Genomic DNA, 288,358 nt, shown 5'->3' with positions numbered 1-288,358 from the left:
ACATGCTTTAGCACCATTTAGTTGAGCCTGAGATTCAGGACCCGGACCACTTCTCATGCCTTATGTTTCCTTCCTCACCAAGGTGACTGAATAATGCTCCCGAGCCGGACCAGTCTTGGAAGTGATTTTCTGAGTCTGAGAGGTCTGGAGATCATGGGTTCTGGAGCTGATTTTTGGCAGGAGAAGTTTCTGATTTAGAGAGGATAACACTAATAGGAGAGGAACTCAGTTCCTGGCCTGGCTAATTGGAAAACATGAACTTCACTTTATTTGGACCCTGCCAAGCCAATGTGGAGGCAGTGGTCCTGCCAATAACTTCATGTTTTGATCTTTAAGTTTCAACATCATCAGGTGAGAGTATGACTGGTAGTTCTTTAAGTAAGCGATTATTGTTGTTTGCCCTTTGTTCTCCATCATGATACCATGACATACAAGTGAACGGGATTTCTCGAGGGAGGGTGGTGCAAGGTCACTGGCTTCGCTCTATCTTCCAGAGCATCAGGATCCAGTGCCCAGTTATAGATTAGGATGACTGGAGGTTCATCCTGGGTTGGGTTCAAGGTGCTTTCTATATCTTCTTTTGTGCGAAGGAAAAATATAGTAAAGAATATGTGGGATGTTTTTCTCTCCTCCTTCCCTGCCCCATCCCCTCCTGGGACCCCATGATCCAAAGGGTCATGAAGAGCTGCATACAACTGGATACCAAATGCTTAATACAGTGACTGGCACAGGTAGGCACTTAAATGTTGATTGACTCAACCAATATTCAGAGGGCAGGGACTGTCTTACTTTTTGCTTATGTTTGTCATCCCTGAACTTAGCACAAGAGCTGGTTCATAGAAAGGCCTTAATAAATTATATGCTTGTTTCCTTCTCCTATAGAAACAGAAGAAGAATAAACATCTGGTCCCTTTCCTTTAGGGCCACAATGAAATGAGACTCCAAGATGTACAGGGATGGACCTAACCTCATGTAGTAACATTAGGCAGAGATCTGATCCCTCTCACATTTGCTCTGACTTCAAATCCAAAGCTTTTCACTCTGCAGCACAATTGGGATGCAAACCCCTTGATTAATAATAGCTAATCACAGCTAATGACTAACATTTATAGAACACTTTGGATTTGGTTATCTTTACTCATCACAGAGCTATTAAGAAGTAGAAGAGAAGGAGAATAAAATTAGTTTTAATGAAGCATCTCTAATAAAGGGATTAAGGGACCGGGGAAGGGTTTGGGGAGAAGGAAAACCCCAACAAAGATGCTTAAATGATCTCACAGATCATTCGGTTCAACAAAGCTTTAAACATAGGTGGAAGATACCATCTGTATTTTGGGGATTTGGGATAGAAAGGTGGGAAAAGACCAAGTTCTTGCTTCCAATTGAGTAAGTGCTACAGAGCAGAAATTGAGCATCATAAGATTTTTTGGATTATAGAAGGGCCTTTTTCTAAGTCTAAGAAACCACGTTAGGAAAATGGCTACCTATCCAGCCAAGCAGTCAGTCAAACTACACATATGTTGTAAGCTTCTTGATGCTAAGAAGCATAGATATGGAGCTGAGGGGCTCCCATTAAGTGGGAGTTTATAAACTCATGCTGTTGTTTATTATCTGGATGACTGTACTTCAATACAATTGGTTTCCTTTTACTATAGACATAACTCCAGGGCCAGCACCCTCCTAATTCAGGTTTGACACTGGGGCAAACGAAGGCAAGTCATTGGACATTTAACCAAAGAGGTTTACTTTGCTCTAATACAACAAGGAGCAGCCCTTAGCTTCCTCCCTCCTCTGTAGATGTATAAGGTTGAGAAGTCATCACAATATAACTACTCCAATGGCCTCAGCACCTTCAGATCAGAGAGGCCCCGGCTGCTTACACCTGGCACATTTTTGGCTTCTCAACAAGGAAAGCTGGGGTCACTCTTCAACCCATGTGTTCTATTTTATGCATTTAAGAATATCATTCTGAGGAGCCATAAACTGCCTCAGATTGCCCAAAGGAACTATGACCTGCAAAAAAATAAATAAGTCTAGCATTTAAAAATGAGGCAATGGGCCTAGCATGTTAAAGCAACTTGTTGGATGGAGCACAAATAGCAAGCAGCAGCAAGGGATGTGAACCTGCTCCTCACTATACATCCAGCACTCCTTCCTTAAGACTAACTAAGAGCTCATGGCTGCCTTTGTTAACTCATTGTCTTGGCCATAATAAGCGCAAATTTAGGGTTAATACATGATAGATTGAACTTCAGGGAAAGATTACAAGAATTTGGAAGAGTATAGAAGTAGGCAAGCTTGAAGGGATAACAAGATATGTGAGCAAAGAAGAGCAAAATCATCTATTTGGATTGGAGGGACAAAGAATAATAGGATCTGTGAGAGAAAATATGGAAGGAAGGAAGGGAGGGAAGGGGGAAGAAAGAGAAGGAGGAAGGGAGGGAAAGAAGAAGGGAAGGAAGAAAGAAGGAAGGAAGGGAGGGAGGGAGGGAAGAAGGAAGCGAGGGAAGAAAAGAAACTTATTGTGTTGTATCAACAGGTCCTTGAAATTTTTTTAGAAATTTTTGGTTTGTAATATTACAGGGAAAAGGCAAGAAAACAAGATGCCTTGTAGCAGTCTATGTTGAGACTCTACTAAGAATTCTCTTGGTAAATTTACTTTTTAAAAATTGTCATGAAAAGAGATTTAATTTCCATTGAAACATCTTCCAGCTGGGATAACAACTGATTTTTTAAAAAATTAAAATCAGAAATTTTTAAAAATTTCTTCTCATGAGGGTGATGTAAAAGGCAGAGATAGGTTTGTTTATGTAGTTTTGGAGGGCAGAACTAAGAAGAATGCTTGTGAATTATAAACAGACTTGTTTCTCAGGTTAAGAAGACATGCGTTAACAGGGCTCATCAACAGTGAAATGGACTGCCTTATAAAGTAATGACTTCCCCATTATTGTAAGTATACATGCAGAAACAGAATGGAGATGTTAGCAGAGATGTCATACAAGAGATTCTCTTATTGGACAAGTGAACTGAGTCAGGAGATGAGTTTTAGCACAAGCTCTGAAACTCACTCACTCACTGGGCTCCTTAAGATAAGACACAGGTTCTAGTTCTCATTTTCCTCATCTATAAAATTCAAATTAACTCAACCCAATAATCATTTATCAAGAGTATTATGTGTAAGGCACAATGGTAGGCACTGAGAATACAATGAAAAGGAGTCTCTTCTAGATGACCTTACATAATATTGAGGGAGTCATCTTTCCAACACTAAATCTTATGACTTTATGTGTAACTTATTGATTAGTTCCTAAGGTATCTCCTCTCCTATCTATCCCCTGTTCGCTAATCTCACATGAAAAGTGGCCTTTCCCACCAAGATCTACCTTTGGTTCTAAATATACCTTCGGTTCTATCTTCTCCTGTTCCAATCCAATCCCAATACAAAAGATCATTCTCTGTCTGGCTGTCTCTTTTTGTGTCTGTCTCTCATTTTGAATTTTGCCCTACCAGTTCCTTTCCTGCCAACATACTAATATTTTCCTACCTTTTTTCCCTAAGAATGTAGGAACACTTAAATCCTACCACCCCTTCAATCTAAAGTCTTCTCTCTCTTCTCCCTTTCTCAGTCCAACTCCTTGAAAAAGCTGTCTGTATTCACTGCCTCCCCTGTCTCCTCTCTCATTTATTCCTCTGCCTATTGACATCTAACTTCTGATTTCATCACTCCACTGAAATATTCTCTCCAAAGTTGCAAAAGACTACTTGCAAATTGGATGTCCCTTTTCTCAATGATTATCCCTCTTGATCTTTCAGTGGGTGCTGGATAAAATTTCCCCTCTCTCTCCTGCTGGACATCCTCTTTGATTTTTGACCACCTTTCTTTTCTTCTTTTATGCCCTCTATGATCTATGACCACCTTTCCAGTCATCTGGGTTTTAAAACTTTGGTGTCTTCTTCAGTCCTTCACTCAAAATCTCACCCATTCCACATATTCCTTTCATCACCAAATCTCATCCTTTCTACTTCTATATATGTATCCTCTTCATGCACAATATATCACCTGGACCAGGATGGTTCAGCGCTCCTCACCTGTCTATTCCAATAACTTCTGAACTGGTTGATCAATTGGTTGATTAGTCTCCTTTCTTCAAGTGTTTCCCCACTCCAATCCATCCTCTATATAATTGCCAATTTTTTTTCTTAAAATGCAAGTCTGACCATGCTACTTGCACATTTAGTAAATCCGAATGGCTCCCTGTTACCTCTAGAATCAAATAAAAATGTCCTCGTATGGCATTTGAAGATTTTCATAACTTATCTCATCCTGTTTTTCTAAGTTTATTGTGCAATATCCAACACTTAGCATAGGGTCTTATTTACAGCAAGCACTTAATCAATGCTTTTTAATGGACCAATTACTCTTCTGTATGTACTTTCTGAGACTGCCAAAACAGTCTTTTTGCTGTTTGACATCTCTATCATCTCTCATGCCTGGAATATACTTCCTCTTCATCCTGCTTCCTGAAATCCCTAATTTTCCCTCTAGACTAGAATCAAATGCCTTATTCTGCCTGGGTCTTTCCTGCTCTCCCAACTGTCAGTGCCTTCTCCCATTTCCCCCAAATCCCACACCCTCCACCAGGGTGTATTTTGGATCTATTTTGCATATACCTGTATAGGTACATGCTATTATTCACTTAAGACTCTTAGCTCTAAGGTCAATGGTGAAAAATTATCCTTGCATATGTTTTGAAAACAAAAAGCTTCGATAAAAAATAAAAAATAAAGAGTGTTAGCTCCTCCAGGGCAAGAATGAATACTTTTGTTATGTTTTTATATCCCCCAAACAGACTGCTTCCTGGCCCAAATCAGGTGCTTAATAAATGCCTATTTGTTGATTGGTTGATTAAGATCATGTGATTGTAAACCCTAACTTTTTGTTAGCAACAGATGTGGAAATCATAAACATTAAAGCAATCTAATCTGATGTTATCCTTTTAATTTACAAAGATCTGGGGAGAGCCAGAAGAGCTGGATATTAAGAGTGAAGTATTAGCCCCACTTCTCTCATTAATTAGGCCAAATCAGTATTATGGTGCTTAAAAATTTCAGGGCACTTGTATTTCCAGATTGCTTTCTCTTTCAGACTGCTTGATGGATTAAGTTGCTCTTGGAATCCCAAAATAGCAAATGGAAATATGGGATGTGCACAGACGCTGCCAGGCACATACTTCTAAAGGGGCTTGATAAGATAGGAGTTTCCTCACTTCCAAAAGCAATAATGCAACTACGCCTTGTGTTGTTAGTGACCTAGAGGTGTTTGTCAATCCGGCTTCACTCGGTCCCCTTCTTTCCCACAAAATCCCAGCCCTTCCCAAAGTAGGAGCCCAGAGTGGTCTTATAGGGAAGAAGACTAAATGGTTGCTGGGATTTCAGGGCTAATCCCAGTCTTCATTTTCTCAAGGAATACTTGAAACTCAACTAAAAACAAGGTCCTGAATAGCAAGGGAGACGCTTCAGCTCTTCATGAGTCTGCTAAGGCCAGAATTCAATGAGATCCTCACAACAATAGAGTGAGGGAGGTTCTGTTAATATCTTCACTTTATAGTGAGGAAACAGAGGCAGTTTCCAGGCTCATGGTTAGTATCTAAGGCCAGATTTGAACTGAGATTTTCCTGAGTTTAGGTGTAGTACTCCATTCACTGGACCACTTAGCTTCCTCCAGTAATAATGTTATTGACTACAAGAATATAAATCTAAAGAACTACAATTACAAAATATTTGACATTGAATGTTTTGGAATTAATAAAGACCATTGTTATGGAACTTAGAAAGACCAGAGGCAGACCCAAGGAAGAGATAGAAAAAGACACTTTCCCCTGTTCTAAAAAGTTACTAAGACTATTCTGATTCAGTAAACACTACAGAATTATTTTTAATTCATATAAATTTTAACATTATCATATTTGCAACAAATCCTTATCTAGAAAAAATGGGTACCATATTTGTTGGAATATAGTTCATAAATGAGAATTGTTTAAAAACAGAGAAAAAAATTATATATTATGTGCCTTGCCCAATCTAACTTCCATGAAAATAATTTTCTCCTGAAGGAATACTGCATCTGTATTTGTAGAAATGGATACGGGGGTGTCTGAAGTTGTAATACATTGTCTAGAACATCAGATATTGCTCATTTCAATAATTTCCATAAAAACAATTTGCTGTTGAAGGAATACTGTACCTGTATTTACAGAAATGGGGGTCCAAAGTTGTGAAACATTGTCCAGAACATCAGATGTTGCTCATTTCAATAACTGCCATAAAAACAATTTGCTGTTGAAGGAATACTGTACCTGTATTTACAGAAATTGGGGTCCAAAGTTGTGAAACATTGTTTAGAACATCAGATTTTTAAATGAGTTGCTTGGTTTTGTGAATTGGGGTTCCCCCTTTAAAAAAATTATTGTGTTATTGTTGTATTATTGTTGTTGGACTCTGGAAGGGAGAGAAAAGTAGGAATATGTGGGGAATGTGGTTGATCTAAAAAACAAAGGATATCAATAAAATCTACTTTTTCAAAATCTCTTTTTGTTGTTCTTAGTATTCAGCACAAGCCTTAACTTGTTTGAGCTTGCGTCTTGCTGATGCTTTTATCCAAAGCCCTTTCTGTATCACGCTGCCCTTCTGAATCATCCTCTCTGACCTTTCCTTGCTTCCATCTTCTGGGCACGGTTTTGAAAAATATCTAAGTTGATCAATGAATTCCTTGTGCATCCCCAAGCTGTTCAGGCAGCAGGGTGAAGAAAATGCTCTTGCCTCTGGCTAGATCTGTTCACCACAGCACGGGGAGGGTCAAACCAAATGATGAATGTACATTAAAGCTCACATTTTCATGCTCCCCCCCATTATAAGACAAAAATCTATATTTGAATGGGTTTAAACTAAAATCTAAATGTGAATGCCTCAGTCAACCGGTTTAGACATTGTGACTGACTTGTAACAGTGACATGCGGCAGTGACAATGTAGGAAGGAGAAACAGTAACAAGAAGCATATTCCTAAATGGGGCAGCCCAGTCCCTACATAAGAATGGGATCTGTGCTGAAGAAACTGAAATGAAATTATTTCTGTAGGAAGTTTCCGTGGTCTCAAAGAACTTCATCTTCCCCTTTGCCAGATGAGGATGTTGTCATCTTCTTCTTCATCCTTTGCCTTCCTAATAAAGGTAGTAACTGGATTGGTGATCCCAAAGCACCTTCTTGGTTTCCCCAGTGGTATATAGGAAGTGGTACAGTACAGCGGATAGAGAATTAGCCCTTTGGGTTCGAGCCACCCTTCTAAATAAACCAGAATATCACCTCCAGACAAATATCTAATACAATCAGTAGCATAAGAGCTGTTGAGCTGTGATGATGAGTTTCCTTATGCAAATTCTCTCAATGAAATCACAGGTTTGGTTAAATTAAAAAAAGAGCATGTTTGCTCAAGAACACGGATGACAACCGTGTGGCTTAATGAAAAGAGTGAGCAACTTGAAGTCGGAGAGACAAGGGTCAGCTTCCTTTGTGGGACATGTCTTATCTGTGTAACTCTAGACAAGTCACTTAATCTTTACGTGTCCCAAGGCTCTAGGACTTAGCTACTAAATCCCAGAATTTCTTGGAATCACAGCTCCTTCTTATATGTGTAACACGGTCAACACAAAGCTATAATAATATCTTATTTGACCTGAAAAGAGCCAGAAAAGAAATGACACAATTGAAAATTTGGTCAAGTCATCAAAGAGAGTTCTGGGCAAACAGACTGTAGACTGCAGTCATTGATTCATATTGGAGGAATAGGGGCCTTCATTGGGGTTTCAGTTTAAGCCTGGGTCTCACTGATTTGCTTTTCCAAGCTGGAGCAATCATCCGTTAAATGACCATAGTCCTATATCCAAACAAAAGCATATTTCTTACAAATTAGGAATTTCCTCACACCTGCCAGCCTGCCGCAGCAAGAGACCCCGTGTACGTAGGGAAATGTAAACTCTGGCCTCCCAGAGCCAACTTTCAGGTTAACAAGGGCGTAGTCCCCAAGGATTAACACCGTGGGTTCCAGCGATTTAACCAGCCTTCCAGTTGCATCCGAACACGCCTGGGCAGTGTTCCAGAGCTAAAAGGCATTAATTGCTTCTGTATGAGGAGCTAGAAATGTAGCCGCTCGACGTCCTTTGTTTCTGATGGTCTGCATTATAGTATCTATTACCTTGTTAATTGTTCCTGTCTGAAATATCCTCATTGGGCTCGATTCTGTTTATTGCCTGGGACAAAACCAGGTTCGCATCCACACGGAGGTAATTACTGTATTGATGTGTGTGTGTGTGTGTGTATGAATGCACGGGTGCATATTTATAAGAAATCCCCACCACTCCAGAAAGGGTTAACTTTGCAATCAGTCACTAGTATGCTTATAACCCTAAGACTAGCCTCTGGAATAGGGAGGAGGAGGAGGATCCAGAAGGTAGAGTGTGCAGGCTGGATTTTCATGTGTCTGCCTTCTCTGACACTAGTACAAATGTTTTTCAGCCTGAACTGAATAACCATTAGGAATGACTGAGAAGGCACTTACCTGGAAATTAATTCCTGTCTGCCTCTCCCGGGCAGATCTTCTTTGGGAAGGATTTTTCATCATCATAGGAATGAATAGAGAGTAATTCTGCACACATTCTTAATTCCTCTTGGAAGACAGGTAAGCTGGAGAGAGAGGAAAGAATGGATATAGTTGATAGTCTATTTTTGAATGGCAGTAATATTACTCCTCCCTGTGAACTTGGAATTGAAAACGAGACCTTTTTCTGCTTGGACCTACCTCGTCCTCCCAAAGGTAAGTATCAAAGATTTGTTTTTCAGGCATGTTCATTTGAAGCGAGAAATGATCAGCCAAGGAATCAAAGGATAATAAGGATTCTTTAAGACTAGGCTAGGTAAAGTCTTTTTTAATTGTTATTTAAAAAAAAAGTTTAGAATAGAAATAGATAATCCAAATGTCTATATTTTCTTGCTTTTCTAGATTAAAGAGTGATAGATTAATAGCCATGATTTCAGGGAGAAAATATGGGGTGAAGGGAAGGAGTGTAAAAAACTGGCAAGACTGGGGATATGGAAATGCTTAAAGTTACAGGCATAAAGAAATGATTCTGTTTCCATATTAGCAGTCTGATTTTCTTTACCTTAAGCATAATGTGAAGAAATGATTCATTGTAAATAACGTTTGGGAAACTGGAAACAAATGCCAGCACAGCTCATTCCTGAAAAGTGCTTCCCAAAAGGCTTCTTTCCCGAAAGAACCTTTGGGATCTAAGCTCATCCCTGAGATTTCTTTATTTGGTTTTCAAAAAAGTCTTAACAACTACAAGAATAAATGAATGCTTTGCTTTGGTGATTAATAAATTAATCCCCCTCATACCAAAAACCAAAACAAACCAAAAACATCAAGGAGGAAATAGAAAATCTGAGCTGACTTGGGGTGCAAAGCTTTTCATGTGCTCTTCTGGTCTCTGATGGCTCTGTTCTCTATTGTGACACAGTAGTTTGGCAGCCAGCGGTGCAGATTCTCTTATATTCCGTGATATTCCTGCTCAGTATCTTGGGGAACACCCTGGTGATCACCGTGTTGATCCGGAACAAGAGGATGAGGACGGTCACTAACATATTTTTGCTCTCCCTGGCTGTCAGCGACCTCATGCTCTGCCTCTTCTGTATGCCCTTCAATCTCATTCCCAACCTGCTCAAGGATTTTATTTTTGGGAGTGCTGTCTGCAAGACCACCTCTTATTTCATGGGTAAGTGATTCTCTGTCAGCATTTCATTAACTCACCCTAAACACTATCACGTTGCATTTAGCCAGTTTTAGAGAAAAGCTGTTTGCCCAAGGGGGAAAAAAATTCAGAAAATAAGGAAATCACTGGACATCTATTGAAAGGCTTGAATATGTGAACACAGGGAAAAGAAGGGAAGGCTTTTAAGCTCTTGCAGCATGTCCAGCCTCTTCATTGAAAATAGAAATAACCACCCAAACATAAGTGGAAAACATTCATTTTGCTCTTCTTTCCATTTTTTTCAAAAACGATAACAGCACAAAAAGACTCCTCTTGTTGCTCCATTCCTTTCAAGGAAAGTGCCTTTTTTACTGTACATCTATTTGTGACTTAAAGAACAGGTTTGTTTGGGGCACTTGGGGGGATCAATATAAAACATTTTATGTGTGTGTTTATGTATATTTACAGGTTCCTTTCTCAGAGTCCATTTTCCAGATTCTTCTGGTCCTCTGGGACCATTCCAAGAAAGAAGTGAGAAGGGAAGCTGTCCAAGCCTAGTTGGAAAGCCAAATATATACTTCTGAGTGTAGGGAGTTCACCAAGATGCCCACCAGATGGGTTATCTGAGCCTGCCCATGTCCATCAAAAAAGAGTTAACACAAGAGCCCCTGAGAGGTTCCAATAACCAGCCCTGATTTGGCCTATTGCTAGGATTATGTCAAAATGGGAATAAACACATTTAAGAGACTCTGCTCCATAATCACTTCTCAATCTGTCTCTCCCTCAAACAGCCTCTTCTATTAAAAAGGCAGGGACCGTGCTTTCAAATCTGTAGACTGCTATGATGTATCGGTCCAAAAGGATTTGGGGACACCAGCAATATTAACGGTCTTAATTCTGCCCTAATCAACAGAACTGGAGTCTGCACTTCCCAAATGATAACAAATGACTGGAAGCCAGGAAAAAACCAACTGCAATTAAATCATAGGTATTTTCAAAGTGTGGTTAAGATAAGGTCGTGTGATTGCAATAGCACTGCTTAAGTGAACCCAAGTATAGCAAACAAAAAGCAATTAAAATGAGGCACATATTTGGGGGCTGTTCCTACAGTGATGGTAGATGCCTGGAGAACAATGATGTGACTATATTGTAGGCCGGACCACATGCCCTCGATTGTCTCACCTTTCTAAAATAGGATCCTGTTGTCCCACAGTGGGTCTCATAAGGTGAGTATGAGCTCACTTCCCCCAAACAAGCATCCTAAATCAGAGTTTCTTAAACTTTTTCTACTCCTAATGCCTTTTCACCCCAGGGAGATTTTTTATATGTATATAAAAAATACATATACTTACTAAACATCTTTGTGATAAGAAATCACAATTTCACAACCCCCATGTTGTTCAGTTGCAAAACTCCATATGGGGTCACCAATCATAGTTTAAGATACTGGGTCCCTTTAGAACCCATTGCCCTAGACTAATTTTTTTAAAAAGTAGTCATTTCAAATTATTGACAGCTTTTTGGGAGAAAAAAAGTGAATTCAAGTAAAAGCTGAATCATGTAAAACCATAAACTTTGAGGTTTGCTTTTTATTATGCCCAACTACATTTTAAAAACCATATAGGATCATATTCAATACTTTGAAATAGTTCACTGGAAGACAATTTCGTACAAACCTTTAAGTAAGTAGAACTCAAACCACAGATTGAAGCCAGCATTTTAGACTTTCTACATAATTTTGCTTTAATAACCCACTATAAATTCAATAATAATACTTAAAATTAAAGGAAGAATCATTTGAAATTTGATCTACCTAAAATCTCCAGGTGAATAAGCACACAAACTCTGTCTCCTGTTACTCAAAACCCATTTTTACTTTGCAGGTTTCTATTTCGTCTCCTTCGTAGTTAACTAATGGCTATCTTCATGCTCACTGGAAGTTAGACCAAGTTAAATAAAGAATGATAAATGTTCAGGAGGCAGTTTTCCTTCTAGAAGAGATATCCCAAAGCCTCGTGGTGCAGTTCAAAGCTGCCAGAGGACCTGGATTTGAAATTTTGCCTGGTATTTACCTTGTAGGACTCTGAATATGTCATTTAATCTCTCAACTCACCAGTTTTGACAGCTATAAAATGACTTTTAAATATGATCTTATGGTATTCTATGTTGGCAGGTAAATCCCTTTCCCTTCTGGGCTGCGGCCCCTAGATTCTTTACCCAAGCACATCTGGGCTGCCGAAGTTCAAGATCAAGTTAACCTACTTCTTTGTTTCCCTCCTAGGTATCTCGGTCAGTGTATCTACTTTCAATCTGGTCGCCATCTCTCTAGAGAGGTACAGCGCAATCTGTAAGCCCCTGCAGTCAAGGGTCTGGCAGACCAAGTCCCACGCCTTGAAGGTGATCACTGCCACTTGGTGTCTCTCTTTTATGATCATGTCACCGTACCCCATTTACAGCAACTTGGTTCCCTTTACCAACTATAACAATCAGACGGCCAATATGTGTCGCTTCCTGTTGCCGAGTGATGTCATGCAACAGTCCTGGTAAGTTGTTTTATAGTTTGATATCATATCCTCTCACACTGCTGAAAACATGGACTTGGGGAATACTGGAGGGAGGGTAAAACAATCGAGTTTGGGGTGCTCACCTTTCTGAAGTGTGCTATTGCTCTTTGAGGATGGGCAGACACATTTCTTTGTGGTTCTTCTGAGGGGTGGGCAGATGAAATGAATGGCTTCTTAAGGTCCCCAAGATTTTTTAACCAAAGGGGAAAAATCAAGCAGGGACTTTTTTATATAAGGGCACTAGAGATTTGAATGTCCCTTAAAGTTCATCCTCATCCTCTTCCCTTATCCCTACTGCTCCATAACTCTGTCTTCTTAACCAAACATCCCTGAGGAACAAAGGCAGAGAGGAATTATGTTACAAACATCAGAGATGTTTCCAAGGTATGATGAGGAATCTTACTAAGATGTGATTTGTCCAATTGAAGAGAGATGGTTAAGCCACCTTGTGCTCTTGACAATTTTATGTCCTAATCTCTCACCCTTACTCATACCAGACAGCGAATGATTTAAAGACCCAACTCCAAAAGGTTTGCTGTTCTGCATGGTTTCCCATTTGTTTGGAGAATACATAGCTCTGTTCAGGCAGGATCACTTTGACAAGCACGTGTGTGGTTTGTGGCAAGATAGCTATGTCAAATCCCTCTGCGGAAATTTATAGCCGATGTCACCATCACGTGGCGACCGAGACACTCTGACTTCCCTAACGAGGCATTTGATTTCTCTGCCTTATTTGGGACAGACAAATGACCATTGCCATTGCAATTAGAGAAATTGGGGGTGTAATGTTACAGCCACAAAACTATTTCAAGCAAAGCAGAGAGTCCTCGGGGAAGGCTCTTTGAAAGACTCTATCTGGAGAAGAAACCCACTCCTGGTCTCCTGGACAAGAATTAACAAAAACATTACGAGCCAGTAATGAGATGTGTTTATTCCTTCAGGATCATTAAAGCAAGAGATGTTCCTGTTCATTTTTTCATATTACTATAATTAATACTGGCTGCTCTGAGATCTGATGTTAACTGTTGATTGAACTGTTCCATTCTCTCTTCAAGTAAACATTTGATATTTCCATAAGCATACATAAACATTTTCCATTTCTATAAACAAAGATTTCAAAGTACAGAAATGGCAAGGCTCCTTTGTTCTTACAGAATTCGAGATAACTTCCATTCCATTCAGCCCTGGTCAAACTCCTCCGTGTTTATTTCTCTCCCATTCTTAAACAGGCTCTTGGGTTCATAAAGACACAGAACACATGCCATCGGCTGCACTGCTTAAGCTATAATACTTAAATCGAGTAGAATCAAACTCAATTAGCTGCAAGGTAGCTAGGCAAAGCACTCAATTAACTAGAATAGGAGTGTTAGGAAGATGGAGGTGGAAGGGGAAGGTTGAAGTCCCTCGATTTTTAAGAGAAAGAGACACAAAAAGAAACAAGATGTGAGGATTGTTTTTAAAAGAGCGCAACAGTATCTCTTCATCCCTAATACATCCATCTTCTTTGCCAACATTTACAGTCCTGTCCATTGTTCAGAATGATAATTTTGACATCTCAAAAGGGCCTTAATTATCAAGGAGAGGCTCATTTACATCAATAAGTCTGCATTTACTGAGGCAAGAAATTGTATTCAGACATTGTAGAGACATATGCCAAAATGAAAATTCTAACCAAAAAAAGATGGAGGCAAGTTTTGCTTAAGCTTCCATTAACCTAAAAGTTCTATGAAATAAAACGCCCCATTCAGAGCCTGTTGGTCAGTCGAGACATCACTGGGCAATGGAGTACAGCAAGTAACATTAGGAAAGCCCCATTTCTAGTAGAAAAAACAAAATGTGTTTAATTTTTTAAAAAATTTAAATTAAAAATATATTTAAAAAATTTAAATTAACTTTAAAAATTAAAAAAGTAACAAACATTTATTAAGCCCTTACTATTTGCTAGGTACTAGGTCAAGTGCTTTGTAAATTTTATCTCCTTTTATCTTCACAATGACCTGGAGAGGTAGATTGTTATCGGCATCTCTATTTTACAGAAGAAGAATCTAAGTGACTTGCTTAGTGCAGTACAACTAGTAAGCATCTGAGGTCAAATCTGATCTCGACTCCAGCGTTCTCCCCCCTTCGCCACTAGCTGCCCCATTAATGTTGATCTGAGTCACTGTGGAGAAAATATAGTGATGCAGTCACCATTTGTCATGTGAATTTCTTTATGACTTCCCCAGGCACACATTCCTGTTACTCATCCTCTTTCTCATTCCTGGAATTGTGATGATGGTAGCATATGGATTAATCTCTTTGGAACTCTACCGAGGAATCAAGTTTGATGCCAGCCAGAGGAAATCTGCCAGAGGTAACGATTAATCATATGGGTACCTTGAAAAATGACAAAAACTCGGGGACTTTCCTCTGCCTTAAAGAGATACATGTACACACTAACTCCTTGATTCCTATACTTTGTATCACCTTTTCCTACCTTTAAGCCTTTCCCTGCAAATGACTACACTCTGTCTTCTCCCTCACCCCCAGCACGTCCACCTGTGGACATCATCTTCATCCTTCCAAAATTAGATCTAGTGACATTTCTTCCAGGAAATGCCCCTATAGCCTACATTTAATCAGTAGGCTGATCTCTCACTTTTTACCTCTTCTATGCACTTGCCATACTTTGATAAGCATCATGGGCATTTTTTCCTTCTAGATTATACAAACTAGGGACTGTATTTTATTTATCTTTTGAGCACTCCTGGTGTTTTGTGCGGAAAGAGGGGCTTTGTTCGTTGAATTGATTTTTAATCTACCGATTTGGTTCAATTTACTAAATATTTATTAAGAATTTGCTATGTGCAAAGCATTATGCAAAACAGAGAAACAAAATCCGACAGGAAATAGTTTTTCCCCTCAAAGAATTCATATCCTTTTGAAGGATCCTTCAATTAAAGAGGAAGTCATATGAAATAATTTCAAGAGAGAAGATATTAAGAACGAGGGATCAAGAAAAGCCCTATGTGGAAGGTAGCACCTCAAGTGTACTTCACAGAAAGCTAGAGATTCTATGTGGCAGAATAAGAAAAAGGTACGTCCTAGATGCTGTTTGTCCGGAGTCATGGAGGCAGTAGATAAAATGCCATAAGCAGGAAACACCTGGTGGATCAATTTTACCAGAACATTAAGTAATTTTATAATTTTACATAGAATATGGGGCAAAAATATTAAATAAGAATTAAATTGTGGATAGGAACTAGATTAGGAAGATCTTTAAATGTTATACTGAAGATTTTGAATTTTATAACAGAGGCAATTAAAAAAAAAACTAGTGATGATTTTTGGTACAGAGATAGCACAGTTTGATTTGTAATTCAGAAATACCAAGTGAGTAGCTGGATGGAGGAGAGATTGGAGGGGGTGCAGGGTCTCAGCCTTTCCAATAATTCAAGAAAGAAGTGATGAGATTCTGAACCAGGGAAGAGGTTCTGTGAGTTCAGAGAAAGGGACAGATGAAAGAAATGCTGTAAAGAGGAGAGAAATGAGACTTTTTGTTGATTGACATGAGTTGATACAAAGATTGAGGTGAAAAGAGAGAGTTACAATTGGCAAATCTGGGGGGCAGAAGGATGGTGATACTATCAACAGAAATAGGGGAGGGTGGAATAAACACAATATGTTTTGTATACAATATATTACAGGTTTTCAAAGTATTTATTTAGTAGGGTTTTGGACAAGACAAAACCCGTGGGATTGTGAGGATCAAATGAAAAGCATTTGAAAATACTTAGGGAAAGGCAAAGGGCTATATGAATTTTAGATATCACTACAATCCTAGCTCAAATTCAGCTTTAAAGGTGAAGGCTTCAGAGTAATGCATCTTTCTTCATATATGTACGTCCCCAAAGCTTCAGGTCCAGACTTTTGGTGTGAATTTGGCCTCCACCAAGCTTTCTCTTACATACGGCATTTTTAAACCTGAAAATCAAGTATGTTTCTTTATGTATCCAGAAAGGAAGGCCAGCACAGGGAGCAGCGGCAGATATGAAGATGGAGATGGCTGCTACCTGCAGAAGTCCAAGAGGAGAAAGAAGCTGGAGCTCCAGCGGCTGTCCAACAGCAGCAGCATCAAGGTGGACCGAGCCCGCAGCAGCAGCTCGGCCGCCAACCTGATGGCCAAGAAGCGTGTGATCCGGATGCTCATCGTTATCGTGATCTTGTTCTTCCTCTGCTGGATGCCCATCTACAGCGTCAACGCCTGGAGGGCCTACGACACCACCTCGGCCGAGCTGCTCCTCTCCGGAGCTCCCATCTCCTTCATCCTCCTGCTTTCCTACACCTCCGCTTGCGTGAACCCCATCATCTACTGCTTCATGAACAAGCGCTTCCGGCTAGGCTTCCTGTCCACCTTCACCTGTTGCCCTCACCCCAACCCTCCGGGAATGAGAGGAGAAGGAGGTGAAGAGGAAGATGGGAGAACCATGGGAGCATCTCTGACCAGGTATTCCTACAGCCACATGAGCGTCTCTGCCCCTCCCACGTGAGCTGTCCCACGTTCCCACTAAAGGAAGAGGAGGAAGAGAGAGGGTTGCGTTTACTAGGGAAACATTGGGCAGCTCATCTCATGGAGGATCCAGAGAGGGAGTACCATCTGGTTTGCTGCCTTCGTGGCTTCTGAAGACAGTTTGAAGGCAAAGATCCCTCCAACTAAAACTACCCACGAAAAAGGAAGAACATGGATGGACAAGAAATCAGACTTGAATTTGGCTGCCATGTTTGTGGCTGTCAAGTCCAAATAGAGAAAGTAAACATGGAACCTGCTTGTCCCATAGTGGACTCTCTATGTCAAAATCTCCATGTAGTGTGTCCTATCTCAGTACCTGTGCTTTATCTCTTTTTTCTGATGTAAAGTTACAGAGTCCCTGGAAATATATATTAAAGTCATTTATATGCCAGATTCCCTTGCCCCCAGCTTATTATGAACCAGTATTGATAACATTGCAAGGATTCAAAGAGGAAGTTCTTTGGGTCGTTTCCTATTCTGTGGCATCTTGAAGATCTAAGGAACATTGTCTATGAAACAATTCTATAACTTGTCAAAAATGAGAGAAGAGATGGGAGAAAAGGGGAGAAGGAGAAAGAGAGAGGGAAGGAAGGAGGGAAAAAAGCAAGGGTGGTGGGAAGCAAGGGGGGAAAGGAAGAGGGGAAAGAAAGGGGGAAAGCAAGGAAGTAAGGAGGGAAATAAGAAGGGAGGGAATGAATGAGGGAAAGGGGGAAGGAGGGAGGGAAGGAAAGAGAGAAGAGGGGAGAGAGAGAGGGAAGGAGGGGAGGGAAGGAGGGAAGGAAAGGAGGAAAGGAGGGAAGGAAGGAGGGAAGGAGGGAAGGAAAGGAGGAAAGGAGGGAAGGAAGGAAGGAAGAGTAAGAGAGAATGTGTATGTTTTAATGTATCCCCTTATCATCACAATAATGGGATTGTGGACTACCACGAGTTGCAGGACCTATATATGCTGAAATCATTAGTTTACAATACTTCTGTGTCATAGGCTACCCTGCTACTCCTTGGTCTAATCATGCCCTGTCCTTGATGGTGGGAGATGCACTTGTTCCTTTGCTTTCTTTTAGCTTCCTGCTATCAGAGTGACCTCCTATTATTTCCTGAAGAAATTCCATGACAAAAGGAGGTCCAAAATATACTGAATAGCCCAAGGTGGCTCCAAGCATATCAGAGCCCATGGTAGAAACTACTTTGTGTATCTGTGCTGTTAACGTGTATTTTGTGTACTTGTTAATTCTCTGTGTATGGATAAACAGAATTTACCAAAGTAACGCACCATGTCCTTTGTTCTTCATTGTGGTTTAAATAAAGGATCATCAATGACTATTAGAGTTTAAAAAAATGTGATTTTGTTGTAATCCTTCATAAAAATAGTTGGAGGTCTCTCTCCAGGGTATTTCTTTTCTTTGAAAAGTCAGTAGCAAAAATTGAAATTCTCTCCCTCTTCTAATTTACAAACTTTAATTAAAAAGAAGTTGCTGAATATTAGAAATCTAAGCTCTGGTGCTCCTGGAAGGATTTTTTTTTTGAGGAGTCATTTGCAAGGTGGGGCTCACTTTTGATATCCTGGGCAATGCAATCTACTTTTAAAGGTCCAAAAACAGCTAACTTCATCACGGTCATCCGCCCTTGTCTGCTGTCTTTGCTTTGGGACTTAGAGACACAAAAAAAGGCAGAGAAGCCAGGGATCCTCAAAGTTGTGGGGTCTTTCTCACTAGTTCATTTAACTCACAAAAGGGAAGGCATTAGGCTTAACAAGAAATCTTAGAGTAGGGAGCATCAATCAAGAATAAATGAAGTAAAGAATAGGAGGAGGACTGGAAGCCTGGGGGAGGAAGAATCTCTGAGAAAAAGATGATCAAATAAGGCTACAGTCTGGCTCTCAGGAGCTTTGATATAATGATCTTTGGGATATGGAGTGAGGGGTCAGCAATGGTCCTGTAAGGTCCCATAATGGTCCTCTAGGCTTGGCAATCCACATTTCAACAAGTTCTCTTCACTCCCTCTGATTCCTTGAGTGGAACACCTGGGTTTTTTAAGGGTTCATTCAGGGACCAAGGTAGCTAATAAATCAGGGAGTTGGAGGTTTTATAGGGAGGGGCAGGTTCTGCTCAGGTAAACATCACTGGAAGGGAGGTAACAAAGATTGACCAAAGAGACCCGCCTGAGTTCAACAAAGGAACAGAAATTTCTGGCATGGAAGATTTCAGGGGGAAAAAAAGATAATATTGAATGGGAAGAGAAGGGGCTAGAGTGGGGTGGGAGAGAAGGTATACCAGTCAGAAGGAGCAAAGCTAACCTATTTTATGTTCGTGAATTTTATGAATCTCAAAGTCTGATTCCCCCCCCCCAAAAAAAAAAAACAGGTTTTCTTTTAGACTTTCAGAATACTCAAATGAAAATATATCTGATTGAAAGCATTGGTAGTAACACAGGCACACACACACACACACACACACACACAACCTTGGCCACAGCAGCAAGCACATACAGACCTCTGTTCAGCTCTTAGCATTTCTTCGGGAGTTTCTGGGCAGCAAAACCATATCAGCTGTTCTTTGGCCTTTTTGAAGCAGCGCTGGTCTTTAAAGGGATGGCCATCTTCCAGGTGAAGGATCAGCCTGTGACGGAGGACTCTGACAAGAATCTTGCCAGCAGTGACTGAGAGAGAGCCCTTCTGTGGTTGTCACAGGACCATCTATTCCTTTCACCTTTTAGAGATGGACACCTCAAATTTCCGGGGCATAATTTCAGTTCACTTGTATGAGCTGTGGATCTCCCTCTTACCCACCCCTTCTAAATTTCAGCTGGAACAGAATCAGCACCAGGTGCTTTGCTCCTGTCATTCAAAACCTCTTCTTCTTCAGTCAGAAATTTACCTAGAGACGAAATAATTTCAAGCAAAAGTCAATGGTCAATGGCTTCACCACTGATTGATGATGGCTGTTGAGAATACTATGGATGTGTTCAGCCCATCTGTCCAGGATCATATCCATACATACATGTATAGAAATCCATATATGTGTATATATATATATATATATGTATAACACACACATACACACACACACACTACCCTATATGAATAACCCTTCCCTCACAAAATTAGAGAGGGACTCAATAAGGCACTTTACAGAACTATGGTAAAGGGAAGAGTTAAAAACCAAAGGGGATAGAGGCAATGATCAGTGATAAAATTGGTCATTTTAATTGCTTGAAACTGAAAAATGTTTGTACTATCACACTTAATACACCTAAGAAAGGAAGCAATAGGAGAAAAAAAAATCTTTGCATCAAATTCTCTGATAAAGGTCTGGTATTCAAGATATATAGGGAATGAATTCAATTACATAACACCAAAAAGCCATTCCTAAGTTGATCTGAGGTCAAATAAACAGTTCTAAGAAATGCAAACCTTTAACCACATAAAACATTCTTCCAAAATAAAAAGGAATGGAAATCAAAACAACTCTGAGATCTCATCTCACAATTGGAAAATTTGCAAAGATGATCAAGATAGCCATGATCTGTATAGAGGGATTGTAGAAAGAAAGGTTGTAGAGCCCTATATTGGTCCAGATATTCTGGAAGACAATTTACAACCATATTTTTAAATGACCAAAATGTAGATATCTTTTGAGCCAGAGATCCCCCTGGTAGGCTAATACCTCAAGAAGGTCAGTAACAAAATGGAAGTTACCATATAACCAGAAATATTAATAACACTTTTTTGTGGTAGCATACAATTGGGAAAAATAGATCCCATAAATTCAGAAACTGCTTAATACATTATGGAACATGAATAAGTGGAATGTTACTGTGCAGTGGATATCATGAAAATAAAGCAAAAAAACTATTACAAGTAGGAAAAAAATGATATACCAAAGGGGCAGCTAAGTGAGCACCAGCCCTAGAATCAGGAGGACCTGAATTCAAATCTGGTCTCAGACACTTAATACTTCCTAGCTGTGTGACCCTGGGCAAGTCACTTAGCCCCCAATTGCCTCAGAGGGAAAAAAAAGCTACATGATAAATAGAAAGAAGAGCATCAAACAATTGAAACTGAATCCTGTGAAATTATAATGATCAAGCTTGCCCACAAAAAAGAAATCTGAGAATGTTCCATCTTCCCTTCTTTATAGAGGTAAGGAGCTATATTTGGGAAACACTGAGTTCAGTATGAAACTTATTATATTAATTGATTTTCCTAAACTCTTCCCTCCGCCTCCTCCATTCTTTATTCTTTGTCATAAAATGGCTCTCTGAGAAGGAGAGGAGAAGTATATTGGGAAATGTCGGTGATGGAAAAGTGAAAGATATCAATAACAATTTTTTAAACAAGGAACAAGTGCTGTCCTTAGAGAATTTTGGGGAATAGCTGTCACTTTGCCCGAGACAGCAAGCCACATTTAGATGAATATTTTTCTAACAATGCTCACACTGAATTTAACAATTGGCTCTTTTCAGGCAGCAGCTCAGCACAGCTCTGGATCTCTGGGGTGGGAGAGTAGGGTAGGAAGGAGGAGTAGGGAAGATGAGAAGAAGCAGGTTACAAAATTGTGGCTACTTTGGTAGGACCCACAAAGTCAGCAAACTTTGTGATGATGTAAACGTGTGAATGAAGATTAGTTGACTATCGTGTAATTTTCAGCTCCTGGAATTATTTAAAGACATTCAACTCAGTCATTTGACAATGGAATATAAACAAGAGATCTCAGATGTAGCTCAATAAAATGTTTTGGAAGCTCTTTTCTCTAAGTTTTTAAGATGTTACTTATAGAATGGAAGGTTTAAAAAGGGGGGGGGGTGGAAAACTTCCTCAGTATATGACTGGGGTAGGCAGTTTGGATCCCTATCAATGACAATGAAAACATTTTTTTTTGCTCTCTTATTTTAAATTAGGTCTGGCAGCTAGGTGGTACGGTGGATAGACTGCTAGACCTAGAGTCAAGAAGACTCATCTTCCTGAGTTCAAGTCCAGGCTCTGTGATCCTGGACAAGTCACTTAACTCAGTTTGCCTCATTTTCCTCATTTGTAAAATGAGCTGGAGAAAAAATTGCAAACCATTCCAGAATCTTTGTCAAGAAAGCCCCAAATGGGATCACAAAAAGTCATTTATGATTGAAAATCACTCAACAACAAAAAGCATAAGGTCATTTTATATATAACCAGGTCTCATTTTATACTGAGAGAATATGGCATATCAATTTAAATTTTTGACCTGAAAAATCAGTGACCTTTCTTGGGGAAAGAAGCAGTAAGGTCTGTGATTTCTCTATGTAGACGGCTGTAAGGATTTACCAATGAAGAATCTCCCTCTCTCAATGCACATCAGTAGCTGAGAAATTAAGTCACTGATTCAGGCTTGCTCAGGAAGCACTCAAATCTTGACAGATTCTAGACATTGATTTATTTACTGTCACCAAAATACTTGTCAAGTTTCTGTCATTTTTCCAATATGACCTGCCACTATTTGATAGCACCCACGATGGAGCTTGCTTACATTGAGTTATATTAAACTCTGCTAAATTATCTTAATTTATTTATTTATTATATTTATTTTATTCAGGGGTTTTCAACATTGTTTGTATGGGACCTGGACCTTCTGGACAATCCGATAAACCCTACACAACCTTTCTCAGAATAATGATTTTAAGTGCATAAATAAAAATATGAAGAATTTACAAATAAAATCAATTTTTAGTAAATATCATCTTCCAAAAAAATTAAGTACACAGATACCAAGTCTACAGAATCCTTTTCAAAATAATGATTAAGTACATAAATTATAATATAGAATTCACAAATGAAATCAAAAATAAAGTTTTCAAAAAAAGGTTTTTTTAATTCACAGATATCAGGTTAAGAATCCCAATTGAAGTTAATCTTTTATAATCTGCTTATGTTCTTGTTACAAGTTTGGCATCCTCCTATTCTCCATCAAAATGAAAGTTCTTCAAGTTTGTGTATGATTTTTTTTTAAGTTTGTATGTTCTCATCTCCACCAGAGTTGATACTCAAGAACTGTTGACTCAGTGACAATGATGTATTTTGATGATATCATCTAGCCTCAACCTATGATCTTCTAAATGAATACTCATTTTTAAATTCTTTTTTATTTTATTTTATTTTTTAAAGTCTTTTTTGAAAAAGAAATATCAGCAAAATTAATTAATATTCAAAACCCTAAAATTCCTATCAGAACTGTTGCAGATTTCTAGGTAACTTTTTAACACCACAACTTTAGTTTGTATCTTAATAATGTTTCTCCTGAAAATAGTAACAAGGATAACATAGATGCAGACACTCAAAAACTGAGCAAATGTTTTCATCTCTTGGATTCCTGCCAGTAAAATGAAAGGGCTAAAACAGAGGAAACTGTTGGCGTGAAGTCCTTCTCCTGCTCGTACATGTTAGACAAACCTACAGTCAAGTCTCATCTCTCCACTGCCTTTAAAGCTGCCTTGAAGCTGACTGGCAATTGACATCTGTTCTAATTCAATATTGTCTTCCTGACTTTCAAACTCTTACTATTGACAGCTCCACTGAATCTGTTTAATTACAGTTTTGTGGACATCTTGACTATTTGTTTTACAGACCAGAAAGCTGTTTTTTGTTGGTTGGTTGGGTTTTTTTTTTTCCCAGAAATCCAGAGACCTTGCCACTTTCAGGAAAATCTAATGCACCAGGGCAAACTTTAGCTGAGAGAGGTCTGCATAATCCCAGCGCTGATGAACTGAGGAGGGGATAAAATCAGGACCGACCTTGTACATTCAGATTCCCAGCTTGCCCTGAAAAAGGATTTCCCAGAGTCATTTATTTGAAGTAAATTCCTTAGAACCCCAAGTACATACAACTTAAAACACATAATAGAGCTTTAAAAAAAGGATTTGGGGATTATTCACAAATTTGGAATACCCATATCTCCCCTCTCTCCTGCCCACCTGCCTGCCCCCCAGTAATGTGAATAATCAAATCCTTTTTTCTGTGATCTTTTGTTGGTCCCATTTCCTGTGCTAAATGGGGACTGTCTCCCTAAGGGTGACATTGCTTCCGGGAGTTCTACTTCTTCCCACATGTTGCTGTGCCCTCTTAGCTCTCCTGGGGTGAGGGATTTAAAAATCACTTCCTCCATTTCTGCATTTCTTCATGAATGCCTGAGGTGGTGTTATTTTTCCTCTAAAAAAATATTTTTAGAAGAAAGATAATTCTGCTTTTTTCACCTCCCAGAGAAGCAGGGGGCAAAGACAGAATGTCGATAAAAGAATCCTTCATCTCTTTGGGATAAAGGGGTTGGTTATAAGCATCTTTAAAGTAGATTATTTCTTAGATTCACCAGCAGGGAAAAATAGCCCCCTGAAAGTTAATTTATCTATTTTTCTCTTGCAATGCACATTTCCCTGATATTTTCTCAGTTCTTCCCTCTATTTAAAGTCTTTCTCCATTTGAAGAATACTGTTTAATATGCATTTTTTGTTATTGTGAAGTAGGAACATTATTTCCCCTCCTCCCATTTTTGATGCTTTCAATTTATATTTTTCCCAATCAATCTTTCTTTGAAAAATAACCATTATGTGGACACTGTAAGGATTAATTTTGCTTAGATATACGTATTTATTACAAAGTTTGTTTTTTCCCTTTCTTTCTTTCCATTAATGGGAAAAAAGGAGGATCAAGGAATAAGGGGAAGGAATAGCAAGAGTGATGTCCCCTTCAAATAATATCATAATACTTAAAAATGCACAGGAAAGAGAAGCCGAAAAGTCGTGAAAATAACCTAGAATTTATCACAACTTTGTTTTTAAAGAAAACTGTGTAAAATGACGATTCATGGTTTTCCATAGAATCTTCTTTTATGTTTTGCTATGAGGTGCAAAGGCTTTTTTTTTTTTTGATGTTTAAGTTCAGAATAAAAATAATTAAACATTTCAAGATAAATAATCATCACTGACCTTTTTCCTATTTGTCTGGATTTTCTAAGAAAGATTGTATAATAGAAAAGCAGTGCTTTTGAAGTCAGACTACGTGGTTGAAATACCAACTAATCATATTAATAATAGGAAGAAAGAGAAGCAAGGACAGGGAGAGAAAGAGAGCTGAGGCAGACAGAGAAAAGCACCAGGTTTGCAAAGCACTTCACATATATAAATTCATTTGTGTCTCAAAACAGTCCCCTGGGAGGCAAGTGCCATTGTTATCTCCATTTTACAAATAAAGAAATTGAGACTGATTTTTCCAAAATCATAAAATTAATAAACATCTGAGGCAGAATTCAAGCTCAGATATTCCCACTTCTAAGTCCAACACGCCATCCTTTGCACCATCTGACTGTTCCCAATTCTTCTACTTATTCAATGGACACTGGACCAATAAATCCACCCATCTGAAACCTTAGTTGTCTTCTGTATTCTATAAAATATATAAAATTCTATATTATATATATATATATATAAATATTCTCTAAAATCTATAAAATAAAAATGAAGAATCAAGGTCTCTTAATAAAGGATTTCTGGAGAGAATGCAGGCCCCTCCAGACACTTGATTGGGTATATTTTTATTTTTTGCTCATCTCTATCTGAAATTTAATATTTCTTTCAATAATGAACATAGGCAACAAACATTCTTCAGAGAAGGGATTTGTAAGTGTCATCAGACTGCCAAAGAGTAAAAAAACCCCTGGACCAGATAAGTTCTAAGCAGTGTGCTGGATTTTGTTCAAACTGGCTCTTGAGATCCAATTGTTAAATGTTTATTCTGAGTGTTTATACCCCAGAAATTGACAAATGCTACATAGCAGGGCTTGATTAATTGTTTTGTTGATTGTCTAGATTTAAGAAAAGGGTGGAGAATGTTGATAATCCAGTTTAAATTTTAAAAAGTGGATCCTACATATTTTTTTTTTAAATGGGGAGCCAGTTGTTAACCATTCACCACTGTCTCTAAGGTCCCTTCCATTTTTTAGATATAATTTCCGCTCATCATCCTGCCAACTCTTGCTCCTTATGGTAACCTGATGGACTCCATTGAATTTTGATTTTACTTTACTGGCTCCTCAGCTGCCTCATTAGGTCATCATCATGTCGTTTCTTCCTAGTTCATGTCTTCATTTTCTTTTCTGATATCCTGATTTTTAGACTGAAAGTGGTTTCTAGAGGGAGGATGAGAAGACAAGGGAGAACTCCAATGGCAGGTTTAAAAACTTTCACAGGCTAACTAGGATCGTTACAGGTCATCCCTTCACTCTACCCATAAAGAAATTGAGGCACTAAGAAATGACAGATTTTCCCCAAAATCAAATATAATCAAGACGTCTACTTGGGGGAAAAAAAGGTTTTACCTGAAATTCAAATTCAAATTTCATGATTATGATCTAATATTTTCTTCAATGCCATGTTGCCTCTCACAGCAGGAATCTCGCCCCCTTCTCCCCCCACCCCCACCAGACCAAAAGTTGTCCTTATTATAGTAGGGACGATCAGTACACAGGGAAACATCATGGTACGGAGTTGAAATCTCCTCTGGCCAGACCAAGAATTGTCATCATTACAGCAGGGACTATGAGTATACAGGGAAGCACCATAGTGTTATAGGGAGAATGTTCCTCTAGGAATAATCATGTGCTTTTATAAAATGCTTTAAGGTTCCTAAAGTCATTTGCATATACGATGACAATGGATCCTTCCAGCAGCCCTGCCCCGTTATTATCCCCACAGCCCAGATGAGGAAATTGCCACTGAAAGCCATAGAACAGCTACCCCAGGGAAGTCCCAGGTGGGTCTCCCAGGTCCCATTGCCTCCTAGGCCTGGGCTCAAGTCCACTAAAGCTACTCATTGTTTAACTTTAACTCTCGTGCTCTGAATTTCTTTGTTTATAAAATGATCTCCAAGCCCCTTGCAGGGCCAGAACTCTCTCTCCGAGCTCTCTTAAGGAGCCACAAGACCACAAGGCCCTTCTTTGCGGAGGGAGCTAATGGCCTGTGCTTCTCCAGGCTGAAATCTGATCTGGGGCGGGTGGCAGGCGGGCCGGGGACAGACAGCTTCCCACCATTAGGCTTTGGCCGGAGCCTCTTCATGCATCTTTCATGCTCTCCCGGCCTCTAAAAGGCCTCTCTCTGAGGTTTCTTCCCCAGAGAAGAGCTGATCCAAGGGCTTTCATGGGAAATGGTCAAGGAGCAGAGAAGGTGGGAGAAGGAAAAGCATGGGGTCCCCCCCACAGCCGCCAGGCCGGGCCCTCTCCGCTCTCCAGTGGGGCCTGACTTTGGGGCAGTCCGCCCTGAGCCGGGACCCCTCAGCCCCCACAGGGAGCCCGGTCAGGAGCCAGCCCCGCCAATGGCTCCGCTGAGCTCGGCCAGCCCTGAAGGAACTTGTATTTGCCCCGGAACAGACCAGCAGGAGATTTAATGGTTTGTGTCCAAGGCCCAGGGGGTCCTCCCCCGCCCCCCTGGTGACTCGGCTGCGGAGCCCGCCATCCTGGGAAGAAGGAGCCTGGGAGGACTTCCGCTTCCCCAGACCCAGCCACAGCTGCCCATCCCCGAGCCTTCCAAAGAAGTTAGATTTCCAGGGAGGCCCTCTCCGCCCCATCTCTTGGGTGTGAACCCCAGCCTTCTCCCCCCCCCCTCGGTCTCGCAGCAGCTGGGGAGCAGCCGGCTCTTACTGCTCTGAGTAAGCAGTGTAGGGTCAAGAGAAAGAGCCTTGAAGGCGAGTCGGAAGGGTGACAGTAGCCCAGGGGTCATGGGCAGTTCACCGGTCCCGGAGGAATGGAAGGAAACGGTCCCGGGCCAGCTCTCCACACCGGGAGTCCGGACATTCCGGCCACCTTCTCCTTCTGGGACCGTCCATCCTGAAGGCCCAGCCCTCCCTCCTGCCCTGGCGGAGGGTCACGAGTGCACAGAGCCGTCTTTGTTCTCCAAGGCTTCTAGGGGAAACCCAGACTTTTCGTTTCCACTCAAGCCCTTCCCATCCTGGCCCCAGCTGGCTCTTCGGGCGATGAAACGTTCTTCTCCACGTCCAAGTCCAGCCTGACTCTGTGGCTGTTCCCCTTTACCCCCTGGGTTCCCCTACCCCCATCCCCGCTGCTCCCCCTTCTCACTTCTGACTCCCGGAGCCCCAGATCCTCCTAAGGAAGCATTGTCCGATTGTCTCCTTTACTCTGAAATCACTTCCTGATTTCTTATTTTATATTCACCCCTTTGGGCCCTCTTCGTGCCTCAGTGGGCCTAGGGACAAGGTAAGCTCCCTGAGGGTTGCCTTCGTTTTGGCCAAGGGCAAGTAAGTAACATAATAGACTTATAGAACGTTGCCTCAGGTGCTCCTGGCCAAGTCATTGAACCTCACATTCAGTTTTCCTACCTCTAAAATAGGAGTAATGTTGTTGGGTCCAACTCTTTGTGATCCCACGTGGGATTTTCCTGGCAAAGATCCTGAAGCGGTTTACCTTTTGCTTCTCTGGCTCTCTTTATAGATGAAGAAACGATTGAGTGACCGCTGAAAAGAACATGATGCAAGATTTGAACTCAGGGCTTCATCCATTGTACCCCAGGGATATTAGTGGGGCTCAGATGAGATCATAGTTATGATCTTAGTTACTATTAATATAATCTTTGTTGTAGCATCCCCAGGGCTGATCCACAGTGAGATCCATAATGATCTGGTCCAAGCCCCTCACCTTATGGATGAGGAAATTATGGAAAGAGGATTTCTAATCCAAGGACACAGGGGGAGCAAACTTGGGAGTGTTTAATTGAACTGAAGAATAACCTTCTTCCTTCAATGGCACCTACCCAGGTGGACTCTTGAAGAACCACTCTTTCTCTCTGATTTTAGCCAGATCACTCAAGGACAGAGACAACAGCTGCAATAAGAAAACATCCAAGGGAACGTTTTCAGTCACGAGAGAAATAACACAGCTGTCCAAAGGGAAACGCAGAGCTGGCCCGTGGTGGCAGATGAGGGGGTTGAGGGACCAATGTATACACCTGATTAGTCAAGGTTGAAAAAAGTCTCCTAGGATAAAACCCAGCTGACTTCTGGGAAGGAGTCCATTCAACAAGTATTTATGGAGCATCTGGACATTGAGGAATGAAAACAATACATCTCAGGCATTTAAATACCAATCGAAAGATCCCAAAATGCCTTCCTCGAGCACACTCTAATGAGGTAATGTGACTTTTACTGTTGGCATTTTACAGATGAAAAAACTCTGCCTCAGTAAATTTCAGTGGCTTAGCAGCAAGGAGACTGGGAAATGGTGGAACCAAACTATGAGCCCAGGCCAGCGGGATTCTGGTCCATCTTCCTTCCAATGAATCAAGTTACTTCTCAAAAATGCAGAAGACTGGCATTCAAGAACTGTCCATCTCTTCCAAGAGACAAAGCACGTACTGATAGAATAAAGCAATGATAAATAACTGACAAAGCAATAATGGATTAAAATGAATACAATTAAATGCTAGATGCTAGTTAAATGTCTTAAACACATATATGTAGACATGTGCATACATACAAAACAATGTGTCCCATGGGTGTAATAGGATGAAGGTGAGATCAGTGCTGATTAGGTCTCCCCAGATCCAGTAACTGGATGGAGAAGGGATCGACTACGCTGATCTCTATGAGAGTTAAGGACGTAGATATATTTAATGCTCTTTTTACCACATACCTCTGCTCCCTCCACTCAAGGGAAGAGAAGTTGTGAGGGAGATTTTTGTTTCTCCCATGCAAATTGATCCAATCGCAGATCTTTAATTCTAGCCCAACCGATTCACTGCTCATCTGTGGCATCTGAGATTTATGTCAAGGAGAAGGGATCTCCTTCCTCATTGGAAAGGGCTTAAATGCCAGACAAAGAGCGCTGACTAAGGCCCCTCCACCTCTTTTGGGTTCCATTCCAGGGAAGTGTTGAGGATTTTCAACTGGCACATTTTGTTGCCTGAAAGTATCTATTGGCAATTTCACACTTTATATCCAGCCGGTCTCAAGCATTTCTTCCCAAAGTTTGGGTGGGGATGGATTCAAGCATTGTTCTGGATGAATGATGGAAGAAAAAGCATTTATTGAATGTTTATTATATACCAAGCGCTATACTAAGTACCGGGGATCCAAGTATAAAATTAAGACAGTCCCCGTCCCAAGGAGCTTATATTGTAATAGGAGAAAACATAAATAGGAAGTGGTGACCAAGGACTTGTGTTTTCATTTGGAAAGTGTCAGGCGACACGGTAGGAGTCCCAGAGGTATAGACCGATGCATCCTTTCCAATAGCAATATCCCTATTGATTTGATTATGGATCCAGAATGGCAGCTGTCTTGAAAATGGCAGCAATGTAAGAATAAAGCATGGCTGGAGTTGACCTAATTATTGTGCAAATTCAATTTAGGCTTGAAGTCCCCCAGTTGGAGGTCTTCTGAAGACAGGGCTCTTTCTGCTTCCCTTGCCTCCTGCTAGAATTGTGAGTCACCTTGGATGAAGTCATGGCTTTATTATATCTCTTACCCTTTATAAACCAGAACCACTGCAAGAAGGGGGAAGTTGGGATCCAGTTCTCAAACCAAAAGTGGTTTTGCAATTTAAGCAAGAGGAAATAGCATGGAAGCTAAAAAGGGAAATTTCAAGAATATATATATATATATAGTTTCAAGATTTTATATATATACACAAACAAACACACACACACACACACACACACACACACACACACACACACACACACACACTGCAGGAGGTCTGAGTCCAAACCCAAAAGGGATTGTGAAGAAATGCAGTTATTTATATAATGTATATTATATATATTTTATATATAATATACATACACACATATATATACATACACATATATATGTGCGTGTGTGTATATATATATATATATATAGGTGTTCACATATACAGAATGTATCCCCTATGTGCTACTCTTGCCTCCCTCTCCTTTTCCCTCTCCCCCCACCCACTCTTTTTCCTTCCTCTCCCCCACTCTCTCTTCCCCTCTCCCTCTCCCTGTCCTTCTCCCTCTCATATAAAGAAGATCAGCATGGTGCCCTATAAAATTACAGTTGCTTAATAAACATTTGTCGAAAGCGGGTCTCCAGGCTCTCAGGGCCAGCCCAGAAGTCTGGCGGGAGGGATCTCTGGGGACCTAAACCCAAGCCGGCTGGGCTGCTCCCAGAGCCCTCGGTGCCCTGGAAGTGACTGCTTTGGGCCAAATCCTTCCTACGGAGGCATGTTGTGATACTGCTTAGAACAAAGGGAAGGGGTGAGCCCCTCGCTTTTAGGAGAAGGGGGCTTCCTTTGCCCCTTCCTGAAAATCCTGATCTCAGCCCCAAAGTGGGGAAGGGCAAATGGACTTCAAGAGGGTGGTTTTTTAACCCACAATGCCCAAGCCTTGTTCCTGAACAGCTGAGTGAGGAGATGGGCACCCGGCATTGGATTGGGGAGGGGAAGGAGAGCCTGGGGGAGATGCTGCAGGAGGAGGGGAGGGAAAGGCTGCAAGAGCTCCGGCCCAGCCCAAAAGGGCCTGTGGAGAAATGCAGTTAATGCATTTTGTAAGAACAAACCATAAATCAATAGCTGCCCGCGAAGGCGCAGTCTGTTCCCCTTCAGAAGGGAACTTCAGCTCCAATTAAGGGAAGGAGGCTCCAAATAAGGCTCTCATAATCAAAGGGAACAGGCCATTATCGATCACCCACTGGAGCTCGGGCAAACTGGACAAGGCTGTCGTTACAATCATTTATTAGCAGGCTAGGTCCTGGGTAACTTGGAGGGGGAGGAAGAGGGACCCCCCACCTAAAGCACTGAGACTCTGGACCTCAGGGCCGTGGCCAGGAGGGCCTCCAAAGGCTGGCCCCCTTCTCTCTGACTGGGAGCTCGCATGCACAGAGCACTGGGCCCGGGAGACAGAGGGTCTCCAAGACTTTGGGATGGCCTGATCGAAGCCTAAGGATTCCCCCTCTCCCCTCACACTGGGCAGTGGTTCCGGGGAGCCCCGAGGGAGAAAAGGGGGATCCTCTAACATAGCTGAAGCTCTTCTGTCTGGAGAGCCAGTCACCCAGGCAGAGGAGGCAACTTCACTATTCCTGTCCCCCATGCCTGCTCACTCTCCCCAGCTCCCCATTCAAGGCTGCTCAGAATATTCATTTAACCTTGACTCCCTCCACCCCAGTACTCCTCCACCCCCTCCCAAGCCCAGCCCAAACCACCGTCTCCCCTTATTCTCCTCCTTGTCTCTTCTGTCTCTGTCCTCAATGACCCAACTGTGGAAGGGACCACACTCCCTGTCCCGCTATTGAAATATTTCCTTCTTTGAGGTCCAATTTAGGGGCAGCTAGATGGCACAGTGGTTAGAGTGTCAGGCCTGGAGGGAGGAGGACCCGAGTTCAAATGCAGACTCAGACACTTAACACTTCCTAGCTGCGTGACCCTGAGCAAGTCACTTAATCCCAAGTGCCTCAGGAAAAAAAAAAAAAAAGACCCAATTTAGGGGCCACTTCCTCAATGAAGCCTTCTTTGCTTCCCCCTTCAATGTCACACAGCCCCTGCCAACCTGGGCTGCAACTATAAGGAATCTCAGATAGATTTGCAAGAGGCTCCAGGATCACCCACAGGCCTTCTCAATCTGCTGTCCATGAATTTTTCTTAATATATTAAGAACTGTTTAAGTTTTCCATTGCAATTCTGTGTTTTATTTTATGGATTTTAAAACACGATTCTGAGAATGAGCCCCAGAATGTCCAAAGCACCCATCACACAAGAAAAATTGAGTTAAAAAACCTAAACTACAAAAGTTCAAACCAAAACCTGGTGGGGAATAGCAGTTTGTTCAGGGCGGCCGGAAGCCGGTGACAGAACGGGGTGTTTGGGCCCCTCTCTGCATTCTCTCATTTCTCCCCGCCCTTTGCTCGGCCTTCTCCCTTAAGCGTGTCATGCTCTAATTTATGCCGAGTTATCTGTGGGCAGGTATTGATTTAGGGTTTGTTTCTGCAGAGAGCATTAAGTCCATTTCTGCCCAGAGAGAGCGCAGAGGGAGCCGGCCCTCAGCGGGGTCCCAAGTCCAAGGGCTCTGGAGGAATAGCCCTGTCTGGAGGGTCGTAGTGAGGGAGTTCCCACCGGGCAGAAAGCATGGGGCTCCCGCAAAGAGCCCAGGGAGGCTGGAGGCGATTCGGGGGATCTCAGAGGAGGCGCCTATAGCTTTTCCAGCTGTCCCCGGCACTGAAGGTGGCTCCCTTGAGGCCTAGAAGTCCTCCCTGATTAACCGCATCCTAGCCCAGACTCTCCTCATTAGTTAGAATTCTGCGGTTCAGACCCAGAATGAAGCTCAGTGATTGTCTGGGCCAGGAACGCTTTTCCTCCCGTTGTTCAGAGCAGCGCCTGTGCGCATTAGGACAATATTAACGGTGCGCACTTACGCGGTGCTCCGGCTCTGCAAAGTGCTCCCTGCTCTGCAAAGTGCTCGCTGCCGAGAGGTCCGAGGAGACTGCTGGAAGGCTGGCCTGGAAGCCGGGCAAGCCCGCTTCCGACATATATATATAAAACCATAATTTTAATATATGTACATATACATATATACATGTAACATATACATATACATAATATATCACACATATATACACATACATATAGATACATATATTATACATGTGCATATATACATATACACATGCATATATATTATATGTACATACAACACACATATATTATACGCACATAACACATTTATATGTTATATATACATAATATATTATATGTATACATATACACGTGTGTGTGTACATGTATCTATGTGCCTGTGTGTTCTCCTGGTTTGCATTTCTGGACATTTCTGACCCACATTAATTAGCCCCTCCCTGTTAGGTCCCAATCCCTGCTCTGCAGGAGCCCCCAGCCTGGTTGGGGGGGTACAAGAGGCTGTTCTCATGTTCCTGGTACACACGTGAGGACCCTCCTTTTTAGCTTGCCTTCCAGACCCCAGAAGAGAGCCCAGCACCCACAGGAGCCTCCGTAAATGGCTATTACCTCCTAGAAGGATTTCTATCGAGGACACTGGTCAGAAAGTGTTTTCACTAAACTCTGAGTGAAAATGGACAGGTCCCGACTGTCCTGTCTGACCAGAGGAACACAAGGCTGGGTCCCTTTGTGGGTGTCTGAGGGTCTCTTGGAGGGGCGAGTCCCCTTTCTTTGGGCTCCAGTTCAGCTGATTCTGGTCTGACTCAAACAGTCAGAGTTTTGTTTACTTGCCAAATATTTACTCGGCACTCACTCTGCCCGAGGCTGCGCCAGGTGCCACGGGGTGCTGCAAAAGGGAAAAACTGATGTGCTCCCGACTTCCTGGTGCCCAGGAGGACAAGGCTGATGTCCACATGGAGAGAGCCCAAAGACAGAAAGAAAATCCCGGGAGATAGCAGATTCCTCACAGCAACATTTTTTTTTCAGGATAACTAAGAGCTGGGAAAAAGCCAGCTGCCCATTGGGGAATAACTGAATACACTGGGGTATGTGAATATATGAATATATGAATGTGAATATTCATATTTTCTGTTATTGTTCAGTCATTTATTCACCTCTGACTCTTTGTGGCCCCATTTGGGGTTTTCTTGGTGAAGATACAGAAGCAATTTGCCATTTCCTTGTCCAGTTCATTTTACAGAAGAAGAAACTGAGGCAAATGGATTTAAATGACTTGACCAGGATCATATAGATGGTAAGTATGGGCAGCTCCATTCAAAGTCAAGTCTTCGTGACTCGAGGCCCAATACTCTATCCAATATACTACCCAGCTGCCCAAATATAATGGAATATTGTCATTCTATGACATGGGAAGATTGATATGAGCCAATGCTTTTGAAATAAATAAAACCAATGGTACAATTATCCACAAATATATAATAATGTAAAGGAAAGGATCACAAAAAGAATTCTGAATGACTGAAAAAAAAAAGCAATAATGATCTTGGAGGATGCTTGAAAGCGTATCCCTTCTCTTACCTACTTGACTACTCTACACAGTCCGACTGTCTGTCTGTGGGTTTGCATTGAGCTCTGTTACAGAGAAGGTTCATTTGTGAAGGCTGGAGTGATGGTTGATATTTAGAGCTGATTATAATATAAAAATAAAAGATATTAATAAGATTTTTTAAACTAACAACTAGAAAACAATCCATAAAACATATATCTGTGTGCTGAATGGCAGTTCAGTGACAAATGGAACTAATTAGAAGTATTATAATGGTTCAGAGAGGAAATAAATAAAGGTGGCTTGAAGTCATCAAGGAAAGCCTCCTGGAAGGGGAAGGGATTTTAAATATAGCCCAGAAAGTCTATGTCCACTTTCTGTTCTAGAAAAGAGAGAAATCTGTTCCCTCTCCTTGCTTCTCTCATGTCTCATTCTCAGGTGGCCACATAGGAAGAGACGGACCTTTCTATGGGATGATGGCTTGGGCCATCTTTGTTGGTAAGTTGTTCCAGCCAAACAGAAGAGAGAGATGTGGAGACAGAGGCAGATGTGGAGAATAATGAAGAGGAAAAGCTGGGTTTTGGATACCTGCTGTACTACCTGGAGAAATTGCTTCTGTGAGAAACAAATAAGATAATCTCTAAAAAGGCACCTTGTGTAGCCATAAAAGTATATGTAAAGTTAGGATCGATAAGAAACATTTTCACATCCCAGACACCAAACATAAAGGCCTTCTGGAAGGCCCTTACTTATTGTTCTCATTAACAGTGATAAAGTTCCTTTAAATCGTGGTCTAGAACACACAGAAAAACCTTCTCAAGATCATTTCATTTCAAGAATAAGACTGACCTGACCGGGAGAGCAAGGACTATCAATATTTGGATGTAAACATGAGTAATTGTCATTATCATATATTAAGTAAATATATATTTAGCACCTATTGTGTATCGGGTACCATGTTATATAAGTCTTGGCAGAAACTCACAGATGAGAGAAAGGGATCCTGTTCTAGGATGTCACAATCTAATAGAGGAACTTGAAATAGAATAGATGGTATAATGGTATGATTTATGGGTTCCAGAGTTTCTTTTCCTCTAAAAGCATACTATTAGAGAATCATTTCTTTGAATTAATGAGATATTCTCTTCGCATGGAAATGCTACCTGGAGAAATTAATATCTATTCACCCAAATACAGTCACGCATAGCTTGGTTTGAATTCATATAACAGCTGCTTTATCTCCCCCCCCCCCCCAACAAATGACATAGAGAAAAATACAAATCTTAAACCACAGGACATTTGGCTGGTCTGAGAAGACTCTGAGAATGGTTGTCTGAAGGTGGTCACAGTGGGAAAGGGCAGGAGATTGCAGAGGGACCGAGAAGGAAAGAGAAGGGAAGGATGGAGTACTTTACCTACTTCACCTTTTCCAAGGATGACCCTTTCCAGGAGCTGCCCAAAGGATTGTCTGGGAAACGATTCACCTCTTGGGATTTTTTCAGTCCCATTTCAACAAAACTAATAGCTAGGCCATGGAAATCCTACAAGTCATGGAGATTTAATACAAAAAAAAAAGGCTGATCTGGCACCAGAATACCATTACAGATTCTAATACCTTGGGTTAAAGATCTCGATTTCGTTTAAAACGTTCATCTCCTTGGAAGGGCTCACACGTCAAGTCCGACACCTCATCGTCCGGGGATGCATTTATCAAATCAATTGCCTCATTAACAGGAACCAGTTGAAAAAAGGTCTAGCCATGATAGACTGGGGAGTCTGCAGGAAAACAGGTACAGGAGGGGGAACTAAGAACTTCCAAAGAGAAATTTAATTCAATCCCCATTTAATGCAGGATCAATCATCCTAGAGGAGGAGTTCTTAACCTTTTCTGTGGGCCTCTTCTCAGAACAGCAGTTTTTAAATGCACAAAGTAAAAGGTACAACATTACAAAAGAAACCAGTTCTATTGAGACAGTTACTAAGCTATAAGTCCAAGGTTACAGAGGTCAAGTTAAGAATCCCTGTTCTAGAAGTACCTTGGAGCCATTGAGAGAGGCGTAGGGACCCTTTGAAGCAGATTAGTGGGTGGGAGTAGAACTCAGGTGTCCTAACTCTTAGGAGATAAGGACAAATATGAGATAAATGACTTCCCACACAAAAGGAGTGATCAACAAACCTGGAAGCTTACTTCTTTGAAGAGCATAAAAAGGATTCATAATAAAGGACTCACACGTATAAAAATACGTGCTCTTTTTCTGATGGCAAAGAGTTGGACATCGAAGGGAGGCCCATCAACTGGGAAACGGCTGAACAAGTTGTAGTATATGAATGGAATGGAATACTGTTGTGCTATGAGTAATGTTGAGTAGGATGGATTCAGAAAAACCTGGAAAGAAGTGAGCAGAAAGAGAACACTGTATGCAATAACAGGATTGTGTGATGATCAACTCCGATAAACTCAGTTCTTCTCAGCAATAGAGTGATCGAAGAAAATTCCAAAACACGTGCTGGAAAATGCTGTCCACATCCAGAGAAAGAACTATAGAATCTGAATGCAATTCGAAGCATAGTATTTTTGCTTTTTTTTCCCCCTCTCTCTCTCATAGTTTTCCCCTTTTCTTCTGATTTTTCTTTCCCAACATGACTAATATGGAAATATGTTTAACATGATTGTGCATATATGTGCTATATCAGATTGGAATGCATTGAGGAAGAGGACGGGAAGGAGGGAAGGAGGAAAATTATGAAACTCAAAATCTTACAAAAATAAGTGTAGAAAACTATTTTTACATGAAATTAGAAAAATAAAATGCTAGTTAATGAGGGGGAAAATTAGTTCTTTGAATTAAAAGACATGTTTTAAGGGAAGGTGTTTTTTTTTTGGGGGGGGGTTGGCACAATGGATATAGAACACTACGCCTGGGGTCAAGAAGATGTGAATTCAAATCCAGCCTCAGACACATACTAGCAATGTGACCCTGGAAAAGTCACTTAACTCTGCCTACTCCGATTTCTTCATCTGTAAAACTGAGCATAATAGTAGCACCTATGTCTTATGGTTGCTATGAAGATCAAGTGAGATGAAAATTTAAAGTGTTTAGCTTAACATAAGACCTGCGATGTAGTAAACACTATATAAATGTTATTGCTGTCTTTCTGACTCTCAGCACATGCTATCTAATGATACACAGTAGGGAATCAATAAATATCTGTTGAATTAGCAAATGGAGCAAGTCTGGAAGAGGAATATTCTCCACTTCTGTTTCTCCTCCCTCAAAAGGACTCCCAAGAAATCCACATCCTTCAGAGGCAGCCCCTGGTATCTGAGACCTCTCTGATTGTCCAGACAAGACAGACTGCCAACAAAAGCTCTGATTTGGTTTGTGAAATAGATACATATGATTTTTGTTTTCACTCTCAGGTTTTTTTACTTTCTTTCTAGATTTTATTTTTCTTGTGCAGCAATATAACTGCATGAATATGCATACATATATTGTATTTAACATATACTTTAACATATTTAACATGTTTTGGACTCTCTGCCATCTAGGGGAGGGGGTGGGGGGAAGGAGGGGAAAGGTTGGAACAGAAAGTTTTGCAAAGATCAATGTTGAAAAATTATCCATGCATATGTTTTGTCAATAAAAAGCTATAATAATAAAAAAAACATTTCAGAGAGAAAAAAATTATTTGCTAATTCATGACAAAGTTATTGGACCAATAAATATACCAGTGTTTCATAGGAAAGAAAGAAAGAAAGAAAGAAAGAAAGAAAGAAAGAAAGAAAGAAAGAAAGAAAGAAAGAAAGAAAGAAAGAAAGAAAGAAAGAAAGAAAGAGGATGCATCTGGGCTGTGGAAAGAGTTTCTGAAAAACTCCTGTCTCTGTAAACTGGAGCCAAAGGATCTAAACTTCACCCTTAGGAACTGCCAGCGTGGGCAAGAAGGGAAAAGCTTTAGGATAACAAAAGACAAAAACTACAATTCTACCCAGAAAACTGGATAACTGAGGAAAGTCAGATAGGTTTTTTCAAATTCTAACGCAAGCACGAGACTTTGGGAGCATTATTTGACATCTCTGTTCGTCTAAACGTCTCTGTCAACTACCAGAAGAAGTACAGTCGAGCTCCCCACCTCCCTTTCCTTCCCAACAACTCCTTTAAGGAGATCTACAAGATAGAGCAGAACTAAAATCCCAATGGATCCTTGTTTTAGTCCAGATCAGGTCAGGGAGACAGATGGAAAAGTCAACAGACACAAAGGATAGGGTCTACTTGGGAATGGCCATGAAGAAACGTTCTAGGACGAGGAGAGCTTGTGGCCTTTGGCGAGAAGAGGACCCAGACATGGCCCAGACACTTGTGAGAATAGGTGCCAACTGGCAGCTCAGGCATTCACCACGCTCACAATTCACCAAGACTCATGGTCCAGGGTGTACCAAGGAAGTGAGCGATCATGGACCCCAGACTATGTTCTGAGCAAAGAGCAAGTTCAGCTGGGAAGTTTCCAAGAGTAGCAGGGTCTCCATTCCAACCTCCAGCCTAATTTAAAGCCCACATTGAAATAACCAAGGCAGAAATCCCAGACCAAAAAGGAGCCTGGTGTTCTGGCATTCTGAACCAGCAGCGATTTCCAGTTGAAAGTGGTTGAGTTCAGGAGCAGTCTACTTGAATTCCAAGTGATATAAGTCATAGGCATGTTGCTCGGTCTCAAACTGAGCTCAGGAACTTGCAGAGCTCAAATCAGGACAGAAGCGATCAGACTTTGCCTTGGATCAGACCACTTGGGGAGTATTGAAAGTGCTTACATGACCCAGCCTGAGCTGTAGAATAACATAACACTTAATACCCTAAGAAAACAATAGCAAGAACTTTTCAGAAGTTCAAAAAGCCTGGTCCAAGCACCAAGTCCAAAGTCAGGAAATTGGATAGAAGAATAAGCAAACCAAAAAAGTTCACAGAAGGTAAAAGTGACAATTTGGATGATAAGAAATTAAGGTATTTGCACAAACAAAACCAATGCAGCTAAAATTAGAAAAGAAGTATGTGATAGGTGAATGGGGGAGACTTTACAACAAGATTCTTTGATAAAGTTTAATTTCTAAGATATATTGAAAACAGATTCAAATTCATAAGAATAAGATTCATTCCTCAATTAATAAATGGTCAAATCATATGAACAAACATGTTTTTAGAGGAAGAATTCTAAGTTATCAAGTCACATTTAAAAAGTCCTAAAGGTCAAGTAGTCAGAAAAACTCGAATCAAAATAACTCTTAGGTTCTATCTCATACCCATTGGTTGGCAAAGTTGACTCCCAAAAGGAAAAGGACAAATCCTAAGGGAACTGGAGAAGAAAACAAGTTTATTAATAGCCTATTGTTGGAGCTGTGAAATTGTATGCTCATTCTACAAAGCTATTTGGATCTATTCCCCAAAAGCTATTAAACCATTCAAATAATTGATCTATACTCCTACAAGAATAAGGAAAGAGGAAAAGGAACCATGTACAAAAATATTTATAGCATCACTTTTTTGCAGTAGCAAAGAACTAGAAATTCGAGAGGATGGCTGTCTATTGGAGAATGTTTAAACAGATTACCGATTAGGGATATGATGGAATACAATTATGCTGTAAAAATGATAAAGGAGATGATTCTGAAGAAACCTGGGAACACTTATATGAATTGATGAAGACTTAGGTGAACTGAATCAGGAAAGTAATCTATACTACAATATGATAAAAGCAAGGAGCTTTGAAAAAATTAAGGGCTTTGATCAATGCAATGACCAACCATAACTCCAGAAGACTAATGATGATCTCAGACTTGTGGAGGAGAAAGAAATTTGTGACCAAAGATGAACTAGAGACCATTACTGATCACAAAATAGAAAATTTTGACTATATCAAATTAAAAAGCCTTTGTACAAACAGAACGAATGCAAACAAGATTAGTAGGGAAGCAACAAACTGGGAAAACATCTTTACAGTTAAAGGTTCTGAAAAGGCCTCATTTCCAAAATATATAGAGAACTGACTCAAATTTATAAAAAATCAAGCCATTCTCCAGTGGATAAATGGTCAAAGGATATGAACAGACAATTTTCAGAGGATGAAATTGAAACTATTACCACTCACATGAAAGAGTGTTCCAAATCACTATTGATCAGAGAAATGCAAATTCAGACAACTCTGAGATATCACTACACACCTGTCAGATTGGCTAAGATGACAGGAAAAAATAATGATGAATGTTGGAGAGGATGCCGGAAAACGGGGACACTGATTCATTGTTGGTGGAGTTGTGAACGAACCCAACCATTCTGGAGAGCAATCTGAAATTATGCCCAAAAAGTTATCAAACTGTGCATAACAGTTTGATCCAGCAGTGTTTCTATTGGGCTTATATCCCAAAGAGATACTAAAAAAGGGAAAGGGACCTGTATGTGCCAAAATGTTTGTAGCAGCCCTGTTTGTAGTGGCTAGAAACTGGAAAATGAATGGATGCCCATCAATTGGAGAATGGCTGGGTAAATTGTGGTATATGAAGGTTATGGAATATTATTGCTCAGTAAGGAATGACCAGCAGGATGAATACAGAGAGGACTGGCGAGACCTACATGGACTGATGCTAAGTGAGATGAGCAGAACCAGGAGATCATTATACACTTCGACAATGATACTGTATGAGGATGTATTCTGATGGAAGTTGATTTCTATGTCAAAGAGACCTAACTGAGTTTCAATGGATAAATGATGGACAGAAACAGCTACACCCAAAGAAGGAACACTGGGAAATGAATGTGAACTATCTGCATTTTTGATTTTCTTCCCGAGTTATTTTTACCTTCTGAATCCAATTCTCCCTGTGCAACAGGAGAACTGTTCGGTTCTGCAAATATGTATTGTATCTAGGATATATTGCAACATATTTAACATATATAGGACTACTTGCCATCTTGGGGGGGGTGGAAGGAGGGAGGGGAAAAAATTGAAACATAAGTGAGTGCAAGGGATAATGTTGTAAAAAATTACCCTGGCATGGATTCTGGCAATACAAAGTTATTATTAAAAAAAAAAAAAAAGACTAATGATAAAATATACTAAGCACTTCCTGATAGAGAGGTGATGGAGTTAGTATACATATTTTTGGTGTCTTTTACTTTTTTTTTTTTTTGGAATCATGGTTAATTCAAGAATTTATTTTGTTTGATTAACATGTTGTAACAGGGATTTTGTTTTTCTTGCTTTCTTAATAAGGGTGGAAGAGACAGGAAAGACAGATGATAGATTTTCTTTTTTTCTGAAAAAGTTAAAAAATAAATCTCATTTCTGTCACTATTTTTTCTTTTGTCTTGTGTTTCGAGGGAAAAGGTGTGTGTGTGTGTGTGTGTGTGTGTGTGTGTGTGTGTGTGTGTGTAGGACTCCTTTAGTGCTCTTTTGAATTCCATGGACCCCTTTTCAGAATGTTTTTAAATGCATAAAATAAAATACATAGGAGCACAAAAGAAACCAATTATGTTTAAATGTAATTAGCAATTTCTTAAACTTTAGAGTTCCCAGGTTAAGAATTCCTGCTTTACAATGAAGACAGAACAAACTGCACATACCCTTAATTCAGACTATTTGATCTGTATCCCAAAGAGATCATAAAAGAGGGAAAATGTTTGCAGCAGCTCCTTTATGGTGGCAAGGACTGGAAACTGAGTGGCTGCCAACAGTTGGGGAATGGCTAGACAAGTTACAGCATATGACTGGAATGGAATATTATTGTTCTGTAAGAAAGGACGAACAGGCTGATTTCAGAAAAGCTTGAAACTGATGCTAAGTGAAGCAAGCAGAACCAGGAAAGCATTGTCTACAGTAATGGCAAGGTCGTGTGATGATCAACTATGATAGTCATGGCTATTCTCAGCAAACTAGTGATCTGAGGCAATTTCAGAAAACTCTGGATGGAAAATGTCATCTGGGAGAAAGAACTAATGGAGACTGAATGCAGACGGAAACATATTATTTTCACCTTTTTTTCCTTTTTTTTCCCCTTTCTTTTTTCTTTCCCAAGATAACACATGTAGAAATATGTTAACGTTTCTATAATTTTATAGTAATTCTATAAATGTATAATCATGTATAATCTATAGCAGATTGTTTATTAGTGTGGGAAAGAGGGAGGTAAGGAAGGAAAAACAATTGAAACTCAAACTTCTATTAAAAATGAATATTGAAAACCATCTTTACATGTCATTGGAAAAATAATATGCTATTAAGACAAAATTTAATAAAGCCAGAAGCTAGCATTAGCTTGTTGAGAGCAATCTATAGGCAAATAAAACAGGTTAAATTTGTTGTCAACACCCCCAGCTTCCTTTTCTTTGTTCTAACTAATTCAGCCTTCAGACTCCAGTCACTCTAGCTCTCTTTCCCATCCCTTCTCCTCATTTCATTAACCTTAGCCTTCAAGAAAAGATCTGGTGTCAGTCATTTACACCTTAGTATGAGGTGAAGTTCCTGTTAGGGATGTTTGCATTTCAATCCTCCTCTTCCAGTTGTGTTGGTTTCCTCTCCCCTACCTTCCCCCCCCCCCCACCCCATTTCCTTTTCTCCTGGGATCACTGGAGAGAATCAAGCTGCCTCCCCTTCTCCTCTATTAAAGGTGACTTTACTGAGTGACTGTCAGGAAAGATTTCTTCAGAGGAGAGAGAGCTCATCCCCTCAGCTGGGCACTTCAGGATTCCTTTTTCCTCCCCCCTCAAAGCTTGGCCAATTCCCCAGTCTGAATGGATGTGTATGTTCAAGAAGATGATTAATGTTAGCAGCAGGCTCCAGAGAAGTCTCTTAGGCCCCTTGTGTTTATTAAATATAAAAATCTATGTTTAAATAATGTCAAAGGTACGACATAGGCCAACATGATCCAGGACAAAATGTCAGCCTTAACCTTCAATAACGAAATGTTAGGCAAGCTTTGGCTTCGGGGCTCCAAGCCCTGCAAAGGAGACTTTCTGGGGGCAGGATAAGGCTGTGTTTGCAGTGGCTCCTCAAATGAGCCTTCAGATCTCTCTGCTTCTCTAGAACACCTGTTTAGAATGAGTGTTCTTAATGGCAGGCACCCAGGTTTCCAGGTACTGGAGGGGGGGGACTTAACTAGGAATGGTTCTTCAGTCAAACCAAGTCAGGAAGCCAGACCTCTGACAAGAGTCGTTAAAAGGCACCCAAAGCACTTTGTTTAAAAATAAACTGTCCAAAGCATTTATCAATCACACTTTCTTTTACCTTCAATTATCCTTTAGCTTTCCCTTTCTCTCTCCCCTTCCCTCCTTTCTCTTTCTCTCTCCCCTTCCCTCCTTTCTCTTTCTCTCTCCCCTTCCCTCCTTTCTCTTTCTCTCTCCCCTTCCTCCTTTCTCTTTCTCTCTCCCCTTCCTCCTTTCTCTTTCTCTCTCCCCTTCCTCCTTTCTCTTTCTCTCTCCCCTTCCTCCTTTCTCTTTCTCTCTCCTCTTCCTCCTTTCTCTTTCTCTCTCCCCTTCCTCCTTTCTCTTTCTCTCTCCCCTTCCTCCTTTCTCTTTCTCTCTCCCCTTCCTCCTTTCTCTTTCTCTCTCCCCTTCCTCCTTTCTCTTTCTCTCTCCCCTTCCTCCTTTCTCTTTCTCTCTCCCCTTCCTCCTTTCTCCCCTGTTCTTTCCTTAGCTCTCCCCTTTTCTGCCTTCCTTTTTGTAGGAAACATTTCTTACCTTCCTCCTTTCTCCCCTGATCTTTCCTTAGCTCTTCCCTTTCATGCCCTCCTTTTTTTGTAGGAAACATCTCTCACCCTTCTTCCTTTGTTCCCCCTTGGCATTCCCCCTTACTGTTCCCCCCTTTCCTATTGTTATTTCTAGCTCTCCATCTCCTTTTCATTTTTTACCCCCTCCTTTCTCCTTTCCCTTTCTCCCTTCTCTCCTGTGCCTTCCCTTTCCATAATGGGTTTCCCTTGAATTAGATTTGTTCTACCTACCCCCAGCTATGGCAGGTTTGGAGTCGGGAGGATCTGAATTCAAATCTAGTCCCAGACACTTACTAGCTGTGTGACCCTGGAGAAGTAACTTACGACTGTTTCCCTCAGTTCCCTTATCTATAAGATAAACTGAAGAAGGAAATAATCCATTCAAGTATCTTTGCCAAAAACAAAAAACCAAATGGGATCATAGAAAGTAAGAATTGACTGAAACAACTCAATAACAATCACATTTGGCCCGATGTAGAAATGGGTGGAGTACGATAAAGGACAGAGAGCTATGTGGAAGTGTCCTTGGACTGACTTCAGAGGCGGTTGGTTTCCTCTTCTCTGCAGGTTTTCAAGCAGAGGTCGATGGCCCTTTGTAGTAAGAATCCATCTTAAGATGGTCCATGGGAGCCACGGATATTTCAGATTTAGAATATGCAGGAAGCACAAGGTACCTTGGGTTTGTTTCTCTCCGTGGCTTTAGCATGATATGACCACTAACGCAACTTTTTTTTTTTTTTTTGCTCATTGTTAACTATAGCCTCAAAATGTTTATAGATACATATATCCCACTATAGGATAGAGTTAAGTCTCCCCCATTTTTTATTTTAGAAATTAAAAAAAAAAAAACTCACAAAAGTAGAACATTACTTTTCTCTCTGATAGGTTTTTATTTGGTGAAATTGGCCCAGCCTTTGAGACTGTCAGGAAACTTTGGATTATTGATTCTGTCATATTCGGCATAAGCTCTACCTCTCAGTCTGGTATCATCCGCAAATTTTATAAACAGGTTTTATGTGTCTTCATTTATATCAATGAGGGAAAAGAGGGCTGAGGGTAGAGAGCCAGGCAAAGCTAGTGGGAGGGCTCGGAGATCTCTCCCCCGCCACGAGCCCAAGGATGCCATTAATCAGCCTTATTTGGCCATATTGGATCACTGACTTCCAGAGCCTTCTAATCATGCTATTATCCGGCCCACATTTCACCAACTTATCTATATAAGTATCTTGAAAGAGTATATCAGATGCTGGGCTGTAATTAAGATACATTTATGAGGTCTAGATCATTTCCTCCTTCTGCCACACTGGCAAACCTAGCCAAAGGACAAAAGGAAAAGGAGGATATGTGGGAGTCGGGGCCTTTTTCCTACCTTTTCTGGCTTATTCCATTTCAGGTCTCATCTCCAGGAGCCTCAGTTCACAGAATTCTCCTCATCTCTCCTATCTCCCTCTGGAAGACCTCCATCCCTTTCACCTACAAATGTACTCAGGTCTCACCTGCCCTTTAAATCCCAAACCAAACAGCCCTCCCATTAATCTCTCTGCACCCTGGAGGTTTTCTTCTTTTACTGCCTTCCCTCACTTCTACAATTCTGGGGAGAGTTATTTGTCCTTCCTTCTCCAAGAGGATCAGAGAGGTGTCGCCATGACATTCAAGTGAGTTGGATTTAAGGGAGGAGGGCTGTGCAAGGTCATCTGTCTCACTTTCCTCTCCAGAGCCAAAGGGTCCTGTGCCCAGACATAGATCAGGAGGATGGAGATGGTCCTGGGGGCACTGGGAGACGGGCCTTCCTAAGCTTATGTTCACTGACTGCTGTTGTCCCTTGACAGTGTGACTTTCCCCATCGCCATTTCTCTACATCATGGATAAGCATAAGAAATTAAATGGGAATTTGGGGGGAGTGTTACGGGAGCTGCAGATAATACGTGAAGCCATCGGCTGGCCCAGAAAAGGTTTAGAAACTCAGAAATGTATAATAAAATATATTATATGTGTGTGTATGTATTATATATAGACATGTATGTATGTAAAATATTGCATAATTTTCCAATTTAGGACTGTAAACATCCCATAAAAGAAAAAGAAAACAACCAGATTTCTTTTCTGTTACAAAGGGATGACCAATAAAGCGCATGCAGATTTTCCAGATCTCGGGGGGCACGTGGCACTCCTAACCCCCACAAAGGGATAACTGTACTTCCTCAACATACACTCATTCCTCAACCCTTTGCAATCTGGATTCCATCCACAGAGACAACTCCAATGAGGAAACTCTCTCCAGAGGCAGATTCCCTTTTGCTCTGAATGTTTTTATTTTCTCCAGTGGGGGTAGGACCAAGAAGGACCTAACCTCAGAATGGGCTGGGATGCAGCTCTTTATACACTAGAATGGGGAGCTACAGAATGACCAGCTGTCTGTATTCAGGTGCCATCCCTCCGTACCCCAGATGACTTTCTCCTCGGTCTGGTTTAACTCTGGTCCCTTCCTCCCACGGGATGCACCCCAGACACTCTTGGGGAGACGTCCGCCAGTGGCGGAAGGAAATAAAGTTGGAATAGACCAAGGACCAGTATTCTGGGATCTTTGTCCTTAGAACACTGCCTTTAGGGGGCTGGAGAGGCTATGTCCATTCTACCTTTCCTCCTCCTCTCCCAAGTTGAATTTCTCTTAAAATTTTGATTTGAGAACACGTCTTACACTGCTTGCCTCCAAAAGTAAAACTACCATTTGCGGCTCTGGCTGGAAGTTAGCCACTGTTTGTTTGTTGTCAGAGAAACTCTAATAAGAAGAGTTGGTCTAGAACAGTGAAATGTAGTATTAAGAAAAAATAAGCAATTTTGCTTCTTACACATCATTTCTATCTTATCTACAACTCAAGCTGTGAAAACCTTATCTCCTGGGGGATTTAAAGATTCTATTTCCCCTTTTGTCAAATAGTAGATTAAAAAAAAAAAATCAAGTCTTAGAATCACAAAGAACAGGATTCAAATTCTGAATCGGACACACACTGGCTGTTGGGCCCTGCTCATCATTCATCCTCCCAGGAAGGAAACAAACATTTGTTAAAGCCTGGCCAAGCACTTAAAAATATTAAGTTTTCCTTACCTCAACTTATTACCACAACCTATAATATTTTTTTATTTTTATTTTTGAGAAATCTGAGGCAGAGAGATGACGTGAATTGCTAGGGAATTCACCGAGTCATTAACTGTCTAATGGCACATTTGAACTCAGACCTTCCTGACTCTGGATTTGACCATCTAACCCCCCGGGACCACGTAGGGTGGCCCAGGTAACTTTTTAAGACAAGACAGTTGTGAAACAGGTCTCAATCTACATTACCAATGAATTTCCTTCTGAGAGATTTCTCCAGTCCAAGGAAACAAGTCAGGAAAAAAAATTGCCATTTCCCCCTGGATTTCTTTGGGGCCCCAAGTGTGGGGGGCAGGCAGGGAGCATTTGCCCTCTGCTGGGTGATATTACCATGAGCAGGACGGAAGATGCTTCTTGCAGAGTAACTTCAGACTTGCTTCCACCTAATGGTCAACATTGAACAGTGCAAGGATTCAGGATGGAGCTCAAATTACAGTCACACAACGAACTTAAAGCATTCAAGTCCCAGAAAATCTAAAGGGTCGTTCAAGCAGGTTTTAATAACTTCCCTTCATTGGGAAATATATGTGTATATGGAGATATAGATATATACATGGATGAATATCTATCTAGATGGACATCTATAAGGGGGAGAAAGGGAAGGATGGAGAGAGGGATGGAGGGAGGGATAGTACTATAATTATGTGACTAGCAGGTCTTCTGAAAGTCTTCACACACACACACACACACACACACACACACACACACACACACACACACACAAACACACACACAAATACACACACATTGTAGTTTGATTAAATTTTAAATTTAAATCCCTCTATGCCTACAAATTGTTCAACCAATCTTTTCTTTGATGGATACTAAAATGGCTCCTCCTCACCATACTTAAAATAAAGCAAAAGCAAATATTTAATAAGCACCTACAGAGTAACAGAAAGGACTGTGTTAGGCTAGAGAAATAGTAAGTTTGGAAAAGATACAGCCCCTGCCCTCGAGAAGCTTGCAGTCACTTGGGTAAAAAGACATGGGCGGGGGGAAGAAAGAGAGACAGACAAACAGATAGATAGAGAGACACAGGGAGAGAGAGAGAGACAGGAAAGAGACAGACAGAGACAAAGATAGTGAAAGAGACAGAAACAGAGAGACAGAGACACAAAGACAGACGCCAAGAGACAGATACAAACAGAGAAAGCAGAAGAAAGAGAAGAGAGAGGGAAAAATGGGAAGGAGAGAGAGTTTAAGACCAGTAGAAATTTAAAAACCAGTCTCCCAAACTACCCAATCAGACTTAGCTGATGAGCTGATTCATTTTGCTGGGCTGATTTTTTTCTCTGTGTTATAAGGGATGATTCTGGGGGTGGAAGAAGGAGGGATAAACTGGGAAAAGGGAACATAAAAACAAAAGGAACCAGTGAAAAATGTTGGGGTTCTCTCAGAGGTATTCAGACAGTACTTGAAGAGGCAGGAGATCCTTGGAGAGTATGTAGAAGCATGCTATGTCCGGCTGGGTTCAAATCCCAACTACCACTTACACACACACACACACACACACACACACACATATATATATATGTATATATATATATATATATATATATATATATATATAATATATATATATATATATATATATATATATATATATATATACATATATATATATGTGTGTGTGTGTGTGTGTGTGTGTATCAGGTATATATGAGTATGTGTACACACACACACACACACATATATACATATATACACACACATACCTGATATCCAATATATTCATATATATATATATACACACATATATATTTCAGATAAATATGTATATGTATATATACACAAACACACACATATATATATATTTCAAGCATATATATATGTATACAAACACACACATTATATATATGCATGTATATACATATAAATAATGGGAATATACCTCTAGCGATTGAAAAGACTTCCAAGACCATTATTTTAACCAGTTGGAAATGGAGTCCTAGGATTATTTACCAATGTGTCCAGGAGCACATGGATAATAAGTGGCAGGGCTGGGCTAGGCTCTTTGATTCCAGACTCTGTGGCCTTTCTATCATCCCTGTGCCTTCCGGGGCTGAGATTCTGTGGCTTTTCCCCTGGACGGGAAGCATAGACTCCAGACAGACGGTAGGCCCGTGCCTTTCTGCCCCCGGTCCCCATCGGTTAGCATGCTGCTCTCCAAGTAGCAGTGATGACAGGTCACCTTACAAAGTACTTTCCTAGCAAAACTCTTGGGAAGTTGATTTGTGTGTTTTATTATTCTCTTATAACAGAGAAGGAGCCGGAGACCTAGGCTAGTGAACTCCGAGGGTCACACAGTTAATGAGCATCCTATAGCTTCAAGTCCAGAGTCTTTCTCCCGCTTCTCGTGGCTCTAGCGTGGCAGCTGCCCGCTTGTCATTGAAAAGCTCTTTGGGCCACCGGCGCCGGGCTTTATCGGCTTGGGCTGTCCCACATAAACATGAAGCTGAGCTTTGCACGAGTTAAAACACTACCCCACTCTATCAAAGCCTGGCCAGGCTGCCCCAGACATCTTAACGGGGTTCTAAGCTTTCTAAGTTCTAAGCTTTAATAGCAGACTTTGGGGACATCCTGGATAGAAAACCCAGTATCTTCCAAATCTGTGCGGCCAGAGTGCTCATCAATGAGTGTGATGATTATAATAACTATCAATGTTTCCATGATTCTTTCAGGTTGAAAGACAGGTCCCTTACTGCCCGGTGATACAGGTACTAGACGAAGTCATCTAAAAGGCCATATCAGTGTTTTCCTTTTGTTTGTAGAGATAGTCACTTTGCCTCCAAATCTGGAACTGAATCAGGCTTATAACAAAAGAAACATTTTAAAATAAAAAAAAAAAGCCTTCTTTACTCAGAGTAGGGAGACATGTCAGATCTTTAAAGACCAAATGCAAAGGCATTTATTCCAATGGTATAAGAAGAAAAGTTGGTACAAACCATTCGGGTACAACCAAAAGCATACCCTCCCCCTGCAAGTCCTTGATAATCATAGTCTACATTTAATGGATGATCGTATCTATTGAATTCAGACACAAGTGTAGCATAACAAATCCTGTTCTTGAGGTTAGACACCACTTTTTAAGAAGAGCTCATATCTATATAGTGTTTCAAATTGTGTTATGGGCTAATTCGAGCCTCCCAACAACCATGTGAGATGAGTGTTATTATTATCCCCATTTTACAGATGAGAAAAGAGAGGCAGAGAGAGATTAAGGGATTTTTTCCAAGCCATATAGCTGGTTAGGATCTGCCTTCCCAACCTAGCCCAATGCTCAATCTGCTCCTCCATCCCTTTACCTCCCAAGGACAAAACACAATGTATCTCTTTAAAACTTAACTTGGCTTTGTAGTCCTGCCCAGAATTTCTTCCTAACATACTGGAAGTGATTTTCCAATGTCTCATTGTTCCGTGGAGGCGGACCTGGCTCCTCGAAGCCCTGGCAGGTCCCCCACAAGCTGGAAAGGCAAGTCTCGACTTTCAGGTTCCTCGCACCCAGAAGCCCCGCCATAGCCAGCCGATTTCTCAGTCCAACAGCTCATGAAGACTGATTTCCTAAGGCTAGAAGTAGTCAGATCTACCTTGGTGGAGCAAAAAAGTTCAAACCCCACCTTGGATATTTAACGGCTATGTAAAGTCCCATAACCTGCCTCAGTTTCCTCATCTGTAAAATGAGTCAGAGAGTGGACTCATGGGTCTCTAAGGTCCCTTCCAGTTCTAAGTCTGTGATCCCATGTCATAAAGGTTGAAGCTAGACTAAATAGCCAAAGGAAAATGTGTGTCATATAGTGAATGGCTCGCTTCTGAAGAGGCAAGAAGACCCAGACTATACACAGTGGCTGAGAGCGTTTCCCTCATTGCCGGATTCAGTGGATGAAGCAGCATGGAAAAGCCTCCAGTCCATAGCCTTTCCTTAAAAGGAGCAGCAGGCAGGTGACTCGGGGGACCTCGGATTTACTGCAAGATGCTTAGAGAGCAGAAAACTCCACCTTTGAGGAGAAAGTTGAAGGTGGATGCTCACCAATTGGGAAAGAGCTGAACAAGTCATGGTAGGTGAATGCAATTATCGTTCTTTGAGAAATGATCAGCAGGATGGTCTCCGAGAAGCCTGGAGAGACTTCCATGAGAACCAGGAAAACAGCAAGATGATGTGATGATCAGCCGTGATAGACTTAGCAATGATCCAAGACAATTCCAACAGATTTGGGATGGAAAATGTCATCCTGGTCCAGAGAGAAAATAGGGATTAAAGCTACTATTTTCAATTTTTTTTTTTTGCTGTTTACTTTTTCTTTCTCATGATTCTTCCCTTTTTTCTGATTTTTTCACAACATACATGGAATATGGAATATGGAAATGGGATTTTTCACAACAGATATGAAAATCTGTATCAATGACTGCACACGTACAACCTATGTCAGATTGCTTGCTATCTTGGAAAAGGGGGAAGAGAGGGAGGGAGAAACCATTTACTACTCAAAATCTTACAAAAATGAATGTTGAAAACTATGTTTACACAAAATTGGAAAAATTTTAAAATACTATTGACAGGATAAAGTTCAAGTTGAAAAAAAAACCCAGTGTCCATCCTGTTCCTTGGTTTTAAGATCATGGGTTTTCATATTCCTTTGATTTAAGGCAGTTTTGCTAGCTCCATTAGAGCACTGAGACGGCTCCTCGCACCAGGATCTTTGATACCTTTTGTGTTGCAGGCCCCTTTGGCAGTCTGTTAAGCCCATGGAGACCCTTCTCAGAGGAATGTTTTCAAGTTATATATATATATATATATATATGTATGTGTGTGTATACATATATGTGTATACACACACACATACATTTACATGTATATACACATGGAGAGACCACTCATACATGTGTTTACATGTATACATACACAACACACACATGTGCATTGTATAATGTATATATTGTGCATATATGTATATATGAAATAAAGGAGATTAATTATATTGAAATAAAATTAGCAAAATATACTTTTAAAAGAGTTAAAAACTATCCTCAAGTTTTCCAGATTCATTCTGGTACATACTGTACGTAGCAAAGATAATAGAGCTGCTCACATGGTGAAGATCCAACCAATACCATTGATTGATTAGCAAGAAAATCCCAATGACCTTCCATTACAAAATGGAAAAGAGTTCACCCATGGCGAGTTTTTGTGACCAGAGGACCAATTTTGGTCTTTCACTGGATGGAGTATGGAAACGGTAAGATAAAAGCACAGATAGGAAGCAGCAGCAACTCCTGAGAGCCATAGAGCTGGCTCCTTAGGGAAATCCAATGACAAGAGGAAAAAAAACCTATTTTCTGTGACTTGTCTTTGAAGGTCCCTCCCCCACTGTTCCATCAAAGGTTTCCTTGGACCAATGTGGGCCTTCTTGGTGTCCCCTGCTTGGATTCCCGATTCCTAGGTTGCAGGGGCCACACATTGATGGCAGCGAGAGACTGGATTTGTCCCAGTCAGTCTAGCTCCAGGATGAGCAGTTCCTTTGGTTTGGGCAATACTGAATGCAGCCCTTTTCTAATTGAGGAGCTAAGTCTCAGGGAGTTGTCTGATGCTCAGAGAGCCCAGGGTCATGGGCCAGTTAGGTAGCAAAACCTGCATTTGGACCCAAGTCTTCTTGCCTCAAGTCCAGCACTAACCACTGGACCTCTGCTTCTTCCTGTCTGGGATTTAGTTGTTCTCTAAATTGGCTCATAGAGGCAGAGCTAAGGGGATACTGGAGATCCTTTAACTCAGTTCTTTAATTTTACCAATGGGAAAAGTAGTGCAGACAAGTATAATGACTCCAAGGTAACAGACTCAGTAAGTCCAGGGCTGGGACTAGAACCGGGCCCCTCAAGTTCACACATGTCAGCTTCCTTTCCTCTGCTGAATGATAAGCTTTGGGGGCTGAAGTGGGGAAGGAGCATGTACAAAGAGAGGAGAAGCATTTATTAAGTGCTTACTATATACCCAGCACTGCGATAAGTGTTTTACAGATATCTTATTCAGTAATCACAACTCTGAGATTGGGAGGTATTGATATTCTCTTCATTTTAAAGTTGAGGAAACAAAATTATCTTTGTATTTTGAAAATAAAGAGCTTTATAAAAAAAGTTGGGGAAACGGAAGCACACACAGCTCCTAAGTATCTGAGGTCAGATTTGCACTCAGGTTGATTTCAGATCTCAGAACTACCTAGGGCCATCTCTCATGCTCCGTACTCTGACAACAGCCGACTGGACAGGACATAGTCAATCAACACTTCTTCAGATAGTTGTCTCTTTACCAGTCCAAGCTATTTTTTCAGAAAGCACACTTGATCAGAGACTTAGATTCGCAAGGGATCTCGGGGATCTGGTTCTCTTTGGCGGTGGGGGAACAGTCCAAGTCCCATCGCTAACTTATTTCTCTTCCCCACTGGAAAGCCAGCTCCTGTTCTTTGGTCTCAAGTAGGGAGTCTCTCTGTAGCCTCCCAGCCTTCTAAACCTGCTGTGCCCATGTTCAGTTCAATTAGCAGGATTAACAAATCTCTTTGGACAAGGAAGATTAAGATAGGAGGGGTAAAAATAGTAAACGTGACACAAACCTGAAATCTTCCCGGCTCTCGGTTTCCAGTGGACGGATGTCCTTAGGCAATAATTCTCAGAATGCTTCTCCAGGACATATCTCATTTTACCCTTTTGGATACAGCAATAGCACAGCCAAGCATGGGATCCATGTTTAGATTCAAGTTGGCCTTTGCCCCCAAACTTCTGTTGGCTGGACATCATATAATTGAAGGCATTGGGTGGTATCCCTGGCGTGGAAAAAAACCAGACCTAGATACAGCACTATGTGGATCATTTTTCTTTCTTTTCTCTGTCTCTGTCTCTCTCTCCCTCTATTTCTTGTCCTCACTGTTTCTCTATTTCTTGTCCTCACTGTTTCTCTAGTTCTTGTCCTCACTGTTTCTCTAGTTCTTGTCCTCACTGTTTCTCTAGTTCTTGTCCTCACTGTTTCTCTAGTTCTTGTCCTCACTGTTTCTCTAGTTCTTGTCCTCACTGTTTCTCTAGTTCTTGTCCTCACTGTTTCTCTAGTTCTTGTCCTCACTGTTTCTCTATTTCTTGTCCTCTCTGTTTCTCTATTTCTTGTCCTCTCTGTTTCTCTATTTCTTGTCCTCTCTGTTTCTCTATTTCTTGTCCTCTCTGTTTCTCTGTTTCTCTATTTCTTGTCCTCTCTGTTTCTCTGTTTCTCTATTTCTTGTCCTCTCTGTTTCTCTATTTCTTGTCCTCTCTGTTTCTCTATTTCTTGTCCTCTCTGTCTCTCTATTTCTTGTTCTCTCTGTCTCTCTATTTCTTGTTCTCTCTGTCTCTCTATTTCTTGTTCTCTCTGTCTCTTTCTCTCTATTTTTGTTCTCTTTTTCTGTTTCTTATTCCATCTCTGTTTCTCTATTTGTTTGTTTTCTCTGTCTCTGTTTCTCTATTTCTTGTTCTGTCTCTATTTCTTGTTCTCTGTCTCTTTCTCTATTTCTTGTTCTCTGTCTCTGTTTCTCTATTTCTTCTTCTCTCTGTCTCTCTGTTTTTCCTCTCTCTTTTATACTAACCTGGCATTTCCTGGGGAAATCATCCAAGCTGGCTGGCAGCTGTGTATTCTATAAATTTAGGATTACTAGCCATGGCTGCAGGTGTTTCTTCTCCCTTAATTAGACTGAGTCTGGGGGCTGGAAGGAAGGGAAAGCTCCAAGCAATATTACCCCTCTCCCAGAGTAGGGATGTGAGCGGGAGGAGGGAGGGGGGAAGGAAGGGGGCAGAAGGGATGAAGAGGGAATCTGAATCTAAAACTCTTAAGTCAAACCCTAGCCAGTTCAGTGACCTCTGCCTGGATGAGGGTCCCTACTTTCCTTGTCCCTCACACAGAGTCCCAAGACTTGCAAAAAATAGCTAATTGGGTTTCAGGTTACTTTGAATGCAATTAATTTTAAATGTTTATTTACAATATCCATTAACCTTTTTGTTGACTGGCTTGCTCCCTGGAACCCTACTGGTTCCCAGGGCCCATTCTGGTTTATTTATGGATTGGATGCTGCTGAAGAGACAATAGATTCTCTTGCATAGAAATTCAATTATCTCACTCATCGGTTTCCAGAACCTTGGAAATAACTATGGGATGGGGTGGAGGGGTGGGGAGATTGTCATTAAAGATTAGTGTCACCCTCTCCTCTCATACACTACTTGATTGTATTGATCCACTGAAAAGTCAGAAAATTACTACACCGTCAACTCCTGAGTTTCATTTCAGCAAGAACTCATTAAGCCACTGCTAAAATCAAAGCACTGGGGCCAGTGGGGGCACAGAGACAGAATAAAACCTTATCGTCCACCAGCAGGATCCATGTTGCTACTATTTGCATATATTGGCAATGGGGGCTATAGCAAGCCAACGCTGAGCTAAGGGAAGCTAATGAATCTGTTAATCTTTCAGATTAATTTAATCTGTTATTAATCTACCAGAATATTTTTTCCTATTGGCAAAGAGCACTAGAATTAGAGACTTTTCTGAAAATGAGAGAATAGAATCCGCAGTTGAAAGGAAGTACTTGGTGACAAATCAGACCCAGGAACTGAGTCAAACTGGTGGAGAGGGATAAAAAAGTGAATTATGTTTCCAGAGTCCTGCTGGGGTCAGGCAGGGGAGAGAGAGGGCACGACTCAGAGTCGGGAGGATCCAGCTGTGCCAGATTGGCGCTGCTCAAGACCAAGCTTGCAAGCACAAACAGTGCATGCTCAGTTGTCTTGATTAGTGGCCAGAGATATAGAGTGCCCAGGGGAGGGAGAAGAAGGTAGGAGAGTCCCAGAATGCATCGGTGCAGAGAGCAAATAGAGAATGCAATCTCTGATAGAACCCCAAGCTGTGGTCCGGCTCTTGAGGGAGCAAAGGGGGTGGGAATCCCCATCCCAGCAGAAGCAGGATACCACTGGCACCTCAGTATTAGACTCCCTAATGTGATCGGCAGGTTTCAGAATCTCCCCAGAGGCAGCAAGGTTTCTACCTGGGGTACTTACAGCCCAAAGGCAGAACTAACTCCTTGGCAGGATGGGATGGGAGGAGACTGGGTAGGAAGAAGAGAACTCTGAATTTTCTAACAGCATCCAGCCTCTGACCACCAGCAATTCCCAGAATGCTTCTTGATAATGATTTTGAAAAGATTTCTCCTTTTTTTTTTTCTGTATAGAAAAACAATAGCCCAATCCAACACGTCCCCAAACCTTGGGGAGGATGGATATTGTATCAGTGAGAGTCCTGTGGTAACCCTAGAATAGAAATAAACCAGACCCAGTGGCAGCCCAGCATCTATTCTTTTATTTTTTACAGCTGGCATTTCCTGGGGAAATCAGTCAGTTTGCTTGGCAGCTGTGTATTAGCCAAGCCTGGGAGAAACAGATGGAGCTGCCAGGGTTTCTCCCTTAATTAGGTATTGAGTTTGGGGGCTGGAACATAGTAAGGGCTTTGTAAAAATGCTTGTTGAGTGACTGATTAATTTCTTTTGTAGCTCTTAGAAATAATTTTAGAGATCCTGGCATAAGTAAGCACTATGTAAATATTAGTTCTTCTTTCTTCTTGTTCTTTTCTCCTTGTTTTTTCTTTCATTCTTCTTTTCTTTTTGTCCTCCTCCTCCTCACTCTTTCTTTTCTTCTCCTTCTTCTAAGAAAACCACCCAAATAACACTTGTGTCTGACTCCCAGTTTTATTGCTAATAAACTAAGTGACCATGGGTGATAATAAAATAATACCATTAATGTTTACATAGTGGTTTATGGTTTTGCAAAGGTTTTTTTTGTACATATTGTATCCTTTGATTTTCACAACAACACTAAGCTAGGCGCTATCGTTATTATTCCAATGTAACAGATGAAGACTGAAGCTGAAAGGTAAGTGACTTGCTCAGTGTCATTCAGATGGCAAGTATTTGAGGTAGGATATTGACTCCAGCGCTCCAGCCATTATTCCACTTAGCTGGCACCTTTCTAAGCTCAAATTTCCTCACCTACAAAATGAGATTTACCAAAAGAGACACTCAAAGGATGTGAACAGACAGTTTTCAGATGAAGAAATTAAAACCATTTCTAGTCATATGAAAAGGTGCTCTAAATCACTATTGATCAGAGCAATGCAAATTAAGACAACTCTGAGATACCACTACACACCTCTCAGATTGCGTAAGATGACCGGAAAAGATAATGACAAATATTGGAGGGGATGTGTGGGAAAACTGGAACATTGAAACATTGTTGGTGGAATTGTGAATGGATCCAGCCATTCTGGAGAGCAATTTGGAACTATGCTCAAAAAGTTATCAAACTGGGCATACCCTTTGATCCAGCAGTGTTTCTACTGGGCTTATATTCCAAAAAGATCATAAAGGAGAGAAAGGGATCCACGTGTGCAAAAATATTTGGGGCAGCTCTTTTTGTAGTGGCTAGAAACTGGAAACTGAATGGACACCCATCAGTTGGAGAATAAATTACAGCATGAATATTATGGAGTATTATTGTTCTGTAAGAAACGACCAGCAGGATGACTTCCGAGAGGGCTGGAGAGACCTACATGAACTGATGCTGAGTGAAAGGAGCAGAACCAGGAGATCATTATACATGACAACAACAAGACTATATGATGATCAATTCTGGTGGACGTGGCTCTTCTCAAAAATGAGATGATTCAGGCCAATTCCAATTGTTCCGTGATGAAGGGAGCCATCTATACCCAGAGAGAGACTGTGGGAACAGAGTGTGGATCACAACATAATGTTTTCACTCTTTCTATTATTGTGTGCTTGCATTTTGTTTTCTTTCTTGTTTTTTTTTTTCCTTTTTGATCCAATTTTTCTTGTGTAGCATGATAATTGTGGAAATTTGTATACATATGTTGTATTTAACATATACTTTAACGTATTTAACATGTATTGGACTACCTGCCATCTAGGGGAAGGAGTTGGGGGGAGGGAAGGAGGGGATAATTTGGAACAGAAGGCTTCGCAAGGATCAATGTTGAAAAATTTTCCTTACATATGTTTTGAAAATAAAAAGTTTTAATTTTTTTTTTAAAAAGAAGTATGCTGCTGTAGAAGAGATCAAACTATCATACTGTTAATTTTGGTTTGGTGGTCAATGAAGTAAGGTTAAAATTAGCAAAGAATTAGCTCTTAGGATTAATATTATCTCAAAATCAAAGAATTTCTGAGAAAGAAGAAACTACGAATTATACTCTTGCCTGTTCCCAGAAAAAAACCCTTGTCTTCAACGTGCAACACAAAAGTCATTCAGGATTTGACCAAAGAACGATTCTAACACTTTATGAAGAACCTATTTCGAGCACGCCATTCTTTTCTTCAATCTTTTTTATTTTTAATTGACAGAAAATTTTTTATTCATGTCAACAGATCTCTTTTCATCTTTCCTCTGTTTAAATACCCAGCTCCCTAGCCCGGCAGGCTTTGTCACGTTCTTTAATAAATCTTGGTAAACCGTGTCGACAAAATTCACTGGCTCTTCCAGTCTGGTAATTGCCCCCAAAGAAAATAAAGTTAACCTGACAGGAACTTAATAAAGACACATTGACCTTTTCTGAAAAAAAGAAAAAGCGACACTAAGGTCTCTTCCAGGTTCTAAATCTATGACTCTGATCAGTGTGAGGGTGTAGATGAATCTTGGCTCGTTGCTTTCCTGAAAGTTGGCGTCCTCGGCAGGGCTTTCCGCTCTGGGCCTGGGCTGTACAGACCGAGCTCTCTGCCAAGGGTTCTTCGCCTTGTAAGGGAGTGCCCCAAACAGGGCCCTGTCTGCCTCCCTCATGGGGTTAGGAGATTTCTCTTGGAGGACATCGGGATCCTAGGACAGGAGCCACTCCTAGTGATCCAGAATAGCCAGAAATGGAGTGGACAACAATAGGGTCAGAGAGCGTTACTAGGGGGTAGCTGGGGGGCTCAGTGGATAGAGCACCAGCCAGAAGTCAGGAGGATACGAGTTCAAATCTAGTTTCAGACACTGAACACTTCCTAGCTGTGTGATCCTGGGCAAGTCACTTAACTCCAATCGCCTCAGGGGAAAAAAGGGCATTGCTAGGACAGAGGCAGTGGGTATAGAGTTTGGAGGTCGGATGGGCAGAGCCACTAAGAAGGACTAAGAAGAGGATGATACAAAACAATATCAATAATAATATAAATACCTAACACTTACACAAGACTTTAGAGTTCATGATGTACTTCACAGATATTATTTCACTCGATCCTCTCCATGGAACCGTGAAAGGTGGATTTATTATCCATTGTTTTTTACAGATGAAGATACTGAGTCAGGTTAAGTGACCTGCCCAGAGTCACACAGCCCAGACGCTGAAGCAGGCTTCGCACTCAGGGCTTCCAGGCTTCCAGCTTCTAGTCCCCTCCCTGGGACAAGCACAAAAGGTCTTGTTGCTCCCCAGAAGGAGGTCGGACGGCTGGGGATTTCGCCGGGTCGGCCCCTCGCAAGGGCCTCTGGGAAGTCCTCCGAGTTTTGGTCCCCTGCCTCCGTTGGGCTTCCGTCGGCACTGCCATTGCCTCGGCCGCCTGCCTCCCTCCGCCACCTGTCTCTTGACAGCCGGCTAAATGCAGATAAATGCGCTTTTCGGGAGGAAGGAATTGGAAGAGAATCGCATTTCCCGTCCCCGCGCCGCCCCCCGCTCCCCCCCTCCCCAGGCCGGCTCCGGCCCCAGACGCGCTACTTTTTCTTTCTGTCAGAACGGCTGGAGCCCGTGGGAAGGGGGGGAAGGGGGAGCGGGAGGGAAAGGGGGGCCGCCTAGGAGACAGGGGAGGGGGGAGAAGGGGCAGCCTCAGGAGGTGGGGAGGGGTGGGGGGGGTGAGGGGGAAGGAGGGGCAGCCTCAGGAGACTGCGGGGTGGGGGGAAGGAGGGGCAGCCTCAGGAGACTAGGGGGTGGAGGGGAGCGGCGCTTAGACGTTCCCTGTCTGCTCCGGCCGGCCCGGCCCGCGACCTCCGGCTAACTGGCCCAGACAGGCCAAGCCCCGGCTGAAAAATGAGGGAAAACCAGCCTGGAGGCAATTGGATAATCAACTCGTGACTCAATTAGCTCCAAAATAATGGGCGATCGATGAAGTGAAGCTCCTCGCTTTTCTTCTCTCTCCCCCTCCTCCCCCCGGACAAGTGCCCAGGGACTCGGGCCGCGCAGTCAGCCCCGAGGAGTCTTCTGGCTTCCATCAGCGGGGGCTCAGGAAGCTCCCTGGCGTCTGGCTCCATTTCTTCGTCCCCATTTGTCCTTGCCTGACGGGGATGGGGGCGGGGCGGGCGGGGCGACTCTGCGCACCTGGGGACCCTCCCAGCCTTGAACTCCGGGAGATGAAGGCACCCGTCGTGGCTGTGAGAACCACCGGCTGTGTTCAGGGCCCCGAGCTCTCCTCAAGGCCCCCGAACTCTCCTCGGGGCCCCGGAACTCTCCTGGAGACCCCGGAACTCACTTCGTAGCCCCGGAGCTCTCCTGGGAGCCCCGGAACTCTTCTCAAGGTCCCGGCCGGGGGGAAGCCCCGCCAGAACACCTAGCGCTAGTGCATCCCCAGGGCACTGGCTCCTCCCGACTATTAAATGGCTTCCAAACTTATTAGACCCAGGGGCTGCTGCCCCGCAATGTGCCGGCCCGAAGTTGTCTGCAAAGAGAACCAAGGCCCTGTACCCCGCACTCGCTTTCCGGGGTGCGACGAGTCACTCCTTAGAGGTTGTCAGTGAATCCCTGGATCTTTATTCAGTCTGGCTTGAATTTCAGCTTTTGCTCCAGTAGCTTCATCTGAGCTGGGGTATCTTTAGAAGGAGGAAGAGGAGGAAAGGAAGGAGATTAGGAGGGAGAGGAGGAAGAGTAGAAGGGAGAGAAGGAGAAGAAAGAGGAAGAGGAGAAAAGAGGATGAGAAGAGGAGGATTGGGGGGGAGGAAGAAGGAGAAGAAGTAAGAGGGGAGAAGATAAGAAGGAAGGAGAAAGAAGAGGAAGAGAAGGGGGAAAGGAGGAGGAGGAAGAATGATGAAAGAATGGTGCCAGGTACTGCCCCAAGTTCTTTATCATATCATTTGATCCTCCAGAGAATCCTAGGAGGAAGGATTATTATCCTATTTTACAACTGAGGAAACCGAGGCAGACAGAAGTGAAGTGACTGATCAGAATGTCTGAGGTCACATTTGAACCCATCAGCTGGAGTCCAGACCCAGCGCTCTATCCACTGGGCCACCTAACTGCCTCCTTTAAGGCTTTAACTTGCAGTACAGCTGCCAGTCTACGAGGGTAGAGAGAGTTTTCCCGAAGGGAATTAATTCCTTGAACCTCTGAAATCTCCCCGTCATCCTCCGCCTCCGCCCTCGGAGAAGGCTGGCCTTTCCCACTCCGCGGGGGCTTCTGGGATGCTGATCGCAGAGTGGAGCTCTCTATCCTCATCTCCCAGGTGCCTACGAGGCCTTCAGAGATCTACCCAGTGCCGTGGGAATAATAAAGCCATGCAGGTCAGCTCGCCCGTTTGGGCGGGGCTGGGCCCCCACCAATTTGGGAGTCTGGGCAAGTCCCCGAATCAATGTGGGCCGGCTCCGGCTCGGAGGTGGCTAGGATGGCGCCCGGGGGTCTATCCCCGGGCTCTGCAGTAACTGGGCTGCCCGAGGGTCTATCCCGGGGCAAGCAGGTGGAGAGAGACTTTTTAAATTTGAAAATTGAGGGAAATAGCTTGTGGTTATTAAGAGAGACCACAAATTAACCCCAAGGTTTGGAAGTATTGAGCGATCAGCACTGCCTCGTGGGAAAGCTCCAGTGACCCCCCCCCCCCAATTGCTTAATGAGGGACAATTACTAACTGGTCCGTGGCGGAAGTCACTGTCCTAGGCACTGGGGGAGATACTAAATCCATCTTTTACAGCACTTAAAACCCGATAGGAAAACGGTGTCCCGGGACTTCTCGGATGCGGTAGTGAATGGCGTGCTGGGCTCATGGGAAGGAAGCCCTGATTTCAAATCTTGCCACCTGTTCCTTTACCTGCAAAATGGAATAATAAAAGCAGCTGCCTCCCAGAATTGGGAGGATCGGAGGAAATATGTGCATAAAGCTCTCAGTAAGCGCTTAATTAATGCATATTTCCTTCCTTGAATTCTTCCCCCCCCCCCCCAAACCGAGTACAGTAGGGAAACAACGTGGTGGAGTGGAAAGCATTAGGGACTCTGTCCATATGTAACCCAAGACTCCAGAGCTCAGTTTGGAGTTAGTGCTGACTCCACAGCAGAAGAGTCATCACCTCCACGAGGAGGATGAAAAACTTGCTGAAAAGTAGCCAGTTGGATGGCGTCCAGGGTCTCCGAGGCTGGACATTTACATAAACAAGGACATGGCGCTGCAGAAGAACATGGCAAGTGGTCCCGAAAATGGGGCGTCCAGCTCAAGAGGATTGTCTAGAATGTCAAGGACCGGCGTGTTACTTAGAAGCATATTTTCTCTCTGAAGAAAAGACTGAATTAGAGCGAGGAAGAGAAAACCCATTTCACCAGAGCAGTTTTCAGCTGTCAAATTACTCATTTTTAGTAAGTGGGACATTTCCGACTCCTGTTTCAGTTTCAGTCCAGGATGACCTTTGATGTTGTATATAAGTACCACACACACACACAGACAGACACACACAGACACACACACATTATGGGCCAGAACTCTGAACTTGAAACAAAGGATTCTTAAGTCAGTGGAATTGATAGAGGCAATAGTTATCTAATTTAGCTTGTTCGGTGTGATTGATTTAATCTTACAACAAATAATAGTTTCCTAGTGATATAATGATTGTTTTATACTCAGTGTAGAGCATATAAGTTCAGAAGGAGGGAAGGCAAAGGACTGGTGGCAGGAGCTTAAGCTCTCAGAACCAGGGGGAGAAATTCAATTCCATCTTCCATCTTCCTGGTGGCCTGGACTCCTGCACTTCCCCCACTAAGACAGAGGCCAGACTGAAAGGCTCTCCAGAAAGCTGCCCAGCCCCAGGATCTGGGCCATAAGAAAGCTAACGGGGCCCCAGGAAAGGAGACAAGACTTGGAAAGAGACAATAGAGGATTTGGACTTTAAAGCTGGCTATACTTGTGATTACTGAACTGAATCGAAGGCGGCCTCCAGAGACCCTAAGAAAACTGAACAAGAGAACATTACACATACACACACACAGAACTGAGCAAGAGAACATTATACACACATGTACACATACAAGTTTATGTTGGCCAAGGGCTTAAGCCATTAAGTACAGTAGACTCTTACAAAAACCATTTCCGCATCATGGATACAAAATTGATCTAAACCAGGTGAAATGACTTGGTCCTCTTTTTATCCGCCTCTTTGCTGGTTCATTTGGACCACCCACATCAACTCTATTTTCCATCTCCTCATTTTGGAAGTGATCAAATAAACACCATCGCTTCTGGTAAGGGTCTGTCAATTGACCCGCTGTGTTCTTCCACTTGGTACCACTGTGACTTCCCAGACCAAAACATGTGATTATCAAAGTACCTGGCACATAATCAATACCTTCTCATTCATTCATTCTTGGAAGATATGACCAACTGTTCAACTCCCTCCTTCCTTGGCAAGGAAACCTTATTTAGAATGAGTTTTGCAATATTCTCGGAATTGATGACTGGTTGTCTAGGAATTGAGGAAGACTAGGGAGGGAAGAAGCAAAAGAAAATAATGAAGCTAAAAGATAAAGAGAAATTGGAATCCGGAGGGGGAAAGAATGACTGCAAAATGCAGTCAAATCCTAAGATTTATTTCATCTGGACTCCTTCTTGATGGCAAAATGCAGACAACACAGGGAGGGGCTGGATGAAATAATGTCTTTTATGACTCAGATGGAAGGAAGATCTAAGTTTGGGAACTTGAAATGGGACATAAGCTATCCCTTAATCTCATGACTACCATGTGGGGCAACAAAACTTCTTAGATGCACTTTAGAAAGCTTCCTTCTTTGTGTGACCCTTCTTATGGAAGGATGACAGAGGGAGATTATATGGGAAACTAAGATGGGAGGCTAACAATTAAGAAAGAAACTGAGGCAGGGCCCTAACAAGAAAGAAAAGCTATATATTTTCAGAATAACAACTAGACCAGCTTCAGGTCAAATGAATCCTAACCAAAGACATCCACTAGCTTGAAATAATTTTGGGGGCTGTCATTTTTTAAATAACCAAATAAGGTAAAGAAATTGAAAAAGTTCATTTCAATCTGAGCCCAAAGGCAATCTTTAGTACCATCTCACTGGACACTTGGTCATATAGCCTTGCAGTACCCTCAATAAGTACAGATGGATCATCATCAAGATAATTGATGTTTCTGGGTCAACATCTATTGAAGATGTAAGAAAAGTACATTGATAAATACCTTGACAAAATTCTTCAGACCAAATCCAACGAATGTCTTATTAATCAAAGACTTCGGTATGAAGATTGGTGCAGAAAACAATGGTAGGAACTATATGGGAAATATGGTCTGAAATAACATAAAAGATGTAAAGGCTTTCAGCCAATGAAGTCTCATACATTTTCTTCAAAATAAAATGAAAGAAACTGACCATATCTTTAAAAAGAAATGGATTATATCCTGAAAGAAATTCATTATACCTTAAAAGACAAGAAGTGACTGGTTAGCAATAGTCATTCCAGAATCAGCTGTTTGGCGCTGTCATACATACAATTGATTAGCTAAAGCAATCAATAGGTATTCATTAAGCATTTTTCTATGTGTTAGTTTCTAGGCTAACTGCTAGTCTGTCTGTCTGTCTCTCTCTCTCTCTCTCTCTCACACACATACACACACATACAAAGTCTTTGAATTTTATTGATTGGAGATGGGAAGTGACTGCACTTCAAGAAAATCTTTTTCATTGTCCATGAGTGAAGAGGAAATTTAATTGCTTGTAAATTTATCTAGACCTAAAGTAGGGTTTGGGGTTATTTAATAATTATTATACTCCATTTTCTGTACTGTTAAGCATGATTTTATATTTTTCTAAATAATATTCATTTTCTTTAAATTTTGCAGACATACAGTTGAATATAGTAAATTTAATCATTTAAAAAATCCCTCTCCATTCATCTTTTGATTTTGTCTCAAAAAATTAAATTAGGTATTGATTTATCAATATTATCGTTCTCCCTCCCTCACTAGATCTTATCAATTTTTTTTTTATCATCAGTTCAATAAGGCTGTTTATTTGACCGTATTTTCAATTTCGGCCATCTCTTCTTTGATTTAGGATTTCTACATTTGTGCTTCATTGGGGATTATTAATTTGTTGATTTTCTAGGTTATTTTTAGCTTCCTGTTCAGTTCACTGGTTCTCTCCCTCTCTTTCCCTCTAACTTCTTGTTGCTTTTCAATAAGAGAAGCAAGGTAGCCCTGTGTAATAGAGTAAGCTAAAGCAAGAAAGTCTAGATCCAAAAACCTATAGGGGAACTTAGCTGCTTTTTTTTTTTTTTCTTTTTAATCAATGTATAAAGCGGCTTGCAAACCTGTAAATGCTGGTGGCTACATCTATTACACAATCTTCAATACACCTATCTGCCAATCAGATTATAATAACAATATTAACTTAGAATTTTATGGCTGGCAAAGCATTTTCCTTACAAACCTCTGTATTATTAGAAAGAGCCCAGAACGTCAGAGCTGGAACAGAACTCTTCACACAAGGGGAAAAAAAGAGTTTCTCCAAGGAAAGCCAGAACCAAATGTATCCAAGGCTATACCTATTCTTTACCTCTCTCAGTCAAGTGTATGACAAAATACAGGGAAATCAGATTTGAAATACTGCCTGTTACTTCCTCCCATTTCTCTCAAGGACTGAGTTCAATTCAACAAGCATATATTAGTGTGTGGTCAAATAGAGCTGGCTCTGAGTCTCATCTCTGACACCTGTTGGCTGTGTGACTCTAGACAAGTCATTTAACCTTGAAGAGCCCCAGACTACTGTCTAAAACCCCAACTTCCTATAAGAAGCTCCCATTGCAAGGAAACAAATCCCAGCTTGGTCTCTACCCCTATATATACAAAGCTGGTTTGGCACATAGATATTGCACAGGCTATTCATTTTAATATCTGCAAATGAATGACCGTTAAAAGAAAATCCCCTTGGATGGCCATTCACTTTTTATCTGAAAACCTCCAGTAGGAGGAAACTTACAGCCTTCCATAGCAGCCAGTCCACTTTTTAGGTGCCTCAAATTGCTTGGAAATTTTTCCTCACCTATAACTTAAATCTCTCTCTGCAACTGCCACCAATTGTGTCCTTCCTAGCCGAGCAGCACAAGTCAAATCCTTCCTCGTACTCCAATGATTTGATGGCAATTCACTCTACTTCCACTAAGTCCTGCTTAAACTTTCCCCATTCCTTTGACCATTCTACACACTGCAGCATCTGAAGCTCTTCATCTTGGTTGCTTTTCTCTAGATGCTCATCAAGTTATCGTCGTCCTTCCCAAAAAGCTGAATGGATGACTAAGCATGGTCTGTCCGGGGGGAGAATGTAGCAGGACCATTACCACTCTAATTCTGGCAGTATACCTCTCTCTTAATTAAGTTTACATTTTACATCAGTCAAATATGAATACACAGTTGAATACAAAATAAATTGAAAAGAAAAATGGAATAAATGGGGGCCAGGAAAGACCATAGGAATGGATATTTGAGCTAAACCTTAAAAAGAGGTAAGAATTCTAAGAAAGGAAGCAGAGTATTTATTTACAGCCTTTACAAAGGGATGGAAACAGAAGGAAAACCTCAATGTGTGGTTTCTTCATTCTTCAAGATTTTATGAAGAAAACAGGCTGGGGGCTTGTTGGTCATTCAAAAAAACACTATCCATGATCTTTTGTTTACTCATGACATTTATGTTCTTATACTAAGTCCTAGGATGGTACATACATGTCTCTTGATGATCATAGGAACAAAGATTTGAATTGGAAATCAAATCCAAAGCCCTCATTTCACAGATAAGGAAACTGAACCTGAGAGGTTAAATGATCTACCTACAGTCACAGAGCTAAGTATCTGAGGCAGGATTTAAGCTTCAGTTTTTAACTTCAAGTTGAATACTATTCACTGGAGTTCTAATGGCTAGATCATATTGCTTTCCAGGGGCAGACCCTGGAAAATCTGAGAACCCAGACGACTAATTAGCCTGGCAATCCCTATAAGCAAAACCATGTAAATGAATAAAGTCTGCTACCCAGAAGATGACATGTGGGCAGTCTACTGCCTTATTTCATCAGTACATTTTATCTTAGCCACAAGGTAAGTCTAGAAGTGATTAAAATGTTCGATTGCGTTTGAGAAACCATAAAGAACCTTCAACAAGCTCAAGCTGCCACAAGAATACATCTCCATAACACCAGCTTTTTCCGTTTCGAGCCATTTTGTTTTGAAATGTGTAACACATCATGACCTCAGAAAAATGCAGGAGATTCTGAGATAAGAAGGCATATGGCAGGTTTAAGTAGGCTGCAGTATAATAACTATCAATAACTCCCATCCAAGAGAGACCTGAAAGATATCCTCAAGGACGAAATGAGGTAGCTAACTCGTGTATTCAGAGAGACAAAATGAATGTTGCATTATTTCAAAAATGTTAAAAGAACCGGGGAAGGGGGGGTACATTAAATTTGTCCTCTGGGATTGGGGGGAGTCCTTATTGGAAGTTGATGTGCAATAATCAATTTGTGCCAGATTGTCTCTAATTATTATTGTATAATCTCCAGCTTCATCTGGACCAGATTATAAAGGAACTAATTCTAAAATCAGAACACAGCATAGAGTGCTTCATGGTGAACAAACTGCAGACTACTTGAGCTTTTTCTTATGATGTATTCCTGAAAACACCATCAAAGACTAGATTGCATCTTCCCTTATGAACAATATTACAATTAGTTATGTTATGAACCAAAGAATATCATCCATGTAGCAGATGTGTAACAAATGCTTATTGAGTTGAATTGTCATTTTGAAGAGATTAGATGTAATTAGATTGGCTGCAGAAAAGCCTCAAGACGTTTTTATCTTAGAGGTAAAATTTGGTTTCACATGAGAACTTCTCAATTCAAGGAATTCATGAGTCAGGTTGGGATCATGAACTTTCAACTCTGAGCTTTTAGGATTCTAATCTACTTAGAATTCATGCTATAATGTCCCAGATAGCAGGACATGCAAAACGTTTCATCTTCATAAAATGACTATCACGTGTGTAAGGGTTTCCAGACAACACAAGTCTACCCCTTGGTAGCTTCAATGTTTTAAAACTTGAATCGAGATTCTTTTAGTTCATACCAACTGCAATATGTAGGAGATTATTTTTATTTGTTCTGAGAAAGGAGAAAAACTGATGATCTATACCATATATAAATAAATACCAAAATAGTTGGAAATGATATTTCCTATGACTATGAATGACTCTAACATTTTTCCTGAGTTTCTACTTACTTAGAACCAAAGAATTTTAGAAATGGAAGGGGCCTTTGGAATCTCTTAGTTTGACCTTTTGTTCTTCTGCTCCAAGAGCACTGAACGATGAAGTGGACTTCCTATGGTCCCGTAAGTCATTAGTGAAAGTGCCAGGACCAGAATCCAGGTCTTCTCATTCCCAGTCCAGCCTTCTTCCAAGTGCATTCCCTGGTAGTTTATTCCCTATCTTCACAGGGATGATTATCTTCAGCTCTGTCTCTTTTCCTTCATTCACTTGGCAATACCCTTTCTCCAAGAGGAATTATTTACCCTCACCCAACATACCAACTTTCTTCTCTCAGTTATTATTAGCTTGATTTCTTCTAAGTTCATCTAAGACATCAGATTGGCAATGTGCTATCATTTGTTTTTTTGATTCTTTCTCACTAAACACCACCTGCCACTAGGAATCCAGTTTTGCCATTTAAGATTGTTATCCACCCCCAACAACAATCAATATGTTTTTCAGCAATTTTAAGTTCTTTCAAAATGTTTGAATTTTTCCCTCCTAAACTAATAAGAGGTATTCCTTCAAAAAAAAATAATATTCTAATATCTTGGTGATTTCTTTCCTATCTGTAAGTTAAATCTATTCACAGATAAATCAAGGCATTTCATCCATTTATTTTTTCTTACCTTCACTGTAATTTTGTGTCCTAAGTTGTAGCCTTTGTGTTTCTTAGATATTTTAGTGGTTAATCGCAAAGGTCAGACAGCAATTTTCCATCACCATAATGGTTTATATTCATCTAATAATCAGTATTTGTAAATTCTGAATTTCTTTGAATCTTTTCTCTTAGATCTGCTGAACTTTAAAAATAAAATAAATTGTCTTTCTATATTAATTTGAAACCCACCCAACAGGGCTATTTACTAATCTTTCCCCTGTGCAGGCGTGGAAAGCTTAACCACTACTTTAAACTTGTCAAATGAGAATATATCTATTTTGTACGTAAATAAGAAAAACACACTCAAACACCAAAAAATAAGATTTGGAAAAGAATATACTAAGAATGTCACATTAATGAAATTTTCAATCCATGCTGATCCTACTTTAAACAAACGCTGCTAATTTCATGTGCCATCCTTTCATATTAAATCAGAGAATCCCATTCTCGTCTACTCCAAAGAATAAAACAGGCCAATTAATAAATCGGAAATGATAAACCTTTACGTATCTTTCTGCCCAACATAAACTTATTTTTTGATCCATCTCAAAACAAACTACATTTCCACACTCCGCCCAGAGTTATTTTGAGTTGGGAAAAAAAGGGATTCTACATAACTCACATCTGGCTTCGTGGAATTCACTTAAATGGAATAGTCTATTTCTCTATTCTCAAGGACAAGGAAATTAGGAAGTTACTCATATTGGGACCACCGTGACATGCTTCCAACACAAAGGTACGTTTGTAAACCGACATGAGTAATAACGTGGTATTTAAATCTGACCTTTAAAAAGGATGTGAAAACAAGAATATAAACGTAGCAAGCAACATCTGACAAAAGACATTTACGTGTTTTACATTTCACTTTTATTTATTCTTTGAAACTGCCCATATTGCAGGGATTTTTTTTTTTTTGGGGGGGAGGGGAGAAAAATGGAACTGAGCAGATTCATTTTTTCTACAAAATTATGGTAAAAACTTGCTCAATTTTCTACCTTATTGCTAATAAACCTTACAGGTGCACAGTTTGTAGATTATAACCCCTTAAGGACTGAATGCATATAGCATGCTGCAAGGTACAAGAAATAAGCTAAAAATGAGCATGTAACTTACATCTGGACCACGACAGTACTAAATGCTGGCAAATGTTTATTACAACATTGAAATGAATGAAGAGAGAAATAGTTCAGTCCTGCAAGGGTTAAATATAAACCCTAATATATTACTGTTTTCTAACAAAGCTGCCACTCAATCCCACATTACAGTGCTTGAAAACAAAGTAAAGAGTCTGGTACAGAAAATTACACACATTTGTTCAGTACTCATCAGAAACAGCTGCTTTTGAAAGAAAAAGTAAATACTTCAGTTAATAATTGAATATTTTGTTTCACGAAAGACCACCTCTCCCCAGGGGGCCCCGCTCTTCCTGCCATTATTTGGTTTTAAATGGTTAGCTGGTTTCCTTCGTCAAGACTTACATGAGAAATTCTCTATGTGAGAACAGATGATACCAGGTTCATTTTTAAAAAAACAAACAAAACAACTGTCGGTTCTCAAATGATCCTGTGCAGTCAAAGTGAAATAACTAATCACTCATTTAACGAGACTTCAGATGCCAAGGATTAAGACGTTAGCAGCGGTGCGTTAACACAACATCATCCTAGTGTTCAATTCTGAGACTGTTTGGAATAATAGCTCTTTTACGAGCATCGTTCTGGTTTTCTTAGTTTATGTGCTGAGTTCGATGTTCACTACTGACCTATCAGCAACTTTTGGGGAATATGGGCTCAAATTTCTATGTCTGTTTTGGGAAACTGCACAAAAATATATAACAAGGAATAGTGCTGAAAAATACATATTTGAATATACCATTTATGTTTGTCAAAGGCATTTACCATTCTAGTGACAGAGGCTTTATCCGAAAAAGGACCAACTCTCCAGAATAACAACAGGAAGAAGCAAAAATTAACATTTAAGTTCTATTAGTAACTCAAAGTTATGTTTAAAAGGGGTACTGATATGGAATATATGTTTCATAAGAATAGAAAACCGAGGGCCACAAGTCCATGGAATAGTTTTTTGTTTTTTTAAATAAAGAAAATATTAAAGGAAAAAAGTCTTGACAAAAGAGAAGCTATGACAAACTACCATATCCTCCCTATCTTTCTTTTCCCTCATTCCCCCAGCACATAATTTAAAGGCTGAGAAAGACAAATGGGGAAAAAACACATTTTTTGTTACATGAGTCTTTTGGAATTTTTAAAAGTCCAGGAATATTGTATATAATATGCTAATGAACAAAGCTGCTGAGGGGAAAAAAGGGCATTTAAAACAAACCCCAAAAGGGTAATTAAACACAAGGCAAAAGATGAAAAGTTTTGTATTGTCTAAGGGGGAAAAAATGGATTTGGAAAAAATCCCCCAAAATTTCAAAAGTATTATTTTAAAGGAAAAAAGCTGTGGTTTCATATACTGGTAACATTTATCTGTTGTTATTGGCATCAGAGTAAATCCAATATAATTACATAATTGAATATCAAACCTATTACGTGAAGGAAACTCGTGGACAATTATAAGTAAAATAGTACTGAAAATACTTACATGCTTCAAACAAAAACACTGTGTAATGACTGTAGCCACAAGAGAAAAAAAATTAGGAGGGCAAAGACAAGTAAACAGTTTGCAAGTGAATGCCAGTAAACAGTTTAAAACAAAGAAAGATAAGGCCACGAAGAGTTCCGCCCTTGGTCACTGAAACAGAGAGCCGGTGAGTGAGGCAGTATTCGCTAGTACGAGGAGCTTGCATTTATAAGATTGTAGCAAAGAAGGATAGATGTAGTATAAAAAAAGCCTATGAATAATGAGGCAGGCCTAGAGGAGAAAAAAAAACACAGTGGTACTGAATTAACAACCAAATTAATTTTTTTCCTTTGAAAATGGAAGACAAAATCATTAACATAGATAAAAACAACATTTACAGTGGGACAGCCCAAGCAAAACGGGGAAGAAGGAAGACTGAGAAAGAGAAAATGTCCTTAAGATCTGCTTCCTCTGGTCCTTTTGGCGAATGGCCGAGGGAGCCCGTGGCCAACACTGCGGGGATTGTGAGCTTGCACTCCGAAGGGGCTGTGGTTCTTGTGTAATGGGACAGTCACAATGCAGAGGTAGTTTTTGATCTAAGAGAGAGGATGACTGCATTGCTAGACAATCTCCTGCCACCCTGCACGGGCACTTCTGGTACTCAAATACTCCGATGGTCTTGCCGGCACCTCTTAAAAAGAACACCTGGGCAGTCGGAGCGCAGGAACAGGGACAATGTGAAAATGGCAAGCTCAGAGTGCAAAGCCTACAAAACCCACTGAATGCAACCAAATTCTAACGGAAGGGAAAGGAAAGAAAAGCCTTTGGGGGATAGATGCCATCAGGAGGGAGACGACGGGTATCTCAGAGAGGAGTATAGCAGAAAGGGGTGAGAAAATGGAAGAAGGGATGGGTTACACTTGTATCTTACAACTATCCATTTCTAAGTAATGTATTCCAGCTATTTCAGTTGATCATCTAACAAAAGCATCTTATTATTTTAGGATTACACCAATGTTTAGCCTACGCTACTTTAAAAAAAAATAAAAGATGTAAAGGGAATAAAAACATGCTTTTGTAGAGATTTTTCTCATTATACAATAAGGGTCACCACCTACCAGTCCTACTGGTAGCAAATACTTTGCATGATACTTTTGTCACCAGCCAAGAAGGCAAAAACACGCTGCCAAATGAAGCCATTGGGAACATTCCACATTCAAAATAAAATGTTTAACTTACACATAATACAAGTTATGTACAAGATTAGAAGTGAATAAAAATCTGAAAAGATCCTGGAACAGATGGTTGCATTTGTGATTTGAAAGAAAAAATATAAAACCCTTCAAAAACCAACATTTTCGGTCACATGAACAGTCATTAACATGACTAGATGGTCACATAAGAAGCTCTTGTAAATGTTAGAACTTCTTGAGTTACCACTATAAATACATTTTTTAAAAAAAGGAAAACACAAAAAAACTACTGACAATGACAGGAAAACAGAGCACTAAGTTAACATACATTGCATGTATTGCAGGCAAGGCAGAGGCATTTTTTTTTTTTAAAGCTTTTGCACAGACTTCATATAATCTTAAAAAAAATATGCTGGCCTTTACAAGGTTCTACTTGCTGAAATCAAAACAATTTCAGTTCATAAAAAGTCACAAGACTTCAGTTTAAAAAAGGAAGTTCCAGCCACAGACCAAAAATATATATATTTTTTTAAACTGGAAGAGTATGGTAATTAGATTATAAAAGTACGGTCAGGTACGAAACCTGATTATACTTCAGAGCAAACGCTCAGAGAAAAAAAAATAAACTATTTGGTAACAAAAGTGTACTATATGTTGTGATACAAAAAAGGTATGGTGAAAATGTACCTTTTACTAAAGCTTATACAAGTTCCTTGGTCCATAAAAACTATGTGATGTTCATCGTTTTCTAAACTTTGTCCCAGCCACATTTCTATTTCTTGCCCTTAAAAAAAAAACCAAAACCAAAACAAAACAAAAAACCAAAAAACCCAGCTGAAAAATAGATTCCCAATAAAGTTTTCATATTTTGACTTTTTTTTTTTTATTGTGGCTTCTGCTTTTCCAAATCAGTACTTGTAGATAACAGGGCTCAAAGAGGATTGGTCAGAATGGACACTTTTCCCAGCAGCCACAGAAGCTTGTTCAGTTTTCTCTCTCTGCAGAGTCAGGTCCTAGGTCCCAGCGGTAGTTAGGATACCACCGTGGCTGCGGACGACGTGACGTTGGTTGGGTTTGTGCTGACGCTCGTGTAACCTCCCTCGCTGTTTGTGTTTGGTTCGTTAGCGGCCATCAGGCTCGAATTGGCTCGAAGGATCGCTCCGGCCGCGCTGCAGTGTGGCCGCGGCCCTGGTTCCGGCGTGTACGTAAAGGTCAGGCTGGTGGAATAGATTATCCCATCATTACGAACCAAAGTTACTGGGACCTGCACTGGCTGACGAACCCACCTCCAGCCTTCTCGGAATGCAGAAATGTCTGGGACGACACACAGCATGCTCTCTGCACATCTGCCGGAGGGAAAAACAGTAAACGTTTTTAGAAACGCCTCGAAATTAGTAAAAAGCCACCGGACACATCTGATGACAACCTCACTTTTCATGATCAAAAATGGGCCCAATGAAATAAAGGAATCAAGAGTGATAAAGGGCTATTGTACCTGTACATAGTTTCAGCTTCGACATCCCCAAACCAGACGCGCAAATTTGGAGTGAAATTCTGTCCTGTGAGTTCTAGCATTGCTACATCTCCACCACCGTTCAACTGTAACACAATCAGAAAACTATTATGAAAGGGCATTTTTGAAAGTACCAGCAGGAGTATTAGACAAAATCCTTAATATTTCAGTACTCCCACCAACACTACAACAAATAAATAACAAACGCCCAGATTGATTTAGTAAATAAAACAAGTTGTGCATGAAAGCAAAGAGCCGAAGTAATTAAATACTTGCTCACCTGAAGACTTTCTACAACAGGCACAGGTGTTACTGGAGCATGGACAGGTCCCATACCCTCATAGAATGTATACTCCGCCTTATCTGTACTAATGATTGTCCAGGAAGCTCCATCATTTATCATCTCTTTATTTGGTTCTTTGGGGCATGGAGTGGCCTGGTTAAAAAAAAAAAAAATGAATGAGCTGATTTTCTTATTGAAATATGAAAGCCACAATGATAAAATATACAGAATTCGGGGGGGGAGAGGGGGAGAAACCCAAACACAACTCTCTCTCCTCCATCCCTCCCACTCCCCAAATGTGGCTCTCTTGAGGCAGATAATGGCTGGCACCCTCGCTGCAGTGGAGCTGCCGGCCTCCCTGGTAGCTGTGATTATAAGTCTCAATTCTCATGGCTATTCAGCTGGCATATTTCAAAGAATACCAATGAATGACAGCCTATCTATTTAATGAATAAAAAGAAAATACTGTAACATGGCTAGATGAATGTTTCTTCTTCTAAGCAGCCAGATGAACGTTCATGTTTGGCTGATTTTATTTCACAACAAAGTGGAAGAGAATGAGATTATTCTGGAACATCAAGATGGGAAACTAATATCATGATAAATATTAGGGTCCTTAGGAACAACAAGCGCCCCATTCTCAGGCAGCCTGCCGCATCTCCACAACATTTAGCATGTACCTCACGTGATGCTCAGAATGAGAATGTAAGGTAGCAGTGTCGACATCATCCCCACTTTACAGATGACTTCAGGGACTTGCCCAGGCTACAATGTGGAAGAGTAGCCTCAGACCTCCTGAAACCTGGCACACTACTCTTTTCTGTACCCTCACTGTCCCTGACTAGTTGGTGTTGAAGGATGGACTAATAGGTAACAACATAGAGAGATCTCTAAGAACCTCTCAACTGGGGAACCACAAATTTCCCACATTAAAAGACTTCAATTTCCTCACGACAGCTTCGTCGTTATATTTAACTATACTAGAACTATAACATTACAATAGCTTTGGAAACAACATTTGTAAAAAAATCACCTGAATTTGACTTTATTCAAATGCACAAAGACTTAAAAAAAACATTTCTTATGGCAACAACTCTATCAGAGTTCAAAATCCCAATGATTGTCATGTTCTACATTTTCCCCATAAATAACTCACTTGAAATTGGATTATTCTCTCTTGGGAAAGGCACAAATACATTCTTTCTGTATCCTTAAGATAAAATGCACATTTATGTAGCTGGGACACTGGATCATCTGCATCTAGTAATGCGGTCTGTTTATCAACTTTTCGAATTATCTAAAATTCAACAAAAACAAAAGAGAACTCATACATACACAGAAAAATTTACATTTTTAAACTTCTATTAATTACTAGCAAAAAAATCATATACTTTACACACTGTAAGTTCAGTTTATACCCACAGCGCTGAAAATATTTTCAAATATTGGTTATTAAGGGCAGAAAAATTGAAACAATTCTTGTTCTTATAGGTATCAAGCAGTAGTATCTATTACTTCCTCCCTAGAGATCTTATATAGCAAAATTAGTCAACTATCTCTTCCTCTAGATGACCATTTGAGAATGACTCAATTGTTCTTTCTAAAACATAATTATGACAGATACAAAATCTAATAATATTAAGTGCAATAATATAAAACCTAAAGCCATGCTACTTCTAAAAAAGAAAAAAAGAAAAAACTGGTAGTGACAATTTTATCCCCCCCCCCCCCCCACACACACATAATTCATTAACTGGTAAAGAATAGTTAAGAGTTTATACTTTAGCTCATCATAAAAGCAAATTATTAGAATACCATTTCTTAGATCTGAATGCCATCTGCTTAAGAAAAGATGGACTAAAATTTGTAGTAGATACTAAAAAAAATTTAATTTGTAATTTAAAAATAAAAGAAACTTCATTCTAGGACCCTATATATACTTAAATGTTCTCTACACAGGTGGAGGAGTGTAGAGACTTGCTCTCAATTAGACTTTAATTAGTGGATATTTCCCTCGTACTATAAAATGCCTTATTTGTATTTCCAAATTCTTAATCTTGCCACTTAGAGGTAAAATACTTGCTATTATGGACAGGTATAATAAATGATACTTTAGAATATAAAGTGGTAATTGAACTTTGACCAACTATAGTTCCTAGGATGTTCTGCAAAGCTAAGTTATTTCAGACTGTTTAAGTTTAGTTTTCAAGTCTTAATGATATAGACAATGATCTAAGAGAAGGAAGTGACATCTTTGAATAACAGATGATTATAGCTGGCAGTTATTGTAAATATTTCCTTTGGCCAAATCTCCATACTGTATCATCGGTCAAATCTTAGCCATATCCTAAACTCAGTGAGACGAGGAATATTTCCTTTGGCCAAATCTCCATATTGTATCATCGGTCAAATCTGAGCCATATCCTAAACTCAGTGAGATGAGGTAAGGCAATTTCTAAATATTAGGTCAATGATAAAGACAATATATGATAGTATTTTAAAATATTGCATTTATTTTTAAGCCATTTCACATGAGTATTCTAACTTATAAAAACTTCAACTATGTGCTTGGTTAACTTGTTTCAAAAAGACATCAACATTACCTTGGAACTTTGGGAGACACAGGGATATGAGGGATTGTGAGGTCCAAAAAAATTGCTACGAAACCTTAATAAGTAGGTTTACTGGGAAACCTAGTTGCAAGAACGCTGTAAAAGCACTCCATGAAAGCAATGAATTCCAATTTGGTGCCCATATTCCAAAAATACACTAAACCTTACTGTTGGGAAATGAAGTAACTACTCATCTTTAAATCCTTCAAGACACAAAGTTCTACAAAATTAAAAAGCTATATGTCCTGATATGCCAGATGACAGAGTAAAGGATTCAGAAAATGTTTCCTGCATCTTTAATTGATTACAGCAAGGAGATTAATTCACCTTTTTGAGGTGAGGTCATCAAGGCACACACAATTACTGTATACTGACAGCCTTTATAAAGACTCAGTCCCTCTCTCCCCTCGACATTTAAATACCCTCGTCAGGAAAGATTCAGCTGTCAACAATAATAACAATAATGCACTTGAAGTGAGTCAGGAACAAATGTTTCTTTAAATACATCAGCAATTAATATTTCAAAAAACTATACCAACTAATATCCAAATTCGTATTGTTTCCTCCTCTCATTTTAGGTCCTGCAGAATCTAATGTGTAACATAACTTTTGGAAATTCCAGATCTCATATTTACCAGTTATGTCACTGCAGGCAAGTCCTGTGACTTCTCTGGACCTCAATTTCTTTATTTGTAAAATGATAAGGTTGGAGCCGATTACCTCTAAGGTCTTTTCCAATTCTATCACCTCACAATTTATGGTATCTCAGCAGCCACTTAATGCCAAAACAACGACAGAACCTGTCTAGAACAATGATTCGGATCAGGGAGAAAAAAACGGGAAACCGTCCAGGTAATTACTGTATTTGGTTTTTTGTTTGTTTTTTCATTTTACTATTAGCTCCAGTTTTGCAAAGTTTCATAAAATTATTTAAAGCTTTATCTTCAGGAGGATATCGTAATGAAATAGCAAATAAAAGCACTTTGCAAAATCATGAGACACAGTAAAAGAAACAGCCAAATAAAAAACCAAACAGAGCTTACCTGACCTTTTTCACTCTGGCTGCTTTTCCCAGCAGAATTCTGGGGCAGAGACAAACTAGCGTACTGTCTGCTGGGATGCCTGAGAGTGAGAACCAATGGGCTATTTCAGGGAACATGGAACTGTAGTTCAAAAAGAAAGCAGTTGTTTAAATGCATAAAATTTATGCCCTTTTCATTTCTTTAAACAAAAGGTCACTTTTAAATCACTTAAATAGCATCTAGAGCTGTAGAAAAAGGAAATTATATATTTATACATGTATAGATGGGCATATGCATATGTGTGTCTGTGTGTTTTTGGCCCTTGATGTGAAAATATCTGGAAAGCAATTTTTTTCTTTTGCCTAAGAAATGTAATTTCTCTAATTTAAACTTTTCCTTCCTAATGAAGCCTTTTACAATTGAAACAAATTACTACTTGTCTTTTCAACTAGAATTATAACTTATCTAGGGCTACTAATAATAATAATGCCTATTTCAATATTTGAAGGATCCCTGACTTCCTTCCTCCACAATTCCACTGCAATCACCCAGGCCTTGGAGAATAGTACCAACGAGATGGACACCGGCCCCACGGAACCACTTGGCATCCAATCTGCTGCTAGCCAGCCTTCCATGGCTGATGATCACTGGTGGACAGGCCACCCAGCCAAGCTTGTCCAGCCTAGCCTGCTAAGACTCGCCAGAACTTAGGTTCCACTTGCTGGGCTTCAAGGACTCCATACCATAATGAGGTTCTGGGAGAGCTAGGGGACAAAGAAGTAGGGGTAAAATGCTTTAATCTCAATAATCAATATATCATAAAATTTGAAAATGAAGTTAATCTCATGTTCAACATGAGTTCAACAAGCATTGATTAAATTGCACATAAGGTGGTAAGTGCTGGGCACAGACTACAATAAGGGACTAAGCCGTCCTGCCCTTGAGAGGTATCAGAGTATCAGATCTGTCATCATTTCCTCTGGAAACATTGGTATTTTTTTAAAAGCACAGGCAAATGTTTCCTGATTTGAATTGGTTGAATTGAATATTGTTAGTAGAAAAGTAAATTTTATTTTAAAACAATCTACTACCTGAGGGTGGCCTGGTAAAATATGTTTTCAGACCTAACTGAAATTTCTCTATTTTTGCATATCTGAAATACCAATCCTCAAAGAAAATATTGAGGCTCAAAATACAGGGTAGAATGAAGCATTCGCAGTTAAGCTGGGGATTTCTAAATGCAATTTATAGTGCCCTCTGCTGAACGATTTAGTCATTCACTCACAATAAAACACCAGAAAAAAAGTTATCTATGAAAAAAATACCATATGTATCCATTACAAAGTCCATAAAAATCACTTCTATGATTATTTTACAACTGTATTCTTATCAAAGCATGTAACTAATATATTCCATGTGGCAACACAATTGCAACTTGGTCATTTGTTTGCTGCAAAAATGACTTAGTTTATATATTACTAAAGTAAAAGTGGAACTCTACCAATCTTGGGAGTGCCATGCCTGTAACTGAACACACAAGTTTGACAGTCTGTCCATAATGGATATAGCCGTCTCTCACTGTGAATTCTTCTCCTTCTGATTCATCATCATCCACTGTAGAAAACAAATCAAATTCTGTCATGTTAGAATGCATCAAATGCTCATGAAGATTATACTCAGTGTTTGTTTTTAATATTTTTAAAAAGGAATTACAATGTTCAAAATGAAACATACTGAAAAGATGTTTATACTTACAGAGATGAATATAAAATGCTCCCCACTGTTGTGAGCTGGCATGGAAATTCCCTCCTTCTACATGTAAATATCTGGTGCTGACTGTCTGTGATCGAAGCCGATTAAATAATGCCACTTTTGTTCCTGAAGCTATGCATACTGTGAGAGAAAATATTTTCTATTATTATGTCTTCTTAGCATTTATAGTCTATATCTTTAGGTCTTTTTTATTTATGAGTATTTATTTTTGAGTAAATAGCTTCTGCACAAATGTTTAGAAAGTGTCATGCTTTTCTAGTTTTTATGATTCTTGAAAATAGGCATAAAGGAAATCTATCAATCCAAAATGAAAAACTCATCAGTCATTTACAGAATAAGTAAATATGATGTTGACATTAAAAAAGGAGTTAGATGTAGCTTCTAAATTTCACTTAAAAATTGAAAGCAATTCAATAATTGCTTATAATATACAAGGTATTTCTTCCTCATTTAATGGAAAATAAGTCATAAACATGAGAATAAGCTTCCTTCTTTCATCTTCAATGTGAATATTATGCCTAATTACCAGTAAAGTAAATTGTCAAACTCAATAATACTTACAGTCAGCATTTTTCAATGATTGTTTCTTTTTAGAAGGTTTGGAGATGACTTTGATCCGTTTACTGAGGAACACACCAATGTCGTCACTGTTGCCATAGAACATTTTTACAGATAACATGAAATGTTTTCGCTTGTCTGAGTCAGATATATACAGTGTTTTGGCTGTGCAATAATTCTGTGGAAAGAAATATTTAATTGCACCAAAACCATAACAATGTGCTATCAACAACTTAGAATGGCCATGGCTAGGCTGAGTAAGGTTTTAAGATTTGTGATAGTTCAATGAGTAGCTTATAAACACTAGTGTCCAAATAAAAAAAAGTGAAGTTTCAAACTGAAATTGTCTCCTAGAAAACTGGCAAACATTCTTCACTACTAAGTCTTAAGAAATATTGTATTGATTTTCCTTTTTAGCTTTAATATTCAAAAAAGTTAGCCTTGCCTTGCTGACAACAGCACTAAATCTTTTCAAATGGCTTTAAAAATGACTGTAGTAGTTCAGTCAGAAGACATATATTTAAAATTAAAAGTCCATCATGGTCTTTTTGCAAAAGAAAAAGGGGAAACTATTTTTATAATAAGATTTTAGAAGTGGTCTTTCTAAAAAGTATCATATAAAACGTTACTTTGATGTGTATTTGCTTTATTTTTCCTTATAAGTAAATATCAAATAAGTTTATGGGAAAGGACACTTCACTAATTATGTGTCATTAAATTATATAGTAAAAGGTTTTAAAAAAAAAAAAAAGAAATATGTAGACTATAGCCACTGAAAATAATGGAGAACCACAACTAATAGGAAAATAACCTTGTTTCACTGAGAATAATAAAGGTCAAATGCTTTGAAAATTTTGAAGTGCTATATAAAGGTTGCCTAGTCTAACACCAGAGGAAGGGATATTTGATGAACCTGAACCATAATAAGTGGCACTTATTTTAATATGCTGGATTGAAAAATCATCCAACCTGCTACAATGCTATGGCACAAATTACTACTGGCATAATATCCATATTTTTTAAAAGGTAAGAAAAAAAAACCTGCTATAAATTTTGTTTATTGCTATTTTAAGACCTCACTGAATTTTCATTTTTACAATTTTAGGTGTGCAACTTCTTTAGGAACTAAGGAGAAAGACAAATCATTCATTACGTCTTACTTTTTAAATGGGGAAACAGAAACATAAAAGGGTTATATGATAGAAGGAAACTATTATATCTTCTTGACTTTTTCTTGGTAAAATCCTCAAATGTGAAAAAAAGTTTTATGTAACAATGTTGCATTTCTTAAATAGGTATATTTTAATTTGGCTTATTTTGATTTCATCACATTTTTTTTAAATCTAAGATTAAATCTAAGATCGAGTTGATGTGATTTTAGCCAATTTCTGTTTGTTTTGGTAACAGAATAATTTAGGAAGTGGATGGTAAACCTCAAGTTTTTTTGTCTGTTTCAATTCACTTTGCTAACTAGATGTACTGCCTTAGTAGCAGAACAAAAATATTGCAGGTTTATCTCAAGATTTTTCAGTAGCAGAAAGATTTAAAAATAGAGGTTTGGTTGCCATCTTGAATTTCTTTTTTTATGATGAGGTTTTTAGGATTCAAAAGAAACTTAAAAGCTTGGTGAGGATTTGCTCTGCAGATAGCAAATTTAAGATGAAGCTAATAGTAATAAAAATAAACAAACAAACAAAAAAAAAATAGTACTTTGCACTCACATAGCGCCTTTCATCCAAGGATCTCCAAGCGCTCAAAGATGGCATCTGTAAGCTGTTGTGGCAGGAGCCATGGGTCCGCCATACTTTTAAAGTGACAGCATAGTAGGTCAAATTAGCCTAAACTATGGAATTGTTCTGCAACATAAGACGAGGTCTATGAAAATGAAAATTAATGTACTAAAAGTGTACATATACTAATGCAGGGAGCAAATACTAAGTGTCTCTAAATTAAGGCAGTTACAATCTAATAGGAATAGCTTAATCTGGGATGGGGAGGATAGTTGTATACAATCTAAACAGGAAAGGAGGAAATAGGGAAGTTTAGCATTATATATTAAGAACAAGTTAAGATGTCATGGTAAAATATTGGTTAGCAAACACAAAAGGAAAAAAAGTATATGGGATATCTGATCATAAGAACTAGAGGCAAACAAGAGATTTTGTCTTATAAATATAATCAAAGCATCCAAAGGTCATTCTCATGGAAAAATTGAAATTTAATTGTTCCAATCCATCAAGACAGACTTTAAGAAATTTTACTAGAACTACAGTACTTACTGCTAGCAAAGGGTTGGTTAAAAGCAATAAGTAATTGGGATATAATGAATACAAACTTCTCAAATTTCCATATAAGGAAAAACCCCGAAAAGTTACTTTAACCATAAAAATGTTGTCTTTGTAAAAAGCTTGAAACTAAGAAGCATATTTATTTCAGCATAAGATGTTGCTAAATTAGCTGAAGTAGCTCTAAACAAAAATAATGCAGGTGACAATTTCCCTAAAAGAGAAGTGTAAAAATATTTAGTTCATTTCCAAAAAGGGTATTAAAAGACACTGAAAGAAAGAAAAAGTTGCCAAGGGAAAAAAGGAGGAGAAACAACTGATCTGAATAAAACCTAGAAACATAAAGATTTATTTTTTCTGGGTAATGGACCTAAGATAATACTAGCAAAGGGAGTGTAGAAAATAAAGTACAAAACAAATGAAAATAAGAATACTAATAATTTAGTTCATATGAAGTTCATGAATTAGCTTATTCTAAATTCATTTAAATAAGAAACAATTAGGGAAAAGTACTTTGACAATACGTAAATGGTATTGCTCTTAATGTGGGAAGAAACAAAATGCCATTACAAAGAACTAATTCTTTCACTATTGAACATTCTATTATTAGTACCTTGTTTGTCTCATCTTGTTTGATAAGGTTCGGATGCAAACAATCTTTAGACAAGTTACTAAGCTTCTGTTAAGCTTTTATATGAAAAACTTCAAAAGAAGTGGCTTTGTAAAATATTCACCACATAAACAAAGAAATAAGAGAAGTAGTGGTGATTCTAAAGATGCTAGGGTTGAAGAGTTTATTATACAAAGATCAATTCAATGTTGACCAACCATTTCTTTACATCATGAAGCACAAGAAAATGCACACTATCTCTTCCTTTGGAAAACTGCCTTCTCTTTGGGTGGCATATAAAAAGTCCTACTTGACTTTCCTATGAAGTTTCTATTAACCTTGTATCCAGAGAATCATTATCTATAATATATAACATTTTGTCAGTATTAACACATAATGAATTCTTTAGAACAGACTTCTGTTTTAAGTATTAAGTATTATTATCTATATTTTACAGAACATGGAAGTCAGGTTTAGCAGTCACACAGCTAAATCAAAATTTGAAACTAGAAGTCAAAATTTGAAACTAGATCTAAGCAGTGTTCTTTCCAACCTTCCCACAGTATCTTACATTGTACTTTTCAAAGTAAATTAAAAATACCAAACTATGGTCTAAAAATTAGTTCTTTATAAATTTGTGATTAATTACACCTTTTGGTACACAAAATGTAAGTATATATTCAAAGTATGACTATGAATGGAGCAATGGTAAATATTATTTTCTCTGAATCTTTTTTTTACTGTCAGAATCAAATGTTTGCTTTATTTTAATTTTTGTCCCTAAATAAATGTTAGTCACATTTTTTCCTTGTTCTTCATTAACCTCCTGTCACCTCATTTATCACCTATACTGAACAACAGAGGGAAGGTGGCTACCTCAGGAACTGCTGAGCAACAAAGCCGTTTCATCATACTTTCCAATGCCATGTCATCAGTTATTAAATAACTGATTCTATTAGGATGATTTTTATTCAAATAGTGGTTGTAAAGAAGTTATCTAGACAATTGTTTCACAAATAACATTTTGTGTGGGTCAGAACATGCTGAGCACTTAGAACAGGACACGACTGGGCTTCTACCTCTTGCTTCTGTTCCACTGTGAAAGACTGAGAGCTTGGGGAGGATGTGCTGTGAGAAACTGTACAAGCACAGGGATTCATTCATACCAAAGTCTCATGGAAGACGGCATAAGAACCTCCCCCTCTCCCTCTGGGGCAAGGCAAGCGCCAGAGAGCAGCTCTGGAAAGTGAGGGTCCCCAAGAGGGCTAATGGCGCTAAATGGTCAGCTAGCCCGGGAACGACCGAGGAGTTGGAGTCCCTGGCTCCCAGCCATTTGTGTCACTTGGCTGTTTCACTATCTCTAAGAGTGGCTTCTAAGTGTACCACTCTAACAGATCTTGAGCAACAATAGGCAAATTAAACAAGAAATTAATCCACTGTAAGACATATTTTTTAAAGTATTTACTTTGCTAAATTAGTAAAAACTTTTCACAATAAATTAAAATTATGTTTCTTTAGATAAAAAAATCAGAGCTTTAGAAATACATTGGAGACACTGTATTGGTTGGGAATGCAAAGGAAAGTGTGTACAGTGCCAAGAGAACTCACTGATGTGGGATTTAACTTGGATTTGATTTAAAAATATATAGTCAAAATCAGGTAGATACACATTCTAAGGCTCACTGAAGAGAGAAAACCAAAAAAAGGGATGGTTAACTTGCAATGTGTTCAATTTTCATTGTGAGATTTCTTAGTGGATTTTTTTTTCTTTAACATCTCTTTGATATCTTTAAGTTGCATTTGATTATGTACAGTCTTATTTAAAATGAACTATTTTAAAAGCAGTTCAGAGTAGTTTAAAAAAATTAAAAGCAAAAGCTTAAGCAGCAATACAAGTAAAACTTCTATTACATTTACAGCTAACTGAGAGAAATTAACACTTGAATAGCTAATAAAAAATGAACCAAAAAAACTAAATTTGTTAGAAGTAAAGAAAAGAGTTAGTTATTTCCTGAATATAAAAGAAGAAAGGATTAAGTTAGATATTAACACAATATGTTTGAAAGTAAGGTCAACTAGCTAATGGGATAATTTGCTAAAGAAAGCAATTTAAGCATTATCACAAAAAAGTTTTGAAATAAAGCTTTTCAGAAACAGTTTTTGAACAAAGTTTTTCTCCTATGTCTAGCATTGTTTTGTTCTATGTCTAAAACAAACACTTTTTTTCTAGTATGTTTAGCTTAGAAATGTGAATCGTTCAGAATTTATTGGAGGGTTTTTTCTGCAAGAGATTAGCATTCTGCTTCCATAAATTATGATTATGCTCCAAAAAACCTAATGGGAAAATAATAATTAAATTAAACATTCTACAACTGCTAACTCATGACTCTTTACATTGTTAATGGATTTAATCAGAAATCACAAATTCCCTGACCCAGTGAGTTCTGTCACCTCACTGAGAATCTCCGCATATGTCCAACATAAGCCATCAGAGACCTCAAGACTTAGCCACTTATACACTAATAGCTTAACGCAGACCATTCAAATTCTGACAAGTATTTGGTTAATTTATCGAATATAGAAAGAATTCTGATACCTATGAATTGTTATTCCCCAAGTTAAATGAATCGTTGCCATAATGCCCCTCATACGAATATATGTACAGGTCTTACTATACCTTTCCTTCCAAGTTCAACTGCTGCATTTCTTGGTCACTATTTCCTATTCCAATAAATGCACATGGCTGAGATTCTTGTTCAGAAGAACCATCACGTTCCATTTGCTCTTTTTTTTTCTTCCATCCACTGCCCATAAGATATACACAAGGAGGAGGACAGAAAAACCTGAAGACAAAAACCAAAAGTGAGCTATATGAAAACACTTAAATTTAAAACTGTCGATAAATGAGACTTATAACTGAACCTCATGAAAAGCAATCTTCACATACTCAAGTTGACGCGCTTTCATCTATTCTCTTAGGTTTGTAAAAAGTGAAGTAAACATACATGTTCAAGTTAGGCCTCATTCAAACAATCTATAGATTCTTTAGGACAAGACAATTAGATTACATACACACACACACACAGAGTATACTGGTAAAGCTAATCAAAATATAATTTGGCTTTATTTATTGGGACCTAACACACCAGTTGATGCATTTTAGTCCTCATCTAAACAGTCTTTGTTGCAAGAAGGATTTTGATTACAAGAAATTATCCACACCAACACATTCATGGAGGGTACCCACAATATAGCGTTATAATAAATCTTCTGGTGTACATCTATTTTTGAGGGTTATTGATAAGATTTTACTACTTGACACTACAATACTCCCTTCAGAGTGTGGAAGTGATCCTGGGACTTGAAAACACAATGGAAACCCGAGAGCCAGGCAGAGCCAATTTCACAAAGCGCCAAGATTTGGATTCCAAAGTGTGTACAAAGCACAGTAGAAAGAGGAGGCTGACATAAGACTGGTCAGGTTGCAGACTTCTCTCAATAGACACCAATAGGTACGCTGACAGGGATGCTCTCACGAAATGCTTAAGATTGTGGTCCTGAAACAGAAACTGTCTTTGCTAACATCAAGAAGGAAGAAAAAGGTAAATTTTGACAGAAGCTCAAAAAAGCTTCCAATGAGTAATAGCTGCCTTGTTTTATCTGCTACAGAAAGGAGTGACTTTTTTTCCTTAAAAAAAAAAAATCAGTCAACAATTATTTATAATGTACTTACTATATGCCAAACTTTAAAATAATATACTATAAAAACATGCTATAACTCTGATTACTTAAATTGGTGTTATCAAGAACTGATCATGAATGGCTTGGCTCTTTAACAATTTTTAGAGTCCTAATAAAGAAATCATGTATATTATATAAATGAATATGATAGTATTTTGTCATAATTACATCAACATCTACTATAGTTTTCTTTTGATTTTAAAACATTTCATTAAGCTTGGTACTTGATTAAGTTGGTCAACTTAATGCTTTTCTAACAAAGGCAGCAATCTCCACTTCAATGGTCTGGAATATTTCTTTTCATATTTATGTTGTGATTACTAATTAATAAAACAATAGAAAATACCTACTTAAGAATCTCATGATTTTAACCTCTGATGTATTTTTTTTTTGGGGGGGAAGGGGGGTAATCCTTTACATGTATTTGTAAAATGATGTGACTCAGCCTATCCAAAGGTAAGGACCAAAGCAGATTTATTACATTAAAACAAATGTAGGTAATTCCAGTTTGAATTTCCTAATAGTAAATAGTCTAATTACAATTTCAATTAAAATATTGTTTTTAAATTACAGAAGGCATTTGATCATGACTATCATAGATGATAATTCCATGAATATCACACTGCATGTACTCCATATATGAGGTTTTTTGTTCAATATAATACAAATTGATATACCATTACGAGAAATGAAATATGTTTAAAAAAATGATATTCTTCAGATAAAAAGAACAAGATGACAATGTTTGGTTATCTCATTTTGCAGAGTTCATAAGGAGCATGAGCAAAAAGATCTGAAGGTAATTCATAATAGAACTGTTTTAGAAAAGGAGGAAGAGGTTAAAAAAAGTTATAAGAATTTCACTTGATTTTCCAAACCAAGTCAATATAGATTTTGATTCTCAGTAAGTTCAAAGCAAACGAACATAGGAGAGAGATGAAAAATAATAGTACATATGACTTAGAAGTGGAATGCATTAAAGGGTAAATACTAACAGACTATTTAAAAGCCTCATGACCAGGGATTAAGAGTCCTTCACACAAGCATGGAGTCCGAGAGCCGTAAGGGTTGGGAATCACTGAGTTCCACTCATACATGAAACTCATATGTGAGTTCCACTCATCCACATCCCAAGAAATGGTTATTTAGAACCTGTCTGAAAACCTCCAAAGACTTCTTGGGAAAGAACATTCTACTTTTGGTCAGCTGTAAAGAAGTACTTCTTCAACCCCAAGTTGAAATTTGTCTCTTTTCAATCCCTATAACTTATTCTGGATTCTTCCCTTTAAAGACAAAAAAGGAAAAAAAAAATTCTAGTATAGAAGAGAGATAGAAGGCACTGGTTATGGAGAGTACCAAATGTCACCAAAAAACTTATATTGCCTCTATCTTAACAGATAGGAAATGATTAATTATTGTTGTGGGAATCATATCATAATGAAATATACAGAAGCAATTAGACAACTGAATAGTTAAAATGCAATAATATTCGTTAAAAAAAAAAAAAAAAGAAAACCACATATGCCTATCACTCAGTAGAGAATAAATACTTGTTCCCTTCCTACTTGTCCAAAATAAAAATCAATATCAAATTTGAAAAAAAAATTATCTTTAGATGAGAATCAAGCATTTGTAACACTAGTTTGACTCCCTGATAATGAAAGGGGGAAAGGAAAAAAAGAAAAAAAAAAAAAAACAAACCCTGATTATCATGATTTCCTAATAAAGTTCAACTAACTGTAAAAAAGTGGGCCCAAAAAAGAAGGAAATTGTCTTAGTCAGCTAATACTCAATCCCTTTGCCAGGTGCAGAGACAGAGCAGCCAAGATTAATAACAGCTTAAAATACAAATCCATATGTAAAACACTGTAGATAAAGATGGCAGAAAATTATAGGCAGGATAATCAATTTAAGATAGCAAAAAGCAATGAAATGAAAAAAGGTCTAGAGTTCTCCAATTGATAAATTGTCAAAGGATATGAAAAGACAATTTTCAGCTGAAGAAATTAGTCATATAAAAAAAATGCTCTAAATCACTAGTGATTAGAGAATTGCAAATTAAGACAACTCTCAGTTACCAAAAAAACAACCCCAAGACATCTGATAGAATAAAATACATCCAGACACAAAAATGTAGATACCCTTAATCTCTTAAAATTACCAAACAACAATTTTATTACTGATTCATTCAACAACTATTACCAACTATCAAATACTTATTCAATCTCCAGGGCCAACTTGAAAGCCAATCAGGATATAAACATAGATATTAACAACTTAATAATCATTAAAATTATGGAAAATAAAAAAAAAATTTTCCAATGTGCATTGACTATAAAAAGTAATAACAAATGGGAGAGGAGGATTCCCATTTTAGTACAGGACTAACCTACCACTCATTCAGGATAAAAAGTCTAGGCTAGGAGAGAAGCAATCTCATGTCGTTTCAGATTTGGACAAATGCTCATAGGTTTGAGTTGATTGGGAATGATTCCAAATATTTCAATCATTAAGTCAGTTTTAGTTTACAGCTCTAGGAGGTATCCTGAGCCTGCTATAGAAGAAATTCAACAGCAAGCTGGGCTTTGTCAGTTCTAGTATCAAGGGGTTTAAAGATTAAGGGCAAGTCATCATCTAGAGATAGTGTTGTTTTTTTAATCAATCAGTAATGTTACAGATCTGCGAATTATAAGTGTAAAACAAGAGTAACACTTCAATATGTCAACAGATCCAACACCAAAAGAAATCATTCAAATACAACTAATCATTTTAATAAGGAAGTTTACTTAACTGTATGAATATCTGGGAAAAGGGGGGCAGTGATAATTCTAAAAGACTAAGATAAAGCCTGAAAATAGAAAGTTTGATAGATCCCAATAAGTTGAATGGAAATCCTGTTGCTTTTAATACCATAATTACTTATAACTTATACCAGATTTTATGTGAAATTGTTCTGTAAACCTTAAAATAATAAATGAAAGCAAAATAAAAATACCAATTAAAAATGCTTTTCTCTACAATAACCCTATGGGGTAAGTAATGCAAAGATTACTAGTCCACTAAGGCAGCTGGAACTTAAAAAAGCCTCGCTATACAGCTTGAAAAGGATCTCAGTTGGGATCTGAATTTGAGTCTATTCACACTAAACTGGCTAGACTTTTTGACCACTATATCATAATGTACCTCAAAAACTTGTGTAATAAAGTGCCACGTATATTTCAGCTAAAACTATCAATAATCTATATTTAATGTCTTTAATAAAGACATGAAATTATGAAGTTGCAAAATAAAGATCAAGAGATTTGAAGAGGCAAACAATTTTGCCTTTATTTAGCTGTCAAACTATTAAAAACCAGTGCTACTCTCTTCCACTAGGTGGCGATAAACACACGATTTAGATTTAATTTACAGCAGACTATTTTATAAAGCCATTCCTTTATTTTTATGAATTAATTTTTTAAAAACTTACCTAAAATATTGAAATGGATTACAATTTAGGTTCAGGAAGTGACATGGTGTCAAGAAATGCTCTTTCACTAAACAGCATCACAAAGGGGAGGCACATTGTAGTAATTATATTTGTACAACTCTGTATTTTTCACAAAAATCATACTTATTCACAAGTCCACAAACAAAAAAATAGCATTACTATCTTCCCATAACTCTTGCAATGTGGACAACTGTCACCTTTGCCAATTTGCTGGATGTGAAGCAAAAGTTCGGAGATGTTTTGATTTGCATTTCTACTTATGATTATTGGTCTGGCACATTCTTTTATATGGTTATTAATATGTAATTCAGTTTAAACAACATTATAAATCATTTTATTATCATCTGTTGAGCTAAGGTGTCTGTATGTTTCCTTTATTTCTAAAAGTAATAATTTGTAGTAAAATGTATAAAAGCATTTTGTATGTTTTTCTAGATTGTATATTAATGATACCACTATAGTTTTTATTTGCTTTATCCGTCACTGGTTGCAGTATAAAAATGATATTCGTGTTATCTTGGGGATTCAACAGAGTTCTCTGCTTCACTCAATTGGATTTGGTTTGGTTTGTCTTGCAATTCTTATTCAGAGACGTCTGGATTCCATTAGATATCTTGGAGATTGTCTTCCCTTCTATCAAGAATATGTTCTCTGCTGATCTATTTGCCTGGACTCCAGGATGCCGACTGAATTTTCTCCTCCTGAGATCTTTGGTAATTTTCCTCATAAAATCCTATTACTTATTCTTACTTTCCCCTTTGATGGCCAATTAACCAAAGACAGGACTTCCCACATGGTCTACATTAGCATTTATTAGTTAATAACTTTCAGTTACTGTTAATTGAGTGTTCCTGTACCTGGCGTACTCTGCCAGCTAAGGGAGCCTCCATTCTCCATTTCTTTCATTCCATCTCCTCCCCAGTGGTATTGTTTGCTGGTACAAAATAGGGAGGAGGGCATATGGTCACAGAGGGTGCATTAAGACACTGAAAGAAGATAAGTTCAGAGAATGAGCTGAAGAGCTGATCTGCAAAGCCATGGCAGGGCATGGGCAGTGGTGGAGCAGGAGGTACTGCACAAGCTTGTGAGGGGCTCACGCTAATGAACAGCTGCCTTGCTTTACATCTTGCACAAGATTCTAAAGTCACAGAGTGCTGAAGGGCCCTGGGGAGGAAAACAAGTGCCTAAGACTATAACTTGACTCAGAGGTCTTTCAATAAAGTCAACATGCCCTGGAGTGGGAAGCCATTTTCAGTTATGTTTTCAAGTTTCAGGAGCCATAAGCGGCCAGTCAGAACCATTCTGAAACTGAATCAGCCAGAAGAAGGATATTTTGGAGGAAAATCAGGGTCTTTCTTCCTTTCTCTGTATACACAGAGGTCATTGAATCTTCTTCTGGAAACTAGTGAATCCAGGCACTTTCTCATATCCTGGGGGTGAATATAGTAATTACTCTCACTCACTCTTCCATAGACAAGTACCCTCTACAAGTGCTCCTATTACAGGTAGAGAAGTACAGTGTGTGAGCAATAGCAAGAGCGGCTGGGATTTACTGTAACAGAGGAGAGGGAAGTCTCAGCACTGGACAGTCTGGCAGGTGAGTGACGGAAGGTTGGGACTGGAGAGATCCAAGACAAGGAAACAGTGACTGTGATAGTCGAGGCCTTCGCCAGAGTGGAGGCGGCATCAGAAGAGACAGAAATCCACAGGCCTGGACTGGATGGGGGGGGAGCAGAGAGCCAGCTTATCAGCCTGGGTGACCGAAAGCATGATGGTGCCCTCGTCACTAACGTGGAACTTCAGAAAGGAAGACAACTTTGGGAGGGGGGGGCGAGGTGAGGGTCGTAATGAATCAGTTTTAAACTTAGTGAGCTTGTTACCTATGGGATATGGAACTTGAGATGTTTAAAAGGCAGTTGGAGATGTGAAGAAAGGTATTTGGGCTGGACAAAAATGTCTGAGAATTATCTGCAGAGACGATCCGGTGAGCTTGAAGATCTTGAACCACAAGGTCACGAAGCAAAACAGAATGGGGCCCATAAAAGGGCCTTGGGGAACACCCAGAGATACCAGGAAAAATCAGTAACAAAAAGCCAGAAAGAGAAGAAACAATGTGGAAATAGGTGACAGTGTCAGAATCTGTAGATGGGTCAAGAAGGGCTAAAAAAAAGTCACCAGACTTGCTAATAAGAATAACTAACGTTGGGGAAAGCAGTTTCAGTGGAACAAGGTTAGAAGCCAGATGATCGAGTTAGGAGTAGAGAGACAGTTAAGGATGTAAAAGTTCCAAATATATATCATCTTCTCAAGGATGATAACCACAAAACTGGGAGGGGAGAGGGGGGGATGTAAAATAGCCATTTTAGCTAGTAAGGCCAGTCACATGGATCAAACGAATAGTTTCTCTGGTTGTTGTTGTATTTTTAAATAATGGGGGAAAGATGAATGTGGTTGTTATCATCAAGGAAGAAATCAACAGAAAAAGAGACTGAAGATTAAGTGAGAAAGTAGGGATGACAGAAGGAATACTTTGTCAAAGATAATGATATATGGAAAGATCTTCCTTGATACAGAGAAGGACTACTCTTCCATGTAAGTAAGACAAGGATGAAGGAGATGGCTTGAGATGAGAACGAAAGGAAAAGAGAGAACTCTGCAAGAATTGCTTCAATTAAAAAAAAAAAAAACACAAAATGACAACTTTCTCAGCTGAGAGAGTGGGGGAAGGGAAGCTGTGGGAGGGGTGAGGAGGGATGAAAAGGCATAGCAAATGGCTTTGCTAGAGGGAGAGTGACTAACTGAGGATTAAAGAGATCCCCTTATCCCAGTGGAGGTCCATTTGGAAGGAACCTAAGGGACCATATTTCATTCCACATTTTATACATACAGAAATTAGAACCCAACAATTCTCCTTTTCAGTCCTGAAATACTTTCCCTCTTTCTCTTCTTTTCCAAAGTTCCTGTGGTTCTGTACTTGTATGTTGCAGTTCTTTTGATATCATGGGATATAATTCAAACTGGTTGGGTGATTTGAATTCAAGGAGAGCAAAATATTTTCTTCCTACGAACTTAATTTACCTGGGTATCAAAATTTCCTATTACTCATTTTTGTTTTATCTTTTCTAGTCCAAACATCATCTTCCTTGGAAAACATAAAATAATGAGTTGAACTATTAATGAATCCCATGGGATCTAGTACAAGCTGTAACCAGAAGAAAAATTATACCTTTAAATGCTTACATTAATAAAATGGAGAAAAAGCAAACCAATGAATTGGGTAAGCAATTAAAAAAAAAAAAAACTAGAAAAAAGAACAAATTTAAAATCTCCAATTAAACACCAAATTGGAAATCCTAAAAATTAAAGGTGAGATTAATAAAACTGAATATAAGAAAATCATTGAGTTGATAAAATCAAAAGTTTGTTTTTATGGGAAAAACATAAAACAGATAAACTATTGGTTAATATAAAAAAGAGAAGAAAACCAAATTACAAATATCATAAGTGAAAAGAATGAACATATCACTAATGAAAATGAAATCAAAACCATTAATAGGCATCATAATTATATGCCAATAAATTTAACAAATTAAGTGAAATGGAAGAATGTCTACAAAAATATAATCTGCCTAAATGGACATAAGAGGAAATAAATTAAGGAAAAAAGGAAATAAAATATCTCAAAAATTATATATTTTAGAAAAGAAATCAACCAGACCATAAATGAACTTCCTAAGGAAAAAAAAAAAAAACACAAAACAAAACATTAGGACCAGATGGATTTACAAATGAAATCTACCAAATATTTAAAGATCAAACTAATTCCAATTGTTAACTAAGTAATTTAGATTAATAGGCAAAGAAGTCCTATCAAATTCATTTTGTGAAACAAATATGGTACCAATACTTAAACTAGGAAACAAAAACAGAAAGAAAATTAAAGAACAATTTAATTGATGAATGGGGATTCAAAAAGAAAATACTAGCCAGGAGACTGCAACAATGTACACCAAAGACTACAAATGGTGACAAAGTGGGATTTATATCAGGAATTCAGGGATGATTTAACATACAGAAAAACTATTAACATAAATGATTATATCAATAACAAAAATCATTGAAAACCATATGATTATGTCAATAGATGCAGAAAAGGCTTTTTTTTTTTTTTGACAAAAACACATTTGTTTCTGTGAAAAACACTTGAAAACATAGGGTTAAATGGATTTTTCCTTAAAATGATAAGAAGCATCTACCTAAAATTATTAGCAAGCATTATCTGTAATGGGGAAAAACTAGAAGAAGACATCCCAATAAGATCAAGAGTAAAATAAGTATAAGCACTGTCATCAGTATTGTTTAATGTATTACAAGTACAAGCAATAGCAATAAAAGAAGAAAAATAAATTGAAGGAATCAGAAGAGGCAAGGAGGCAACAAAACAATCTCTTTTTGCAGATGATATCATGATATACTTAGAAAATTCTAGAGATTCAAGTACAAAATTAGTTGAAACAACTAATAATTTTAGCAGAGTAGTAGGATATAAAATAAAGCCACCTAAATCATTAGCATTTGTACATATCAACAAAACCTTGCAAGAAGAGATAGTAAAGATACAAAAGAAAGTAAAGCTTAAAATGCTGTAGATTGTATAAAATATTACTTCCCAAAACAAATTCAGGGACTACATGAATATAATTTTAAGACGTTTTTTATATAAATAGATCTAAATAACTGGAGAAATGTTAATTGTTTATGGTTGGGAGACATAGCCAATATGTTTAAAAAATAATAGACTAATCTACTTATTCAAGGCCATCCAAATTAAATTACTTAAAAATTATTTTATTGAACTAGAAAAAAATAAAATTTATTTGGAAGAGCAAAAGGTCAAGGATATCAAAGGAATTGATGAAAAAAAATGTAAAAGAAGGAAATTTAGTAGTGCCAGATTTTAAACTGTATTATAAAACAGTAATTATCAAAACTATCTGATATTGGCCAAGAAACAGAAAGGTGGATCAATGGAACTAAGTAGATACACAACCCACTGTAGTGAAAGATTATAATAACCCTGTGTCTGATAAATGTAAAAAGCTTAAGCTTTTATGGTAAGAATACACAATTTGGTAAAAATTGTTGGTAAAACTGGAAAGCAATCTGGCAGAAACAGGGTATATTCTGGTATCTTACACCATTCACCAAGATAAAGTCAAAATCAATAAATGACCTAGTTATAAAGAAAGATCTCATAAGAAAATCAGAAGAACATAAAACACATTATCTATCAAACTAATGGACAGGAAAAGAATTTATGAATAAACAAGAGGTAGACATTATGAGATGTAAAATGGATGATTTTGATTACATTAAATATAAAAATTTTTGTATAAATAAAACCAATGTAGCCAAAATTAGAAAGAAAACAAAAAATTGGGGGGAAATTCTTTATGGATCAGATAAAGGTCTCATCTCAAATGCATAGAGAAATTTTGTCAAATTTATAAGAATATGAGTCATTGCCCGATTGATAAATAATCATTTATTTTCTTGATGAACAGGCAATTTCTTGTTGAAGACATCAAAACTATATATAATTATATCAAATAATGGTCTAAATCATTATTGATTAGACAAATGCAAATTAAATCAACTTTGATATAACATCTCATACCAATCAGACTGGCCAAAATGACAGAGGGGAAAAATGACTAATGCTGATGGGGACATGGAAAAACTAGGATATTAATATACTTTTGTTGGAACTGTGAACTGATCCAACCATTTTATAGAGCAATCTGGAATTATGCCCAGAGTTGTAAAATTGTGTATGCCCTCTAACCCAGCAATACTTAGTATTAAGTTTGTTTCCCAAAGAGATCATAAAAAAAGAAAAAGGACCCACATGTATAAAAATATTTGTAACACCTCTTTGTGATAGCAAAGAACTAGAAATTGAGATGTCCATCAACTGGGGAATAGCTACACAAGTTGTGATGTGTGTCTGTGATAGATATTACATGCTATAAGAATGATGGGCTAGTAAAGCACACAAAGATCTGAAATGAAAAGCAAAATAAACAGAATCAAGAGAATGTTGTGTATAGAAATACCATACTGTTCAAAGAAGAATTGTGAATAATCAAGTTACTCTTGAGTATTATAAGCACTCAAATCAACTACGAAGAATCCACGAAGCAAGAAAGAACTAAAAAAGTATTCAGAGTTTGGTTTTATATGTATTCATAAATCTATGTCAAATGGTGGCCTTCTCTAGTGTGGGATAGGGAAGGAGGGAGACAATTTGGAACTTAAAATATAATAAAAAATTTAATTGTATTAAAAAAGGTGGTACAGCTTACTTATTCTTCTTTGTTGTTTATTTACCCCTGAACTTTTTCTCCTATGCAATATGCCTTCCCTGATTCTCCTTTTCCTCTCAGACAATTGCTTAAAAAGGAACCTTTTCCTATCTTTAGCTTTTCTTGTCAGATTCAACTCATTCTGAGCTTTAGAGTGTGGTATAGTGGAAAAGGAGTGTTAGTTTTCAAATCAGAGTTTTAGTGCTAGTTTTAGATTTGAATCCTTAGTCGTTTACATTATGAGACAGGGCCAATTACTTAAGTGTCTCTGGGTCTCACTTTCCTCATCTATAAAAAGATTAGAAGGTAGACTCCAAAATATTTTATACTGTCTACAGGTATTTTAAATGGAATTTCTCTATCTGTTGCTGATGGGTTTTGTTAGGTATATACAGAAATGCTGATGATTTTATTTTATATCCTGCAACTTTGTTAATTATTTCAAGTAGTTTTTTAGTTGATTCTCTTAAGTATACCATTATATCATCTGCAAAGAAAGATATTTTTGTTTTCTTATTGTTGTTCTAATTCTTTCAATTTCTTTTTCTTTTATTAAAACCAAAATTTCTAGTGCAATATTGAATGATAATAAAGATGACACTGGGCACCCTTGTTTCACTCTTGATCTTATTAATTAGAAACATTCTAGCTTATCTCCACTACATATAATGATTGCTGATGTAAATAGATGCTGCTTATCAGTTTAAGGAAAACTCCATTTATTCCTATGTTCTCTAATGTTTTTAACAAAAATGGGTGCTGTATTTTGTCAAAATATTTCTGTGCATCTACTGAGATAATCTTATGATTTGTTAGTTTTGTTGCCGATGTGGTCAATTATGCTGATAGTTCATAAAGGAGAGAAAGGGACCCACCACGTACAAAAATGTTTGTGGCAGCCCTTTTTGTAATGGCAAGAAACTAGAAACTGAATGGATGCCCATCAGTTGGAGAATGGCTGAATAAGTCATGGCATATGAATGTTATGGAATACTATTGTTCTGTAAGAAACAATCAGCAGGATGATTTCAGAGAGGCCTGGAGAGATTTACATGAACTGACGCAGAGTGAAATGAGTAAAACCAGGAGATCATTGTACATGACAAGAAGATTATACAATGATCAATTCTGATGGTCCACAATAAGATGATTCAGGCTAGATACAATGATCTTATGCTGAAGAGAGCCACTTGCACCCAGAGCAAGGACTGTGGGAACTATGTCGACCACAGCATCATATTTTCACTTTTGTTGTTGTTGTTTGCTTGCATTTTGCTTTCTTTCTCATTTTTTTTCCCTTTTTGATCTGATATTTATTGTGCAGCATGATAATTGTGAAACTATGTATAGAAGAATTATATGTGTTTAACATATATTGAATAACTCTCCATCTAGGGGAGGGGATGGGGAGAAGAGAGGGAAAAAATTTGGAACACAAAGTTTTGTAAGGGTGAATGTTGAAAATTATTCATGCACGTGTTTTGAAAATAAAAAGCTTTAACCAAAAAAAAAAAAAAAAAAAAAACACAAACCAAAAAAAATATGCTGATAGTTTTCCTAATACTGAACTATTCTGGCATTTCTGGCATAAATTCCCCACCAAGCATAGTGTATTATCCTGATGATAAATTGCTGTAATTTCTTGGCTGTTACTGGTTTAAAGTATCATTACCAAACATGTGTCATAAAAAGAATTGGGTAGGACTTCTCTTTTATCTACTTTTCCAAATACTTTATATAGCATTGTAATTAATTGTTCTTTAAATGTCTGCTTAATTAAACTAGTAAATCCATCTTGGCCCTAGAGAGTTTTTCTTAAGGAATTCATTGATAGCTTATTCAATTTTTCTAAAATGGGGTTAGGCTTGTTCAATTTCTTTTTCTAAAACAGAATTATTTAAGTATTTTATTTTCTGTTCATATGGACAATTTATAGTTTTTAAATGTTCAAACCATTTCACTTTAAGATTGTCAGACTTAATGGCATACAGGGAAGCGAAGTAGCTCCAAATTACTGTTTTAATTTCCTCTTCATCAGTGGTGAATTTATTCCTTTCATTTTTGATACTGATACAGATGAAAATGCAAATGAGAAATATTTAACAAAATAAAATTAAGAGTATTAGGTTAAAAATGTGGCTTTCTAAGTCAGTATATGGCTCACAAGGAGCCTTATGTGGTCCTTATTTCTAGTTGAGCTTAATTTCACTGCTGTAGAAGATCCTCTCAGTGGTTCCTGAATGTGGTGAAGAATGCAATCATTTAAATAAGTCTAATTATCAGCGGGCCTGGCTTTAGCAGAATAGCAAGATACTCATACATCACTGAAATAAAGGACATAGAGGAAAAAATATTTTCCACTTAACAGAAATTAAAAAAATAATTATTATCCTACCTTTTTTCATTTCCATAAGACTTCTGTGCAACTTTTGCATGGAGGATTAGTACGGTCTGATCACCTCGCTCCTTTAGATAGTTTCTCATTGCTTCCCTAGAAGATCATATTTGAAAATGATTAGAGGAAAAAATTTCAAAAGGATCTTTTGTTTTAATATAACAGTAAAATGAATAATCCCAAGAATTACTAATACTCACTTTCTAAAAAACATTAAAATTCAGGAAAATTTCAATCTTTGCATACTTTAACCAATTTTTTAAATTAAAAAATAGCATGTTGGCTTACTTATCTAATTTTTATCTGGACATACTTAAATTAAAATATTAGAAAGGCCTGCAAAGAAACTAAAAGGTAGGTTATAATTTCCAAATACTGTAAATAGTTCTGTTTATGGATTCATATTTTTCATTAAGTTCATATAAAATTATTTTTAAATGCTTTTCAACTTGATACCCTTGCTTTTTCCAAAAACTTATTCTCTAATCTCAAGAATTCATTGTGATTTAATTCCAATTAATTACAACTTCCAGTTCAAGAATATCTATTGTCATTATATACAATGTTAAAATTATTACAATTTTTATACACGAAATAAAAATGCTGTTGAAACTTCATGGTTATAGTTATGCCTTCTTCCAGACTCCCTGAATTGTTTTCCCTAAATATAAACTTTTTGTATAATGAAAATGAAATAGAATTTTTATCAATAGAAAAAAAAAGGAACATTTTACAGAGTATTATGTAATATAAAGATCCATGTTTTATCAGTCAGTATTCTGTCTTCTGACATATTCTCTGACTCCAGTTTCCTGTATATCTAATCACATTTTCCCATAAATGCACCAGAATGATATCCCAGAAACATCTCAGAAGTCCAAAACTTAACTTGTTTCATTCCCTGCTCAATTTCTCTCTCTTCTCTAATTTTCCTATTACATTCAGGGATCCAGGCAAATAACCCAGAGGCAATCTTTACTCTTCACACTTTGCCCATCATGTACACATACAATCTGCTTTCAATTCTGTTGATTTTCCCTTCTTATCATCTCTGCTACTGGCCCCTTTCCTCCTCTGACACTGCCCTGGTCCTCATTACCTCTTGCCTGGACAACTACAATCCCCTTCGGCTCAGCCCGCATCCGGGACCTGCCTTCTCTTACCTGTCAGACTACATTTCTTCACGTAGAGGTCTGACCACATCATCTCCATATTCAATAAATTCCAGTGACTCCTTATCACTGCTGGGACAAATACCAAATCCCTTGTGATTTGGCCCCACACAGCTCAGCCTGTCCTCCCCTTCTTCCTCCCTCCCTCTCCCCTTCTTCTCCCTCCTTTCTTCCTTTTTCCTCCCTCCTTTTCTCCCCCTCCTCTCCCTCCCCTTTTCTCTCCCTCTCTCCTTCCCTCCCTTTCCCCCCACCAATGCTCTTTAGCATCCTGACAACAGCTATTCCTTGCATAATGGTTACGTGCCATCTCCTGCTCTACGGCTGGGCCCTCAGCTTGGATTTCTCTCCCTCCTCATCTCCAGCTGTGATCTTCCCTTCTCTGAGAAGCCGCCATCCCTCCCTCTTCATTCCAGTCCCTTCAGCCTGCTGATAACCATGATTCTGTATGGTGTTTTATGATTGCCCCCTCCTCTTCCCTCCCCTTTCCCCTCCCCCCAAGCAGACAGTAAGCTCCTTGAAGGCAGGGCCAGCTTTTGCCTCTTTTCCATATTCCCAGCATGCACCTAAGGAACTTTCCAAGGATCTGTTTGTGGCCCCAGAGGTTCTCTCTCCTACTTTCAGGAGGTGCAATGTGTGATTTGGACTGGGGCTGGCTTCCACAGCTCAGCCTCTCTCTATCCCCTCTGTGTGTCTCCCTGCAGTGTACACACACGCCCCTTTTACAACAGTAAATGCACATCCATCACTTGGAGACATATTACAGATGCTTTCCACTATCTTGGCTTCAGGGCCTGTGTTTCCTACTTTGTGCAATTTCAAGTAAGTAGAAGCAAAGCACAATTTTCCATGTGCAATCTAGCCAGATTTCTAAATTCTAAGCTCAGTCCAACTCAAAAATTTGCAGTCCCCATCTGAGAGATCGATCTCACACACACACACACACACACACACACACATACCTCACCACCATATGAGTAGGAAAAGACCTTACGCATCTAGTCCAACTTGTTCTTAATCCAAAATTCCTTCTACAACATTCCCAACACAGAGGATGATCAAGTCACTGACCTTAAAATAAAGATTTAACATATTTTATGAGGGAGAACTCACTACTTCATAGATGGCACATGTCACTTTTTGTTAGCTCTCATCACCATCATAAAGCTTTTCCTCCTACTGAAGTACTCTTAGTTGTGTTTCAGCTTCTGAATCAAGCAGAATTTGAATTTGTTTTAAGGACGAGTGAAAAGGTTACACATAAAAGTTCTTCGTGGGAGATCTCCACGTGATGTGGAACCATGACTATGTTGGCAAAGAAGTGTCAAACAAGTGGTTGAACTGTGTGGGTTTGTTTATAGAAACAGAGACAAAACATAACAATTCAAGACCCAGACAATGCTACATGAAATTACAGAAAAGTTATCTGTTAGAAAGGTCTCTGAACCTACTGATCAATACAGATTGTGCAAGAAATGGCCAGAATCATGCCCTAGGAACTTATCTTTCATAAACTAACATCTTCATAATATAAATACAAAACTCAAAATTTTCTTAAGTCTTCAATCAACTAAAACCACAGCATTATCACAGACAAAACTATTGTCCACAATTTCTCAGAAATAAAAATCATTTGTAAAAATTTAAGAAGAATGTTTCGTATAAATATTGCTATATGAAGATTCGATACTCAAGGTATAAGTAATATAAAGTTGTCAAAATACAGAAATCTAATAGGAAAAAAATAAGCTCCTGTTGGAAGATGATACAATGCTTATCATGCCCATCATATTGTATTTTAATGAAATTGTCTCAAAGATTCTAGCAGTAGTAAGCTTATAAGCCAGCTTATATCCTAATGCTTGTATTCAATTATTTTTAAAAACCCAGTAATTTAATCCACCTCTTCAATAGTTCACAGAATATTAAATATAAAATAATAGCAAGAGAGCACCCTGTTTCTCTGAACTTAATCAAATATAAAAATGAGAGGAGAAAGCTCCATAATAACTGCTCACATTTACATGGTGCTTTAATATCTGCAAAGCTTCCTATGTATTAGTTCATCTGATCCTTGTTTCAGCTCTCTGAGTTAGGTGCTGTTATCCTCATTTAATATATGTAGAAATGAAGCTGAGAAATGTGAAGTGACTAGTACAGGGTCACAAAGGTAGTCTGTTGAAAGCTAAATTCAGACTAATACTTCTGATTACGACTTTACCATTATCCATTATGATCTATCACCTCTAAAATAACTTGATCAAAGCTGTGCATTAGGAAGATTAATCTGGTATATGTGTCTTAAAATGGATGGGAGATTAGAGAGATTAGTAAAATGTGTTAGGAATACATTACAACAGTGCAGATGATGGACATTATGAGTATCAGTCACAAACCCTGGTATAGTCTTAATATAACTTTATTCTGCTAAGGCGTCTGTTAATCCAATTATTAGCAATTCTCTTCCTTTCTCCACACCCATGGGTAAATACAAAAGTAAAATAAAACAGCATTTCTGCCTTTAAGATCATAATCTGATTGGAGAGCCAAAACATGAAACTATGATGGTATTTGGATTTTTTTTTTGGTAAGTTTGCTGAATGTTAAATTACCTAAAAAGCTTAGCAAAAATTTTAATGAAAGGCAGGCTGACAAGATTCCAATTTTCTTTTTCTCTTTCCTTCATATAAAGTATTAAGTTTCCCAGGAAAAGAACAAATGAATCCACGTATTTCATTGGTAGTAGCTGGGTAATTTTAAGTGTTTACATCAGCTCAAAAAAGAAAAAAAAAAAAAAACATGGAAAATGGGGCTTTGAAATCTAGATTGTACACAAGAAAAAAAGCTTGATTTAAAAAAAAAATCTATTTCTCTTCCTCTATTACAATTACAATTTACCTATATATCTTCTTCAATGCCGTCTTCAATGGATCTAAAAACAATGAGTTTCTATTCTCTGACTACTAAAGCTTAGCAACTACAACCTTCTGGCGCCTTAAAAAGCTGAGTGAAGATGGCAGGGTAAAAGCAGGGACCAGCTGTGCTCTCCCCCAAACTGTCCCAAATCCCTTTAAATGATGACTAAACAAAAGTCAGAGCTTCAGAATGCCCAGACGGAGTCAAACCTGCGGTAGCTGAAGACAACTCTAGCTTGCCCTTGCTCTTGGAGAGGACTAGGCCATTGGGGGTGATGCATGCAGAAAAGGTCAGTGAGCCTGGAGGGGGAGGGGGAAGAGGTCCCAGCAGGCAGGCCTAGAGCAGGGAGCACCAGGGCAGCCCCAGATCCACAGGGCCTCTGAAGCCAGCCCGAGCTGGCAGCTCCCAGAGTTCTGAGCCCAGAGACACCAACTAGGACCTGGAAGGTCAGCAGGAAAGGCTGGCAGCCACAAGCTTGGAATCCAAGGCGATCACAGGCCGGTCCTTACAATCCCAGTGGAGCGGGGGCACCCTCACAGCTCCAGGGCTGAGTAGGGGGCTCCCTAGAAAGAGAACAGCCTGGGACAGTGGACCCTCCGCCCAGGACACAAAGAGCTGAAAGCTGGCTAGGAAAATGAGCAGATACCATAAAAAGTTTCTGATCACTAACAGTTACTAAGGTGACCAGGATGATCAAAACACCCACTCAGAAGATGATAAAATCAGAGCTCCTACATCCAGAGCCTCCAAGAAAAATAAGAATTGGGCTCAGGCTATGCAAGAGCTCAAAAGGGACTTTAGAGGAAAAATTAGGAAAAGAATGGGAGCAATGAAAAAGGCAATACAAAAAGCTAATGAGGAGAAGAATGCCTTAAAAGCAAAAGTAGTCAATTGGGAAGGAGATACAAAAGCTCACTGAGGAAAATCCTTAAAAATTAGAATTGAGCAAATGGAAGCTGATAACTTTATAAAAAATCAAGATACAATAAAGCAAAGCCAAAAAAAAAAAAATAGGAAAAAAAAAAAAAAAACACATGAAAAATCTCACTGGAAGCCAAACAACTGATCTGGAAAATTGATCCAGGAGAAATAATTTGAAAATTATTTGTCTATCTGAAAGTCAAAAAAGAACCTGGACATTATCTTTCAAGAAATTTTCAAGGAAAATTCTCCTGATATTATAGAATCAGAGGGTTACATAGAAATTAAAAGAATCCACTGATCATCTCCTGAAAGAGATCCCAAAATAAAAACTCCCAGGATTCTAGGCAAATTCTGGAACATCCAGGTCAAGGAGAAAATATTGCAAGCATCCAAAAAGAAATAATTTAAGAGTATTGGAATCACAGTCAAAATAACACAAGATTCAGAAACTTCTACACTAAAGGAGGGGAAAGATTGGAATATGATAATCTGGAGAGCAATGGAGTGAGAATTACAACCAAGAATCACCTACCCAGCAAAACTTAGTATAAGACTTCAGAGGAAAAGGTGGTCATTCAGAGAAACAGAGGGTTTTTAAGAGTTCATGATGAAAAGACCAGAGCTGAATGGAAAATGTGATTTTCAAATGCAGGACTCTGGAGAAATATAAGGTTTATCTTTATATTCCTATATGGGAAGATGATACTTGAAACTCATTAGAACTTTCTCATCATTATGGAAGTTAGGAGTACATATAGATAGAAGGCACAGACATAAATTGAATATGAATATCTTTTTTTTTTAAATGATGAAATAAAGGAGTGAGAGAGGAACATGCTGGGAGAAAGGGAGAAGTGGAATAGTATAAATGATCTGCCCCCGCAAAAAAAAAAAAAAAAAAAAGGTGAGAAAAAGTTTTTATAGTGGAGGGGAAGAGAGGGAGGAGAAGGTGAGAGAGTGAACCTTACTCTCATCAGAATTGGCTCAAAGAGAAAATAACATGTCCCACAATATGGATAATACAAATCTGGAAAATAGGAGGTGAATAGGATATAGGAAAGGGTGATGTGGGAAAGATTCCTATCTTTGATTCCCAACCCTCCCCAGTTAATGTAAATTACCCTTTAACTCACAAAACCTGATCCCTTTGAATTCTAATAGAAGATCTGGACCTGTCCCAGCCCTGTCCCAACCCCATCCCAACCCCACCCCGCTCTGAGCCAACTTTGGGGCTACACCCAAAAGCCCCTCGAGCTAAATCTCCCCTTATAAAAGGGAAACACTGGGACCCCCTCTTTGCAGAGATTCCAAACATGCTAGCCATGTGAAGACCCTCTGTCCACTAAACCCTTTGTCTAGTGCCCTCCTTATCTCTATCTTCACCTATCTCCTTACTTCCAAGCCCAATAATAAACCTCTTTTATCAATCTAGCTCTCGGGCCAATAAATGCTTTTCTTGGGGACTCACGCAGCTACGCTACTAGACCCCATTTATTGCTGTATCCTTGCACCGAATTCAGGGGGTTGCAGGGGAGCTTTGCTTGACTCCCTGTACCCCGAACCTGCCACTAGACCATAACTAAACCCTAATTTCATTTAGATACCCCAAATCTAGACCTCAACATTTGGTTCCCTGACGAAACGAACACCGGAAGCTAGATAATTTGGCGATCAAACTGAACCCCAACCTTTTTGGGGCACTCAGAATCAATCTGGATTTTGAGCTGTTCAGGCAGTATTCTTCCGGGAAGAATCTGCGTTCTTTCTTTAGTCTCACTCTATCTTTAAGGTAGTGGGAAGAATATCTATTGTCCATCTCACCCTACTTGCATATCAGATGAAAAGGCTTCTATTTTTACAGATAGCAGGACTAGGCAATCTGGAACTTTGGACAAGGTAAAAGACTTTTTTCTTTCCTTATCTTGCAGTGGACACCCAAAGCCCTGAGGTGGGGCTTGGATCGTGGTTGGGAGCTCTAAGCTCTGGCTTAATTCTTTAGGAATTGCTGCGGATTGACAAAAGGCCATCTTTTGTCGGCTCTGTCTCTAAGAGATATGAGAGAGGCTGCAAGGATTTGGAAAAATAAAAAGTTTTTACCTGTCCACAATCCAAACACTCCCCTGCCTCTAAAATCTTTCCTGGAGCAGATGCTTTGCTTAAGGAAACTCCCCCAGTCCAAATCCTTTGGAGAGATAAAGGCCCTTCCTTTGCATCTCAATGCATTTCTAATCTTTTTTCGTCACCAGATAGTCCTGCTCTCCAGCAGGAACTCAAGACACACTAGAGGAAGTGTCTCTTTAACACCGCCCCCCCACCCCCGACCAAGGAGACACAAGGCCGTTCTGGGGCCCCCACCCCTCTCGGGGGTCCCAGGCCAGCACTCTCTCTGATCTGTTCTGGGGAGATAACCAGAGAAACGGAAGAGGAGCCGTGTTTGAGCCTTTCTCCCACACCACTGTTAAATGCAATGGAGTCTCTAATGGTCAGGCTGTAGCCACAAGGAGAAAGGTCACTGAATTGGGGTGAGTTTAAGAGAATGTCTCTGCCCACGGCTGCTACTCCCAGGACAGGGGTAAGCGGTCTCTCCTTCAGGTCTTGCTCTCCCAGCAAGATTTGGGGGCTTAGATGAGCTGCCCCGCCTTCAAGTTCCAGCGTGGAATCGCCAGAGGAGCCCTCGCCATTCAAGACGCACTGCGCTGGGTAAGATGGCATCTCTTCTTACCCACCCTCGCTCTGGCCTTTCCTCCCCCTTCTTCCATGGAGTGGGGAGTGTAGAACTCGAGGCCTGGTTCGGACCTCTCCCATGTGGCTTGGCAACCTGCCGTTTAAATGCTCCTATCCTGTCCCCTTCTCGGGGTTACTGTACAGTGGGGAGATTGGGGACTCAATCTTAATCTTCTCAAATCTCCAGAAAGGTTTTCCCCAACTTTTAAAACAGAACTTTGCTAGCAATTTGGACAAGTGAGCCGCGCCTCTCCCAGACCTTTACCTGGCTCTTAAAGCCGCAACTTTCAGCCCTCAGGAAGTGTGCTCGCCCATATATTTTAAACAGACTCGGTTTCCCTGACTTGGTCATCCTGCGTTAACTGTAGAAGCCTCAGAATTACACTTTTGCATGCTCACGAGGCTGTCTACAAAGACTGGGGATTTTAAACAGCTTTCGGTTTTTTCCTTAGCCTCGGGGCACTACTTAAAACCTTTTTTTAATTGCTTGTGGAGAGATAACCTGAGGTAAACCAAGCTAGGTCTGTCTGTCTCACACTTTCCTACCTACAGATGGAAACTCTTTTGCTCCTAATTTTTAGTCCCAAGACCTTTTGCTCTTAGCACACTTGGTTCTATTCTTTTCTGGATTGGTGTTCTATGTCCCTGCCAATAATTAAAGGTTTTTTTTCTTGGGCTCCAACCCTGGCCAGGTTGCAACTTCAAGAAAAACCTTTGGAATGATGGCTGGGGAATAAAATTCCAGGTCAAGGCAAATTAAATTCTTTAGAAGATGTTTTTTTTTTTTCCTTTTCTCTCCTCATTCCTTGACTGCAGCAAGAACTGAATTAATGGGAGAAACTGAAGCCATTTAAGAATTTGATGAATACCTTTAGGAAAGAAGTCTGTCTTTCCTGTGTGCTTTTCTCAAGTTTTCTAGACTTGTTCCCTGTTTTCCATCCCCCATTCTTTGAGAAGTTATTGAGGGACTAAGATGGGAATATAAAATATAGGTTATTAAAACAAAATGCTGGTAATTTACATTAACTGGGGAGGGTTAGGAATCAAAGATAGGAATCTTTCCCACATCAAGGGGAAGAGTGATAAAAGAGGACATTTTGGGTCAGTAGGAAAACACTTTTGAGGAAGAAGAGGGTAAATGGAGAGAGAGAATAAATGGGGGGAAATACATTTAGCAATAATTATCGTAAAAAGAATTTTGAAGCAAGTTCCTCTGATAAGGCCTCATTTCTCAAACACAAAGGGAATGGAATAAAAAGTCATTGAAAAATGATAAATCCATGCATATCCTTTGACCTAACAACATTACTAGGCATGACTATCAAAAGATTTTTAAAAAAATGAAAATGATCTATATGTACAAAAAATATGTATAGCAGCTTTCTTCTCAGAGCAAAAACTTGAAAACTGATGGGTGCCCATCAATTGGGGAATGAATAAACCATGATATGTGTTTGGGACGGAATATTATTGTTCTATGGGAAATGATGAGCAGGATGTTCTCAGAAAACAACCTGTAAAGTCCTCCATGAACTCAAGCCAAGTGAAATAGATTGTATAATGAGTAATAGCAGTGTTCCGGGATGATCAGCTATAAATGACTTGGATATTCTCAGCCTTACAAGGATTCATTACTACTCTGAAGGGCTTATGATGAAAGATCCTATCCATAACCCAGAAAAGGAACTGGTTGCACATGAATATGGATTGAAGGATTCTCTCTCTTTTTTTTTTTAAACTTTATTTTTCTTGAGGGTTTTTTTTTTTCTTTAGGGTGAGACATCTATGTTTTCTTTCACAAGATGACTTTCATGAAAATGTTTTATATAACTTCACATGTGGTTAATAAGGGAGAGAACCTGGAATTTGAGTTTTAAAAACAAATGTAAAAATAGTGTTTTAAATGTAACTGGGGAAAATATTAAATAAATTTAATAAAATATAAAAAACTGTAAGAAAGGAAAGCTTCTACCAAGGTCATCCCTCATGGAATCTCTCCAGTGGTTTCCAAAACACCAAAGCTAAAGATTCCCCCTTCTGGCAAAGCAAGGAAGAGAGCTTCTCCGGTCACTTTCCTTCTTCCAGGCTAATTCTAAAAAACGCCTGCTTTGACAACTGTTAGAAAAAACCAAGAAGTGTTCAGTAAACATGTTATGAAGCTCCTATATAAAAGGTATTCTACTAGTTCTGGAAAAACAAGAATTAAAAACCACTCCTTGTCTTTAGGAGCTTATAGTTCAATAGAGGAGTTATGGGATGGGAATGACATATAAATATAATGGAAGGAAAAATGTGATAAGAGTAAAAGGGAAAATAAAGATAAAATAACATCAGAAAAATTGAGGACAGAGAGATGATGTTTAGGTGGGAGTTAAGGGAGAGAGGAAGTGAAGGCTTCATGACACAGCACCAGGGATTTTAAAGTGTAAAGATGAGAATATATTTGAGGCGTGAGGTCCCAGTTTATACCAAGGGTTTCCAGAAGGAGTGATTAATACCAATCAGGGTAGGAAGGTGGGGTGCAAACTTTCCTCCCCTGAGACAATCAACTTCAACCCTGGGACCCTTTTCCAATAAAAACATACCTAACCTCCTTTCCTAACACTCCTGAATTCCACCTTTTCTCTCCACTGTGAAAGCTCCTAATCTCTCCCTTTCTAATTCACCGATCGACACTCAGGAGAGTCACACTCTCATCACTGATTCTAACCAGAAATCCACAGCAGCTGCTTGCTTGACTGCCACTGGGAAACCCTTCTTCTCTCACACCCAGCCCAAGTGCCCCTTGGAGGGCAGAGCCTTTGCTCCAGGCAATGACATCTGAGTGTTCCCCTACACAGCCTGGGATCTTCGTGGAAGAACTGAAGCCTCCTCTCTCTGGCTCCCCTTACCAGTCAGCTGCCCAATCTCACATTTCCCTACTCTTCCTCCCTCTCTCTCCTAAGCCAAGGCTCCCACTCAAGTGCTCTCTCTTCTCATGGGGGTCCCTGCTCTGGGCCGCTCCTAATGCTGTGTCCTCCCCACAGAGGCCAAAGCCACTTCCCCAGGGCAGCTCTGACCAGGTCACTCCTACTCAGGCTGTGGGATCTTAGTGGTGACATGATCCCAAGATCTTCCTATCTCATCATTTTTAAATTTCTGTTGTTGTGTACCATGTGTGATGTACATAATTATTAGTACAACTTATAAATCCTTACATATACACATATGGGGAAGAATGCAGTCTTTTTTTTTTAACTCATGGGGTGTGCCACCAAAAGACCATTATTCTATACAAATGCATGCAGGATAAGATGTCAATTCATACCGGTGTTACTGGTCAAGATAGGAAATTTAAAAAAAATTCTGGTTGATCTTTAGGTTCAATAAGTAACTCTTATTCCATAATAATATCCCAGCTATTGACAATTTAAAAAACTGCTGGCAAACCTGAACAACAACTATGAAGAAAGGAGGTGAAACAACAGTTACAAGAGCATTTAATTAGGACATACTATGAATATCACTAAGAACTGCTGATTAAACAAGAGGCCCAGAATTAGAATTTTGAGGAAAATATGCCTGATAAGGGGACACAGCCACCCCAGCCTCTGAGCCCCGCTTCTCTTATCACTGCCCTGGTTTATATTTCGCAGGTCCCTACAACTTCTAAAGCAGTTCTAAGTCGAGCGAGTCCAGTGACAACACCAATGGACGATCTCCTGATGATCTGGCTCCCTCTGGCCAGCAGCAGGGTGAAGAAGGCTTCTGTCTGCTGCTGACAGCCTCGACTTCCCGGGGTTAGCTTTATCAGCCCCCCCCCCCCCCATCTGTAAAATGAGGCAGCTGTGATTCATTAGCTTATCTCTAAGGTCCCTTGGAGCTCCAAATCCTAGCATTCAAAGCAGAAGTTCTTAACCTGAGGCTTGTGAACTGAAAAAAAAAAGTTAACAACTATTTCAATGTGATTGGTTTCCTTTCTAATTTTGTGCACATTTATGTATATTGAAATGAAGCCTGTAGATTTTCCCAGATTGCTCAAGAAGTGCCCCCCCCCAAAAAAAAAACTAATAAAAAAAATTTTTTTAATGACTATATAAGAAAAACTCAACTGGGCACTGTTGCTTTTATTTGTAATCACACCCCCCCAAAAAGAAGGAAAAAGTATTTCACTAAATAAAGTCGGCATGTCAACAGGTCAAAGTTTCCACTCAGTTTAGAACTTTGTAAAAACACATCTTTTTATAACAACAACAAAATCTATATAACAAATACTTCCAAGTCTCTACTAATGTCCTTCACATAATATTAAATACTACAAAACTCCCAGTGTAACATAAAAGAGAGGCGATGTGAAACAGATGATGGTGGTCAGAAAGCTGATGAATTTTGGATATATGAACTTAAGACTATCAATGGGACAAAAAGGTGGAGATATCCAACAGCAACCAGAAACGTAGAAATGGAACTAAGAGAAACTATTGGATATGTTAACTCAGGACTATCAATGGGACAAGAAAGTGGGGATATCCAACAGCAACCAGAAATGTAGAAATGGAACTAAGATAACTATGGCTATCCTCATGGAAGTAATACCTGAAACCACAAGAATAGCAGATCTCAAAGGGGATGGAGGGAGAAGGAAGGAAGGAAAAAGGGAAGAGGGAAAGGTCACACATTGAAAGGTTGGTAGAAGAAAGATGGGGGGAGAAAAGAAAGCACCTTTCAGATTGCTAAAAGAGAATCTGACTTACGTCCTGTTACCTAACCTTCTCTATCCAATAATAATCAGTGGAATCACATTATGTACAAATCCTATCACAATAACAATTATATAACTGAGGCTGCACTGATCAAAGAATTTAACAACAGTTAAATTCCTTAAGCACTCTTCTTTTACTGTCAGTAAAGAAGCTACTGCTAAAACCCAAAAAACAAAGCGTCCAAAAGCAGAAAAATTAATGAATGAAAGAGAAAATATTTGGAAAAGGATTAAATTCATCCTGGGTGAATGCTAATCATAAGATTTTTCCCTAGTTTAACTTTGGGGAAATAAAACACTGCATTTACACAAATTGTGCCAATACAAAGTTAAGATTTTTTTCAGTACATAATTGGTAAGAATATTTTCCCACTAAATGACATATTATAATGCCAATACTATTGAAATATACTCTACGATATAGTCAACAAAAAGTGAGCCCCAAACAAAACTGCAAAATAATGAGTGATTTCACTGAGGACCCTGGAGCCCGAGAAGCAAACTGAAAAGGGTGGGATACATGATTACTCTAAGCAGGGAGATCAAAAGTTCTATTTTCATCTAGCCAAAAACACTTATCTACAATACAGCATCATATTACAGCCTAAAAAGATATTTGACATCTCTGATTAACTAAAAGAATGAAGAAATTTTATTCAATAGACCAAACAGCATTGGTGTTCAAGTCAGAGAATAACAGTTTTGTTTTTAAATAAAATACTCTGAGTGTGTCATTAATATGGGAACACATCATATAAAAGGGCATTTACAGAGACATACATTGGAAAAGACACTGGATAACGAAGTCCCAGGACTCTGTTCCAAGTTGAGCACTGGACATTTACTGGCTCTACAACTTTGTGAACAGGCCGTATCATCTTGGTAGGCATTGTTTTCTTGTGTTAAGTATATATTTTTATTTAATGAGAGAATCATAGAATTCTTACCTAGTGAGGCGTTTAGGTTGAGGCCGTTCACCGAATTTCCTATGGAAAAAAAAGCAAATGATTTAAAACACTTTGTAGAATACATTTTACAGTAAAATTTTATTTCCCTTCTCTTTTTACTAACTTCTTCATATTTAGTGAAAGTCTTTCTACAACATGCACTATTATCAAAGCCCACTAAAATATTCTGGAACACAATGAAAAAATGCAGAATAATAAATAAATGGTTGGAATCGAGTCAAAATGACATAGAATTCTAAATACCTTTTAACAAAATATCCTTAAATATATTCTTTTCCTAGGCTCATAGAACTATAATTTTAGAGTTGACAAAGAACCTCAGAGGTCATCTAGTCAAAAACACTAATTTAACCATGAGGAAATGGAAGGGGTATGGCATAAGTGAACCCAAATTTAGACCATTATATCAATGAACCATATTATTTTGTGTTGAAGTTGAGGGAAGTATTCAACACAGGCCTAAATACAATAAAAACTCCTTATAAAATTCCTGGAGGCCAATTTAATTTGTCTACATACCAAAGGATTCTACTAACGTAGGCAAGGATTTTCAACAACCTAAGAGTTCAACTAAATTGGAAGTTATGGACCAATTCAAATTTCTCAACCATTCCTTGACCCCATGTAATCAAAGATCATTTAGCCAACGGCATCTGCCCAAATGTCATATTTCAGATGATGACTCTAATATAACTCCAATTTCTAGTTTCTCACTAAGGTAGAATCAGAGATGAAAACAGAGTCTAAAGTCTATGGGAAATACTATCAGTCTAAAAGAAATCAACTTACAAAACAAAAGAATTTTTATATAAAATGATGTAAATATTACAAATACTAGAATGGGATTAGGGTTATAGACAGAGGGTATCACATCAGCAAAACCAAACAGGAAGATATAGCGTTCATTTCTATAAGCCATTCTCAAGACTTGGAATCTTCTCCCACTTGATTTGAGTCTCATAGAATCCTGCTCTTTCAGTTCAGATGAGGTACTACCTCCTTCAGGAAGCCTTCCTTGGATTTTCCACTTGTTAGGGTTCTTTCCCACTTCAATCTTCATCGTAACTTTATGAATGCATATTATAGTCTAGCTAGCTAGCTATATCTACAGTGTGTGTGTGTGTGTGTGTGTGTGTGTGTGTGTGTGTGTGATATATATATATATATAAATGACAGAGAGAGAGAGAAAACATAGTGCTATTTCCCTTCACAGTGCTACACTAGGAGAATGTAAGATCCTTGAGATCAGGGTCAATCTTGTTTGCATTTGGGACATGATCCTTCACACAGGAATTCTGTTAAATCAGATTTCAAGAAATCCAGTTTGACTAAAACAGTGATGGTGAATAGCAGTGAATGGGAAGGCAGTAAAGGTTTTGAACAGGAAACTGATATTATAAAACTGATGGAAGACTAATATGAAGTAATAAGCAAAGACAGAAGGAGAGTGTGAACGCAAGATGAATCAGGTAGGAGAGTAATTCAATAGTTCAGGAATAAAGACCTAACTACGATGTTACCAAAGAATACTAAGAATTAATTTATGAATAACAGAACCTCATGAAAATGTGAACATTTTGGGCAGGAAGGAGAGAAGGGAGGGAGGGAAGACAAGTCTATAAATGACAGAAGCTCATGAATGGCTGGATAAAAGATGGAAAATAAAAGACGAAGGCAGTTTTGAGCTTATGTGATTGGGATAATGTATTTGAGAAATTTCTTCCCTCTGGGTAAGAAGTTGATCAGGAAAGTTTCAGAGCAAAGCTAACATTTGATAAATCTAAAAGATAAAGATGTCAAAAGGCAGAAACTGGAAGGGTGGGTCCAAGGGAATCCCAAGTATAGAGGGAATCATCAAAACAAAGTTTCAAAGGGATGTAAATGGTCCAGAAAGTCCATAAAGGAGGCTACTACACAAAGAGCAGGGAGTAGGGAAGGCCCTGGATACGAAGCACTTTGCTCACAACACTTCTCTGCTCTGGGCTGAGTATGACTTAGGGCAGCTAGAATGAAATGGAAAACCTCATCGGTCATTCAGTAGCTAAGGAAAGGATGGTGACCTAAGTTTCACTACTCCAAATGCACGGATGAGGAAACAGAGGCTCAGAGAGGCCCCACAGCCTCCTCTTGGACAAATGGTTGGAAGGGGCTGGGCCCGACCTAGCCATTTTTTCATGAGACCACGCCACTTACTGTAACAGTAAGTTCGGAGATGAAAGAATTCTTATGGGCTTGAAAGACAAGATTTAAGGACACCAGATTCAAAAATGACTTCCAAGTGGCAGAACTGAAGTGACTGGGGAGATGGTGGTTCCATGGCCGTGACAGGCAAGAAGGAAGAAGAGAAAGTCTGACAGAGAAGGGGCGAGCGAGCAGCAGCCCTCTGGGAGACGTCTGTGTCGAGGGGGTGGGAAAGGCTGACAGAGGACAAAGGTTCATGGGGTGCTATTCCAGAGGCCTCGGGGGAAGGCAGGGCGGGGAGCCACCCCAAATGCTCCTGCTGGGTGAGCTTCTTCTTCCCCTGAAGCCTTCCTCATTCCCCCCCACCCTCACACTCCATGTCTGCAGGAGCACTCTGTGATCAGCCACAGTCAGCTTCGACCGCCATTTCTTCCCAGATAAAATGGAAGGCTGGGTCGTAGCGTTGGCTTCACGGAGCTCTTGTGAGGTACGAGGGAGAGGGTGCAGGCCAATGTTTCCCAAACCTCTAAGCGCTAAATACACGCCAACGACTGCTTCTAGCCATCTCCATCAACCTGGCCTTTCATCGCTCTTTCACCAGGGATTGCCCAAGAATGTCTCTGCCCTTATCTTTTTGCTGTTTTCCACCCACAGATATACATCTTTGGAAACTTCTCTGATTGCTCTTGTTCCTGGCTGCTGGAAATAGGCGAAGTTATAACAAGCAGGCTGCTTTATTCCATTACATATCAATGGCCCATAATCTCAGCTTGCTTCCATTAACCTTTTTTTCTATTCTACCTTTATCATTTTCAAACTACTTCTATTCTTTCAATGGCCTGCCCTCTTAATAGACCCAAAAGCCTGGGATCTAACACTGCTTTCTAACAACTAATATTGCTTTCTCAGCTCTCTTTCATTATATAAAATCTCTCCTTATCTTTTGAATTCTATTCCCTTCTACCTAATCTAGCACCTTCCTTTCAGCAGTCATCTCTTCACTAATGAAATGAATGACTTTCATCCTTTTCTCCCAGTTCCAAGCCATTTGTTTATAAATATTTTCAGCCTTCTCTTCTCCCATTTAGTCAATTCAGCTACCAATCTGGTTCTTTTCTCTGCCAAACTTTTTGAAAAAAACCACTTCTTATTCTTTCTTCCATCTCTATCCAAACACTGCTTCAAAAAAGCCAGGCACCTGATAATCCTCAGCCCTCACCCTTCTTCACTTTTCTCTGTGGACATTGCAGAACTCCTTTTACAAGATAGCCTCTTCTCCTTTGACTTGAGGGACAAATGCAATTCTAGTTCATCTGTCTCTATTACAGCGTCTTTAGTGGCTTTTCTTCTTATTCCTAACCCCTCGATGTAAGTCTAATGGATTGTTCAGAGAATTGCCTTTTTTCTCTACACTTTTCCTCTAGAAATGTCTATAGTTGCCACAGATTCAACTATCATTTTATGGAAAACTCTTTTATTTTCATGTCCGGGTTTGTGATCTCTTCTAAACCATACAATTTAAAGAGGATATTTCTATCCAAATATACTACACCTCCAACTCGATGGAACAGCTTATCTTTCTTCCAAAATCTATCCTAATTTCATTATTTCTTTTCTACAGGATTACCATTTATCCTCTCTCCAGTGTTTGAAACTTTTGATGCTATTCTTTGCTTTATCTCTGATACTTAGTTACTAATTTCCAAATGATAACACCTCCTACGTGTCTCATAAATGCAATCCTTGCTCCCTGTTTTGATAGCAACAATTCTAGAGGAATTTTTTCTTTTCAGTATCCAAGACTACAATAACTTGACAGTGCTTTCATCAGTCAACAAAATTTATTAAGCTTTTACAATCTGTCAGGTACGATGCTAAGTCCTGGATGTACAAAGAAAGACAAAAACACAATTCCACGCCTCTAAGAATTCATACATTAATGGGGCAACAACATGCAAAAAATGATGTATGTATAAGATATGCACAGGGTAAATGAAAGAAAATCTCAGATGGAAGGAGGGTAGAAGAGAAAGATGATCAAGAAAGTCCTACAGAAATGTCTTAAATGGGAGGGAGAACACATGGAGAGAGTATATTTCAAATATTTTAAAACTTAAAATTGTTTTCTTATTTTAAGAAAGGGTAAAATTTTGTATTTTAACAGAATTAAAAATTAATTTATGACTGGGAATATTCAATAGCTGACAGATATTTCCTTCTCATCCCATCGAGACCAACTCAAATGTTGGTCTCCAATAAAATCTTTTCTCATCCACTTCTCCCCATTCTGCACCTTACTTGTAATGATTTTCCACAGGAAGTCAAAATACCACTCTGTTTTGCAATTTTCTATAACACTTGTTATTCTTTTACTAGACAATAAGCTTCGTGAAGGCAGAAACTACGTATAAGCTAATGCCCATCATAAAAGCACTGCATAGCAAGTACTTCATAACCATTTGCTAGCTGAATAAATTAATATATATTAAATGAAGGCTGAAAAAAGGTCACTGATTTGACAATGTTTAAATTCCATCTCAGTCATTAATTATCAATTGTCAAATCATTTGCTTTTCTCTATCAGTAAAATGAAGGGGGTGTTGTTGAAATCAGCATTTAAAAAAAAAACTAGCTTGGCTATGCTTCAGTCAAATTAAATGTTTCCTCTAAATAATGTATTGCTACTAACAGAACAAACACGGAGAAGAAAGAACGTTTCGACAGAAAGACATATATGTATATAGTTGGCCCAGCAAGGTAACAATCATTTCATGAGAAACCATGTAATTTTAATTTCTTTGAAAACCTAAGGTCTTTTTTTTAAATAGTAAAATGAACAAAGGAACAGGAAGATTTTTAGGATTCTGGTTACTTATATATGTACCTAATAAATGTAATATATTTTGAAATCTGTACCTCACTTAAACTGATTTATTTGAAGCTATAGAGATTTCAAATGATTTATAAATCCATTAATTCATTCAATGAACATTTGTTAGGTACCTAAAAATTGTCTTCCTTTTTTCTACTGTCCAGGAGAGAAAAAATAAGACATAAAAGAATCACTATAACCCAGAAATAACAATGTGAATTTAAGATTCTACAAAAAGCTACATACTCAGAATGCAAACAGCATCTCAAAATTTTAAACTAGTCTATGTTTCATTGTAATTTAGTTCATGTCCCTAAGAAACAAAGATCTCAATTTTATCCTATAGTTAAGATGTACATTAATTCAATCTCACTTTAACTAGGAAAAGCTGCAATTATTGTAGCCTACATTATAAAATCATAAAGATATTTGAAAACATGACAGCACTCTGGCTATATAAAGTTCTTCTTACCTGGAAATAACATTGAGACAGCAATATATCCTGCAATCCATTAGTATCTGGAGTACTCTACAAAATAGTTTTTACATGTAATGGAAAGAGCACAATGGATTTATGTATGATCCTATGCTCAAACTGTAAACCCATAGATCAACCAACTATTTCCTCTTAACTTCTGAAGAAGGTGCAACATTGTTTACCCCACATTTACTCCTATATTCACCAACCTGTTAAGGAAATATAACCACAAATGTATCAAGGTCAAATAAGAATAAAATTATCAAAAGTGCACCATCTAAACACCTTTTTTTGGCTAAAAATAGTCTGGGTGGAAAAAAAAAATCAAACAAGGAAAAGAAAATACCATCACTAGAAAACTCTTAAAATGACTATTAAACATTTAAGCAGAGTAATTGTGATTTAATTGATAATAAACCTCATCTATCTACATTATTTGCTAATACCAAAAAAAAAAAAAAAAAAAAAAAAAGTTTGGGGATAGAGAGCCTGAATTCTTTAGCCATGTTCTTTAGAAATTAACATGAAATCTTGCTCACCACTTGGAGAGAAAAAGGGTATTAAAAAATTACCTGAATGCAAACTGTTTTTTTAACTTAATGAAACATATCAAATTGGAAACTATTCATTGGTAGTTTATAAGTTTATAAAGTTCAAGGATCAGAAAGGATTGGTTGGTTCTTTAAAAGTTTGTGAAACTTTGTTTTTGTTTCCTTTTTAAAACTGGGTAATTTTCTTTTCCCCCTTTAATTTAGTATTTTATTTTCCCCCAGTTACATGTAAAAACAATTTTAACATGTTTTTAAAACTGAATTCCAGATACTCTTCCTTCCTCTCTCCTTACTCCACCATTTGAGAATGTAAGCAACTTTAAAAATATTATATATGTAGCCATACAAAACATTTCCATAATAGTCATGTTGTAAAAGCAAAGATCTCTCCTCCTACCCCTCCCCCTAACCCTCAAGAAAGAAGTTTGCTTCAGTCTACATCAGACCCCATCTTCCTCTGGGTACAGGAAGCAGGGCCTTCAGCAAGGTCTGGGATCATCAGATTGCTGAGAACAGTTGGGCCATTCCCAGTCCACCATCCACCAACCTCGCTGGACAAAAGACACTGCCTTTAACCCCCGAGGCCCGGTTGAGCTACCTGGATTTGGCTTCCCTCTCACTCCATTGCCTAGACCTTCTACATTGGGGGCTAAGAGGTCTGGAAACCCCCTGATCCCAGGGTCCAGAGCCCCAAGGCTTGTTCCTGGCTGGCTAACCTCCTGACTTTCCAAATAGTCCTAAGATGGAAAAGTGTTTCCCTCCATCTTTCTGTGGGTTCTGCTGCTGTAGAATTAGTTTAGTACCTGCTTTTACTCCATTCTTTTCCTCCCCAAAAGAACTGATTTTCTTTTAAATTTAAATAACAGACTTACTGCTAAGATTGATAAAGTAGCGGTGGCCAAAAATTAAAGTTTTATAAAACTAAAGAAGTGCTTTTGCTACATAGCGTAATTGTTTTTAAAATAAATTCTAACTCCCTAAACATCTTTCTTTCCAAATACAATCAGAGGAAAAAAAATTTCAATAAAGCAAGAAGTGATTTTGCTTTTTAAGTCACTAGTAACTGTTTTCTGCACAATCTGCTCCATGACATCTACCTATCATAACAGACTTAAAACCTGGATACAAATTCAGCAACAGTGAGGTTCTGTGCCACAGATATATTTCTGAAAAACCATGTGCAAATCATTTTTTAACCCCAGATAATTTAAAATTAAAATACCATATAAAAACTATAAAAAATGTTCTACAAATATAAAGAATGTTACAGTCATCTGACTCTCAGATAATTCTGTGAGGTCACCAAATCAAGAATTATTATTCCCTTTATGCATATATAAAAAGTCATGGTGGTCATAGTTATATAATATGCTGAAGGTCACACAACTATGGAATGGCAAAGCCCAGGTCTCTTGACTCTAAGTCATAATGCCTATCATTTTAAATGCATCAAAGTATTAAAGTTATTCCATGGAGAATTTTTATCAGTAAAGTGAATCCATAATCATTTTAAATGGAAGCCTTTCAAAGGCTTTTTTTCTATACACATGAATTTCCCTGACATATGGAAATCTGCAACTTAATTCATGTATTGCCTACATATTTTCCACATGGATGTCTGAAAAAGGTCTGGATACTTCTATGTCTGCTGCTTGGCAATACCCTGGTCAGAACCCATTTTTTACTTCATGATGTCCTTTGGCCCCACGTTGGCTTGCCCACTCAATTTTATTACTGCCCTCTTACTGTCAAGTCTGCTATTCTTTCTAAATCCTTCCTTTTAAAACTCATCTAAAACCTGGTGGGCTCTCAGTCCATCTATCTCCCACCTTCTCAATACAAGAACACAGCCAAACAGGCAAGAAAGGCCTTCTTCAAACCCACCCCTCAGTTTTCTATCTCACTTCATACTCATCCCAGCCTTTTACATTCCCACCCTCTCACCACATATACACAAAGGTAGCTGAAGCTAATGAAGAATTTTATAATTGTCAACTAACTTATAGGAGAGAGAAAAAAATGTTGGCCAAGCATCAGTCATTTAAGGAGTAAGTAAAACCAGTTTTGATAGATGATGCTCCTTAATTGTTAAGGGCTAAAAACATGAAAAGAACTATAAAACCACAAACTACCACTAAAACCACCCCGATTCACTATGGGAACTAGGGCTTAGCATGACATTCAGCACCTTGGGTACTTTTATTAGTCACTTTCAATATAAAAATCAAGTGACAAAAGCTTACCCAAGAAGAGGCCCAGTGAGACATGGGGAAAGCTTGGGTTGGCAATCAGCTCAGCCTCTTACTTCAGAGGGACCACTGATCCACTCTATGGGGATGAGGAGGAGGAATCCTAGCACCAGGGACCTCCGTTTTCTCACCTAGGGGTGGGAGATCCAACCCCCACTGGAAAAACACTGGAAAAACCCAGGCCTGGAAGCTAAGTACTTTGGGCCAGGTCAGTCAAAAGCAAGATCTGAAACTAAGTCTTCTGACTTCAAATGCAAAGTTCCTGCCACTTCGCTCTGCTATCTCAAGATTCCCTTCGGTTCTAAAATGATTTGGCATTGTTAAGTCCTGAAATATTCCAATCCTATTTACACTAAGGTGATGCTCATGACTACTCAGCTTTGGTGGGTGGACCCTAGGGGACAACAGTAACAGCAGCCATGAATGAGTTTCTAAATACTAAATGCACACTGAAGAGATAATGATAACCTCAAATTTGCAGCACAACTGGAAAACTTCTGCAAAAATCTGTAATAGCCAAACTAAATTAAATTTCAGGGACTAGAAACAGGTGGCACTTTACAACCAAGACGGTAATAGGCCAGAAAGTTTAAGTGACAAAATAAACAGACTTGGAATTCAGCACTATTATAAACTAAATAGCATTATTTTCCTCGCCTTGTACACAGAAGGGGTTGTTTGATGACCTTTTTTGCTATCCCAAAACATGAGAATGAAGAATCAGCTGCAGATAATGATCAATCTATGTTAAAAGAAGCAAAAATTAATGCCTGTATGACTTTGGAATATCCGGTGCTTTGTTAAGTATTAAAATATCCATTGTCCACTATGCATGGATGGATAATCCCTGTTTTTTCCCTTTGTTTTTATATTTGGAACATACAGATAGTACAGATGGATGAATTGGGCCCAGCATAGAACAAAGAAGGAGCTGAACTTCCAGGAAATTGTTGTTGTTCAGTTGTTTTGCTCATGTCTCTCTCTTTGTGATCCCAAAGATACTGAAGTGGTTAACCATTTCCTTCCCCAGCTCATTTTACATGTGAGGAAACTGAGGCAAACAGGATGAAGTGCCCAGCCCAAGGTCAGTGTTGGAGTCCGGATTTGAACTCAGGAAGAAGAGGCCTGACTCTAGGGCCATCACTCTGTGCCCCATGTTACCTGGATAGCTCAGGAAGCCTGGCCAAGCTTCCCCAAAAATAGCTAGTTAATGCCAATATGCGACTAGTTTTGCTGTAGGGCAGCAAGAATTAGAACAGAACATTCTCCAAAAAATTAAAAATGAGCCTCACACAGAAGTCAATCACAAGGAGCTTGGGAGGTGTAGGCCAGATGACCCCAAACCAAAGAGAAAACTCAAAGAGCAGGAGGAAAGGTCCAAGAAGATGTGACGAGTGGGCAGCAGGGACACTGCACTCTGGTTGTCAGGAGAAAACAAGAAAGGTCTCCAGAGATGGATGTCATCTGAACCACTGGAGAGGGAGGCTCAGAGCACATGGCTTAAATAGCATGCTTGAAGCATGTACCTCTTGAGAAAGGGAAGAGTTATGAATAGTATAGGGCCAGATAAGGTGGATGCCACTGGCACCAGTGCTCCTGGGCTCTATGCAACTGGGAGACCAGATCATCCATCTAGGCCTGAGTGTGAATGTCTGGCTTGCGGGCCGTATAACATCGATTTAATCATGTGCAAAAGCACTTGCAAGTGATGATGAGCTGAATGCTAGATATAATCTTTTACTGCCTGAGCTCTATAAGCTGATAATTCTGTATGGCCCTCAAATAATGTTATAAATTTGGAAAAAAAAGGTTCCTTACCCCAGATTTAGACCTTCAAAGAGAATATTAGAATTACAAGACCTGGGAGTTGAGTCACCAGTGGCCATTCATCTCAATCCACAGCCCAAAGAAATCCCCACTATAACAAATACAATGAGTGCTCCATCTTGTCTCCTCGACCCTCTCTACGAGCAGCTCATTTCACTTGTGGAAAGCTTTAATCTTTCCAAAGTTTTTCCTGATATCAAGTCTAAATTTGTCTCTGCAGTTTCTGTCCAGTACTCCTAGTTCTACCTTTTGGGGTTCCAATGAATCCTTCTACTCTAGGACTATCCTCCAAATACTTGAACTAGAACAATCGCCGTCAAAGTCTTCTTTGTTCCAGGCTAAACATACCCAGAAACTTTCCAACCAATCAAAGCTGTTCTTAAATCTCGGTGCCCAGAACTAACTACAATAATTTAAAAGAAGTCTAAAAAGCAGAGAATACAATGCGATTATCACAGCTGTGTCCAAGCAAACCATGTACTTCTTGATGCAACATGACTGTATTAGCATTTTTGACTATCACATCATAATACTAACATATTGAGCTTGCAGTTCATTAACACCTCCTCTTTTCCCCTTTTTGCTGGCTATCCAAGTCTTCTCCGTGTTACTTTTGTGAAAGTGATTTTTCTGAACCTGATTGGAAGACTTTATTCCTATCAAATTTTATCTTATTAGATTCAGTCCCAAACTACAGTCTGTGAGGATCCTTTTAGAGCCCAATTTTGGCGAGCACTATCGTCAGCTATCCCTCCCAGTTTGTTGTCAACCGAAAATCTAACAAACTCCTCTTCTCTGCCTTTACCCAAGTTATTGATAAAAGTAGTAAACCTTTATCGGGCTAAGTCAAGCCTTTGTGGTGCTCTACTAGAGCACCTGAAGGATGCTGAACCCATTAGCAATGCCTCTTAAATTTTACCTGGTGAGTTCTGAATCCATCTGCCTGCATTATCAAGTAATTCATATTTCATCTTCCCCACAATAGCATGAAATGAACAAAATCTTTGCTAAAATCTAGGCAAATGGCCCAGCATGGTGATACACATACAATCTCAATTACTGGGGAAGCTGGAGTTAGTAAGGATTGCATGAGCAATGAGCTCTAAGATGCAGTAGGGCTAAAGTTGATTTGGTGTCCAAGCTAAGATTAGGACCAGTACAATAAGCCCCTGGGAGTGGGGATGCCCAGGGAGAACAAACTGGCTCTGGTCAGGAAAAAAAAAAGAAGCGGGTTAAGCTTCATACCCAATTCAGTGCTGGGATTAAGCCTGAGAGTGGCCACTGTACAGCCAGACTGGGCAAGATAGGGAGAACCAGTCTTAAAAAAAAAACCAAACCAAACAAAAACAAAAGATATAGGCAAAATACATCTAAAGCAATTTACTCATCATTTAGTAATTCTGACAAAAGAGGAAATTATTAGTCTGGAAGGATCTATTCTGGATGAAGGCATGCTGGCTCTCTGAAATCACCATTTTCCTTTCCAGATGTCCACCAACCACCTCTGTAGTGGTTAGAATTTTCTAGGATCACAAAGCTAAGCTCACTGACTTACAGTTTGCCGACTGCTCTCATCCACTTAACGAAAATAGAAACATTTGCCCCTCTTCAGGCCTATGGCACTGCCCCCATTTTCAAAGACGTTTCAAATATCATTGAAAGTTAAGAGGAAGCTCAGCCAACACATCTGCTGTTTGATTCAGGATTTAAGGATATACTTTATTAGGGTCAAGTGATGTTTTCATAGAGCTCAAATAAAGAACACTTATTTATCCTGAAGATGAACTTTCTGCATTTTTCCCCTTGTCATTCCTAATGTAAAATATATTCTTTTATAGAGAGAAGTTAATCAGTGGAAGCATACATTAAGCACTTACTATGTATCAGGCACTGTGCTGAGTGCTAGCGATATAAAGAAAGACGGAAATAATACCAACTTCTTTTTTTTTTTTTTTTAACTGAGGCAATTGGGATTAAAAGATTTGCCTAGGGTCCCACAGCTAGGAATTGTGAAGCCTTGGGTTCCAGGGCTGTGCTCTCTCCACTGCGCCACCTAGCAGCCTCCCCCCTCCACCCCCCAGCTCTTCCCCCCCACGTCCCTACCTTCAGGGAGCTTATGTTCTAAGAGAAGAAACAAATAAATGTGTTGTGAGCAGAGTCTGAACTGGGGCCATGGCGTAGGAAGGGAGCGATGGGTAGAGGCGTTCTGAAGACAGAAATGCCAAGATTTGGCCACAATATTCCACTCGCCTCTGCTATGGTACTGAACTATGACATAAAATATACCCACAAGCCTTTTCTCTTTCAACTTTCTTTCCTTACATAGTCAATAAATTTAGTCATACTTTTTAAGGAAAAAAATTTTTTTTAATTTCTCTCTTGCTAATCAGTTATTCTTGAACATATTGTTTTACATAGTATTTTACAGGACAGATGATATATGTAGATGTATAGTATAAAGGTTAAACAGACCTTCAACATAAAGGGAAGAAATATTTCTCCCCCAAATCTCAGCAGACTATACTGCAATGTTTTCATGAACTTTTTAATAAAGTTAATATTCCAGCCTATAGGTAAAACTCCTAAATACCAAGAGGGGACAGGACAAGGCAGCACCACTAGCCACAATGACCATCAGGAACAAGCTAGCCCAGACACATGTTGGGTCAAAGAACTATCCACAGATTAGTCCAATATGTGGATCTTAAAGCTTTGGCATTGCTAGGCAAGTGACTGATGCATAATGTGCAATTACTTCATATAAACAATGTGCTAAAGAGGCTAAGAAGCCTGTGCTCTCTGTCCTTCATCTCTTCCTTCAGGTTCTGTCTCAAACTCTCCTAAAAATTCCTTGCATAGGAAATGAGTATGATATATTAAGACCCTAAAACATCTAAAAACTGTGAATTACAACTAATCTTTCTTCAAAGTTATCAGTGAATAGATTCCCTAAACAGGAATTAAGTGCTATTGTAACAAAATTTGTATTTGTGGGAATACCCAGAATAAGCTTCTTAAGAAAACGATTTAATAATAAAACTGTACAACAATAGAATAGATTCCCTTTTGAACAATGAGTATAACTGGAGTATAATATTCAATCAAAGGCTTTGAGTTGTATTACTTTATTTGAGTTGTATTACTTTAAAGGGTTTTTCCATTGGGTAACAATTTGAATTTGAAAATCTTTACATTATCTTGAAATGACAGGAATCTCGAATTCTATTTTAAATATTTCTCTAGTTTTAAATGATATTTACAAACTAAAGTTACTTATTTGGGTCTAATAGGATATAACCGACCAACATTTCAATACATCTTTCAGAGATTATGTACAAGAGCTCCCTCTTCTATTTCATTTCTTTCCTATGTGAACGTTTCTCCATTCTTCCTATTTTCTGGTGTCTCGCTTTAACTTTCTTTTAAATGATGCTTTACTGATCATTTTTTAAAAGTTACTGATGTATTTTGTTTTTAGAAATATTTACATACTTGTAAATATTTCCTTCTCCACTTTGTGAAGTTTCTTGTAATAAAATAAAACAATCAAGTCTAACAATAATAACATCACCTTAAAGGGTATACAACATTCCACATTTAGCATACCAACCTCTTCAGTTTTTTTAAGATTAATAAATCTATTTTCTCTTCCTTCCATCCTCCACTTCACTGAAAAAAAAAAGGAAGGGGGAAGTGTTGTAAGTATTGCTTTAACTAAGCAAATTCCCTCATTTGCTGTGTACAATGTGTATCTCTCTCTTTTGTCACATACATACACAGAGACAGAGAGAGAGAGATTGTTTCTTCATGGAGCTTTTAAAATCATGAAGGGTGGGTGTATTTATTGATGGACCTTCCTTTCAGGAATATGAATTCAATGAAGGAAGCAATTTAAAACAGAAGCAGTTTTGTACAGTGAGAATTATTCTGGATACTGAGTTATGAGGTCTGCTTCTGTCCTTTCTCTTACCACAATTATTCCTGACTTCCAACATTCTCATTATGTTATCTCTGGTTCTATACTTCCCACACACTTGGTACTTAGCTAACCTTGGCAACTGCACACATCCCTTTCCTAAGTTGGAAGCAGCCCTGAAAGGTTGAACCCTTTCCTGGATTAGTTAGCTTCCCAATGAAATTCATTATTAAAGCCCCATCTCTAACCATAGACATAGCTCTAACCCATCATGGGCAGTGTTATTTATGTCATATTTTGCTTGTCCTTATTAAGGAAAGCCTATTTTTTAAATTCTCCCATCTCAGTGTCTCTCCTTATTTTGTTTTTATCCTATTCTCCTACAGTTAGCAATATTTTTAAAAAATAATTTTATATATGTTTTAACATTACCTTCCTTTCAGAATATACCCCTCCCCTTTCACCAAACAGAGTTACTCCTTATAACTAAAAAAAGAAGTGAAAAAAAGCATAGATAGTATTCCATATGATAGTATACCAAAATCCCTCACAAAGGAGTAGAATGTACTTTACACCTCTTCTTTAGAATCAGGCTTGGTCAATAAAACTATTTCAATTTCTGTTTTTGTTGCTACTATAAATTTTTGGTTCATTCTGACCTCCTTAGAAGTTATGAATATTTTAAATTACTTTCTTAGCCTAGTTCCAAATTGGTTTATAGAGCATTTGAAATAATGTCCTCAAAAGAACATTATTGTGTCAATCTTTTTTCAGTCTGAACTATACCCATATTTAATTATCTCCAGAGACTCGTAGAGTCTCCAGAGACCTTTGGATTTATTTTTCCTACTAATAGTGATTTGGAACAACTTTTCAATCTTTTGCTATCCTTTCAAGAACTTTTTGTTTAAATCCTTTGACCAGCAAGAAATGGCTTTTGCTGTACATATGTATGTATGCATGTGTGTATATACACATACATAATGCAATCAGACCCTTATTAGAAATTTTTGTTTTTCCCAGCTGTTTTGCTTATGTTTACTGCACTGTTTTCAGTTGTACAAAAGCTTTTCAATTCCATGTAACCTAATTTATGTTTTGTGATCACCTCCACGTTTACTTATAAATTCCTTTCCCTGGGAAAGATATCTTTATTTTTCCTCTTTTTTAAAAATGGTTTGTCCTTTAAAAATCAGGCTACTTAAGAAATTTGACATATGGTGTGTCTTTTGGCATATAGTATAAAATGCTGGTCTAAATGTAATTTTCATCAATATGCTTTCTAATTTTTCCAGCAATTCTTATCAAACAGGGCATTCTTCAAACCAAGCAATTTATATTTGTGGATTAATACAAGGTGGTTAAATGTTTCATTCCGAATCATTCTTCCTAATCTTCTGTTCCATTTACCTTTCTATTTTTTTTTAAACTAGAACTTGAAATCTGGAAGTGCTATTCCTATATCATTCTTACTTTTTAATCCTCATTTTCTTTAACTTGTCCAATAGGTTTTATTACTCTATTTCTTTAAAGAATGCTTCATAATTATAGCTAGAGGTTTGGAGAGTTCCCTAATAGAGTCACTTCCAGATATCATATGCCTTCTGCAGTTATCCTGAATGAGACCTCCCTCTCCCTTGGATTGTATCCCAAGTTGTGTTACTCTGTAGAAGCTGATGATTTTTATGAGTTCACCCAGGAAAGGAATACATCTTTACTGTTGATCTCTGAACCTGCTCAGAGTACATCTCAATATCCTATCTTTTCCCTTTCCTTCCATTTCCATTCCATAATTTTTTATACCTTACCACTGCCAATCCTGCCCAGATTGATCATTTCTGGAGGTCAGAGTATTTAATCCATGGGCTATTAATTCAGCTTTTCTAACTTCTCTTCTCTGAATGTAAGTGCCCCTAAAATCTTCAGCCTTTTAAGTCTTTCTGATCCTTTGAGTGTTTTTCTGTTATCCTTCATTTTGGTCATTCTTTTTAAATGTCTATGAACATGGAAAGATTATCTTTACAGGATAGATTATTTTGAGTTGCAGTGAGTTCCTTTGTCTTATGGAATAAACTAGTCCTCCAATTTCTCAAAACTTGCATGTAGTCCAGGTTTATGTGAATGTTACTCTTTCATATTTAAATGCCTTGTTCCTCGCAGCTTACAAAATTATATTACTGAGATTGCAAAGTATAAACTCTACATCCCTTAAGGATTTCAGAAAGAGGTTAATCTTTTTTTGCATGACACCAATATATGAATTTGATTGATCAAGTAAGTAGCTGTTGACTTCACTAAGAAGTGTGGTAGACTGTCTACATGGTTTTCTGATATTATTTGCTTCAGTTTGATACTTGTTTTTAAAAATTCATGACATTCTTCTAGAAAATCTATTGGGCTTAAATTATGCCGTCTGAAAGGTCATTTTGTTAGCTTTTACAGAATTCATGTGCTCTCAACATTTCTGCTTTTTTACATCTGCCAAATTTCCCTCTACTTTAGTATTATGATGTATCTTTCATGATCTCTTTCTAAATTTTTACCTCTTTGGAGGAATTATCTATTGTCTTCTCAGTTCTGTGTCCCTGTTTAAAAGTAGGTAGTTAAGGTTCTAATTTCTAATTAAATTCCATCCCTAATATCTTCTTTTAGTTATTTTCTAAATCATTCTAGAGTTTCTTGCAATCATTCCATGACCTTGGGGGGAGAGGCGGAAGGGTTGCTGCAAATTGTCATTTTCACCAATGAATGTCTGTTCATTTTTTCCTCAGGATAATACTCAATGTATTTTGGCTTCTCTTAGCAACATCCACCTCCCCCCCGGATTTCTGAATCTGTTATTTGAACTTGGACTTTTGCTCATTTCGGGGCTCGTCATCGGCTAACCCGATTCTCCTGAGGTTTTCCCTTCTTGGGAGGCTCTGACGCCTGCCCCCAATGAAAGGAGGTAGGGGGTGTCAGTGAAGGGCAGCTCTGGACCCAGCTGGCTCCCAGCTCTCTTACCCCGAGGTATAAAAGCTCTTCCTTATATTGGATTGGGCAGTCACTGCATTGTGGGGGGAGGGTTGAAACCAAGTCCCTAAGAGAGAAGAGAAAGAGGAAGGAGACAAGAGTGCACTGAGAGCTATGGTGGGCAGAGCTGCGCTGAATGAAGTGGCTACCCTAGGTTTTCACCTTGTGCAGTGTTTCTCTTTTGATACTGTGCACTCAAGTTTTAGTTATTCAATATCTGGCAAGTAATTCCTTTTCTTAAAAAGATCTAGATCTCAAAAACAACTATTGTACTACTTTGCCTATCAAATGAACTTTAATTGGCTTAGTTTACGACAAAAATGCTGTTTTTAAAAGAAACACAATTTCTAATTCTAAAATAAATAAAATTCTAAAAATAATTCAATCAAGTATTTTTCTAACTCTACAATCACAAGCTTCTATATCAAAAGAAATTTAACATTAGTTCCTTCAATGAATCACACCAGATGGTGGATGTATTTTCTGTTACTTATTTTCTGTTTGCATTTGTTTTATTACTTATTCATTTACTGTGATCAGTAAATCAATACACTCAATCTTCTCTCCTCCTATAGGAAAGTGCCAGAAGACATTTATTACAAAGCTTACCATGTCAAGTAAAACCAAGAATTAAGAAAAAGAGCTACCATTATTTCCAGTACATAGTGTCTGGTTTGGCCTCCCATTTATTCCCAGCACAAACAGAGCAGTCAGGAAGCCCTGGATTCAAATCCTGCCTCAGCAACCCTACACAAGTCACTTTACTCCTCAGCTGCCACCTCTTCTCTAATATGAGGGTTTTTTTTTTTTTTTAATGAACAAAAGAGAACAAAAGTAAGTTCAAATGGAAGCAAACTTAAGCAGGGCATTTCTGAAAGGACTGCGTAGAATTCATCACACCCTTTTTCAGGAGGTAGGGGAAGGAGAGGAAACGTCTCAATTGTCGATTGACTGCTCATACCCAATGTGAGAAACACAGCAGAGCTCTCAAAATGAGACTGCAGGGTCAGATACGCGTCATCCAAACAAGAGACCCAAGAAGCTGAGACTTCAGAAGTGCTTCGGAGCTGGTCTGGGGCCCTCTGAGGCAATGTCTGAGAATCTGAAACAGGGTCAGTGTTGGCTCCGGGGGAAACAGCAAAGGTGACCCATGATGGTTGCCATTTGTTTCACTTCCATCTTCTCTGCTGATTGCTCAGGACTCATGGACTTCCTGGGCCTTCAAAGCCAGGACATGACACAAAGGGCCCGAGGTGGCGCTCACCGGGCTTCCCTCCCCGTCCGTCCTCCTCACAGTTTCACAAACAAGAAAGCGCCTTCCTGGCTGTCCCTATTGGCCAAATGTTGAAATAAGCTGATCGCAGAATACGTTCTCACAGGGGGTGACTACTTGAATGAAGTGGGAGACGGTGCCAGACTTGGAGAGCCTTGGTCCCTGACCTTGGGAAACAAGCACTGGCCTTCCCTTTGGCACACAGATGGAGGCTGTGTCTACAATGAGGGCATCAGTTGTTTTCTGTACCAGTGGTTTGCCTTTAGATCATATCTACCAGAATTCTAGATCTAAACAAATGGGAACAATCATCACTTTAGATGTGAAACATCATTTAGCACCGCACGAGAGTTGTGAAAAGTGAAATGTCTAATAACAGACAAGAATCAAGCAAATGAAATAAAACAATCAAACTCTAAAGATCAATTAGAGGACTGATTTATAGAGTGGTTTAAGTCTCAGGAGGCTGACAGCCAGTTCCCAGATTTAGGCAAGAGGCCGAGCAAAAGGCCAGGTGTAAACCAATTTCATGAGTTGAGAAAGTTCTTCCCATTATAGGATTAAGAACACAAAGATGCCTAATGTTCTTGTCTAGTAGGGATCCTGAGATGATAGAAGTCACCATTTTGTTAAATTATAAACGTTCCAATAAGCTGCCATTGCTCAAAACTTTCAATTGCTCTTTCAAAGTTTCTTTAAGAAGCCACAGTGTTGGGACAGCTAATCCTGTGACCCTGGGCAAGTGACTTATAATCCCAATTGCCTCAGACAAAAAGAAAAAAAGCTGCAGTGTTTTCTCTTGAATGTTAGCAGAAATGGCAAATGCAAATTTATGTTTATATATGTATGTATACATGTATATGCATATTTACACATTAAATACATAAACACCTGGGTATTTAATGGAAAACCCTATCATCTGGAGAGAACTATCACTCCTCCAGTCTTTGCTCTTGGGCTATAAGAATAATAACTAGAAAGTGAATGACCACGAACTTACCCAAAGAAAAGCAGAACTTATTGAAAAACAACTTTACGTATTTGTATTGTGCGGGACAATACGTCATGGTGCTAGATACAGCTTCAAAAAAGCCCAAATACTTTAAAATGACAGCAAGATATTTCAATATCTATCAGTTAAGTTGATGGAGTAGAAGAGAAGTATAAAATAATGCTCAACAAAGGGGGAAAAGTATTATTACAAGATGGTCAGAAGTTATCAAAATAGATCAAAAGAATGGTGGGGTAATTCTAGGGCAAAGACAAAGGGACAGGGGAAAAAAGTCACAGTGCTGAAAAATGAAAATTTGACCAACTTCTTCAATCTAAAAATTGCATGTCCTTTTCCTCTCAAAGCCTCCCCATCACATCATCACATATCTGTGTCCATCAAAAGGTTATCATAAGCAACTCTCAGTATGACAGTTAACTCAGAACTCCAATTCCGGTGCTGCTTTACTCGCCATATTTCTGTAGTCGTGGGGCCGGCAGCACGTCTATTCAAGGATTTCTAAAAAGCACCCGATCTCAGGAAGAGTTTTGAGGATGCTTTTCTTGGTGAAAGAAAGGTAAGTTTCTACTGAGCAGAGGAAGGTTTTCTATGATCCACCCATGTGCACCTTTAACTGGGGCTCCACTTTCCACCTCCAAGTCTTTGCCCAGACTGCCCCCATGGCAGAAAGGCTATCTCTGCTTCTGAGTTTTTCCTTGCTTCCTTCAAAATTCGATTCAAATCTCACCTTCTGCAAGATACTGTTCTAGATTTTGTCCCACCTGCTACTACTTTCTCCTCTGATTACTTTCCATCTACTCTGTATGTCTCTTCTTGTGCCTCCCTCCACTACAAGTTAAGCTTGTAGAGGCAGAAACTGTTTTTTTCCCACTCATCACACTACCTAGTATATAATAAGCATTTCATAAATGCATGGTGGCTGTCTGACTTACAAGAAACATCTTACTATCATGTCACTACAGACTAAATATACAAGTACCATTCATTTTTGACACAATTTACCAATTCTTCCTATAATTTAACACACTCCTATTATTTTACTGAGACAAGGGAAGGGGAGGTACAAGTGTAGACACAGATATCTCAAACATAAGTGATTGTTTGCCAATACTGCTCAATTTCTGAAACCAGAGGACTCTGGTGAATTTTCTACAAAATATATTTCATCATCATTACCACAGCATCTCTTTTCTAAGTGTTTTAGATCTTTTTGATAATATTCCAAAGGGGAAAAAAAATACTAAAAGTAGAACGCTATGCCCATTAATATTTATGACATGACAACCCAACTTTATCCTTCTCTTTTGAAGTAATCATAGTTTAATTCATTAATTATTAATTAACTGATCAATTAATCAAAATTAATGAGTTCCTCATGAATGCATCAATATAGTTTTTATACAGGATGACTCAATGAAAAGATTAAGATAAATAAGGTGACTTTAGTATGGTGTTTGTAAAAAGAGAAACACCATACGAAAGTCACCTTATTTATGGTGTTTCTCTTTTTACATTGTTTCTGTTAAAAACAGTAAGCACTCACTTATCTGTTGCAAGGACATGCTGTGTAAATGTGAATGCTTATTGTTCTTCACAATAACCCTGTGAGGAGGGAAGTAAAAATATTATTTCCAATTGACAAATGAGGAAACTAACGCTCCAAAAAATCAAGTACTCTCCTAAGTTCAGCGAGTATTTGGTGGCATTTGAACTCTCATCTTCTGAACAGATGGTTTCCTATGATCAAGCAGTAACATTTACTAATCTGGTCACACTGAGGCCCCATCACATGACAACCCCGCCACATCTGGACCGTGCGCTGGAAGGTGGCCATTCTGCCTGGCCCGCGGTCTCCTGCCCGGCTCGGTGACTCGCCCTCAGAAAGGGCTCCTGAAGCTGGAGCTCCCGGAATGCTGCTTCTGAACCTGCTTATCTAACGGGGCGACCAGGGCACCTCGGGGGAGCCGCGACACCCCAACAGGAGAGCTGCTTGGCCAGCGCTGCGGCTCCTGGGTCGCTGGGAGGGGAGACCGGGTGGAGTTCCTCAGGCGTCCACTGCTTCCGAATGTGAGGAGGACCAGAGCTCGGGCTTTATGGCTTTGTCCTTCTGCAGAGCAAGGCAGAGTGCAAGCCTCAGGGCCGCGAGTTTATCAAGGCCAGCATCCAGGAAGTCTCCCCACTGCTGACCTCTGGCTGAGAGGAGCCAGCGGGGAAGCCCCGGCATGAGGCAGCTGCGCGGCACACAGGGCCAGGGTCAGGATCACCAGCATGGCGCTGCAGTCGGACGCTTCCTGGGTGACTCTGGGCAAGTCACTTAAGCTGCCTGCCTTAGTTTCCTCAGATGTGTTTTTTATGGGGATAAAATGAGAGAAGTGCAAAGCACTCTGCTTTATATAATTATGCCTACTATAATTACGATCCCAGAGGCCCAGGAAAATAAAGCAACTTAATAAAGCATAGCACTTTCATTTTCCCCTTGTAAAAGCAATGGCTTCCAACCCAAAGCTGGAGAATGGATTAGACACAGACATTAGTTTTTCTCTTCTTTTTCTTTCTTCTATAAAACTTTTCCTTTACTACAGTTTTTAGAAGAAAATTTATTATATTAAAATATTATATTAATGCTAAAAAATACCATACCAAAAACCTTACCCAATCTATGGCTCAATTATTTATTGACTTTTCACTTTCTCCCTAAATCAATCCTCTTACCAAGGGTAATAAAGTGACAAGAGGACTGGAGAGGGGGCACAGGGGAGTCTAATAAGGAGTTGAAGTTGTTTTAAAGAAGACCTTGGGTTCCAGTTCCACAAAGAACACAGTAGGCACGTGACCCAGCCACGTCACAAACTCTCCTGGACAACTCTACAAGACTCAAGTTGTAGAGCAGGTGATCTCTTACTTTGGTAGAAGAAAATTCCTCATTGAGAGGTTCTTAAGCCAATGAAATCACAGGCCCTCCCCCAAAACACTATGCAGTCTACTTTAGTGGTTCCTGGATTGAGGAAAACCTACAAATATATAAATATTTAAACAATTATGCCTAGCTACTCACCTTACCCGCCTACTGGCAACGTGATACAATGAAAAACAGGCTGGATTTAAAATGAGATCTTCACTGAAATCCCACTTGTATCACTGTGAAAAGCTGGGTATGTCATTTAACTTATACTGATTTAATAAAATGAGGGAACTGGACTAAATAGCAATATCTCTAAAGACCCTCCCAGTTCTAAATTTTGGTCTGTATTTGTACATATATATGTACAAATACAAACTGTATCTGATCATACATGGACATGCAGGATCTCTCAGCTTCTGTGTTAAAACAAGAAATGGAAATCCTTGTTACGGATCTAGGAAAATCCAAGATCCATTTTTAATATAAGTTAATGACAAACATGAAAATGTTTCAGTCTTTGTAGAAAAGACTCAATCTTACCTAATTCTTACAAAATTTCAACTTCTTTGCGCTCACAAAAAATAAAATGTGAAATGTCTAGTGTAGTTTTTATTACATATGACTTCCCAAATAGACTTTTAATTGCTCCTAATATTTTTTTTAAAATTGTGACAAAACTAAGAAATTATTTGGCTTAGTTTTTATTTTGTTTTGTATTTTTTATTATCCAAGCAAATTTTAAAATCTATCCAAGAAAAATGTATTCTAAGTCTTTCGAGTAAAGAATGGCTAAAGCATTTACCAGAACAGAATCAAAATTGATTTTTGCTACTTGTATAGGGACAAAGGAAGGAACAAGAGCACAGAAATGTTAGAAATCATTCACTAGGAATTAAAAGCCAAAGTATGAAAGTTAACCGTCAAAGGGGGAAAAAGAGGAGGCTTTAGGTTAATAAGTGTTAATTATTTGGATAAGATTATTATGCTGGATTCCTAAAATATCAGAATACTGCACAGTCCTTGAAAAGCTTTGTATATTAAACAGGAAGAAAAGAAGTAGAAGTAGGTAAGAAATACCTTTTAGAAAAAAGAAAAATATATATGTCACTTAAATTTTTTTTTCATCAAATATGAATTTGGAGAGCATGTTCATCAAAAAGGATATAGAAAGTTCACAGATCAATGGCCAACAATTATCAAGTGGATGAATTTTTTTAAAAAGGTGGCATTCTAGAACACTAGACATTTGAGATGGGTTCAGTAACAGTTCCAAAACATGTTAAATTACTGAAATATTAAAACAATTTTGTAACAAGGTAGTTTCACCAATACATTGTGATATAAGATGATACTGGGTTATTTTCTAAGATCAAACTGAAATGAATTACTTTCCTATCTGTCCCCAACATACAGTGCACTGTTCTTTATTACTAAAGAAATTTTGTACTCTGCATATCCTTATAAATATAGCATTTTTCTAGAGCAGCTTCATGTCTTACTACCTTTCACAAAGCTTTTAGCAACAAATATGAACTACCAAATTAGGGGTTTTCCATGGTTTCAAAAAGTCAAAATGGTTTTGATTGCATCACTCACGTAAAACTGAGGGAACATAAAAGCTTGAACATATTTGGTGGTTATGGATATCATGAACCTTGAGTTATGATTATTGTTAACCACAAACAGTAAGAGTAAGACTAAGTACCACAAACACAGAGATTATGATTAATAAGGCACACATTTCTGAATAAAAAATAAACATACTATAAAAAAAAATGAATCATCCATTTTCCTGAGTGAAAACTTTATAAACAAGCACAAACTATGGCCTCCAGGAGTAGTCACACTGAAGCAAAGAAATAAATCTGCACTATAAAGTCAAAAGTTAGTTACAGTGTGAAATGGGTATTGCTCTGAATTGTTTGATTAAAAAAAAAAGTATTGTCCATTATCTATATAAAAAATTAGATAAAACTAAATAGTTGAAAAACTCCTATAACTGGTTTTAATTTAGTCCTTGAATTTCAACAGCATGACATACAAGTTAAACATTTAACACAAAATGCTAAATACTATAGACTCAAAACTATATCTATAACCCACATAATAAAGCACCTCAGACTACTCAATAATTATTGCTAACAAAGCTGGGCTTTACTCTGTCAGTTCCCTAAGAACAATGGGTCACTGGGATGTTTCCAAGTCATACCTTTTAATCCACGCCATGGTACTTCAAGAACATGTTAAGGTGAGCCACGGCTCGGCACACTTCGATGCACCTCAAAACACCTCAGCCAGTGTATCATTCTCCTTTCCCCTGGAGATCATAATGGCTCCGAAGAACTATAATGCTTCCATTTCAATGTCAGTCTCATACAAAATTTCAATAACTTTAAAAAAACAAAAACAAACAAAAAAATGACTTTAAGTGTTAGTATGTTAAAACACTAGAGAACTGTGTTAAACAAACTGCCATGACCAAGAAAAATAAATAAGCTGCTGCTAATGTGAGACACTGTCATTTTAAACAAATATTATTAGGTACACGGGAGTCAACTTTTGCGATAGTGATCTGAGGGATGGAACTATGAGAAATTCTAGGCTGTGATTTAGGGTGGTCGCCCGCCCTGGCAGGCTGCTGAATCTCCTCAGTTTTCCCATCAACAGCAGAAGACAGATCACTCTGGCCTAAGTGGTCGGACTCTGCATGGCACTCTTGCAGGCTGGCATTCTCTCTCAGACATGAAAATCATGTTGAATTGTTTAAATTTGTATACTTTCTAATAAATTGAAAAAGTTTCCAGTGGGAAGGTCTCCTTACAACTCTCTATACAAATGCTAACTCAGAGATAGCAAAATCTATATATGGGTTTCCTCAAATTTGCAATCTCCTGATTTTTCATTATGTGTACCGTTAGAATATTTTTTTTCCTCATTAAAAACCATGCTTCAATGTGGGGAGGGATACACATTAACAAAAAAATTTCAATTATAATTCCTATAGAGATAACTTGGAATTTGGTCTACAGGGAGGGAGACAAAAATGAGCTAACAGCTACTCGAATATTTACATACACTATTTATCATAAAGGAAATAATGATATTTTAGGATCAGCTCTGATTAAACAAGTTAAGTTTGATAAAACTGAACTTTAAAGAAGAATTTTAATGATCAGAAGGAAAAAAAAAGACTTAGGTAAATCATAAGAAATAGAGTACTAAGTTATTTCTGCTTATAAATGATAAGGAATATGGCAAAATCAAAGGATGAAAAATTTACTTTACAGATGTTAGATAACATTGAGACTGATACTAAATCACTAAAAGGTCAATCCAAAACAAAATGTTAACAACAAATTTAAATATTACACAAGGCTGCCATCATCAGGTACTATAACCTAACTGGTATGCTGAAATTTAAAAAAAAATGAATTTTTACAAAATAAAATTTAGTTTAAAAAAGAGGCACTGCTTTATAAATTGTTGCCGAAATCACTTTTTATACCCAAATTACAAAAAAACTACTAACTTGTTTATTTTTAAAAATGGAAATGTTCCCATAAAAACAATTCTAATGCCAAGAAAACTTTTTAGAATTAAATATTTAAAGAAGATCTAAAGTATTCTATATTCTTTTAGCAGTCATTTGTTAAATACTTATTGCAAAATACAGACAGGATACTGAGGAAGATATAAAGATAATTAAACTTCCTCCCATCCTTCACCATGAAGTATTAGAAAGCATACACACACGCAAAAGTATGCATTAATATAAAATAAATATATAAAACAATATTACTAAATAAAATATAACCTTGAGCATAAAATATCATGCAAAAGCCAAGGAAAAAAAATTCATTTCCAATTTTTGAAAAGGGCCAGGGAGGTGGGTGGAGTAATGTTTAAAAAAGAGGCTATAGAGCTTGAGCTGCACCTTGAAGGATTAGTAGGGTTTCATAAAGCAGTTATACTTTTTTTTTTTTAATAAGCAACAGAGGAATATTTCTCAAAGACACTTTCATGAGCTGTTACTAGATTCATTCATGTATATCTCAGCTTAAGTAATAATGTTTCAAGAAGACATGGCCAAAGAGATGCAGAGAATATAATAGGTATACTGAATTTTTTTTAATGTATGAAAAATGCAAAGAGAAAATAGTTGAGAAATTCCATGTTTCCTGTACACTTCCAGGGAAATTTAAGATTTTATTGATAGCCATCCATTCATTACATTCCTAATTTTATTAACTATACACTGTAAAACTGAGCCACTAAGCAGTATTCATTTGCACATTTATAGATTTATTAAGTTACTGATATGGACCTCTTATTATGACATATAGTCTTCCTTAATCTAGTTTTTTGGGTTTTTTTTTCCCATTTAAAATCGAAGGAAATGCAATCTCAGTTTGTTATCATTCAGTCATTTTTTAGTTGTGTCCAACCCTTTACAACTCCATTTGGGATTTTCTTGGCAGATTTACTGGAGTGGTTTGCCATTTCCTAAACTGAGGCAAACAGGGTTAGGTGGCAGCCCAGGGTCACACAGCTAGCATGTGTAGGAGGCTGCATATGAACTCAGGAAGGTGAGTCTTCCTGACTCTAGGCCCAGCAACTCAATCTACTGGGCTACCTAGCTTCCCCATTGGAGGCTAGAAAAAGTAAAGATATAATTTTAAGTTCACAATCTCTTGAAATCTGTCCATGGATGGTGGTTTGTGGATCCCAGGTTAAGAATCCTTGGCTATAAACCAATTCCACAGTTGGTATAAAACAAAACAAACAAAAACCCCACAAACACAAAAAAACACTTTCAAAGAAAGTCTACTATAAAATACCATATTATATTTAATTATACAATCTAAATAGAACATTCTTCTATAAGCCCCAAGACTGAAAACAGTAAATGGGTAATTGGGTAAAGCGGCTTTTTGAAAGTATAAAAAAACTATAAAATATCACCCTCCTATGTGGTGACTTAATTAAAATCTCACAGTCTCAAATGGTGAAAATAATTAATGACCATTTTTATAGCTTTTCCTCAAATTATTTTTAAAGTTAAGAGAATTAATGTCTAAATACTATAATTTAGATAGTAGTGGCCACAAAAACTCTCAATGCTCAACCAAATGTCCACATTACAGTAACAAATAATGAATGCCTGGCATAAAAAGATTATTTCTAAGGTAATTTTACAGCTCTGAAGCCTATGAATTAAAAAGTCTATAACTCAAAATGTTGCCTCTTTGGAATGAGTATTTCCCTTTTAAGTGAAGTATAGAGATATTACTTCCTACAGGAGTCTTTTTCTGATTCTTCAGGCTCCAGTACTTCCTTCTTTCCTTTCCCCCTTATCTATGTTTTGCCTTTATTTGTGAACGTTTTCCAATAGAGGGTAAACTCCAAGAGGGCAGGGGATAGGGAGTGTGTGTGTGTGTGTGTGTGTGTGTGTGTGTGTGTGTGTGTGTGTGTGTGTGTGTGTGAGACAGGGATGGAAACTTAGTGACACCTCAAGAAAAAAACCAAACCAAACCTGAAAACATCACAGGGGCTGGAAGACAAGCTGAAAGCTAAATAAAAAAACCAACAAAGGGGAGACCAGACAAGGAGGAGGCAGCTCCCCTGGGCCCTCCCCACTCACACCTTTGCCTGCAGAAAATGCCCAAAGTCACAGAAGGGAAGTACAGACCCAGCCAAGCCCAGAGCCAGAAAGGACCAAGAAACCTCATGGGAAATGACAGGGAGCGACTTCCACATCAGAAGGGAAGAGGGAATCCAACAGAGACCTGGGGGCAACAAGAAAGAGGAGCCCCAGCCCCTAGGCCCAGCTTGGGGAACCTGATCCAAGCAGGGTCAGTGGCCCGGGGCTGTAAGCAGCCCCCAACCAAGCTCAGAACTGGATAAGAGAAGCCCCTTGGAGAGCCTCTGAATCTCAAAACGGGGAGAGGGTGTGGGGGTAACCTGGGAGGGAGATGGAGATCAGCACAGGAAACCAGGGCAAGACCAAAGTACGCAGGAAGTGAAGCCGGGCACAAAGCCCCAATTCATGACCTAAAGCGAGAGATGAGTAAGTCAAGGGAAACAAGGCCCAACTGGAAGAAGGACCGCAAGCTGGAGTCTTCCCAAGCCAGCCAGCAGCAGCACAAGGGGAAAGGCGCCCTCCACACACGATTTGAACCCCCAACTTCATTCAGGGATTGGGAGAACTGAAATGAAAGCCGGTGAGGGAAGGTCCAGAAAGAGAAGAAAGTTCGGAAAACTCCCTCTCCTGGCAGTGGGAAAGTCCAAAGAGAAACCAATGACTTCACGACAAAATAGTTTATTTTTTAAAATTGACTTAGAAAAGAGGTCGAGAAAAGATAATTTCAGCATCTCCATCGCCCCTCAAAAGTATCATTATAACAATGAAATCTTGACCTAATGCCTCACAAAAGGGCAAAGCAGATAAGAATGAGCATTTCCACAGTGCCCGCCAGGTACTCACCACAGGCCCATCGCATGCCCTCCATGTGTCTGCCCTGGGCCAAGCACTTCACCCCTTCCTCCCAGCAGATTCCCCCACAATCCATCCAGAATCGCTTCAGGGGAGGCAAATCCCAGCCAAGCCACAGCCCAGACCCTCAGCTCCGGCATTGGGTCCCAGGCTACAGACCTCAAGCATCAAGAAATAGTTTGGAGTCGCTGAAGAGTAAGCCGTTTCTACTAAAAATGATTATTGTATTTTAGAATATTCTAACAGCAATATTCCAATATTCCAAAAGACAAAATGACATGAAGATTAATAATCAAAACTCCTTTGCCTTGGCATGGGTATGGGTAATCGAGAGGGGGAATGAGCTTTTAATAGGCAGAAAGTGTGAATTCAACACCCAAGAAATAAGTTCAGTGGGAAGAAAGCTGACCTGGATTCTAGACTTGGGGTCTGCCAATGATTAGCCCCATAACCTCGAGCAGGCCACATCTCTTAGCTTCTCTGAAATAATTTCCTGGTCTATAAAATGAAAAGATTTCCAACTCTATGATTAAAACCTGACTGTCAGAAAAATTCAGCTAACATTTGAATGGACGGGACTACTCTCATGGTCTGTCAGAAATATTAAAATTTATGAAGAATAGATTTTGGAAACGATCATCTGATAGGCAGAATGGGTGGTGCACTATGTGTGGAAATAATGTGAACTGAGAATGATTTAAAAAAGAGAATGAAAGACATAGATGATGTTAGAGTAGTCCCAACTTTTAAAGAATCTACAATTCTAAGAAGAGACAGGGTATGAGTGACCAAGCAAAGCCTCTTAAGAGCTTAATAATTTAGAAACTTACTCTGTGAATACTTACCTAAGGACACACTTGTTCTCAATTACTTGGAAATAGTTATAACTTAGTGACCCTTCCATTATTAAGAATAAAAAACTCCACAAGATCTTAGAATGTCAACTGCTACAGACTATTTTTCAAAAACTATGCTCAACCAGAAGATACATCTAAATAGTGAAAGGAATTACAAAAAGATCTAACTTATTTATCCATTAATATTGTAGTTCACAATCCATCCAAATACTAAATAAACTGCCAAGTACCAAGAGTTTACTTAAGAGGCTAAATACAGAATTAGTACTTCTGAATTAGTACTAAAAACTAGCAATAAAAAAAGAGATGCTCTTTGTATCACTTTTGGAAGAGGGAAGGCCAAGTTTCCTTTTTTTTTTTTTCTTTAAATAAAGCTCCACTTGGTGGAGCTCTATTCCTATTCTTTTAAATGTTTCCCAATTTTTAATCTCATTACTCTAAAACAAGTTAACATGGAGCCAAAACTGACAATGAAGAAGGACTTAACGCAGTAATGACTCAGGACTCAAAACAAGGAGCCACAAATTTCAGCCTTACTATGGGGTCTCATAGTAGAGGAAAATATAAGTATGAAAAACAGGTTGTTACTTCATCCAAACTCAGTAAGGCAAACTTTAACAGAGCTACCTAAGTGTATGAGAGTGGAAAGAGCCTGGGCTCTTCTTAGCTATGGATCTTGTGTTAATCCTTCAGAGCCACAATCTCTTCATCTATCTGTAAAACCTATAAGTAAATAAAAAATAATAATGTAATAATATAATAGAAATAAATATATTCCCACATGCCACAATTCCAGAATCTCAGAGATGGGAAGGAACTTAAAAGCCATCCAGTCCAAGCTGTCCCCAAACAGAAATCTCTTCTCTGACATCCCCAAAAGGTGGCAGTCCAGTCTACATCTATCTCACAGGGAAACATTTTATTTTTGTATTACTCTGAACATTTTTTTCCTAAAACACATCTCAAATCTTAACTTAAATGTTAAATCTAAATTTGTACACTGATGGATTCCTATATAACTAGGCTAATAAAAGGCAATTAAATAAATGCGATTTCTTTTTTTCAATTACCTTTCAAAAAAAAGCACATGAGGGAGGGGGTGTATGTATGTGTGTATTCACATATATAAATTTTTTTCATGGCAATAATTGTACTTATGAGTAAACTCTAAATGTTCAATTACAGTTTTAGTGTTATTTCTGTGCTCTTTTCAACTCCTTCCTACAGTTAAACTAATAATAGATATTAGGAGAAAGTAGAGATATTACTGAAATTTTCTGCAAAGAATGGTGGCAATCCTTTATGCAAAACTGAGTTAAAAACCAACATTTTGACAAAAATATTTGATTAAGCTAATCTGGATTTTTAGGTTAGGGCCAACAAAACTTATTCTCATATATTCTTATTAACACTGAATTTTAAGTGTAATATTCTAAATGGGACTAAAATATTTCCAATTCATCTGATTATTCAAGAGCTGAGGATGTGTAATCTGTAGATCATTCAGTCGTCCCATTTGTTATTTCCCATTCTACCTCTGGCCAAGTCAATATTTTGCTAGCACCAAAGAGAAGCAGAAATGAAACTGAAATCAGTCCAACTTCTGCTCCGGTGAAGGAAAAGGATGAAATTATTAGTAAAAATCAAACATCTGAAGGATCAGATTTTAACCATGCACACTAAGATGATCAATTAATTTGCTGGCAGAGCTAAATAATATGTAATTCGATAGAACATTTATAAAGCATATATCAGGAGATTTAATGTAAGAGAACTGTTGTGGTTTTTGTTACCTATATACTGCAATAATATAAAAGTGATGCTACTTGAAAAATGTTAAAAAGAGCTGAAAGGTTAATACAGAAGGAAGACCTGTAACTTTAACTTTCCTTTATGAATAAAACTAACATCATTTGTAAGTACACATATAGCTGAAAAGAACAGCTGTACATTTATTTAATATGGCACCTGAAAAAACTCATTCAACTCAGAGTATTCATTTGTATCTGATTAAAATTTACCTTTACCACTCCACATACCTTCCCTTTATTGTTCCCCTTTTCAAATACTGATTGGTTTAAGATATACAACTTGATCTTTTTTTTTTTTTAAAGGAAAGACACTTCTAGTAAAATCACATTATGATGAGTTAAAAACCATACAAAATAATTTTGCTAAAATGAGGGCAACGTTACTCTCAGTCTTTTGGACCTTGACTTGAGACTTAAAAGCACTGGCTGAGCCACCTTACATACAAGCACGCACAGAGCAATGTCCACCTTAGCTCTTAGATCTCTTAGATTTTGTTTGCATGTGGCAGATGGTTTAGAGTATAAGTGGTTGGGATTTTTGAGATAAGAAGGGCTCAGGTTTGAAGGGCAGTTGCTACCAGAATCAAGGGCCAAAACTTAAGTCTTTTTAAGTACAATTCAAATAATATTCAATCAGGTACATTTATTATAGAAGGCATTTGTTCACTGGATAGAGACCAGGATACAAGCTAGCTCACTTATATAGAATTTACACTAGTTGCAACAAAACCAAGCATTATTTCTATAACCCATTCTGAGTGATATGGAAGTAGTTTTCTGCAACGAAACTCATTGAGGGAGAGAGAGAGAGAGAGGAGAGAGAGAGAGAGAGAGAGAGTCAGTCAGTCATTATTCACTTCAATAGTAAAGATATTAAGATAAAATATGTTTGAATACTTATACCTATCAGTATTAGAATCGGTAGTGGTTACAGATAAAGATCGACTGACAAACATACACATTTGCCCTAATCACAATATATTTTGAAATGGCTGATCAAAGTTAAGACAGCCTGTGTGTTAGAGAACATTTATTCTACACATATTGCTAAGTGATTTACATAGGGATTGAATCTCTTATGCTTCAGTTTAACCAATTATTTTATAAAGAACCAAAACAGATATTAAATATTAAAGAAAGTTTATGACTTTAAAATTGAGCTTTTATCTAAAGATAAAACAATGAACAACTCTTAAGATTAAAAACTAAAAATATTCCAAATCAAAAAAATCTCCAAAGGGCCAATTCTATACTAAAAAACAAAGTTATTTTCTCTTTTGCAGTAAATTTTCTGAATGGAAATGATTTGTTTTCTATTTCTTAAATTGCTTTCCTTTCTAAAAACATATACGTTAACTGTGAAAATCAAAAATCTACAGGGAAGGATATAAACAATTGTGACTAAATATATAAACAGATCGAAATCAATTTTACAGAGTTAAAAATATTTTAAATTTATAAACAATTAAATATAATTAAGGAATTCCTAAACTGTGGCTAAGTTGTTTAAAATATTACTCAAAAGAATTTATTCATGTGATCTGTCTTAACTCCTTTTATTGAAATTATACATAATTTTGCAGAAAAATTATATATATAAACATAACAATCATCATGAATATGAATTGGTTACTTAACATGTAACAGTAAAGCAATTGTTTTGAAGAGTTTATCCAAAATACTGTATATATAGTGAGGCATACTAGACTGTCACAATTGGAGATGATGTGACATAGGAGTGGCTAAAATACTCCAAAGAGCAACTAATGTACAATAACAAACTACTAATATGGCTGATGTGCATCAAAACACAGGATTACTTGATAAAAATGGACAATATAATCTTAGCTATCTAAATTTACATTGGTAACAAAGAATAAGGTAAGGATGTCTGGCCCCTCTTCCCCTGAACGAGATAGCAAGCTGACAAGTCTGCTACTGTTGGTGACAATCAAAACAAGCACTGAGAGAGAAGGATTCTATTCACAGGGACTGTGCGGTTACTCTTCTCTAGGCTGCACTCCCCACTATCTGGGCACGCACTCGCTGTTGTCTGTCCTTCCTTCTGCAGAAGGACCCGGATATCTGGGAGGCGACACCCCCAGGGAGCTGGGTCTGGGGGGGAGGTCTGGGCGAGGTTCCCAGCCTCGTTTCCCCTTTGGAGCCATCTGGGTGCAGGGCCAGGCAGAGATCAGGACAGAGGCAGTGGGGGATCTGGGCCTGGTTAAGCTCAGAAGTAAGAAGGGAGGCAGAAAACCGCCTCTCTTAGCACATATGAACGTGTACCAGTGTGTGTGAGGGGTGAGACCCTCATGCCTTTCTGGCTCAAACAGACCTGACTATATTCACTCAGCCTGGGACCCCCGGCCTCTGGAGCTCCCTCCACTCTGAGATTTCTTAGCCCAGAAATGACTCATAGCCCTGCGGCCTCTCCCTCCACTCACCTGGATGGCTCCTTCCACCTTTCCTTACTCCTCTCAGGCTCCTGCCTTTCGGGCCCTTCTCTACCAGGTCTCCCCCAGGGGTGCCTCCATTCCTCCCCCTTAATTCCCCCCTTTCCTTTTCCTTTTGTGCCTAGTCTTAGCCCCATTAGAATATAAACTCCTGGAGGGCAGGAACTATCCCAGTTTTCTGCTCTTCACAGGGTGAGTGGGGTATTGTAAGTACTTCATAAATGCTTGCTGACCCGGTTTGACCTGAAAGTTTGCAAAGCACTTTACACGTGGTCTCATTTGATCCTCACAAAACCCCTAAGATTTAGTAGGTCCTATTACTATTCACATTTCAGACAAGGAAATTGAGGTTGAGAGTGGTTAAGTGACTTGCTTAGGGTTACAAAGCTAGCAAATATCTGAGGCAGGATTTGAATTCACATTTTCCTATTAAGTCTAGTACTCTTATCCACTGTAGCACTCCGTAGATATGTGCGCTTCAACCTCTCCAGGAAGCACATAATGCCAAGTTGAAAACAATATGCCCCAAACCAGCAAAAACTCTTGCATAAACTTAATTTGTACAGCATAAAGACCCAAAGTTCAAGAATGTACACATGGAAGCACTGAGAGCAACATGCTCACAGTTTGAAATTTGGAGGAATAATGTTATGCTTACAAAGAGACTGCAACTTGCAATTCCTAAATTATACCAAAGTTTATTCTATAAAAGTTGCGTTTATAGTAATGGTTTGGTCTATTTTCTATGGAAAACCAAATTACAGTAAAATTTTCATCTGCATTATCTAGAAAAAAATTCCCTCTTAAGTGAAACTAATTAGTTTTAAGTTTATTTTCATAGAATTGCATTTTAACTCCTTTGAATGAAGACTTTTAAAAAATGTATCACAATTTCCTTATTACTGCCACATAATTTATTTAACTATCTTCAATTGTAAGACTTGATTTTTAGTTTTCTGAAATTACAAATAATACCATTTTGATATTTTGTTTAAACCAATTGATCTTTTTTTCCTGTCAATAATATCCATAAAGTATAAGTCTTTAAAAAAAGGGATTGCTGGGTCAAAGAGTGTGAGCAGTGTTCTACCAATTTACAGCTGCCAACAGTAGGGAACTATTTTTTCCCCATATTCCCAACATTTTTTCCCCATCTCTCACTATCTTTGCCAATATGCTTTAAGTTATTAGGGCTGATATAAAAATATTCACAATTCTTTCCATTTGCATTTCTGTAACCAATAATGACGGAACAGTAAAGGACTGAAAAAAGAGCAAACGGATGAAATATGGGAAGTGGTAACACTATATTTAAAGGATAGGTGCATATGGTTCTCAAAGGAAAAAATCTTGCCCTCCACATTACTATGTGAACAAAAATTATCCAAATTACTATTATCGAGATGAAAATTTAGGCAACTTTGAGATGCTCCCCTACTAAGATGGGCAGAGTTCACATAACAGAAACATGATAGTTGGAATACCTTATAAGCATATTTATCTGATGGAGCCATGCATTGGTCTGGTCACCGTGGGAAGCAGTTCTGAACTATGTTCCTCAAGTGATTAAATTGGGTGTACCTCGTGAGTCAATGACACCTTATTAACCCCAGAGCCCCAAAGAGATCAACAATGCATACATGCATGCAAAAATATATTTATAGTAACTCGTTGTGTTTTAACAAAAAGAAAAATGGAAACTAAGGGAGTGATCATTAATTGGGGAATGGTTAAAACAAATTATACAAATGTAATGGAACATTACTGTGCCATAAGACATTATGAAAGGGACTCTTTCAGAGAACTCTGGGAAAGTCTTTTATAAAAATTGATGAAAAGAGAAGTGGGCAGAATTTGGGAAATAATTTATACAATAACACTGTAAAGAAAACCAATTTTGAAAGACTGAAGAAATCTGATGAATGAAATGACTAAGCACTTTTTATAAAAGACCTACAATGAAGGTAGATATCTACCTCTCTGCAACAGAGAAGTAACAGACAAGTAAGGCAGCTCTGAAAGTTAAGACAGAATTTATTTTCTACTTAAAAAAAAAAAAACCCACATATAATAAAGACTTAAGGTTCCACATAAAATGCCTCTTTGCTGTTCTATTTTACACGGAGAAATGGTTTTTTGAAAGTATTTCGTCAAGCTTGGAATAATTTTTCTATAAAGAGAAGGGAAAGTAGTCTAGTTGATGAGGGGCTAAGGGAATAAACAGAACAGTGGTTAATAAAGAAAATGGCAGAAATGATACAAAAAAGAGGGGAAGAGGAAAAGTTTAAAAGAGGGATGAGAAAATAAAAAGGGAAAAATGCATTACAAGCAAATCATATGTTAAGGGTATTACAAAAAAGCAGGCCAAAATGTGAGATACTATTTATTAAATAATTTGTTAAAAAATAGTGAAATCCCAGAATGAAGGCAAATCTTTAAAGTGATGATTAAGTACCAATTAAGATATCTTTTAAAGAGGATCACTTAATCTTATTTCAATTTGCAGTTACCTTAGGTGCTATCATTACATTTATGAAGTAAGTTTTATGTGCATGCTATTATTACTCACTGTGCTAGGATAGTCTGCAGAATCAGTAAAAGACACAAGAAATGTCCTCCTGAAGGAAGGTATAAGATTATCTGGCCAACTGTTCTCTTCTGTATTAATTCACGAGAAGATCTTGAATGTCTGTCTGTATGTCAGCATTTTTGAATGGTGCCAATAGCTTAAATATTTTTCCCCCATGCCCTAATAATGAATAAAAAGCAAACAGTAGTTTGGTCTAACTTTAAAAATTAGCTTTAAATATTTGAAAAATAAGTTCACAAAGTTAACCAGGCTACAGCAAACAAAACACAATACAAAGAACATCTCAACCCCTGTGATAAAGTAGCTGATGCAACTATATGTAGACATGCATTATAAACTATTAACTAACTTTATAAGCAAAAGGCTCCATTTATTTTAAATAAAATTGAGTTTTAAAAAGTACACTCATAATTTTTAACAAACTTTTTGGGCTTTATGCAATACAGTATCACAAAGGTACTCAAGCTGTATTCTAACAGAGCACCCTGGAAATACTTAATATCCTGAAATACTTCACTTCAAAGAGACTCAAAAGATAATATGATCTAGAGTGGAAGGTCCCTTAAAGATGATTTAATCCAAGGGGTGACCCTTGAAAATGAGGAAAATGACTAGCAGAAAAATTAAATTAAATGATTTCTCCAAAGATGTAAAAAATAAACAGCAATCAGTATTTAAAACCAAATCTTATAAAACAAATCACTCAGAGCTCTTTAAAAAAAAAAAAAAAAAAAAAAAAAAAAAAAAAAAAAAAAAGCAAACGTATGCTGGACTTGGAGTAATTCATCTGATTTAGAGCAGTCATATATGAAGTGATTTACAAACCTTAAAATATGTTACAGTATTACCACTTATTACTACTACATATAAAGTTATTTGCAAACCTTAAAGCATTATATGTCATTATTAAGCTCTTTGGTTCCCAATGTTCTCATTTACTCTTAAATACTTTTATGCTCTGCTTTATGTTTTTCCTACCTTAACTTCCCCAAAAAACTTATATTAGGAAATTAAGTAATCAAACTAACCTTCCTAATCACAGCTGGCTTAATTAAGTTAATAAATCAACACACATTTAATTTTTCCTCTTACAATTACAGCAGGTTTACAATTATTATATCAAGTTCTTACTAGATGCTAGCACTATACTAAGCACTCAGGATACAAAAGAAAGCAAAAATATTGGTTCCAACCTTCCAGAAACTCACGTTTTAAAGGGAATGATAACATGCAAAAGAAACCCATGTACATATAAGATAAACAAATAGATGGAAGGAAATTTTGGAAAGAAAGTACTAAAATGAACAGGGAAAAGGTGAATTTTAGTTAACTTTAAGGAAGCCAGGAAACTCAGTAAATGGTGGTAAGGAAGGTGTGGGAGACAGACATTGAAAAGGCAAGGGGAAACCTGGGCAGGAGGTGGGGGGGGGAGGGGGAGAGAGTGGAGGGGAGAGACAGAAAGATAGATATACAGAGACAGATTTAAAAGTCAAACAGATGACTTCACATTTAATCCTGGATCTAACAGGAAATCAGAAGAGCTCAGAAAGAATAGGTGACATAGACAGAGGCGAGAACCCACCATAAAGCTACTGCCAAAATAAAGGCAGGAGATGATTAAAAAGACACAACCCTGTGCCTGAAGATAAGGGGCATTCAGAAAAGGTGCTGAAGATTAAAGAGTAAGATCTGGCAAGAGCCTGGATGTGTCTGCTGAGAGAAAAGAAGGAGCTAAGGAAGATCTAGGTGTAAGCCTGGGTGATTGGGAGTATAGGGACCTCAACATTAATAGGAAAATTTACAAGGGGGAAGGTTGGGGCAGCCAGATGGTGCAGTGGGTAGAAAAGCAGCCTTCCTGAAGGACCCGAGTTCAAAGCATCCTCAGACACATAATAAGGGTGATATCACATGATCTCAGAATTCTTGTTAAATTGTTATCTTTGTCAAATTTTCTAGAGATTGCATGAAGATAAACTGCATTTCAAATTCTGTTGAGTCATTTCCTCACCAGTTTCCAAGAGTCCCACTGTCTCTATGTAGATGACTATCATATTTATGTGTCCAGCTCTAACCTCTCTCCAGAATTCCACTTTTCTATCACCTCTAGGACACCTTGAACTAGATGTTCCATAAGCATTTTGAACTCAACCTAAATTTATATGATTTCAGAACGTGGACAAATAAATGAAGTTTTAGATAAGATATCTTAACCACAGTTTCTGAAACTTTATTCTGCTCCACACATTCTTCCAGATCTCTTGGGTGCCCTGCCTTAAGATACCCTGAATCCATCCTGTATATCTTGTATGTATAGATTTATTTATTTGACTAGTCCATTAGGATAGCATAAGGAAGACTGAGACCAAGTGCATTCCCAGCACTTAACTACCTACCTGGCATATACTGAATGCTTAATGATAAATGCTAGTTGACTGACCAAAAAAACCCCTAAACTAAATCTAAAAATATAGGATAATTAAAAATGGAGAAGATTCAGTTATCTGGAAAGTTCCACTTGTATGGAAACATACAGCACCTAATTATCCCAGATAAAAGTGTTGCTATTCCTATTCCATAGACACAATAAGATTATGCCTTGGAAAATTAAAAACTGGGGCAAAGCATATTATTGTTATTCTTATTAATAACAGTTGACACTTAGTAGTTAATAGCTGACATACAGTGCTTAAAGACCATAAATGTTTTACACATATTACTTTATTTGAGCCTTACAATAATCATATTAAAGTGTCATTGTATCTACTTTAAAGATAGGGAAACTGAAACGGTTACATAAGTAACTTGTCCATACAAGTAGGGAAAGACAAGACTTCAAATTGAGATATTTTCTTTTATAAATCTCAGAGTGACTCAGGTGCACAGATAAATAGTGCCTTGTCCTCAAGACCCTGAAGTACTTGCAATTTTCACTATACTCTAGAGTTAGGATAGAACTTAAAAGATTTTTTTTTTTAAAGTAAATCACTTTCATGTGTGCTTTTTCTAAGCACACCTGGTAGTTTTTAAATGAAGGCATACTTCATATCTATGTCCACCAGAGTGACAACATGGGGTTAAGGGTTCTCTTAAGGAAAAATGTATCCCAAGGTTCTCTCCAAAGCCTTCTCTTCTCTCTTGGCGATGTCATCAGCTTCCATGGGTTCTATTATTATCTCTCTGCAGAATATTCCCAGATCCATACAGCCAGCCCTAGTCTCTTTCCTGAGCTTCCAGGTGTATATCACCAAGTGATTACAGAACCCAGTAAAACAGATGTCCCATAAGCATCTCAAACTATGTCCAAAACAAAATGCATCTTTCTTCCAAACTCGATCCCCATCTCAAGTTCCCTGTTTTGTCTACTATTCTCCCAAGTCTCCAAAGGCAAGAACTAGGGTGTCGTGTTTATTATCCTTCACCCAAAGCCAATCTGGCCATTTCAACATCCACAAAAACGTTCATCTATGTGGCTTTTACTCTATTCATATCACCACCACAGTTGTTCAGTATTTCTCACTTGAAATCCTCCAAACATCTCCTAACTGGCGTCCCTCCCTCCCGTCTCTCTCTACTCCAGTCCATCTTCTTCACAGGCACCAAAGAGATTCTCCTAGAGCCCAGATCTGAGTGTGAATCCACCACAATACACCCTAGTTCTTCCTATTACCTTGAGGGTCAAAGATAAATTCTGTTTGACATTTACAGCCTGAGCCCAATCTACCTTTACAATCACATTACATAATACATAAGCACTTCAGTCCAGCCAAACTGGCCTCTTTATTCTTCCTTAACACGTAGCAAGCTATTTCTCATCTCCATGCTTCTGTATGGGGCTGAGCACCTGTGCCTTTTTCCCCCCTCAAGAACTTCCACAAGCTGAGAATCTTTCAAGACTTAGCTCAAGCACCATTACTGATCCCCTCCATGCAGGATCAATGCTCCTCCCTCCTCTGCACTAGCTTTGTCCACCCTCCTTTTGTGAATCTGGTAAAGTATAATCTCCTCCAATTCATGGTAAGCTCTTGGAAAGCCAGGACTTTTTACTTTTTTCTCTATATTCCCAGCCTACCCCCTACTAGATGTTTCCTAAGTGCTTATTAGGGCAATGCTTCCTCCTTTTCTCTTCTGTCTCTCCACGCTCCTCCTCTTCCCTTCTCCTACTGCCACCCAGCTATGCCCATCAACAGAAAGTGCTTTCTTTTAGTAGGCTGACAGAAAGAGTAAAAATTATTGGGACTGCCGCCTTAGTCTCTCCTTCCATTTCCTTTTTCCTAATAAGCCCAAGAATGGCAAAACCATAGCAGCAGAAAAATACGGCATTTGCACCAAAAATTTCTGAAAGACTTCAAGTTCTCAGAAAAATGCTACACGGAAGGCAGTGTAAACAGTGCTATGCAATAGGAATTTAACTTAGCGAGAAGGGTATGAGGAAAATTAATGGATTCATTTTCATTGCGTTTCCAATTTTTCATATGCAATGAACGTAACCTTTTTTTGCAAAATAAACACAAACTGCCAAAAAACCCTTCAACACTAAGATCTAGTAATACACCTTTTGAAAAGTTTTTCCTAGTAGACCCCGAATTACTACTAAAATTTTATTAAGTACCACAATATTCAAAAAATATTTTTCCAGTCTGCCATGTCCACAAGTAGTAATATAAATTCAAAGCCAACATAAATCTTACTGGTCTCGAGCAAGGGATGATCCATGAGGCAGCACTAGTTTTAAGTTTCAAAGCTCTTGGCTTACCTCGAAGCTGTGTTGCACCATCCTCATGAATGTACTCACATACAAACATCTTGGGTTGCTATTGGCTCTATAACTTCAATTCATTCCTAAATTATCCTTAGTAGCCACTGACGCCTATTCCGTCTCCAGCTGTCTAGAAAATTGTGGTTATTTTTTTTCTGTAGGTTAAATTCCTTGCAACTTTCACATTCAGCAAACCCAGGCCAGAAACATAAAATAATTCTATAAACTGTTACTGACAGAAATGTTGTATTTTGGAGATGCCATAATGATTCAAGAACAAGTTCACATCTTCTACTAATAAAATAAAATTTTGTGACATGAAATATTTTGATCACTTGGTGTTTATATGGAAACTGTAGATTATACATATTAAATTTTAAAGTCATAGGTGAGATAGGCAAAGTAAATCATAACAGCTCCCCTCAATCCCTAATAGATATATGGCAAATCTAGATTGGGATAATCCAGGATTACTTATCCTACTGCCTTTGTCCTTCAACATGAAAATGAAAAATCCAGCACTTATTATATATATACATATATATATATATAAATATATATATATATATATATATATATATATATATATATAAAGAGAGAGAGAGAGAGAGAGAGAGAGAGAGAGAGAGAGAGATGACATATATACACACATATATATAGTATGTTCTAAAATCCATATGGTTCTTCTGTGTTTGTTCTTTGCGGGAGAGGGGCAGTGAATGCTGAGTTAAAGAAATATTCAAAGTATTATTCAAGTAAGGTATAAAGTGTTGGATTTTTTTTCCCCAATCACATGTCTTGAGGTAAAAGCTAAAAGCCAGGAGATTTGGGGGATAATTACAAGAGCACTGGGGGCAGCAAGGTGGCCCAGTGAATAATTGAGCACCAGGCCTGAAGTCAGGAGGACCTGAGTTCTTATCATTGCCTAGCTGTGTGACCCTGGGCAAGTCACTTAATCTCAATTGCCTCAGGGGAGGAAGAGGGAGAGAGGAAGGGAGAAAGGGAGAGAAAGGAAGAGAGAGAGACACACAGACACAGAGAGTACTAGTAACTAGATTCCCAAGTAGAGGGCTGGTTCTCCTTTACCATTGACCACTTATATGATCTGGGATAAGCTAGAGCCTCTCTGAACCTCACTTTCATCTGTAAAATAAGAGAAGAGGAGGGACAGAATAAACATTTCTTAAAAGCCAGGCCCAGAGTTAGGTGCTTTGCAAATATTATCTCATTTGACCTTTACAACAATCCGGGGAGTGGAGGTAATTATCATCCCCATTCTACAACTGGGAAAACTGAATCAGATAGGCTAAGTGACTTCCCTAGAGTAACAAGTAAATGTCTGAAGTTACATTTAAACTCAGGATATTTGAACTGCAATGCTCTACCAGCCTATGAAGTGACTGGACTACCTTCCAACTATAAATCTAAACAATACTACTTGTCCAATATGTATAAACACTTTCCGATGAACAAAGACAGGAAAGCTTGTAGCTTTTTATTTGCTTTCACTGTTGTCTATTTCAATTTTAAGGTTAAACAATCTTTTAAAAATCTGTTGCAAAGTCAGAGCACCAATTAACAAAAGCACTTAAAAGTCATACAACCACCTTAAAAGAGAAAACATGCATTTTAAGATATCAAAATTACCCTTGCTATTCAATGGTAAAAATAATCCCTTTAGTCAGTACAAATCCAGGCATTCTCCAATATAACACTGCCTACTCTCAGAACTGCCGGAATTACCATTACATTAAGCTGGGAGATAAAGAAAGAGGAAAGGAAAACATCCATCTTTACTTGTACTTTACAAAACATCCCAAATGTCTCTAGAGCCAACCATCTCCAAATATATTTAGAAAGCAGCCAATGATTTCAATGATCAGTTCTTACATTTCCTGAAAATCAAATTAGAAAGCAAATTATTTTATCTAAGAGAACAATACACATCTCAGTCCGGGCTCTGGAAGTGTAGGAAGTTTTAAAAGAAAGTACTTTTCAGGATAACGTTCCTATCAAGCTATGGATTACTGGTCAGCCAAAGAAAATGCATCCCTCCCACCAGTGACATGGAGCATTACAGGCTAATGGGCAATAGCCCCAACTCGGTGGTTATTAGCCATGGCCTGCCCAATCTTGACAAATGGCAGAAAAGAAGAGCAGGACTGAAAGAAGCACCTGCCAGCTGTACCGATTCACATCTTTTTCCATGCCAACAGAAACTTCAGAGCCCCTTCAAAACACTAGATTGTGAGAAGGATGTACTCATAACCAGGAATAGGAACAGCAGCTGATAACTGAGCTAAATGATGACAGGCAGTAGAGCAGTAGGTCAATGGCACAGCTTGAATGTATTCGCGTTAGAAATAGCCTTCAGTGATTCTAAGAGACACAAAACATCAACTGCCCAAAGATGGGGACACTGAAGGGCAAAATCTCCGAGGTACCAACATTACACATGATGTCTACACCCAAACTTTTGGCAACTGCAAAATACCCAAAATTCAGGCACTTTAAACACTATTTCCTATGTCACAACTAGGTATTTCTTACAAATACCAAATTTCACCTAACATAGTCACAAAACTCACTAGGTGCTGTTAGAATCCTGTGCTGGCAATGCCATCTGTGTGAAGAAAATAATATTCCTACTTCCCAAGTGGTATAGGTCTATTAGTAACAACTGTGAAACCCGAGGGAGAAGAGGAAATTTTAACTGGCTTCAAACTTTAATTTCCTGGCCAATTCATGTGAACATTAAAGTTAATTTTACGTAAAAGATATCTAGTTCTCTTCCTTCCCAAAATATTTTATATAATTATTCCACTGGTAATTTATACACACACACACACACACACACACACTGATTTTTAAAAAATGGTTATGAATTCAAAGTAATTGTCACATGGAAAGTCTTTGCAACATGTATTTTTTAATTGCCCTAGATAGCTACACCGGCATAAATTATGACAGAGTCAATGAGACAATGAGGTAAAGAGTTAGATTTGGAATCAAGAGATCTATGTTCAGATCTAGCTCCACTACTGGATACCACCTATAATTCCAAGATCCCAAATCACAATCTCTTTGAGCCTAAATTTCCTCATCCATGAAATGGGTATAAAATTATTTATATGCTTCCTTTCAAAGGTTATGGTAGAGCTATAGTTTATAAACATCAACAGCTTGATAAAAGACATTTTAATTTCCACTTCGGTTAACCCAAGATTAAGTCCGATGATAAGAAAAAATTTATAATCAACGTATATATTTTGTTCCACTTTCATTCCTCTATCAAATAATGTTTCTTAAAAAAAAAAAACACAATATTGCAAAGGTTACTAAATATTCTTCCTTTGGAAACACTAACCATAATCTTTAAAGTCCATGCTTTTTGCCAAGTCCCCAGAATCAGGTTCTGTTACTATTACCATAGTTTGTTTTTCCAGAAGCTTTCTGCAATCTTTTTTTATTACATAAAAATATGAGAAGCCCCTCTTCTCAAATCACTACTTGTTTATTATGCTTTTTGGAGCAGAAAATTTCTCCTTTATTGCTGAGAGTACCTCTCAAAACACAAGTATCAAAGCTCTCCTCATAAATTTGCTAGGAAAGCTAATGTTTTGTTCAATTCTCAATGTAACGCTATTTGTATACAAATTTGATACATCTTAGACTAAATGCAGTAGATACAGGGCTCTATACTATATTTAGGCTACTTGAAACAACCAACATGTAGCCTGGGCCATGGAATTTTAGCACAAAATCTATTATAGAATTGTGCACAAAGTAAACACTCAACAATTTATTAAATACAACAGAAAACTCCTGTTCTTGAGTCTTTTAGAACAGTTCTTTTGAGAACGATTATAGACACACCTCTCCACATAGTAAGAAGATAAAGGAAAAAACTCAACCTTGGAGACAGTAATTTTCAAAAGGGGGAAGGGGACATAAGACCTATCAGTATGTGAGTGAGCACTTAGAGAAGAAATAACTCCAAAGATTTCCAGAGTAAAGTTGTCTCATCAGTGCCATCCCAACTGCTCATCTAGCCCTCAGAATAATACAGGAAGAGAATATATTCTAAACACTGGCTTCCAAAAACTCTTCAATGCACTTTAGATACTGACAAGTTATTAAGCTACACATAAAGCTATTATTTGAGTTATATTATAAAGATAAGGACTAGTTTTGGGACTTCCTAGATATACAGAACTCTTTTTCCAATATATCTTCTTTATAATTTAAGTAGCTATCACTGGAACCTAGGAACCTAGTCTTTCTTAGATAAACATGAAAAATGGACAGCAGAAATGAACTTTTTAAAAAGGATTTATTATGTGCTAATTTATTATTTATTTTATTTTATTTATATATTATTATATATTAATTTATTATGTAGAAAGGTAATGATCCTTCTAGTGCTAGGAAAGGGAGGATGGCAGGGCCCAGTGGTCTGCAGATATTGTAGCAAGGTAAATCGTAAACTCTGGAGATCTTTATTCTTACCAAAGGACAACTGCTGACGGACTCCTTGGTCATGGAAGCAGTGTGTGCACTCTGTTTGCCCCAAACTGAAAAGCCCAGAGAGACTCTGACCAAAACCACTGGGATAGGGAGGTCTCAATGAACTAACTCCAAGTAGAATATAGTTGGGGCACTGGAGGAAAGGGCTCAAACTTAGTCTAACTAGTTTTGTCCATGCTTGAGAGCTATGACATTACATAGCAAAATTTGGGCCCTGAAGGGAAATGTGAGGCAGAAAAGTTAAAAGTAAATTATATAGAACAAATACAGCTCCCCCCCCCCCCTTTTACAAATAAAGCAATCAAGACATAGAGCAGGTAAGTGATTTCTCAAAGGTCATCCAGCAGTTTGCTGGTAGGCAGGATGAGAAACTGGGTCCCCTTACTTTGACCTAGGTTTTTACCTTTAAAATCCTACAGTACTTTGAGTTAGAAGGGATCTTGGAGATATGGTCTAACCTTTGATAGATGAAGAAAGCAAGGCCTGCTAAAATTACTTCTTGGCAACAGATTGGAAATGAGGATGGGAGAATAAGAGTGAATGAGAAGTAAAGGAAGACACTGAAGTGGCAAGTCTGGGTGGGTGACTGGAAAAAGGATTAGTCTGGACATTAAGAAAAAGGAGAATGAGTTGAATTTGGAATCCATTGAGTTTAAGATGTACAAGGTATATCTAAGTTCATGATATTCAATAGCTACACCAATTTTACTTTGAAATGCAGGATCAACTCAGAAAAAATCATTTTATAATATGTTACGAACACAAGGAATTTTGTCCTCGAGGCCATGTCATGGTGTTTGTTCCTTTGTGACCCTCAATTTGCTCCTGGTCTCATGTTTTTCCAGGGGAACTGCATAGACAGCCCCAAACAGTCACAGATCTTGGAATCAAGAGAGAGCTGAATTTCAATCCTAATTCTGTGCTATTTTGAGCTAGTCACTTCACTTCTCACAGACTCATCAGTGAAATGAGGGTATTAGTATTTCCAATACCTACGGTTCACAAAGTTGTCGTCATAAAATGCTATACAAACAGGAATTTTGTAATAGAAGAAATTTCAATCACAAATAAATTATTTTTATAGAAGTATTTCAGATTAAAATCTAGCCATTTTTGGAAAGTGAGTTTCTTTAAAACTGAATTTTAAAATACAAGATGAAATCAAAGTTGATGTTTTCTACTAAGTCACTTAATCTTTAGTAGAATTTTGAAGTCCCTGAAAAGTAACATATAAAACATTAATATAGAATATGATATCAGTTAAAATAATGAACCCTTACTTCTAAGAGAAAGCATTTCTTTGATGTAATTATAGAAACAAATAAAATTGGGGATAGTTCCCAATGTTAAAGAAGCAAATATAAAATAATTCCTAAAAAAAGAGACCACCAAATACATTCAAAAAATCTTCATGTATTGACATTTATCCTACTTCTAGGACAACTGTCATCTATGATTTCAATTTAGGATATAATCTACATAAGAACTAAAATGAGTGAACTATCACTTCATTTTGCTTAAAAAATATCTCTTCCTCTGGATAAACAAAATTCAATCACCATTAAAAACAAAATATGCTTTTAAAAACTATATTTGAAAAGTCTATTGTTTACCAGTATTATATTAATGCAATAACACCCTTCTGAAGAAGGCTTTGAACAGGACTGTATGGAAAGTACATTCATTAATAAGTACTGTGAAATGCCATCATTTAAACAATTAGAAGGCTGACATAGATCTAACATACTTCATATGGCTGAGACTAACACTGCTGCTATTAGAATAGGTCTTGTGTTTTTCAATCTGGCCTACCACCCTGGAATAAATAGTCCACTATGGTGTGTGTGTGTGTGTGTGTGTGTGTGTGTGTGTGTGTGCACATGCAAACACATACACATGCACAAACTTTGTTTTAGCTATACAATTCTGGGATTTTTCCAGAGGAAGCACTGCACACTGCAAAGATCACCAGCTCTGGAGACCTTGAGCTCCAATTCCACCTCTGGCAATAAATACCTCTGGCTGAGCATGTCATCTCACCTTTCCTGAGGAGGACTGATGTTGCTGCTGCTGCTCAAGAGCAGGCTGTATCCTGTAGATTGATCTTTACTCTCATTTTGGCTTAAGTAGCTCTAATAGCTAGTTAAAACTGGGCTAAGATCTTGGGGACATCCTGAATTCACTACTAAAATAAATTCCAAAAAATTGTAAAATTAACACATACATACATATACATGTGTGTCCCTATGCATAAGTATACATATATACACGGTGCTGTGTATACACATGTAACTATATGTGTATTTATAGCCATACATGTATGCATAAATTGAAACTTAAAGCAAGCAGCTGCTATTCACATTTAGAACATGGCACTAAGATTTTGGAGATCTTATACTAGAAGATTCTTCCTCCTGATCCCTTCCTTTTTTCTGGGCAGTCCAGAACAGCAAGCAACCAAAAAACCTAAGGAGATAGCAGGTTCAAGACAAATAGCCTAGATTTGAGGTAGAACCAGAGTGAGAGTGACCCTGCAGTGTAAGAGACAGCTATCGGCAGATTGGGAGCAACAGCCCCAAGCAGGACAGAGGCAGGTGAGAATGGGGGACACAGATGCCTCTGTGCCTCTGCTTAACAGGGAGCCGCTCTCTCTACAATAATTGGTTTTACAAAGGAGCCTTTCAGAAGATCAAAGATGGGGAGGTGAAAGAGGCTTCTGAGAGACTGGCTGGCCCAATCTCCTCTTTCTAGGGAGGGGGATAACATGGTGTCAGGAGGTTAAGTGGCTTACAGAAAGTGAGAGAGCCACTTCCAGCCTCTGCAGCGCTTCCTCCACAGAAACCATCTAATCCAGCTTGCTCGTTTTATCCACTAGGTAAGTGAAGCCCCAAAGGGTCAAGTGCTTTCCCAGGCAAGGCTGCTGACCAAGAGCACAATGAGCTCAGAAGCCAGGCCAAGCAGCACCCATGCAGGCTCATTCCTAGAAGGAAGGCCTTCCCAGGACCCACGTGGAGCCCGTCAATGAGGCATAAGGCAACTTCTTAGTTGTTATCATGATCATAAAACAACCAACTACTTTCACATTTATAAGTGTCTAAAGTTTACTATATCCTGGGGAAAGTTGTTAAGCAACAATGAAAGCGTGACACTAAGGGAGTGTGGGTGCCAGGGGCCAGCATGAGGAGATTTTCATATCAGTCACAATAAGGGGAATGCTGTAGCTTTTTATTCCTTAAATATCAGCTTGAAATCCAAGCAGGATAAAGACTTGAATGAGACCATGGAAAGGATACTGGAACCAGCACCAAATGACAGAGGTTTTAATCCTAGCAGTCATGGGCGAGTCAAAGGGCTGAAACACAGACCCTCTGAAGTTCCTCCCCACTCCACTATTCTTTGAATGTAAAAGACACACCAGAAAATGAAACTTTAAGGTAAAATCTACAAGAACAAAAGGCAACGCTCCTGAAAAAACAAGATGAAATTCTAGGAAATGTCCTGGAATTCTAGTGCCAGAGTACAAGAAGTTATTCCTTTTGTGGATATTGCATTTGTCCATCGCTAGCCTCGGGTCCCATGGCAGCAGCATCTAGCTGGGCCACTTTCTGGGACTCTCTTGCCTCACCTGAAGGTCTAAACCTTAGGTCTGAGACCTGAGAACACAACGTGCTTTGTATGTGTGTGTGTGTGTGTGTGTGTGCAGCTGGGTGGTGAACTGGACAGTGCCAGGCCTTCAAGTCAAGAAGGCCTATCTTTTCGAGTTTGAATCTGGACTCAGATATTGCCTAGCAGTGTGACCCTGAGCAAGTCCCTGCACCCTGTCTGCCTCAGTTTCTTAATAACTGGAAAAGGAAATGGTGAAGCACTCAAGTATCTTTGCCAAGAAACAGGCAAATGGGGTCACAAAGAGACAGACACAACTGAAATGACTGACAAAATACACACACTCACCAGGTAACTGCCTTTCTACATAATTGGTTTCCTCTGTAATACAAAGCATTTTATTTTATGAATCTTAAAAAAATGTTCTAAGGAAGCCTCAATGGGTTTCACCAGACTGCCAAGAGGCACAGCACACAAAAGCGAAGAAGCCATGGGCTCTCAGCTCTAAATCCGAGATGCTTTGCAGATAGTAAAACATCACTTACTTCTATTTAATCTTCTTCCAGAAAAGGAAGGGCCCATATCCCCCTCCTCCCCCTTAGTGGCATCCACTTCCATGGAGATTTCCCCAAGCATCAGAAAATATTCCCTCTCATTTCCCATGTTGGTCCACGCCTAGAATGCCCCAAAACATCAGCTACACCATAAAATGAGATCTCTTTGAAAAGGAACACAACACACACACACACACACACACACACACACACACACACAGAGATACACATACACACACACACACACACACACACACATAAAGACACCCCCCACACACACACACTTTTGACCAGACTAAGGATTTTGCTGGTACAGGAAACTCCCAGTGAGCAATCTCCCATTTCCAAAGTATATTATCTGTTACCAAAAAATCTCAGGAGAGTGACTCTCCCAGGACCACACAGCCAAGCCTATATTGGTGGAATCTGAATCCAAGTCATCTGACGGAGAGAGCAGCTCTTTATTTAATACTCCACACTGGCATATGTGTGTATGCGTTTGTGTTTATGCATGTATAAAATATTCTTTAAAAGTGACTAATGGCAACATTCAAGTTTTATCCAAGGAAGAGGAAGAAGAAACACACCTTACATTTGAAACAATGCAGCCACCTAAATCCATCTGATTATACTAAGGGATATTAATCATAATTCTGCTCTGAAAAGAGAAGAACTATTAACTATCCCACTAATAAACCTTCATACCCTTGGAAGACCAACAGTGATTTTTTTCCTTCAGATATATTCTCCAGGATAAAGAAACATTCCATTATACTTTTCCCATTTTCTCTCTCACCACTTGTCTTTCTACTCTACCAAGTACTCCATATTCCTTTAACAAACTGAGTCCTCCTCCCCCCCCCCCCCCCCCCAAATCACAATTCTGTGGTAAAAGTATAACCAGAGTGGAGTATAAAACTCAAAGCCAAGATATATGTGATCTTTTGTCATTGATAAATGTGGTAGATCAGAACTCTAGTTAATAAAATTATTTAAAAACAGCTAATATTTTCCCTGGCTAATAAAATCTCATACAAGTTATTTTTAAAATCTACGTCTACTGTTTATCATCAAATTAATATCACCTTTCTCAATTAAGTCTCAATATTTGAATTAACTGAAGCCTGGCTGCCAATAGGGTAGAAGAAAATTTGCATATTCATTCTAATCTCTAGGACTAGAGAGATGAGGGCAATTCTTATCTTCTAATGTGTCTTTTCCCTATGTCTTCTCACATCTAGTCTGGTACAAACCCTTACAACTCAGGGAATGGCAAGCTCCAGCAGGCTCTCACCACATCAGTGATGAAGGGAAACGCAATCTGTCATACCACACCAAAAAAACCTTTTGAGGTACTGAAGAATTTTACCTTATACTTAACAGACACAGCATTGTTAGGGCAAAGATTCAGCTCCTTAAATATATTAAAAGTCACTGTTGTCTATCTTAACACTTTTAGCCCCTGCACCATTTCTGCATCACCAATTATGTGCTAGATGTCTCCACTTAGATGGTTCAAGGGCTTCTCAAACTCAGCAAGTCCTAATTGAGACTGATCTTTTCCCCCCATCAACTTTTCTCCCCAGATTTTCCTAATTCTGGTGAGGGTACTACCACCACACAAAAAAAAAATCATTTTTGTTTCACTCTCCCTGTACTTCATCCCTCACATCCAAGTCCTCCCAGCTTCCCTTCACAACTCTCCGACCTGTCCCCTTTCCACTTCTACAGCCACCACTCAGCTTCAGGCAATCATTTTCTCTCCCATGGACCATTGGAATAACTACTTAATTAATTTGCTTGTTTCCAATCTTTTTCTCCTCAGCTTTAACTTCACAGAGATGACAAAATAATTTTTTTCAGGCAAAGATCTGACTCCACTCACAATTTTCAGTCTAGCATTTAAGCCAATCTATAATATTTTTCCAATTACCTTTCCAAGCACATTTTATATTACTCCCCTGACAGCTTTGCTGAACCCAACCCCCCCCTTCCAGCCAATCCCCAACTCCATATTCCCTGTTTCACTTCTGAGCCTAGAATGAACTCACTCAATCTTTATTGTAAAAGAAGCCCTTCTCTTCCTTTAAAATTCAGCTCAATCATGGAAATGTGTTTACAAGAACTGCACATATTTAACGTACATCAGATTGCTGCTGTCTAGGGGAGGGCAAGGAAAGAAGAAAGGGAGAAAAGTTTGGGACACAAGTTTTTGCAAAGATGAATGCTGAAAACTATCCTTGCATGTATTTAGAAGGAAAAAAATATTATCAAAGAAAAAAGGTTCATCAACTTTCAGTTTTTAAGTGCTCTACTTAAAAAAAAAAAAAAATCTGTTAACCTATGTCCATACAACATCCCCCAGGGGAATGTGAGATCCTTAAAATCAAGAGCTTTTCATTTGTCTTTGTATCTCCAGTACCTTGTATAGAGTAGATGCTTATTAAATGTTGAAAGAATATAAAGCTCACTTTGTAATTGGCAATACCATTGCACTATATTTTGGTGTCGAGCAGTCCTAGTAGTAGCTGTATAGTCAATTAAAAATGATTACTATCAACAATAAAGGGTGCCAATGGAGTACAATGGGGAAAGCAGCAGACCTGAGGTCTGGGTTCTAACCCCAAACTCGCTTACCTGTGTGAAAATTCTCTTTCTCCCTTTCATTTCTCCAGCTCTAGAGCCCATTGATGATCCCTTCCCAATAACTCTTGGATCTCTCCATGGGCTCTGCAAGCCCAGACCACTGCCACTGCTGGCCTGCTGATTCCCCATCCCAAGTCTCTTCCCTGCTCCAAAGCAACCTTCTCAGAGAGCAGATTTAACCACCTCACACACAGGACCCTCCGATTCAATCAACTCCAGGGCTCCCAGCCACCTCCAGGATCAAATATCAAACATCTTGTTTGACTTCAGAGGCCCTCCCTTGCCCTGACCCCGCTCTCAGGCCTGACGCTCCAGAGACACTGGCCTCCCTTGGGTTCCTCCCACAAACACCCCATTGCCATTGGCTGCTCCTCACAGCTACGACTTCTCTACTTCCCAGCTTCCCTGACTCCATCTCATTTGCAACCTTCGAGGTCCCATTCTGGGCATTATGGACAGAGAGGCTAGAATGGATCACCATGTTCTTCTCCAGGTCATTTGACAGATGAAGAAACTGAGGCAAGCAGGCTTGTGATTTGGCCGGGGGCACACTGTCTGGGGCCACATCCGAACTGGGGTTTTCCCCCACCTCCTCAGTGCCCCTGAACACTTGGGGCTTCCTTCTAGCAGAAGCTCCAACGGACAGGACTGTTGGGAGCTGCCTTTATCATTCAGTTCTTGCCCCAAACAGAACCTGGCACAGAACAAGTGCTGAATAAATGCTGGTTGAGAATTTCCCTAGCCCCAGTTTCCTGCCTCAAAACATAAAAAGTCAACTCTGCTCAATTAAGGGTTTGGATTAAAGAATCTCCCTTCAAGCTCAAAACCTAAGGTCCTATTAACTGAATCAGTTCCCCAGATATCTCTATTCTCTTGGTAGCACATTGAATATATTAGGAAGGTATATTAGCTCTTTTAAGCCATGAATTACTTTTAAATGGACTACAACTAATGACACCAAAAAAAAACAAAAAAACAAAAAAACAAAAACAAAACAGTGTTTCAACATGGTGTGCCAGACCCGAAGGTCTTTCCGAAGGACTTTCAGAAGTACTGACAGGGTACATACCTAGAATGTACCCTATATGGTACCAGCTTGGCATTCAGAGCATCTGTAAAATAAAAATAACAGTACTTGGGTTACCTATCTCACAGGCTTACTGGTTTTGTAAATTAGGAGGGAATAACAGGACGAGTGCTATTAATTATTATTATTATTATTACTATTAAAGCAAGTGTGAGACACAACAGATGGTGGGTGACTCTAGGAAACTGGTAACAAGAGCCAAGCATCCACTAGAGATTAATATACTAAATCAGACAGCTTAACAAGCCAACATACTTGTGCTAAAAGTACACTGTTGCTACTCTATAATACAACCAAATACAAATTCAAGGAAAATCATCTTGCACTTAGTCTAAGGGAATTAGTTGGTTTTCCCAAGAAACATTTAACAGTGTCAAGTTATAACACAGCGTAACAAAGTTTCAATCTGTACTCTCATCACCTGAAATGAATAGACATTTCAATACTTATTATAGGCAGGCATAGATTAAGTCCTGGAAATATAAAAAAGCAAGCATATTTCCTGCTTGCAAGGAGTTTATATTCAAATGAGGAAGAAAATACACACAAATTAGTATATAAAAAGGTAAATGCAGCGTAGATGCTGAATAGTCTTAAAGAAAGCTGAAGAACTACTTAGTTCTGAGAGGATAAGGGAGGTGGGATAAGGAGGAGTAGAGGAGTTGGAAGAGGGGAGAAGGGAGACACTGGGAAGAGGAGGGACACTCAGCCAAAGAAAAGAGAAAATGTACACGTATTAAACGCTTTAGTTGCATAAAAAATAATTTAATAGATTTGTTAATAACCCAAGAAAGAAAATTAGAACCTTACATTAGAATGCTGGTCTCAGAAGCTTATACTTCAGAAACCCTTGTAGGTAACACTACCTATGATAATGTCTTTGGTACATCAGTAACTAAATCCCCTTTCGGGGGAACCAATATAACCTTATAATGAATTCTACTCCCTGTGAATTACATTCTATCAAAGTTTCAGTATATCATATGGCACTTGGTCTCACTTTTTCTTAATCTGAAGTCATTTCCATCCTCACTGTTAAGAATATTCTTTAGAAAGTAACTCAAGAGTTACTAAGTATGGGCAATTAATTTATTGAATGATTTCAGACTTGGGAAATGCTTCCAAAATAGAAATAAGATCCCCAAAATACGAAATCTTAAGAGTTTATATTTTCAAGATAATCTTGTGGTAAAAAGTATATCTTTAAAGATAATTCCCTAACTCACAATATATCTTTGTTTTGCTTTATACTCTGTGGTAGTTTTACATTCTCTGTCCCAATCCCAAATAATACCAAGGCATTAATTCTTTTGTTTGCCCTCTGTTTTGTAGCAAACCTTAGCATCTGCTTTGTCTATTAAACTTTAAAACCCATTTCACATTATTCGTTCTTTTACTACCGTTAAGACTTCCATGAAACTTAAGAGTTTATAATCTCTGGCGTCCCTTATGAAATTTAACCATATCCCATATTCAGCTACAGTAACCATTCAAACACATGTTTCAACTGAGAAGACATCATGTAAACAGTAACACACAACAATCATCCTTTACAGATAGGTGGTAAGTATTATAATTTCCATTTTTTTACCACATAGTTGAGAAACTAACCCAGAGGGGGGTAAAGTAACTTGGACACAATCACAAAGTCAGATGCCAAGAACAACTTTCAGTCAGTCCATGGGAATATGCTGCCCCTAGTTGAGAGAACATGAAATTCAGTAGTAAGAATGGCAAAGCACAGAAACCAAAGACTTGAAAAAGTTATCTGACCCTTATAAATAAGGAAAGGGAAAATAGTCATTCAAACATTTATTAAGTATTGCTGAGTGTGCAAGGCAGTGCTCAAATGAGAAGCAAGCAGAGATTTTCAAACAAGCCATTTTCCTTAGATAACTGCCTGAGGAATAGTTGAATTCAACACAAGTGCTTTCCTATACTCCTTTTATAATCTTTATTTCAGCCACTCACATAAAAATTTTGTTGTTGCTAAATACAGAAACAGCAGTATGTTGTTATGGGGGAATGATAACTTTAAAACCTCATGACTTAAAATTGAGTACATATGGATGTCTAAAACTTTAAGCTGCCCCAGGACCTTTTCTTTAAACATGTACTTGGCAATTTATCTAGTTACCAATAAAATTAATTCTGCGGAAAACGGCATACTTTATTTGAAGCTTTAATGTTGAAAGGTCTCATTTCTAATACGTATGTCTTAATTAAGTTTTCCAATCCAAAGTGCTGCCTCCATACTACCACACTAGCCATTTACTACCGAAGGACTCTCACTCTTGGACTTGTTATTGCAGAGGAAACAGGGTTGTGCCTCAAGATACAGTGCACATGTGAAAAGCGGCACTGAACTTGGGGACACAAAAGCAGAATTACTGAGGCACAGCCTCATTACATAACTTAGACCTTACCCAAGACGGCCTCATATACAAAAGTGCACTGCTTCACGATTTGGGTGGGAAAAAAGACAATCTCTCACTAACCTCTCGATGATTATAACACGAGGGGAGATCGAGGCTCATTTCATTAATGGAACCCAAACTATTTAAAACTCAGAGAACTCCAAGACAAGGGTGCTGTGGCTGAAAAGACAGCTTGGGCACCAATTCAAGAATGGGGCCGCCCCGCCGGCTCGCGGGCCCGAACGCCGTCAGGCTGCTTCACCGGGCAGCATCCCCTAGACCAGCAGACTGGCCCCAGTCATCGCGCCGGGCCCGCCGACCCACCCCCGGGCTGCCCGGCAGCCCCATTCACTAGGGGCCGCACTCCCGGGGCGCTGAGGGCTAGCCTGGACGGATCGCGGCCCCCGCGGCTCCGGGGGCGCACAACGGGGGTCCGCCGAGCGCGCCCCCCGGGACCGGGCACCTCTGCAACGAGGCTCTGGCAGAGCCTGGCAGCGCTCGCGGAAAGTTGAATCGAGCCCGGGATGCCCACCCCCATCGGGGCCGTGCCCAGCGCCGCGGCCCCCTCGGACACGCGGTACGCGTGAGATGTCACCGGCGCTGGCACGAAGGACCTCACCGAGCCCACCAGCACAAAGACTGGCCACTCAACGGCGAAGATCCGAGGCCCCTCGGGCACCGCCGCCGACACGCACGCGTCCAGCCGCGGCGCCCGGCCCCCAGCGATGCCCACCAGCGCCTGGAGGCGGGGGGATGCTCTCGAGGACCAGGGTCGTCCCGGCCCAGGGCACGGACGGGGGACTGGCCCCGGCCGGGGCATCCCGCGGGGGGTCCCGCCACACCGAGCCCCGCAGCCGAGGCGGAAGACACCCCAGGGGTTGGGAGACCCCCCAAGGGAGGAGGCTGGGGGCGGAGGGGGCCGTCCCGGGCCGAGGGGAATGGGGGGGCGTGGGCAGGGGGCCCGGGGGTCAGACAAAGCGCTCGCGGCGGCGAGACAAAGAGCCCGGGCTGGGGAGAGCCGGGGGAAGCCGGGCCAGACAAAGCGCCCGGGCGGGCACGGCGGGCACCGGCGGGCACAGCCAGGCGCCAGACAAAGCTGCCCCCCGCGGCGGCGAGCGCCCCCCTCCCCACGCGCGCCGACACTCACGCCCCCCACGCCCTGGCCCCGTGTGGGACCAGCTCGGGCCGCGGGGGCTGTGGGAGCACGCAGCCCCGGGAAGGGGCGCGCGGGGGGCCGGCTGGCGCCCCCGTTCACGCTCGCCCCCACGCACACGCGCGCGCGCACACACACACACACAAACACACGGGAGCTGGAGCAACAGTCCCGGGGAAGAGCGCAGCCCCGCACGCACACGCACACACACGGACACGGACACGCCGCGGGGGCATCGCCCCGTGCGGGGAACACCGTCCCGACCCCGAGCCCCGGCCCCCGCCGCCCCTCGGCGAGCCGGGAGCCGCCGGGAACTTTACCTCTCCCCGACCCCCCAGCTCTGAGTCCCCAGACTTACCCTGTCACAACAGGCGCCATCTTCCACAAACTCTCGCCAAAACTCCAAGCCTCGCGAGATCCCCGCCGCGGCCGCCGCCTCCCTGCCTGGCCTCGGCGCTCTCCCCACCCCCTCCGCCGCTGGCTCTGCCCCCCGCGCCCCCCGCCCCCCAGCCGAGCGCCGCCCTCGTAGTAGGAGATCCCGCGGCTCGCGCCGGAGACCCAGCCCGGCGGCGATGGCGCATGCGCACGCGGGCCGCTGAGCCCCTGCGGCGCAGCGACCCGGCTCCCGGGGGGGGGGGGCGGCGGCTGAGAGCTTCCTTCAGCTCTGGGCGAAATGAGCTCGGAGCTTGGGAAAATCTCCGGGGACTACCCCTGGAAGAAAGGCTGGGCTTTGGGGTCAGGAGGAGGGGCCTTCAAGAAAGGTAGCCGAAAACCGGGGGAAAATCCGCACGCTGCACTTGGGAGTTTTCGGTGCGGACTCTGCTCCCGTCCCAGAGTCTTTCCCTCCCGGGACCCCGGATTCCCGAGGCCGAGCTCTGCGGGCCATGTCCTCGCACTAGCTCCCTCGGCTTCAGCCGCCTTCCACCCTGAGCACGTTCAAAATGAGTGCCAAGCTGCCTTCTAAAACAACTGCCCGTTTTAACTGGGGTTGAGTAATTGCTTAGCCTTTGCTTCGGAACGCCTGAGGTCCCCCAGAGATCCTTCCCTAATTCTTCCCCTAAGGCATCAAACTTTTTTTTTTTTAACTGATAAGTACTATTCTAGTCCTTGCTCCAGGGGAGGAAGTTCCCCATTTTCGCGCCTAGCTGTTTCCTTGGGAAATTGCAGTTTGCAAAGAAAACTGACCTCTACTAGCCAGTATTTCTTTATGATCCCGTTATAGAAATCCAGTCCTGCGTGTGTTTGGGACGTTATCCAGGAGTGACTACGCAGAAGGAGCTGTACCCCTCTGTACTTGACCCGGGTCCTCCCGTACTTAAATTGACCATCAGTCAGTGTTTCTGTCTCAACCCCTTTCAATATTTATTAATTACACTCACACGTGTAGGAGTATATTAATGCTGTAGTCACTAAAAGGATAGTCCCAGAGTCTTAGTGCGGGTGTACGCTATTGTTTCAATAGCCTAAAACCGCACTAAGATTTGGGGGACACCCCGGTGTGGGGAAATAGTAGCTAAGAAACCTGATCGCTTAAAATTGATGCAGAACCTATTTTACTGTATGCCCAAGCACGAATCCATTTGGAACTTTGTCTCCAGGGCTCTAATGCAAAGCCTAGAACAAGGTGCAGAGCTTTCTCCCGATGTTCCATTCAGAATCAGAAAACTCTTATTTCTCCCACGAACCCTCAAGAAAGCCAACGGAGCATGTGCGGGCGGCCTTTTGCGCATGCTCGTCTGCTAAAGACGACTTACTAGATGCGAACGGCCCTGTCTAGCACATCACCTTTTCGGCCACCCTTCCTCCCCCCGCCGGGCCCCTTCAGACACAACACGGCCGTGGGAACTTTCCCAAGCCTCGCGAGAGCTGCCCCGGAGCCGTGCGGCCGCTGCGACCAATCTCGCGAGACTGAGTCTGGACTGGCTTCTCGGCCTCTTTCTTTCCCCCCAGTCCCCCGCCCCGGCGTCTCGAGCGCTGTTATAGCCGCTCGCCTTCGGCATGGGACGCTAGCCTACCCGGCTTCCGGGGACCTGGGGAGGTTCACAGACCCGAGGCGGGCCGAACGGGGAAGAAGGTCAGGGAGGGAAAACTGGGCGTGAAGCCCCTTCCCCCTCCGCCGGCCTTGACCTACATCTCCCTGGCTGGGAAGACCCCGGCGGCCACGGGAGAAGGTCCCCTACTGGGCCCGGGCCCGGACGAGGTTTCCGGGGCCTCTCTGGTACTTTCCTCAGGGTGCCAGACGAGGCCCAGCCACCGAGTTACGCCTCTGAGTCATTCTTCCCTGGGCCCCGCGGTTCCCCCACCCACAGACGGGAGCCATGGGGATGCGCTTGCCCTCCGCCCCTCGCCGTGCGCTGAAGCCGCGCTTGACCTTGGGAGCTCTTTGTCCGGCGAAGTCCGTCCGGGAAGCCCCGATCCTCGGGCCTTCCGATTCGTAACCAATTAAATGGAAATCTGACTTTACCGAGATAGGGTACTCCTCCACACTGCGCCTAGCGCGGATGACAAAGGAAACCAATTAAATGGAAATATCTATCCGGGATAAAGATCAATAGACGCTGAGCCTGGCGCGGATGACAAAGAAAACCAATTATATCGAACATATCCGGGTAGAAGGATCCTTAGATCCAACGTTCAGCCAGTGCCCGGCACAGAATAGGCACTTTCTATTTATTAAATTACTTATCAGAAGATTCGCCCCCCCCCTCCCCCCAGGTTAAGAGCTGCTTCCCTCTCCAGCCTTCCCGGACTGGACTTTAACCCTCCTTTGAGCCCCAGTTTTAATCCCTGCCCCCATCCGGTCCAAACAAGCTGTGGACGGTGCCCTGGAGGTCAGAAGCCAGCCCTTGGTCCCGTAGCCCGACCAGCTCCAATCAAGGGGTTTCTAGGCTGAGCTGCCCCCAAGGTGCCCCTCACCCTCTTTCTGGATCCGGGCTTCGGCAATCAGCTCGGTCGGCCGTGTTTGCTATAGGGGGGGAGGGGAGGGAGGTGGTTTACTCCCAGGGACTCTCCTCCCCATGGCCCTGACCCGAGCAGCCCTTCAGGGGGGTCGCTTCCCTCGACTTGTCTTTTCATTTCTTTTTTTCTCCCACTGATGAAAGTCGACCATTTTAAAATTTTATTTTCAATCATTCACAAGTGGGTGTTATTCCTTGCTTTATCTTGTTATGATTTGGCCACTGAAATTTTTTTTTCTAAGTCATTGGAAGTGCTCTTTTGGTAGTTGTCATAAATTTGACAATAATGATCAACATTTCTGTCATGCACAAAGTGCATTTCTCAAAACAGCTCTGAAAAGCATAATCTAAGTGTTATTATTAACTTCATTGATGGGCAACTGGATTAAGTAACTTGCTTACAGTCATACAACCTAGTGTCACATCCAGGATTTAGGTATAAACTTTCTAATTCCTAGCCCATGGTTCAACTACAGATAGCTACTGTGCTTCTTAGGAAGTTAGGTTAGCATCTGTCCAACTTTTGTTTTCATTGCAAGCATTCTAATTAAATTGCAAATTATATTTTACTGGATAGTCAATAGACTTTTTTTTTTTGGCTCTGGTTCTGGTTTTTAGTTTTGGTTCTTTTGGATATAATACCTTTAGTTGACTAGCAAAATGTAATACACATAGTGGGAAGAAGTAAAAATGCATGTAGATATCAGGATAATTTCTAATTAGAATAGAAGAACATTAATATTTCCTCATTCTTTGTTTCCATCACGTGAGCTCAGGTTCTCATGCTTTCTTAGCTAACAGGTTTCTTTACTTATACTCTTTCCTCTCATCCTACACACTATGGCTAATCTAGTGTTTTTGGTGCGCAGTCTCGATTATATCAATCTATTGTTTAAATTCCTTCAGTGGCTTCCTATTAATTAGCTGCTGAATAAAGATCAGACTTCTTAGGCTAACACTGAAAGCCCTTTCCAATACTTCAACTTTCCTTTCCATCTTCATCTATCACTTCTTTGTCACATACATCAAACTTCATCTAAATTGTATTAGAAATTGAGTCTAAGAGTTGGGAAAGACCTGGGAGGACATCTAATTTAACCCAAATCTGAACAGTCTCATCCAATATATTTAGCAAGTAATTTTCCAGTTTTGCTTGAGGATGTACTAGAAGAGGATCCACAAGGGTGGCAAGCAATATGTTCCACTTGTGGAGAAATGTTACATTTTTCCTTGATGGAAACTTAAAATTACCTCTTTGCAAATTTCCACCTATTGCTCCTACTTTCACTAGCTCACTAGTAATCCCAAGCACTGGAAATCTTAACATTTCAAAGTGACATTTCCCTTGGGGGTCCCCATGCCCCTACCCTCCCTGCCTGCCACTCCTCTATCCTGCCCCGTCCCCCAAATTTCTTCTCTAATATTCATTGGGAAAGAGAAGTAAGATGGTAGCTATCTGGCTATCTTTAAGTGCTTAAAAAGCTGTTACGCGGTAGAAGGATTAGATTTGCTGTGTTTGGCCCCAGAGGTCAGAATAATATATTCCATAGGCATCTTAAACTCAATATGTCCAAAACAACTCATTAGTGTTCCCCTAACTCCTCACCTACAAATTTCCTCATTACTGTTGAGGGAACCACAACCCATGTTTCATCCTTGGCTCCTGGCCCACATTCACCTCATACATTCATTCTGTTGCTAAATCCTTTCTACCTTGCAACAATTCTCATGTCTCCATTCACACAACTACCACCTCTTACCACCCTCCCACCCAGGACTATTGCAATAGTCTCTAATTGGTCTCCCTACCACTAGTCTCACCTCATTCCAGGTCATCTCAATTGCCAGTGTTTTTATAAATGCAAATCTGACTATGTTGTCTTGAATTCTAGAGTCTCTATTGTCTCTAAGGTCAAACAAAAACCCTCCATTTGGCTTTTAATGTGCTTCATAATCTAGTATTCCCTTCCTTCCTTTCTAGTCTTCTTACACTTTCTTCCCTTCTGCATACTCTGCAATCAATCCTTCTAGTTATTCTTTGCACATGACATTATTTTGCCTGTCTCCCTGCTTTTTCATTGGCTGTTCCTCCATCCCCAGAATACTGTGCAGCTTCAACTCCTCCTCCAGTTGTCCAGCTTCCTTCAAGACTCATCTCAACAACAACTTTCTGTTAGAAGCCTTTCCTGATAGTGCCTTCCCTCAGAAATTATCTCCAGATGTATACTCTGTATATATCTTGTATCTACATTTGTGTATATATATGTATACTATGTATAAAATTGTTTCTATATTGTCTCCTTTATCAGAATATGAGATTCTTGAGGACAGGCCTTTCTTTTGTATAGGATCTATCAGCATGAATGCTTAATAAATGCATGCTGACCAAATAACTAAATGCTTGCAAATGAAAAAATCCAGTCTTGTGTCCCATTGTAGTTGTCAACAAATCAGAAAAACAAAAATAATATATTCTTCCTCTTCTTTTAAAATTGTTTATTTGATTCTCTTCCCCCAGAATTGTCTGAGTAATATATCTTTATTAAGCTTCAATATACACTTCTTCAGTACCTACTATGTTCCAAGAACTATGTTAGACACATGTTGAATTTGTTTTACCTTAAGATTGGGGGACAATAAAGGAAAGTAGGAGGAGTTGTGGAAAGGTTAAGGTCCTCAAAATAAATGCAATTATCGCCAATGACTATTTGATGGGGAAAGTATTTACAATTGTAGCAATTTTCCATTACTTTGGCTAATTTAGCAAATTGGAAGAAAATAATACCCTTAACTGAATCAATTTGTTCAACAAACATCCATTAAGTACTTACTCAGTGTAGTGTTCTGTGCTAGGAATTGGAGAGATTTAAAAGTTAGACATGGTCATTTATAACATGACCAAAATAGCAAAACCTAGGTCTAGCAATATTATCAATAATAAATGGTTAAAAAAAAAAGCCCTATCTGAATCATAAAATTGAAGCCATGCAATATATAAAATACATAAAAGTGGTTTCCTTGAACTTACATTTTGGTAGTACCTTATATAGCCAAGCATCTAACATTTTGGTTAACTTTTGATTAACTTGAAGCTTTCTGTACCATTCATTCATCTTTGTACCCTTTGAATCTAATGCCTTGAACATAGTAGAGACAACAAATATTTGTTGAATTTATTTAAGTAAAATTTAAGAATTAGGTTGACATATCACCATTAATTTTGGGCATTAGTGACTTATCAGTTGTTTTAAAAGAGAACTTAGAAGTTAGATTTCACTCTCTATACTGTTTTATATTAATAAGCAGCTATATGTAGATATGGCCTCTTTATACAACTGCTTCTTATATAAAATAAAGATTGAAAGGACTAAATTTAAACCAGTCTCTTATAGTATGCACTTAAAATAAGTATTTTATTGCATGTACTTCTTTGCTAAAGGCAGTTACAGTCTTTTAAGATGAGTTTAATATCTCAAAGCTTTAAATGCTGATTATTACATGTTATCTTTTAACAGATCCTGGTATTTATTTTTGATAATGGGAAAGATATTTGGGACTTGATGCTAATTTTCTATCTTTCTATCTTTATCTGGATCTATGATTTCACCAGCTAGGGAACTCCCTGGAACATAAACTCTCCACAATATATGTGGATGCAGTGTGGATCTACACTTCATTGCAAATTTATAATCAAGGGGTGGTCGGTAACTGAGAGGAAAAGTAACTTGTCAATGGACACACAGTTATGTCTCAGATGCAAGATGTAAACTCACGTCCCTCCTTCTAAGTTCAAGCATTTATCTATCCCATGATTTTACACACCAGAGAGTTCCCTAGCTGGTGTTGGGCATAGGATTACTATTTTTTACTACGATTTTGTATAGCATGTACATTCTGTTTTAGACAGTGATGTACTCTGTTACCAAGATTAGCACTTTATACAAAGCTGACAAAATTATCTTTAGGTATTATGTGTGATTGTCCCACTTAAAAAAAAAATTCTCAAGTTCTTATTAATCATAACCCAGAATCTAAGTCCTTTGGAAAGATTTGTGCATTTATGCATGCTTCATCATTTTTTACTCAAGCTTTCCAAACACTTTGGCCCAAATACTTCCCTCAGAATTACTCCTGACTTCAGTGAGAATTATTAACTATCATCAGAGGAAAAAACTTGGCTTATTTTTTCTCCATTTCTCAAGTTCTTCAGAACTATCCTGATGAACCGTAAACCTGATTTTCATCATACAGTTTTACCTAAAGTACATAATATTTTCCTTTACCAGCAAGTAGTAAACATTTATTTTTAACTAGCATAGTTATATTTATACTTTCAAAGTACTTTCCAAGTTTCCAAAATAGGCAGTAAAGTATAGACTCTCAGAAAGGGGAAAATACTTTTTGAAAAGAAAATAAAGCTTCCTGTAAGAAAACTTCTGAAATACAGCATATGACAAGAGTGTAGTTATTGATAAATTACACATCAAAGTAATATAAATAAATTAAATTATTTTAAGTAATAGCTAATTTCATTATTTTAAAGAATCTCTTGGGTATAATTTCTAAAATGCAAATATCCCACAATTTTATCAATTTCATAAATTCAGATTTAAGCATAAAGATAATTCTTAAACTTTTAGAGCAGTTCTTAAAAATTCAAAACATAGCTTTTTTTCTTAAATTATATTCTTTAAAAAATTGTAAAAATGAAGAAAAGTATTCACTTCAAAGTATTAAGCCTATTAAGATTTATCTTAAAAACTTTATGTAAAAATCAAAGGGATAGGTTATGTTATACAATATTAGTTCTTTGGCTTATTTTCCTCCATTAACTTCACTACAGGTGTCAGATTAGATTTCTGATAAGGAATTATGGTAATTAAAACTAAAACAGTTTTCAAACATGTCACCAGAAGCTTCATAATGATAAGCCACTTTCTCCAAATTATAATTTAAAGTTTATTACTTAAAATATCCATCGATAGATTCAAATAAAAAGTAGTTGGCTGAGGGGAGAAGATAAAATATTCTATTATATTTACACTAACAAGTGACATGACAAATATTCAGTTAATAGGTCTAATTTAAGGTGTTATGTACCATTAATAACCCCTCTTCCCTGAAAACCACCATGGATTCAGAACATTCATTTCAATCTGGCCCTGAGTGGGGGGAAGGGGTATTTAAGCTTAATGATTGTGCAGACAGATTCATAGTGATGTTTATCTAGAAAAGAAAATGAGTCTTGGAACATATGTCTGCCACCCAGGTTGTTAGTAAGACTTCGGAGAAAAGTAGTGGGGGCGGGGGGAGTAGTGCTTTTGGAGAAATGAGGGAAGATGCATCTATAAGGCAGAAAAAAGGCAGCTCTTCCTCCTCCTCCTCCTCCTCCTCCTCCTCACTTGGTCCCCACTGGGACCAAGAATCCTTCCTGGATGTAGCAAATGGCTCCTTCCAAACGTGGCTCTGGTTCCAAACTGACTTCGATATTTGTTCCTATATCCTTGTATTCTTACCCAGATCGTTAACGCCGCAGCCTCCCAAAGTGGTGAAATTGTATTTGGTTGTTTTCCTTTTTGAGAAGTTGCCATTCCAAACGTCCCTCAAACTAACACTTGATAATTGTCTGCAGACAGTGGCTGTTTCTGGTTTTTAAGTGAGAAGTCTCCCTAGTAATTGACCTCATCTCAGAAGTACGTTCCTTTTCAGAACTCGAAGTTATGAAATTACAGAACAGAATGGACTCCAAAGCTGCATAATAACCGGGGTGCCTCTCTCTAATTCAGAATCCTGGTCTAGACAACTGTCACTTTCATTCAGTATGATGCTTCTAATGTAAAGAATTCAGCCCAGCCTTCCTTCTTTCAGTTCCATTTAAAGTTTGTATATCAGTCACGCTCTTCCTGCTCTGCTCTCAGATCTCACAGCGGTGACCAAACAAGCATCTCCAAGTCTCGCTCTCTAGCTGGTGTGCACAAAACTGAACTCATTTAACATCCCACCCTCCCAAACCTACCCTTCCTCCAAAATTCCCTGTTTGTGTCAGAGAGCACCATGAGCCCTAAGGCACCAAAGATCACAGTCTCACTTATCCTCTGTTCCTTCCTTGCACTCACCCCACATATCTAACCAGTGAACTAATCTTATTTTTACCTGCCCAACATCACTTTTTTCTCTACTCACAAAGCCCTGAGCGATAAGGTTCACAGTAATAAAGGTCTAAAACAGGCCCTTATCACCTTCTGATTAGTCTCCTGCCTCAAATCATCCTCGCTCCATTTACCCTCCACAAAGCTACCAGAATGATCTTCCTGAAGCTCAGATCTGAGCATGTCACCTTTCCCTACTCAATAAACGTCAGCGGCTCCCTATTACTTTTGGAATTACATAGAAATTCTTTTGTTAGTCATTTGAAGCAGTTCACAACCTGATTCCTTCCCACCTTTTCCTGTCTTTTTACAAATCACTCCTCTCATATATTCCAACTATGTTGGCCACAAACCATCCTCATTCCATCTCTAACCTCATTGACTCTTCCCCATACCAGATTTTTCTCTAGAATTCTCTTAGAATTTCTGGTTTCCTTCAAAACTCAGTTCAAGCACCATCTTCTTCAAGAAGCCTTTCCCAATTCACCCAGCTGCTAATAGAAGCTCTTGAGCAAGAGCTGTTTTCATTTTTTCATTACACCTCTTACACAGCATCTGGCTCATAGTAGGCACCTAATAATAATCCAGCTTGTGGATTGGCTGGTTTCTATTTGTTTTTTCTTATTCATTCTGGAGTCTCTCTTCATTCTATTATCCTATTCACTCACCTTAAAGTCAACTTATATATAATATGTCAAACAACTTGCTGAAATTCACTTTTCCTAACATTTGCTAAACTCAAATTTTCAAGTAATAAACCTGAGGCTGACCACCTTGTAACCTAAAATTTATATTTTAAGTAAATTGCTATATAAATGGATGAGAAGCAGTGACCTGAAATTGTGACCAGAGCCTCCCTGTGGCAAAGCTTAAGTAGGCCAAGTTAAGTGGTAGTAGGAAGTAGGAGTGGAATTCTATTAGTCATTAATAAAACATTTGAGCGAGGCCTTGTGTTTTACATGTGTGCCCTTTGGAAGAGGATAGTTTTTTCCCAGCTGCATTCTGCCTCAGTCAGATTCACCACATAATTTCTTAATGTTTCACTTCAATTTCTATGTTAAATCACAGTAATAGTTTTAATGTAAATTAGCCTATGACAGTAGAAATGCAAAAATAATCATCTATTAATAATGACAGCAAAGACTAAATTCATTTTAGAGCAGTTCGGTTCCTGAAAAGCAACTTAATTGTGGAGATATATTATGAAGGCAAATAATGTAAATCCTGCTTGAGAAATATAGAACACAAAATCTCACCTCTCTGTTCCTTATCAATGACATGATTCATTTCCCTTATGAGTCAAAATACAAAAAGTCCACAAATGCTAAATTAGTTCATAAGGTTTTTCTAAGAATAAATAAGATATTAAAAAAAAAGAAAATTCATGGAGGTACAGCAATCTCCCTAGTATCTATAATTTATATATAGAGAAAAAAATACTAGATATCAAGAATGGTTGCATAGAAGAAAAAGAGTTCTTAATGTTTAAATGGCTGTGAAATTTAGGGCGAATCCTTTTAATGAAGAAAAATTTTTAAACCATTGTTTATGTTTGCTATGTTCACAAATTTAATGTAGATATATAAAATTGACAAGAATAAAAAAAAAGCTATGAAGACGCTCATTACACAACTAAAAATTAGCATAATTGTGAAGTCTTTTTTATTCATCTATGACAAGTTCTGTCTTTGACTTTCAGTAGCCCAATTACTTTTTTGTCTTTGATTAAAAAAAAAAAAAAAAGAGTATTCTCTCTCGCTGCTCCTCCAAGACATTTTTCCCTTCATTGAAGGAGGATCAAAAGTATGACAGAGTTGGAAGAAGTTGGTTAGAAGGAAGACCCAAAGCACCTGACATCCCCCTCCTACCAAGTTGTTGAAATCACAGAAGAGACAGCTAAGAGAGAGAGGGTGTGCTAATGTATCTATACCCTCTGACTCCTCCATGCACTGTGAAATTGTTCTCCCTGATGGAACTAGAGAGTCAGCTTTCCAGGGACTGGCTAAAGATCACCCACACCCCAGTAGCTTATAAAAAACAAGCTTTCCTGCTTAACACAGCTGAGATGGAAAGCAGTGTCAAAGGGTGTGAGGTCTGGCAACCCAGAAGAGGTCTGACTATGAAGAAAGAATCCAGTCTTGAAAGACACATCAAACAACTTCCTGAAATTCATTTTTCCCTAGATTTGCTAAAATCAGATTTTCCTTCAGGAACTTAAATGTCCCTCCAGGTAGGAGCTGGGGAGGCAGTGGAGAAGATTAGGAACAAAATTTCTTTCTCCTGCTTCTCTCCCCAATTGCAGCATATTTTATAGACCAGGAAGAGACATTTTATCCATCAGAGAATAATCAATGGAAACAGCTCCAAACAGTATAACCCTTGGCAAGAAAGAAAAGAGTCAATTCAAGAGAGAACGGGGAGAAGTGGGAGAACGAGATCTAACTTTGTAGGGATAATATTTTGTAGTTTCTACCTCTCAGTAAATGTTTTTGCTTTGTATTAATTGTGTCTATTGGCTATTCAAAATAAACGTAACAGTGGAAGCTGATGAACTATATGTTATTAGTACAGACCCATAGAGCAGGTAAAGTAGTAGCCACTTGATGGATCAAACCTAAGAGGAAAGAGTAAATTATGAGTAGCTCAAAGGGGCTGCTTTTCTATAGGAGCTTTGGGAGGCTCTATGAATTTGTAGGATAGTCTATTGAAAAGACTATCCATCTAAAATCTCCACCTGCAACATCTTACTTTTGCAGGGATTTCTAGGCAAAAATTAGCATTTTTTTATTTTTAGTTTTTATATTATGATTGGAAAGTTTGTTTTTTGGTAGGTTTCTTTTATAAATCAGGCCTTTTTTTTCCCAAAAGATAACTTTTGATGGTTGAACACTGTGTTACAATTATCATTTTAAGCGTGCAAACTGTTATGAGGCTAATAGAAGAGAATAAACATTTGTATAGCACCTACAGGCACTATTCTAAACACTTTTATAAATATTATCTCTTCTGATCTTCACAACAGTCCTGAGAGGTAGAATGTGAAATAGGCACAAATATATCCATAGTATCACAGTTGATTTTCTATTGAGAGCAAATCTGTCCCTGAGATTTGCTCCTGTCCCTGAAGGCAGAGTTTATTTTGTATCCCACTTCCATTCTGTTTGATGAAATTACAGAAAGGACTAATAATTATTATTATAGGAGTACCGATCCACAGAGTCTCTGAATCTAAAATAGTGGATACTCTTTGGGGGACCTGGCATTTGAACAAGAAGGAAGAGCATCCCAGAGAGAGTGCCAAAATAGTATTTCTTTAGTTTACTTCAAGGGACTAATAATTATTATCTCTTTGTGGTCAACTGGTTTTGTTGAGGGCTAACTTAATTTCCTCCCATTGCATATTAATTCTAATTTTACTTCAAGTTCCCTTTACAAATGATGTTTTAAATCCTATTCAGAACTTTGCAATGCATCAGTTCCATTGGTTTATTGGTTTTCCTGCTTACAAGAATTCAAGTTTTCCATTTTCATGGACTTAATTTGGGGCTTTGAGCTTTTTCTTTTCTTTTGCTTCTCCTTACCTAACTTCCGCCCCAAACAATCTGTGAAGAACAAGTAAGTATACAGAATTAAATTCTGTATTTCATGGAGATTTTCTAAAATTCTATTTATAGTTATTAGCTATCAAGGAGAGATTATTTCCCCTCTTGCCCCTCTCTATGCTAAAAGCCTGATTTGCCTGTTTATTTTGGAGCCATGTAACTAATATAAAGCACAGCAATGCAGATGTCTCGTGTAAATCCTGCATATTGTTTTGTAAAACTGAAACCTATCATAATCTTTTGGAAAAACCTCTCCTTTCAACACAGTGATGACTTTCACTTAGACAAGCTCCAAACTTGAGTGGTTTTTGGATTTTTGCCATATTCATCTCTGGATGGTCATCTGAGTTGGTGAGGCCTGGAGAAAGGGGAGTAGAGTTGGTTCCAGTTTGTGTATGTATTTAAATGAAATAAAATCCCAAAGTACCAGATAGAAGCCCATATTGTGGGTTAAATATGATTAAGATTAGAATAATGACAATAAACAGAGTACCAGAGAATATGTTATTATTAGTAAATGTTTTCAAAATGGCCCATAACTTTCAGTCAATGGTTCAGCTAAATTAAGATATTAAGCTGTTCGTGTCTTTTGCTAGTAGTATAATGGACTTTTAAATTAAAAGAAAAGAACTGAAATTTAAGAATTCTTAGGAAGAACTAGAACAGCTTTTTTTTTTTTTTTAGTGTGAGTAGTTGAATTTGTGTGCATAAGGCAGAAGACTTAAATGAAAGTTTGTCTTGTATTTTTCCATTTAAAAACTGATGTACAAATATAATTTTTATGCAAATTCAGTCTGCTTACATCAGTAACTCATTCAGGATTTTTTTCTTTTCCTTTTCCTTTCCAAGTGATAGATTTAGCAAAGTAGAGTATCTGGCTTTGGTTATCTATGTGAAATCTCTCTATTCTTTTAACCCTCAATATTTATAAAAGATAACAGATGCTGAACTTACTAAACAACAAGTATAAGTAAATGCTAACATCATTTATCTGCATTCTTATTCATTATAAACTGATAAATTTATCCTCAAGATGTTTCAGTTTACGTTTTGGCTATAAATCACACATACTACTAGTGCTTTCTATGATATAACCTTTCTGGAATTCTATAAACACAGGATATGCAATATGGGTTAACCACTTGTCTAGGAAAGAAAATAAGCAGACAGTTGCCCGCGGAACACATCTTACATTTATGTTTATGTGCATGCCAGGAAAGTGATCACTTTAAGTCTGTGCCTGAATAATAACAGGATCTTAAAAGTACCACTGCTATTTTAAATGGCTCTTACTTGGGAACAATACATAAAATGAATTATAGCATTTGTAATAAGTCCTTCTATTGTTGGGGACGTGGTTGGTCCTAATGATCTCCTCAAAGCGTGAGTAGGCAGCAATTTGGAACTGTGTAAATTCCATGTTTTAAGAACAATATCCTCAAGTCTAAGAAAAATGTACTTACGTTTTAAAGACGATAAAACAAATTCACGAGAATGATAATTAGCTATTTATTTAAAAATATCACGTATTCACATGCTGCTTCCCTCACTCCCCATCACTTTGGCAAGGTCTTCCTAGAACTTTATGGCTGTTATCTTGATTGTCCTTGCCATGGGAGGGGACAAGGTGAAGGGGTGGTGGATAAGTTCTAGGAAAGGAGCTTCAGGTAGTTATGCTCTATAACAGTTTCACTATTTAGAGGCTCCTTGATCCAGCCTAATCCCAACTATATGGACCTGAAAAGGAAAAGAGCTGTCAGCAGGTGAGGGGGTGACTAGCAATATCAGGGAGAGTCATGTTCCTGGTGGCTACAAAACTCAAGGGAAATTAGAAGTCCCTGAACTAGTGAGAAAACAAGGCAGGATAGTGGACTGAGCGCTGGTGGTTGTTGCTCGGTAGTGCAATGACTCCAATGGGCTTTCCTTGGCAAAGATCCTGGGATGGTTGTCCAGTTCCTTCTCCAGGTCATTTTACAGATGGGGAAACTGAGGCGGGCAGAGTTAGGTAGTGTGGCCAGGGTCACACAGCTAGGATTTGAAGCTTTAAAGACGAGCTTTCCCGACTCCAAGCTGGGCACTTTATATACCATGGCACACCTACTTGCCCCCCAGAGTCCAGCACTGTATCCACTGTGCTGCCTAGCTGCCCCCTAGCCCTGGACTTGGGAATCAAATAAAATTAAAAATCCCACTTTTAAGTACTTGTTACCTATATGCCTCTGAAAAGATCATTTAACCTCTTTGAGCTACAGTTCCCTTATCTGTAAAATAGGAATAAAACACCATCTACCTCACATGTTCGTTATAAGGATCAAATTAAATGATGCAAAATGTTTTATAAACCTCCAAGTGCTGTATAAATATTAATCATTATTACTTACTTGTACTACAGGAAGAATAGAGGTGACTTTTTTCTTCTATTAGACCTTCTATTTGGTTTAGGTCATTATGTCATTTGTTACAAATCTTTAAAAGATGTGTTTTTCACTTAATTCATACTGCAGAAATTGCAGGGAACTTTTCTGCATTGGCTTGACTCCTGTTATTAGGAAATAGTATCTTTACTTTGAGACAACTTACATTCTCTAGAACTCTTGATCAAAATGGAATTCTTGTCTCCTGCCTTCCTTAACTTGTCTTGATTTTTGAAACCTATTGTAGTAGTTTATATATATATCCTTTTAGATTTGATTCAGCCCAGCGTTCTAGCCTATTGAGACCTTTTTGGAACCTAACCATCATCCAATTTCTTAGCAAGGCTTTATAGCTTTGTTTCTTACAAATTTGGTAAGTATGCTAGCTATACCTCCTCCCAGTCATTAATAAAAATGTTAAATAACATAGGACCAAGGACAGATCCCTGGGACACTCCCCTAGGGATCATCCTACAAAGGGATATCGGTCTGTTAATAACTAACTTCTCTTTGGTTACAATCATTCAACCAGCCTTGAATCCACTCAACTATATCATGATGTGATCTGTTGTGCCTACAAGAATAGCTTGAAAAACTGTCAAATAATTTACCGAAATCTAAGAAATGCAGCATATTTGATAGACTTGGGGTTGTTGAGATTTAAGTGGCAGAGCTGGGATTTAAATCCCTATTTCCTAACTTGTTGAGTTTCATGATATTTTAATATACAGTGCTACCATATCCTTGGTTATACAGCTAATCAGTATTTAAAAAGTTAAGGGGAAAGTATCATTTAACATGTTAAGGGTAAAGAATCAAAAACTGGAAAGCAGAGAGACAGAGGAGGTTCTTCCTGCCATAGAGGGAACCCCACTCTGCAGAAAGTACTAATACCCCAGGAACAAAAGGGATCACTTCTGTCCCTCTGAAAGGATCAAATCCTCTAATTATTCTGATTTTGGCACTAAAGACATCACTTCAAGAACTTCCCTGTTCCAGTGAGCATTTAAATGAGGCTTACTGTTGATTGGTGTATCATTGACAAAATGGAGATCTTTAGATTTCCTGAAGAACCACTGCTTATCTATTTCTGATAATATATATGTTTATGTATATATATATATATATATATACACATATACATACATACATATATATGCATTATGTGCATATATTTGTATGTATATATTATACAGAATACATATGTCTATACATTTATCAATGGACTAAACAATAATAGAAGTAGCTCAAAATAGCTCCCTTTCTCCCCCAAATTTCCAAATCATTAGTTATTTGGTTTGAAGATGGACATTTTCCTGCTAAATTCACCATCCTAATTATCATCACATCACAGAATTTCAGAATTGAAAGGAATCTCAAGACCATTTAGTTCAACATGTACTTAAGCAAGAAACCCCTCTGTGACACATCTGATAAGTGGTTCATACAGCTTTTGATCAAGGCCATTATTCTAATGTTTGAGCCTCAATCATTGACAGTAAAAGATAACAGAGAAGCACGTAGCAGATAGAAGAGTGTTTGGGCTTTAAAATGGGCCATAGAGAATCCTAGAAAAGGTAGCATGGTGTGACAGGCAGAGTATTGGGCCTGGATGAGCAAAACTTGGGTTCTGCTTCCAACATTAGCTATGTTTCTCTGAGCAAGTCACATAACTTCTAATTTCCCAACCAGCAGCTCTAAACCTGGTCACCCAGCTAGATCTCCACCCCTTACCATTTCCAGCTTCCTTTTAGGAGCTGTCTTTCCCCACACTAAAATCTAATCTCCCTAAGAACAGAGACTGTCTTGCTTATTTTTGTATCCCCAAATGTAAGCTTCCCTCCAGCGTTCTCTTCCACAGCCACAGCCACAGCCACCTTGCTGCCCACACCAAAGGTGCCTGAACTGAAATTCCACCTTGACTCTTTACTCTCCTGATCAGTAACTTCTTCCCTTGATCTCTCTTCCCAAAGCCCTAGCCATCCTTCCTTTCTCTCTCTCCTTCCTACCCCAACTCCATCCACTTCTGGAACTATGACCAAATCTACCTGGCCATTGTTCTTGCGCCTTCCCTCCACAGTCCCATCTTTCTATGACTTTTAAAACCAAAGTGCTTTTTTGTCTTTCCCCATTCAAATAACAGCTCTTTGAAGATGGGGACTTTCTTAGCTTTTGTATTTATATCCCAGGAACTTAGTACCTGGCACATAGTGAAATGCTTTCATGGGAGAAAAAAACTGAAAGGAAAAGTGAGTGCCCATTAATTGGGAATGACTGAAAAGGAAGCCTATTTGTATATAAAGGTAATAAAATATTGTTGAATGACCACAATGACATGATTCAGAGTAAAGTGAGTAGACCCAGGGGAACCATTTATTTAAAAAAAAAAGAAAAGAAAAGAAACACTGATCAATGCAAGGATCAGTTGTGATTTCAGTAAGATTGATGGGGAAATGTGAATTCTTGATGGAAAGGTAGTAGACTATATATTTAGAATGTGGCATATATTTTCAGTATTGATTTTTTTTTGATGCATTGATTTTTTTCCCCCAAGGGTACTTTGCTATTGTAAAAGTGAGTTCTAAGGGATCTGGGGGATAATTGGAAAATGATAGTGTTTCAAAAACAATTCTTTCTTTTATTCCTTCCTCCCTTCCCCTTTTCCTCTCTCCCTCCCTCCCTCCCTTTTTTCTTTCTTCCTCTCTTTCTACCTTTTTCCTTACCTCCTCCCTCCCTTCCTTCCTTCCTTCCTTCCTTCTTTCCTTCCTTTTTTCTTCTTTCCTTTCTTTTTCTCTTCCTCCTTCCCTACCTTCTTTTCTCCCTTTCTCCTTCCCCTTTTCTCGCTCTCTCTCATATTCTTTCACTCCATTTCTTCTCTGGAAGTAATTGGAGCAGTATTACTGAAGTTTCATGGTAGAGAAATTTTGAATTAACAACATAGAAGGAGTTCTGAAATGACAGTTAGGGGTTTTACCAGCTTGGTCTGTATATACAGCTGTTGGTGCAAAGGGGAGGGACATATTAGGCCTGGCTGACTGTTCAAAACAAAAAGATATGGCACATAGTATTAGTTCCACATCACCAGAGCCCCTGCACCACCATCTGCTGGGGGTCAGAGCGGTTGTCCAGGTCGGCGTCATTTATGCCCAAACTCAATGCCTTCCTTGGGCTGCACCGCACTGGACATATTTGAAGGAACAAAAAAATAGAGATCAAGGGATAAGTTACTAATCAGCACAGTAGTCTGAATTATCTCAAATGAAAGAGCACAACCATCATTGATATGCATTGCAAAAAATGAACTCAACTTGGTAATTTCAAGTACTAACTCAAATAATTCTGGTCACTCAGTTGAAAAAGATGGAGGCAGCTATGACAGAGGACCACTGATGAAATGGACTGAAATCTTTTCCCAAAATTATTCAGGTAAGTATAATACCCTCGGTAAAATTAACAACAAAACTATCCAAAAAATAATGTGGTACCTTGTTCTGTTCATTGTGCTTAAGAAAGTAATCATTATGTGAACTTGTGCTAAGGATGCTTTCCCACCTCATTTAGGATTTTCATTCTCACATATTTAAATGAAACATTTTTTTTAACCTCTCAGTGCTTATTGTAAATATCATTCCAGTTTTATCTACTTCCCTCAAAAATCTATCATCATTATCAGAAGAGATATCAACAAATTCAATTAATATCTCATTCATAGATATGTATTAGTACTGCGTACTTTAAGAATGGTAGGTATGTGAATCACAATGAATTTTAAGACTTATGGATCAGTGTCCTCACTCTTAAAACAAACCCAAGAAGTTGGAAGCCGAGCCATTCTTTTTAACCCAGATCTTAGAACTTTTGTTTGTTCTATATAATTCAGCTACATGGATTAAACATTTCTACTTTTGTGTATTTAATCTACTAGTCTGGGAACTAGCCATCATTTAAAGTGGCTATTCTGTATGGAATTGTAGTCAAAATTCCAAAAAAATCAACACATTTTGGATTGTCTAGATTGGCCTAAGTTACCATAGAAATATCTTAAGTCTAATTAAATTCTACTCAACAAATCTATAAGGGATTAGCCTAGGCACTGGAGATCCAAAGATAAGGCTGTTAAGAGAAGAACTTTCTGACAAAAGTCCTTGTTCAATAGTAAAATGGTTTTCTGAAAAAGCAATTAATTCAACATACTTTAAAGTGCTTTAAATATGTTAAGTGCTGAGGAGTCAAGCCCTCCTGCGTATGTGAGAGGTCTATCAGAGTATATAAGGGACAATACAAAATTATAACATGACAGAGTTGGAAGGGACCATCTAGTCCAACCAGTAGCAGAATAGGAATTCTCCCTATAATAAATGGTTATCCAGTCTTTAACAACTTTTATTGATCTGGAATCAACTAGATCCCCAAACAGCTCATTTTGTTTCTGAATTTCTGTCACTGTTAGAATGTTTTTCCTTTTAGGATCCTATACCTGCCCTCTGCTCTTCCACCCTTGTTCTCTCTTCTGAAGGAGCAAATCATACCTAATACAGCTTCCATAAAACAGTCTTTCAAGTACTTGATGATCACTATCAGATCCTCTCTAAAATTTTTTATTTTCTAGCCGAGCATCCCGAATAGCTCCAGTTGATTCTGATATGTTACTATTCCCTGGACCCTACCCAGTAGTGTAGAGATGTTCTGTCCAGAGCCAAGTTCTCCAGGACAACCAACAGGGCCTTGGCTTTGGGACCTGCCATCATCGTTTTGGTTCTCGAGCCACATCACCTTCTCCTTGAAAACACTCTGAGCTTGTTCTGAGTTTATCCTTTATTTACTTGGCTGTGAACAGTCTCCCCTTCTCCAATCCAGGTTTCTTGGAGGCTTCTTGAAGGCAAGAACTCTCACTTTCCCATAGCATGTAGCAATGCACCCGGCACACAGTAGGCCTTTGACAAGTGCTTATTGAATCAGAGGTCGGCACATAGATAAAGCACTGCATCAGGAGTCACAAAGTCCTAGCCATGTGACCCTATTAGTGACCTATTTGCCTCAACTTCCTCAGCTATAAATTTATGAACTTACAGTCCAGGAAGTGCCTGGTTGTTGGGCTTCCCAAATTTGAATTATGTGTGTATGGCCTTTTAAAAGTAGGCAGAAAAAAAGGCCATTTTAAACTTGAATTTCATTGTGTTCAGGGCTGGGAGGGCCTTTAGAGAGTTATAAGTCCAACTGAGCCTAGGAAAGGGAAAGTAGTTTCCCCAAGGTCACATTGGTAATAAAAAGATTTTTTTTCATATTCAAGTCTCAGTCACTTCCAGCTCCAAAACAGCATTATTTAAATGACTCCCAGTTGGTATAATATGCCATCTAGGAAAAGAAGGAACTTCAGATAGAAGGTAATGGATTGAGAAGAAAATCATTATATTTTATTGCTACAGAGAGGGAAACAGAAAATAGGTTCTTAATTGAAGAAAAAGGGGGCTATATCTTACCTAGGAGCTTCTCCATTTAGTGACGTGGCCTCTCTTTTGTTAAATATAGGGGATGTTCAGCTTGTTATTGTTTAACTTCATCTCAGACAATCTGATGCAACTAAGAGTTCTTTCTCCTGTCACTTGCCCTGGCCACTCTCCTGGTTTATGATTTTTAAGTATTTTACCTTAACATTTTAACCAAAAAGCACAAGATAGGTACAAAAGACAGTTTATAGCACATGCAAAGAGAAAAATGAATAAACATTTGTCCAGATTATTCTCTACATCAGGGCTTCTTATATTTTTTCAACTCATGACCCCTTTTTGCCAGATCTATTTTTATATGATGTCAGGTATATAGGTATATAAACCAGGTATTCAAATAAGAGAGACAGAGACAGACAGAGAGATAGAGAGAGAGAGGGAGGGAGAAAGGGAGACAGAGACAGACAGAGACAGAAAGAGAGAGAGAGAGAGAGAGAGAGAGAGGAGATGGGACTCAGGGTGGCCTTAGTCCTTAAAACAGTAAAAATGTTCCTCATGAGCAGATCTTTTATGGGGGAAGGATAACCTGGGGTTTTCTCAGGGCAGGTAGGAGGGAGGGGCCCGGATGGAACACCCCTGGCAACCTGGGTCACAACTCCTTGGTATCTCCAGGGTTGTTTGCAGGTGCCCACCAGCTGGGAATAGACTGGGAGAGGGGGGGACAAAGAGGAGAGTCCGGGAACTGGTTGTGCCTGAGAGTAGCAGGTTGGGCTTCTTCCTGACAAAAGGAAAGAATATGTCTCCATGTCTCTACCTGCTTTCCCACCTCCCTCACCTTCCAGGAGGAATGTAAGTAGAACCTCAGAAGTATGGATCTGAAAGAGACCTCTGGGCTTATTTAAATTTGGTGTACAGCACAAAAATCAGGGCTATTTTTGCCACTGATAGGTAGACCTGGGCAGGCAGAATGTGGACCAGGAGGGTGGAAAACAATGGCCTTGCCTTCTTTGCTGAGCTACTTTGCCTGTGTAGATTCCCCAGTCCATGGGGGATCTTGGTAGTAAAGTGGATTTACATATGGATTACAAATGGTTTCCTTGGAGTTTCTTTGTCAGAGCCAACTGGAATGGGCTCCAGGGACACATAAGAAGTTACACCATATATTGGTTAAACCACAGAGATTAAATGCTAATTTCTAGTTTTAAGTCTAGGACAACAAACCTGCATTTAACACCAGCACAATACAAACCTCCCCCCACAGAAGTCTCACAAACCATTGCTCAGGGATAATCAGCCTGCTTTTGTTCCTCTGTTTTGAGCAGGACCTAGAGAGCCATAGCCTGGGCTGATTAAAGAAAGCCTGCCCTGGTCAGGGAGAGGCTCTCTACTCTCTACACTGTGGAAGATGGGAGTTAAAATAGCCAGCATGTCATCCTGAAGGGCTAAGGTCTAGGGGCTGAAAACAGGAGGTCATGGTGATAGAAAGGCCTGGGAGTAATGACCTGTTCCTCGGAAGCGGGATGTCTAAGGGAGACAGGTGATGAATGAAATGACAACCTCGGAAATAACTGGCTGGCTGCCATGATAGCTATCTCAAAATCGGAAGGACTGTCATTGGGAAGAAGGGCTAGACATCCTTTTTAGCCTTAAGGAAACAACAGGCAGAAACTGTAAAGTGACAGATTGGGGCTTAATAGAAGTCCCAATTAGATTTGTCTTAAAGTAGATTGGGTGGCTCAGGTTGTTGCCAGTTGTCCGATCAGTCAAGACCTTCAGCTGGTATCTGACTGATGACTTTGTCCAGGATTTTGAATGGGGATTCCTGTTTAGGTGGATTGAACTAAATGAGTTTTGAGGTCTCTTTGAGGTTCTAAGGTGCTGAATAAACTAAGCTATACATTTCATTCATTCAAAACACATAGGGCTAAGCCCTAAGGAGAATAAGATACAGACTCTATCCCTCAAGATGTTTCCGACAGCAATGGTGTGGGCTGGACCTGATTAAGGGCAATTTATGTCCAACATTTGGACAAAAGGAAACCCTCGTGGACTATTCAATAGTTAACAAAAAGGAGATTTATTTGGAAAGATATTCAACAAGGATGGGTCCTGGGAACTTCTTGCATTGGTTCAACTGAGTGAAACTCCTTTGCTTGAGCTGCTCCCCTTGATCTACCTGCTAAGCGTCAGGGGCCTCTGAGGTATGGTTGTTCTGCACTCATGTGACAGGAGAGTGATGTCTACACCGTCAGTACTTGCATATGTTATCTGATTATTTTTTTTTTCAGGAAGAGGAACCTTCGATTTTTCCTAATCTTAAGCCAGTTAGGAATAGTAGTTGGGATGTAGGCAGAACCCTATTGGTCTATAATAATTGGACCATAATTGGAACAGGATACTGCCTTCACCTCATGATTTCAGGGACTCCAATTATCCCCTCACATAAAAAAGCCTTCTCAATTTGTTCATTAATTCTCCAAATTCTGCTCATAGGTAATAAGCCTCTGCTGAACTCGATGTGACTGGCATGGAGAGGAAATTCCCTTATTAGAGGCAAGGCTGAAAATGAAAATCCCCCTTGGAAAAGTAAATACATTGACTTAAACTGACTCCCTCTAAAGTATAATTACATATCCTTCCTCCAGAGCAATTTTTAATAGGTTAGGAATGGGAGCATTAACACACTGAGGAGTTTCTGGAATGGAGGAAAGAGGCAGAGGAGAGATGTCACAAAAGACCCCAAAGTTTCCCAAACCAAAGGTTAAAAATGCTAACCACAACCTCCACCGAGGGGATTGTTCTGCAAAGGGCCGTGCCCTGAATATGGCTGCTGGTGAGAAGAGGTGATAGGTGTTTAAATAGTTATATACATCTTCAATACTTCCTCCTCTCTTCTAAGAAGGAGAGGGAGGGGATGTCCAACAAATTATCAAGCAACGATGTGGAGGAGTTATAAAATGATCTAAAATGGGATCATTTATGGGCCTGTAAATGATTTCTCCAAATTTCAAAATTGCTCTGAAAATCTGTGGCGCTTTTTGGTTCTTGGACTCCTGACAGGCTGTCCAAAGCTGGAAAGGTCTTCCCACTTAATGACTGCCAGGTCCAGCTTGAGAGGCCTGCCGGCTGTGAATCAGCTCACATCACAGAGGTCATCCGTTCTCTCTTAATGGGGAATTTGGAAAAAGTCACTTGTAGTTTACAAAGTGGGAACTACCGTGGTGCACAGACAATTAAAACCTGAAGCTATGTGGATGTGAGGCAACAGTTTCTTCAATGTCGATTCAGGAAGTTTTACTCAAGTAAAAAGTGGGGGGCAAGGGGAGATCTGGGGGAAAGAGGAGTTTAAGAGTTGCCAAATCAGGAAATTTGAAGAACTATCCAGGAGCTTTCAAAGATCCTGAAGCAATGAGAAGAGGGGAAGTTGGGGGGCGGAAGGGTGGGGGGAGACAGAGGCAGAGAGAAATCCCAAAACACTGACGTTTGATTTTAATTCAACAAAAACAAGTAATTCTGTTTCCAAATATAGTCTCTTCATTCAATGTTTCTTTTATCGTGTTTGCTTGGAGAAATTTTAAGTATTATTTCCATGACTCTTCACTTCGAGAAATCTAGAGTGTTATTTCCACCAGTTTTAGGAACAAGAAATCAAAAATTTAAATGTGATCTTCAGAGAAAGAAAAAGCTAAGATCTGAGCTAGGATTCCAGTGGTTGTCAAGTAAACATTCACCTCGGTGCGGAAACTCTTGCTCTTACTGCTTGCATCAAGTTCCCCTTTCACACCACAGATCTACCCACAACTTTCTGGGTTATATATGGTTTTTTAACAATGAATAGTTTAGGCAGATAAAACAAGATCTTCCTTCCTCCCCCCCACACAAAATGCTTCTATCACCATTAAGTCTGTAACATCAAAAATAATCAGCATATCATAAGGTCACAGCCAAGAGACACTTTTTCAGTAGGTGTTCGCGAGCAAAGGAGTGAATCAGTATGAAAAAGATCAAACAAAAATATATTGGTTACTAAAATCGGTAATGAGGATTTTTAAAGGTTAACTTTTAAAATGTTCTTTTACTTATGTCTCTCAGTTTCATCTGAGACTAGGAGTCAGTGGTCTGAAAAGTTAGGGAAGGTTGTATGTAGTGCTATTAACCCATGAGCCTCCCACCCAATTCCTCAATTTAGTCATGAGAGAAATGGCTATGAGGTCGGGGTAAATGATAAATGCTGTTTCTTAGTATATCCATCCAGAGACCTAAATGGGGTCTTGTCACCAGTATCAGACAAAACGGGGAGCAGGAGACATGCTGTTCTATTGCTATTAATGCAAGATGGGGATAGCAATCACATGGCCCAGGAATCAATAAAGAGTCTTCAAGACTCAATTATACTTCTGCATCTACTTGGGAGATACAAGAAAATGGACATGGCTAGGACTTGAGGGTCATTAAATGGGACAAAACTCCCCCTTGGTCCAATGCTATTGTCCTGTACTTTTGTACAGTACTGATATTCAATCCCAAATTGGAGAAATAGTTTAAATCAAATAGAACAAAGCTCACCAAGACTAAAACAGGACACTCCCTATATAATAAAGATGCTGTACCTCTCCTTGCCATAAATTTGTCTCCTTTGTAAAGAATGTGAACTCTTTCAATGAATAACTGCTTCCATCTATTAAATAGTACACAGTTGATTTGAGATAAAGAGTGGAGAAAATGGAACATTATCCTTCTCTTATTTGAAGCTCCTCTCTCCCAATTTGCTGGCAGGCCCCAAGCACTATAGAACAATAGTTTTATATACCTTAGTCTCTTGTTTTTCCACCCTAGTCTCTCTCCTTCTTTTTATTTCTCCTTTTTCTTTTCTTATCCTATTTTTCTTCCTCTTTATCTATCATCTCCATCTAGATCAGTTTTTAGAAATGAATAATGATATTGAGCACTAATTAAACACTGAACACAGAAAGGTTAAGTTAGGGAAGAAAGCAATGTGGAAAGTAGTGTCAATGGCCAGTGCAATCATTGTATTCTTAACATAGTGGGAAGAATATTGAACTGGGAATCAGAAAATCATAGTATTTAGAGTTGGGAAGGTCATTAGGGACCAATTTCTTCACTTTCTAGCTGGGAAAATTGAGGCTCAAGTGACCTGCCCATGACCAAAAAGCTAGTAAGTATTAAAGTGGGATTTGGACCCAGTTTTTTGACCTCAGGTCATTGACTCTATATACTTTGCCATGCTCCCTCTTCCTATTCCTTCCTTAATTCTGTAACTTTGATCATTTTAACTCTGTGGGTCTCAAATATTTATATCATATGAATAATGAAGGGTTGGGGTTAGGGGTTTTCTAAGATTATTTCTAGCTCTAAAGATTTTAGTTTACTGTAAAATATCTGTACTTAATTAGGTACCTATATTTTCAGAATTCAGGATTTACTTTATTGAAATCAGCCTTTTTCTCCCCAAAGATAAAACTGTGAAGAATATATTTATTCATACAAAAGTATGGGGAAAAAAGCAAAACTGGTATTTCAGGCCATTATAGGATCTATGATTTAATTCCTTTAAACATTCCCTCCCTTAGGGTAAATCTGAACCCATATAATCTGTCTCATCCTGTGTCATTCTTTCCATAGATGTTCTGGTTTGGATAATAGATATATTTCAATCATTCAGTTTTTTTCCTGTTTGGTCTCTTTTGAATCAAACACATTTTCTCCATGCAATCATGGGTTTTGTTGAGGAGTCCCAGAATGTTCTAAGGCTTAATAGAATCAGGACAATATCATCTGAAGAGAGGATCTGCAAGATGTCACTATCTCTGGGGCAGTCTTCTTCCATTTTATCCTTTTTCAGGACACCTTCCAAGACAGTGGAAGGCATCCATTTCCCTCTCTTTTACCTCACTTGACATTAATAATCAGAAAACACTGAAATGAGTTGTCTCTGGGATTACATTTATCAAAGAATCACATATATTAACATATTCACAAGGTTGAAAACATATTAATTATAGAATTATGTTTTCCATGACGCTAAATGCTTATATGAAACTCTAATTTGTTACTAGGATGAAAATAGAAATATAAGGGATTTTGGTTTAGCTGTATTTTAAGGTTAAAAAAAGGGAGGGGGTCACCTGGTGAGCAGTCAAAGAATCAGCAGACTTGTGTTCTTTTCTAGATCAACATCTGGCCACTGGGCCCAGATGGTTCTGGAAGGGAAAGTGAGGCAGGTGACCTTGCACAGCCCTCCCTCCTTAAATCCAACTCACTTGGTTGTCATGGCATCCCCTCCCTGATATCGATGTTCTCTTAAAGAATGAGGGATAAACAAAAACAGATAGAACCATCAAATAAATCACTTTTGGGCAAATCACTTTCTACCAGTAGATTTTTTAAGACACAGACTAAGGATGAAAAGACTTTTTCTTGAGCTACCTGATAGAGATGTTGGAATATGACCCTGGAGTTAATATTGGCAGGATGAATTGATATCCTTAACCTGTATATGATATGTTTGACCTTTCTTGGTTGAAGAGGGAAGAGGCAGAGAGCCGATACTTCTGGTGTATTTTACCCCAGCAAATTAGAAAACAGACCCATTATAGCTCAGGCCAAAAGAAAAAGTCCAAAAGCATGAACTAGACCAAAGAGAATTACATCATTTCCTTTGTATCTTCCCTAAGGGCTCTCTGGTCTTGGAGAGAATGACTCAGGCCAAAGAAATGAAGTGAAAACAGCCCAACTCAAGATACTGATTATTTTGGATTCTTACCTTAAACAGAAGAGAGAAATACATTCCTCCTTGGTGTGAAACTTTTGGAAAAATAAGCAAGAAGAATAAATCAGGAGCATGACTTTCTGATTAGGATTATACCAAAGCAAGCTGGGCCTTTTGATAACTTCACACAGAACCTGCTTCTAGCAGCTAAATCATAACACGTGGGATCCTGCCGTCCCTCAGTCCCTTGTTAAAAGCAAAAGGGCTTACCCATTTAACCCAATGGAACTCTGCATTCAGTACAATTCTCGACACTGTGACATCGATCAGGAAAGTTATTATTTCTGCGTGCGTTTTTATTATTATAAGAATGTCAAATCTATTTGATCTGATAAATAAGTTAGCGTTCTTCCTTTCATACTGACTTTGGCAAGTAGCTGTTAATGCTTATTTTGAAGTCATAAGGAACTCCTCGCCCTATGAATGTCTCATTACATCCATTCGTTGTGCCTCCGACACCAATAACTCCCTCTTCCTCCTTCTTCTCGGTGATGGTTCTGATCCTGACATGTACCTAAAAATACATTGCTACTCTCTTCACGTCAGTCAAGATGGGGTTTCTCCCAAGAGAAGCTCAAGATGAGGCTTTGGACAATGTCTGTGACAAACTCATAGTTTGGCAACCTGGGTTGCACTCCACATATTGGATTGATCCTACACTGCGGACAGAACCCAGGGCAAGCCTCCCAGGTTTCCAGACCAGGGAGCACGCGGGAAGAAGATCGCTGGGGAAAACAAAAGCCAACCTCATTTTAGTTACAGCTTAGGCTTGGCAACGTTTGAATTCCCACTGCTGCTCCAAAGGAAAGCTCAGGTAGTGTTCAAAAATGTGGTTTTCTATATCATTAATTTATTTGAAAAATAGATGAGACAAAGAGAAGGGGCTGACATCATATTCCTATGCCTTTGTCCACTTTCATAATAACTATGGCACGATTCTACAATTTAGCGCTTATCATTTCCTTCTGTTGTTGTTAAATTGGATTCCTTGGGGTCTTCTGAATATGGCTTGTACTTTCCCATCTCCTGGGCTTTGCATGAGTTCTTTTCTGTGCTTTGATATCCTCCCTCTCCCTCTACATCCCTTGTCCCACCCATGGCTTTTGAGTGATGGTTAATAAAGTGGAATCCCATTTAGCTCATTTTGCAGCCTTTGCAGCCAAACCCAAATGCTACCCAGCTCCTGGTCACTGATCATTTATCCTTCTTGAACCACATATGGTACTCTATTTTACTTTATCTTCCCATTTCCCTAATTTGCTTGTACTAAGCCAGATAGGAGACAGCAGGTATCTACTACTGGGAGAATGTATCTTACTACCTGACCAGTAGATAGAATAGCTTCTTCTCATTGGCTATGCAGTAGAATAGACTGTGACTTTAAGACTCAGGATGGGAAAATTTGTTTTCACAACTGCCAGACAGGGGCCACCTGTCTCCAGGGCAGGCAGGAAGGATGGTCCTAGTCACCTAAATCATGGTAACCAAGCTTGAGGACCTGAAGCCCCCAGGAACAAGCATTTTGTTTTGGTTTTCATTTGTCCTTTTTGGTTCTAGATACGGGTGATCCAGTCGGAGGTGGAAGCTCCAACCACATATTCCATGGAGTTAAAAATCTCCTCCTCTCTTGTAACTAGCTGGTTTCGAGCCTTTCCCCTGCTACATTCTAATCTCACTGAGAGCAAGGACTTATGGGAACTCTGAATCTCTTCTCTCACCCAGCATTGTTAATGTGCATATTTGTGAACTGCAACTTCAGAAGGCAGACATTTCAGAAATAATCTTAGTGTTTCCTATATTGGTGAAATCAGGTACAAACAAACAAATAAAAACAAAAATGATAGCTGGTGGTTCTTAAGCAAATGGTCCCTTGTGGATACAAAGACTTGAGAGAGAAGTTCAGATTTTACAAAGGAAGATTGTGGATAGCCAGGGGGAAGCAGTTTTTCTGGGCAATTCTGCTCAAACTTAAGACTGTTTGAGAAGCTGTTTAATCTCTACCATAGAATAGACTACTGGTTCTTTGGAGCTGAACTTCATAGTCCTTTATTTGTATGAAAACCTAACCCCTCCTAACTACCCTGCGTGGCCTTTGCTGACGTCATAAAGTGAATAGAAATTAATTTTGTTCTGAGAATTTCATAGCATTCCTTGAAATAATTAGAGAAATCCCAGTGTCACAAGACTACAGCTGGATTTGGCTACTTTAGATCAATTAATCAATCAACAAGCATTTATTAAGTACTCCCAAGGCATTGTGCTCATGGAATGCTACACAACCATTTGATAGGAAAGTTGACAAAGTATTAAATAGAGAACAAAGATTTGGAGTGGATGATCTTGCCTCTACTTATCCATAAAGAGGGGAAAAATGATTGTAGAATCTAGCAGCATTTGGTACTACTTGGGGCCCATGCACCCACTAAAATAGGATCAAAGGTTGCACGAACCTGAAAAGTAGAAAATTCTGACCTTACATTTCTTTTGTTATAATTATGTTTTGCTTGGTTTTCAGTGTGCCTGAGTTAGCAATGGGGAAGACAGGGTTCCTTTCTTGGGCAAGCTATTCAAAGCAAGCTTAGTTTGGGATCATTTTAATAGCAAAAGAAACATAACCTGCTTCTCTTTCTCCTTCCTCTTGGTCCCCAGTTTTCTTTTCTCAGTTCTGTTGTCTTTGACCAAGGAATATGGTCTTCCTCATTTTTCCTATACTTCCTGGTACTCAAATTAGTATTCTTTGATACTAATTTCTGAGTAACAGAAACATTTTCTGGAGAAAAAATGCTTTCTCGATTTTTTTTCCTTTACTTCTTGCTCTCTTTCATTTTCTTATTCTTTTCTATTTTTTTTCCCTCTCAACAATAATTTGGCCTTTATATTTTATAAAGCACTTCCTTCCCAAAACTCTGTAAAAGATGCCACACTTCTATCATCCCCATTTTGTACAGAAGGAAACTAAAGCTGAGAGCTTGCCTATCATCACATAACTAATAATAATATAATTGGATGGTGCGGTGAACAAGGGCAAAGAATCTAGCAGACTGGCTGTATTGATAGGATGAAGCTTCTAGGAGAAATAGAGCAGTAATCCTGAGGTCCCCTGACCTTAGAGTGCTATTGTTCTAACAGTCTGTTTGTCAATGATCCTAAAGTCTCTAGACTTTAGGAATACTATAGTAGGGTCCTAGAAACATTACTGACTGCCAGATAACAATCTGTTGATAGTGATAACAGGGTTTCTGAGACAAATGATGAGGTACTTACCAGACTACTCCTCAGTTCTGGGCCATAAAATTAGCATATCAGTGACTTGAAGAACCAGATCTCTGTCTTTTCCTATAAATTTATCTTCTAGCTACTGGTTCTTTGCTAAATTCTTTTGGAACTTAGCCTGCTTCATTGGCATTGAAATTATAATAAACTTTGCTCCTTGACTGGGAGATGGATTCAAGCCTGCAAATTCTTTTGTGACACCTCCTGACACCATTCTGCAACCCCAACCTTTTGGGGTCTCTTTTTGAACTTCAACAGATTTATACTAGATAAATCATTATCTCTGCCTCAGTTTCCCCAATTAGAAAACAAAGATGAATAATTGTTGTTGTGAGGATTAAATGTAATTATGTATGTAAAGCACTTAGCATTGTCCTTGACATACAGTAGGTACTATATAAATGCTAGCTACTCCTATTTGCTATTATTTAAAGAAACTTTGGCAAGACATCCAATTTTAAAAGTTATCATAAGGGCATTTAAGGATAAGTATAGATGGATAAGCAGAATAAAAATGGGAAAGATTTATAAAAAAAAATTATGAGAACTGTGTTTTCCATTTAGGGTAGTGAAACCATTTCATTTGGATCCTGACATCACAGTTCCTCCTATGCTTTTAGAGTAAATACAAATGGTACCAAAAAAGCAAAGATGGAAAAATTGGCTCGATTGGACCAAAGAGCATATAGATATTTGTGTAAGAGGTGACCCAATTGTGAGGGAACTAAGGGATCAATATTCAAAGTATTAGAAGGAGGGAAAAATGCTAAACATACAGAAAAAAAACCCTTTAACTCAGGTCTTGTTAATACCAAAAAAGTGACTTAGAATCCATCAATAATTGTCAACTTATATATTTACTCTCCCATTTTTATAAAATCTTAAAGAGGGTCACCTCTATAAATCAAGGAGAACATCATTCAGGACCAAGTAGGTCTTTTCAAACAATATTCAGCAACAGATCATCTCTTTACCATTTCACAATTGACTGTATGAAGTACCGAATATAATTCTTCCTTCTCTGTTACTTATTGATTATGCAGAATTTTAGGAAGACCAAAATATTACTTTAAAGGCTTTTTTGACAAGATCTCTCTCTCATTGATCATCAAAATCATTCAAGATTCCCTGAACGATAGGACAACAGACATAATCCTATTCAACAATTCTTTGATCTTAAACATTATACAAAGCATAAAAAAGGATGGTAGATGTTTGCCCAAAGTGCTTGTCATTATGATGGAGAAGATTCAGGATAACAGAGGTATTAGACATGCTGTGGCTCACAACATTCCCAAGAGTAGCCCGGCTTAAAATGTAATTGGGAGGATGGCCATCAGTTGGGGAATGGCCGAGCAAGTTGCTTAAACAAGATTGTGATAGAAATGATGAGCAGGAGGCATTCAGAAAAACCTGGAAAGACTTCCATGAATTGATGCAAAGTGAAGGGAACAAAACCCGGAGAACATTGCACACAGTAACATGATCCAAAAGACAATTCCAAAGGACTTAGGATCTACCTCTAGAGAAAGAATTAAAGGAATCTGAAAGGAGATTGAAGCATAACTATTTTTGCTTTTTTTATTTTTCTTCTTCCTTTTTTTTCACAAAATGGCTCATTTGGAAGTGCATTTTGTATGATTTCACATATATAATCTATATCAAATTGCCTGTCTTTTTAAGGAGAAGGCAGGAGAAGGGAAAAGGAAATTTGGAACTCAAAATTTTGAGAAACAAATATTTTTTTAAAATCTTACATGTAATTGAGAAAAAATAAAATAAGCAAAGAAACAGAAAAATAATTGGGAAATATGTAACGACATAAATAAAAATCTATTTTAAAAAGATAGTATTGAGAATCTCAAGGGAATTAATGAAAAAAAAATCAAATGAAGGTGGCCTAGCTGTACCTGATTTAAAATTATATTATAAAGCAGCAGTCACCAAAACCATTTGGTATTGGCTAAGAAATAGATTAGTGGATCAGTGGAAAAGGCTAGGCTCACAAGACAGAATAGTCAATTATAGCAATCTAGTGTTTGACAAACCCAAAGCCCCTAACTTCTGGGAAAAGAATTCATTATTTGATAAAAACTGCTGGGATAATTGGAAATTAGTATGGCAGAAATTAGGCATGGACCCACACTTAACACCATATACCAAGATAAGATCAAAATGGGTCTATGACCTAGGCATAAAGAACGAGATTATAAATAAATTAGAGGAACATAGAATAGTTTATCTCTCAGACTTGTGGAGGAGAAAGAAATTTGTGACCAAAGATGAACTAGAGACCATTACTGATCACAGAATAGAAAATTTCGATTACATCAAATTAAAAAGCCTTTGTACAAATAAAACTAATGCAAACAAGATTAGAAGGGAAGCAACAAACTGGGAAAACATTTTCACAGTTAAAGGTTCTGATAAAGGCCTCATTTCCAAAATATATAGAGAACTGACTCAAATTTATAAGAAATCAAGCCATTCTCCAATTGATAAATGGTCAAAGGATATGAACAGACAATTTTCAGAGGATGAGATTGAAACTATTACCACTCATATGAAAGAGTGTTCCAAATCATTATTGATCAGAGAAATGCAAATTAAGACAACTCTGAGATACCACTACACACCTGTCAGATTGGCTAAGATGACAGGAAAAAATAATGATGAATGTTGGAGGGGATGCGGGAAAACTGGGACACTAATGCATTGTTGGTGGAGTTGTGAACGAATCCAACCATTCTGGAGAGCAATCTGGAATTATGCCCAAAAAATTATCAAAATGTGCATATCCTTTGATCCAGCAGTGTTTCTATTGGGCTTATATCCCAAAGAAATACTAAAGAAGGGAAAGGGACCTGTATGTGCCAAAATGTTTGTAGCAGCCCTGTTTGTAGTGGCTAGAAACTGGAAAATGAATGGATGCCCATCAATTGGAGAATGGCTGGGTAAATTGTGGTATATGAATGTTATGAAATATTATTGTTCTGTAAGAAATGACCAGCAGGATGAATACAGAGAGGCTTGGAGAGACCTACATGAACTGATGCTAAGTGAAATGAGCAGAACCAGGAGATCATTATACACTTCGACAACGATATTGTATGAGGACATATTTTGATGGAAGTGGATTTCTTTGACAAAGAGACCTGAGTTTCAATTGATAAATGACGGACAAAAGCAGCTACACCCAAAGAAAGAACACTGGGAAACGAATGTGAACTATCTGCATTTTTGTTTTTCTTCCCGGATTATTTATACCTTCTGAATCCAATTCTCCCTACGCAACAAGAGAACTGTTTGGTTCTGCAAACATATATTGTATCTAGGATATACTGCAACATATCCAACATATAAAGGACTGCTTGCCATCTAGGGGAGGGGGTGGAGGGAGGGAGGGGAAAAAAAAATCGGAACAGAAATGAGTGTCAATATAATGTAATTATTAAATAAAAAATTTAAAAAAAAAAAAGATAGTATTGCAGTCTGCAGGGATGCATAAGCATGCATTAGTGGCTCTCATTTCCATTTGAAGTCAATACCACTGCAATAAAGAGTCCAAGTCAAAAGAAAAATTCTTTGTGAGCAATGAGTTCCTCCAGATATTCCTGTGTACAAATGGCATTGTGCTTACTGCATCAAATACCAACACTTAAGAGTCACTGGGAGGGATGGCTAAGAGTTTGAGCTGATCATCTACATAAGAAGGGCCAAGTGGATGAAAAATGCCTGTTACTCAATGTGCATTTGGACAGAGAATCTATAGAGCTTCTATATCATTATGCATGTTTGCGACAGTTAGTATATTTGGCCAATGAACTCAAGGCCCAGAATTGAAGATCAGAGTAAGCTTTCAAGAAAATCTGAAGTTCCTTTAAATCCTTAAAGTTCCAAAAATAATGAAGTTCCATAGTTGTCTCTGAAAAGCAAAAGCATGGCAATACCAACATTCTACTGGTGCCATGTGGCAAGGAGATAAAGAGCCCAGTGCTCTCCAAAGAATTAAAAAATGAATATTCCACAGAGGGCACAAAGTGGGTGTGGGCCCACAGGTACAACTTACAACTAAAGAAGAACTTCAAAATTTTAAGGTGCTTTGCAAATGTTGGGTATTGTCATCACCATCATGATCTTTATCAGCATGGTTTTGTAAAGCAGCAGCCAGAACTGCCCTTTTGTGCTCAGTATGTTCTAAAAAGCCATATTGGTTATTAAAAAAAAAAAAGACAGGACCATTAGATGGAATAAGATGCATGTTATAAGAATTTTTTGTGTGCTTTGATATATTAATGACTGATTCCCTGGTAGCCCAAAGAAGGCTTTATGGGCAAAGCAGAATTTCAATAGCTCAAAAGAAACATGAGGTGAAGAAATCCAGAGACATCTTCCCTCCAAATGTTCATGTGGACTATTTGTGTCTATGGTAGAGCCTTCTGAGCTCAGATTGGTCTAATCAGCCACAATTGGACACACTGCACTTGACCCCCACATAAAGATGTTAGTTTGGTTTCCTAAGTGAATGAAAGTGTTTTAGATAAAGAACACAATGAAGAATGAACAATTAGAAAATTAACACCCTGTGCTGCTTTCCATTTAGCTTTCTATTTCCTCAGCTATTTGTTGCTGTCCTGATTAGTGCCATTAATGACTGAAAGTAGGCTTGCATTTCACTGGTTTTTCCTTAAACCCCACACAGCATTCAGACTCTGGAAGCATGTGTTTACTTGCCAATAGGTCTCATCAAATTCAAATTTTAGCTGAAATACCTAAGCGTTTGATTATCCAAGAAATAAACAAATAATTTCTAGATTATCCAGATGGTTTGCTGCTCCCTCTACTCCAACCCCATTAGAGGATCCTACTGAAGAATTTTCATAGAGTTCTCTAGTTAGGAAAAGTCAGATTTGAATTCAGGAAGCCCAGGCTTTCTGACTTTAGGCCCAGTGCTCTAGGTACCATGCCCCCAATTGCCCCAGAACTGAACATTTCAAATTACCTTGCTAATTCTTAGTTCCTATTAAAAGTTTAATTATAGAGGAAATAGGAAATAATTGATTAAAGTGAATGCTCTACTTATTGCTGAATTTAATTGTATCAGTATCTATTATATAGATACTTTCTTCAAGAGCTATCCACATTTTAACGGGAATAATTTCGAATGGGGTTTAAATACAAATTACCTAAAGATATCAAATTATCTAAATATAAATTGTCTAAATATATCAAATTAATCTAATTACAAATTATCTAAAGTAGAAAGACTACTGACACATGAGCCAAAAGACATGGGTGTGAATATCCCTTTGTTGCTTGCTAGATTTGAATGACTGTGGTCATCCCTATGAATGTCTTCTTATTTGTGAAAATGAAGTTATATTACCTATTTTCAGGAGTTCTTGTGAAATCAAATGAAATCATGCATATGAAATACTTTGCAAATTTCATAATTTAGTATTTTTTTTTTAACATTTCATGAACCTTATGACTCCAGATAGTCAAAAATCCTTTGGAATTTCCATTTCTCGATTTGTCCAACGGGAATGATAATAACACTTGAATTACTTCACAGAGACGGTGTGAGGAAAGTCATTTTTTAAATTGTAATCTCTAAATGTAGCCAGTTACTATCATTTTAATCACTTATGCCATAGGTGTTTCAGAAAGAAGCTAAAATAATAGCCTCATTTCATTTCTAATTTCTGATTAATTTCTAAATAGTCAGATGTAATTTCCTTCTCATAGTTTCTATTCTGCTAGCTTTCTCATCCATTCGAGCCCAATTTTCATTTGTCATGGAATCTGGAATTGTATATTGCTTGTTTTATTTGTGTTAATACACATGACAGGCTGTTTATAGATGGTTTCCATCACAACAGCAACCTAAGTAATTAACACTTAAATTTGCACCAGGTCTAGTGAGGACCTAGCAGGAGCCAGCAAAGGTGATCTTGAGTCAAGATTGAATGTCATTGACTCCGGGAGATTTGCAATAACTTTAATCAAACCATAAGCTTTTGCAAAAGCGTCTCTTTCTCCCAACATAACAATTCCAGCTGCAGTGTGTGCACCCTCCCTTTTGTTAGCTGGGAGCCAGGGAGCCTTCAGCCTTCTGCAGCTTTTGGTTTCCTCAGGCTGGGTGGGGCTGTGGCTTTGGCAACTGAGGGTGTGGTTTTGATGGGGATGGCCATGCAAGTGAAGAATAAACAGTGCAACATGTGGTTGTGATGACAGTTCAGTGTCCAGAAACCATACATCTCGAGAAGCCCTGTGGTTGCAATTTAAATGCTTTTAACTGGTTCCTTTAGAGCCATGCGAGGAGCCAAGCTGAATTTGCCTTAAGTAAAAGAAAGAAAGAAATCAAATAGTAAAGTAAGAGTGAGATAAAGCTAGTTCAAGAGGAGTTTAATAGAAATCTGTTGATTGAATAGAATCTGGTTGGATTACCTCCACAGGTGAGGAAAGGGGGGTATAAAGCCATGGGATTTGGAAGCCTGTTACCGACCTTCACTTTTGGGTTTATCCATTCTCTAGGTGGTCGGCGGGGCAGGGGTCCCCACTAGTCCAGGAAGGTGCTTAAAAAGACATTTACACAGGAAAAACCCAAGAGGAAATTAAATCAGTCTGTACTCTAGAGGCACGCTCTAAATCTCCAGGCCACTTCAAAAGCAATTGGTATTAAAGTGCTATTTTGCATCTGAAAGTCTTTCACTTTACATTTTAGTGTCTCTCCCTTTTAACCCCTTCCACCCAGCTTCGTGGAACTTCAGATTAGTTCTTTGAAAGAACACTGAGCTGGAAACCACAAAAATAAATAAAAATAGGGTCTTCTCCCCTTTGCTAATACTAACTAGTTGGATCACCTTGGCTCAAGTGTCTTAACTTCCCTAAATCTTGGTTTCTTCGTCTGTAAAATATGGGGCTTGGATATTTCAGTCATTTTTTTCAATTTGTCCAACTCATTGTGACCCCATTTTCTCAGCAAAGCTATTGGAGTATTTTGTCATTTCCTTCTCCAGCTCATTTTACAGAGGAGAAAATTGAGGCAAATAACATGGCCAGGGTCACACAGCCAGTAAATGTCTAAGGCTAGATTTGAATTCAAGACCAGGGTTCTTGACTTCAGGCCCAGTGATCTATGCAATGTATCCCCCAGTTGCCCCAGAATTGGAATTTCTATCTGGATCTGGAATTTGATATTCTGTGAACCATGATTTTCCCTCTGTTTGACAGCCCACTTTTAGAAGAGACAAGTCATCCCCATCCCCACCACAAACACCTCTCTGGATCAGATCAGCGCTTCATTAGAACAAAACCCAAAAAACCTACTTCCAGGTCATAGTCTGGATTTAATATATATATTCAGTCCAACCTCTTACACCTTTTACTATCTGTATCTGCTTCTTGGCGGGATGATTTACTATAGATCTGACATGAAATATCCATGAAGTTTAGCAGAAGTACAAATCTGGGAAATAAAAGTCCCTTTCCATACACTCACAGCACGAGTACATCCAAAACCATACAAGAAACCATATAGCAAAGATCAGCTGAACCTGAAGTTCCACACATTCAGTCCCAGAAAAATATGGACTCCTAGGGTGAGGACAGGGTTCACTTTTGAGGTAGGAATGGGAGGAGGGTCGACAAACATTTGAAAATGAGAGACATCAATAAAAATACAATTTAAAAGCAATTAAAAAATTCAAAGCGCTCAGAAATGGATACAATACTCTAGAATTGTGTATTTTTCCTAAAGTGAGACTGTAGTGCTTTAGCCCAGGAAATTGATTTCTAAGCATCTGGTAGATGCTCAGTCCCAGTCTTCCTTACTGGCATCAGTCATAGGTTAAAAAACAAAAAAAAACAAACAAAACAAAAACAAAACCCCATTATCTTTCCTATTTTTAAAAAAGTCACTCTCCTGAGTCCCTGCCTTTCCCAGACACTGGCAAGCTGTTCTAGTAATGCTATTTTCCCTTTTCCTTGTCTGATAGTCTGCAAGGGTTTGGAAATACAACTATGTTTTTCTATAGTCTCAAGGCACATGCCTTCTCATGGTAAGGATAGTTCACAAATTGTAATTTTCTCCTGTTCAGTCAGCTCCCTTAGGTTTAAATTAACTCAGTCATCTTGTTGCCCAAAAAAGATAGTTTCAGGTTTAAAAGTACTAAACAAGCATTTCCAGAAACTACCTGCCATTAATCCCTACAAAACCCTTGCAATTCTTTGCTATTTGTGCTTTGAATCCACCTTTAGATATAATGACCCAGCCCTTTGAGCTTCTGGCTCCATTGATGTTATAAGTGATCCATCTGACACCCCTAGTTTTGTCACTGCTAGTTGTTGCACTGCCAATTTGCCATCTTGGATTCACCATGTGCTTTCTCTTTTTCTTTCCTCTCTCTTTCTCCAAGATATTTTCATATTCCTTAGTCCTTTTCCATGTCTTTAAACTCTTTAGAACCCACCTCAATCTCCCCTCCGGATATCATCCTTGTACCTACTTGGGGCCAATTCACCTTCCCCCTTTACCAGAATCTCTCATGGCTTCCTTCACAAATATATGTTACATCTCAAAACTTACTCATATTGGCTTTATTGACACTTTAAAAATATCCAAAATCCCACATTTATATTTTAAGACAGACAGATCTGGCTTCCTTTCAATATTGATTTCCTTCCAAATCATAATCCCTTTTGGAAGAGGTGAGATAAGCTTTCTTATTTCTTCCTTTCTGAAAATGAGAGATGAAAGAGCTAGAGGGTGGATATGGGAGTTATTCTGTTCCTAAGCCCTTTCCTCAGAGTTCCAAGGCTAATTCCATATCCCAATGTGCCAAAGGAAAGGATGGGAATTTGGGAATTTGGCAAGCAAGGGACCACATGCGGTGCCATCTTCCCCTGTTGGGGAACTGACAAATTTGCTCTTCCTCCCTCTTCTAGACTGCCACAGAGGACTTTCTTCCGCCCTCCTGCTTGAATTTGTCTGATTCTATACTCTTGACTTTCATAGTCTCAAAGCTCTTTGATTGTCCTGGGAAATCAGAAAGAAACTACTATTTGATTTGATAGATATCTATTAAGTACAGGTAAATTGAGGGCCACAGGAGATACAAATACAGAAAAGAAGTAGTCCTTGTCCTCCCAGGCTTTACATTATACTATGTATAACACAGATGAATATCTACAGTAGGCCTGGGGAAGATTTATGGAAGGAGCTGGGGGTGGACGAAGAGTTAAATAGCTGTAAGGGATGGGGCCTTAAACCTTTTTCTGCCACAGGGCTCATCTCAGTCTCTGGACAACTAAGACTATAGTAGTAGAAAAAGTACTGACCAGTACTGAGGGAAGGGGTTCCTTCACCTAGAAGCTCCTTATCAACAGGAAATCAGGGCTCTGGTTTCTCTCCCAATCACTAATGGTGATTAGTAACTAATTAATGATTAATCACCACTAATGAGGTGATCAGGGTGATGTTGAAGCTGAATTGGTTCAGACATAAATGCCCACTGCTTTCTCTAACGAGTGGACTTGAGTAAGGCTAGAGAGGGACTACATCATAAAAGAGCTAAAATATTCCCTGGGACTATGACCTTAAAAAGGTGATCGATGAAAAAGTCCTCTCAGTGTGGGAGAAAGGGAAGGAATCAGCAGCTCTCAGGAGAGTGGGCCATCGAGCAGAGTGCCAAATGAGTTAGCTTGGCTACAGATTTCTCCTCTCTTGCCTCTATGGGGGTCTTCCTCCCACAGAGAGCCCATCCTTTTCCAGCTCACCATTGTCAAGAGCCACTTTGTCCCTCCTATCAGTCAGGGTTACAACACAGAAGTCATTCTTAGTTCTTTATTCTTCCTTAGCTCCACAGCCAGTCAGATGCCAGGTCTAACCAGCCCCTGCTCAGCAGTTCTGTAGCAAGCCCCTTTTCAACTCTCGAATAACTAGGACCTCAATTTAAATTCTCTTCATCTTTCTCTTGCACCCTTCCTTCCTTCCTTCCTTCCTTCCTTCCTTCCTTCCTTCCTTCCTTCCTTCCTTCCTTCCTTCCTTCCTTCCTTCCTTCCTTCCTTCCTTCCTTCTTTCTTCTTTCCTTCCTTCCTTCCTTCCTGATCGGCCTTCCTGAATACATTCTCTTCTCTCAAGTGTACCCCCACCCAGATGCCAAACCGATGCTCCTGGAACACACCTGCCCTGCTCTTACTCAGGAGGCTTCAGCAGCTCCCTGTTGGCTGAGGAGGCAATGCAAACATCCACTTGATATTTAAGTTCTTCATGGTCCGACTTTGGCTGGTTTTTCCAAACTAATTTCATGTTACTTCTCCTCAGATACTTTGTTTCAGTCAAGCACTCTTGCTCTATGACATTCACCTCCTTTGGGGTTTTGTATAAAATGTTACTTTTCTGCTTTCCCACCATCACTTTATGTAATCCCTAACTTTCCCTAAGACCTTTTTGGATCTCTTTACCTGTTAGTGTTTCCACAAATTAGTTTCTATTTATCTGCATATGTTTTGTACGGAATAATCTGTGTCCATGAAAGGACACAGTATCTCCTAGCACAGCATCTGGGACACAGTAAGAGTTCAATAAATGGTTACTGTGTTGAATTCTTTGCTTGTACCCCTTTTTCCATTAATGGAATGGTACCTCACAGAAGAGGGTGTCCCTTATGAACATCACAGGGTGAAGGGGGACTGTTTTGTTAATTATTTTTGTACACTGCTTAATCAAGTATATTTTGCTCAGAACTAATGAGTTCTCTGATTAACTGGTAAAAAAAAAAAAAAAGAAAGAAAGAAAGAAATGTTCCTTTGGGGTTTCATGAGCTATGAAGTTTAAGAAGAGGCTGATTCATAATGTGAGTCAGACCTAGCAAGATAGCTTTCAGGGACCTACTGTGGATGCCCTAGCATGGAAGGGATACATTAAAGATTTTTCTCTTCTTTTCTTTCTATTGCCCTTCTTCCCTTCCTCCTTCCTCCCTTCCTTTTCCCTTTCTCCTTCTTTCTTTCCTCCTCCCTTCTTCCCTACTTTCCTTCCTTCCTTCCTTCCTTTCTTTTCTCTTTTTTCTTTCTCTTTCTTTCTTCTTTCTTTCCTTCCTCCCTCCCTCCCTTTTTTCCTTCCTTCTTCCTTTCTTTCCTTCTTTCTTTTTCTTATGCTTTTTATCCTTAGTTGTGATCAGACAGTAGGAATTTTCAATGTTACTTTTGTTTACTAAACCAGTATTTCAAAATAACAGTTCTGGCACGCCACTGGTATGTTGTTGTTTATTGTGCTGTGGCTGAATATTGAACTAAATAATATAACTGGAAAATTGGTGCGTAGCCATAGGATATGGCCTTCATCAACTGTTAAACTTGGAGGAGGAGATATTACTTATTGAATATAAAATAGATGTTGTTATAAAGATTCTGAGCCTGCTATAAGTTTGTGGGGAGAATATAGAGTATGAACTATGGGCCACAGTGATGAAGAAGAGACAATAACTTTATTATGTTAATTGTAGAAAAGCAAGATTCACCTCAGAAACCCCAAAGTGAAAATTGTTAATAGAGTTGTTTGGAAACTAGTTGTCAAATCCTTAACTGTTGCCTTAGAAATGAGAAGAAAGTTCAAAGACATTCTAGGGAAGGGAAGGATGTATTATAGAGGAAGTGAGAAACCTACTGGTACACTCAGCACTATCACCAGCAGCTAAGGATTCAGAGGTAACCCCAACTTCAGCAGTTTATGATGCAACCGTGTTACCATTCTTGACAGCCCCCATTTCCATTAGCAACCAGCAGTTCAAGCCAGTGGATATTCATGAGGTAAAGACTGATGGCTCAGCCACACTATTTCATGGGGTTCAATATGGGAAGCTTCTGAGTGCAGAATACCCATCTACTAAAACAGGAAAACTGATACGTAACACCAGTGTGATACAGGGATGCCGTGGGACTGACATTGTGAACCTCAAATGAAATAATATATGTAAAATGCTTTGCAGAGTTAAGCAGCTTTATAAGTGCTAGCTGTTATAATGATGATGTGGAGAAATGTGGGCAATTAATTAAGGCAGTGTATGTAATTCAAGATTCAATACCTTGATGAGATAGAATTCATATGCCTGATGACATTAGAGAGATAACTTAGTAGTGCTAAGGATACTGAGAACATGGTACAGGAGAAAGAGATGGATTCTGAAACCACAAGAACTGAGGCTGGATCCCAGCTCTGCCTCTTACTAATAGTGTCATCTTGGATAAGTCATGAAACAGCTATGCACCTCAGTTTCCTTATCTGTAAAATGAGGGGAATGGGCCACATGATCTCCAAGGTTTTTTCCAGATTTCCTAGATCTAATAATCTTGGATTCCCTAAATTCTTTATTATGTCCCAGGTGGAGAAGAGGCAAGCAGGAAGGCAAGTCTCCAATAGCTATTCAGAGCGTCAGGCTCTTTCTCCTTAGAGAGAGAGATCTACCTTCTCTTTTAACTCTTAGCCCAAGGGGCTGGTTCAGCTCCTTTTACTCCTTCAAGTCTGTCTTTTGCACTGACTGTTTCAGTCTCTTCTGCCAATCCCTTATCCCAGTCTACTTCTGAAGACTCAGAAGGTTTCTTTTGACCTTTTAGAGTTCCCATCATACCAACTATAAACTTCACACTGAGATGGCAAAGGACCTGGCAAACTGGTTTATTTATTGTCAGTTACTAGGCCCTTCCCCTGCCCATATAACTCTAATTTAAAAAAAAAAATTCTTTCCTTCCCTGGCCCACAGAATTCAAAGTCAGTGTCTCCCCTACAATCTTCTGTCTTAAATTTTTTGAAGTTTTGCTTTGTTTTTGTTTTTGCTTTTACTAGTATGGGAAAATAGGTGCCCTTTGTCTCACTATCCCCTTTCCTTTCTTCCCTTGGACTCTATAGGGGAAAAGAAAAACAAAAAGCAAGTTGCATGTAAGTGCTAATAATAGGGGTGGGGAGTCAGCATATAAAGGTTTGAATAAGATCTAGCTACCTTTCAGGGCAAAAGCCCTTTCTTTTTAGCCCATGCCTTTCTTTTTAGGCACTGAGGTAGGGGCTCTGGTTGACAGAGAATGGGATGGGGGACATTGCTCAGGTGTGTAATGTTCAGAAGCTTTTCCTTCGTTTCCCTTTGCACATGAAGAAGGATCAGTTACAGGCACTTCTTCATATCTTCTATCTCTTATTCACTCCCAACTACCAGTGACCTTTGGGTCAGAAAAAGAATCAAAAAGGGAAATCCCATCTGGGAGCCAATGACTGAAATCCCCAGCATGTATCCAGCAGTCCTTCATTTATAGGGTGGACATTAGACCCAGGTAAACTGGACCCTGCCTCTGCAGCAGATACAAGCGAATCTTTATGATCAGGGCAATCCCAGAGCTCCCACTTCCAACAGGGATTCTTCTCCGTCCATGTTAAAATAAAAAAGATGGGCCTTTGGGCTGAATGTTAGTTAACCAGGGGACACCCTCTGAAAGCTTCCCTTTGAAATAAATCCCCAGCATCTTTTTGTCTTATCTCATTTGCTTCTTTCTTCTCTCCTATTTTTCCAAGCACTCCTCCCGTTCATTAAGCATTTTGATGAGCTGGACTCCTGTAAATTGAGGTTTCATTTAATTTTGATAGTGCTTTTAGTCTCTATTCACCTGGCATTTTCTGCTTGACTACAGTCACTAAAAGATTACATGAACACAATTTTTCTTTTCACTTTCAATGACACAATAGAAGGATATTATCTGAAGAGGGATTGCATTATAGGATGGAAACATCTCGTTCTAAAAAACAATAACTTTTGTCTAAATGGAATTTTGATGTAATTGGAATAGGGCCAGAGTGTAGCTGGCCCGCATGCTGTCCTTACTAAAGCCATTTGGGACATTTAATCCATTTCCCCACAAACATAAATTCACTCTGGCCAAGTGAGGGAATTCGTCCTCCGGTTCTAGCCACCCAAGCCTACATTGTCCCCTACTCCATCTGTCAGGAAACTTTGCATTCTGCCTTCTCGGTATCCATCTTTGCATTTTTAGCAGTGATAAATCTGAAGAGTTAGCAAAATCTCCTGGGCTGGCAGCGTGCTAATCCTACTGTTAATCCCACTAACAATCACTGTACAGGATTTCCTCAATAAGACTCTTGTGCTGTCCACAATGTGACTATTTATTTGCGGAGTCACTTAACACTGACATTTGTGTGCTGGACACAAAGTGTTACCAGTAGTTTCTTTCACTGTTTCTCTTCTGTAACCAAGAAAAGCAAAATAAAGTACAAATAACTCTGCTTATTCAAAAAGAAATCCGGAATTGTTCCCTAAACTTGCTTGGGGCAGCGGATATAGACTTTTGAGTGATCTGGAAAATATGAAAAGAACTTGGCTGGAGAACAAAAACAAAACTGATACATGATGATGATGGCGAAAGCAGAAGTAGACACTCAATAATAAAAATGAATCATAGTACAAGCAAACGCTGCTCTGCTTGGCTTCGGGACGTGAAGCAGCAGACTTTTAGATGAGAATATCACCCTCTAGACGGTGGCCCCTCACCCCCATCTTGCAAGGAGAAAGGGACTTTACTTCGAGGGCTAAATCTTGACTTGAGGTTGGCTGAAGTATTTTAAGGAAAGGAAAGACTCCGAAGTCTTCTGCTCCTTGCTTGCTGTTTCCCTGTTCCTTTGATTTCTGCTGCCCCCTTCCTAAATCCTTCTTTTTATTTTATTTTTTTAAGCTTTTTATTTTCAAAACATAAGCATGGATCATTTTTCTACATTGACCCTTGCAAAATCTGGTGTTCCAAATTTTCTCCCCTTTCTTCCCACCTCCTCCTCTAGATGGCAAGTAATCCAATATATGTTAAACATGTTAAAAATAGATGTTAAATCCAATATATGTAAATGTATTTTTACAATTATCATGCTGCACAAGAAAAATCAAATCAAAAAGAAAAAAAACGATAAAGAAAACAAAATGCAAGCAAACAAACAACAAAAAGAGTGAGAATGTTATGTTGTGGTCCACACTCAGTTCCCAGTCCTTTCTCTGGGTGTAGATGGCTCTCTCCATCACAAGATCATTAGAAATGATTGCCTTCTGATCCAACAGAGCTGGTTTTCTTACTCCTTCCCTCTCCCACTGCACTCAGAACCACCTCCAGGCATCCTGACCTAAACCTTGCCACTGGCTCCAGAGGAGAAAGTGGGGCTGGTGACCTTGCACAGCCCTCCTTCCCTTAAATTCAACTCACTTGCTTTCCTGATGTCATGGTCCACTCCAAAAATGAGGCACAAACATCAACTACCTCCCCACACTCATGCTTTCCTCTCCCACCTTAAAACTCTGGACCAAGCTGTCTCCTCTTCAGCCTGTCTACTCCTTCTCACTAAGCCATGGTTCTCCCTTTTTTAAAAAAAAGAGACAGGAAAAAGTCCAATGAATAATTATTTACTCAATGGACTTTCTCACTAGTTCCAATATCAGCACAGAGCCCCCAAAGTTACTTTCAAAGAATTTGAAGTTCTGCTGTTGAATCCAAACACCTAAGACGTACTTGACATGTAGTAGGTGATTAATACATGATGGATTGAACATATTCTCCAGGTACTTCCTACATGTGATTAGCTACTAGATTGAAAAGGAAAAATATTGACTTGTCAATGTTGCCAATTAATCTCCAACTTTGGAAGCAAAAATAGGTAACTTGATGGTTGTAGAAAAAGCATTAGATGCTTTTGAGACCAGAAGGCTTGGCTGTAGACTCTTTAACTTATGGTTCCAGTTCCCAGCTCCAGATTATAAAGATCGAATCCAATCTTGGGGAGCTGACCTATAAGATCGCTTAGAGTTTATTCTGGGAAATCTCAAAATATAATTCCTATTTATGTCTCTGTATAGATGTGAGTAAAAGGGTCTCCAATTTTCCCATAAGCATCCAATGCAACAAATGTATGTATGAGATATAGGGGCTGCATTTGTTTTTTCATGGTATAGGAATGCTGGGACAAGGACATTTCCTCTGCTAATTCAGGTTTGTATCTTACCTGTATTTCTCAAATCTTAAGAGTTATCCATAGGACTAAGAGATTCAATAACATATCCAGATTTGTAGTTGGAAAATGTTGGAGGCAGGATTTGAATCCAGGTTTTTCTGATTCCTATGGCAGCTCTATAAGAGCTGTTTCTCAGAAGGCATTTATTTTGCTACAGAGAATGTGGAATTTGCTAAAAACTCACATAAAGACATAAATAATTCAGAAAATACACAAAGGACTCCCAATTGCCCATGGGCATTCAATATCATTCTCTACCCTTTCTGGTAGGTCTCACTTTTTCTCAAAATTCTGACATCCTCAATATTTATTACTATTGTTCAGTGGTTTAGATTCCCCTGGGAAGGACATTTTACTCAGGGCTGCCAGCAAGGGAACCCCCAACATTCCAACAATTCCCTTTCTCAGAAGGTCTTCCACGGTCTCCCACAGATTTTTTAGTGCCGTCCTGTGATTTGGATTCTCCCTGGAAGAGAAACATACATTGGAGATGCTCCTAGGAAATACCCTGACATTCCAGGGAGGCCCTGTTTAACTTGCTAGAGATTCTCCAAGGATATGGATTCCCCTTGGAGGGACATATACTTGGGGCTTCTGGAAAGACTACCTTCCTTCCAACAGGACCGATGCTGTCTGATAATAGTGGAGTGAAAAGTTCAGTGCTTGTACCTCCATATCTTAGCTTTTTATCCCTTCCTACAACTTTACCTATTGTGAGGAGTCACGTAAGTAATTGTCTTCTCTTTCCAAGACACATGCTGCTGAGGACATTTCCCTTCTCTGACTAAAAGGCCAGATTCTAGAACTCTCAAATTTGGGATTTTTAAAAAAGTACTCCCCTAACTTTGCCAAAGTAATTTTTCTTCTCTGCCTAGGAACCCAAATTCTAGGATTCTATCATCCAGCAATTATTCCCATCCCAACATGTCCCATATTAAAATATATCTCTATCAATCTCTTTATTCATCCATCTCGCTAGCTAGTTTGCTATTAATCTATCATCTATCCATCCATCTCGCTAGCTAGTTCGCTATCAATCAATCAATCATCTATCTTTATCTCAGCACTATTTGTAGTAAGAAAGATTTGGAAACCGAATGGGTGTCTATTCTTAGGGAGAATGATTGAGCACGTTATGTTATATAAATGTAAGAGAATATTGTTGTACCATAAAAATTTCACAAAATGAATTCACAGAAATTCAACAGGACTTGAATCATGTGAAACACGGCAAAATAAGCAGAAAATTTGGAGGAAGGTAACACTTCCACTTAGTAGGATTTCCTGCTGGCCTTTGAAGGAAGCCAGATTTCATCATGCAGAGGTGTGGAAGGAACGTCATGGAGGATAGAATTCATGGGAGTGGGCTGGAGAAGGATGGAATCAAGGGGCAGCTGGGATTTCAGTCTCATCCTAACATATGGGACAGGAAGGAGTTTCCAGGAAATGAGCCTAGAAGGACAGTTGAAAATAGACTGAGAAAGACCTTGAATCCCCTCCGGGGAAGGTCATACAGAGATACTGGGAACTCCCTGATGGTATCTGAACCTGCAATATTTGGCTAGGTCAGTGAGAGCCAGGAGGGAAAGGATGATGGGGAAAAGGGAGAAAGGCATCATTTTGGAGCAGGCCATTTTAGCAGAGGATGATCCAAGAAGGTGAGCTCCAAGATGGTGCTTTAGGTGGCCAGAGGGAGGATGGAAAGGAGAGGAAGGAAGCATGGGGAGGTGGGAACATGCTAGAGAGACTCTTTGCATGCTCCCCAAATTCATGCAACATCTCATTTAATCACCACAACAACCTATAAGGTCCTTCATACAAGGGTTATTTCCTTATTCTCCAGATGAGGAAACCGAGGGCTACAAAGATTAAATGACTGACCCAAGACCATAAAACTAGTAAGTGAGGGAGCTGAGATTCAAACCAGGCCGCTCATTCTAATGCCTCTTTTAGGGGAGACTACATGTCGGGCAATCCAAGACAGCTCAGTACAAGCTAATGCTCATGTGTTGGGAAGAGCTTTCCTAACTTTATTATTGCAGACTGCATAAAATGATCATGACAACAAGGCTTCACAATTTCTGTAATCTAAACATTGTTGGCATTTCCTTCACTGGTTCAGATCCCAGACCATGATTTATTGCAGTATTTGTGCATTTCTTAACCATTTCACATGTATAAAAGTATACTTCTATTTTATATAGAGAGATATATTCTACATATATCTTTATAGAGAAATATACAAAATATACTTCTATTTTTATTGAAGTTCCTATCTTCAGATAGAAGAGTTCCTCTAACTCTTTTAACATTTGGTATGTAACATAATGGCATCCAAGCTCTCCTCCTATTATCTTTTCCTCTCCTTTGTCCATCTCCCTTTTAAAAAATAGCTCATTTATTTTACTTTCCAGATACAAATCATTCTTAGTAATATGCTGCAAACTACTTAAACACACTGTCATGCATTGTTTTCTACTGATTGACCTTGGGGTCCCTAGAAACTTTGATTCTTCTAAGAGAATGATATTCCACGAGGTTCAGCTAAATAGGATCATCAGGAATATTGCTATTAAAGAGATCTACTTTTGGGAAAGGGAGAGCTTATTCTTCTTAAGAGTACAGTTTTCCAAATGCAATCCAGTCCTTTTTTCTCCTATTCAATACTGGCCCCCAGCTCATCATTTATCTTTGGTGTCTGTTCAAGATTACATATGGATGTAATAACTCAATGGGTTGCCCATCCAACTCACATTTACACAGATCTTTATGTTTTACAAAATGATTTCCTTAAAGCAACTCCATGATGTACATAGAGCAAATATTACTACCATTTCATAGAAAAAAAAATCTGAGGTTCAGATGACATGACTTGTCCAGAAATACATAGTAATTAAGTGTTAGAGGCAGAGTTTGAACCCAGATATCTTGAATCCAGATACAAGGTCTTTCTAGTACTCCTCATTGCTTCATTCAATCTTATTTCGATATCTGGAATAGTGCAGCTCTTTTAGTCTTCTGGAGTCTACTATCTTTCATTCTGTGTATTCTTTATTTTGCTAACAAATAAAATCTCTTCTTTCTCTGCCCCTCAATCTTCTTCCACTTTCATATGCATGCATATTTCCAATATCATCTCATACTTTTGTCTCTGTTGAGAAAGCCCACTCACTTCCAAACTTCTCTATCCCCAGCTTTCTAATCTCATACAGAATCCAGATCAGAGAAGGCTGTCCCTGCTGATATTTTACAAACTTGGCCAGCAGTTAACTTTAAAAAAAAAAGGAAAAAAAAGTCAATTATGATAAGGAAATATGTTTTCTTTCCTAACTCTTAAGTACCCATTGTCAGACATCTGATCTTATGTCATACTGACCCAGAAAGAATTCATGTTCCCTTTTCATCTGTCTACCTTCTTCATTCTACTTGATGTATTAGTCTTCATGCCTGAGAAGAGTTCAAAGGGAGGGAAAGAGACAAGAAGAATCCTTTCCCCGAAAAAGATCTCTTCAGCTGTGTTAAGTATTGTCCACCAAAAGGTTACATACATACTTTTGAATCATCTTTATTAAAAAAAAAAAAAAAAACTGAAGAAAATATGTACTCTACTTTCCCCAATCATTGTTTACTGAGTAAAAACACCAAATGGTGATCTTCCTCCTAATTCAGATTTGCTCAGCACTTGAGTGTAGGAGATGGAAGCACAGTTGTTTAAATACAATTTGAGAATTCTTTTCTTCATTCATTTTTGTGTCTTCTCTCTCTAGAGAGCAAGACGTCATTCTCTGAGTTCTTTGAATCTCTTGTGTTACTTACTATAAATAGAATAAAGTCCAAACTCTTGACATTCAAGACTCCATCATTTGGTTCCAATCTACCCACTTTTTTTTCCAGATTCTTCATTGGCTCCTTCCCTGCTGACTTGGAGTATACTTGATTTCCTTAATGCACCCTATGGATTCCTATCTCCATACCTTTGTTCGAGCCACACACTATTCCTAAAATGTCACCTTCTCCATTATTTCTATGTGTTAAGTTCCTACTCATCCATCACATTTATACACTTCTTTATGTTTTACAAAATGATTTCCTTAAAGTTAAAAAAACTCTGTGATGTACATAGGACAGATTAAATATTCCCTCTTCCATGAAGCTTTCCTAATTGATGAATGGAGAACTGATCTTTCCTTAAAACTCTCATAGCATTTTTACCTCTTTTATGTGTTTTCACACTCTACTTTTTAATGGTATTTATTTGTGAACAAATCTTATTCCTCCTCAACTAAAAGGTAAGGACTATCATATTACCTTGGTTAATATGCAAGGAATTTCACAATGCTCTACACATAGGATTAAGTCCTGCTGGATTCAATTAATAAATGCCCTTTCCCTTCTTTCTCAGTCTCTGGCTTTGTCTCTGTCTCTCTTTGTCTGTCTCTCTCCCTCCCTCCTTTTTTCCCTTCTCTCTCCCTCTTTTTTTTTTGGTAGGAGTTGTAAGGAAACAACAACTTAAGACCCCATCAAACAGCCAAAATGATTTATAACACACCATCCCCACACTAAGCTATGATCTCTGAAGTGCTGGGCTAGTACGCTTTACATTTCATAAATGTTACATTTAAAAATATTTTTGAAATACTTGATTCTTGGCTTCTACTGGATTCAAAAACAGGAAGCCCATGTAGTCACTAAGCTCTGTTTATTCACTCCCTGCTCTCCCCCTTCACCCCTTAACTCCAAATTGGAATCCACCATTACTAGTTTCTAATTATGATCTTTTTGTGCAATGAGATTTGACAGGACTTTTTTTTTAATAGTTTCCTGCCTTAGTAGGAGACATCCTGTTATTCTTAATAATACTTTATGCTACCTAAGTATTACGGTGTCTCAGATTCAAATAGACAGGGACACTAAATGGTAGATGTATTTATTCCCTTTGTTTTTTGGGAAAGAAGTGATTCACACAAATCCTTTCGAAATTGTTTTGAACAGGATCCTCAGCTCTCTCACACCAACATGATCCCTTTTTGGCCTCTGGAGTTTTCTCCCCTGGCGTGGCTCGTGCATATTTTGTTCTCACCACTTTTACTTTGAATACAGACTAAAATAATGCCGTTAGTGATGACACTACTTGAGTATGTACTTGATGATACTTTCTAGTGTTTAATTCTGGCAAATAATTAAAAATTACATAGCAAATTTATATTTAGAAATACAAAAAGCTACATGGTCCTTGCTTGCATCAATTTAGCTAAAATTCTGTTGACAAAGCAGGATGGAGGTAAACCCCAAAAGCTTGTTGGAGCAATTTATCCTAAGTTGACTGGCATTTGTAATGATGACACAAAACTTGGCTCTTGGTAGTTGCAGGCAATGAATAATTGCACATAAAGCAGTTGAAGAATGGCAACTAATGGCTCCTGGAAGAGCTACCAGAACATCTGAGTAATTAGCTCTCAAATTATGGGCCTTCATAGAGTAGTTTGAGATGGGGTCACCTAAGACTCTCTGGTGATTTCAAACTACAATTTTTAGGGACTTGAAGGATAGAAAATAGGAGGATTCTGAATACCTGTCAGCCTGTCTACTTCTTTCTACAGTATATTTTATACTATTTTGGGTTCCTTGAAAAGATGTCATTTACTTTTTTAAAACATTGAATTTTAAAACAACTCTGAGGTATGACCTCACACTTATTAGAGTGGCTCATGTTACAATAAAGGAAAATATTAGATGTTAAAGGGGATGTGGGAAAACTGGGACACTGATACATTGTTGGTGGAGTTGTGAATGATCCAATCATTCTGGAAAGCAATATGGAACTATGCCCAAAGGGCTATAAAACTATGCATAACCTTTGATGGAGGATTACTATTGCTAAGTCTTTATTCCAAAGACAGCCAAAAAAAAGGGGGAATGGGTCTTTTTGTATAAAAATATTTATAGCAGCTCTTTTTGTGGTGGCTAAGAATTGAAAACCAAAGGGATGCTCATTAATGGGGGAATGATTAAGTGAATTATGGTATATGATTGTAATGGAATATTATTCTGCTCTAAGAAATGGCAAGCAGGATGAGTTCAGAAAAAATCTGGAAATATTTACATGAACCAATGCATGCTAAAGTGAACAGAATCAGGACAACTTTGTACACAGCACCAGCAAAATTGTTTAATGAAGCATTGTGAACAACTTAGCTGTTCTCAGCAATATAGTGATCAAAGACAATTCCAAAGGACTAAGGATGAAGCATATAATCCACCTCTAAAAAAGAACTGATGCTGATTGAATCTGCCTGCTATTGCTTATGTTCTTTCATTTTTGAAAATTTAAATCTTCTTGTACAAAATGATTAATATGAAATGTTTTACATAATTGTACATGTATAACCTACCTCTGATAGCTTACTATTTCAGGGAGAGGGGAAGAGAGGGAAAAAGGGAGGGAGGAATAGAATTTGGAACTTAAAACTCTAAATAAAAATGTTTAATTATTTTATTTTTTTCAATGAACAGAAAATATTTTCTCTTCTTCTTGTTTCTTTCTCCATTGAAAAAAGAAAATTAGAGCCTTTGCAACAAATATCTCTCTATATACACACATAGAGTTAAATGAAAATATTTCTGTATTGTCCATGACAAAAATAGCATGTTATTTTGCATCTTGAATCCATCATCTATCATCACTTTGTCAGAAAGTGAGATGCTGTTGTTATTCTGGAAATTATTCTCCTAGTTTTGTTTACTTCACTATGTATCATTTTATACAAATCTTCCCAGGTTTCTCTGAAACCATCCCTTTTGTTATTTTTAAAATCATACTATTTCATTGCATGTACCATATTCTCCTAGGTTCTATTTACTTCATTATATATCATTTCATACAAATCTTCCCACGAGTCTTTGAATAAGTCTCTGGAAACATTAAAAAATGCTTGAAAGTGGGAGGGAAAGGCAATAAGACACTAATTAAACATGTTTTTTTTCTGGACAATTTTTGTGATTTATTAGCAGAAAGAATTCAAATGGGCAGCTTGGCTGTAATGTATTGTTTTTAAGAGATGCACAGGCAGACCCTTGATTGGTTAGGTCATTGGTGTCCCACAAACTGATGTATGGATGATGGTATTTTCATAGTCAGGATGATGAAGTGGATACACTATAGGGGCAGACAAAACACTTGTATCTTTAGGAAACATGGAGAAGGGAAGGAAAGTAGGGATGGTGGAATAGTGGCTGTGTTCTTAGCTCTTGCTGTTCCCTCAAGGCCTGATCAGCTTTATCTATACTCTTAAAAAAAAAAAACTTAATAAGGATATATAAGTTGTGTATTGGGCTATTGTTTCTGGTCTTTAGCATGGCTGCCAGTTTATCCCATAATCATGCATTTAAAAAATCCCCTATTCCAAAGAAAGTATTAATCTAATTCAGTACTAAAAGGTACTAAAAGATTAGGAAAGCTGATCACTTCTAGGCACTGCAAAAGGGTAGTTAGATAGTAAAAGAGATAGAAAACTATACTTGGAATCAAGAAAACTTGAATTCAAAACCATCCTCAGATACTTCCTCAGTTAGTTGTAAAATGAGAATAATAGTAGTTCCCAACTCCCAAGGTTGTCTTGAGGATCAAATGATATAATTTTTGTAAAAGGGGATAGTGATTCAAAGAGGCACCTAAATATATGACTATAAATGCTATTATTGTATTAATATGTCATGCAAATTATGATGTTCTGAGAAATATAGAATAAATCTCATTTAAAAAGAGCAATGAGGGGCAGCTAGATAGTGCAGTGGATAGAGCACTAGCCCTGAAATCAGGAGGAACTGAGTTCAAATCTGACCTCAGACACTTAATACTTCTTAGCTGTCACTTAATCCCAATTACCTCAGCAAAAAAAAAAAAAAATAGAAAAGAAAAGAAAAAAAAAGAAAAAGAAAAAGAAAAAGAAAAAAAAAAGCAATGAGCAAGATATGCCTTCAAGGAAATATAAAAGTTTCAATAACTACTCCAAAAAGAACCAACAGATATTACATAAATTAGTTAATAATTGCATCTTTGTTATGTTTCCTTCATCTATCCCTTCCTCTATATTCCAACTCCCACTATCCTGATGGAGGATAACCATTGATCTCTGGATTCATATGATATCTAACAGTTCTTCCTATTTCTTCTCTGTCTCTTTGTTTCTTTGCCTCTCACAGAATGCTTCCTTCCATAACAAACCAGTAATGTTATCTCTTGCTCAGAACTCTTCAGTGGTTTCCTCTTGCCTTGCTTTTCAGGCTTTCTACAATCTGACTTTTTCCTTCCTTTCTACTCTCATCTCATGTTACTCTTTTCTATGTTCTCCTTACAGTCATCTTCATCACCCCCAATCACCCTTTCCCCATTTCTGTCTTTGTACTTTATTGTTCCTAGAAAGTCTTCTCCATCCCTGTTGAATTCCTACCCATTCTTTAAAGCCCAATTAATTTGTCATTTGCTACACGAAGTCTTCCTGATCACCTTAATTAGTAATGAGCTTCCAACTTTGACCTGACAGAGCAGTTGGTTGGTACCTCTCATTTATTTCTGTTATTTGTGTCATATGTCATCAAAGCTGCTCCCTTCTCCCAGGGCAGATATCAGGACTCTTTTGGTGTATTGAGAGAAGGGATTTCCATCATTAGAAGTCCCCTATACCAAAGAAAGTATTAATCTAGTCCAGAGGTCATATAAACCTACTAGAATGTAAGCTTCAGGAGGGCAGGGACAATATCTTAGCTAAACTTTGCGTCTCCTTAGCAGTTTACAGGGTGCTCTGAGCCAGGAAATATTGACTGATATTTGATTGATTTTAACTAGTTAAAACTAGGGGTGAAGGGAATGTTTCTTCCAATTCAACTATCTTAGCATTTCTTAAACTAAGTTTGTCATGAAATACTTTGGGGTTTAGGATTTATAGACAAAAAACGTAAATGTTTATCTGAAAAGCCAGCAAATGTAGTATCCTGGATTGTGAATTGCATTAGGACAAGTGTTTTATGGAATAAGGTAGCTATCCCAGAGTTCAAAGCTAAATTTTTTGACCCCAAGTTCAATTCCAGGGAAACATCATAGTGAAAAATTTGACTTGGGTTTAAATCCTGGTTCTGCTATGTACTTACTTATCAGTTTCTCCCTCCTCTTTTTTCCCTCCCTCCCTCTTTTTTCCCTCCCTTCCTCCTTCCCTTCTCTCCCTTCCTCCCTTCTCTCCCTTCCTCCCTTCTTCTCTTCTTTCCTTTCTTCCTTCCTTCCTTCCTTCCTTCCTTCCTTCCTTCCTTCCTTCCTTTTCCTTCCTTCCTTCCTTCCTCCTTCCTTCCTTCCTTCCTTCCTTCCTTCTTCCTTCCTTCTTTCTTTCTTTCCTTTCTTCCTTCCTTCCTTTCTTTTTTCTTTCTTCCTTCCTTTCTTTTTTCTTTCTTTCTTTCTTTCTTTCTTTCTTTCTTCTTTCTTTCTTTCTTTCTTTCTTTCTTTCTTTCTTCTTTCTTTCTTTCTTTCTTTCTTTCTTTCTTTCTTTCTTTCTTTCTTCTTGAGTCTGGCAAGTCTGAGTTTCAATAGCAGTTTCACAAGGAAGGGGCTAAATAACCTACAAACAGCTCTTTCTGGCTCTAAATCTATGGCCATCTTTCTACTTCATCCTCTTGCCCCCAAATATTTTCTATACCTGCCAATATCAGTGTCTGAAATTCTCATCATTCTTTATCCCTGTGTTTTATAATACTAAAGGCAGTTGCTAAAATGCAAGAACTTTTTGGGAGGAAAAGATTCTTTAATTCAGGGATCATTTTGGTTTTTACTTCTGTGTCCTTAGCCTTGATTCTCATGGGTGCTGGAGATATAAAGACAAAAAGGGAACCCAGCGCCTGCCTTTCGAGGACTTCAATCACTGAAAAGAACTTATATCAATGATCATACAGAAGAAATTAAGGAAAGAACATACAAGTGGACAGATTAACTATAAAGCTTGTCTATCAGGATATTGATGTAGGGCATATTGAGCATACACATATAATTTGAATGTAGTAAATGGTCTATTAATTGGGCCCAGGACTAAATGGAAAGAGGCAACAAGCTGTCAAAGTTCTTTGAATGGTCCCAAGTATCTTCTTGAAAAAAAGGCTCATAGTTTTTTTTTTTTAATTTATTTTTAATCTTTTTATTTTCAAGAGTTATGGATAGTTAAGTAAAACTTTATGTTCCAATTTTTTTCTCCCTCCCTTTCCCCACCCCCTTCCTTAGATAGCAAATAATCCAATATATGTTAAACATGTGTAATTCTTCTAAACATATTTCCATATTTATCATGCTGCACAAGAAGTATCAGATCAAAAAGGAAAGAAAACGAAGCTCATAGTTTTAACAACAGTATTCTTCCAATGGTATTGTAGGACAGAGCTCTGCCACACTGTAATCTCTGAACTCATGAAGTTGAGGAACACCCCAAGGCCAAAGAAAAGATGTATGATAGGCTAGAGCAGCCAGCCACACTTTACAAAAAAAAAAAAAAAAAAAGGAATTATGAAGGAGAAGTGGTCTAAAGGATGTCATCAAAGAAATGTATAATTTTAAAAAGAAGAAGATAAAATGAGGAAGGCTCCCAGCACATTGAGTAGACCCCCTGTTATGATTTTCTGGGAGGATATCAACAAGATATAAATAGGATGGGCAGGAATGACAGAGCTGTGATTTTTACATTACTGGAGAAAGTAGTCAAACACAACACAACACAACACAACACAAAAAAAGATCTATTGGATTCTCTAAATCCTTGACCCTTTTGCTCATCATAGCACATGATAAACACTTACTGAATTAAGTTCTAACATTCTAGCTCAGATTAGTCATCAGATCATAGATTTATAGCTTATAAGCCATCAGATCCCACCCTGTCATTTTTCAGCCTAGGAAACTGAGATCAAGAGAGGCTAAGTGTTGCGACCAGAATCACCGAACTGGTCCTCCAATTTCTTAGTAAAATTAGGGTTCTAATGAAATGAGAAGAAAGGAGACTTTCCCTTTGGGGAGCCACTACAGCAGGGGTCCCTGAGCAGCTGAACAGTAGAGAGCACTGAGGCTGTCAGAGAATTAGAAAGGAAAGGAAAGCTGATATCCTTTATCAACTTCCTGATTTGGCCCAACAGCAATTCTGAATCAGTCCATTTCTGTGCCTCAGCTTTTTAATAAGACTTTTCACATTTGAGGTAGGACTCTTTCCCCTTCTCGCTGCTTACCAGCTACCTCTTCTCCAAGAGACAAAGGGTCCAACTGCAGTAAAGACCCTTTTCAAAATTTTCCCCTGACTGACAAGAATATTCCCAGCAAATTCTCATAGACAAAATAAAAACAGAAAGGAAGAACAATTAAAAAAAAATTAAGCTTATGTTAGAATTATTGCCTGACTTTCTTGCAGCCCGCTGCCCAATTCCTTTAAATTTCTTCTGATTTCATTTGGAGCCCACAGATTTATGCCTAATTCACCTGGCACTTCACTAATTCACATAAGTAATTCACTACTATTGGTAGTAGAGATAGTAGGAGAGATTCTCCGCCACTTATTAGCTATGTGACAATGGATAAACCTCAGTATCCCTCTGGGGCTCAGTTTCCACAGCTGTAAAATGAGAGCTGGCTTTTAGAGCTCTTTCCTTTTAAATGTTTCAACTTTTCGGAAAACTAAAACTGTTATTGATTAGGAATTGTTAACTCATCTTTCCGTAGTCTTGTAAGATTCACAAAGTGCTTTTCCCATCACATAGATCAGGAAACTGAGGCTGAAGGAGGTGAATGAAACTGCATGATCACATTATGCTAAGGGCTTGGGTTGGAAGATATGAAACACTAGACTGGGGACTCCTTAGAGGGTAAGAGCCATAATGTAGTAAATACAAGTTGGAATTGAAACCTTCTTCTCCTGACTCTACAGACCAATGCCCTTTCTACTCTACCATACAGTTTCACAAAACTTCGTTTAACTCCAAATATCGAGGTGGTGCAAAGCTAATAAAGATGGCCAAAAATTTACAGAAAACAAACATTTTGAAGTAAAATTCAAAATATGATGCTTTCTGTGCATAGGCTACAGGGAAGAAAGTATTCTAGATACAAGAAAGTCATACTCAGAACCTCAGAGAGGAAACCACTGACCAAATTCATTGATAGTCAATGTAAGATAATTCTTGATGATCTAATTTCTTATGTTTTTCTCAGGTTCATTGTAAACATATTTTTAAAGTTATAATTTAAAAATTATATTTTACATTATATATATTATAAATTCCATAATGATTCCTCAGGCTTTTAAAATTTGTTACTTTATATTAAATGTCAAACTATGAAGAACCTTGACAAAAATGAGAAAATACATATAAAATAAATAACCTGGATCTTAAAAATCACAACAAAAATTTAGAAATAAGCCAAAAAATGTGGATTATTAGTTACACATTAAAAACTCAGCTCTTATTTTTCCTTAATGCATTTTTAAAAGATTGTGGGATACAGAGAGAAGACTATGGGAACTGAATGTGGACTACAACATAGCATTTTCACTCTTTTTTAGTTTATTAATTTAGAGTGAATTTTCACTCTTTTTGTTATTTGTTTGTATTTTGTTTTCTTTCTCTTTTTTCCTTGTTGATCTGATTTTTCTTGTGCAACAAGAAAATTTTATAAATATGTATGCACATAGTGGATTTAATGTATATTTTAACATGTTTAACATATATTGGATTACTTGCCATCTAGGGGAGGGAGTGGGGGGAAGAGGAGGAAAATTTGGAACACAAGGTTTTGTGAGGGTCAATGCTGAAAAATTACCCATGCATGTTTTATATATAAAAAGCTTAAAAAAAAAAGATTGTGAGTTGAGGGCTTGAAAAACTATATGAAACTTAAATTGAAGTAATTTAAAATTAAAATTTTAATTTAATATAATCAATTTAAATTTGTAGTGTTGATATTGTATTAAATGGTATAATTAAAATGATATTGTAATTATAAGAAAAAGGAAGAGCAAATAATGAAAGTCTGAATGGCGCATCAGTAAGTTTTTAAACTGTTGATTAAAACAACACACATGAAGCCTGCAGAATCTGAAATGGATTCACAAGCTAGATTCCTCATGTGTGTGGTCAACACTCAGAATAAGAGACAAAGTGAAAAGGAGAACTGGGGGGAACTCACCAAGCTAGGAGTGATAGCAAAGGGAGACAAACCAACATTCTCTTGCTGAAATTACAACCAGATTGTCTCCGAAAAGCAAGAAACCAGAAAAAATAAACACATGTGGCTGAATTACTTTCATGACCGTACCTGAAAAAAGACGTCTGGGCGCCAATCGGAAAACAGGAGAAATTGCTAATTGTATATTTCAAGATGTAGCAATCTGTAGGAAACATGATTCAAAAAACCAAAAGCAATAAAAACCAGAAGGAACCCTGACCAGATTCAGGAACCTTCGAAGACAACTGGCCCGCTTGCATTACTCTAGGTATATGGTAGGAATATGGAAATCATTGATCCGAGCTGTTGGAGACAGAAAACAAGTAGCAATCCAGAAAGAAAGGGAATGAGAGAGTTTAAGGCAAATTCATTTGGGAGATCAGGGAATTGAGGAATGTAAAAGCAAGCAGAAGAAATGATAGGCTCGCCAAGGAGAATTTGGAGAGAGGAACACAAATGTGTTTAAATGAGACATGTGTCAGCCACACTTATATTTTCGATTACTAAAGAAAATGCTGCTCACTGTTTATGAATGTCCAAGTCACCTGCAGCAAATTCTGGAAAAAATACTCCCCCCTCCATGGAATGAGAATGGACATATGGTACTATACATGGAAAGTACCAGCCAAGAGAGTCTGAAACGGAGCCAGATCCAATCAAAGAGAAACATTTGAGAATTGTGCAAAACTGGAAAAAATCCACTCTGTTCGGCAGGGCGCTAGTCCAACTGAAGCATCCACTTCTTTACATTCTGGGGCGCAAAGTACTTGCTAACTCCTTTTACAAGAAGGGTAAATCTTACTTTAAAAGGCTACAAAGGTAGATTGCACAGTAGTTAAGAAATGGCAAAAGAAAAATGGTTTATAAATAAAGGACTTAAAGTAAGGCTATAAATCTTCCTAGAATGGTTCCTATTTCTATAAAATTTAGAAAAAAAAATTAGGGAATGAAACTTTTAAACCAAGGTTAACTCCTCTCCTTGCATAACCATTCTATGCCCCTTTTCCAGCAGATCGCCTTTTCTGCCATTTTGCTGTCTCACTGGTCTGCAGTCACTCCCTGTCTACTGTCTACTGCCCTACTGCTTACAAACATGTTCCTGCCTCTCCATCTTCAAAAAACCAACCCTTATTTAACTGATCCTTCCCCAAACTCACCTCCTTTTGGGGGCTAAACTCCTCCAGCATGCTAACTACAAAGAGAACTTTCATTTCCTTTCTTTTCTCTTTCTTTAACTTCTTAGCTCTGCATTCAGGCTTCTGACTTCCACACTCAGTTGAAACAGTTCTCTCCAAAATTTTCAAAGATCTCTTAATTCTTAGATCCAATGATCTTTTCTCAATCTACCTCCCTTCTGATTCTCTGCAGTCTTCGACAGTATTACCCACTTCACTATCATATTCTCTATGCTCTCTCCTGCTTTTTTTTCTTCTCAGATTCACTCTTTCTCAGTCTCATTACATCCAGGTAACAATTATTAAGCAGGACTATCCCCCAAGATCCTCTTCTTTTCTTCCTCTGTACTATTTTAATTAGTGATCTCATCAAATCCTGATGGATTCAATATTTATTTAGCTCAGAGTTCCAGTCTTTCATCTCCAACTGCCTATCGGACATCTTGAACCAGATAGCTTAAACTCAAGACATCTTAGACTTAATATGTCCCAAACTGAACTCATTATCTTTCTCCCCAAACACTCCCCTATTCCTAATGTTCCTATTACTATTGAGGGCAGTCCCAGCCATCTGAGCTCATAACCTAAGTGTCATCCTTGACTTCTCACTCTTTCCCAACTTCCCCACTCCCATCCAGTCTGTTGCCATGTCCTATTGATTCTACCTTCATAATATCCCATAGATAATATAGATTTATTATCTATAATCTATAATAGATAATATAGATATGTTCTATATGTAATATAGATATATATACACATATACATGCATATATATGTGTATACATACACACACACATTTCTGTGTCTATTTGCATACACACATACACTCTCTTCTCTCTTTCTGACACAATCCCTACCACATTGTGGTCCCTCATCATCTCAGGCTGCATTTATTGCAGCCCGATGTTTGGTCTCCTTGACTCAAGTCATTTCTCATACCCATCCATTCTCTACTTAGTTATCAAACTCATATGCCAAGTCACTCTCCATCCGCCCTTTCCATAACCTCCATTGGCTCCCTTATCACCTCCAGGATCAAGTACAAAATTTGCCTGGCATTCAAAACCCATCCTAAACTGGTCCCCTCCTACCCTTTCAGTCTTCCTACACCTTATGTCCCCTATGCACTGTGCTGTGATTCTGGGCTCCTTGTTGTTCCTGGTACAAGACAATCCTCCCAGAACGCAGAGCCTGTTCACTATCTCATGCCTAGAATTCTCTTCCTCCTCATCACCAGCCTCTCTGCCTTCCTTCAAGTCCTAACAAAAATCCCACTTTCTACAAGAATCCTTTTCCAATCTGCCTTAATGCTAGGATCTTCCCTCTGTAGATTATTCCCAATTTATCCTCTTTATCTCTTGTCTGGACACAGCTGTTTGAACAGTTGTCTCTCATACCGGACCATGAGCTTCTTCAGAGCCCGGATGGTTTATTGATTTATTTATTTTTGCCTTTCTTTGTATCTCTAGAGCTTAGCAGATTGCCCAGCATATCTTATGGGCTTAATAAATGCTTATTGACTCCCGGATTGATAAAGATTGAATAAGCCGTTGAAATCAGAGATTTTTTTAAACTATCCAAGTCAAATAGCCTGTACACAATTGACTATTTCTCCTACACTCTGCATCTACAATCCTGCTGAACAAGGAGAAATAACAATAACAGTTCAGTGAGTCAGTCATTTAAATATATTGCTTTAAAGTATACAAAACCTTCCACCGCTCTTCTCAGCTGCGGCTTCTTTCCCATGGGTGGATCCTCTTCTATTGGTAAGTTCTTCTATGAACTTTGATTTTTGAGGAAGGACCCAGATCAGCTAATCTTCAGCCTTAGGCTCAAGTAGCTTAAATCTCCACTAAAACTTCTGGGATACTCTGCAAGGAGCTTTAAGGATTACAAATCCTTAACCAATATTAGCTCATTTGATCCTCACATAAACCTGGAAATTAGGCGCTATTATTATCCCCATTTTACAGACAATGAAACTGTCAGAGAAGTGCTTTGCCCAGGGTATCTCTAGTAGTAGATGTCTATGGCTACGATTGAACTCAGTTCTTCCTAATTCCAGGTGTAGCCCCTTATCCTAGCTACAACGATTCAGAGCTGAGACTCACACTCTAGTTTTTTGCCTCCCATTCCAGGGCTCTTTCTCTTATACCACACTGCTTCAGAATGATGATTGTGGACACTGAGAACATCCTAAAAGCACATTTGAATTATCATGAATTCATTCTCATCATGAAAATTAAACAATGTGGTTTTAATTTGAAATGCATTTTATGTTCTCAGTTTTGGAAGATTGGTTATTGCTAGTATCAAACACTTCTGAATTATCATGAATTCATCCTCATCATGAAAATTAAACAATGTGGTTTTAATTTTAAATACATTTTATGTTCTAAGTTTTGGAAGATTGCTTATTGCTAGTATCAAATCATGGAGTGTTAAAAGATCCCTGGAAAGTAGCTTAGAAAGGGTCCAGTCTAACTTCTCCTTTTCTTCCATAATTTTTTAAAATTCTGAACTTATCACTGAGTAAAGTGGGAATTCCCATACATATTAGAACAGAAAAAGAATTGTACCCAACATTGAAGATCTCTAGAGTGTACAACTTCTGCTTTTCTTTTTAAGTTTATAAATAGTCCAAATAGTAGATTTTAAAATGGCCTTCCTTTCCTATGCTTCTTTCTGGCCATTTTTCTTCTCTTTCTAAAAAGATACTTTACACTACCTCACAGCGATCAGATTGGCTAATAAGACAGAAAAGGAAAATGATAAATGTTTGAGAAGATGTGGGGAAAATAGGGATACTAAAGCATTATTGATGGAGTTGTGAACTGATCCAACCATTCTGCAGAATAATTTGGAACTATGCCCCAAAGGCTATAAAACTGTGCAGACTTTTTGACCCAGCATTACCATTACTAAGTCTGTATTCCAAAGATATCATAAGAAAGGGAAAAGGATCCATATGTATGAAAATACTTATAGCAGCTCTTTCTGTGGTGGCAAAGAATTGGAAATTGAGGGTGTGTGCATCAATTGCGGATGTCTAAAAAAGCTGTGGTATGTAGTTGTAATAGAGTAAGAAATGACGAGTAGAATGATTTCAGAAAAACCTGGGAAGACTTCTCTGAACTGATGCTGAGTGAAGTGATCAGATCCGGGCAAACATTGTATACAGTAACAGCAACATTGTATAATGATCCACTATGATTAACTTAGCTCTTCTCAGCAATGCAACACTCCCAGGCAATTCTAAAAGACTCATGATGGAAAATGTTATCCATATCCAGAGGAAAAAATTCTAGAGTCTGAATGCAGATTGAAGCATACTATTTCTATTTTCTTTACTTTTTCACAGTTTTCCCCCTATTTGTTCTGTTTCTTCTTATATAACATGACTAATATGGAAATGTCTTTTATATGACTGAACATATATAACTTACATCAAATTCTCCCTCTTAGGAGAAGAGAGAGGAGGAAGAAAGGGAGATAATTTGGAATTTAAAATTTTATTTTTAAAATGAATGTTGAAAATTGTCTTAATATGTAATTGGAAAAATACTATTAAAATTTTTGTTTAAATTTAAAAAAAATTAAAAGATTCCTCAATATACCCCCCTCCCTTTTTTTCTTTTTTGTTACACTATCTCTATCCATTCTTATCTTCCACTATTCTATTGAGGGGGGGGAAGGGACAAAAACAAAGACCTTGTAATGAATATGCATGGTTAAGCATAACATATCCCCACACATGTGCCTCCAACATGTATTCTGCATCTTGAATTTATCACTATCATTTATGTCTTCTCCCTCTGTTCTAACATGATGGCCCTGGGAGCTGGTATTGCCTGGATAGGAAAGAAGAAAAGAAATGGCACCAAAAAGAAAGAGAAGTAACCTAAAATAGCATGTAGGAGAATGCTGAAGATAAGAGAACAAATTTTGCCTCGATGGGTAGAATATTTACAAAAGCTTCTGGGATCTCCCTTCTAGTGTTTCTGCAGATCTATCAGAACCTCAACGCAATGGGCACATCTCAGCGCTAGCTATAAGAGACCAAACAGGACAGGAATTGTTAGGGGATAGAGGAGAGAGCTGAGAAGGTGTTGACCGGCTCCGAGGCATACAGCCCAGGCAATCTCACTCTGAGCAAGGAAGCAGCATCAGGGGAAGCAGCGGCAGGGATGAGGAGATTCAGGAGATGACAGCTAAGAAACCTGATAGCATCCTTGGGCTGAGAAGCAGCTTTGGAGGCAGAGGATGGAGATTATGGGCTGCGGGGGCAGACAAGAGTGGAAGTAGCAGGAGAGTTCTTGCAAAGCGAAGGAGGCAGAGCCAAGAATTAGCAAAGGTGCAGCTCGTTGCCAGGAGACAGAACACAGAAGTGGCAGGTTCTCCAGTTTTGATCCATGGCAGATGCCCGAGGCTGAAACCTGCTCTCACCTTGGAGTGTGTGCTTTCTGGAATGCTGCCCTCCCCAGTGGCCCTTCGATCTCTGGGAAATTTTACTAATTCATGTACGGAGTCTGTGAGAATCATTCCAGAACATGTTTTCTTCCTTTTGCTTTTCCAATGAAAAATTTTAGTGCTTCACCTGCGGTTTCTCTCTGGTTCTGGTAGATCAGACATAGATGGGAGCTCAAGAAATATTTCTCAACTTTGTTGAGCCCACAAAACATGTGATTCCAGAGTTGAATGGGATAGCACTTGCAGTGCTATATTTTAATGAAAAATAGATAAGGAAAAAATCATAATTGTCAACTATTTCTATAAATTGATTCAGCCTAGCTACTCTTTCTCATTTGGACTTTGGATTAATTATCATCAAGCATTTCCTTTTAACTCACTACCTCTAGCATCTGAGGACATTTAGGTGGTACATTGGCTAGAGCTCTGGACCTGGAGTCAGCAAGACCTAAGACACTTCTTCGCTGTGTGATTCTAGATAAGCTACTTAATCTTTGCCTGCCCCTATTTCCTCACTATAAAATAGGGATAATAATAGCACTTACCTCCCAGGGTTATTCTGAGGATCACAATAGCACTGTGCTTGGCACATAGTGGGTACTTAAAAGTGCTTGTTCTCTTCCCTTCCCTTGTATTTATTAATCATGGTTAATTTTTGTGACGGTGTATGTTTAATAGATAAACATTACTGAAGCTCTATCATATACATGCAGAATACTGGGATGATTGTTGTAACAGAAGGGAAGTATAAAAGAAGGAAAAAACCTTTAAAAGGGAGTCACTGAGTGACATATGAGGACAATATTTTTATTAAATGACGTGGATGTTCAATGCTATGATAGAGATGAAGTGCACAAGTCAAGAGGGAAATTTCTATGAACTATTTTGGGAGATGAAACCCATTCAGGCACCTATTCAGTGTGGTACTCCAGCTTTTTGGAATATAAGAACAATGGTAGAACTCCCAGGAAGGAAATCCCAGTTGGGATCTCTTAGTCTTTGTTTAATACTTCAAGAATTATATTTCCATATGATTGGTTTTCTTTATATTTCTATGAAGATTTTTAAAAATGTATTTTTAAAAACATTCTGAGAAGGGATGGTCTTCTCCAAACTAAAGAGTTTTATTACTCACAAAAATTTAAGAATCATTACCCTACTACTCTCTTCAACATTGAGAAGATCCAAACCAGTTCTAATTGTTCAGTGACAAAGAGAGTCTATACCCAGTGAGAGAATCATGGGAACAGCATGTGGAATACAACACAGCATTCTCACTCTCTCTGTTGTTATTTTCTTGGATTTTGTTTTCTTTCTCAGTATTTTTTTTTCCTTCTTGATCCGATTTTTCTTGTGCAGCAAGATACTGAATACTATGTATGCATATGTTGGATTTAACATATATTTTAACTTATTTAATGTTGTAATATAGGAGAGCTGTTGGAATACACAGGAGTCACCTGACAGTGGCTGCTGGAGATCCAACCCAGACCTGCAGAATGGATCTCCTTGGGTGAGAGGCCATTGCTGTTCTCTGACCTCTCTCCTCTTCCCTCTACCTCCAATTTATCTCATTCCCAGTCCTCAGCATCTGTGTCAGCAAAGGCTACCCTGCAACACCTTCAGATGCTGTGATCTGCAGTGTAGAGGCTCTTGGAGAATTGACCTGCCCCTTAACAATTTAACATATATTGAACTACCTGCCATCCAGGGGAGGAGGTGGGAGGAAGGAAGGGAAAAGTTGGAACAGAAGATTTTGCAAGGGTCAATGTTGAAAAATTACCCATGTGTATATCTTGTAAATAAAAAGCTTTAATAAAATTAAAAAAAAAAAGAATCATTGCCCTAGAGATCATCTTACTCAATTGTCATTTACAATTAACTGATATATGAAGGAGGGATTAAAATGATGACATACCCAGCATCAATGGGTAAAATCCCAGGGAAGCAGATTTGGGTCTAACATGGAAGAAGGGAGGAACAACATAGGGAAGGAGCTCCTTACAATTAGAACTGTCTAATTCTAATTGCTCTGCTTGTGAAGTCCTTAACTTCCTGTCATAGTGACTAACCAACTGACAGGAAGGTTCAGGAAGGAATTTCTACATGGGGCAAAAGGCTGAACCATCTAACCTTTAAAATGCCCTTGAATTCTAAGGTTCATTTTATGACTGAAGGCCGTGCCCTTTCACTGGGCAGAAGGACGCAGTGAGTGGAATATACCGAAGGGCTAGTTGAGATCTGCTCCACGTAGGGTGGAAAAGGTCACACACCAGAATGATTTTCAGAGAAGTAAGAGTCAGGAAGGGGATGTTAGAGTGATGTGGGAGGAGGGAGGTAGAGAATAATGCTTGGGAATAATTCTAACTGCTACTTACGTAGTGCTTTGAGACTGACAAAGTACATTACATATATTATCTCCTTTTGAGTCTAATGATAATCAATGAAGTAGATACTGCAGGCAGTTGTTGTTCATTTTACATTCTCAAAAAGCATCAATGATATCACAAAGGTGATGTCTAATTTTTTCAGTGAGTTGGATTTGAGTGAGACAAACTATACAAAGTCTTTAGCCTTCAGCCAGGTTCTCCATTTCTGAGTCATCTGAATCCCTAGTTAAGACAAAGGTTAAACGTTGACCCACAGAGGCCTGTTATTGGCCATTCATCCAGAATAATTTGGATTTAAAGGCATAGACAAGTAGCTCTTTTAAAAACACAAAGGACCTTTAAAATGAAGCTGATGGCAGTTAGGTGGTGGAGAAGGTGCCATTTTCCTGAGTTCAAATCTGACCTTAGTCATTAGATGTGTGACTCTAGGTATGTCACTTAACCTTGACTCAGTTTTCTCATCTGTATAATAAATACAGAAGGAAATCACAAACCATCCTGGTATCCCTGCCAAGAAAACCTCAGATGAGTAGACATTTGAACAATAAGTGGTAGCTTTAATCCCATTTGGCAGGTAAGGGATTTAGGATTCAAGGAAGATTTGCCCAAGATCACATGAAAATCAGGAGTAAGATTCAATGTTAGGATTCCTGACTCCAAATTCATTGCTTCTATTAGTTTGCCCTTTTCTGTGTCCCCAGTATATTACCCAGTACATAGTAAGTACTTAATAAATTCTTGTTAAAATCAGTCTTTTCTTTGGCTTTCCTCCAGGCAGGAATCAGTCTCCTTTGGAGAGGTGGTCAAGATTCCCAACACATCCTTCCAAAGCTCTCCACTACATTATCTACATGGCTAATAGACAGCTGCTTGCAAGAAGATAGAACTTTTACAATATGCGATAATAAAAAAAAAAAAAAAAAACCGGGGCCGAAGCTCATTTCAATCTTTGCCTCTCACTGAACTGCCACAAAGCAAGCAATGCTCATTTTAAAATATATATATATATATATCCACTAAAGGCAAAAAAGAACCTTAGAAAACATCTCATGCTGGGGGCCATCATTTTAGATCCCTGGCAGTCTGATGAAGCCTTAAGATTCCTTCTCAGAACAGTGTTCTTAAATGCATAAAATAAAAACACTGGATTACAAAGAAAACCAATTATACTGAAATATAGTTATCAAAATATCTATCTTTTAAAGGTTCACAGCCCCGCCTCTCCCAGGCTAAGAATCCCTGGTCCGATATCCCTTCATTTGTAGATGTAAATATTCTGAGGCTCAGACATCTTGATTTATTCAGAGTGACCCAGACAAATCACTGGGGGAAGCTGAGATGATATTCTTGTACTTAACCATTCTTCCACATAGAAATTATATAAAATGGAAATAGAAATTATATAAAAATTATATATAGATTCACAGAATTTTTATATATAATTTCTGTATACACAGAATAATTCTCTGTGTGTATATGTATAAGTATATATATATACAGAGAGAATAATTATATAATCACAGAATTTTTATATATAATTTCTGTATACACAGAATAATTCTCTGTGTGTATCTGTATAAGTATATCTATATATGTATACAGAGAGAGAATAATTATATATAGAATCACAGAATTGGAGAGATGGGAGGGAGCTGGGAAGCCATCTAAGCCAATTCATTCTTGCCCAAATGGAGACAATATTATTCTTTCATATGAACTCTAATACTGAATGCTCTATTGGAGAACATAGCCTGGCAGAATGAGGCTCCTGGGTCAGCAGGTCTTGATCTTAAGGATACTCGCTACTGGCATTAATCCTTAACTCACAAGTACTATACCATAGTACACTGCTGGGGCAGGAGTTAAACTCCAAAGCTTTGACAGAAGGATAGACAAGGTGGCCAGGGGGGTTTTGTGCTTCTAAAAATGGCTCACAAATCGTGCTAGACTGCAGGGTTTCTGTGGGTAGAAACCACTTTGTCTTCCACTTTCTAATAAGCTCGGTGTCACAAAGGGAGGAGACCTCTGGACGTGTACCTGGTGCGCTTACTAGTTGGTCTGGATTGCACCTGGAAAAATGCTGAGTTATTTTCAGAAATGCAGGGACCGATAACTCATAAATTGTTGTGTTTGGGGTTTTGCACCTGGAAGCTATTGCACATCTAACTTCAATAGGGCTCCCAGACTTTTCCATTCAGTACCACATTTTTGCACCCTGAAAATAATATCCAAACTCTCTTACTCATAAATAGCAAAGGAGATATTAGTAATCCAGTACTATATGACTAGGCAAAAAATAGCACAAGAAGGGTCAAAGGGTCTCTTTTCAAAGAAATTTGCCATTGGTTTCTCAAAGCTAGGGAGCTGTCAGTAAACTTGTGATTCATATTACAGCCCAGGATGCATTTATTCTGAGGGGGAGACAATTCCCCTGGAGGATATATTCTAGAGTCACCTTTCGTAGGAAATGAAAATTTCATTTACTCCATTCTCTGTTTGCATCATCCGGTCCCCAGAACCGAAGCTGGGTCATAGGAACTGATGATACTCAAGTGGGTGTTTGGGGCCACCTTGTCAGAGAAGGTCCGGGACAGAACTCAGCCCCTTCCTGAAATCCACTAAAGTCAAAAAAAGGGGAAGGGGCTTCTCGATAACCTCAGAACTTGGTAGTGGCAGAAGGAGGTCTAGATTGAAATCTTGACACTTGAAGGGGGTGTGTTAGAGAGCAAAGGGCACTATGACTAGAATCTGGAGACATGGGCTGGACTCCTCAGTTGTTTCACAGAATTATAGACTCTCAGAGACCACCTAGTCCAACCTATCCCTTAGCAAATATTTTTCCACACAGCAGACAAATGGTCAAAAATCAAATTATTTTTGTTTTTGAAAGACTTGCAGTGAGGGGGAGTCTACTGTTTCTCAATTCCACTTTAGGACAGTTCAGTTAGTCAACAGTCAACAAGCACGGATGGGATAAACTGAGTGAAGACTTCTCCTGAGACTATGGCTTTGACCTAGTGGCTATTTGGGAGTTGAGACTTTGTAATGGTAAGTTGGGCTATAGCTAAAAGCTGCAGGTGTTTGAATATTTCCCTCTTAATTAGCATTTAAGTACTTAATGGACAAAGGTTTTTGTTATTTATTAGTATTCTTTCGTTTCTGGGATAGATTTCCCTGTTTAGGTTACAAGCCTGGACTCTCCTGGACAATAGGAGAAAAGGTAGGGAGTGAGGGGGCTTCTGGTTAGGATCTATATAATCTTGGGTTTTGTAGTTTGCACTTTGCACTCCTTGACTGACACTTCGTCTGCTGGGAGTTGACTTTTTTCATGAGAGCATAATAAATCCTTTTTTCTTTTTTGCTTTTTACCTTGAGAGTCTCTGATTTTAATTTGGGGAAGGATCAGTGTCCCACACAAGCATTTATTAAGCACCTACTATGTGTCAAATATTGTGCTAAGTGCCGGAGAAGACAAAAAAGAATATGTATTTGGAAAATAAAATAGTATTGAAAATTTTTTAAAAATTGTGAGTTAGAAATGAACATATGTAATCTGAGCAGAGCAGAGTATAGAAATACTTTCACCTTCCTGCTTTTAGAACTAGCCCTCTTTTAATCTATCCTAATATTATGTTTATAAGCTGTGGAACCTTGGAGAAGTCAAGGAATAAATCTCTCTGGGCCTCACTTTTCCCAACTGTAAAAAGCAAGGATGTGGAACCAGATAATCTGAACTGCTCCCCAGGTCTAAATCTGAGGGATCTTCTGACTTTCAGCCCAGTGTTCTTACTTACTTACACCCATCTTTATGATCAGTCACATAATGACCCAAGCTGCTCATTGAAAACACAGAAATAACGACGTGATCTGTCCCTTTGATTTTTCAACTCTAAAGCTCTGTAGCCTTAGCTTCGCCAAATCCCATCAATCAACAGGATTGGAGAGAACCAATGAAAGCCCATCCCCAAACAAAGAAGATTACCTCATGCTATCTTAAATTTAAATATATTTTGGGAAAGTAATTTTGGCTTCCCCCAATTCAGTCAGTCAGCAGGTGATTACTTCAGTGTACCTAGTACTCCATATAGGAGGAACACAAGAGAAATCTTTTTTTATTTGGAGAACTACTTGAGAATGTTGGGACATCTCTTGACGTAATTGGAGACACTTGAGGCTCAGGTTACCTTCCTCCCCATGTGGCAGGGAGTCGGTGCTCTGGGGCCTCCTGGTCCTCATTCAACCCACAGCATCCCCAGGCCCCAACATGTATCTGTCTAAACTTGCACAAATTGGGTGTGGCTCCCTCCCAGCCAGTGGCTAGTTAAGCTTCTGCATCCCCCATCCCCTTCCCTCCTCTCGGGGCCCCCGAGGGCCCCCGAATCCCCAGACTTTACAGGACCTCCACTGCCTCAAGCAGCCTTTAGACTGGGTGTGTTTGGGGACTAAGGTAATACAGGAAGAGAACAGCATACGGTGGCTTGGTCAAAAAGCTTCTGAAAAGGGAGTCACCGCTTTTAAATTAAGCTAAGAGTCTCAGAAGGGATCTTTTGAAGAGGACAAATTAGAGTTTGTCTTATTCAGGGCTGAACTCACACTGAAAATATCCCTTCACTTTCCATTAAACCGTGCGTTGTTGTGGCCTTGGAGAGCAGTGTTTCTGTAATTTGGGGTTTTTTTAATAGCCTCTGCATGGAATATGTGGATATGTGGTCGACACAAATATTTTCATTCCGGTATTTTTATTACTTAAGGCAAAAAAGAACTGGTTTACTTCTGGAGACTTCCCATTCCTAGGAGGCTCGAGCAGGGCCCCAACAGGCCAATCATTTCTCCAGGAGGCTTAATGGGGAGTAAGCTGGAACCTCCTTCTGGGGGCCCAGATGTGGGTCTTAGGTCTCTGAGCCCCCGCTGCCCCTCACAGCTGGGCCAGGGGAGCAGCCTCCTGCCTCCTGGCCCAGAGCATCCTTCCTTTTTGCACTCAATGTAAAGCCAGCAGTGGGTGGAAAAATTGCACAGCCAGGGAAACCAGCAGGAACACGAGCCAAGTATTTGATATTTGCACCCAATTCCTTCCACTATGGCATAAAGCGGACTTTGAAAACCAACCCTGAAATCCAGCCCACTCGGTTCTAAGGACCTTTGGATAATGAAACATCCCTCAGTGTTTCCTAAGCTGTACTTCAAGATCTCTCTTATGGTTTTATGGATTTATTTCATTTCTTTCCCAACTAATAAGCACCTTGGAGACAATAAGTGTATCTTGTATTTATTTATATTCCCTAAAACACAAAGCTAGATTATCTTTCTTTTACAGTATATTTATCTTGTATCTTGCTAGGTACATAGGAGAGACTCAGTAACTTCCTGTTGATTGACTGAATCTGGGAAAGCTAAAATTACTTTTCAAAAATAGATTTAAATTTAAGACAACATAAGGTAATTTTTCTTTCTTTGGGGCCAGGATTTCATTGCTTTTATTATTTCCAAAGAGGAAATTCCCTCTGCTGACGTCAACGGGCACCTGCTCTGCAACTTTTCAGCCTGAAAGTTGACAGGGTTAGGTGACTTATCCAAGATCAGGTAGCTAAAAAGTGTCGGAGGAGGGACTTGAATGGAAGCCTTCTTCACTGTGGGAGTTGCTTTTCCATCCACCAAACCCAATAACAAAATTATATTTTAAAAGCAACTACATTTAGAAACATAAATTAATCGAATCTGATTTACCAAGGTCCTAATAAAAGACTGAGCAGTGTGGATGGAGTACAGTAATTAGAGTAAGAAAACCAGTGTGATTTTTGTTGAATATCCTCTCCTCAAAAAATATTGTGCTAAGATATCTGTGGAAATCTGAAGAGAAGAATGGCACATGTTTAACATAGATTGGATTACTTGCCATCTAGGGGAGGGGGTGGGCAGAAGGGAGGGAGAAAAATTGGAACGCGAGGTTTTGCAAAGGTGAATGTTGAAAAGTATCCATGCATATATTTTGAAAAGACAAAGCTTTCAAGAAAAAAGAAATTCAAAAAACAATATTGTGCTAGATCATAGAACCAGCTGATGATCTCCCTGGAATCTCTTTTACTTTAAAAAATTCTCAGATTTCACCCTGGAAGGAGAAGGGAAGGTGAAGTCCATAAGGATAATCAGGTTAAATTAATTTAATTTTTTTCCACCTATGGAAGTTTACTGTGGTGCCTTATTATGCCATGGAAGTGACTGAATTTTTGAAGCCAATATTAACAGACTACAAGTTCTTGAGGCTGTGAAGGCTTAAAGATGGGCCTGGGGATGGACGTGTGTCAACTGAGGGCTTTTGGAAAATTCAGAAAATCTCTTTACCAGAAGGTCGGCCATCAGACAGTACAGTTTTTTAGCGAAGGCAACTTAAGAAGGGATAATCTGCAAAGGTAGTGAGAGTGTCCATTCCCGGCCAATCACAACTCTTTCAATCTTGAATCAGGACCATTTTAGGCAGATTTTTTTATTATCACAATGCAAGTGTTTTCCAATGGAAAGGATTGGTTTTATTTATTCCTGAATGGAACTGCTCTTTGCACTCGGCCGGGCCCACCTGCCAACTTTCCCGATGAGCCAATTTCTCCATCTGGGCCTTAATACCCCCCAGCAGACACACACAAACCATATAGTATTTTAGGAAGAATGCAGACTGTGAGAAGAGGGGGGATGGCACTAGTTTTTTAAAGCACCAGATCTGGCAAAGGCAGATAAAATCCCAGCTCTAGAACAGATAAATGGAACCCTAGGACAATCGAAATGGGGCTTCGCATCTGCGTGGAGGGGATTACTTCTGGATTTCCTCCAGGATTATCCTGTAGGTTATATTCTTCTGTCCCACTAATGTATAATAATAAAAATAAGAACCATCATTGACATTTACATCTACGCTAACCCAGGTGACTTTTTTAAAAGGAATTATGGAGCTCTGAATAAAAAGCAGAAGAGAGGAAAAGAGCTTTTTCATTCCTAAGCTGGAAGGAAAATTCCCCCAACAGTAGTTCAAGATTCTGTGGTAGGGCTGTTATCACATGAGTGTTTGGGTTGGCACGGGCTGTTGGCGTCAGAAGAGCTCCCTTATCCCAGTCACTTTACCCACAATCTGACAGCAAGAGTTGTGGAAAACTGAAAGTGGCACCCGGGAGGCCGAGGTGGAGGGTGAGAAGGCTGGGACAGGGGGAGGAAGGAAGGCAGGGCAGGTGAGCAGCCCATGAGAGGGGGTGCCTTTCTCTAGGTTCTGTCAGTTATTCTTCGCCAGTAGCATCAATTGCCTCCTGCTCTGAACCAAAATTCTTGGACTTTAGGCAAACTTGGGTAGAATTCTTAAGCCAAGAGCCTCCTCTGATATAAAATAAAAACTCAAAACATCCAAGAACGGTCATATTTTGAGGGGAAGTAAAAATTATAGAGTATCGGACTCTAACTTTTCATAAAAATATGGCAGTCTTCATCAACTTGACAACCCAACCAACTCCATGCTCTGGGAAGGTCCCCGGAGAAGGGGGAGGTTAGCACATGGTTAGAACTGAGCCCGAGCATCTTTAAATCAAGGTTGTCTCCTGCTGTGCCCTTCCCTTCCGGGCAGATGCTAGGCCCCGTTTCAGCAGGGGATTCTCCAACATGGAGCAGACAGGCCCCATAGAGTGATGTCTGCTGTCTGACTCAGAATCAAGAAAATTGTTCCCGACTTGGGATGGAATCTTCAGCCCTTTCACAAGCTGAATGCAGTGACCCCCTCTTCTGGAAGTACATCATTAACTCCTAGAGCCTCTTGTCCTTTATACCAGGCAGTGACCCCGATAATTATGTGGCCATTGATGTGGATTGATGGGGGAAAAAAATCCTTGTGGGCCATCCCTTTCTACAGGACTGTCCTCTGACCCCAGATGTAGCTGCCGTTTGGGAAGCCGGCTGACACTCATGGTTCTGCCTCTTTGGCCCAAGGACAGCCCTGGGGCTGGGTTTGATCCCCTTGTACCACCCACTGACTGCCCACCCAGCCTTGTATGGCTCTGGTTTCCCAGAATCCTGAACTGCCCATACACACTTCCAAGTGTTTCCCTGGTCTGGTTGGGTGGTCTTGGGTCAATCCGTGTCGACTCATCCAAAGCATTGGATATATAAAGGAGATTGTTCCTCTTCTGACTTGCCAAGGTTATATCCATTTAAAAATGAATTGGGGAGGCTTCTGTGTGCCCTTGAAAGGGTACTGAGCACTGGGGACAGACAGAGAGCCTGTGGCCCAAGGGAGCTGGCTGGTTTTGTAGCAGCCTTGACATTACCCCATCCTAGTCATATATTCCTAACCTGACTGGCCGGCCTCCTGACAATGGGTCTCTTGGATCTCCAAAAGGTTGCCAGGACCAGTTTTTTTGTTTTTTATTTTTTGAGGACCAGTTTTGCAATGGGCAAAATTCCCTGTTCTGTAGGAGCTTCATTTTGGAACTGGGATTCCTCTGCTTAATCCATGAGTTTGAGGAATGTGGCAGGACCCAAGCAGAGAAAAAGGTGTTCCAGTAAAAGGGGGCATCTTGGGTAACTTGGGGAGTTCTCCAGGTGGGCAGTGCTGAAGTGGAATAACGGGGGGAGTCATTTCTGTAGCCCTTGGCCCCCTGAGAAATGGCCCCTAGCTCTAAAGATTTTGATTCAGAGAATTTAGAGAATTCAACAGAATTTTCCTCTCTGTGTTTCTTTTCTCCCCTTCCTCCTTCTCCTTTCTCCCTCTTTCATTTCCCCCTCCTCCTTCTCCCCCCTTTTCCTCTCTCTTTCCTCCCTCCCTCGGCCTTTCTCTCCTCCCCCACCTTTCCCCCTCTTTCTGATTTCCTCTCCCCACCTCATCTCTCTTTTCCTCCACCACTAGCACACTGAAAAAATGTTTTTGGCTACTTTTAAAATAATAGTGACTGTGAATATCCATGGAAGTGGAAAGCTAGCCCTGCTTTTTTTTTTTTTTAAGTCTGAAAGCCTCTCATTTTTATAGTTTTGAAAATCCTTGGAGTTTAACTTTGAACTTTCACCAAGAAAAATTATATCTTATAAACAATGGCATTTGTTGATTGGATGAGGGACTAGATCAATATTGGTTTTGGCAAGCAGTTCTGGCCACGGTCGCCTTCAGAAATATGCTGCTTGTGGTGTTAAAAAATTATGTCAGTTCCTCAACATGTGCCTCTTTTTCTTGGAGTTTTGCCGGAGAATGAGTTTCCAAAGTTACTTCCAGAAGTTAACCTAGAGGCCGGCCTCCCCAACAAAGGAAGTTACACATAAACTAATGGAATGTGGTCCCACTGCTGGGAGCGAGCCCCGGCCTCCCCAAGACCGAGTTTCGGAGGAGACCGGCCAGGGAGAAATCCGACTTCGAGAGAAAGATTATCTGGGGTGGGATAGGGTGAAGCGGGGTGACTCCTAATTCAGCCATGGCTGCAAAAAGGGGCCCTTAGTTTAAAGGCAATACAGGAAAAAAAAAAGAACAGACCTGAATCCAGAGGTGAAAAAGCACTGCTTTCCAAGAAAGGGACTCTATCAGAGGCACTATAGCTCTCCCTATGTTGGGAAGCCATAACCCTTTGACTATAAAGTTTATTTTATTTTTTCTGAGGTTAAGTAACTTGCCCAGGGTCACACAGCTAGGAAGTGTTAAGTGTCTGAGGCTGGATTTGAACTCAGGTCCTCCTGACTTTCTGGTGGAAATGATAAAAGTGCCAGTGAGTAAATGAGCTGAAGTACATGAGGTGTTTTGTAATCACAAAGGCACACATGAGTGTGAGCTGTGATATTCACACTGCAACGGTAGATGAAGGACCAGAGGTGCTCTTTTAAAAAGCTGAAGACATAAATTTTATACACTAAATTCATGTCACTAGGATCTGAGTCAATCATGTGGAGAAATTTGCACTAATAAGTTTAGTTCAACACATTATATATACCCTATGCCATGATATATTTCAAATGGATAAACTATCTAAATATTTGAAATCATCAAAAACATTATTAAGAATATGGTAGATTACAGTCATAGAAGAGGGAAATTTTTGTAAACAAATAGAAGTCATAGAGACCATTAAAGACAGAACAATGTTGATTACTTATTTTAAATTTTGCCTAAAATTAATGTACCTCAAATTAAAAGAAATATATGAATTTCAAAAAAATCTTATATTAGATATCTCTGACAAATGTCTGTTGTCCAGAATTTATAGGAAGCACAGAGAAATGTTGTGAATTTTATGTTTAAATTCAATCATTAAAAGTCATTTTAATACAATGTTTAAATGATAAAAATGAATGATATAAATGGTAACACAGTTTTCTTTTCTTTTTACCTCCTTCCCTTCTTTCCTTCCTTCCTTCCTTCCTTCTTTCCTTCCTTCCTTCCTTCTTTCCTCCCTCCTTTCTTCCCTTCCTCCCTTCTTTCCTTTTTTCCCCTTCCATTCTTTCTTTTTTCCTTCCTGTCTTCCTTTTTTATTCTGTATCTCCTAGACTGGAAATGGAGCTGATACCACTAACAATCAGCACTAGAACTTTAACCTGCTTCTTTTTCTCCTACCCTATGCTGGTTTACCCCACCTTAAGCAACCTAATGACTTTCCATTGCTGAGGGCTCAACAGACTGATAACAGACCTAGTCCACACACCCAACAGGCTTAGTTTCTTTCAATTCAGTCTTCCTGAACTTCAGCAACACACCGATATTAGCCTGCTAAGTAACAAGGATTACAGCCTGCACAACACCATCCCAGTAATGAATAGATTTCAAATGAAATACAAATTAATTGTCTGAAAAAAATATTTCAAGTACTAATAATCAGAGAAGCGAAAATTAGAATAACATCTCAAATAAGATATGACATCATTTCATAACCATCAAGCTGGATGGAAAATTAATTACCAGGCAGACTGAGAAAAGGCAGAAATGCTAACTCACTGCTGGTGTATTTGTGAAATGTTTCAAAGAAACATACAACCAAAAACGTTTCAAGAAACTCTTTAGACTTCTTCGGTCAAACAAAAAGCAAGTACCCACCATATACTAAGTTCTGGGGATAAAACCCCAAAGTAAAAAATGATCCCTGTGCTCCATAAATTTCCATGAATAAAATTTCATCCTCTGACTCAAGAGATTCTACTCCCCTCATATGGCTACATTTTGTCTTTCCCAACACCCTAGTTTAGGTTCTTATCATAGATCAATTATGTGGGTTCTCAAAATGTAGTGCTGGAGGGTTTTGAGATCTTTTAGAGGTCTACCAAATAAAGACTATTTTTACAATAATACTAAGGCTTTATTTCTAATATGATAAATCTCTATAAGCTCTCATAAACAAAAGCTCTATTCCATTATGGCAAATATCTATACAAACTCACATAAACAAGAGCTCTTTGGGGTATCCAATAATTTTTAGGAAAGTAAAAGGGTGCTAAAACCAAAATGATTGAGACCACTCATGAAGACCATTAATAGTCTCCTATTGGTCTCCCTGACTGGTCCCTCCCATTTTAATCTGACCTCTGAATCACCAAATGTAAAGTGCATGTAAAGATGTTATATGTGAATAAATTTTTAATCAACTTCATAGGATTATGGGGTCTTTGGCCATTCCAAAGCCAAAACAAGAGTATGTATATATGGGGAGAGAGAGAGAGAGAGAGAGAGAGAGAGAGAGAGAGAGAGAGAGAGAGAGAGAGAGAGAGAGAGAGAGAGAATAATGTAAGTTTTTTTCCATTTACTCTTGTAAAACTTGTGTTTCAATTTTTTTCTCCTTTCCTTCTCCCTCTCCCCTCCCCTAAACAGTAAGTGACCCAATATATGTTAAACATTTGCCATTCTTCTACACTTATCTCTACAATTATCATGCTACACAAGAAAAAATCACATCAAAGAGGAAAAAAAAAAAAAGAAAGAAAATAAGAAGCAAGTTAACAAGCAACCAAAAGTGATCCACATTCCCATTGACTCTGGATGCAGAAGGCTCTCTCCATCACAATTCCACTGGAACTGGCCTGAATCACCTCGCTGACTACAATGTCAGTTCACATGGAGTGATAACAATAATTGGGTCAAATACAAGCAACTTGTTCATGTCAGTTTTTAAGGCTGTATTCTTTCAGTAAGTTTACTTTTCCTGAAAAATTACTTTATGAGAGGGTGTGTTTGGATCTTTAGTCAATAAGCCTTTACTAAGCTCCTGCTATTAGCATGGTGCTAAGTCAGCCAATCAGCATTTATTAAGCACCTACTATGATATTGTGCTAACAGCTGATGATAAAAAAGAAAAGCCAAAGTGTACCTGCTCTTAGGGAGTCCACAATCTAAAGTGTATTTGTTGCAAAGTGTCTGTCACATGAAAAACATTAATCAATACTTTTTAAAAGACCTTTTGTGGGGTCAATAAATGTTTTGGAGAAAGGCAAGACCAATTTGCTGTTAAACAGTACCATTCTTGAGCTCAGAAGTGGGGAAATTCTGATGAAACCCCCCTGCTTTATCAGGGGTCAGCAACCTTGGGCAACAAGTGCCTCCTGGACAGTCACCGCCACCGCCTCCTGCCCAGCCCGGCCCTTGTGAAAGTCCAACCGTCTCTGCTTGAGAAAGCCCCTGCCACAAGCCACCTCATCCCCCACACTCAGGAGCTGACTGTGAGATCCCCCACCTCCACGCTGCTCTTCTTCTTCCTCCCCAGCTCCTTCAGAAAAACCAGGGCTTAATCATCAGCCCCACTGCCTCCTACTCCCCCAACCCTGAGCTGGTTGGAAAATTGGCGTCAGAATATTGTGACACTTTTCTGATCTGCCCCAAGCATCCCCAGATACTTCTGTCTGGCCTCTGGGCCCCGAATATTATGCGAATAATAGCCGGCCTCCATTCATTTCAGTTCTCTGTTATGTGGATAATCCACGGCCATTCAGACACATGTGGTTTGGGGGGAATTCCCATTTTCAACCTGAAATGAGGATGAAGACAAAAAGTTGACTAATTGCAGTGAAACTTGAATGTAGTGAAACTACTGATTGTAGGGAAACATGGAGACTTAAGTGTTATCTGTTGGACACAAACCGTAAAATGTTCTCGGGTGGATTTAAAAATGCATATTTCATGAGATCTTTATGTGAGTGTCTGTGCTCAGACACAGATCCTGTCACTGCAACAGGTTATCTGTTGAGTGGCTCCTTTGTCCCCAGTCCCAGGCTGGCGAGTGCCATATGCTTCGCAGACAGAATTATGAAGGAAATAGAAGATTTTAAAATTTATTTCCAGAAGACTCTATTTATTAAGTACTCAGGAACAATGTATAGTATTTTTAGATTTGTAAGCATCAGCGATTTCATGTATTTCTCGCGTTGGTCTATATAGATGCTAGACTTTAAATCAATGTGCATCAGAAGTCTTTAGCAATCTCTTGCCTCGGCTACAAAAAGAGAATTTTTCTGCAAACCATTGGAAGCTTTAGATCAGCATCCACACAAAGACTGCACCTGTGCGACTCGGAAGCTTCCTAAAATCTTCTCTGTAGTCAAACGCAACCCATTCTGGGGAAATGGCTTTTACTGCAATGTTCCTGATGAATTGGACTCAAGAGTCCTCCCTACTCCTCATTCATACATAAAATGCTAATTTATTAATCTTCAAAGGACTGTCAAAGTGCCAGGTTTTAATGCTTAAAAATCATATTTCTTTTATTACAATTCATCGGGACTAATCTATCATACTTATACAGTGTATCTGCCTTTTTGAGGTCCTGTCTCCCGGCCCCACCACCTTACAATCTGGCTGATCAGTGGGGAGTATTGATAGACCTGGAGAGGTGGGGATTTCTCAGGCCCCTTTTGTCTGCCCTCAAAGATCCAGCCTTTGGCTGGGAATGACTGCCGAGAGGATCCCAACTCTTGCTGGCTATCCCCTAATGGTCTGGCCCATCATACAGTGCCATTATACAGGTCGGGCCACGTTTCCCTTTAGATTACTTTGTTCCGCTTGGTCTTTCATTCTACATCTGTTTTCTAAAAAAAATTAAGGAACAGAAATATGTTAAGCAGGAGAGCTTTCGATTTTCAATCTTTGGCCGTGGTCGTCACATGTTTTACTGATGCCCTGTCTCTTTACCTCTAGGACTCGAGTGGTCCGTAAATATATTGGACTTCTCCGGGGGCTCCTACCAATTCACCACTGTACTGCAAATAGAAATGGGATTTTATAACACCCCGTCTGTTTATTGACATTAGCCATCAGCTTCAGATCACCTCATGGAAGAAAATAAAGGTGGTATCTAGTCAGGAGCAGAGATGAAGACCAGGGATGTTCCCTAATTGGGATTTCAGACTCTCCCACCAGAATGCCTCAGAAGGTTATTTTCCTGTTCTCTTCGTACCATAAGTTCAGTTTTAGATGTTTGGAACAGACAAAGGCCATTGACGCTCCCTTTGGAGCAAGGATGGGGATGATGGAAAAGAGAAATCTTTTGTCAACCCTGTTCTTAACCAGATGACTTCTATTTAGTTTAGACACACTGAGCATGTCGAGACAGGCTGTGAGAAGTGGAAGGGCGAAGAAGAAATGCCGTATAAACTTTTTCTTTTTGTAAAAGGAAAATCCTTATGTGAATATCAAATAAATGAGGAATAAAGGTGATCCGAGGAAAATTGTGGGACAATGAAGAGAGAGTGTTATTTCAGACTCCAGAGAGGACCGCCCTTGGAATCAGGAAGAGCTGACTCCAAGTCCCATCTCTGATACTTATTGGCAGAAAGATATAGGAAAAGTCACAGGAAATCTTAGTGTCTCAAGGGCTTGACTCTGGAAGTTAGAAATACATTTCTGATCTGTATATGTCCATCCCAAGGCTTTCCTCATGAATGATATTAGCAAAGAATGGGACTAAAAAGAAAGTTTGTGTATGGGGTACAGTGTGGAAATTATAGGGTATAAATTTATTAATTTGTTTATTATTATTATTATTGCTTATTATTATTAATTAAATTTATTAATCTCTTACTGGGTCCCAGACACTTTGCAAAGGGCTTTTACTATCTTATTTTATCTTCACAAGGATCCTAAGAGGGAGTTCTATTAACATACCCATTAACAGATGAAGAAAAAGAGTGACTTGCCCAGAGTCTCATGACTACTAAGTATATATGGCCTGATTTTTGCCCCAAATCTCCAAGCATTCTCTGCCTGGACTGTCTTCTGCCTTAAACCAGTTCTTCCCCATTCTTTAGTCTTTCTCAATTTTCTCAACTGTTAAATGGGTTAACAGTAACATTTATCTCCTATGGACTGGGAAGATTAAATGAGATAATAATCTCACAGTACTTAGCAAACAATGAGTAATTAATAACTGCTTGTTCCCTTCCCCTTTCTCACTTCAGATCCTGGATATTATTCCTCAGCATAGCCTAGGACTGTGCTAGCTTTGGGGGATGCTGGAGGAGGCTCCGGTCAAGCACAAACACGTTGTAAGGAAGGCAGCAGACCTCAAACCCCTACTTTTGTGAGGGGGAAGCCTGAGGCTGCAGGGCTGAGGGGGCTATAAGCCATGGGGGAATTAGGGGCTGCTGCTGACCGGTGACCTCTGCTTTGTGGGCAGCTAGAGCACAAAGTCTCTGTGTTCCACCAATAGCCAGGCTGGTGATGTGGGCTCCGGCATCTCTGGGAATACTGAGCATCCCCAAGGGAGCAGCTCCCCAGCCTGGCAGACGGATCCATACCTCCCTTCAAGTGGAGTGCCATCCACCTGTCACTGTGCCCATGTTTTTCTTCTGGAAGGAATGATAGAAGGCCAGCTGCCCAGTAGAATGAGGTCTCCTTCTCTGAGCATTCTTATAATCTCAATAGATAGTGCTTGTGTCGTCTCATTAATTTTCATTGTCATTTTCAGTCATGGGCTCCATTTTTTTTTTTTTTTTGGCTAGGATTCTGGAATGATTTGTCATTTTCTTTTGCAGTTCATTTTACAGATGAGGAAACTGAAGCAAACAGAATTAAGAGACTTGCCTAGGGTCAGAGAGCTAGTAAGCTAAGAAGAAGACTGTCTTCCTGACTTCCATCCATTGTACCACTCATTTCCAGTCAGCATGACTGCTTGTGGCCCACCCACAGGAGACACCCTTCATACCGTTGACCACTGTTGAGTTCAGTCCACTAAAGACATCGGATTACTTTCAGATGAGCTATCGTTTAGAATGAAAACAAAGAACAACAACATATCTTAACAGCTTCGATGGCTGTATGACTTAAGGAAATCACCTGGCTCTTCTCCATCCGAGGAAGGCCCAGGTTGGATGCTGAAGTTTACTTCTAGCTCTAAATTCTGTGACATGAGGACCTACGTTAAAAACTATATCTAGGTCTTCAAAAAGAGTCACCGAGATTGGGAAACAAAACACTTACTACATGTTTTTCATGAGATAAATTTAGTCTGGGGATTCCCAAAACAGAGACGATACCATGACCACAAAGCGTCTATGTTGGGGATTGGTTTGTGACACTTTTTCTCCTGCCTCTGGCTGGGGCCAGATCTTAGGTTTGCAGAGTTTAGAAATGAGTACTCATCTTGTTCCTTCCACTCAGGAGACGAGCCGGGGCCAGAGAGGCAAGGTTACGTGGCCAGTGTTCCAGTTACAAGAAATAGATTTATTCACTTGAGGAATTTCTAAGCCCGCTCATGCTATCCCAGAGATAGAGCCGGGAAGAGCCTTAGAAACCATTTAGTTCACTCCATCCCCTTATTTGATAAATGAGGGAACAGTCCTAAAGAGGTCAATGGCCTTTGCCAAAGCCTCATAGATAGTAAATAAAATAACTTGGATCTGAACACATGTTTTCTTTCTCCAAAATCAGTTTGTTTTCCATGATACTACAGTGAAGAGTTTAGAGCCTGGAAAGAAGTTGGGAAATATTGATCTAGATGGCACAGTAGATAAACTCGAAGTCAGGGAAACCCGAGTTCAAATGCTACCTCACATCTCATTAGCTGTGTGACCCTGGGCAATTCACTTAATTCCTTTTTTCCTCAGTTTCCTCATTTGTAAAATGGGGATAATAATAGCACCTACCTCCCAGAGACCAAATTAGATCATTGTAAAGAGATTAACATACTTAAAACTTATATAATGTTATTTATTAGAGCTTTTCCATCACTTTGGAATTATCCTTGTGGCCAATATGGGTTAAAACACATCTCCCCAAGATATAGCCATCCAATTTAACACTCAGCTTTCCAAAAAATATAATTATTGTACACAGGACATACTTTTAAGTTTAATCTTCATCATCACAATTTTCTACCATCACTTTCTTAAGCCGAGAAAATCAACTCAACCCCCAATTTGCCGCCTTTGCCGATTTCCAAGGGGTAAGTGTTTATCCTGAAAATTTAACAATCAGTTCCCATCTGGTCTAAACTAGCTCCAAAATACTGCTGCAAGTCATCCCTTCAACACTTACTTCACTAATGATTTGCAATCATTAGCCCTACCCAGGACGAAGAGAATTTATCAGGTTATTTTCGGTCAATCATTTGGATTAATGTACTTACAATGGAAGACCCTGAATGACCTTGTCGGTCTAGAACGGGACCAGACTTAACAGGATGAAAATCAATAAAGATCAACCCAAAGCTATGTTCCCGAGTTCCAAAAGACGCTCTGACAAGTACAAAATGGGGGTGATGTGGCTAGAGAGCAGCTAAATCAAAAGAACAGAACATGCATTCTGAGTCAGTGCCATGATATCAGAGCCTGAAAAGTGAATGTAATCTCAGGCTTCATCAAGAGAGGGAAATTGTCCAAGATAAGAGAGGCCGTAATCTCACTGTCGAGCTACATCTGGGTTTTGTGCTCATTTCTGGGCTCCGCGTTTTAGGGAGGACAGAGATAAAGTGGAGAGTGAGAGGAGGAAGACAACCAAATGGCAAAGGGCCTTGAGATGATCGCACATAACAGATACTTAAGTTCTTATCGAATTGGATGCATTGAAGAGACTGGGGATTGTTAGCCTGGGGAAGAAAAGAGGGGGGTGAGATGTGGGGAGGGGGGAGAGTGGGTTAGCACAGGACTAGAGCATCTTCAAAGACTGGTACAGGAAAAAGAAGGGACCTTGTTCTGATTGGCTCCAGAGCCAAGAACAGAGATGGGAAGGTCCGGAGAGAGATTTTGGCTTCCAAGGAGAACTGGTCCAAAGTAGAAGGGCCCTCAAGAGGGCCCTTGGGGGCCTTCAGAAAAAGCTATGACTGTTATGTGATGGAGGGGGTTGTTGAAGTCGATCTTAGGTGGTTTCTGAGATTACCTTCGCACTCTGAGTCTGTGATTCTAAGTATCTGGCCACTAATAATTCTGATTTATATAGCACAAGGGGGTGGATTATTAGTTTTTTGACTGGACCAAAATGGGACTTTTGTAACCATTATGGTGGAACAATTTGTGGTGCTTATTATTCAGCTTTTTCCTGAAGTACATTGTGAATCGGGCCATTATCATCTATCTGCTTTGGGGGCTCCCCCCGAGCTCTCGTTCAGTCATCCACCCCAAACGGCGCTTGATAAATATGGCTCGCTGTGACATTCTAGGTGGACTCTAAAAGCTGTCAAGCTCAATCTTCAGTAATCACCTCCCTTCACACCAAAAATGCAGTCTTGCTTTTAGTGGAAGATGATAGCTCTTGGATAATCACGCAGCTGAGCCTTTCCTAACAGCTTAGGTTGGAAAAAAAAAAAAAAGAAAGGAAAAAAATAGAAAAATAGCAAAAAAAAGCGCCTCATTCCTCATAAATCCCTCTTGTTCTTGGGCTCCAACTGAATCACCAAATACCTTCGAGGTGTCTTGAACACATGGCATCGGTTCAAGGTGGGCGCCTATAATCCAGATTTTCTTAGTAAGATTCCAAAGCTTCTCTTGCTTCCTCTCCTTGGGAATAATGCTATCAGGCTAAGGACCAAGATGTGAGCTGGGCCCCATTAGCCATCCTCCGGGGCTCGACCTTTTAATCCGATCTGCCACAATTTGGACTTATATAACTTATTTGTTTATTTTAAAGTGAGTCCATCCAAGTTTGAGAACGCTTAAAGCTCCCCTTTAGAGGAAAATTGGAATACAACATTATCATTAACTAAATCAACAGCAAGGGTTCTGTAAAAATACCAAGCCGTGCTGTTTTATTTTACTTTTATTGTAATGTTCCCTGTGGATTACATCGCGTTTTCTCTGAAAACTTTTCCTGAGATTTGTGCACTATCGCAAGCATAAACAAGGCATGTGTTGATAAACTATTCCTTCTGTAGCCCCTTCCTCCCAACCTGGGTTCCTTCTTGGATCTGTTTTTCCCCACTTTTGTGGAGGGGAAAAGGGCTGGTGTGGGAGAATTTAGATGACTAGATAGCTCCTCATTTATATTTTAAGGTATCTTTAATTGTTCTTTAGGGACCCATTTCCCAAAGACATTCAAAAAGAAATAATTCGTGTCTACAAATAGCCCATAAGTGTCATTTTTTAAAGCATTCCTGGGGGAGAGTCAGGTCATTGTCACCGAGATTTACATTAATTGGGGACAGATGGCTCAACATCACACAAAATGAAACAAAGAACCTTAGGGTTCAAAGAGACCTTAGAGATGGCTTGCGTGACATCCTCCTTGGGTCTCTTCACTCTCCATCTATCTGCCAATGGCTCACAGAGGAAAGGAGCTGGAAGAGCAAATAAGGGGGTCGTCAAAAGGAAGTTCACCAGTTCCTAGGCCAACAGTTTGAGGTCGGGTTTCTCTGACTGTCATGTTCCAACAAGGATTCACCAGTGCAGAGTAACAAACATTTTGTGCCCATCAGAGTGTGAATTCAGGAGAACTTTATAAATACGGGGAGGAAAATCAGGATTAGATTAATTCATTTTTTCTTTAGGAAAAAGATCTAAAACACAGCTACTTTCTGTTTCTTCATAAGACAAATCCCTGGCTGGTCTACCATAAGCTGGTTCACATATCAAATATGGAACCACCTGTGGTCAAACCCAAACAAAAGATTCTGGAGAAGACTTAAAATGAAAGCTGTGCCGACTTTTGGTTCTGCTATTGTCTAGACAAGTTCTCCAAGAACAGGTCTTTGGGATCTCCAAGACCCTAGCAGGAAGGCCTCCAGGTCAAAACTATTTTCATAATAATACTAAGACATTATTTCCCTTTTCTAACTGTCTATCTATATGAGTCTTCCCTAAAGCTCCTTCATGTCTTTCTTTTTGTGGGGTGGGAAGGCAGTCAGGGTGAAGTGACTTATTCAGGGTACCATAGCTAGTTAGAGTCTAAAGCTAGATTTGAATTCAGGTTCTCCTAATTCTGGGGCTAGAAGGTACAAGTCATGGCATCCCTTCCTGGTATCATGAACGAAGGACAAACAACAAACACCTATCTGTATGAATCTGGATTATCTTCATATCCTTCAAATAAAATAACATACCACAATAGACTGAATGCAGAAGCAGAGATAAGAATCCATTTGTAGTCTATTAAACCAAACTTTTTTTTTGAATATGTAGATTTTTAAAAAATAAAAATATGCTTCTTATGTCAACAAATATTGTTTTTTATCAAAACTACAAACTCCAAAACTCTTATTTTAAATGAATCAACAATGAATATTTTAAAATTTTATTAGCTTTCATTTTGAATTTGGATTAATTAATAACTAGGATCCAAATAAACAAAAACTCTTTGGGATCCTTTAAGAGTATAAAGTTGTCTTGAGATCAAAAAAATTGAGAACTAGACAGTTTCCAAAGCAATGGCTGTAGCCTTTTCTCTCCCTTTTTCCTCATTTTGAAGGGAATGAAGTGAGGTGAGCAAGATAAGTAAGCGTGGATGAGATTTGATTGCACAGAGGATTTAATTACATTATCTTTCCTCACACCCTTCAATTCCATTGCCCAAACTCATTCCTCTTTAAAACTTCCTTCTCTTAAAAAAAAATTAAATTAAAACAATTTTTTAAAAGTTCTTTCCCTATTGCTACTAAGAGCATAAATCAACCAATCAACAGGCATTTATTAAGCACCTACTGTGTACCAGGCATTATGCTCAAGCACTGAGGAATATAAAAAAGAGTCTGCCATCCTCCCAGTCACGTGGGTTCACAACCTAGATGTCATATTAATTCTTTAGCTTCTCTCACTTCACATTTGCAATCTGTTACCAACTTTTGTCATTTCTACCTCCATAACACTTTTATAAAACATCCCCTTTTCTCCAATTGGACAGCCACCATCTTGATTCAGACTTCTAATAACCTCCCCACTCTAATCCCTTCTATGTACAGCTACCAAAAGGATTTCCCTAAAGTCTGACCATATCCCACCCCTATTCAACAAACTGCTGACTCCCTATGATGCTAGTTTCAAATATTATTTTACTTTTATCTCATCCTTTAAAAAATTCAAATTTTGTACAATTTTTATAATATACACAATTATTAGAACATTAGGGTATATATTTTATATATATGTATATATATAATATATATATATATATATTACACATATACTTTAGAAATACACACACACACACACACACACACACAAGTTCAACAACCAAAAAATTTGGAGCTCATTATTCTGCACAATTCTTTATCTTTTGTGGTTTGTTTCATCTTCTCAACTTTTCTGCATCATTTCACGCTGGCAGCCACTTTCTGTCATCCTCGATTTCCCTCCTGACCTTTCCTAGTATTCCTCTCTTCTGGCTCCCAGCTCCCCACTCTCTGGCTGTCCCCCTTGTCAGTTTTCCTAACTGACTTTTTCCCCTCCTTTATTCTCTAAAGAATTTCCCCAGTTTCCATCCTCAGCCCTATTCTTTTTTTCTCTGAAGAGTCTCCTGGAAATTTTATTTTCATTCTTATTCTATGTCTCTGTGTCTCTGTCTGGCATTTTGTGTCTCTGTCTCTGTCTCTCTCCCTCTTGTCTGTCTCTCTATCTCTCTGTCTCTGTCTGCCTTTGTCTCTCTGTCTCTGTTTCTCTATCTCTCTGTTTGTGTCACTCTCTATGTCTCTGTCTTTTTCTATTACTCTTCCTCTCTGTCTCTCTATCTCTATCTCTGTCTCTCTTTCCATCTGGCTCTCTCTCTATCTCCCTGTCTGCCTTTGTCTCTTTCTCCATCTGTTTCTCTGTTTATTTCTGTCTCTCTCTCTGTCTGTCTCTGTCTTTGTCTCTCTCTCCATCTGTCTCTCGCTATCTCTCTGTGTCACTCTCTCTATGTCTGTCTCTTTCTGTCTCTCTTCCTCTCTGTCTCTCTATTTGTCTGCCTTGGTCTCTCTCTCCATCTGTCTCTCTGTCTGCCTTTGTCTCTCATCTGTCTCTCTGTCTCTCTTCCTCTCTGTCTCTGTCTCTCTATCTCTCTGTCTCTGTCTGCCTTTGTCTCTCCATCTGTCTCTGTTTCTCTCTCCCCTACTTCAATTATCGCCTTCATTCCCATCTCCATCCCCAGCCCTGATGTCTTTCACACTCTCTGGTTCACTGTCTCCAACTTCTGGCAAGCTATTCTCCCTTCATGTCCCACCACTAGCTCAAGCTCACTAATTCCAAATCTGAATTCATTTCCCCTCACAGCCTCCCAGGTTCATTATTTCACTTGGTCACTATTCCTATTATCGCTCAGGCTCCATAAATTGGAGAATTCTCTCCCCTCTCCATTGTTCCCCACGTCCAATCAGCAGCCCATTTTGTAATTCTTTCTCTCTGAAATATGACTTGTTTTCATTCCCTGCTTTTCCCTGATAGTGTCAACACCCTGGTACAGGCCCTCATCGCCTCTCATCCGGAGAGTTTTAATAACTCCCATCTCTTCGCCACTCTCTGATCCATCTTTCTCACAGCTAACGCAATAATCTTTCTAATAATAGTTCTGACCTTGTCACTTCCTCCCTTGTTTTATAATTTCATTTTACGCTACTCTTCTTTGAGGACTCTGTTTCAGCAGACTTCGTGTCTGTCTCCCACCTCTCCACATTTGTTCCTTCATTTCTGAATTGGACTTTTCTTTCCTTCCTGGGGCCTCCCCCTCCATGGCAATCCTTCTCCCTAAATTCTCACCCACTCTCTGTTCTTGCTTAGGCAAACTATCTTGCATTGTATTATTTATGCAATATGGTTTCTCTCTATTAAATCATTAGGTTTATTAATTTATTAGACATATGAATAATTTATTATTCTATTAATTAAATTGTTAGGTCAAATATTATGTTTTTTCATTTTTTTCATCCCTAGCATGGACACGGCCCTTATTTAAGTTTTTATTTAATTTTTTAAATTAACAAGCATCATTTTTCCTCTCATCCCAGCAAAAGAAAAAAAAAAAAACTCTTACAACAAATCTGCATAGTTAAGCAAAACAAATTCCTACATTGGTCATGGCCAAAAATATTTCTCGTTCTGCATCTTGAGACTCACCTCTCTGAGAGGAAATGGGTAATATGCTTCTTCATCATTAATCATTGACTCGACTAGAGTTCTGAAGTCTTTCAGAACTGTCTTTACAAAATTGTCATTATACAAATCACTTTCCTGGTCTTGCTTACTTCACTCTCCATCTGTCCTACACATTTGCCCAAATGTCTCCAAAGCCATCCCTTTTCTCATTTTTATAGTGCAAATATACTCCTTTGTGTTTATAAGCCATAATTTGTTCAGCCATCCCTCAATTGATGAGTTTCCCCCTAGTTGTCAGGGGTGGTTTTTTTCACTACAAATAGAGCTGTTTGGATATATGGGTCTTTTCTCTCTTTGTCAAAGTTTATGTATCAAAATTATCCATTTTGTTTTCTATAATCCCCTATCTACCTCATTTGACCGTGAACTATTTTCTTAGCCATACATCTGAGAGATTTCCTCCTTGCACCTCTAATTTGTTAATAATGTCTAAGAAATCTATCCACCTAAAGCTTTTTTTGGTATTTAATATGAAATGTTGATTTAAATCGAATTTCTTGATGAGCGGGATGCTTTCAGAAAAACCTGGAACGTCCTCCGTGGACTCAAACAAAGTGAAATGTACTGTGTACAAAGTAATAGCAAAGTTGTGGGATGATCCACTGGATAGGACACTGCTATTCTCAGCAATAAAACGATCCAAGACTACTCTGATGGACCTGTGATGAAAAGCACTCTCCACAAGTAGAGAAAGAACTGTTTGTATCTGAATACACACTGAACCATACTTATTTTTTAAACTTTATTTTTCTTGTGGGTTTTTTTTTTTTTGTGTGTGTGTGTTTGTGAAGGTGTGAATCTATGTTTTCTTTTGCAACATGACTTTTATGGAAACATTTTGCATGATTTCACATATGCCTTAATGACAGGGGATAGGGAGGAAGGGAGAGAATCTAGAACTCAAAGTTTTAAAAACAAATGTAAAAAATGGTTTTACATGTAACTGGGGAAAATGAAAATCTTAAATAAACAAACAAATAAATAGAGGGGAAAACAATAAGTTGAATTTCTGCCAAATTGCTTTCTACTTTTCCTAGCCATTTCTGTTGAACAGAGCAATTATTCTTATTCTTATTATTTTTACAAAGTAGGGCATGGTGGAAACTTGATGTCACCAGAAACTTTTGAGAATACACCATTTTATGGGGAAGAAGGAGAGAAATGAATCTCTTTCTCTCTCTCTCTCTCTCTCTCTTTTTTTTTTTTTTTTTTTTGCTTCTCTTTTATATCCCTCCCTCCTGATCACACTAATATTGATCAAGACTCCTTTACTTAACTCAGAACCAACGTACTGTAAGAACAAGAGATCATAGAGATGATTTAGACCAATGGTGTCAAACTCATATGGAAACATATCCCTGCAACCGCCTACTGCCTTAGATAAGCACAAATTAACATTATCTGCGTTTTGTTGTATTTTCCCCTATTTTGTTAAACATTTCCCAGGTGCAGTTTTATCTGGTTTGGGCCACACTTTTGCAGGCTTTTCAGCAGCCAGTTCAGCATCTCTGGCCTTGACCAGTTTTCTGATTTTGCAGAGAAAGCAGCCGAGGTTCCAAGCCCCTGGCTGCTCAGGCCGGTCCACTCTCCATGGTCCCCACAGCGGCTGCCCCTGTCTCCAGCTTGTCTGCTGGGGCTCCCTGTACTTGTGTAAGACCGGCAGATGCTGAGTCACATTTCCTGACTTTGTCTGCTCCACAAAGGACTCGGGCCCTCAAAGAGCATAGGGTCGAGGTGTTATCTCCTGGACCTACGAAGTCCCTATCAGTTCCTAGGATTGAGGGAATTTTCCCACTCAAGGCAGAAGTCGGAGCCAAGGAAAAGTGAGCTTACAAAAGGAATTCTTTTCTGGTATTTACACATGCTTTCCTCCTAGTCTGGAAATTTCAAAACAGTTCCTTAAACACTGAAGAACTGAAAATTCTCCTTTTTGTTTCCATGGGCAATGGAGGGCAGAGGGAGAGGGAGCAGATAAGGGGATTTTCTGAGTTATAGGAATAAAAATAGATTGTCAGAGGAGTCATTCTTGTCTCATCTAATAGTTTATGCCAAAGATACTTTAAAAAAAAGAAGAAGAAGAAGAGGGGCAGCTAGATGGGGCAGTGAATAGAGCACCAGCCTTGAAGTCAGGAGGACCCGAGTTCAAATCCAGCCTCAGACACTTAACACTTTCTTGCTGTGGGACACTGGACAAGCCACTTAATCCCATTACCTCAGCAAAGTAAATAAATAAACAATTAAATAAATAAATAGATGAAGGAGAAGTGAACCCTAATTCCTCTAAAACCCTAAATCTATCTAAAGAACTAGGACACTATGAGGTGTGTGTGTGTGTGTGTGTGTGCACGCGCATGTGTGATGCATGGCAATACCATATGGCAATCTCCTTACCAACCAACTTTGTTCTAAAAAATTCATTTCTATTCAATTCAAAGTACCCTTTTTATAAACTACTAAAAATTATTTTATTGAGTTAGAAAAAACAAAAGCAAAATTCATTGGAAAAACAAAAGCATAAAGTTATCAAAGGAATTAATGAAAAATGTAAAAGAAGGTTTAGCACTACCAGATCTTCTTTAAAATATATATTTTATAAAAAAAATTGAAAAAAATAAAACATAAAAGGAAAACAAAACAGAACATTGTCATGTGTCTAGTAGAACATCAGGAAGGATTCAAATATATAACAATAAAGTACCAGTTCAAGAAGGATATATAATAGTAGAAGAAATTATATTTGTGAGTGTCCATTTTTACTTCCTTGTAGGTATTCTTTTGTTACTTGCTACACACTTTTTTTTTTTACATTTTTTTCCTCTTCCATCATCCCCACCTTCCCCAAGCAGGCTATGGTTAAGCAAGGATATATTTATGTATAATATATAAATTCATTCTCTCTCTCTCTCTCTCTCTCTCTCTCTCTCTCTCTGTTTCTCTCTCTCTCTCTTTCCCTCTCTCTCTCTCTCTTTCTCCTCTCTGTCTCTCTCTATCTCTTTCATCTCTCTGTCTTTTTCCTCTCTTTCTGTATCTGTCTCTTTCCTCTCTCTCTCTCTCTCTCTCTCTCTCTCTCTCTCTCTCCCTTTCTCCTCTCTCTCTCCCTCCCTCCCTCTCTCTCTCTCTCTTTCTCCTCTCTGTCTCTCTCTATCTCTTTCATCTCTCTGTCTCTTTCCTCTCTTTCTGTATCTGTCTCTTTCCTCCTCTCTCTCTCTCTCTCTCTCTCTCTCTCTCTCTCTCTCTCTCTCTGTCTGTCTCTCTCTCTCCCTTTCTCCTCTCTTTCTCTCTCTGTGTCTCTCATACACAGAGAGACAGAGACAGAGTCAGAGACACAGAGAGACAGAAAGAAAGAGACAGAGATAGAGACAAAAAGAAGAGACTGAGAGAGACTGAGACACAGCAACACAGAGAGACAGTGAGAGGGAGAAGACCAGAGGGGGAGAATGAGCTGAGGGGCTGGCACAATATTTGATTGGAGTCCTTTAGTGAGCTGAGTGGATCTAGCTTCTCTAGGACTGCACATGCCCCCAACACTGGAACCGCAGAAATCCTTTTTTGCTCCTTTGATCCCTATGACTCAGAAACACCTCCTGCTCCGTGCAAACCTCGGCCTCTCCCCACATTTAGCCAGAAACGGTGCAACAGATCCAGTGTGAAGTGATGAGGAGCCTACTCTTGATTATTGGTGAACCCCCTCCCCAACCTGAAGAGCTGCCTCAGAAGCCAGGGAGACCTCAGTCCTCGGGCCCAGACCAAGCTGAAGGACCTGGGGACCCAGGAACAAGTCTCTCTCTGGCTCGCCTTTGGCCAGGCAACTTTTCCCCGCCCTCCCCCAGTTCCCCCCAACCCTTTCTGGGTGATCCAAATGTCTTCTGACATCCTCTGGTCCCTAAAGCGCCCATGACTTCCCTCTGAGATGTTAGAGAGCACTTTGGAGCCCCCAACATGAAGGGTAACAGAGCTGTCTGTGCTGGTGCCCAATGCTGTGCCAGGCGTGAGCCCCCAAAGGGCAGAGCTGGGCCCTGTCTGAGCCTTGTGTCTCCCCCAGGGCTCAGCAGCCGTCACTTGGAGCAGAACTGCCACCCTGACCCAATGGAACCCGAGGAGCTGTCCCAGGGCCCAGTCCCCAAAGTGTTCGATGACCCAGCCGGGTCACTGTCTACAGAGCTAACAGCACAGCGGGTCCGATACCACGCAGGCGGGCCATGGGGCAGGTTGGGCTCCCCAGGCCAGAGACAGAGCTGCCGGCACGCTTCCTTCTAACCAGACCGTCCTCCAGCCCGGCTCAGTCCCACGTCCCCCAGGAAGGCTTCATCCACCTCCCTGACTCTGCTCCCAGACTGCCAAAGTTCCAGCAGATTGCCCTTCAACATTCACTGTTTCAGTACCGCACGGGACTCACAGCCCAAGATTTTTGTCAGCCGCTCACTTTCGACACTTAGCATTTCAGAACTGAGCAGATGATTGAGTCTCCCTGAGACTCGTCTGCTAATCAGTGAAATGAACTGCCCAGGTCATTGTGAGGACGAGGGGAGACCATGTGCAATACAAAATGTACCGACCACAAATGGAGGCTGTCATTGGAAGCTTCCTGAAGGAAGAGCTTGTCTAACCCCGCTCTCCCGCAACATCTGTGTTGTGTGATCACAGTGCTGAGCATAAAGCTGATGGTCAGCAAATAAATACCCAATTGTCTAATTGGTCGTAGTTTATCAAATAATAGACATTTAGTAAGCACCTACTATGTGCCAGGCAGTATGCTAAGGCTTTCCCTTGTTAATGGAAGGACCATTCCACTAAAAGAATGGAACTTCTGAAATCATTACATCTGGAAAATCCTAGATTCTTTTGATTACAAAAACTATTTCATTTCTTCTTCTTCGTCTTCGTCTTTGTCTTCTTCTTCTTCTTCTTTTCTCCTTCTTTTCTCCTTCTTTTCTTCTTCTTCTTCTTTTCTTCTTCTTCCTTCTTTTTTCTTCATTCTTCTCCTTCTCCTTTTTCCTCTTCCTCCTCTTTCTCCTCCTTCTTTTCTTCCTTTTCCTCCTTTTCTTCCTCTTCCTTCTCTTTCTCCTCCTCCTCCTCCTTAAATAACAGCTACTTTAATGTTTGTCAAATACCTTTTACATGTAATCTCATGTAACCTTCACAACAACCCTGTGAAGTGGTGCCATCATTATCTCTATTTTACAAAAAAAGGAAACTGAGGATGAACAAAAGATTTCAAGAGTTGCCCAGGACCATTGGGCAGGATTTCGATCTGAGTCTTCCTGAGTTCAGGATCAGTGCACTATCCACTATGAAACCTAACTTCTACTTCTTTTCCAGAGAAATCAATAGGAAGTTCAGAACAGGAAAAAACAGGGAAAAGTAAGACCAGCTAAGAAATCCACATTAGAAAAGTGGATTCCTAATCGATAACCACAGCCCCTAGATCAGTATCTTCCACACAACAATCCTTTGAGGTGTTATTATCACCCTTTGGTGGTCAAGGAACTGTCTTGGAGACACTAAACAACTTCTCCTTTAGCCAGTCAATGGCAGGAGAGCTAGAACATGAACCTGGATTTTTAATCTCCAAACAAAGGGCCTTCCAGTACTCTTTCTTGCCTCTTAATTGGAGAATTGCAATATTCTCTGGCCAATTGCATTGCAGTTTTTCACATGAAATGCCCAATGTCATTTCAGGAAGAGGGAAAAGTCTCTCCCAGGTAAAAGATGCCCTTGTGGTTGGGAATTAAACAGTTAAGTAAGTGGACCTTGTGAGGAATAAGGCTGTACCAATCAGCTACTGAGGCATCATAGACACTACTGATGGGGACTCCAGGCCCCAGGAATCACTTACCCCAAGGCCCCTGGACAGCTCAAGCTGATCATCTTGGACCCAGAGCACGGACACACATTCTTCTTGGAGGCCGGCCTGTCAGGAAGTGCGATAGGAAGGAAAGAGCATATTCCTTTACCCAGAAATCAAAGGCCACTTCTCCCCAGAGCAAAGGAAGTGAAACTGGTTAAAAGAAATTCAGATTTGCCTCTTCTATCTAAAGAAGGATGGGGGAGGAACACAAATACAAGCAAAGCATGGGGAAGATGAAGAGGAAAATGGACTGATTTTCTAGGAATTCCACAAAGAGAAACATGATTTTCTTTCATTTTTCTCTCCATCTTTCATCAAGCTCTGCTAATGGAGGCTATTCCAGCAGAGGACATGCTTTTTGGACCTCTACCACACTGGAAAGGCTTGAAGCCCCTTGGACGGCGGTCCCAAAGACATCTGGGCACGAGCTTGCCGGGGACCAGCCTTGCTAAGCATGGAAAGGCTTGTTCCCAGTAAGCCGGTCATCCAGTGACAAATCCTTTGGCCACGGTAACCCATGGATCAAAGACTAATACAAACCCAATCGGAATCCCTTTCTTAGCTATGGAGCTAAGCTTGCACCATAAGCATGGGAGAAGACAATATGATACACACAGAGGCAGATATAAAACATACAGGTTAGTGGGAAAGGGCTGGAGTGACTGGGATAGAATAAAGTGGGATGGTGGTTGGAGTTAGGTTGTAAAAGGTGGTAAATTCCAAGGGAATTTAAAAATAAGAAACTACAGAAAAATAAGAAGCCACATGGTCAGATTGACGCTTTAGGAAAATCCCTTTGATCGCTGTGTGGAAGATGACATGGAACAGGAAGACCAATATTGCTATTGCCATAGTTCAGGCAAGAAGGGATCAAGATTTCTACTAGGACGGCATATGAGCAGAGAGAGGGGATAGTTGTGAGAAATGCTGGGGAGGGGGGCAATAAAATTTGGCAATTAATTGAGTGGATTGAGAGTTAAGATGGGAGAGAAACTGAGGCTGGGAAAAGGAGTAATTGGATGTTTGGTAGCACCTTTAACAGAAATGGAGAAGACAGAAAGATAATGAAGTCTTTGGGGAACATGGTAAGTTTGAAGTCATTATGGAACACTCCATTTGAAATGTCCAAGAGATAGATGGTGATGTGGAATTGGAGCTCAGAAGAGACTAGGATTGGATAAATAGATCTGGGAGATATCCACACAGAGGCAATGATTTAAACTATGGGTACACATGAAGTCACCATGTGAGAGAGTATGAAAGGAGAGAAAAGAGATCGGGGATAGATCCTTATTCTACAGGTTCAGGTTGGGGGTGCGCAATGGTCAATGATCTAGCAAAGGGAACTGATAGGGACAAAGTGGACAGGAAGGAAGGAAGAAAGGAAGAGGAAAAAGGAGAGATCTCGGTGTGATGAAAACCCAAGGAAGAGAGGGGAACTAAAACAGTCAATGGCCATAGAGAGGTAAAGAAGGATGAAGAATAAGAGAAGGTCGTCAGATTTGGCAATTAAGAGAATACTAGTAACTTTAGGGAGAGAAGTTTCAGTTAAATAATGAGATCAGAAGCCTTATTGCAAAGGGTTATGGAATGAGAAGAGCAAAGTGGAAGGATTGGGTACACACACTTAAAAAAAAACTAATTAATTAATTAATGTTTTATTAATTACATTATATTATAATTTATATTATTTTTAATTTATAGAATAAAACAAGCATTTCTATAATAAATAAAATAAATGTAGATTAAATATAGACAAATAGAATAAATTGACTGAATATGGATGAAAGAAAATAACAAAAAAAAAAAGATTATTGCACATGGAACTGCCAAGGTATTTTGTATAATTTACTATTGCTTTTAAAATATAACAAATTTGGTAGGTAGAGCACCAGCCCTGAAGTCAGGAGGACCTGAGTTCAAATCTGGCTTTAGACACTTAATACTTCGTAGCTATGTGACCCTGGGCAAGTCATTTAACCCCAACTGCCTCAGCAAAAACAAACAAATAAATAAATAAGTGAATACATTTATCATGTAAATTTCCTTTTTTCTGCCTTTCCCCCCCACTCTAGAGATGGCTACCATTAGACACAAATAACATATCGAGAGAATAATTTTACATATATTATATGCATACAACATATATGTAACATTCTATACATACTTCTATTTATCAATTCTTTCTCTGAATGCAGGTTTTTCTTTTTCTTTTAATTAATTACTTTTTCAATTAACAAGCATTTATTCCCCCTTTCTCCAACTTCACCAATCTCCATGTTGGAACAATAACAAATAGCAAAAGATTTTGAACAAATTTTCACAGTCCAATCCCTCTCCTAATTCCCCCATCGGTCATGTCCAAAACCATATATATATATATATATATTTGCTCTAATAGGTAGAACAGATATAGGATGATAGTTATAGTAAATGTCAGGGTCCAGTGAAGTTAATTTTTTAAGAATAGGGGTGACTTGAGCATTTATGTAGGCGGGAGGGAAGGACCCAGTAAAAAGAGAAGATCAGAGCTCAGAGAGAGAAAGGGTGATCGTGGAACAATTGACTTGAGAAGATGGGAAGGGATGAAGTCAAAAGTACACACAGAAAGTTTGACCTGGAGAAATTGCCGATTCAGGGATGATGTTACGAAGTTGTGAAATCTAGAGAAGGGAAGAAGATGGAGCTTTTATGATCACTGTCTAAAGTACAAAGCAGGATCCTCCAGTGAGAAGAATGCTGTCTATAGCCAGCCTGGAAAATTTAGGCCTAGATTTCCTGAGTTCTTTATGTAAAGTAAATTGTCAAGTAAAATCCAGAAATATGAATCCAATGGTGTCAAAAGGGAAGATGGGCTCACCATCCCTGCAACAAATCTTACCAATTGGATCAGAAATGGGTACAAGCCAGATTGGTCATCCTATCTATCAGAGGAAATGTCTAGTCAGAGATGGTCATCTGGAGCCAGGGGAAGAGCTTCTGTGCTGCTGTTTCAGAACCCGTCCCAAGAGGGCCTTGAATGGCCCATTTAAACTTCACAAGAGGGGTAAGGAGCCATCCTTCCCCAGAGGGAGGGTCTTTCTGTCTGACAAGCTCTGATGAAGAAGTTAGGTTGTACTTGTGTTGGAGAAGGCCCATAGTTCCTTGGACTATTATGAGAAGGTCTGGAATGGCCATGCATCCAGTCCAGTGTCCTCAACCCCTGCCTCCATACCCTAGGGACCCCTTCTCCAATCATAGCTCCTGAAGATTGAAAAGAGAGAAAGCCCTCATCACCAAATCTGCGCCACCGCCACATGGTTCAGCACTAAAAACTATGACTTTTATCAGTGGAAATCACATCAAAGCAGAGGCGTCTGCTCCGATCCTGAACCTTAACAACATGGGACCCTTCCGCCCAACTTGCAGCTGAAACCTTCTGTCTCTCCCATCTGTCCCATGAGAACGGGGCTCTTTGGGAGGGGGACTCTTTTCTTCTCTATTTGTATCCTCAATATTTTACACAAAGCAAGCATGTAATAAATGTCTTATTCACTCATCGTTATTGAATAAATTCATCCATTCACTGTATTAATTTATTGATTAGTTTAGTAAATTCAGCTTTATTCATTGACTGTAGCCATTGGTCCTCATTCCTAATTCCTGCAAGTCATGAAGGGATGTGGAGAAAGCCCCGCTAGTTCTGTGACCAATAAGGTACAAATATTCAAAAAGATCTACTTGAGGAATTTGTGATTCACTATGGCGAAAGCTCCTAAGGATGGAGGGATCCTTGATGCGACTGCCCGGGATGTATCCCAGAGTGGGGTACGGGGCAGTGGGGGAGCTGGGAGGGACTTTTGTCCTCAGCCCCCTCTCTGCCCTCCTCCTCTTCCTAACTTCCTTGTGACTGCTGAGGGCGTGTCAGCCTAGTCTTTACTCTCCCTTGCCCTCCTCCCATATATGTATAACTTGTTATTATTCTCGTCATTGCTGCCTTTGCAGCATCTTTCCCATGCACCCTCTCTTCTTAGCTCCCAACCCCAGTTTTACCTTTCTTGGTCTGACTGGCCTTATGGCTCACTGGTCAGGAGCTTCAGCGCTCCTTCTTATCGCCAGGGTTAGAGCCAGCTCTCTTAGACCTCCTACCTCCAAATCCTTGGCACTCTTACCTGGTCCTACATCAGAAACCAGCATGATTTTATCAATGGAAATGGCATTAAAGAAAAGGCATTAGCTCAAGTTTTATCTCCTATGAGAAACCTGTCCAGTTCCTCCAAATAAAGCCTTCCATCTTGTCTTTCCTTCTCTCTCTCTCTCTCTCTCTCTCTCTCTCTCTCTCTCTCTCTCTCTCTCTCTCTCTCTTTCTCTCTCTCTCTTTCTCTCTCTCTTTCTCTCTCTCTCTTTGTGTGTATCTCTCCCCCCTTCCTCTCCCTCTTTCCCCCTTTTTCTTTTCTTTCTGCCAGTCTCTATCTCTCTCTTTGTCTCTGTCTCTCTCACACACACTCTTGTATGCACCTAATTATAATATAATAGAGATGAAAACATTAGCTCCTTGAGTCAAGGACTGTTTTTGCATTTTTTTAAACAGCACACCCCCATACTTGCTTAATAAATGATTATTGACCGACTGGTTTGTGAGTTTATTCCGGGAGGGACTTGAGGCCATTTGTGCATTCTTTTGGGTGGAAATCCCCACTTTAGAATTAGATTTGATCCTCGATTTAGGGAACCCTGGGAGAATGACTTAATAGCCTTTGGAGTGAATATGGAGATGGAGCATGTTGGATGCTAGTGCCTTCCAGATGGGTGCAGTTCCAATATTCCAAGGTCTAGGATGAAAAACTCAGATTTGACTTGAGTGATACTGAAGGTTCCCCATGATCAAAGAGTACCTATGGATGGGAAGAAATGCCATTGGACTTAGATTTTTTTTTTAAAGCAAATCCCTGATATTGATTTGTTTTGTTCTAATTCATTTATTTTTTTTTTCTCCCAGATGTGGAGTATGATCACATTTCTGGCAAACTGAGAATCTTGTGGACTGAGTTCTAGTTTACTAAAGTCTGACTGCATGGAACAAGGTGGCTCAAGAAGTCCATCTGGATAGATGTTTTCATTAGTATATTAATATGTTAATTCCCATCACCAACATGGACAATTCCTAGGACAGGTAGCTCGGCCATATTACCTGGAGCACAGATGGGCTAAGTGACATGCAGGGTCCCAGAACCAGCGAGAGACAAGACAGCAGGATTTCTCCATACCAAGATTGATTCTTTTATCCACTATGCTTCTGCAAGCAGTTAAGAAAGAAAGGGAATCGACACCGTCTCTTCCCCTCAGAATTGGGTTCTTTCACCCTCCTTAGTAAAGTGTTCCTTTCCACTGTTTCACAACCCTTCAGATTAAGCAGGTTGGTTTGTTTTTTCCTTGAGGTTTTGTCTAAATTCCCTCCAGGGTACAAAACACCAATCAGTGCCAGGTAAAAAGAAAAGCAAACTTGATAGTCCTAAATGGAAGTGTTCTCTTATACCGAGGATGTCTTGAGAAGGACTAATTTTTTTTTTTTAATTTATGAAATTAGTCATTTTAGAAGCCACTGGCAAACCCACTAGATCCTTTTTGGGCTGTGGAATACCCAAGAAGAGAAGTGGTGGTTGGGTTTAGTTCCTCATCTAACAGGGGGCATCAGAACAGCTTTTGACAACCAATGAAAAATTGGATCTGCCTGTGGGTTTTCCTGGTATAGGCTGGGACGACACATGATATCAGGCTCGTTGGGTATTTTTTTTCCAGCTGACTGGGAACAATTAAAACTCTCCTGACTTGACAAAACTCCCTATGGCGTCTTGGGCCTGTATTTCCCAGAGGTATCACTCCCAAATTGTGCATTCCTAACCTTTTTTGTGTCATGGATCTTTTGACAATCTGTGAAAATCTATGGAGTTATGAATATATATACACATTTACATATGTATATATAAGCATGTACATTCATAAATGAAAGAGATTCTTACTTTCAGTTAGAGCTAGTGAAAAAAAAGATGCAATTTTCTTTCCCTTCCAAATTCATAAGTCCTTGAAATCTATAGACTTTAATAATATACAAATTACCTAAATTGCAAGCTCCTTAAGAGTTAGATTTGGGTCTTTTCTCTTCTTGTCTCCTGCTCTTGAAATCAATGTAGTGCTCTGTGCATGAGAAAAACTCAAAAAAATAAAAGTTGTTGTTTTTTTTTAAAGAAAAACCCAAAAACTTAAGTTATAGTATTGACTGACCAACAGGATGACATGGATTCTCTAGGTCAAAGGCTCTGGAGAAATCTTACAGGGGCTGCTCTATCCAAATACTCTCTTTATAGTATTTTAATGAAAATTTAAAACACTTTTTCCCCCTTGAAAAGAATTCCGTTTGCTTAGATAGTGTAATCAGACCCAGATGTTGCAAAATTCATATTTGATCAAAAACCCCAACGCTTGATTTTTTTTGAACACAAATGAAGTATATGCATAAAAAATAGGCATTCTTATTATGATGATCTATTTCAGATGAAGTTGGTGTTTGAAACCCGATCTCTACCCTCGAAAGCATCAATCCGACTTGTCCATCACTCCAACGAGATTAGTCTCTTTCCAGACAAGAGCTGGAATGTTCTGATGAAATAAAATGATGAAAGGATGCATGCCCTATTTTCCCCTGAAGTTTGCCAATAATGGATGAATAAGGGACTCCAGTCTCTGGGAGAGAGAATAATTTAAAGTGGAAAGAGAACCAGACTTCCTGCCTCTGATACACACTAGTTATGTGATCATAGAAAATCATTTGATTTCTCAAAGCTTCAGTTTCCTTGTCTGGGAAATGGGGATAAAATGTCAGGAGCATTTATTCCCCAAGACTCTTCGTGAGTCTTTAATGAGTTAATAAAACGTTTTGTAAGCCTTGAAGTGTGGGACAGAAATGTCAGCTATTAGGATAATATTAATAATAATAGATAACATTGAATAGCAAAGTGTTTTCCATCTGTCCCGTCATTTACAAATATGCTCCCTCTCTCCCATTTTAGTTTAATTGATCAATGTGTTTTGAACTATGACTGGATATGATCCTCTAAGGGGCTAAAGTATCAAGACCCCCAAAGGAGAGACATGAATCAGTATGTACCTCACAAGGAAAAATGCCATCATCATCTTACAACTGTCTCCTCTAGGGCCCTGATGGAGGCAGCCCCGGGCCTTGCACCCAGGAGCCTTGGGAACCTCCCAGCTCTCAGGCAACTTTCTGAGCCAGCTCTCCCAGCCATCACTAAGAAGAGAAATCATTCTAGAGAGGGACCCCTGTTCTTCATCCCCATTAGCAGGAATTACCCTCCCAACTAGAAGACTGGCATGTAGCTATGGGCATGGCAGCAGCCCTTAGGCCACTGCTCAAAGCTCAGCCTTCATAGCCATCACTCCAGGAAGCAACTCTTGTGGAGAAGTGGTCAGCCATGTCCAGCCCTGCTGAGCAACTGCCCCTCACAGGGCTGGCAGGGCAGAGATTGCCAGATTACCAATGCCCTCTGACCACCGTCTGCCCCCAGATCCTGGCAGAGAGAACTTGAGCCCGAGAGGCTCTGAAACAATGATACTTCCAGCCCAGAGCCCACAGTCTCCATCCAGGAGGCAACCTTCAGCTTCCAGAGCCACATCAACTGAAGAGCTAGAATTTAAAGCTCTTGGGGCTGTCAAGTGATCCACCATGACTGATGTGACATAAGAGATGAAGCATTGCCATCTGCTTCACTGCTGAGCCCTAAGGACCAGGGGACCTTTCCATCTACCTTGCAGCCGAAAAGCTTTCAGACACAGTGATTCTCCACTAAAATATGAGTTCCCTGCTTTGCTCTTCATGATTAAATGTGTTTCTATTTAAAACCGTCAGTAAGCATCATATGTAATGGGGATAAACTGGAACCATTCCCAATAAGATCAGGGGTGCAACAAGATTGCCCACTATCACCATTACTATTCAAATTTGTATGAGAAATGCTAGCTTTGGCAATAAAAGATGAAAAAGAGATTAAAATAATAATTAAATGTGTGATTCAGTCATTACTAGTTAGGGAGTTGTGTATAGGAGGCTGCTGCTTTATTAACAGATTTTGCTCAGAACTTTGCTTGGTACTTTGAATACATTTTCCCATTAAAATAACACTGTAGGTGATGATTAGGTATCTAGACTAGCCTCCAGAAGTCTATATATCTCATATTGTACCTGAAGCAGAGATATAATCATAAGGTCACAAGAACTGCCTCCCTTGGAGATTTCTCCTGCACCATATGAACTCTCACACTTCTTTAAGAGAGTTTGATGAAGAAATAGAACCAAGATGATGGATTATCAATAAGAAGTATGGCAATCTTCTCCCCCTCCCCTCCCCTATCCTGCCCAACTTCTGGAAAACAGCAAACCAAATCCCAAATAAGTTATCCAAGGAAATCAATCCCAAGGTGTCCTTTTTCCAAGTCTAGTCACCACAGGGACAAGGGTAAGAGAAGTCTGTGGATACTGGGGCAGGAGTATGGGCTAGGAGCACCCCTCATGGAACATACCTGTACAGAGAGATGCTATGTGTCGGGGAAACAGGAGGGCCCAGATCCTTTGCAAACTCTTAAAATGCTATTTAAATGTTAGCTATTATTGATATCAGACACACAGGTAACCTGGCTAGCCTCTGGGACCACTAAATAGCCAATTTTGTGGCTTTCCTAAGTGGGGATATAGTAGGACAGACCATCATGGACACTTATAACTTGGTTAATGAACCAAATGTTTTAAATCAAGGGACAAAAGACAGCTGTTTCAAAGGTCATTTGTAAATAGGATGTTTTATAAGCTGGGGATGGCTTCGATCCAATTCAACAATAATATTTATCAGTCACTGTATGCAAAATATCGTGCTTTGGGTTGAGGATTTTATGACAGAGGGTGTAAGAGTCTGACAGTATCAGATAGGATATTTTTTTGAGATGGGAATGGGGTAGGGATATGACATATATACAAATAAATATTTTACTGAGTAAATTAAAGAAGGTTGGGTGGACTTCTTGGAATAAGGGATAAACAAGCTGAGTTTAAAAAAATAGGATTCTGAGAGGCAGAGATGAGGAAGGAGTAAGTATATTCCAGGCAGACCCAGCTTGTCTTCTTGATAGAAATCATGTGTTTTGTAAGTGTGTCGGGCACATTTGTACCATTTGCATGTGTTAATTTAGTCTTAGAGACATACAAGAAGATACTCCCCTAAGTCTCACTCACTCCCTTAAGCAGTCCTTCAGAGATGTTTTTGTGAAGCTCAGTCACTGAATCCATTCCAAGGATTTTGCTGTTTTAGAAATAATTCTGGATTTTAGAGCCTCATGGCAGCTTCCTGTGAAGTGACCAATCCCCGTGGCCTGAACAGCGTTCTCCACCACGTTCCATTTCAACTTCAGCTGAAGCCCCATCCTTACTTCTTAGCTAATTGTAAGTCTGGGAGACCAGTCTGCATCAGTCTTGTTCACTTATGCCCTCCTCCTCATGACCATATGGACTTTATGTCCTTTTTTGAATTCACATCTTTCTGATTTCAAGCCCAGTGCTCTCTATCTACTCTACCCTGCCTGCCTCTTATCATCATCTCTTAGTCTTTCCTAAATCCAAATTCATTGAATTGGCTGTGAAATACTCTTTTCCAGACAGGGAAAGAAGAAAACCTTATTTATTTTGAAAATAAATTTTGAATTTTGAAAATTTGAAAATAAAAGTGTATACATACATATTCACATAATCTGTATGCATATATGGGTATATGCAAAGTGTATACACCTATGTATATAAACATATATGTGTGCACATATATACGTACATTGTATACATATACACACAGAGCCTTACTTTGAGCCCTTTGCTTAGTGAGCAAAGTGAGCCCTTTGCTTAGCCCTTGGTGATAATCGAAGAATGACACAAATCGAAAAAGTCATCCAAATCCAACATACAGGAGCTGAAAATGGAGGTGACTATCAGGTTCCAGAAACACAAAACCTATTTCCAGTCCTTGAAGACTTAGAGGAGGAGGAGTCCAAGGAGATTTGACCTTTGAAAGATAACTTCATCTGTCCTCCACTTGCCAACTAGCATTATGCTTTCATTCAGCATTAGTCATCACTGACAAAAATTTGCTGTAGAAAATTAGATTGAACGTCTAATCACAGAATCAACATTCGTGTGTCGTTCTGGAAGAACAAAATCTCAGGGCAAAATTCAGAGATCAAAGCCAGGTGGACCGGTTTTTTTTTTTTTTTTTTTTTTTTTTTTTTTTTTGGTGCTTGTACTATTTGGTATCATTTCCGTTTTTTGCTTAGGGAACATTGCACAATTTCCACTCTCTTCATCATCAGAAAATATTTTTAGTCTTCTTCTTGACGGTAACTCTTTGGCATTGGTTGGTGTTAGTCATCTGGAGGAGCCTGAATCCATGAATCTTCTGATATCAGTTGATCTGTAAATATTGGCCAACACTGTGTTTTTCATTTTACTGTGGAGGCGGATTAACTCTTACTCCCAAGTTGTGGGGACATAACTTTAGAAAAGCAGAGTATGAACAAAGGTTCAAGTTAACTTAATTCTGTAAATATTCATTATTCATAGTTATGATATCATATTAAGGGCTTTGGGAGAAGACTATTAATTGGTCAAAGAAGAAGAAATATATTTTCTGCCCTGAGGGAATCCAGTCACATTTAAACAAGGTAGTTAAACATATTGAACTGTGTGCAAAAAAAATCAGGAGAAAGGAGACAAATTAGTAACAGCACACACACACACACACACACACACACACACACACACACACATACACACACACACCCTTGGTTTTTGACCTCTGAATCTTTTCCTGAGATTCTGCTTTTTGAGGATAGCATACTCACTTTGATTGTCTGCTAATATAGCCAATTGCATTTTCTATAGAAATTTTCATCAGCCTTGAATAGTCCTTATTCTCTGAGATATGAGATTACCATAAAAGAAATGGTGTCTGCTGATACTTTAATAAAATCTGGAAGTCCTGAGGCTGAAGAACAGAAATATTGAAATGTCAGGAGAAATATCTTGTCTATCTATGGAATAGTCACTCCTTCACATGACAATCCTTCAGATACTTGGAATACAGCTTCCACATCCTCCTAGAGTCTTCTTTTTCCTAACTAAACACAACCAGTTTCCACAAATTCTCATATAACATGGGTTCAAGACCAGTTACCATGCTGGTTGCTTTTTTCTGGATATTCTCCAGCTTATTAATGTTCTTCTTAAACCACGGTGACATGAACAGAACACAATACTGCAGAAGAGGTTTGGTGGGTGCGGAATATTCCTTTTTCCTGGAAGCTGTGCCCCTTTTTTTGCAATCTGAGATCATATTAATGATTTTGGCATTTATACCACACTGCTGACTCATATTAAATTTGCAGTCCATTAAAACCCTCAGGATGTTTTTTAAATTTCAGAATAAATGCAATCTATTCATGCCTTATCCTATCTAAACTTGTAAGTTGATTTGGGGGGTATATTTTTATATTTTAATACCCAAGTATAAGCCTTTACATTTATCTCATATTAGATTCAGCCAGGATTAGATTCTCATGGATCTTGACTCTCTTCTCTACTGGGCTAGTCGTCCCTGCCCAGTTTTGAGGCAGATTTGAAGAGCATATTATCTATGTCTTTATCCAAATCAAATCTCAGAGTCATCTCACTAGTAAAGAGAACTGTCATTGATGCACATATCTATTTACTCCTAGTGTCTGCTAAAGGAAATAAACACATCTGTCTTCACCTGGGCTAGGTTGATGTAGAGTCATGATGAAACATATCAGACTGGCAGTCAAGAAATCCGGGTCCGGGTCCAATTCTCAGCCCTGATACTCATTAGCTGGGAAATCTTAGGTCTGATCATATCAGCCCTCAGTTTCTTCACCTGCAGAATGAGAAGATCAGACCAAATGGTTTCTGTTTCCTTATTAGCCGCTAACATTCCACGCTCTTGTGGCATTTTGGAAGGGATTCACTTGGCCAAATGAATACTACCAGCATTGTCTGTTTCTCCACTGGGAACGTGTCCAAAGAAACAGCTCCCATTCCATAGGAAGAGCCTCTCAGACAAAATAAGTTCACTGAGCAAAACCTTCTACAAAGGGGCCACTTCCAGCACTTCTGCTGAATATTGAATTATCATGACATATTGTGAGACAGGAGGTATTCCAACAACATTTTTCTTTCTTGCAGACTTAATAACCAGAAACAATTCCCAATAATCCTAGGGATACATTCCAGGTTATAAAACACAAATGGGGGTAGGGGGTGACAGTTTATTGGAGGAGGCTCTTCAAAGCATTAAATGACACTAAAATAATGACAAGCCTGAAACATAAACCGTGTCTCTGGATATCTCAGGGAGGGAGAAGGGCAAAGGTTGGGTGAAGATTGGACAAGTGAGGGAGGAGGACAACCTGTGCTCAAGCAGAGAAAGTTAAGAGAAAATTGGGAGGGAGGGAGCCTGGCAAGTAAGCCTAGACTGGGACATGGGGCACCCGGTTTTAAAAATATCACCTCCCACCCAGTTATGTTCCACCAAATATTTGTGCGGCACGGGCCATGTTAGCGTGGTTAATTGCTGAGTATGTTTTATTTGAGACGGGATTAAAATGCCTTGTAAAAGTCAAAATAGATTAGATCTGTTCTCCTTCAATGTGCTAACACTCTGTTATATAAGCAGATTAAATTAGTTTAATAGCACTTAGTCTTGACAGAACTCTGCCAGTACCTAGTCCTGTGGCCGCCTTGGATGTACTCAAGTCTCCAGTCACAGGCAGAACGGATGTCCTATACCCCAAGGTATGAAGGGGCGAGCAGATGTGATTGCTGAATCTCTGTCAGCATTTCTGAGGGATGAGAGAGCTCCGGGATAGACAACGGAAAAAGTCCTGATCTTTTAAAAAAGAGGGGCCAAGGGGGAGGGATACATGCAAATCATAGGCTAGTAAAGTTGAAATTAATTTTTAGCAAAACTCTAGAATCTCTCATTAAAGGGAGACTTGGAGATCATCTGGAAAAGGTGGTGTGATTCATGGCTTCATCCAGAGTAGATCCCATCAGATTAACTTCATTTCTCTATTTGCCATAATGACTAGACTGGCAGATAGATTAAGGGAATGCTGGAAATATAGCCTGGGTGATCTTGGCTAACCATTTGACAAAGATTTTTATACTTTTTCTTTTGAAGAAGGTAATGATAGGGGAATGATAGGGGATGGCAGATATAAGGCTACACTTTGAGTTAAGATCGAGCTCACAAGTTGTGTAATCGTGAGCAAGTCCCTTGACTTCAGTCTGCCTCAATTTTTTCATCTCTAAAATGGAGGTAATAATAGCATCTACCTCAACATGATCGTGAGGGCAAAATGGTATAATATTTGTAAAGCATTTTGTGTACTTTCAAGTGCAAGTAAAATTTCAAATAAATTTCAGCCAGGTGGTACAGTAGTTAGCATGTCAGATCTAGAATCGGGAAGAGCATGACACTTTCTAGCTGGGTGGCTCTAGTTAAGACACATAACCCTGTTTGCCTCAGTTTCCTCATCTGTAGAATGAGCTTGAAAAGGAAACGGAAAATCACTTCTGTATCTCTGCCAAGAAAATCCCAAAAAGGGATCACAAAGAGTCAGATGTGACTGAAATGATTAAAAAAACCCAAAAAACAAAACAGCTTTATTGTTGTTTTTATTATCTTGAAGAAGACTTAGATAAGAAAAAAATTTCCATTTACTAGTCCTGATTGCCTATTTATCCAAAAATAATATTTTCTATTTCTAGTTTCTAGTAAACTGGATTTTGCCTCAATCACAAAGAGATCAGGGGCTAACTAGATAAAAATTGAGATAAATGTAAGTGAAGTTAGCAAGAGGACCAACCTCTACCTCCCTGTTAAAAATTTTCCTCACTGGGTGCTAGTAAGGGCTGTGATTGAACTCAGAACATCTCACCTAAAACAATCTCATTAAAACCAAAGAGGAAGGAACTGAAAAGACTGAGAGAACTTTGGGGTCATTTATTGCCCCAAAAATGAAAATGAATGCTTTACATTAGAAAAGTTTTACAGATTAACATTCCACTCCCAGCTCCCCTCCTAACTCTTGATTTTTCTACTTTTCTTCCAGCAGCCTTCTCACGCTGGTGATATGGCCCTTATGATGCTTTCTCCTCCAATAGGTCTGTTCTTGGCCCAAATGACCATTTCATGAGGTGCCCAAACCATACTCACTTCACTTTTGGCTTGGCTCCTGATTCTCTGGACCGGTCCAGCAATCTTTTCACTTTGGAAGTGCCTCTGATTTGTGGCCCTCTCCTGTGACTGATCAGTCCATAGCTTGAACCACATCATGGAGTACCCAGGTTGACTTAACTCCTGGCACCAATTCTGACTTTCTGGATTTTTTTCTCTTCCCTGACTACCTTGATATTTGATATAAGCACCCTTCCCCCTCTCCAGCTCCCTTTTATGTATTGTCTTTACCTTCTTGAATCGGTGGGAACTATTTTTTTCTTGTATTTATATTTCTAGAACTTAGTGGAGAACTGAATAAATAGTAAGTACTCAATAAACGTGAGATCATTCTTTCCCACTTTCTTATTCTGTCTCTTACTCTGATCTATGTATCTGTCTATCTAGTCTACCTATCCATCTAATCTGTCTATCCATCCATCCACCTATCAATCTACTTATCCATCCATTTACTGACCTTTCTATCTATCTATCCATCTACCTTTCTACCAATTTATCTTCTTATCCATCGATGTACCTTCTTATTCATCTATCCATTTATGTTTCTATCCATTCATCCATCTACCTTTCTACCCATCCATCCATCTTATCTGTCTGTCTGTGTCTATCTATGCACCAATTTATTTACCTATCTAATCATCTATCTACATGTCTATCTAATATCTTTATTTTCAGGAAAATTTTTAGTTTTCAAATATATATGAAACCTCATATCCATTGCAAACAAGAAAGAATAATGTAAAATATTCCCCATTTATCTGAATTCTTAAATGTCAGAAGACGACATGCTTATCAGTGTCACAAAATTAGAAGGAAGTAGCATTCATGTGGGAGGGCATATGGTCAAAGAAAATGTTACCCATGATTCCCACATCAAGATTTAGAAACGTTCTTTTTTCTATACTGCAGCATAGTAGAATGGAGTCAATAAAATGGCATTATTATGTTTAATTGATTCACTGAATTTTAGTGTTGGAGAAATCCTTACCAATCAAGAGAAAATGCAAACTGATTAAATGACTTGGCCAAGATCACAAAATAAGTGGCAGAGTGGGAACTATCCTTAGTTCTGAGATCTTTTTATTTGTAAAATGTAAATCCCTATATTTTAGATTCAAAACATCAGTTGTACAAATACAGTCTAGAGAAATCATAATTTTGCCACAGTTCATGAGAGAAATATCTGGGTAGTTTGGTTGATCACAAACTGAATATTTGTTATGTGATATGACCCTTAAAAGGACGAATGTAATCTTATATTTCAATATATTTGTAACATCATTAAGATGGAGTATATTCCCTTGATAAATAATGATGACCACTCAACTATTCCTTATCCCTATATGATTCTTGACTATTTTCTCCCACAGATTTTTGACCAAGGATCCAGTGTACAGAAGTCTTTATTTTAAATCTTTTTAATTTCTGATAATTGACTTCTCAAAGAATATGGACTGATGAGGAAGGTATTTAGCTTCTCTCCTAGAGGTCTTCAATCAATGTCTAAGTTACTGCTTGCCAAATATATTACAAAAGAGATTCTTGTTCAGGAGCAGGTTGGACCGGGTAGCCTCTCATACCCATCAACTCTGAGATTCTGTGAAATATTGGAACACATATTAAAATCCCCCAAATTCAAATGAAAGAAGAATAAATTATCAGTGACGATCTTTAAAACTGGACCAGCACCAGCCTTTTTCCCCAAATGGAATTGTTGGTGAATTAGAATGAATTTCCGGGAGAGCAGAATCTGGTTTTTGCCTTTCATTGTATTCCCAGAATTTAGCATGGAAACAGCCCGTATTAAGAGCTTAATTAACTAATGAGCTGGCTGACTGCATGATCATCTGAAGTAATGAGTTCTCGGTATCATGTCATTTCTCTGCTCAAGAACTTCTAACAAGGTCCTTACTGTCTACTAAATTAAATCCCAAACAATTCTGATTGCCTGTATCCTTAGACAAGTCATTGAACCTCACTTGGCCTTAATTTCTTAATCTGTAAAATCATGGAGTTGAACTCAAGTAAGTCTGTGCTCGCTTCTCCTCCTCAAACCCTTCATGAGTCAAATTGAACACGCCCTGCTAATCCGACCAACCGGTATTTCTTCTCCAGTTGCAGGGGGTCCCTTGTATCTCCAATCCACGTTGGTGTTTTTGCTCCTGTGGTTGGCCCCCAGATATCCGAATTCTATTCAACCTTCAGTGCTTCACGAGAAGGTCTCATTTCTTTCATTAACTCATTTTCCATCCATCAATATTTATTGCTTATTGCATAATTGTCGGGATGCTTAAGCATCCGAGCACTCGCTGTGGGCCGGACACTTTGCTGCTTGTGGAGGACACAAAACCAAAAGGGAAACATTCGTTTCCTACCCTGGAGGAGCTTCCATTCTCTCAAGGGGAGGGACATGTCCACATGTCCGAAGACATGCACAAAATGCACAGAACATGGGACACCGGGTGACTTGAGTGGTGGGGAAATCGGGAGCTTTGGAAGGTGATGTGTAAGACTGGAGGAAATGAGGGGTTACAAGGGGAGCACCAGTTGGACTCGGGGGGTGCGAGGAAGAAGGCGAAAATTCATTGACTGGACGTGGGGATTTGGCTGGGGCGGGAGACTTCAGTTGGAATGGGGCAGAATGTAAGCCTGGGAAAGCACTGGCCATGCTGCTTTTGTCTCTGGATCCCCAACCTATTAGGTGTTTGCTTAATCGAATTCAGGAAATGTTCATCAAGTTCCTCTGGGGTTGCTGTGCTGGGGTTACTGAAAAAAAAAAAAAAAGCCCGGAGTCCCGCAGAGCATCTCCCTCCCGGTGCCCCTTGCTCAGCAGATGTGCAGACAAATCTGGCAGAGGGACCCGGCCGCACTTCCTGTCTCCGGCCGGAAATGGCACCACATGACAAACCTCACGCTAGCGAGCCCTCCAAGTCTGCTTCCCAGGAAAGAAGTTCGGCCGTGGTGGTTTGCACCCCAGGCTGACGCAGCATCCCTGCCTCGCCTCCTCCTGCCTCGGGACCGCTCATCCCTGCAGCTGCTCCTCAGGCCCGGGAGCTTCGGGCCCAGGAAACAGAAGGACGTGGCTTTTGCCCTTTGGATGCCCGGAGGGAGAGGAGGTCACCCCGGCCTTACCCAGGCTGGGGGAATGGCCGGAGAGGGACGCTGGCCTGCTGACATTTCGGGACTGCGGGAACAACGCGCGACGGAACGGCTGACTTTGAAGAGCTGAAGTCTGAAATGGAAGCTTCGAGTCTCATCCCTGCCCACGCTCCCCATGCAGAGGGCCAGCAGCTTCGGCTCCCGCGCTCCAGCAGAAGCCCGGGCCATGGGAGAGCCAGCAGAAGCCCGGGCCATGGGAGAGCCAGCAGAAGCCCGGGTCATGGCAGAGCCAGCAGAAGCCCGGGCCATGGGAGAGCCAGCAGAAGCCCGGGCCATGGGAGAGCCAGCAGGGCCTTGTTTTCACCCCGAAGGCAGAGGGGACACATGGCTTTTTGGTGATTAGAGATGAAGAGCTTGGACAGGGCTTCCAGGTTCCTCCCCTTCTCCTCTGCCTCCATCCCCCATGCAATCACGCTTGGAGCTGAGGCCCAGAGCCTTCCTCCTACCTTGGGTCCCAATCCCAGTAAGGAAAAGGCCAGTAACGGGCAAGGAGGAGCTGAGGCGGAATGACCCGGCTCTTCCTCCCGTTCCTTGGTCCTCTCCTCACGCTCTCACCCATCTGCCGCAGTTCCTGGTGCCCCTCCTCCGGGCTAGACGCCCCTCGCGCCCCCACAGGAGATGATCTCTAGCAATGGCCACAGACCCCTCACCCCAGAACAGTCGAATCGCAGCAGTGGAGGGATCCTTTCAGCCGATCCCGGACAGAAATTCCTCTGACATCGTTTCTGGTCCATTGATCAGCCATGACCTGTTACCTGCGCTGGGCCATCTGGGGTGGCCTATTCCGTTTTGCAATAGTTCTAGGGATTAGGAAATCTTTTCTTTATAATTGGCCTCCCTGCAACGTCCACACCCACTTGTGGTTCTACTCTCTGGGCCCAAATCCCTTTTATCCTTCAGCTATTTGAAGGAATGTAACCTCTTCTGCAAAATTTCTGGATGAATGGGGAACTTTAGGGGTTCTTGAAGTTCGCTTTAGCAACTTTGAGCGCCTTTCATGAATAACCAATCAATAAACATTTGTTAAATGTCATCTGCATGGCAGGATTGTGCCCCTCTTCCCTTCCTGGAAGTGGGGGTCACGGTTAGAGACTCAACCAGGGCAAGATCATAAAGCTGAGAGGAAGAGGGACTTTTTCTTTAGGGACCCCTAGTTTTATTTCCTTGTGTGAGGTGACAGGGAGAAAGGGAGGGGGAAAAGGAAGGTGGTAGCTCTACCTAAAATAGTGACATACATCTGGTAAATAGGTCATTCTGCATTAGATGGAGAAGTGAGGAGTTTTTCTTAGGTAACACTCATTCAATGATTAAGGTAGGTAAGAAATAAGTCCATTTTACTGAGTCAAAAAAAAAATCAATCTGTAAAATGAAGAACCTCAGAGTTTCTGACCAAAATACAAACAATTGTTATTTCCATTTGCTCTGAACCATCAGAGCCCAAACAATGACCAAATGGAAGCCTGAGCTAAAGAGCTATTTATTTATTTGCTGAGGCAATTAAGATTAAGTGACTTGCCCAGGGTCATACAGGTAGGAAGTGTTAAATGTCTGAGGCTAGATTTGAACTCAGGTCCTCCTGACTTCAGGGCTGGTTCTCTGTCCACTGCCCACTTTGCTGCCCCTAAAGAGCTATTTTTGAGGCCTTCCTAAGATCAATCAAGTCTTTGTTAAAATCCGAAGCTTTGGGGTTGGGCTGTTGGTTACACAGCCCAAGCTTACACCATACATACTGTTGACTCTTATTAAGTTCTCATTCCACAAACCCCCTTCCAGATGAATTTGTCTAGCCCTCCTCCATTTGTGAAGCTGATTTTCTGAACCCAAGGGTAAGACTTTACATTTCTGTGTCTTGTTTCACCTTATTAGATTTGGTCTAACATCCTCCTTTCCTTTATCATTATGTCTCCCAATTTTTCCCCAAGTTACCATCCCTACACTGGCCATCCCCTTCTACATTATTCTTCCTTCTCTACTTTGAGCATGTGGTAAATCAGTTCAATTCTGCACTATCGTCTAATAATTGCTGATCATGGCTTGGCAAACCTCAACCTTGTTTATTCCCACCATCTGCCTCCCTCACTCTTTGCACATGCTAAAAGGTATTGGAAAAAAACACAAAATCAGGCTGATGGCGTCCACCATAAATTGATGTCCCATAATCTCCACCATGTTTTCACTGTAGCAAGGCAATCTGTTTACATCTTCCTAATTGATTGGCTATTCTACTTACCCTGTTCATCAAGCTCCCCGTGGCACTTCCTCCTCCCGCTTCCTCAGCCGAGGATGCACTTTTTACTTCACTGGAAAAAAAAAATTTGAGACCATTCACCAAGAATTCCCTCTTGTATTCTCCCTTCTGTTCATGTCTCAGACATCTTTGTCAGCTATTTTTCCTTTCACTCCTGACTCATTTGAAGAGGAAGCCTTTTTCTTTACCAAAGCAAACCCCTTTCCATGTCCTCTTGATTCCATCCCTCCTTGTTCTCCAGAAGATCATTCCCACTATAACACTCATTCTGTCTTTAATATTCTATCTCTACCT

At 39.2% G+C, this 288,358-nt stretch overlaps 2 protein-coding genes across 3 annotated transcripts; one reads left to right on the top strand and one right to left on the bottom strand.

Moving 5' to 3' along the window:
• Positions 1–8,617: 8,617 nt before the first annotated feature.
• On the top strand, positions 8,618–17,491 carry CCKAR (cholecystokinin A receptor). Its single transcript, XM_051964156.1, has 5 exons — positions 8,618–8,867; positions 9,571–9,825; positions 12,083–12,344; positions 14,591–14,718; positions 16,362–17,491. The coding sequence occupies exons 1-5, from the start codon at positions 8,756–8,758 to the stop codon at positions 16,892–16,894; spliced, it is 1,290 nt and encodes a 429-aa protein (XP_051820116.1). The 5' UTR covers positions 8,618–8,755; the 3' UTR covers positions 16,895–17,491.
• A 53,299-nt stretch (positions 17,492–70,790) lies between these two features.
• Positions 70,791–171,453, bottom strand: RBPJ (recombination signal binding protein for immunoglobulin kappa J region). Of its 2 annotated transcripts, XM_051967264.1 has the most exons (12): positions 171,387–171,435; positions 138,291–138,471; positions 113,788–113,826; positions 100,367–100,462; positions 87,053–87,218; positions 81,484–81,658; positions 80,905–81,042; positions 80,651–80,763; positions 76,672–76,812; positions 75,513–75,668; positions 75,215–75,318; positions 70,791–75,065 (listed from the first exon to the last, which is right to left on the bottom strand). In XM_051967264.1, exons 2-12 carry the CDS (start codon positions 138,305–138,307, stop codon positions 74,750–74,752), a joined length of 1,461 nt encoding a protein of 486 aa, XP_051823224.1. In that variant the 5' UTR covers positions 138,308–138,471; positions 171,387–171,435; the 3' UTR covers positions 70,791–74,749. The 2 variants fall into 2 exon arrangements, with proteins under 2 accessions (XP_051823224.1, XP_051823223.1); XM_051967263.1 differs by lacking the exon at positions 138,291–138,471 and having other exon boundaries at positions 171,387–171,453.
• Positions 171,454–288,358: the final 116,905 nt, after the last annotated feature.

This window comes from Antechinus flavipes, chromosome 6 (assembly GCF_016432865.1).
Source record: "Antechinus flavipes isolate AdamAnt ecotype Samford, QLD, Australia chromosome 6, AdamAnt_v2, whole genome shotgun sequence".
In the NCBI taxonomy this organism is placed as follows: Eukaryota; Metazoa; Chordata; class Mammalia; order Dasyuromorphia; family Dasyuridae; genus Antechinus; species Antechinus flavipes.
The sequence above is the reverse complement of the archived record's forward strand: the minus strand, read 5'-3'. Positions and strand labels throughout refer to the sequence as shown.

Bases quoted from the DNA above. Each gene is read 5' to 3' on its own strand.
- CCKAR (XM_051964156.1), top strand. From the start codon at position 8,756: ATGGATATAGTTGATAGTCTATTTTTGAATGGCAGTAATATTACTCCT. The intron at 8,868-9,570 runs GTAAGTATCAAA...ATTGTGACACAG, and splicing joins CCTACCTCGTCCTCCCAAAG to TAGTTTGGCAGCCAGCGGTG. The intron at 14,719-16,361 runs GTAACGATTAAT...TTATGTATCCAG, and splicing joins CCAGAGGAAATCTGCCAGAG to AAAGGAAGGCCAGCACAGGG.
- RBPJ (XM_051967263.1), bottom strand. From the start codon at position 171,406: ATGGCGCCTGTTGTGACAGG. The intron at 80,764-80,904 runs GTAAGTATAAAC...TGTTTTCTACAG, and splicing joins AGCATTTTATATTCATCTCT to TGGATGATGATGAATCAGAA. The intron at 75,319-75,512 runs GTGAGCAAGTAT...ATTGTGTTACAG, and splicing joins CTGTTGTAGAAAGTCTTCAG to TTGAACGGTGGTGGAGATGT.